Source organism: Saccopteryx leptura, chromosome 8, assembly GCF_036850995.1.
Source record: "Saccopteryx leptura isolate mSacLep1 chromosome 8, mSacLep1_pri_phased_curated, whole genome shotgun sequence".
Taxonomy (NCBI): Eukaryota; Metazoa; Chordata; class Mammalia; order Chiroptera; family Emballonuridae; genus Saccopteryx; species Saccopteryx leptura.
This window is the reverse complement of record NC_089510.1, coordinates 34261327-34549684: the sequence shown is the minus strand read 5'-3', so window position 1 is coordinate 34549684 and position 288358 is coordinate 34261327. Positions and strand designations below refer to the sequence as shown.

The 288358-nt window shown below is 37.0% G+C and overlaps 1 protein-coding gene and 1 non-coding gene across 3 annotated transcripts; both read right to left on the bottom strand.

Moving 5' to 3' along the window:
- Positions 1-47611: 47611 nt before the first annotated feature.
- LOC136380263 (small nucleolar RNA SNORA26) lies at positions 47612-47735 on the bottom strand. The gene has a single exon (XR_010746931.1). It is a non-coding gene; the product is annotated as a small nucleolar RNA SNORA26 (small nucleolar RNA).
- Positions 47736-64401: 16666 nt separating this feature from the next.
- ALCAM (activated leukocyte cell adhesion molecule) lies at positions 64402-285003 on the bottom strand. Of its 2 annotated transcripts, XM_066346951.1 has the most exons (15): positions 284325-285001; positions 118198-118298; positions 113219-113438; positions 106042-106106; positions 104770-104857; positions 104130-104312; positions 98821-98948; positions 97212-97344; positions 93731-93843; positions 91594-91729; positions 90975-91108; positions 88360-88492; positions 86012-86050; positions 85600-85717; positions 64402-64514 (listed from the first exon to the last, which is right to left on the bottom strand). In XM_066346951.1, the coding sequence occupies exons 1-15, from the start codon at positions 284395-284397 to the stop codon at positions 64427-64429; spliced, it is 1752 nt and encodes a 583-aa protein (XP_066203048.1). In that variant the 5' UTR covers positions 284398-285001; the 3' UTR covers positions 64402-64426. The 2 variants fall into 2 exon arrangements, with proteins under 2 accessions (XP_066203048.1, XP_066203049.1); XM_066346952.1 differs by lacking the exon at positions 86012-86050 and having other exon boundaries at positions 284325-285003.
- Positions 285004-288358: the final 3355 nt, after the last annotated feature.

The following is a 288358-nucleotide window of genomic DNA, read 5'->3' as shown; positions in this document are numbered from 1 at the left end:
AAATATGGCAATAAGCAAATGCATATAGGGTTCAAACTTTCCTGGCTCTTTCCTGGAAAGACACTACAAATAGTCATGCTGATGAATATCTAAAAAAACAAACAAACAAAAACCGATGCATATAGTGATAGGAAAAGAAACATAGTTATAGATTTAAGCTCTGTGTACTCAGCAGCTTTCCAAAAGTGGCTCAATTAGCCAGCTTGAGAATCTCAGACTGATACCTCCTTTATCCATCCTCACACAGAGTCACAGGGATTGGATCAAGGACTACTGGTTGGCCTTCTAACCTTCTCTCTTCATTGCAGAAATACACTGGACTTCAGAACTACACAGCAGCAGGAACGGCTTCAGAACTACACTGAGCAGGTAGCTAACATGCCTCAGCAGGCCTCCAGGGTGAGTCAAAGCTACATCTGTGTGAATACTTCCTCCATTCTCTTAGAAAGTCAGAGGCCCAGTGAAGTGCTGGAACCCACCCTTGAAGGTTTTCAAGAGTTTATTATAACATCCTTTACCATTTCAATGGCATCAGATCGGTAGCTTGACATCAGCCAGTATATCAGAGGAGAATTTACACTCTGAAAACAATAAACACTACAAATCAGGGCTTCTAGTCTATTCAGTCTACTGCCCTTGCACTTTCTGGGCATAGATAGAATTAGGATCACTAATAAAATAATGGCCAGACATCTTATAACCTATAATATGTAACAGAAAATGTAGCATTTTAATAACACAAGATTCCACATATGATCAAGGTGTTGGAATAAATCCTTAGCAAAACAACTTCATAAGGCAGGTCATCCACTCCATAAAATTCTGTTTTTGTTTGTTATTTTATGTGTTTGTGAGTTTTATTCTCCAAGCAAATTTAAATTGTTCAATTCAATATTATCAAATATGATAATTATTATTTATTTATTCTTCCTATTCATGTTATACATTGGATCTTCAGACTCTCATAACTGACAGTTTGTATTATTTTACCAACATCTCATTATTTTTTTTTCTTTTTTAAAAAATTTAATTTATTGGCCCTGGCCGGTTGGCTCAGTGGTAGAGCGTCGGCCTGGCATGCAGAAGTCCCGGGTTCGATTCCTGGCCAGGGCACACAGGAGAAGTACCCATCTGCTTCTCCACCCCTCCCCCTCTCCTTCCTCTCTGTCTCTCTCTTCCCCTCCCGCAGCGAGGCTCCATTGGAGCAAAGATGGCCCGGGCACTAGGGATGGCTCCTTGGCCTCTGCCCCAGGCGCTAGAGTGGCTCTGGTCGCAACAGAGCGACGCCCTGGAGGGGCAGAGCATCGCCCCCTGGTGGGCAGAGCGTCGCCCCCTGGTGGGTGTGCCGGGTGCATCCCGGTCGGGCGCATGCGGGAGTCTGTCTGTCTCTCCCCGTTTCCAGCTTCAGAAAAATACAAAAAAAAATTTAATTTATTGTGTTTACATAAATTCTAGTATACCCCCAAATGCATCCCCTTCTCCCCTGGGTTCCCACCAACATCCCCTTTGCCCCTCTGCCCGCAACACCCTCCCCCCTTCCCTCCAGGATTTTCTTTTCTGCTCTCTATAATGCTGTGTTATGTGTATATTATTCCACCAATCTCTTCCCCTCTCTGATCCATCCTATTATCCCCTTTCCCTCTGTCCACTTTCTCTCTGGTCCCTTTGATCCCGCTGCTGTCTCTATTCCATTCCTCAGTTCACATTGTTCCTAGGATTCCTCAAATGAGTGAGGTCATATGATATTTTTCTTTCTCTGCCTGGCTTATTTCACTTAACATAATAGTTTCCAGGTCCATCCATGTTCTCACAGAACATAAGATTTCCTTCTTATTCATGGTCCCATAGTATTCCATTCTGTATATGTACCACAGTTTTTTAATCCACTTGTCCACTGACGGACACTTGGGCTTTTTCCAGATCTTGGCTATTGTAAACAATGCTGCCATAAACTTGGAGGTGTATTTCTTCTTTTGAATTAATGATTTGGTGTTCTTAGGATATATCCTAAAAGTGGAATGGCTGGGTCAAAAGGCAGTTCAATTTTTAATTTTTTGAGGAATCTCTGTACTGTTTTCCACAGTGGATGCACCAGTCTGAATTCCCACCAGCAGTGCAGGAGGGTTCCCTTTTCTCCACATCCTCGCCAGCACTTATTCTGTGTTGTTTTGTTGATGAGCGCCATTCTGACTAGTGTGAGGTGATATCTCATTGTGGTTTTAATTTGCATTTTTCTAATAATTAGTGATGTTGAACTTTTTTTTATCTAACTATTGGCCATCTGTATGTCCTCTTTGGAGAAGTGTGTATTCATTTCTTTTGCCCTTTTTTTTTTTTTTTTTTGTATTTTTCTGAAGCCAGAAACAGGGAGGCAGTCAGACAGACTCCCGCATGCACCTTACCAGGATCCACCCAGCACGCCCACCAGGGGGCGATGCTCTGCCCATCTTGGGGCATCGCTCTGCTGCAATCAGAGCCATTCTAGCGCCTAAGGCAGAGGCCACAGAGCTATCCTCAGCGCCTGGGCAAACTTTGCTCCAATGGAGCCTTGGCTGCGGGAGGGGAAGAGAGAGACAGAGAGGAAGGGTGGAGAAGCAGATGGGCGCTTCTCCTGTGGCCCCTGGCTGGGAATTGAACCCGGGACTCCTGCACGCCAGGCCGATGCTCTACCACTGAGCCAACCAGCCAGGGCTACTTTTGCCTATTTTTTAATTGGATTGTTTTTCTTCCTGGTGTTGAGTTTTACAAGTTCTTTATAAATTTTGGTTATTAACCCCTTATCAGACGTATTGTCAAATATGTTCTACCAATGTGTAGTTTGTCTTTTTATTTTGTTCATATTGTCTTTAGCTGTGAAAAAGTTTTTTATTTTGATATAGTCCCATTTGTTTATCCTGTCCTTTATTTCTCTTGTCCGTGGAGACAAATCAGCAAATACATTTAAGGTTATTACTGATATGTAGTTGTTTATTGTCATTTTATTCTTTAAATCTACATTCCTCTTTTACTAGATTTTCCCCCCACTTTGTTCTGTTTAAACATGCCCCTTAACACTTCTTGCAGCACTGGTTTGGTTGTAATGAATTCCTTGAGTTTTTGTTGTGTTTTCTTTTTTGTCTGCTTTTTATTTCTCCTTCAATTTTAAATGATAGTCTTGCTGGATAAAGAAGTCTTGGTTGTAGGCTCTTGTTCTGCATTACTTTGAATATTTCTTGCCATTCCCTTCTGGCCTCAAGTGCTTCCATTGAAAAGTTGGATGTCATCCTTATAAGGGCTCCTTTGTAGGTGATCGACTGTTTTTCTCTTGCAGCTTTTAGTATTCTCTTAGCTTTGGTATTTTGATTATGATGTGTCTTGGTGTAGGTCTCTTTTTCTTCTTTTTAATAGGGTTCTCTGTGCTTCTTAAACCTGTGTAACTCTTTCCTGTATCAATTTAGGAAAATTTTCTTCAATCAGGTTTTCTATCCCTTCTTCTTTCTCTTCTCCTTCAGGAACCCCTATTATGAGAATATTGTTTCTCTTCATGTTTTCACAGAGCTCTCTTAGAATTTCCTCAGACTCTTTGATCCTCTTTTCTTCTTGCTGTTCTGCTTCTGTGCTTTTGCTTATCTTGTCCTCTAAATCACTGATTTGATCCTCTGCTTCATCCAGCCTGCTTTTATTTCCTTCTAATGTAGTCTTCATTTCTGATATTGTATTTGTCATTTCTGTTTGGTTCTTTTTTATGATTTCCATGTCCTTTTTGATGCTTACAATTTCTTTATTAGGTGCTTGTAAAGCCAGTAGCCATGGCCACCATCACAGCCACCAGACCCATGCAGGCTCGCATTTGATTCGAACAGATGGTAATGAAACAACGAAGCCAAGAACTGGTGGGCCATTACCTTTAATTCTAGCTTGCACCCGTTGGGCAAGTAAAAACATACAGTGGGCTCAAAAACCCACTCATTCAGTGCTCACAAAGCTACTGACTTATTCAAATTTTCTAGAATCAAAGATTCCTAGCTCACTAGCCTTATTCACCTCTGTTTCCCATCTCCTTCTTTCTGCACAAACTGGCTTCTTCTTCAGTACTCTGCCATCCTGGCTGCTTCTCCTGTCCACATGGCCTTTCATTGCTCTCTTACAGCATGGGCTCCTCCTAGAACATAATCAGTCTTCTAATGCTCATCTCAGGTACTGAGAAAGAGCAAGCTCCTGGTCTTCCCCATGTTATAGTGTAGAAATCAAAACCTTTAATCTAATATACAAACAAGGAAGTCTCTGATACAAAGTCACTTAGGGTGGGAAAGGCTTAGTCTTAAAAATAAGCCTTAGAGGAGGAGGGGGAGGGGTACAAAGAAAACTAGATAGAAGGTGACGGAGGACAATCTCTCTTTGGGTGATGGGTATGCAACAGAATTGAATGACAAGATAACCTGGACATGTTTTCTTTGAATATATATACCCTGATTTATTGATGTCACCCCATTAAAATAAAAATTTATTTATATATAAAAAACCCCAAAAACTAAGCCTTAGAGTATAACAACCCTGCCTGCTTACAGCCTGTCCTCCACACCCAATGCAAACTATAAGCGAGTGAACCTATATATATCATATTTACAAATTTATTTGGCCAACGTTCCATCCCTTTTGCTCGCTTCACAATCTAAAGCACAGGTATACCTGCACAAGGAAATTAGGCACATTACACAAATACAACAACATGACAAATCATACAATTTCAACAATTACAAAAATACACTTCACTATTCTCTGAGCACTTTGCCAAAAGCACAAAGTGTCCTCAGACTTCTTTCTAGCCATGGGAAAAGCTTCCTGGGGCAGGGAATAGCCTCCAGCTAAGCCGTCCCCCACCCCCATCAGGGTATTTCACATTGTCCAAAATCCGTAAATCCATCCAACAAAGGAACCCGTGCCCACTCCTGTCATAGTCCAGGAATCAGTTCAAGCACATGGGGCCTCAGCCACCCTTCTCATTCTTGCTGTCCTGGCAGGTCTTACACTGTCCCAAAGAGAAGCACGTGGCAATGGCAGTCAGCATTTTCATCTCTGCTCCAGAGACCACGATGGCATCCACCCTGTAAAGCCAGTAGCTGCGGCCACTACTACAGCAGCCTGACCCATGCAGGTTCACATTGGATTCGGGCAGACGGTTATGAAACAACGGAGCCAAAAGCTGATGGGCCATCATCTTTAATCCTAGCTTGCACCTGGTGGGCAAGTAAAATTACACACTGGGCTCTAAAACCCACTCATTCAGTGCTCACAAAGCTACTGACTTATCCAAGTTTCCTAGGATTAAAGATTTCTAGCTCACCAGACTTATTCACCTCTGTTCCCCAACTCCTTCCTTCTCCTTGCACAAAATCTGCACAAACTGGCTTTTCCTTCAGCACTCTGACATCTTGGTTGCTTCTCCTGGCCTGCTCCACATGGCCTTTCTCTGCTCTCCTCTCTGCTCTCCTCTCTAATGCTAATCTCAGGAACTGAGAGAGAGCAAGCTCTCGGTCTGCCCCACTTTATAGTGTAGAAATCCAAACCTTTAATCCAATATACAAAATAGGGAAGTCTCTAATACAAAGTCACTTATCTGAGGCATGATGGGATTGTACCACCCCACATCAAAAAGGGTAGTAAAGGCTTAGTCCTAAAACCAAGCCCCAGGCTACAAGGATCCTGCCTCCCCACAGCCTGCCCCCAACACACATTAATATCACCTGGGCAATGGGCTTCTACATGGGCAGCACATCTTTAACAAAATGAGCATAATATATTTTATATGCCCAACACACCCCTATGTCCAAAAATTGCAGACCTACCAGGGGCATAGTAAGTACTCCTTGCTGCTGGGCTCTCACCTTCTGGAGACTGTGGGTCGCAACTCCAGACTGATTTTCGTCATCCTCCAAAGAGGAACTGAAAACACCAGCTCCTGCTGCTGGGCTTAAGACCTGGGCTGCCACCGCCTTCTGCTCAGCAGGCCTCGTAGCCCAGCTCCTGCTTCAGCCCTGGCCTCCTACCGCTGCTGGCTCTCCACAACATGTAGGGCAATCTGCAACTCATGAACCTGTGGTTCCTCCTCCAGCAGTTGCTGTATTTTCAAGCGAATCTCATGAACCTGGTCTGCCTCCTTCTTTGGTGCTTACTTCAGCTCCAGGGTTGGCATCTCTTTCTCCCATGTTTGCTCCAGCTCCTTCCACTGCTCAGTTTGCAGGTCCCGGGAGGCTTCTTCCACAGAGCTCTTGGTTTCCTCATGCATGGCTGTAAAAGTCAGCCAGCCTGTGGTCCCTAAATGGACAGACATGGGGAACCATAACAGCAGCCAGTCCTCCTCTCCACCGCTCAAAGGTGGTGGTGGCTCCATACTCATCTGTATCAAATCCTGCCACAGACCACGCCAAATGTATGGCCAGTAGCCATGGCCACCATTACAGCTGCCTGGCCCATGCAAGTTTGCATTGGATTCGGACAGATGGTAATGAAACAACGAAGCCAAGAACTGGTGGGCCATTACCTTTAATCCTAGCTTGCACCCGGCGGACAAGAAAAACACACACTGGGCTTCAAAACCCACTTATTCAGTGTTCACAAAGCTACTGACTTATCTGAGTTTCCTAGAATCAAAGATTTCTAGCTCATTAGCCTTATTCACCTCTGTTTCCCATCTCATTCTCTGCATAAACTGGCTTCTACTTCAGCACTCTACCATCCTGGCTGCCTCTCCTCTCCTCTGTGTGGCCTTTCTCTGCTCTCTTACAGCATGGGATCCTCCTAGAATGTAATCACTCTTCTAGTGCTTATCTCAGGAACTGAGAGAGAGCAAGCTCTCGTTCTGCCCCATGTTATAGTGTAGAAATAAAAAACTTTAATCCAATATACAAACAAGGAAGTCTCTGATACAAAGTCATTTAGGGTGGGAAAGGCTTAGTCTTAAAACTAAGCCTTAGGGTGTACCAACCCTGCCTGCTTACAGCCTGTCCCCCACACCCAATGCAAACTATAAGCTAGCGAACCTATAATTATATTTACAAACGTATATGACCAACAGTGCTCATTAAATCAGTCCATTGTAGCTTTGAGATCCTTAAGCATCCTAACAATCATAATTTTAAACTCTGCATCTGGTAATTTGATTACTTCCCTTTCATCCAGTTTGTTTTCTGGAGATTTTTCTTGTTGATTCATATGCTTATGTTCCTCTGCCTTTTCGTTGTTTCTGTTTGTGGTTTCCAGGCTTGTTAGAGTTGTAGGTCTGAGGTTGGTTTATTTAATTCAGCTTCTCCTCCAGGCCTTTATTTCTCTAACTCTTCAGGTTGCTTGGATTTAATTCTCCTTAACTAGTAGAGCCACTTTAAACTTTTGATTTTCCTGTTGTCTGTTTGCTTAACACAGCAGGGAGCTTCTGTTTTCTGATCTCAGCAGGGAGCTTAGTTGAAACTGTATCCAGGAATGTGGTGGATGTGACCTCTGAGAATCTGAAGGTGTGTTTTGCCAGTTACTCTCCAGGGGCAGGACACGTTCTCAGTATGAAGGGGGAGGTGTAGCTCAGGTCTCCCTAAAAACCTGAGCTACACCTCCCTGCCCCTCCCCCTTACTTATTTCTTTATGAAGTGTCTTTTGCGCTGATTGGAGCTAGAGAGCTTTTTGGAGGTGGGACTCCTGATTCCACTTTAGGCTTGTGCTGAGCTGAGGTATCAATCTCTCCTCCAGCTATGGCCACCTCCGCACTAGAGAATGAGTCAGCTCAGCTTAGGTCAGCCCCGGCACTGTTATCTCCATCACCGTTTGCCTCGCTCTCCCCACTTTCTTCATGCAAGACCAGTCAGTCCTCTCAGCTCTCCTTGTCCCTGGAGCCCTAGGCAAGTGGCTATGAGCAATATTTTCTGCTCTGTCCTTTTAAGGCTCACCAGCCACTTCCCACAGACAGAACTTTCACTCTTCTCCCCACTCAATGCTGTCCGGCTGTCTCTTCCAGTCCCTGGGTTTCTAGGCTGGGTCTCCAGTTCTGAGGCTGAGGGCCCTTGCTTCTCAAGGTCTCTATCCTTGTAATGAGAGCCCTTCTGGACCCTCAGCCTCAGTTTCCCCTCACTCCTGAGAGCAGGGGAGCCCCCACCCCACCCCCACACTCCCTACCAGGATCAGTATGGATTCTTCTGTGCTCTTTGGTTTTTGAGTTCTGTTCTTTTAGTCCAAAGTTGGTTTTTCATGATAATTGTTCCTAAATTAATTTGTAATCCAGCTTGGTGGTGCAAGGTGGCAGTCTGTGTGTCTGCCTACTCTGCTGCCATCTTGGAATCTCCAACATCTCACTATTTCTTACATCACATCCACCCCCACACCCTGGCACCACCATTTTACTCTTGGTTTCTATAAGTGTGATTTTTTTTTCTTTGATTCTAATATGTAAATGTTACCATTCATTATTATTTGTCTTTCTCTGTCTGGCAAATAAGAATTACCTTAAATTGTTTTAAGAATGAATTTTCCATTATATATTATATATAAGGTACAATATTATATGTATAAACATTTTCTTTATTCATTTCTTTATCCATTCATCTGTCAACAAACACTTATGTTGTTTGTATATGTTGGCTATTGTGATTATGCTGCAATGAACATGGGAAAACAGATATCTCTTTGAGACAGTGATTTTGTTTCCTGTGGATAAACACCCAGAACCAGGATTGCTAGCAGATATGGTAGTTCTATTTTTAATTTCCTGAGGAATCTACATGCTGTTTTTCACTCTGGTTGTATCAGATTACATTCTCACCAACAGTGCACAAGTGTCCCTTTTCTTCACATCCTTGTAAACATTTATTTCTTGTCTTTTTTATAATAGCTATGCTAACAGATGTGAGATGATATCTCATTGTTGTTTTGATTTGTATTTCCTGACAATTTGTGATTTTGAGCCCTTTTTCATATTTCTATTAGCCATTTGTATGTCTTCTTTGAAAAAAATATCTAACCAGGCCCTTTGCCCATGTTAATTTTTTGTTGTTATTGAAGTATATGAGTTTCTGTATATTTTGTATATTAACCCTTATTGGATATGTGGTTTCCAAATATTTTCTCCCATTTGGTGGGTTACCCTTCCATTTTGTTGATGGTTTTCTTTACCGTGCAAAGCTTTTTTTAAAAATTGATTTTACTCTTGTTACCTTTGCTTTTTGTGTCAAGTCCAAAAGTCATTGCTATGATCAATGACAAGGATCTTACCACATGTTATGTTTTCTTTTAAAAGGTTTTCAGGTTCAGGTCTTTTAAGTCTTTAATCAATTTTGAGTTGACTTTTGCAAATGTTATAAAAATGGGGTCTTTTGCATTGGCTATCCAGTTTTGTCAACACCACTTATTGAAGAGTCTATTCTTTCCTCTTGTATTTTCTTGGTGCTTTTGTCAATAATTAATTGATATGTATTTATTACTGGGATCTCTGTTCTATTCCACTAATCTATGTCTGTTTTTATACCTATACCATACTATTTTCATTACTATAGTTTTGTAATATTATTGGGAATCAGAAAGAATAATGCCTCCAGCTGTAAAAACTTGATCTTTCTCAAGTTTTTTGTTGTTGTTTTTTTGCTATGTAGAAGACTCTTTGGGTTCCATTCAAATTTTAGAAATGTTTTTTCTACTTCTGTGAAAAATGCCTTTGGAATTTTTATAGACATTGCATTGAATCTATAGATCACTTAAGGTAACATGGATATTTAAATAATATTCTTTCAATTCACAAACAGAATATTTTAATACCTTCTTTTTACTTTCATCAATGTTTTATAGCTTTATGTGTGCAGATCTTTCACCTCCTTGGTTTAATTTATTTCTAGATATAATTTACTTTTATATGCTATTGTGAATGGGATTGTTTTTCTTAATTTTTCTGACAGTAATTATTGGTATACAATAACATAACTGATTTTTGTGTTGATTTTGTATCCTGTAATTTTACTGAATTTGTTTATTAGTTCTAAATGTATATTTTTGGGGGGTGGAGCCCTCAGTATTTCTACATATAATATCATGTCATCTACAAACAAATATTTTGCTTCTGATTTTCTAATTTGATTGCTTTTCTCCCTCCTTCTTTCCCTCCCTCCCTCCCTCACTGCTTCCCTCTCTCCTTTCCTCTTTCCCTCCCTCCCTTCTTCCCTCCCTCCCTTCTCCTCTTCTTCCCTTCTTTCATTTTTCCCTCCCTCCCTTCCTTCTTTTCTCTCTTTGCCAAAATGTTCTGGATGAAACTTCCAGTACTGTGTTAAATAAACATGGCAAGAATAGAAATTTTTGACTAGTTCCCGATTTTAGAGAAGAAGGTCTCAGCTTTTTTTCTGAAAGTTTTGAGTATAATATTAGTTGTGAGATTATCTTACATGGATTTTATTATGTTGAGATACATTCATCTATATCTAATTTGGTGGAAGTCATCATAACTGTATGCTAAATTTTGTCTAATGATATTTCTCCATCTATTGAGATGATCATATGATTTTTATCCTTCATTTTTTTGTGGTGTATCACATATATTAATTTGCATATATTGAACCATCACTGAATGTACTATTTAATTTTGTTATGTATTTTTTATTTATGTTCCTCAAGGATATTGGCCTGTAATTTTATTTCCCTGAAGTGTCCTTTTCTGGCTTGGTATCATGGTAATTCTGGCTTCATAAAATCAGTTAGGAAGTGTTCTCTTTTACATTTTGGAAGCATTGCAGAAAGACTGGTATTAATTCTTCTTGAAACATTTTGTAGAATTTGGCAGTGAAGCATTCTGGACCTGGACTTTTGTTTGTTGGGAAGTTTTTGATTAGTGAATCGGTCTCCTTAATAGTAATCAACCTGTTCAGATTTTCTAATTCTTCATGATTCAGTTTTAGTAGCTTGTATGTTTCTAGGAATTTATCATTTTCTTCTATGTCATCTAATTTTTTGGTATATGATTATTTTTTGTAGTTTCTTATGATTCCTAGTATTTATTGTTATCAGTTACAACTCTTTCATTTCTGACATTGTCTTCCCTTTCTTTTTCTTAGTCTAGCTAGACTTTTGTCAATTTTGTTTATCTTTTCAAAAATCAGCTTTTGTTTTCATTGATATCTTCTATTGTGTTTCTAGTCTCTACTTAATTTATTCTTACTCTGGTTTTGTTAATTCCTTCTATTAACTTCGGGCTTAATTTTTTTACAGTTTCTTGAGGTTTAAAGTTAGGTTGCTTACTTAAGAACTTTATTTTAATGTAGGCATTGAATACTATAATCTCTTCTCTTTGAACTGCTTTTGCTGAATACTATAAATTTGGTATGTTATGTTTTTATTTTAATTTATATCAAAATTGGTAATTCAGGAACATATTGTTTATCTCTATATATTTGTGAATTTTCTAGGGTTCCACTTGTAACTGATTTCTAGTTTTATGCTGTTGTGATAGGGGAAGATAATTTAAATAATTTTATTCTTTTTAAATTTTTAAGACTTCTTTTATAGCCTACCATATATCCTGAGTTCAATGATACTTTCTTTTGCTTGAACTAATCTGATGTTAAACACCTCTATTACATTTTTCCAATTCAGTTATTGTATTTTTCAGTTTTGTGATTTCTGTTAGGTACTTTTTAATATATTTTCCTCGCTGAAATTTTCACTTTGTTCAAGCATTGGTTTCCTTACCTCGGTGAGCATATTTGTGACTGTTATTCTGAACTCTTTATTGGGTAATTTATTTCTGTTTCATTAAGGTTGTTTTGTGAAAATTTATAGTATTATTTTGTTTAGAACATATTTTCCTTGTTTCTTTATTTTCCTTAAATCTCTGTGTAGGTTACTGCACATCTAACTTGAGAGACTAGCCACATGTAGATGAGCCCCATCAATCAGCTTAGCCTGAGGGTTCCTCTCAAACCTCTGTGATTGTTTAAGCAGCTGTCTTTGTTATTAGTGATTTTCAGAAGCTGAGAATGTGCCAAGACCTTTCAATTTTCCACAGGCATAGGGAATATCCATATGCCTGTTCAGGCCCCAGGATGACTACTAATTGCTGCCCTTTCAGCTCCCAAATGTAGGCTAATTGGAAGCTCAACTTTCACATAGCAGCTGAGAAAGTAGGATGTTAAATATGCAGTTTAGCTCTTATCAGTGAGTAGCTGGGTATTTTTGCCTATTCACTCTGTGTTTAGCCAGAGGGAATACTCTCTGAAATTGCTTGTACACCCAAATAAAACTGTCTTTTTCCTTTGTGTGGTCCCTGGGGACTCATAAATGTTACTCCCCTACCAGCTCCCAGCACTAGGTGATTTGAGAACTAATAACAGTTGGATGACAGCCATAAAAGTTAGGGTGCTACATATGTTAATAAGCTGCTTCCAGGGACAAATTAAACACTGGTATTATAGCTAGAGCAAGCTGGGGGGAAATAGCAATGGATGTGCCCACTAGCTCTACCAGGCTCTTGGGAGGATCACATTCAGCACGTCAAGTGCTTAGAAAAAGCCAGAACCTCAGACAGCAGCTGGGAAAGTATGCAGTCCAATGTTTTTCAAGGAGAAAGTGGGACACAGACATTTTTGCCTGCTCTTTCTGTGCATAGCCCTGGGAAAGGGGTAACTGCCAAAAATGTCTGTTGATCCATTTGAAAATTGCTTTTTAAAAATTTAATATGTGAAGGCCGAAGCTTGCTAGCTATCAGAGCTAGGTAATTTGAAGGCCTGTCCCTCAGGTGGCTGTGTCAAAAGTTGGAGCACGAGATGTGCAGACAAGCCTCTTCCGGGAAGAAGGTAGAATCCTGATTTTATTGCTGTAGTGATTCAGGGGGGAAGGCGGGGATGTGCAAACTGGCTCCTTCAGGCACCTGTGAGGATCACAGGCAGCATCCAGATGTACTCTAATTACACTCTGAGCTCTCATGTAACAGTTTCTAAAGTATGTAGTCAAATTCCTTCAAGGAAAAAAATGAGATGGATGTTTTTGTCCGTTCCTTCTGCACTGAGCCCTAGGGAGAGAGCCACAGCCACAGCTCACATGCCCATTAACCTCTGCTCCTTTTTTGCTATGATCCTGTTGGACTCATGAATGCAAGCCTCACTGGTTTTCAGAGCTAGGTGGTTTGGGGGGGGGTCCATCTCTTAAATGACAGTCTTAAAAGTTGGGGCTTCACATATATGGTCCAAATCCTTTGTACTTCAAGGAGAAGTTGGGAGGGAGGTAAGGGTTTCTTCTTGATTTTATGACACTGTGGTAGGGTTGGGTTATTTGGTGATAATAGGTCTCAGCCTTTCCTGCCTGTGGTTTTTCTCTGTTGCCTGATGTGTAGGAGTGACTTGGCTAGTTTCTGAGTTTCTCTGAGAGGAAATTGCTATGTATAGATGTATAGTTATTGTGTACATGAGAAGAGGGAAATTCTGGAGCCTCCTCTATCTCTATCTTGGCGATATCCAGATTTTTATTTCTGACAAAAATTGAGAAAGGACCGGTTCATCTTCTAATCCATCATCCTATTAGATTAGAAAGGTGGAAACTCTATTTTCCAGATTACCTTGCAACTTAGATCATTTTTTTTAATCTGAATTAGATTCTACTTGTTAGATGGATTGATTTAAGATTTGGAAGGCTTAAGAGAAGCAGTGTTTAAATGTTTATTCTCTTTTTCCTCTGGGTTAAGAGATAGTTTTTATGACAGCTTTTTCTTTCTCATTTTACAGAGCATGAATCAGGGACCCAGAGGTGCTCTTCAACTCCTGGCTTTAGTATTGGTGTAAGTAAAATAATGCTCCTGTGAACCAGTCCTGTATATATCTGAAAATCATTCCTGTAGAACAAATCTAAAAAAAAAAAAAAAGAAATTCCTGAAGCCCTTCAAATGATGTTCTAATCACCTAATATTCTGTATTAAATTTTATCTCCTGAATATAAGTGGTTTCATTTTCCAACAGTGATAAAATATTTGAAACAAGAAGCTTACACCTAAGGATGCACATCTGGGATTGTCTATCCTGATTTGGATTAAAGGAAGCAATCATGGTTAACACAATTGGAAAATGGAATACTCAAAAGAGGCTGCATGAAATGACAAAAATGGTTACTTAAATTATCATCCAATATCACCTGGAATAAAGGCTAACCTTGGTTAGAACAACTGGTTTCTAAAATGGGTCTTAAGAAAGACAAAGAGTAGTACAGAGACTGTAAATTGAAATAGAAGCTTATAATCACATAAAGCTATAAATGAAGAAGGGGGAAAACAGAGGATAAGGAGGAAGAGGAAGAAAATGTGCAGGAAGAAAATAGGGAGGAGAAGAGAGGGAAGAAGGAAAGTGGAAGAGGGAAAAGGATGGAGGAAGGGAGGAAGTAGGGGAAAGGAAAAATGAGAATGGGGAGAGATGGAACAAGGGATGGAGGGGAAAGAGTAAGGAAACTTCAACAAAAATGATGAACTTGTTAAATTTTTAACTTAAGGTATTTTGAAGACCAGGAGCCTTGTGACTGCCCTAAAGAGATCTTTTAACAGGATAATATAGCTAAAAATAAAATTCTCAGTCTCGTCATGTAGGCTACCAAATTAAAATATTGATAAAAGTATAGTGTTATCAAGTCTCCATAATTTAGGTCAATTTTTCAGAAAAAAATCAGATTCTCACAATTGGAATAAATATATTTAGGTTGATTCAAAAGAATCTGATTTCTCAGGCCCTCCAAACCTACTAATCCTCCCATATCAGAAGAAGTAGCTCCTCATCTCTGTCTTATATGACTAATTCTATGTTGTCTAGAGATCCTGCAGGTCCTCACACGAGGTAGTTACCTTTGAAGCATTAATCAACTCTCCTCATGACACTGCCCCAAACGAATTGCTTCTTGACCTAAAATAGAATCAGACCCCACATACCCAGGGGCCAAAAACAAAATCAACACAGAATGGTATAGCTTTATATCCACAATTTTGCAGATTTTTCTATTTTATTTGACATCATACTGAAGAATATGTGTGAGAATGAATTCTACTTTTTAAATAGAAGTTTAGGCAAGGTCAAATTTAACAATGTGTATATGTTTTCCAGAGATGTGTAATTGATTGAGAGCCAGCATAAGTATCTGTGAGTACTTCTGACTCAAAACTAACTTACATGCACTGATGGAAACGTTCCAGAAAATCCTTAATGTGTTACAGAAAGAGAAATGTCAAAGACTTAGGAAGATAGAGATGATGGAGTAGCTCCACTATATATAGCTTAGATATCCAAACTGTAATTATGTTTGTAGGAAGACTCAGAGAACACACTTTTCACCAAAGCACTGAGACATGCATAAGAGAGAGAATCACCAGATCATTAGAAAGCTCTGTAGAGGTTGTCTTTGTAGTCTGGCATTAAAGTAGGAAATCCTTCCAGTTAAACAGTCTGACTTATTTCACTGAGTGCTGGGTCCCAGAAAGAGAAATGTGATGGTTAATTTTATGTGTTAGGTTCACTAGGATATATTGCTTAGTTATTCAATTAGACATAAATCTTGATGTTGCTATGACAGTATTTTGTAAATGAACTTACATCTATAATTTGTTGAGTTTAAGTGAAGGACATTATGCTTTATAACCAGGAAGAACCTCACTTCCTCAGGGGAAAGCCTGAGGAGTAAAACTAGAGCAGAATGATGCCACCAAGAAGACGACAACACAGGTTGTTCCCAACTGTGCTCTCCTTCACAAAAAGAACATCTAACAAATATTCAAGAACAAGACATCATGGAAAGAATCTGTGACCATGGAAAGTGAGGCCAAATTAGCCTCCTGCACTGCAGACACCAAGACAGGCTGAATTAGACGGTAAGAGAAATGGCTACATGTTGACAACCCTGGCCCTCCACAAGGCCAGCACAGCACCACACGGAGAGGTGGCCCCTGAGCCTCCAGTTCCTCCAGTGGGAAACCCATAGGAGGGGGACAACCAGTCCCTGCAGAATTATGAGTCACTTTGTGGAAGCCTCTAATCTGATTCCATCACTGGGGATTGTAGGACAATCTGCTGGGCTCAACCACCGGGGATCCAACTGTGATGCAGAAGGGTGGAGGTCTTACCACTAGCAGCATATGGACCTTGGCAGATCAGGTTCATACACGCAGTGCCAAAGTAGTCATCCCAACCGACAACTTAGCTCATCGGCAGAACCAAGACAGGGTGCAATCTGATTAAGAAAATTAGTTGGGGTACAGATTTGCCTGACTTAGATCCTCAAAAGAAAAACTTTGCTGGCCCTTAAGCCTGGTTTGCTCATGAGCATGCAAAGGGTAGAAGTCATAGCCCCACCCACTGTGACGAGTGTCTCCCAGCCACATCTGACAAGTCTTAAAAGTGGCAGAGAACAGCAATGCTCATGCCAAAAGGCTGGTGGGCAGAGCTGATAGGCCCCAGAAGAAAAGCCAGTACCAGGTTTGGAGAGTTCCCCTGCCACACATACACAGGATGATTAAGTCATAGCCAAGGCTGAGAGTAAGGCTCAGCCTCTCCCACCAGAGCTCATTAGGGAAACTGAGAATAGCCTGGAGTTACCCCTCCCCTTCCTACCCAGGCAGAGAAGCTGGGACATCACCCCGTCTGCTGTGGCTCCTCTCTGCACCTGAGGAGAAGGACTGGCCAGAACACTAGAAGCCGTGTGACCCAGGGACAATGAGAGAAGGGAAGTTAGAGCCCACAGTTTGCAGGGCAAAGCCAGTAGAACTGTTTGTTTGGTCAGGAAACTTGGGGCACAGATCGGCCTGAGTTGAGACAACAAAGAGCTTTACCAACTTTCGTGCTGAGTCTCCCACCGTGCCCTGGCAGGAAATCTTATTTGCTCACTGCTGAATATGGCCTCCAGCCTGCTGATAAAGAACCTAACCAAGGCACAGGGGCACATGCCATCCAATAGCCCCACCTAGAGTGACACTTGAACAGAGAGCACAGACGGTGGCTTTCCGGGTCTGCAGAACAAAACCAGTGGCCTCACCAGACTAGGAAACTCCGTATACACTATGGATTCTGGTATCCAAAGAAGCTGTAGAGTCCCAGAGTCCCACCCTGCAGCCTTGCCAAAGCAAGGAAGCGAATTCACAGCTCCATCGACTACTGAATATAGTACACAGTCCTGACCCGCTAGTAAGCCTGCCAGAGAATCCAGGCAACTGTGCAGCCTCGCTTGAGAAGGTCACTAAGCCAGCAGTCCTGTCCAAACTTGGCCAGTGGCACTTTTCCCCTCGCTTGCAACCTCAAGGCTTGGACAATTGCTTCACCCCCAGTAAACACAAAATACCTGGCCCAGGGACACTACCAGCAGATATGCCCCAAAATCCAAACTGAGTGACTGGTGATATCAGTCTCTGCCAAAGCAAGTCTATAATCTCTGGAAAAGGGACCCAATCACTCAAGCGCACAGATAACAATGTAAGAAATCAAGTATCACCAAAACCAAATATACAAACAAACAAACAAAAACCCCAAAACCCCAAACTAGGTAAATATGACATCATCAGAGAAAACTAATAAAGCTCTAGTAACTGAACGTAAGAGAAATAGAGATCTATGAGCTATCAAGCTAAGAATTCAGAATAATCCTCAAAGAAATTTAGTGAACTCAAGGGCACACATACAAGTAAAAACATTTTAAAAAATGCATGAATAAAAATACTTTAATAAAAGAAAGAAAACCATGGAAGTGTTCAAGGGAATTTTTGTGTACTGTTGGTGTGATTATAAATTGGTAAAGCCTCTATGAAAAACAGTATGGAGGCCCTGGCTGGGTAGGTCAGTTGGTTAGAGCATCGTCCTCATATTCTAAGATTGTGGGTTTGATCCCCAGGCAGGGCACATACAAGAATCAACCAATGAATGCATAAATAAGTGTAACAACAAATCAGAGTTTTTTCTTGATCTTCGTTCCTCTTTCTCTAAAATCAATCAATCAATCAATACAATTTCTAAAAACAATGTGGAGGATCCTTAAAAAACTAAAAACAGAATTACCATACAATTCAGCAATTCCACTACTGTTGATATCCAAAGGAAATGAAAACACTAACTTTAGAAAATATTCATTCCTGACTGGGTGGTGGCACAGAGCATTGGACTGGGATGCAGAGGACCCAGGTGTGAGACCTTGAGGTCGTCAGCTTGAGCACGGGTTCATCTGGTTTGAGTAAAGCTCAACAACTTGAGCCCAAGGTCGCTCGCTTGAGCAAGGGGTTACTCAGTCTGCTGTAGCTACCTGGTCAAGGCACATAAGAGAAAGCAATCAATGAACAACTAAGGTGCTGCAACAAAAAATTGATGCTTCTCATCTCTCCTCCTGTCTGACTCACTCTCTCTGTCTTTGTCAAAAAAATAAATAAATGAATAAATAAAAGACATTCACACTGCCATATTTATATCAGCCTTATTTATAATAGCCAAGACATGGAAACAACCTAAGTGTCTATCAATAAATAAATAAAGAAGTTTTGGTACATATGTACAATAGAATATTATTCAGCCATAAAAAATGAGGGATTACTACCATTTGCAGCAATACGGATGGGCATTAAAAGCATTATGCTAAATGAAATAAGTCAGACAAAGAAAGACAAATGCTGTATGATCTCAGTTATATGTGGAAATTTGAAAAAAAAGAAAGAAAGCTCATAGAAAAAGAGATCAGGTTTGTGGTTGTTTACCAGAGATTGAAAGTGGAGGGAGGGAGAATTAAAGAAAGGTGATCAAAAGGTACAAACTTCTATTTATAATAAAAATAATTAATAAGGATGTAATTACTATATAATGACAATAGCTAACAGTGCTATATGTTATATAGGAAAATTAAGAGTTAATTCTAAGAATTCTTATCATAAGGCAAAATTGTTTTTGTTTTTTTCTTTATTTAATTTTTTTCTTTATATTGTATCTATATGAGTTGATGGATATTAGCTGAACCTATTGTGGTAACATTTCACAATATATATATAAATCAAACCACCCTGCTGTACACCTTAAACTTACACAGTGATATTTGTTAATTTTTAAAAAAAGCAAAACTGAAGTATCTCTGAGAAGAAATTTTGTGGATAGACTGCATTAGTTCCTGCTTGAGAGTTGCCAGTCTGCAGCCTGCCCTGTAGATTTCAGACTTCCCAGCCCCCAAAATCATGGAAGCCAATTTTTTGAAATCTCTCTCTCTCTCAATCTTGCCCTTACTGGTTCTGGTAGAAAGAAGTCAAATGACAGAACCAGAACCAATAAGCATGGCCACTGTAATTTGTTCATCAAAGGGCTCTGATAATTAGAAATCATTGGCAGTGGCTTAAAGTATCCCGGCAGAAGACTGTTGCCATTTAGGATTTTGTAAAAACAAACAAACTATCAGGCCCTGGCCGGTTGGCTCAGCGGTAGAGCGTCGGCCTGGCGTGCGGGGGACCCGGGTTCGATTCCCGGCCAGGGCACATAGGAAAAGCGCCCATTTGCTTCTCCACCCCCTACCCCCCCTCCTTCCTCTCTGTCTCTCTCTTCCCCTCCCACAGCCAAGGCTCCATTGGAGCAAAGATGGCCCGGGCGCTGGGGATGGCTCCTTGGCCTCTGCCCCAGGCGCTAGAGTGGCTCTGGTCGGGGCAGAGCGACGCCCCGGAGGGGCAGAGCATCGTCCCCTGGTGGGCAGAGCGTCGCCCCTGGTGGGCGTGCCGGGTGGATCCCGGTCGGGCACATGCGGGAGTCTGTCTGACTGTCTCTCCCCGTTTCCAGCTTCAGAAAAATACAAAAAAAAAACCACAAAAAAACAAAAAACTATCAAACTGAAGATCTGGCCTATGTTAGAAAAGGTCATTGAGAGGAGGTGGCCACCAGTTGACCTGTGCGCTGGGCCCAGACAACCTGGGGGCTTCACTCCCTCCTCTACCCCGGGAATGTGGATGGGCCAGGAAAGACTCAGGAAGCCCCCAAGGTGGCAAATGTCCAGTATACCTAATTTCAACCACCATCACTATTATGGACTGTGATTGCCTCTTCACCCAATTCCCAGACCTGTTTGTCCTAAACCAATTTAGCTAGAAAACTTTGAGTCAAGAGAGAATGTATTTCTTTGACATTGTCAAGTATGTAATATGAAGTTTCTTTATAGACCTCCCCCAGAGGTCCTGAATCTCCTTTCCAGAGTTACCATCAGTTAGGGAAGGGCAATCAGTACTCAGGACTGGTTTAGGATGCCGCTGTGAGACAAGTCAGACTGAGGGCTGAGGGCCAGGCACTAAAGGAAATTTTAGCCTGAGTCCATAGCAGAATAGGCTGAGTGGGTTGGCAGATACGCTCTGAGGTTATTTCCCCATGTTTCTGAGTTCTGATATATACATAAACTGTAACTCACAGCTCCCTGACCAACAGAATGAAGGCTGTTAAGTCAGAACATATTTGAAGCCTCTGAAGTAATCTTTAGTCACAAAACACAATACCAAATCCTTAGGAGATTTTCAGAAATGAATACCAATATCAAAGTTTTGAGAAGATATAAGGATGGTGTTAGGAGTTAAACACCCCCCCCCCTAAATAAAGATACATGATGTCCCAACACCTTGTACCTCAGAATGTGATGTTGTTTGGGCACAAGATTGTTGAAGATATATTTTAGTTAAATTAAGATGAGGTCATGTTTGTATAAGGTGGAAACATTCCAAAATGAACGATGTCCTTGTCATAAGAGAAGAGAGATAGACAAAAGAATCCAAGAGAATCCCATGTTAAGACAGACACTCAGAGAGGTAGAATGCCATGTGACAATGTAGGCAGAGACTGGAGTGACCCAGCTGCATGTTAAGGAACATCAAAAATTGATGGCGACCCACAAAAGGTCAGAAAGAGCAAAGAAAATTCCCCTCTAAGATTTCAGTGGATGCATGGCTGTACCAACATCTTGATTTTGGACTCCTAGCCTTTAAGACTGAGAGACAATAAAGTTGTGTTGTTTGTAGACACCCAGTTTATAGTACTTTGTTACATCAGCCCAAGGAAACAAATAGAGGTAGTATTCTTTTCTTTTTCATCACTGAAAAACTTAGATAGGTTTGGGAAAATGACACTGGAATATCTCAGTAGATGAGGTGGCAAGTTCAACTGGAGAAGACTTATCAAGTAGGGGTATTTGACTGGTATCTTAATAACAGATAGGAAGTTATTGAGATGGCTAATATTTATAATAATAATAAACGAAGACTATCACTCTCAACTTTCTTTCAACTAACAGAGCTAACATTAATTTTTATAATCTCAGTTCCCTTTATTATATTATTATATTAACTTTCAAGTTCTCTATCATAATTAACTCCATAGGAATATGGATCATCTCACATTTCCACAGAACATTACACTGTCCACTACATTAGAGACATCATGTATATTAGATGTGGTGAGCATCACGCACATACTCTCTTGGGAAGAAAAATGAATGCAAGATAATGGAATATAAACCCCAAGAAAGTTCAAGGACATGCCAGGTCAATGAAATTTCTGGATGTCCAATTTTCAGGCATGTTTTATCCTTCAAAGGATTGACAACTGCTACACTTTGTCGTACCAACCACAGAGAAAACATTAAACATTTAGTGGATGTTGCTGTGACCACTTACCAAGTAACTTGTACAACTTTAAATATGGCCTAAAGAAGGTTCCCCTGCTGTCCCAGGTTGCATTGCAAGTGCTCTGTCATTTAAGCCTTAACACCCAGCTGATCTAATGGTGCTTAATTTCCTTTAGGCTATTGGACCGCTAAATGGAGCCTGCCGCAAATGGCCATTTGAGTGTCAGAGTTTTGAGCAGTAGAATGCTCCCTTCAGCAACCACTCTCCATTTGACATATAGCTCTGCATCTTTGCTCATCTTGGTAGAGACTGAGGAAGTCAAGTCCCTATAGGATAAGTGACAAGGAACGTGGACTACCCATCTTACGTTGAATGTCACTTATTTCATTAAGTCCTAGGTTAGCCATGGGCAGCAGCCGTCCATTATTCAATGGAAGGAGTGTATATGAGACTGGGTGTGAGCAGCTCTTAATGGTACAAGATTAATACTTATAGTACACTTAAAACTGATGCATTGATTTCTCTCTCTCAGCCCACATTTTTGGGTACATGAGAAAGTTCCCTCTGACAGGCTGACTAAAGACTGAAAACTGACAGCTTGCTTTGTTGATGCTCTCTTAGAAGATTTGTCTTTTACTGCTATATCCTCTGAGTGATAGGACTGTCCTGGAATGGGAATTGTTTATAATATAATGCAGTAGAATCCCTTCACAGAGCTCTAATTTAAGCCACAAAGCACATATATAAACTGACTGGTAATTAATTTCTTTAAAGATCACATTTTGATTTTTTTTGTATTTTTCCAAAGTGAGAAGAGGGGGGAGGGGAGGCAGGCAGACAGACAGACTCCCACATGCACCCAACTGTGATCCATCTGGCATGCCCACCAGGGGGTGATGCTCTTCCCATCTGGGCCGTTACTCTGTTGCGGCCGGAGCCATTCTAGCTCCTGAGGCAGAGGCCATGGAGCCATCCTCAGTGCCCGGGGCCAACTTTGCTCCAGTGGAGCCTTGGCTGTGGGAGGAGAAGAGAGAGATAGAAAGGAGAGAGGGAAGGGTGGAGAAGAAGACGGGCACTTCTTCTGTGTGCCCTTGTTGGGAATCAAACCTGGAACTTCCACATGCCGGGCCAACGCTCTACTGCTGAGCCAAACGGCCAGGGCTGATTTTGTTTGTTTTTATAATTGAAGATGAGGTGTCTGAAATTATGGTATTTGATTTTGATAAATTCACAGACCACTCACAAGGCCAAAGGAGTCAGAGACACACAGGAGAATGTGAAGCTTGGAATAAAGGTCTAAAATCAGAATGTGAAATAGAAATTGTTAGAAAATAAAGAGGGATGCATAAGTCAGGATGATTGCCACAGATGTCTTTAGCACATAAGGTCATTGTGGCAGATTTGCAGGTATCTTGAGAGTAAAATGTGCAAGGGAGCATCGCGACAAGTAGAGTTGGTGGCAGAAAGATTCAGAAAGAACTTATAAGGTAGGTTTTTCAGAAGATACCAAACAGACAAGTATTTGAAACTGGGGGTTAGATTGTATTTTACTATGTTTTATCTAGTAAAGAGAATACACACAGTAGTATTCAAACTATCCCCAAATAACTGAACTTTAAACGGCTTCTTTAAACTGTAAATTTTTATCTGGAATTATACTATTTAAAAAATATAAAAACAGACTCTTTGATCAAATGGCACGGATGATGGAAGCTGAGCACGCACTTGTCTTGGCTCTTCCTGACTCTGAAGCTCTCACTGGTTTGTAAACTGGTTTGTCAGTTTATTCAAGTTTTTCCTGAAAACGAGATCACTGCTGCATTTTAAAAGTAACATTGACTTAAAAGGGAAGACAGCCTAAGTTTTAAAAAAAATGTATTTGAAAACTATAAAAATGGTAGTTATAAATTTTTCTATAGCTTTGACAACTATTATATTAGTTATAGGCCTTTGACTCGTCTTTTGCAGTTTCGAAAAGTCTTCAGTGTGATTTTAGAAGCAGAGGGTAATGTGAATGCTTGAAATTGGGATAAATGATTTACCAGTTATGTCTGGGCTCCACAGAAACTTTTTTTTTTTTTTTAATTTTTCTGAGGTTGGAAACGGAGAGACAGACAGACTCCCTCATGCGCCCGACCGGGATCCACCCGGCACGCCCACCAGGGCGCAATGCTCTTTCCATCTGGGCCGTCGCTCTGCCGCAACCAGAGCCATCCTAGCACCTGAGGCAGAGGCCACAGAGCCATCCTCAGCACCGGGGAAACTTTTGCTTCAATGGAGCCTTGGCTGCAGGAAGGGAAGAGAGAGACAGAGAGGAAGGAGAGGGGGAGGGGTAGAGAAGCAGATGGGCGCTTCTCCTGTGTGCCCTGGCCGGGAATCAAACCCGAAACTCCCACACGCCAGGCTGACGCTCTACCACTGAGTGAACTGGCCAGGGCCTTGGGCTCCATAGAAACTTAATCGTCTTAGCATACACCTAGCTTAGAGAAGAAATCAACATTTCAATAAAACCTATTGTAGTTTTAAGACTTAGTGAAATCAAATTTGCTTTGGTGAGGATCAATAAAAATCTTGTAGGAAAGAAGAGAAGAGGGTTTGACCAGGTGGTGGTGCAGTGGATAGAGTGTAGGACTGTGATGCAGAGGACCCAGGATCAAGGCCCTGAGGTCGCCAGCTTAAGTGCGGGCTCATCTGGTTTGAGTAAGGCTCACCAGCTTGAGCCCAAGGTCGCTGGCTTGAGCAAGGGGTCACTTGCACTGCTGTAGCCCCCCCCCCACCCCCGCCCCTGTCAAGGCACATATGAGAAAGCAATCAATGAACAACTAAGGTGCCGCAACAAAAAATTGATGCTTCTCATTCTCTCCTTTCCTGTCTGTCTGTCCCTATCTGTCCCTCTCTCTGTCTCTCTCTGTTCCTGTCACACACACACACACACACACACACACACACACACACAGAAAAAGAAAAAGAGGAGAAAGGGATGCATTTGCATGCCACACAAAAATACTTAATATAATTTATTATTAGATAACTCAGGTCTACCAAAGTTCTAATTCATCTAGTTACATCACCACTCCCCCCTACCAAAACTGTTTTTCTAGTTCTTGTGGCTTTAGATTTTCCCACCACTTCTACCCTTAGGTACAAAGCAATTTAACAGGCATTCCCAGCCTCACCATTTGCTTAAAGAATACAGCCTCCCTATAATCTATTCATCTGAGAAGTCAGTAAAGAGTTGATATATTTATCATAATTTTTCTATCATAGTTTAAACTTAGCTTCACATAACTAGTGCAGCAAATCTCCATTAACAACCAGTTATATATCATATATATTTATATTATATTTATTTATATAACCAGTTATATAAATAAATTACAGTTTAAAAGCTTTTCTGCATGAGAATTATTATAAAATAACCAGCAGTTCTCATTATGTTCTAGTCAGTTTTCCCAAGCTTTGATAAAATACAAATTTGTAGTAGATAAAAACCAAAATTAATTTGTGTCACTTACATCATTTACTCTGTGAGGACTAGGTTATGTAGCCTTTTGAAGTTTTTCTCTTTTCTATTTAGATTAAAGGTGATTGGTGTCTGGTATCTAATTTATATTATATATTTTTACCAGAGCATCTAATACTGATTTGCACATAGTAGGTGGTTTCTAATTGTAAGTTAAATTATGTGATGGGATTGATTACTTCTTAGGAATGTTTAAGGCCAGCAGAAGCAAGACTTCTTTTGTTTTCATAAACACCGCTTATTTATTTGTAATTAATATTAATATTCTAAATATCTAAAACCCCTCACTATACCCCTTTACACTCAATCCTCACAACTACTTTACAAGCATGCGTTGTTTTTCCTAATTTCAAAGTGAAGGAACAGATTTGCAGAAAGATTTCCCAGTTGTGACAACAGATGTCAGGGAAGCCTGCAACAGGAACTCTTGTTTTCTGAATATAAATTGATTATTTTTTCCATTAATCTCTTAGCTATATTTCTTGAAGCCAGGAGCAGGTTCAGCTGCATATACCAACGGCAACAAGACAGAAGTTGTCTTTTACTTATGGTTTTATCTGGAGGGGGGCATTCTAGAGCTGCTGTGATGACGCCACGACATCATTAGGGAGCAGGCTCCTGTCTCTCTTCCTCAGCATCCCAGCCTGTTGTTCCCACGCTCAACACCAGTTTGTGTCCCAAGGGGGGACTGCTGGATTTTCAGCATTTCCAACCATCACCTCCTAGTTGAAGGTTACGTGGAAAATTTCAGACTACTGTTAAAAATGAGTGCTTCCCAACTGAGTCAGCTCTTTTCAGGTTATATTCACTGAAGTTCCCATAACAAACAACTCCATCCGGGTTTCATTGGTCAGAAGTTAATATGACTGACTGCATCTCACTAGAAGGGTGGCTGGGGAATCTGGGGGAGGTAGACACTAATTCTGAGAGGCACTGAGCTCAAGGTGAAACTTAGGGATTAATTAATAAGGAGGACAGAAAAAATAGATATTGCATAGGACAACGACAGTCTCAACTGAGTACCTGATTTCAATCCAAATTCTCATTCTATTTTCAATCTTTCATGAATAATAATTAACTAAGAAAATTATTACAAAATTGATAATAGTGCATTTTATCAAATCTGAAGCATAAACCTCCATGCATACCTTTTCACATAATGTGCCTTATTTTCAACAGAATCAATAAAATTGGTGAGTAGAATTTTATTTATCATTGCCTGTCAACTGTCATAACAGCCCCCAGTTTGGTTTCCCTAGTTTATCATAGATGAAACATAGATGCTGCCTATATATATGCCTGCAAGAACCACAGGACTCAACTCATTTATTTATTCACTTATTATTCTTTCATTTGTTCTATATAAAATTCAAAAATGTCTCTTGCAAGCCTAAGACCAAGTGTTGTACTGGGCCCTGAGAATTCACCAGAGATCCATGCCTTTATTTTCATAGTCACTGCACTCTTTTGGGGACAATGTGACAGAGAAAATAAATTATTTTCTTAATGTACCAGAAGTGGTAAGTGTGAAGAGGAAGAGAGCAGGGTATGGGATAAGTGGTTTCTTTGTGGAGAGTGGGGAATATTTTAGAATCTGGAGTCACTTATCATAGAGAAAAGCTACTTTTTCAGACCCAACATCTGATCTAGTGACCCAGTGAGTGGGTTTTCATTAACTAGGTCAGTGGTAGTCAACTTGGTCCCTACCGCCCACTAGTGGGCGTTCCAGCTTTCATGATGGGCGGTAGTAGAGCAACCAAAGTATAAATAAAAAGATAGATTTAACTATAGTAAGTTGTTTTATAAAGATTTATTCTGCCAAACTTAGTGAAAATCCAACATAAAGTACTTGGTAAGTAATTATTAGTATATGCTTTAACTTGCTGTAACTCTGCTTTATAAATTTTATAAAGTAAAGTTACTTCCCTACTTTATAAATCACCATTACTGTGGAACTGGTGGGTGGTTAGAAAATTTTACTACTAACAGAGATATAAAAGTGGGCAGCAGGTATAAAAAGGTTGACTACCCCTGCACTAGGTCATGTGGCCATCAGCACAGAGCTATTTATCTGCCTGTTAAATGTCTACAAGTTTCCCTGTGACCAGGCTCAGGGCCTAGGACAGCATAACACATTTGTCATCTTTCTAGCACACCAACAGTCATTTGTCATCTTTCACTACGCTCTTGTACTGCCATGCTCGACTGCCTGACAGGTCTCCCTCACCCCGTGGCTGAGTCTGCCCCCACGAATAGGTCCCTGCACAAAGTATCTGTTAATTTCCGAATTAGAATTTTCTTTATACCACTTTGCAAACTTTGACGTTCTGATTTGGGCATAAGATTGGCCTGTGGAATAAAGCAGAGAGGACGTGTCAAGTTTTCTTGTGTTTGTACTTTCTTAGATAATACCTGTACTTGTCTTGAAATGTTTATTTCCAGAAAGGAAGAAATCATCTGATACAAAAAGCTATGTGTATGGAAAAAATTGGTCAGTATGACTAAATGAGTCCCGTGGATATGTTCTTATCATAGTTCTATGTTTCTTCTTGAATAAAATGAGACTGTTATTTATACAGTACATTGATCTCTGCACATTTTCCTATCTATGAATGATGCATTATTTTAAACACTGTGAAGAAAGGAATAAAAGTTTTTTCATAGTCTTCTCTGCTAGTCTTTTCAACACCAATTTTCTGATGTCATTCCAAAATTTTGATCCTTGTACTTTTTCCTGTTGATTAGTGACAATAGCTTTCTAAATAATCTTATTTCTGGTGTCTAACTTTTTTCTTTTCTTTTTTTTATTCTTTTCTCCCCCCCCCACTTCCTCTTCTCTTTCCCTTCCCTTCCCTTTCTTTCACAAGTGAGAGGAGGGGAGATAGTGAGACAGACTTGCATGCACCCTGACCGGGATCCACCTGGCAATCCCAGTCTGGGGCCATGCTTGAATCAACCGAACTATTTTTAGTTCCTGAGGCTGATGTGCTCAGACAAACTGAGCTATCCTCAGCACCTGGGGCTGATGCGCAAACCAGTGGAGCCACTGGCTGCAGACGGGGAAAGAGAGAGAAGGGGGAGAGGGAGCGAGAGAGAAGCAGATGGTTGCTTCTCTTGTGTGCCCTCACCTACTTTTCTTGTTTATCATAAAACACAGACTAGTTCATTTTTAGCATGGCATCAGTGCCCTAGCTTTCACTATATAACAACCGCCCCCCCCCCAAAAAAAAACATGCAGAGATTTAAAATACAACCTTTTATTTAATTAAAAAGTTATTGGGTCAGCTGTTTGGTTCCTCAGGGTTGAGTCAACTTTACTGATCTCTGCTGAACATTCATGTATCATATTTGCAATCAGCTGGCAGATCAGCTTGTGGATGAATGACTTAGGATGGCCTCATTAGCTGTTAGCCAGGACCACCAGGGACAATTGATCCTCATGTCTTACCATGCAGGAGATGGCAGGGTTCTAAGATCAGCAAGTAAGCAAGTCCCAGTATGCATTTGTCATGTTTCCTAATGTCCATAGGCCAAAACTAGTCAATGGTTCAGCCTGGATCCAAGAGATAAACAGACATCATGTCTTTCTGGGAGGAGCTACAAAGTCACATTAAAAAGGGGTATGCATGAATGGGTACAGCAACTTTATAATAATTGCTAAAACCTGGAAATAAACAAGGTATACTTCAAGAGGTGAATGGATAAACAAACGGTGGTACATCCATACAGCGGACTGCTTTTAGTGATAAAAATAAATGAACCATCAAACCATGAAAACACAGGGAGGAAACTTACACGCGTGTAGCTAAATGAAGGAAGCCCGTCTGCGAAGGCTATCTACTGTGTGATTTTAGTATATGACATTTTTAAAAAGGCAAAACTACAGAGGCACTAAATGATCAGTGGCTGTCAGGGATTTGTGAAAAAGGGGAAAAGAATGAGTGGCACATGGAATATTATGGCATTGAACCATTCTGTTTGATACTGAAAGGGTAGACATGTGACATTACGCATTTATCAAAACCCGCAGAATATACAACACATAGTGAACCCTAATGTGCACTATGGACTTCAGGTAATATGTAAACATTGGTTCATCAATTTTAACACATGTACTTGCACATAGTGCAAGTTGTTAGTAACAGGAGAGATCATGCATGCATGAGTGTGGGTGTATGAGTGAGTAAAGAAGAGGCGGAAAGGGAATATATGGAAAATCTGGGTTTCTTTGTGCAATTTTTCACTAAACCTAAAATATTCTAATGCAAAAAAGGAGGGAGAGCATATAAGAACGGGAGGGAAGAATTTGTGAATGCTTTTGTAATCTACTACAGCATCGAAGACCATGCAAAACCTGTCAGATTATACTCTCCAGATCCAACTCCTAATTTAGCTCCCCATGCGTGGAGCTAAATGAACTGTAACTAGGTCTAATGGCTTAGACACTCCCAACCTATTACGTAAATACAACTTTAATTCCACAACTTGGTGCATTTTCTGATGTATTAAAATTCCTTTTGGTTCTTAACCAGATTCTATTATTTTCTTCAGGAATCCTGAAGGCCAGTCCCTTATATTATTTATTTATTTATTTATTAAATACAGTACAAGGCACATAATTGAATATGAGTAGTTATTGATTGAGAATAGTAACAAAATACAAAAGAGGTGTGATAACGATCACAAAAGTTCTATTTTCTTGCCTTTTTTTCCCTAATTAGTTTGGATTTCCTGGCTTTCTTTCATTGCCAGTGATCCAAATGCAATTTCATTTGTAAAATATAAAGAATGAGATGGGGAAGAAGTTAATAAGGTACACAAATGATAACAATAGCAAAAGGTTTTATATAAAGTATGTAGTAGAAAGGGGAATCAATTCTATTGCATACAGATATAACACATTTAACTTATGGACTGTGGTGAAGGACAATACATATAAATTATTAGCTATTAGAGCCAGCAGATTTCAACTGTAATTGGCAATGCTAATATTTTAAACATTGCATTAGATGTAGTTTCATAAGAATTCAATTGGTAGTTAATACTGTACCATTTGAGGGTACCTTTATCTTTATTATGATGGTAATTGGAAATAGTGGGAATTTGAGTTTCTAATTTTAACTTATAAGCACATTGCTATCTGCCAAACAGTGAGCTCCAATGGCCTAAGATCTGCTTACTTTTTCATCATCATTTCCGTGCAATTGAAATAAAATGATCAATTAGTCCCTCAAGCACAGCATCTGTGTTTTGAGGGCAAGTTAAGAATGGATGTAAAAATCAATTTTGTGATGAATCTCAGAGGGGTATTAACTTTTTCTCTTCAGGAAAGTTCCCATTGCTGAGCGGAAGGCAGCTGTTAGATTTAGGGCAGAAGTAACAGATATGTGTAAGTGTAGTACACAACCTATAGTAGAGCTTTAAACTGGTGACAATTGACATAACTGAATGCAAATCTAATGCTACATTAACTGAGAAAAGTACAAGTGATCTAAAGAGAGTGATATTTGGAAGGAAAAGAAAGCCTGATCCCAACTGTACATGGCATTAATGCTACCACTCTGAGTGAGGAACTGGCTGTGACAGGAACTGAGAGGGAAGACTCTACACTGATGGGAATTTATCCTCTCCCAAACTAGAGAAAAGCTTCACAAAGTTGCTGGGTCTACTCATATATACTTGTCAAATGCTTGTAGGGATGGGCTTAATGAGTACTGTTTGCATAGAAAATGGACCTCAGAAATATATGTGTTTTGAAATGTACACATAGGAGTAAAATAACAACAGAAGAAATAATCTGTAGTAATCAGAAAGAATCTTAGGTTAATGAACATAGCCCAGAATGTAGGAAAAAATGAGCAAGACCATGATATATATGTACCCAACGGATTATCAATGTCCTACTTGAAAAGGAAGACATGCTGAGTTGAAAAAATTCCACAGATTCACTGATAGCCTAAATTTTGGTTAAAAAAGACACCTTCTTATTGTTTAATTTTCAATGATGGAGCCCGGAGCTCATAAGATCCATTCCATTGCTTTCTCTCTCTCTCTCTCTCTCTCTCTCTCTCTCTCTCTCACACACACACACACACACACACACACACACACACCAGCTCATAAGATCCATTCCATTGCTATCACACACACACACACACACACACACACACACACACACACACACACACCAGCCTTGAGGGGAAGAAAGACAAAGTTCTTCATATTTTGAAGCATAATAAAAAATATTTATCTCATTTGGTTGTTTTGATTATTAAATGAGCCAATTTTTAGAAAATGCCAAGCACATGGGAATGTCATAAAAATTGCTGCTGTTGCTGCTATTGTTTGGCTCCAAGGCATATATTGTTATATATAATCTATTTATTAAAAGTTAAGGGCATATGGCCCTGGCCACTTAGCTTAGTTGTGAAGAGTGACATCCCAAAACAAAGTTGTAGGTTTGCTCCCCAGTCAGGGCACACATAGGAAGCAACCAAAAAATGCACGACTGAGTGGAACAACAAATGCTTCCCTTCCCCCCTCCCCTCTCTCTCCTTTCCTCTCTCTGTCTCTGTAAAAAATCAATAAAAATTAAGCCCTGGCCAGATAGCTTGGTTGGGTGGAGTGTCATTCTGGAGCATGGAGTTTGTTGTGTTTGATTACCTGGTCAGGGCACATACAGGAGCAGCTTGATGTTTCTGTCTCTCTCAAATAATAAGTAAATAAATAAATAAAAATAAATAAATAAACGTTATGGGCATAATGAATCAATTGTGGCATATAATGCAAGAAGTTCATGGTGGAATCACATCAGCCTATGTTTGAAATATGTATGACTGAGAGAATTTGGCTAACTTAACCTCCTTGATCTCCAATTTGTCTTCTATAAAACGGGGCAGTAACATTTACCTGAGGATTGTTGTAAGGAATCAATGTAAAATAATTAGGAAGTAGAAGGAAACTGATAAATGTCAATGCACCTGCCATTTCCTCCTAAATCTCCCCTATGAGAGTCTCCACTCTGGACAGGAGGAAGCCAGATGTGAATAAGTGGATGGGAGCTGCAGACATTCCTTCCGATTCCAAGTGATTGCAGGAAAGCTGTTATCTCCTTCCGAGCAGCAGCTGCTCTCGACTGCCACACAAGTCTTCCCTGGAACATGCTGGTAGCAGATAGTGGCGCTTTATTGCCCGAGGGCAGCTGACCATTTCTCTGGAGGAGCGAGAAACCCAAATGAAGTGTGTGAACTAAAGCTGCCGACTAATTCAAAATATGGTCCTGGATGGATACAAAAGTGATGACATCTTTAATACTCCATTTCCAGCAATGTTGCCTGCTTACACAGCACTGAAATGCCCATTTATTATAACTGCACCCCTAAGAGGTCCCAGTTTTTATGTGAATCTATACAGCTAATAAAATTTCTAAATTTGTTTTGCAAATTTTCTTCCAAAATATGCCCAGCCACTCTCTGGATTTAAGCTATCATATAGCTTTTAAAGATTTGCACAATCCTTTCAGCTCCATTTCCCATCCTGACGTTGGCCATAAGATTTGAAATGGATGCTAATGTGAGTTCTGTATTAGTCCTTCAAAGAGACAGAACGATCTTGGAAGCAAGGGCATGGGTTTTACAGTTCTAAACAGCCCTTATTATCTCTCTGTACAGGGCCTACATCAGTTTTCAATTCTCTCCATTGTGAAGTGGAGATATTAATGCACTCTGGTAAGGCATTATTGAAGCTTAAGTGAATGCATGAATGGATAATGCCTAGCACCTACTTGATGCTCAACCTTATATGTCTTTATATTGACACAAAGACTTGCTTAGTGTATCTTCTTGATCCACCTTCTTTTAAAGGCTTTTACTCTGAACCTATTGCCCATTTCAACTGCCCCGTTACAGCTTGAGCAAGTGGCTATAAAAATGTCTCCAACTGTATAATTCCAAACCTTCAGTACTTGAGGTGGTGGGGAAGAGAAGAATGGAGACTCCAGGGAAGGAGAGATGACACTATGGTCCCATCTTCTATGACACCACAGTTGGCCTAACAGACAAGAACATTTCTGGGGCACCTGCTTAGGCTGAAAGCACCTGATTAGGCTCATTGAGGGATTTAAAAAGAAAAAGAAGATGGGCCCCCTGCCTGGTTGCTCAGCCCGCCAACTACTTAGAATCCTGAGAGAAGCAGGGGAATGAAGGTTAGTGGGAAGGATGTCTCATCACAATGCATTCTACTCAAGCGAAGCTAATTTTAAGCCGCCAAGTATTCTATCTGTGAGCACAGAAAATATTCATTCCTGTAGTAAGGGAATCAGGAATCAACCAGATCCAGGGCACCCAGGGACCCAGGAGGCCCTGTGACTCACACAGCTGCTGAACAACCTAAAAACTCTACTGAGAACAGTGAGAGTATGCATTCCAGTCACAAAGGTGCACAGAAGCCTTTTGTAAACCCAGCGCAGGGAGACGCTGTGCAGCCGCTTCACAGAGAAGACAGAATCTAGGGCAGCAGACACAAAGAGCCAGAGCTAGGCCAGAGCCCTCCTGTCGTCTTTATTTACTCAGTCCCTTTAAAATTTCTGATTTGTCATTTGTGGATATTGTCTGATCAAAAGGAAAATCCCGTTTCACCAGAGAGGGGCTGGGGTGGCAGGGGAGCCGTGCAGGAGCCGAGGGCGGGCTTATTTACCTTCGCTGTGGATTTTCCTCTGCCTGGCCAGAGCAGCACTCTGAAAAGCAGGTTGTTTCACTTCAGGTGGTGTGGAGCACGAGTTCCCCTGCAGTCTCAATTATTTCTGAAATGCAAACTCGCAAGGGCTGATTCGCATGGCTCGGTTTAGGAAAGAAACCTAAGCCCTCCCACACAGACATGAGCTTTGTTCTCGTGGTTTGCTTCTGTGAGTTTCACTGCCCTCGAGGTAACTAGCTTCTTGTAGAAACTTAGCAAAGATTAATCCAGGTGGCTTGCATGACAGTCATTTTATACAGCATTTGAAAGGTGAATGTGTGACAGGCATTTCTAATTACTTATGATGATGCTTTCATTACTATGGCTCTTTTCTCCTAAGGATTTTCTGATTTCAGCATGCTTTAGAAAGCTACTGCTATTCGTCACAGCTTGTATATTTAAAATTGGAGTGAGGTGATATGCTAATAAGTAATCTAAAACTTTCTTTTAAAATTACATTTATACATGTTTTCATTATTAACATTCTTAAGTTGCCAACAGTGCATACTTTCTGGTTTCACTTAAACTGTATTTGTTTTGAAAAGCAAAAATCTTAAAGTTGTCATTTAAAACAGTAATTAAAAACAACTGAGTCAATCATGCTTACAAACAAATTTAGTATAGGAGAAAGAACCACAGATTTGATACAAGAATAGGAGGTTTAGTTTTGCTGTACCACTTTAGAAATTGTTCTTTAACCTTCCCAGCCTCCTATCTTTGGGTATAAATCAAGGATAATGTCTACTTGACTGACTTGTGGTTATTAAAATTGAATGTGATCAAGCGCATGAAAGCTACCAGGTGGAAAAGTTTGATATTAGTGTTTTCCTGGAAAATAGCATATACAGTGGTCCCTTGTCTGTCGTGGGGGTTAGGCTCCAGAACACCCTCCCACCCGCAATAGGCGAAAATCCACAAAGTAGTGATCTTATATTCATTTATTATTTATATATATTTAAAGGCTTTATAAACCCTCCCTGCACTCTTATCAACCTTTCCTACACTGTTATTAACCTTTTCCACACTCTTATAAACACTTCCTATGCTCTGAAATACTTTCTACACTCTTAAACCTACGTAATTTTAACAATACATAAAATTCGATATGGATACTCACCAGTGAATACTAATATGTTTTAATTAATATATTTGATATTGTTTTCATTTTTAGGCTAGAAAATGCTTATTGTACTGCAAATTGATTAAAATAATAAATATATAAAAATACCTATGTACTACAAAATTCCACGATATAGCGAAAAAATTCGTGACACAAAGTTAAATATATACAATTTTAAAATCCACGATACAGTGAGACTGTGAAAAGTGAACTGTGGAATGGCGAGGAACGACCATAGAGATAAATCTTCAAAGAATTGAGGGATATCTTTGAATAGAGGTTTATATTTGAGGACTATGGATAAAATCCAAGGATGGGTTTCTTCTAGAAGCTCATGAATCTTCTGGAACAATGTGCTAAACTTCCAGACAGCCACACAAGTTAGGACTCTCTGGGTTGCAGGTGACAGAAATTGATCCCATACCAGCATATCCAAAAAGGAGCTTAAATAAATAAAGTACAGGTGGAAACCTGGGTACCTTGGGAACAGGTGGAGCTGGGTTTGGAGTAGAGTCAAGGGGCTGCCTCCACCTTGGTGGGCAGTTATCACTTTCAGACAGATGACCAGCTTCTTCAAAATACTTCGGGAGACATAGATTCAGACAAATATATCACTCATACTAGAGAGGAACTGAAACTGGTTTTTTTGTTTGTTTGATTTTCTGTTCCCAAATTAAGTATCAGGAAAGGACACTGACCATTCTATCTTGATTGGGACCAGTCACTGTGCCCAAAAGGCAGGGTTTTTAAAAATGTGAATAAGGATGGGTCACTTGCATAACACAGAGTAGGGGGAAGAAAAAGAAAAAGAAAATAAAAATACACTTCCCATGGGGAAAAAAAGAGGCTTCAGTGAGTGTTAGGAAAACAGCTGTGTTAGGCATGCTCGCTTGTGCCTAATTAGTGTCTGAGCACATGTCAGAGCCACATGTGTGTAGTGTATGTAAAGTTACAGGTGATTGCAGATTACTTGCCCGCCACTGTGAAGGGCTGTTTTGCTGTTTCTTTACCTGCTGCTGCGAGAAGAGGTTTTCCCTGCCTGTTTGCTCATTTGCTGTTGCAAGACTCTGTTAAATGGGAATGGCTCAACACTTTCTGGCTCCATAGTTTTTCTACTATTTGGCTGAATCCAATGGGCACCTACCTGGCCTAGGCCACCAGCATTACATCTGGTGAAGTGTGCAAGATTTGGATGAGATTGGTATGGAGCTGCTCACACCCTTGAGGGGTGGGATAGAGGGGTAGCTGTTCCTTCTGGCTCTCCTGTTGGAGGCTGTGAGCTGGGTGTGTTTTACAGCCCTGCAAGAAGAAACTGAAAGCTCTGTGAGAGAAGCTGCATGAAGTCAAAAGCTCCAAGATGAGCTGCAGACTGAGTGCCAACAGCAGCTTAAACTCCAACAGATGCTGGAACATGAGGCTGACTGCTTTTGAGAGCTCTAGAGTGAAATGCAGGCTAAGCACCGAAGGTGCCTGGAACTGGAACAGTCACTGGAGAAGGAACTGTGTGTTCAAAGCTTCAGTTTGCCCTAGAAGCAGAACACTGGCAATGGCAGTTGTTAGAGAAACAACTGAGAATTTGAGAGCTTGAGCTTCAGCTCAGGCCAAGGGCCTGCAGCCACAAGAACCAAAGCAGGTGCTGAGGGAGTTGCATTTGTGCCAGGGGAGTGGCTGTGAGTGGGTGGTTGTAGTTGATTTTGACTCTTCTGGGGAGGAGAAGGTTTGAAATGAAGCTTTCCTGGGCAGACTCAGAGCCTAGCTGGTGTTCGCCCAGAAGGTAAAAACCTAGAAGCTGAGAGTGCCTCAGGGGCAGGCACAACCCTCTCCACAAGTAGTTGAGCAGTCTGTGGTTCAGACCTACACCCAGGAAGAGTTGATGGAGTTGAGATGAAATTCAGGCAGAAAATCACTGAGCCTCTGGCAGCTGGGTTGCTGCAGTTGTGGGACATAGGGGTGGATGGCATCATGCTCTCCAGAGCAGAGATGGAGAAACTGGCTACCATTACCACGCACTCCTCCTTGAGGCAGCATCTTCAGAACTTCCATGACAACCCAGGAAACCATACCCTATTAGAATGGGTGATGGCTACCATTCATAGTCTGGCAGAATGCTGGGGACTTGCTGGGGGCAGTGTGTTGGTGGCAGTCATATACTGAGCTATAGCAAGTCCTTCAGGAACTAGGTATGAAAAATGCTGCTTTCAACTTGAGGTCTCATGGGCCAGATGAGGAAGTGTTTACAGCACAGAGAGGGACCTTATTCTCTGTAGCACCCCATCAGACTTTTTTGGATTACTAGTGGTTATCTTAAGCCCCTGGGGGGGGCAGCCCATCAATGCAGTTACACATATGGTGGCAGATTTAAGAGAGCTGGAGGCAGCTTGAAATCATAAGGCTGTGTGAACTGCTGCCCATGCTTCCCCCTCACCCTAACAAACAAGAGAAATAGACCTGTAGAGGTTACCCAAACACAGACGTGGGTAGAGTTGATTGTGGCTGGTGAGATAGAGAAAACTTAGATGGCAAATCTAATAAAGTTCTTCTGGAGCTTTGGTAGCAGCTTAAATCAGAACAGAGGTTCCAGCCACTGAAACAAATGGCCCCAGCAGCTACCAATAAAATGGTTGGTGCACAGATGGCACAGTTACAAGATTATATGTTCTAGACAACTGAAGAAGGGGAGGATCCCACCAAGGCCTATTGTCCTAGTTTGAATAGGGGAAAGCTGAGGGATCTGCCTAACAGGGATGGGCACCAGAGGCCCATGTGAAATTAGCAATCCACTGGTCCCTTTCTAATGTGTAGCAGCTATTGCTCTTAGGAGATAACAGGTGCTTTTTTTGCAGTAGTAGCGGCAGCAGCAGCTAAGAGAATAATGAAGGCAGCACAGGCCCTGAATGTGTTTGACTCTACCAGCCCTGTAAGCATGCTCAAGAGTTTGGATAGGGCTTATGGCAAAGGACAGAGTGCTATGGAAATGTGCTGAGATCTATTAATAAAGAGCTTTATGCCTAGTTTCCTGTAATGGACCTTTACCTTGGTGATTTTCACAGAGAGCTGGGCTTTCTCTTATGGACTGATCATTGAGCACTATAATGGACTTTTAGACTATGACCAGAAGGGGGCACCAGTTCCCTTGCTGGTTGGACACGCTGCATGTGGACAGTAGGAGAGATCCTGATGGGGGCTGCGGCACCTGGGGAAGCACTCCTGCACCAGGAAGCTGCTCTCACCCAGTTGCAGCTGTGCACCAAGGGCAGTTTATGGTTTCAATGGGCATAGCCCTGGACTATACAGGGCCTCCCGCCTACTGTGGGGTAGGGGGCTAGAGGTGGGCCTCCAGTGAACTCTCTGGGCAAAGTGCTCAGGGGGACATTTTGAAGGGCACCTTTATAATTATTTTCAGTTTTGGAATAGCTTGTGCTTTTGTAATTCTGTTGCTCTAAGTTGTACTGTTTTTGTGATGTACCTCACTCCTCACACAGGGACCAGAAGATACCTGTTGCATAGAATGTGAGGCAAGCAACCCTAAATGGGTGGATTGTTGGGAAAACAGCTGTGGTAGGCTTGCTCACTTGCACTTTGTCTGATTGGTACATGAGCACATGGCAGCACCATGTGTATATAGTCTATGTAATGCTATGGCTGCTTTTATCAGGGCAGATGGTGGATCACTTGCCCACCATTGTGAGGGGCCATTTTGCTATTTGTTTGCCTGCTGCTAGGAGAAGTGTTTTTCTCCTGCTGGTTTGCTTGTCTGCTGTTTTGTAGACTATCAAATGGGAATGGTTCAATGCTGTCTAGCTTCACAGTTGACCATCTGCCTGAAACCAATGTGGCCATGGTTGGCCTTAACTATCAGCATTACTTCATGGTTCTAAGGAGACAAGATCCACCTGTATAAACTATTTTATGAGAATATTTTCAAATATTTTCATTCACCATGGAACCATGTATCTGTAGATTCGAGAATTAAAAGAATGTCTTATCTTGTGAAAATATCTTGTGACAGTTTTTACAGCTGTGTTTCTTTGCTTAGTCCCCTCAACCTTTTTCATCCAGCCCTCCAACCACCATCTGCCAAAAAACTCATAGACACTGACAACAGTATGAGGAGTACAAGACAGAATGGAGGGTGGAGGGAAATAACAGAGGAAAAAGGGGGGAATAAATACCAAAAAGAAAGAAAATAAAGTTATAAAAAGACAGTGTTTCTAAAAATATGTAAAAATATTTATCGTTAACTTTAGTCCTATGATTAAAGAATTAATGCAAACTATTGTTTATTACATTCATGTAATGCCAGTGGCTGAGTTTAGGCAAGTTTACATTGGATTTTGGTGGATGGTAGAGAGACTATGGAGCCGGGAAATGTTGAGCCATTCCCCATTTATTACATTCTCCCAATGGCCGAAGAGCAAGCGGGCAGGGGGACATCGCTTCTCATCACAGCAGGCGAATGAACAGCAAAAGCGCTCCTCATAGTGGTGGGCAAGAGGACCGCCATCCCTTCTGAAGAAGGCACCCGGAGCCTTACATAGGCTGCACACACGTCTCTGTCACATGTGCACACCCTCATCATGCAAAGTGCAAGAGAGCAAGCCTAACACAGCTGTTTCCTCTACATGTCACATAAAGAAATCATTATTATAACCGAAGTCCACAGAAAACTAAGATTTAATAATTCACCATGGACATGTTAGGCTCTATAAAAATGGTTAATGTGTGTAAATAGATGTCAGTTTAACTCAACAAGTACTTTGAATACTTATATAAGATTTGAGCTCGACAATGTCAAAGGAGAGTTGACAACTTGGGTAAAGCATGCTCAGTATTCCTAACAGTTAATTTTATGTGTCACTATGGCTAGGCCATGGTGTCAGGCACCATCCCTGTTGCTTGAAGATACATAGTTTTTAGAGGTGACTAACATTTAAATGGGTAGACTGAGTAAAGCAGTTTACTCTCCCTTAGCATCATCCAATCAGGTGACACCTTTAAGAGCAAAAAACAGGTCTTTTAGAAAAACAATTCTGTCTCAAGACTGCTGCATAGAAACAGCTCCTGTTTCCAGCCTGCAGATTTTAGACTAAAGACCACAAACAACATCAACTCCTCCTGAGCTGCCATGCTGCTCTACAATTATAGACTTGCAAGCTTCCACATCACATATGCTTGAGCCAGTTCCTTTCTTTCTCTCCTTTTCTCCCTCTTTCTCTTGTGTCTCTGGAGAATTTATTATTATCATTATTATTATTATTAAATAAGAGGTGGAGAGGCAGAGAGACAGACTCCTGCATGCACTCCTATTGAGACCCACCCAGCAAGCCCCTTACTGGGAGATGCTTTGCCCATCTGGTGCTGCTGTTAACTGAGCTATTTTAGCTCCTGAGGTGAGACCATGGAGCCATCCTCAGTGTCCAAGGTCAACTTGCTTGAACCACTGAAGCCATGGCTGTGGGAGGGGAGGGGGAGAGAGAGAGAGAGAGAGAGAGAGAGAGAGAGAGAGAGAGAGAGAGAGAGAAAGAAAGAGAAAAAAGAGAAAGAGGAGGGAGAAGGATGAAGAAGCAGATGGTCGCTTCTCCTGTGTGCCCTTATGGGGTATCTAACCTGGGACTTCCGCACTCAGGTCCCACGCTCTACTGCTGAGTTAACCAGCCAGGGCCTGGAGAATCTTAACTAATACAATATATCTAAATTATAAAGTAGCCAAAATTGAGAAAAAGACAGCAACTCAAGAATAAAATAAATGGAAGCAAGAGCAGAAGATGCGGACGTTCTGCTAGTTCACCTACCATGTCGTTGACCCGGACCAGACGCTGGACCTGAAGGAGCTGCTGATAGAGCTGAATACCACTAGTACCTGCTGCTGACTCACCTGCGGAGGAAGCAGCCCTCCCTGGTGACCCACTGTGGAGGAAGCAGCCCTCCCTGCTGACCCACTGCGGAGGAAGCAGCCCTCCCTGCTGACCCACTGCGGAGGAAGCAGCCCTCCCTGCTGACCCACTGCGGAGAAAGCAGCCATCCCTGCTGACCCACTGCGGAGGAAGCAGCCCTCCCTGCTGACCCACTGCGGAGGAAGCAGCCCTCCCTGCTGACCCACTGGCGGGAGGCCAGAAAAGAGGAGTCGCAGGAGCAGAAGTCTAAGGTGGTCAAGAGGTACCTGTGGTCATGAGTATCCTGCACAGGATGGTGGGCAGTGTGGTGAATGTCTATAGTGGCAAGACCTGCAACCATATGGAAATCAAGACTGACATGATGGACCACCACCTGGGAGAGTTTCTTCATCCCCCACAAGCCCACGAGGCAGGTCTGTCTGGCGCTGGCATCAGCACCACCTACTTCTCTTGCTTCATCTCCTCAAGTAACCAGCTCAGCCAATAAAGGTACAGACTTCTCAAAAAACAAAAACAAAAACAAAAACAAAAACAAAACAAAACAAAAAAGTGAGGGTGGAGATTGTTCTGTAATTGATTGCATAAAAAGAAATACAAAGGATATTTAAAGTTACTCAAAATGAGAGAATTCATATTACAACTTAATTAAGATATACTTGTTACAAATCATAATGCATACTGACAAAATAATTAAATGGTTGGTCACACTGGTTTGTTGTGAAAACACAGAATTTTCTTATACTGTTGCTGGCAAAAAAAAAGCATGCAACTCTGTGATCAGGTACATGGTAATATTTAGGAAAACTGCATGCAAATTAAAATTTGATTCAGCAATCCCACTTCTAAAAATATATTCCAAATACACTGTTAAAAAATGTAAAGTGTACACAAAATTAGTCATTGAAGCTTCATTAGTAATATAAAAAAATTACAAATGCCTAAATATTCACCAAAAGGAAACTGATTGAATCAATCATGATGCAATCACAGAGATCTCTTCTTAAATATGTAGAGTGATTACCAGAGTATATTGTCAGGAGAAAAAAGACAAGGAGCAGAATAATATTTATAATATACAACCTTTTATGCAAAACCGTAGGAAATATATACATATATATGTATATATCTGTATACATAATATATACACACATATTTATTTTATAATATTTTAAAAATATACAATGGAAGGATAGCTTTTAAAAATTCAATAATAATGACTACCTGTCAGAAGGGAAGCCTGTAAGGTAGAAAAAGAGATAAGATTGCATTATGAACTTGTGTTACAATTATGACATGGGAACTATGTAAATATTTTATATTTAATTGAGAAAAAATATATTAAATAGGCATAAAATTTTAAAATTAAAATCAAATTGAAACAAATGAACTCAACTTTTGATTGTATAACAACAGACAAAAGTTATTTCAGGTTAAAAAACTTTTAGTGACTACTTTTAGTAGTAGATATTTTATTTTATTTATTTATTTATTTTCAGAGACAGAGAGAGAGTCAGAGAGAGGGATAGATAGGGACAGAGACAGGAACGGAGAGAGATGAGAAGCACCAATCATCAGTTTTTCATTGCAGCACCTTAGTTGTTCATTGATTGCTTTCTCATATGTGCCTTGACCACGGGCCTTCAGTTGACCGAGTACCTTCTTGCTCGAGCCAGCGACCTTGGGTTCAAGGTGAGCTTTTTGCTCAAGCCAGATAAGCCTGTGCTCAAGCTGGCGACCTTGGAGTCTTGAACCTGGGTCTTCCACTTCCCAGTCTGACACTCTATCCACTGCGCCACCACCTGGTCAGGCGGTAGTAGATATTTTAAAACAACAATAGTTATATTTAAGATAAAAATAGGTAGTTACATTAATGTACTTAAGGAAAAAAATATTCAGCATGAGAAAACAGAAGAAAGAGATACCTATTTACAGTAAAACAAAAATAAAACCCTGCAAACTTAAATTTGAATTGGAAATCTTTTTTCTATTAAGAAAACACATTTATTCCCTGAGTGGGCCCACAGAAAATGCCTAGTAGCAATGAGAATTTGTGTGGTTTGTAAGTACAAATTTCCACTAAAATGTTCTAGGTCTCATGGTGAAATAGCGGATTCCAGTCAGACCTGGGACAGAATATGGAGAGGTGAACCTGAAACATCTCATTGTAACTGGAAACAGGAATTTATCTAGATCAATGGCCGTATATGAAAAGAAAACAGAAACCAGATGGAAAGGGCTCCCTCTCATTGACCTATAAAAGACAATATAAGCACCAAAAAGAATAATGACTACCATGGACTGAATTACACAAAATATATAAAAATCCAATTTGTAATTTCACCCGATAAAAAAAGAAATAAAAATCCATTAGTTCCTTATGATTCTTAAAAAAAAAATCCTTTGATCATCATTTGAAGATCACTAATGTTTAGAGCAAATGTGATTTCTCTAAAATCTGTTTGAGGAAGAACCAGTTATCTACTCTCCCTACCCTGTGCAAACTTTATTTTAGGGTAACCAAGCAATTAATGTGTTATAGAATTATCTCTTCTAATACATACAGGTAGAATAATAAAATTAGAAAATAATCATTTTTCAACCCCTAAATTATCAGTGGAACTGGGAAAAGATCATCAGTGATGGTCAAACAGTTTTTTAAAAGATGAAGAGGGGCCCTAGTCAGTTGGTTCAGCAGTAGAGAGTCGGCTGGGCATGTGGAAATCTCGGGTTTGATTCCCAATCAGGGCAGTCAGGAGAAGCACCCTTTTGCTTCTCCACCCCTCCCCCTCTCCACCCTTCCGCCTCTCCTTTCTCTCTGTCTCTCTCTTCCCCTCCTGCAGCCAAGGCTTTATTGGAGCATAGTTGGCCCAGGTGCTGAGGGTGGCTCTGTCTCAGGTGCTAGAATGGCTCTGATTGCAGCAGAGCAACACCCTAGATGGGCAGAGCATCGCCCCCTGGTGGGCATGCTGGGTGGATCCCAGTGGGGGCGCATGCAGGAGTCTGTCTCTCTGCCTCCCTGCTTCTTACTTTGGAAAAAAATTAAAAAAAGACGATTGGGATCTTCAAGATAAATACCTTAAACCCCAAAGGTAATCATAACTAAAAGTGGGACTACCACTAAATAACTGTTGGCAAGGGTGTAAAAAAAATGCTACCTTTGTGCATTCTTGGTGGGCATGTAAAGTTGTGCAGTCACTGTAAAAAACAGTATGTCATTTCCTCAAAAAATTTCAAAATGGAATTACCATGTGACCCAGCAATTCTGCTCTTGCCTATGTACCAAAAAGAACTGAAATCAGGATTTTTAAGAGATATTTGTACATTCATTTTCATGGCAATTTATTCACAATAGCTAAAATGTGGAAGCAACTCAAAGTTCATTAAAAGATAAATGGATAAGCAAATGTGGCTTATATACATATACAGTGGAATATTATTAACCCTTAAAGAAGAAGGAATTTCTGCAAAATGCTACAACATGGATAAACCTTGAAGACATTATGCTAAGTGAAATATGCCAATCACAAAAGGGCAGATTGTGTATGATTCCTCTCATAATATGTACTTGCAATAGTCAAAATCACAGAGACAGAAAGTAGAGTAGTGGTTGCCAGAAGCTTGGAGGAGGGAAGAACGAGAATTTATTGTTTAGTATGTATGGGGTTTTAGTTTTACGAGATGGAAAGAGTTGTGGCGATGAAGAGTGGTGGTGGTTGCATAACAATGTAAATGTATTTAATACCACTAAATTGCACACTTAAAAATTTACCACAATTTAAAAAAATAAAATTACCACATACCTCTTGATGTGATGATACAAAAGGACCTACACATCATAGCCTGTAAGAGATATTTGCCCAAATAATTGGGTCTAAATCCAAATTTAACTCTCAGTTCACCAAGTGTACAGGGCAAGGAGTGAATGCTCTGAATTTCGGATGATTAGCAGCATGTTGACTGATGTTTGACAGGAGAAAGAACGGTTGAGAAGAAAGTGTTAGAAACAGAAACCCAACCACAGGAGCCAAAAAGGAGCAGGTAGTTTCTGTGGGAAGTAACAGGCCTTGTGCTGAATTCTGGAAGACCCTGAATTCTGGCTGAGAATCGTGTATACCAAAGGGTCCCCAAACTATGGCCCGTGGGCCACATGCGGCCCCTGAGGCCATTTATCCGGCCCCTGGCGCACTTCCGGAAGGGGCACCTCTTTCATTGGTGGTCAGTGAGAGGAGCATAGTTCCCATTGAAATACCGGTCAGTTTGTTGATTTAAATTTACTTGTTCTTTATTTTAAATATTGTATTTGTTCCCGTTTTGTTTTTTTACTTTAAAATAAGATATGTGCAGTGTGCATAGGGATTTGTTCATAGTTTTTTTTATAGTCCGGCCCTCCAACGGTCTGAGGGACAGTGAACTGGCCCCCTGTGTAAAAAGTTTGGGGACCCCTGGTGTATATACAAACAAATAAAAACAATGAAATCACTTATGAGTATTTACTAGGGACCATGCACTGTGTTTCTTCTTTTCATTTGCTTCTTTTAACAATCTTTGGTGGGAGACATTATTTTTATTGTTTTACAGATGAAGAACCTGTGTTAAGAAAGGTTAAATAACTTCTCAAGGACACGCATCACTTACACTTACACAAATAGAGAAGGTAGCCGAAGGGAAAGGAGGTTGGAAGATTGACAGAGGTGGGCAAAGGGGGAAATGGGAACTGAAAGAGGCTTTACTTGGGGTTTCGGGTGATGGGAGCACAATGCAGTGTGCTGCTGATGTTTTATTGAGTTGTACACCTGAAACCTGCATGGTATTGCGAACCAATGCCAAGCCAATAAATTCAATTAATAACAAAAAATGAAGGATCTTTTAAGGATTAAGTACAAGAAGTTTTATCTGAGCATATTAGCTTTCCCAGTATAGTTTATCTTTGTCTCCTCAGTTTGCTTTATTTTTTTTTAAGTGAAAGGAGGAGAGATAGAGTTCACTTCTGCATGTGAACTAACCGGGATCCACCCAGCAATATCTCCTCCACTGCTTCTGGGGCTGACATTTGGACCAAACGAGCTACCTCCAGCTCTGGGGCTGATGCTTTAACCAATTGAGCCACCTGCTGAGAGAGGGGAAGAAAGAGAGGTAGGGAGGTGGAGGGGAAGAGAAGTAGATGGTGGCTTCTAATGTGTGCCCTGACCAGGGATTAAACCTGGGATGTCCGCACATGAAGTCGACGCTCTATTCACCAAGCCAACCAACCAGAGCCTAATTTTTAATTTTTATTGGTGAATAAATAACTTACATAGAATACCAATATATAAATATTGCTTTTTATTTATCTAAAAATAAATGAAAAGAAACCCTATAAAATCCAAACTAATCTATAGCTAAATTACTAAAATTGATGAGTTTTACAAGGTTGGTGGATACAAAGCAATATTGATAAAAATTAATTATATTTCTAATATCAGCATCAAACAGTTAAGTTTGAAAAACAGTACATTCCCAGGAACATAAAACCATGACTATATAAGAATAAATCTTAGAAGTGATGTCTAAGAACTCGATCCAGAAAATTATGATCATCACTGAAATAAGTTAACAAAGGTCTAAATGAGGGAATATGTATCTGAAAGATATGAAATCAATATCTCAAAAAGATATCTGCACCCCCATGTTCAGTGTGGCACTGCTTACATAGCCAAGATACTGAAATACTGAAACAAGAGAAGAGTTTAAGATGAATGAATAAATTAAATAGTTGTGATTTTATATATATACAGTGTGTCCGTAAGTCATGGTGCACTTTTGACCGTTCACAGGAAAGCAACAAAAGATGATAGAAATGTGAAATCTGCACCAAATAAAAGGAAAACTCTCCCAGTTTCTATAGGATGATGTGGCAGCATGTGCACATGCGCAGATGATGACGTAACACCGTGTATACAGCGGAGCAGCCCACAGCCATGCCAGTTGAGATGTAGACGGTACAGAGGAAAGTTCAGTGTGTTCTGTGGCTCGCTAAATTCGAATCCGTGACCAAAGTGCAACGTGAATATCGGTGCGTTTATAACAAAGCGCCACCACATAGGAATAACATTACTCGGTGGGATAAGCAGTTGAAGGAAACCGGCAGTTTGGTGGAGAAACCCCGTTCTGGTAGGCCATCAGTCAGTGACGAGTCTGTAGAGGCTATACGGGATAGCTACCTAAGGAGCCCTAAAAAATCTGTGTGTGAGCCCATATCAAACTGCACTGAATAGGTATGAAACTGGGAGAGTTTTCCTTTTATTTGGTGCAGATTTCACACTTCTATCATCTTTTGTTGCTTTCCTGTGACTGGTCAAAAGTGCACCATGACTTTACGGACACACTGTAGTTATTAATTAATATGTAATTATTAGTTAAGTATTAAATATATATATATATATATAGAATTCAGCCATTTAAAAAGGAAATTCTTCTATTTGTGACAGCATGGAGAAACTGAAGGGCATTAGGCTAAGTGAAACAAGTGAGACAGAAATGGACAAATGCTATACAATTTCTTTTATATGTGGAATCTGAAGAAACAACTCAGAAACAGAATAGATTAGTGGTTGCCAGTGCAGAACTGGGGATGTGAGGGATGGTGATCAAAGGATTCAAATTTCAATTTATATGGTGAGTAAGTTCTGGGGTTCTAATAATACAGCATGATGATGGCTATAGTTGACAGTATTGTATTGTATGCTTGAAAGTCTCTAAGAGAGTAAATCTTTTTTTTTTTTTTTTTCAACTGTGACTCCAGACAGGATCCAAAGAGGAGTTCTACCCATCTCTTCTTAGGGTTTTATGGAGACTTACTTTTACCCTTCTGTGTTAGCCTCCATAGGCACTGCATCAGCCTTGAAAGGGCTTAGGAAAGGGCGTCTAAGAGAGTAGATCTTAAAAGTTCTCACCACACACACGCGCACACACACACGCACACACACATACACAAAGGTAACGGTGAGGATAGATGTGTTAACTAACCTTGTTTTGGTATTCATTTTGCAATAATATGTATATCAAAACATTGCCGCCTGACCAGGCAGTGGCGCAGTGGATAGAGCGTTGGACTGGGATACAGAGGACCCGGGTTCGTGACCCCGAGGTCACCTGCTTGAGTGCAGGCTCATCTGATTTGAGGAAAAGCTCACCAGCTTGAACCCAAGGTCGCTGGCTCCAGCAAGGGGTAACTTGGTCTGCTGAAGGCCCACGGTCAAGGCACATATGAGAAAGCAATCAATGAACAACTAAAGTGTTGCAACACGCAATGAAAAATTAATGATTGATGCTTCTCATCTCTCTCCGTTCCTGTCTGTCTGTCCCTGTCTATCCCTCTCTCTGACTCACTGTCTCTGTAAAAAATAATAAATAAACATTAAAACATTGCCTTGTATGCCTTAAACAATGTTAAATGTTAACTATAGCTCAATAATTCAGGAAAAACAAACAAAACAACAACAACAAAAAACCCCACAACAGTTCACGTCAATGCTTTCTTGACTATAAAACGGCAAATTCATTTGAGAGAGCATTGCTTACGTCTCTCTAATGCAAATGACGCTTAGTGATCTCTCCTTGGCCTTTTTATTTATCATATACTACATTTTATTGCTTCAACTTGCCAACAATAGCAAAACTCACAATTTTTTTTTTTTATGTACTAAGAAAGAAAAAAATGCCAGGTAAACTACTGCACAATGTTTTATCATTTAGAAATTTTATTTGCTGTCTATTGAAGAAATTTCTATAGCATTATTAAGACATTCATTTTGAATTATATATCACTATTATCACACAGAAAAAATCAACAATTAGCAAACTTTATTGGTTATGATTTCTTAAAATTTTTTTTACCATTCTGAGTCTGACTTTCCCACATTACTTTTCAATGCACCGGGGCCTACATTTTTCACACCTTTTCCTCTGTCTCCTTGAGAGGCGGAATAGAATTCAAGTCTATTGGTTCTGGTCTGTTAAGTCAGTTTGGAAAGATACAGAGTTAGTTTACCTTTGAGTTCCATTTAGAACTTACTTAGACCATTTGATTCAATCCTTTCTCACCTCTTTCGGCAACTGTTTCTATACAAGTTAAAAGAGTACTTCTGATTTTCTTTGAACCTGCCAAAATTTAATTTTGCAAATTTCAATCCTGAAGCTTTTTATATTTTCTTATAAAATGACACCTACGTCATGACTGGTGCCAAGCAAAGTTCAGGTGTCATTAACCATAAGTTATATCTTGATTACCGAGATGTTCAAATATGAGAAAGAAAATCGCAGGCCTTAGTATTGCTAAATAAGTTAGTTAAAAATAAAAGATTCACTTAAACAGCATGACCTTGTGGAGACAGAATCTAACTAGAGCAGCTGGCTGGTAGACTGCTGGGTTTAAATCCTCTCTTCAATTACTTCCTACGTGTCCAGGGGCAATCTCTCCCTCTCGTACTACCTTCTCCCCATCTTCCCTGCCTTCTTTCCTATACATGTTTGTTAAGTGTCTTTCATGAACTAGAATCAGCATAGGTGCTTGGAAGTCAATAGAAAATAAAATAAGGATCATAATTTTATGCAGATTGACTTTAGTCCAAAAGAAAGAAAATTTGACAACTGTAGAGAGAAAGAAAAACATTCTGGATAAGTGGAGTATCACAAGTAAATCAACAAAATAGAATAAAAATGTATTTCCCTTCTATTAATTAAGACCTGTCAGAAATTACTTTTCTGACCTTCAAATTCTTTATTTCTGTATTATACAAATAAATTGTGTGTGTTTGTGTGTATGTATTATATTTTAAATTCAAAATACTGATGGAGCTCTCTTCTACAGAATATCATGCATTCTTCAAGGTGAAGAAGAAGAACCTTTGCTTAAATTGATGGTCAGTGAAATTCAAAAAGAGCAACAGCATGGAAAATGAATCATAAATGATGTTTATAAAATTATCTTGGTTATATTTCTCTAAGACATTGTGTATAATCCAGATGACACTCTCACTAAGGACATGTATTCTTGGTTAACTAAGTTGTCTTTGGCATTAGTTTGCTGTCATTTATATGTCACAGATTTTGGGTTTCCTCCCTTAAATCCACAAAGATATATAACCTCTCAAAAGACACATTTTGAATTTGAAATATTTCCCTGGATTCTTTATATAGGAACAAATCTATTATTTTATACAGGGAATATTTTTTCTTTTGCTTCATATCACAAGCTAAAGAGCATACCATTTTCAAAAAGTTAAATTTAAATAAATTAACATGCTAACTTTGATTTGTCTTTGTTCTATTACAGCCACATATAGTAGTTTACATTAATCAAATTAATAATAAAGGGATTAAAATTGCTAGCTTCTAAGGGAGGAACACGTCAGTGGTATTAAATGTTGCATTTGAAATGATTGTCTTTGCATGTTAATTATTATATGTCTGAGATACAGAGAAGGTTCAAGAAAATGATACTCTAACCATGTTTTATTTTAATTTTGGAAGAGATCCTTTATAGTATAAATTGCATTGCAATGTGCTCTCAAATCAGACCATGCGTTAATTTAGATTGATGACCTCAAATCCTTTAAATTCACTATTTCTGGCAGTAATTGCAAGGATTCTATAAGACTGTTCACAGAGTTTTCCACCAGTACACAATGAAAGATGGATTTGTTAACAAAATTGAATTTGTAATAGTGTACAATAGAAAGCTCATCTCATAGTTGTAATGGTGATGAGATAATTTGTTGTATCCCGTATTTGATGCATGTGTTTAAGACTTGCAACAGAGAAGAAATGTGGAAGGAATGTTAACAAATTATCAGTAACATAGTTTTTATCTACAATCACCTTATTTCTTTCAGCAGCATAAGTGACTTATGAACTCCATAGCATAGATGATCATTTTTCCTTTGTTAAACCCCACTATTCAAGCAATAATGAAGCAAAATTAGTACTTGTGTTAGTTGCTGTATTGTTTAATTAATTATTTTAGTCTAAAAAACCAAACACTTGAATAAAGAGAATTTTATTTTTAAGTCCTCTGTCATTGGATGAGAATTTGAAAAGGACTCAGTAATTTTTATTTCATGAGAGATAATGGACAGTTCTACTGTCATCTGAAATCACAAACCTAGTCTCAATTCAATAAGTGTGTCCAGTCCAAGATTTTCAATCTTCATTGCAAAGCCAGTTTTTTCTTTTTCCATTTTGTTCTAAGACACAGGCACAGAAGTGAGGTTGACTGCTTTCTTTCATCATTCCTAACCTGCTCTTGCTGGGAATTGCAGCTTCGACACTCTGGACTTGGAACATGAGAAAGGAGGAAGGGAAAGACTAGAGAGGTAGAAAGTTTTGCTGTTGCTTATGGCTTCAAAGTAACTGACCTTGGAGGATATTTAAACTTGTTTCTTTTAATTATTTTATTATTATTTTTCTTCAACATAGCATACCAACTCACATAACTGAAATAGACTAAAATACAAAGGAAGCAAGTAACTAAACTAATTGAATTAGAAGAGGTGGTATCACACCAAACATCACTTCATCAGTTACAGTTAGTTATATGGGGTTACCTTCATCCGTATTGCTGCTAACTGTAGGAGACAAGGACAAAATAAGATAGACACATCTACATCTAGTGCCCAATTACCGTACAGCAGGCACTGTGATCCCTTTGATTATATCAGATTTTGATATTGCATCTGGCCTGCTGAGAGCACTATAGAGCTAACCAGTCAAAAGAAACTACTTCATATATGTGGATAAGACAGTTATCAAGAATAACCATGAACACCTAGGCCAGCATTTGCCTAAAGTACTGATCTATTAGACCAGATACTACCAGCAAGTCAGTAGTTCTCAGATACTTCACTTTCCTAGTGTGGGAAAAATATTGTTTATAATAAAGTTTTCATATTTAAAAAAACACCTATTTCTTTGCGTACAGCCTCCATGTTTGTAACCTACACACTATTGGATTGTGTTTCCCCATCCTGTAGAAATCTATAATTTGTACTCAATAGTGGAGGCCAGATTCATTTTCTCTTTAACTTGTACATATGATTTTGTTAAGGACGAGATCTAATGTAGTTAGTATAGCTGCCTTTTTACAGATGTGGTAACTGGGGCTCAGGTGTTTTACTGTTATGCTCAAGGCTTCACTGCTAAAGCACTACAGATCCCCATTCATTTAGAAGTTCACTTAAAGTCCGTTTGTTTCTAAAGATTATAATTTTCCCATTAAACCAGTACGTACATTCGTCCCTCAAGAATGGGCTGTGCCATTTGGGAGACACACAAAATGAAGTACCCACCTCTGCCCTCACACCATTGCCACCGTTACTTTTCCAGGATGTAGTAGTGGATAGTGAGAATCTGCATAGCTTCCAGGAAAATTTGTTGAGGATCTATATGTGTGTAGGTGTGTATATAACTTCTTCCCAGTTTTTCCTTATTTAAAAAGTCCTATCCATACTTCTCTCTTTTTTGCACTGAAGCTTACTGCTAATCAGTTTTATAGGTCTAGGGAATAAACCTGAAATGTTAAAACATTAAGAAAAGGTTAATAAATGCAGTTAGAAAAATGTTGGTTTCTTTTAGGGTATTCTTATTTAGTGCCTGGGCAGCTGAGTGCTTGTTGATTTACATGATTGTCCTAATGACCAGTGACATGAATAACTGAAAACCTAATTAGGCCATTTGAGCTGAGAATATTTTTAAGAGTCTCTGCCATTTGGTGAGGAATATGGTGTCAGCAAAATATCTATCCTGAATATAATTTTTAATGTGACGAAAAGTGTCAGCATGTAATTATGTGGACAGCAATATTATAGAGAGAGCAATTAATTATAAGAACCTGTCCTGAATGCTCTGCTTTCAGAACAATGAGAAGGGACAAATGAGACCAGCACCAGACAGAACTCATCATGGGCTCAATCTGTCAAGAGACTTGCATCTGATTTATATATTTAAGAAACATCTCTAAACAGCTACCTAGCATTATTACAAATAATTCTTATATGTTGATGCCAAAGTATTTATATATTTAATAGCATATAGAGGGGTTGGGGGCTTTAGATAGTGACTGTTGATCCTAGAAAGGTCAGGGAAAAGGGGAACATTTCAAAAGCACCAAAGTCCAGTCATTATAGCTTTAAAAACATGACTTTTTGTTCTTTTTTTTTTTTTTTTTGGTCAAAGGAATGTTTTTTTGATATTATCTTGACCTAAAAAGCTAACCAGGAACTCATTACCTACCCCTGAAGAGGTATACCAGTTAGTTATTGTTACATAACAACAATCTTAAGCTTAGTGGCTTAAGACACTCATTTGTTATTATAGTCCATGTATCTGTGGGCATCTGACAACTAATGTATATTGGGCTCGGGTAATATGGCTGGGCTCACCCTGCTCTAGCCTGGGCTTGTCTGAAGCACCTTACCTGGTGCAGATCTGCTCCTTGTCTTTAACCTCCTCTTGGCATGAACAGGTTTCCATGGCTTGTTCATTTGATGGCGATTAGAGAAGTTCAAAAGGTCAAGAAGAAACATGGTAGGCAACTTGAGGCCTATACTTGGAACTAAAAAACTTTGATTGTGACATGATTTTGTTAACTAGAGTGAATCATATGAATGAACCTAGTGTCAAGGAGTGGGAAAATATGCTCTGACCCTTTTGTGGAAAGAATTGCAAAGTTATATGCAAAGGGTATGGGTACAGGTAAAGAAGTAGAGCATCTAATGCAACAGCTGGACCATGAGAGAAACAGGAACAGGATGCTCTTCACAAAAGCATTTGACCTCAGGAAGCACCTTCTGAAATGTACACAGGAGGATGGAAAGAAAAGGGCCCACACGTGCTATAGCTGTAGTAGCTTTGTCTAAGAAGAAAATATGAGCCAAGGACAAAATCAAAGACTGTGAAGTATTGCTGTCATGCTTCATCCCATAAAGTTATCTTTTAGCAAAATCTCAGTTCACTGCAATTGTAAATATATGTGCTTTCAATCTGTAAACTTGAGTTGATGTGCAGAACAGATTATCCCTTAACAGCTTCCTGTGCTCACTCAATTTGCTAAATCTGCTGAGTCATTCTGGTTTTTCATTTTTTTTTAATTGGAATGTAAACAATTTTGGTAAAGTCCGTATGACTTTGTTCCCAACACATGATTTTCTCATTGGATCAAATGCTTTAAAAAAATAATTTTAAAAGAAAAATTGAGAAGTCGATTTTCCACTTCCCGATTTATAAACACACACACACCCTATTTCTAATACATAGTAAGAGGGGGGAATGAAGAAGATGAATGAACAAAATCTGCCTCAGAGATTTTGCTCAATGAGCTTCTCTTCAGTGCAATGCCAGGAGTCACTGGGCATTTATGCTAAGGATATTAATGTGAATTTGATTCCATCCTTGCTGCAGAAATCCCATAAAAACAACAGTGTAAATATTTATAAATCTGCACAATTTTTGAACTGAACACGGATGCTATACATTAACATTATCATCGGGACAACAAAAAAATGAGAGTCCTGTTATAACTATGAAGTATATGTTTGATATTTTAATAATTTTATCTTATTACATTTTATTACATTCAATAGGAAATAATTCAAATTGATAGTAGAACCCAAAAGTTAAAAATTTGGCTTCTGTAATAGTAGCTTTTAGTTATAATCAATAAGAGATTAAGTAATGGATTAAATTAAAATAATTTCTTGTAAGGGCTCAGCCACAGAATGTCTTGTAACAAGTTAAGGCACTGTAGATAACTAGAAGCTTTAGTTCACAAATTTTAATTTTTATTTTGTTGTCTAAAAAAATATAGGGACTTCTTTTGCCGAAAGGTTCCCGAGTCACAGATGACTACCAGAGACTCCAGACCACAGCCAACCCAGAGAAACATCAAGGATGAGTGATAGACCTGTGCCAGTGTCAGAAGGACATTTCAGGGAGCCACTAAAGCAAGTTGGATGCCCAACTTCAGCACACTGCTATGTGACTAACTGCATGTGCTAGCCCACTATTAACAAACCCCATCTCCCTTTATTAAAACCACAGACAGACCTGAGACTAAAAGGCAGCATTGAGGATATGTCCACTGTCTTCTCAGGCTGCTGGCTTCTATAATTAAAGATACTCTTATACAACCCAGTCCCAGGTTCATGTTTGATTGGCTAAACATGACCAGCATCTTCATACCCAGCTTGTTCCAGTAGCAAAGATAATGCAAGAGTAACAATGTTACTATAGGCAACTTTTTAAAAGGTTATCAATTAGGAACGTGGGGGGGAAGGTCTACTTACTGTTTTTGTGGTATTGTCAATGTGATTAAAAATTCATCATTTAGCCCTGGCTGGTTGGCTCAGCGGTAGAGCGTCGGCCTGGCGTGAAGGAGTCCAGGGTTCGATTCCAGGCCAGGGCACATAGGAGAGGCGCCCATCTGCTTCTCCACCCCTCCCCCTCTCCTTCCTCTCTGTCTCTTTTCCCCTCCCGCAGCCAAGGCTCCATTGGAGCAAAGATGGCCCGGGCGCTGGGGATGGCTCTGTGGCCTCTGCCTCAGGCGCTAGAGTGGCTCTGGTCATGACAGAGTGACGCCCCAATGGGCAGAGCATCGCCCCCTGGTGGGCGTGCCAGTAGATCCCGGTCGGGCACATGAGGGAGTCTGTCTGACTGCCTCCCTGTTTCCAGCTTCAGAAAAATTCAAAAAAAAAAAAAATTTCATCATTTAAAAATTTTATTTATTTTAAAATTATTTTTAATTTTATTTATTTATTTTTTGACTGAGAAAAAGAGGAACAGACAGGGACAGAGAAACAGGAAGGGAGAGAGATGAGAAGCATCAACTCATAGTTGTGGCACCTTAGTTGTTCCTTGATTGCTTTCACATGTGTGCCTTCAATGATGGGCTCCAGCCAAGCCAGTGACCCCTTGCTCCAGAAAGCAACCTTGGGCTCAAGCCAGTGACCTTTGAGCTCAATCCAACGACCATGGGGTCATGTCTATGATCCCATGCTTAAGCCAGTGACCCCGCATTCAAGCTGATGAGCCTTAGCTCAAGCCGGTGACTTCAGGGTTCTTAGCATCCCAGAACAATGCTCTATCTACTGCACCACCACCGGGACAGGCTTCATCATCTTTTAAACAGCTGTGTGCAATTATTATATATGAAAAACAAAGCTCTCTAAATTAAGAAAATTTACAGAAGATGACTCCTTCTAATGAACCTGAAAAAGTTTAATACAATAAACTTTTCTCTTGGAATCAGATTCAACAATATGCAATGCCTCTTTGTCTTACAGTACATAGACTATTTTATAGCTTTGGTGGACAATTGTAATCAAGCTAAGAACAAGGAACTTAATCATTATTGCCAACAATGTCAAAGCTCATAATTTCTGGGTAAGTTGGGTTTTTAGTAACAATTTAGCTTCCAAGAATGACTAATACTTAGATATAATCCATTTCTTAACAGAAATATTTCATTTTCTTATTAGGATATCCAGGGACAGGACTAAGGATCAACTTTCAAGCTATAATTACATCTTTGTCAGAAGTAGTGGGTAGTGAAATATTAGTGAAATAATTATTTCACTAATATATATTTCATAATAAATATTCCACTACTTCTGACTTATGAGAATTAAAAAAATAATGTATAGGGATGCCCAAAGTTCAACTGTTATTTCTGTGGAGGTGAACATCTCAGATGGTAGGTGAATCAAAACATCAATTTAAACTGTTCATTGAAAATTTAACCTGGCCTACCTGGGAAAATACAATTAGAAAAAAATTATTTTTGGGAAAAGAGGATATTCAATTTTTTTGCCCTTACAAATAGGAAGTTGCTGTCAGCTTCCAAAGGCACATTTTATTAAATGCTGTACCTTATGGAGACCACAGCCTATGCTCTCTGAATATATAAGTTTTCTCAAAAATCTAATAATTTATTTTTAGCCTTTATATATAATATTAAAGCCCTCATTTAATTCCTGGTAGTATAGAATTTATACAATTAGCTTTGCAATTGTATAAATTAGCAATTAAATCATACAAATTTAATTGCAATTATTGCATGAATGCCTCACATCAAAGTACTATGAATATTTTCACCCTATAGCTACTTCTTATTTGACCAATATTTTGTATTCACTCAAGTAATTCCTTTCTTATAGGAAAATGGGATAAAACAATCCACACACATACACACAATTTAGTACCAATTTAATATCTTTTATCTCATCAGTTTAAGTTGCCTGGCCATCAGAAGGTAAAACCTTTTCCAGCTCTAATAAAAAGGGGCAAAACAGATAACTTGTTAATGGAAACAGTTTTTGGAGTTGTATGTCCATGTGTTTACTTTCCAATAAAAACTTGTACATTTGAGAAGTGCTTACAATAATAAGGATAAATGAAAGAAGGGCAGATTTGGGAAAGAAAAAACATTGAATTAGAAGAGCATAATGAGTAGGTGAAGAAAGCATTCTGGGAAAAAGTGAACTCCAGTTTATTGACTATGTTTCCCAAATATAGTGCATTTAAAATATTTTTACTAAGAATATTATATGAGGAATACACATTTGTCATTTAACTAAATATTTTTATTGTTAATGTATGACAATTTTAAATTCAACTATACTGAATAGATTTTATTTATTTATTTATTTATTTATTTATTTATTTATTTTTGGGACAGAGACAGAGAGAGTCAGAGAGAGGGACAGATAGGGACAGACAGACAGGAAGGAGAGAGATGAGAAGCATCAACTTTTCGTTGCCGCACTTTGGTTGTTAATTGACTGCTTTCTTATATGTACCTTGAACGTGGGGCTACAGCAGACCGAGTAACCCCTTGCTCAAACCAGATGAATGTGTGCTGAAGCTGGTGACCTCGGGGTCTCAAACCTGGGTCCTCTGCAACCCAGTCTAACGCTCTATCCACTGCGCCACCACCTGGTCAGGCACCTGAACTGATATTTTATTTTATTTTTTTCATTTTTCTGAAGCTGGAAACAGGGAGAGACAGTCAGACAGACTCCCGCATGCGCCCGACCGGGATCCACCCGGCACGCCCACCAGGGGCGACGCTCTGCCCACCAGGGGGCGATGCTCTGCCCATCCTGGGCGTTGCCATATTGCGACCAGAGCCACTCTAGCACCTGAGGCAGAGGCCACAGAGCCATCCCCAGCGCCCAGGCCATCTTTGCTCCAATGGAGCCTCGGCTGCGGGAGGGGAAGAGAGAGACAGAGAGGAAAGCGCGGCGGAGGGGTGGAGAAGCAAATGGGCGCTTCTCCTGTGTGCCCTGGCTGGGAATCGAACCCGGGTCCTCCGCACGCTAGGCCGACGCTCTACCGCTGAGCCAACCGGCCAGGGCCCTGAACTGATATTTTAATAGTAGCATTTCTCCATTTTATTCTTCAGACTATAATAAAAAAAAAATCTAATACTTATATAGTAATTTGTTTTAAAGCAGTTTCCACATACTTCTTTGAATATAAATGAGTTACTTGAGGGATCAAGTCAGTGATTCAATGCATATCTATCTTTGTGGTAGCCTTCTCAAGCATAGTTAGATGTAACACTGCTCCCAAACATCAGGGGATTAAGGAAAGTGCAGATACTTCAGTACTTTCAGCCTTTTGTATAGTGAATTTTCATCAATGCAATAAAAGTTGGTTTTTTTATCTCATTTGCATAATTGAATAACTTTCTTTGACTTGTCGTTTGCTTTTCTGATGTTTTTGTTTAATAAAAAAAATCAAATGCTTTTATCACTTCATATTCATTTTGAAATATCCCCTAATTTTTGTGAGCAGTATATAGTCTTATAACAGGAAGGTATATCATATAGTGAATAGAACTTGAACTTTGGCATCTTGAGCACAAATCCAGACTTAACTACCTCCCATGTCTGTGATTGTAGACAAAGTTATTTACATTACCTTGATCTGTAAAATAGAGGTAACACCTTCTATAGCAAGATATTGAATGAATTCAAGTGGGAGTATACATAACACATTAATATAGTGCCTGTCTCATAGTAGGTACTTAGTGTATGACAGCAATATATGTGTTTAAAATGTACTACAAATATGTGCATGTCACATTTTTAAACATGTGTTTTCAAAAAACACATATGTAATGTTACATATAACGTGTAATAAAATATCTAATCATTCAAATACAGCTGAAAAATTATATAATTGCATACTCTATGATTTGAATGTCTTAGAATAATACATTATGGATGGTATTACCAGTTCATGTGCCAGTTAATGTTTCTCAATTTAGATGCTATTAAAAGGAGGATTTCTTGATTAAAGAAGTTTGGAAACTATAGTAGATGGGGACAAGCATGACGTTTAGAATTGGATTGGTTTGATGTGCAACTTACCTACTTGAAAGCTAAATGTACTTGAGTTACGGAAACTCTCTGAGCCTTAGTTTTCAGCTATTAAATGGGGAGATATTTAATACTATTAACAACTATTAAGCATTAAATAAAAAAATGTATGATTGGGCCCTGGCCGGTTGGCTCAGCGGTAGAGCGTCGGCCTGGCGTGCGGGGGACCCGGGTTCGATTCCCGGCCAGGGCACATAGGAGAGGCGCCCATTTGCTTCTCCACCCCCACCCCCTCCTTCCTCTCTGTCTCTCTCTTCCCCTCCCGCAGCCAAGGCTCCATTGGAGCAAAGATGGCCCAGGCGCTGGGGATGGCTCCTTGGCCTCTGCCACAGGCGCTAGAGTGGCTCTGGTCGCGCAGAGCGACGCCCTGGAGGGGCAGAGCATCGCCCCCTGGTGGGCAGAGCGTTGCCCCTGGTGGGCGTGCCAGGTGGATCCCGGTTGGGCGCATGCGGGAGTCTGTCTGCCTCTCCTCGTTTCCAGTTTCAGAAAAAAAAAAAAAAGTATGATTGGCCATAGCACATAGGATGGGCTCAATAAATATTAATTTTTTTCTCTGATGTACACTGCTGACTTTGCCTTATTTTAAAGGTAGAGCATTTCCATGAAAGTACATGTCTAGGTAATGCCAGATGGTAAACTGAATGGTGTGTTAATGGTGGAAGTAAAAAAAATAAGATTGTGTGTGTCTTCTTAATTAAGTTTCTAGGAAAGCCACATGGGACACGCACAACAAGTATAATCCTGTATCTCAGTGATCCCAACCTTTTTTGGGCCATGGACCAGTTTAATGTCAGAAAATATTTTCATGGACCAGCCTTTAGGGTGGGACGGATAAATGTATCACGTGACCGAGACAAGCGTCAAGAGTGAGTCTTAGATGGATGTAACAGAGGGAATCTGGTCATTTTTAAAAAATAAAACATCGTTCAGACTTAAATATAAATAAAATGGAAATAATGTGAGTTATTTATTCTTTCTCTGCAGACCAGTACCAAATGGCCCACGGACCGGTGTATCTGAAGATAGAAAGACACCCACATTATAGAACCAACTACAGATAAAATCTAGGACTAGTTAGGTGGCATAATAGTAAGGTGCGGACAATTTTATTTTGCTGCATTCCATCTCTAGAGAGATGAAGAGTCACAGTGAGTTTTCTACTCTTTAATTAAGACAACTACTTTCTACACATAAAGATCCTAGTTTAGACAAGAGGCAGACAGCTGTGAGAGATATGTGAAGACATATTTCAATTTTATTATCTTTTAGGCATAGACGGGTATGTTAATCCATTTCCATATACAGTTCCTGTAATCAAAGATCGGAAGTGAAACTCGAACTGGCAAAACTTGTCTCCTGTTGCCAAAGAGTTAAATCGAAAGGACGCCAACCACAGAAGCTGAGGATTGTGCACGATTTTCCTTCCAGCCTTGCTGTGCTTGTCTTTGCCATTACACAAATAAGCTATCCTTTTCATCCAGACATTGATTCCATAGTTATAATGCGTCTCCCCTTTCCCAGCAAACTTTCTGCTTTGTGTCCAGAGCACTGCGTTTTGAATGGTCAGCTCCCTAGGTTCTGACAGCTGTTTTTGGACTTAGTTAATCATAGCAAGTGAAAGCCAAGAATTAACTGCAGCATAACCCTCTCTTTCTATTGTCACATTGCTTCTTTCTGCATATATATCCTAGGAGTTAGACTTCTTTTGATCTCCCACACCAAAAGCAAAAGTATTTATATGGAAGTGATTTCATTTTAGTGTTCACGGTTTATTGTGGAAAGCAGGTGTTTAAGATTTTTAGAATTCCTGTAACAAAATTCTAAAGAGAAAAGAAAAAAAAAAAGGAAAAATCACAGTATTTACAGAGATAACAGAATGGCTTAGCCATGCAAAACAAATAACTTTGGTTTTTTTTTACCCTTTAACTTTGGTTTAAATATTGACCAAGATTCAATTTTTCCTGCCAAATAAAACTTCAATAAATCAAAGTTTAGAGGCAAAATAACGTATTTTCTTTTCCCCCATAATATTTTACACAGCTTTGAGTCTAATAGGATATTTTATGTATTTAATCCATTTCAATGTACTACAGGAAGCTTTTTATTAAACTGAGTCACTATTGCCCAGACAGTAAATGGTTTACAAATGTACAATAACATGTGTTTCTAAATAATGCAGAAGTGGCAAAATATTATTCCTAATCTCCATATGACTTTATTCTTCAATTTATTTTTCATTACCTTCATAATTTTATTCCATAAGTCTGAAAAACAACACCAAGTTTTCCTCTTTCTTCCAAAGAACATAGTTCTATACCTGGAAACCTGATGTTCATTTCCGTTTTCTATAAAGTTATGTAAATCCTGGGTCAAAAATGGCTGAGCAGTATTCTCCCAGAATCCAAGTGTCTGCTTGAAAGAGCAAAGTTTAAAAGGCTAGTCACAAGTAACGATTGGCCCATATCCAGTCTACTTCAAAAAGTTTCCATTGATACTATCACCCTAAAAAGTTCCTCAAGCATAAAACACATTTATAAAGTTACAAATTTGAATGTAACTAAAGATACATAGACATTTTATTATTACACTTTCATGTACTGCTTGATAAATTATGTACCAGTTAAAAACACTAAATTATCTCAAGGTGCATTCAATATCTGTAGCGTAGTTAACAAAAACACACACGAAAAAAATATATATATTCTATATTCTGTGGAAAATAACACAGCTTTGATAATGACCACTGTTAAAAATCTCCAATTCTGACTGATATCTTTTTTTAAAAAAGAAATAGGTATAATTTTAAGGCAGTGGATAACCCAAAGGATTTAACACCAATTTTAAAATACAGTGATTTACATTGTGATCTATGAAGATGGAAATGTTATCCATGATTTTTCCAAACTGTCTTTCACACATTGGTGTTGTTCTTTCTTTTGATAGAAAATAATTTACTAACAGGTGTCTCTAAAGGTAAGTGCTACCCAAATTCTGTTATGATTTTTCAGTATTATAGACAAAATTGTCAGTTTGGGAGTACCATTATTATGTATGTGTGTCCATATGCATGTGTGATTTACTTCTGAGGGTCAGCTGGTGGTGCCTACACAGCATCACTCATCTGGTGTTTATCAGTTGGATTCTCTGCCTCCCCCTCATGATAAAAATCACAGTTTTGGAATAGGGCAATGTGTGTGTCCCCAATATTCACAAGCTGCCACCTTTGGGTTTTCGGTGCTTGTGAAAAAGTTTGAGGGCACTACTGATAACAATCAGAATCAGATATGTACCTGCTCAGATTATCCATATAAACAATTGAAATAAAAACATTACATTATACATCAGATTAACAGTAACTCCCAGAACAAAGCTTACAGTGTATAAAAATAGCTACGTAAAAAATTTACATAAAAGGCAAACCAAAAGGAAATCTTCAGTGCAGACATTTACAGAAAAAAAAAAAAAAATCAAACCAAACACAACGGATGACCTATCATCATGGCTGCCAAAACATATTGTTATTGTTTGCAATTTTATTTCATTGTTTGACTTGAGATAATTCTCTACAATCTGTGACAGCTTGGTAGAATGAACTGCTTAATATTTGAACCATGAATTGCTGTCAATGTCTCTGTATATGTCTTAAATACAATCCACGTTCATGCTTCAATTGGCCTATATAGATTTTTTTTCTCTGCAATAATGAGAAAAAAAACATAATTTAGTAAGTTACCATAGCAATCATTTTTCATGATCAACAGATGCTTCGTACTAAAAGAGACAGAAATTACTTTATAGGAGACTAATAAAACTCCATTGTCCCTTAACCTATCTGTAATCTTAGGCATTGCTATGGTCCTTCTGCAAATAAGTTTTTGGGATTGTTGAGATTTTTTATTTTTATGATAATTGCTCAATTCATATGACTGTTACAGAGTTTTTCAGGAAAATATTTTATTCTGCTCTCTTCAGGTTAAAAAATTCACTTGTCCTTTTAAATCACACTCTTTTGTGGGCTTTGCCTTCAACCTTAATTTTCCTTTGAGGATTTACTCCACTTTTGAAGAGAACAGAAGGTAAAAATCTATGTTTATGAAAAATTGAGGAATTAACCTTATAGAGGCAGGGGATAAAAAAGAAGAGGCGGTAATACTGCTTACTGGCCTTCCAATGAAAAGCAAAAAGGGGAGATAATCCAGTTTTTATTTCTCCCAATTAATTTGAGATCCTGATTTTTAGATTAAAAAAAAATGTCTTATCTAAACTATTCTATTTTTTTTCCTGTGTCCATCCTTCCAGTTACAATTCTTTCCTATGCCTCATATTTTTGTGTGGGATTAATTTTGGTAACATACTCAAAATGTGACTATGGCTTATTTATAATGAACCAAGGTTTAAATGGGATATTTTGGGGATTTTAACTTCAGATGAGTAAGCTAGAGTAACAGTTATTCTAACTCAAGGACATATAGCATAATTTGTACAAATGGCTTTTCTTAAAAAACTATACTTATATAGTTATTACATCTAAATATATGTCATATAGGTAACATTTATATATACATTATGCACATACATGTATATGGGCATACACAAACATATCTATACATACACATGTATGTATGTAATTAATATACATACTATCTGCAAAAGTGTGTGTATTTTTTAGCCCTTCATTAAAATGATTTGGGAGATAGCTGTATAAACACTTTGACACTTAAGTATCTTAAATCCTTGAATAAAACATTTTATGTTTTAAAATTATTCTCCTAATTTCTTTTAAAAATAAATTTAAAGTATTGGAATTAGTTCTCATCCAACCAAAATATCAATTTATAAAACTAAGTTTCTTTGCAAAAATATTGGCATTAGAATACAAAAATGCTAATTAAATGTTAAAATCTCAAAACTGACTTTAATTATTCAGAGGTGATGATTATTTGTTTGGAGGACTCAGAAATCATTGAGATTCCATTCTTTTGAGAAGACCTGAGTTACCAAAGTTTGCTTTTGAAAAACTCTTCTTATTTTAAAAGCCTCAATTATGAAGCATTTTAATGTCAAGGTTTTCCCTTTCATCTCACAGGACGTTTCATTCTTTCTGGGGAATTATTTCTATAACCCTCACACAACCTGCTCACCTGGACAACTGGAACAGTTTCTCTCTTAGGCTTCTGTTTTGTGGTTGTTTTCTTCTAACTTTTTGTTTTCCTCCAGATTACCAAGGTCCTTGTTTACATGTTTTGATGCGGTCCTATAAAGAAATGTAATAAACATTCTTACATTGATACACACGAATCGGACTTTTTTTATTTTAGGATTCACACTGACGTATATTTGAAAAGCAGAAGTTTTACATCTAATACAGGCAAACCATTAGGATGAACAATTCCACATTTGTGATCATTGATTGGTAACAGAACCCATTCCATTGTAATTACTTTGATAGTGGCACTGCATTAAATATACACTCAGAAAAAAAAAAGAAATCCATTATTTTGAACACAGACTGTACATATTTAGTAGCATCATGTTTTAAGCTGTATTGTTTTTCTCTCTGCATTCTGAAAAGGAATTATTATCACTTAATAGTCAAAATTTGCATTCTCAGCAAATAGTTTTGGGCAAAAATTTTCTAAGGGAGTGTCTTTAGGGCCTTTTCCTTTTTGGCATTGCCTGTTATACTCCAAGTGGAGCTAATCTCCTGTATCTTTGTTTATGGATCTGCTTTAGTAAAAGCAAGATTAGAAAGAGACCCAAGTTTATGACAGAAGACTGGCAGCAGAAGAAGCTAAAGCAGCCCTAATGTGGTGGTTCTCAAATAGTGGTTCCAGATCAACAAAATCAGCACCCCTTAAGCCTGACCAGGCGGTGGCACAATGGATAGAGCATTGGACTGGGATGCCGAGGACCCAGGTTTGAGACCCCGGGGTTGCCAGCTTGAGCGCGGGCTCATCTGGTTTGAGCAAAAGCTTACCAGCTTGAACCCAAGGTCGCTGGCTCAAGCAAGGGGTTACTCATTCTGCTGAAGGCCCGTGGTCAAGGCACATATGAGAAAGCAATCAATGAACAACTAAGGTGTCGCAATGCGCAACGAAAAACTGATGATTGATGCTTCTCATCTCTCCATTCCTGTCTGTCTGTCCCTGTCTATCCCTCTGTCTGACTCTCTCTTTGTCTCTGGAAAAAAAAAATAGCACCCCTTGGGAACTTGATAAAAGTGGGAATTCTGAGGCTCAGCAACAGAACTAAGAAAGAAATTCTGTGGATGGGCGCACAGTCTACGATCAACAAGATCTAGTGGTTCTGCTGCATGCTGAGGTTTGAGAACTGTTGCACTATAATTAAGAGCTGAAACCAGGTTTTCTTAAAGACACAGCTAAATTTCTTGGTTTTGTGACACTCAGGATTAATTGTATCATTTTTTCCAAGAGTGTATCATTTCCCTTTCCTGTTTCCTTCCCTCCCTTCATTTATATCTCCCTTTCTCCCTCCCTTCCTCCCTTACTTCTTTCCTTAACTCACCCACAATTTATTTATATATTTTACTGTTGATGGGCATTCTCGCTCTTTTGTCTTTCTGAGATTTCACTTTTACATAAGTTAGATCTTTTGTGTGTAGACCATGTCTCTTATGCTCTTATATGTTTTATCCTTTTGCCTTACTGTGCTTCATCTTGGTGTTTTCTATTGATCTGTATTTCAGCTTCTTTCTCTTATGTTCTGCTGTGGCAAATCTGTTTTTTAAATTCATCTGCCAAAGACTTATTTTTTCAATATAATATTTTTTTTTTCAGGTCTAAGAAGTCAATTTGATTTTAAAATATTTAAAAATACGTTTCAGTTCTTTAGTTCATTCATCTCCAATGATCATCTTCTCTTCCACTTTCAACATATTATTTATATTTATTTTAATATCCTTGTTTGTTAACTATAGTATCCAAATCATGCATGAATCTACTTATCTAGTTTTTCTCTTGATTACTGATTGTATTTTCTAGAGTCTTTGCATATTTAGTCCTGTTTATTTTGCATGACACCTTGTATAAACAAACTGTACAGAGTTCATACAACATTATTTTTCTTTTCTTTTCTGTTAAGTACATAGGGTGAAGGGTTGATGACTCCAATCCAATCAGGGCTTAAACTAGGTTGAGGCTCAGTTGCATTTTAAGTGCGACTCAGCCTTCCTCTGGTTTGCCCTTATTCCTAAGGCATGCCCCTCTAAGGCTTCTGATTAAGATATTAGCATGTCTCACTTTCTCCAACCCCTAAATACAGAGATCCATCTCTTTTCTTTGGAGAATCTCTACCAAAATCTCCAGCTACCTGTATCATGGCACTTCAAGATATAGGAACATTCTTTAGTATTTTGTATAAGTTTAAGCTCCTTATAAATAAGAACCATGTTTTATTTCTGTTTTACCCATAGCACATAATATACTGACTGAATATGGAGGCAGCCAAAAGACATTTCTTCTGATAAACTGAACTAACTGAACTTACTATAAATGTATTTTCTCTTTACTATGATATTCTTAACAAAATTTTCTTTTCTCTAACTTACTTTATTGTAAGAATATAGCAATAATACATATAACATACAAAATATGTTACTTGGTTGTTTATGTTCATATCTATTTCCTTCTACTGTTCCTAGTGATATTAGCGTTCACCAATGAAGTTCATATACACCCAAGACAAGTGAGATAGAATACTACATTAAATGACAAAACTTGAGTAATATCTTACTCTAATCATTTCAGACAAAACTGCACATAATTATATGCTTAAGTATGTACCTTGATCATGCTAATAGCTCCTAATTATATATTCAAATATATACTAACAGGGTGATGGGTATGTAACATAATCAAATGTCAAAATAACCTGGAGATGTTTTCTCCGAACATATGTACCCTGATTTATCGATGTCACCCTATTAAAATTAATAATAATAATAAAAAAACAAAAACCCAAATATATACTAATAACTGAAATTTCTGTAAATAAGTAAACTATTGTGGCAATCAAGGAAAGCAACATGATTCTAAAATCTTCTTCTTTCCTCTCCTGTTTTGTATTCTGGTTCCCTCTCTCATTCTGATTTTTCCTCCATTCCTTTTCTCTTACTTCTCCTTTCATTATGTCTTTCTCCTTTTTATTTTCTTTCAAACCACTTCATTAATTACTATTCTTTGACACAAAAGTGAAAATTTCAACTTATTTGGAGCCACTACAGAGAAAGAATGGCAGATAAAATAGTCAATGTTGTCACTCTGTTAAAGTTACTTTCTAAATAAAATTTAAGAATTAAAAAAAGTCTATGTTCTGTAAGCATATTCTAAAAACATAAAAACTTACTAAATGTAATAAATTAATATTAAATTTTATTTTTTTCAACTGTGTTGGCCTGTGTAGGAAGGAGGAGGATATATTAAGGTTGAGGGCTAAATGATTTCACAACTTTGATATAAAGCATGGTTCTATTAATGAGTTTTTTAGCAACCTTATATTTTGTTAATCATTACATTTATAACAATGATAAACTCTCAGAAAAAAATAGAAAATAAACTATTTGACTGTATCTGAAAGTGACAAAAGATAGTATAACCTAAAGAGAATTTGACCCTTATACTGGGTAAGCTCTATCTTCACATAGCCTTTCCTCTGAGGGTACTTCCCATTTGGAGAGACATAGGCTAACTAGAACAAAAGCTGGAAATTAAGGGGAAAAACTGAGAGAGAGCTACAAAGTGAAGAGAGCCCCAAGTTTTTGTGCAAAATACAGTATTCCTTGGATGATCCCTAACCCTGCATATATGAGAGAAATTTCACATAGCCTAATAGAAAGCCTAAAACCTTGACATAGATTTTAGCTACTATCCACAAAAGGACAACAGTTTGGAGTTGAAAATCACCAAGCAAGAAGTCTTTGACTAACAAATCAATCTTTCTATTCAAATCCCAGAAAAGCCAAGTAAGACTGTATCAATATTCAGCATTTATCCTAAGACATGTGCCATATAAAAATATAAAAGTAACCTTTAGAGATCAAGAAAATTAGCCAGTAAAATAGTAGTCTGTTAAGGAAAACAATCCATATCCGTTAGGAGAATATGACAGAAACTATAATCTTTATAACATATCACACCAAAAGGACATATATATATACACACACACTAGTTACCATGCATATAAAAAATAAAAAAAGTTACACAAATTTCAGAGAATGTCCTTGGATGACACAGACTTTAGAATTAACAGGCAAGAACTTCAATTGTTATTATATTACTTGTCTAAAGACTTAGAGAAAAATATGGTAACAATGAGAGAACAGATAGAAATTGCAACACCAAAAAAATGTAAAAGGAAATAATTTTCCAAATTAAAACTACAATATTGGAAATAAACAATTCACTAAGTTGACTTATCATCAGATTGGAGGTGGCAAAAAGAAAACCTCAGTGAACTTAAAGACAAAAAAGTATAAATTATAAATTAAAAAAAAAAAAAAGACCACAGAAAAAGAAAAGCAGATCCCCAGTGACCTGTGGGACAATACTGTATGTATAAATATATGTACATTAGATTCTCAATAGGAGAAGTGAAAAGAATGCACAGAAAAGATATTTGAAAAAACAATAAAAATATTCCCAGATTTGTTGATCTTCATTAATTTGCATATCCAAAATGCTCAGCAAACCTCAAGTTGGAATGACCAAAAAAAAAAAAAAAAAATCTAAATACATCATAATCAAACAAATCAAAAGCAAATATAAAAAGGACACAAAACTAGCCAAAGAAAAATTGTTCAGAGAAACTGATATCTCACCAGGAAAAAATATTTTTCCTGGTGAGATTATCAAACATATTTAAAATGTTGAAAAAATAGCTGTCTAACAAGAAATTTACATCTAATAAAAGTACTTTTTATTTTAAGCAAAATAAAAACATAAATTAAATGAAAAACTGGTTGAATCATTAGTAACAGAACAATCTAAAAAAAGCATTAAAGGAAGTTCTATGGTTGAAGACAAATGACCACTAGATGGATGGAAACTCAAATGTACAAGAAAGAAAAAATACAGATTATACATATGTAGTAGCAAAATATAAATATTATTCCAAAAAACTTTACAACCGTTTAATGTTATATAGATAACATTATATATAAGACCCTTGAAAAATTGTTTCATTTGCCCTATTTCTTTCTTTGTTATTGTTGTCACATTTACTACAACAGCATATACTATACACCTCACATTACAATGATGTGGAAAAGGTTAAATAAAATTATAATAGTAAAATAATTTTACATTGTTACATTTTACATGTTATAAACTAAAGGTCCTTACTGTAATACCAAGAATAACCACAATAAAAGAGGTATAGTTAAAAGACCAGAAGAATGAAATTGTGAAAAGGTAATGCTAAAATTTATTTCAATAACTTTAAGTAAAAACAGAGGAACAGAGAACTAAGAAAACTAAGAGATGGTGGTCTTAGCTATATCAATAACGAAGTCCAGTGTAACTTGCCTAATCTCTCCAATTAAAAGTTAGAGATTGGCCCTGGCCAGTTGGCTCAGTGGTAGAGCGTCGGCCTGGCGTGCAAGGGGTCCCGGGTTCGATTCCCGGCCAGGGCACACAGGAGAAGCGCCCATCTGCTTCTCCACCCCTCCCCCTCTCCTTCCTCTCTGTCTCTCTCTTCCCCTCCCGCAGCGAGGCTCCATTGGAGCAAAGATGGCCCGGGTGCTGGGGACGGCTCCTTGGCCACTGCCCCAGGTGCTAGAGTGGCTTTGGTCGCAACAGAGCGATGCCCCGGAGGGGCAGAGCATCACCCCCTGGTGGGCAGAGCATCGCCCCCTGGTGGGCGTACCGGGTGGATCCCGGTCGGGCGCATGCGGGAGTCTGTCTGACTGTCTCTCCCCGTTTCCAGCTTCGGAAAAATACAAAAAAAAAAGTTAGAGATTGTCAGACTATATTATGCAAGACATGTTAATCAATACTTTTCTTCTCTAAGGTCCAGTAAGCAAATCCTTTTGGCTTGCAGTCCGTATGGCTTCTGCTTCAGCTCTTCAACTCTGTCAGTGTAGTGTGAAACAACAGACAATAATGCAAAGAAATAGGCATGGCTGTGCTCTCATAGAACTTTATTTACAAAATGAAGCAGCAGCCTGAAGTCATAGTTTGATCAGCCTTACTGCATATGCACTTTAAATATAAAGTAATATATGTAAATAGTGATCTGATGGAAGCCATGTGGCTATATTAATATCAGGCAATGCAAAATTCAACATAAGCAACACTACAGTGATAATGAGAGACATTTTATCATTATGACAGTTTTAACATCTAAAAGTCATAACAACCATAAGCATACTCATCTAATGAAAGAATAAAGCAAGAAGGCACAGAACTTAAGTTAGATGTAGAAAAATACATAATCCTATTTAGAGAATTTAATGACCTCTTCCCAGTAGGTGATAGGATTAATGCTTTAGGATTCATTGTGCATGATCATGATAGAGTAGCTAGTACTGGATAGCTCTAGGACTGAAAATGTATGTTTATAACTTTATAGTGAAATGATTTAATATAATTTGAAAAAAGTTTGTAAAGATAATATTTAAACAAATTATACAATTTAATCTAACATACAGCTATAGAACACTATACCCATTAACCACCAAATATATTTTTTTCGAGTACCCACGTAGCATCTATCAGCAAATACTGTATGACTGCCTGACAAGCAAAAAACAAACAAACAAAAAACAAAACAATAAAAAACACCTCAATGCATTTTAAAAACTAAATGCATACAAAACAGATTGTTTTAACAAAACAGAATTAAATGAGAAAATGTTTGAAATTTATTACAGTTCTAGTTACATGACTTCCAATAAGGAACTATAAAAGAAATTTAAAAATATTTTGAATTGAATGAATATGAAAATACAACATACTGAAACCGTGGAATGTTGTTAGCAGAATGCTGAGATTGAAATTAACAGTTTAAGTGCTTGTGTTACAAAGAAGAAAAGCCAACATCAGTGATATAAAATTTTAATTTACTTTTTGAAATAAGAAATATAGCAAGTTAAACATTAAATAACTAGAAGAAAACAGCAATAAGAGCAAACGTAATTCAAATTGAAAATAAGCAATAGAAATTAAAACAAATCTGAGTTTTTAAAATATTTGGAAAATATATAACTCTCTAAAAAAGACTAAGCAACATAAAAGGACAAAATACAAAATAACAATATTAGAAAACAGAGAGTGTTATCACTACAGAACCCAGAGGCAAAAAAGGATAATGAAATTCTATAGATAGATTCTGTCTTTTTGCAAAAATGTCAGTAACTTAAAATGAAATGGAAAGGTTTTTGAAAAGCTTACTAAAATTTATTCAAGAAGAAGCAACCTTATATCTATTAAAGGAATTAAAATAATAATTTTTGTTTTAAAAGTAAGTTCTCATAAAGAGAGCTCTGAGCCCACATGGTGTCATCATTAACTTATATCAAACATTTAAGGAAGTAACAGACTCTTTCATTAAAAATGAGAATGGGACACTTTCCAACCCATTTTATTAAGCCCACCTTACCCTAACACTCAAACTTGACAGAGATATTACCAAAAAAAAAATTACAGACCAATATTTCTCATGAATTCAGGCAAAAAAAATTTTTAATAAAATGTTGGCAAATTGTATCCATCAATATATAAAAATTATGGTACATCATAATAGACTTGGATTTGTTCCAGAAATGGAAGACCAACTTAATTTTAAATAGTCAATCATGCAATTTATTTTTCAGAATAAAGAGTATGAGAAATATATGAGTATTTTTAGAAATAATGTAGACATAGATATAATGTAGAAAATGCATTTGAGAAAATTCAACAGTGACCTATGATAAAAACTCATAGTAATCTATGACTATTAGAAATGTCTTCAACCTGTTAGAGGACATCGTGTAGTAAAGAATTTGGCCCTGCCCAAACACAAGTCTCGCCATCATCCTTAGTTCCTGGGAGATTACCGCTAAATAGTTAGAATTTTTCGAGTGATAGGTGTAGCTTTCTTGTTCATAGTAGGCCTCTCAGCCATCACCTGGTAATTATGATAGGAGATGTCTCAGGTTAGGGCCAATGGGTCTGGGGTGGCTTCAGCTGAAAGAACAACTGTATGGTTTTGACCATGTATTGTAATATGAGTCGGACTTCTGAGAAAGTGAAAGGCTAGAGACCAAGTTCAACCACATGAGCAGTTCATCATACTGATATAATAAGGCCCTAATAAAACCTCTGGACACAAAAGCTTGGGTAAACTCAGATTGGCAAAATTCCATACTTTTGTTGTACGTCCTATTCAGGAAAGTAACACATCCCTGAGGATAAAGAAAATATCACATTTGCAACCTTCTCAGACCTCAGTAAGGTCTTATAGTCGGTCAATTTTACTTATAATGAATATAACCATGAGTATAATACATTTCATTGATTTCTATATTTCTAGAAAATTACCAAGCCTGGGGGTGGTTTTGGGAAACTCCCCAACTTGAGTTGATACCAGAAGTAAAGGTGATCTTATGTGGATTTTTTCTTCTAACTCTGTATTTGGACCCTAACTCCTTGCAGTTGAAGTTAGAAATCTTGGGCAGATTGGCAGTCTGGAGGACGACACCTTCAACCTTGCAGTTAGGCAAACTCTGGGTAGGCACATATGAAAACCATACAGCTAACATCATCCTTATGGGGAAATACTGAATAGTTCCATCTCTAAGATTAGGAACATGTAGAGATGTCTGCTGTCAACCTTCTATGCAACATAGTATTGGAGCTTTCTATGAGTGCAATAAAGCAAGAAATAGAAATAAAAGGCATATAGATGGAAAAGAAAAAGTAAAGTTATATCTATTTGCAGATGATTTTTTTATATAAATCATAAGGAATCTATAAAACAACTAATAGAACTTACAAATAAAATTAGAAAGATGGTTGTATACATTTCAATACAAATATTAATCATAATTTCATATACTACTATGAACAACTGGAAAAGAAAAAAATTACAAAACAATTGTATTTACAATAGCTGCAAAACATATAAAACATATGAGTAAATTTTATAAGCCATGTCAAATGTCTGTATTAAAGTCATGAAATATTGCTAAGAAAAAATGGAAATAATTTAAGCAAATAGATAAATGTATGATGTTCATGAATTGGAAGACTAAATATTTTTAAGATGTCAAATCTATCCAAATTAAATATAAATTCAAAGCAATCATATCTGTAAAGATTTTTTTAAATTTTGGTAGAAATTAAGAAATTGCTCAAATTTATGTGGAAATGCAAAGAAATAAGATTGTTAATATGAGCAGAATATTCAAGTTGAAGGACTCACGAACAAACTAATAAACTAACTTTATCTTTCACAATATACAAAATCTTTTATGTAGCCTACCCTTAAATGTAAGATTTAAAACCATAAAGTTTCTTTAAAAAGACAGAAAATATATTTACCACTTTGGAATAAGCAAGTATTTTGTAGAGTGGACACAAAAAGCACTAAACATTATATAAAATAATCGATAAGTTGTTTAAAATTAAAAACTTCTGTTCATTAGAAGATGGCATTAAGGAAAAATCTAGCCACAGACTAAGAAAAATATTCACAATCTATTTATGATAAAGGGCTTTCATAGAATATGCAAAAAATTCTTAAAAATCCATCACAAAACGTCAAATACCAATACTAATAAAATCTTGGTAAAAAAGTTAAATAGTCACTGCACAAAAGAAGATGACTAATAAAGTAGATGGACCTTAAAATCCTTAGGTCTCAGAGAAATGTAAGTTAAAACCACAATTAGATATCATTTCACTTGTCCTAAAATGACTAAAGTTAAGCAGAATGACAACACCAAATTTAAGTGAGGATGTAGAGCTGAGACTCCCATATACTGCTAGTGGGAATTACATAAAGGACAAATACTTTGAAAAACTGTTTGGCAATTACTAATGAACAAATATCTATAACATGACCTAGTAATTCCATTTCTAGGTATTTACTCAAGAGAGGAAAGACATATGCCTACCAAAACATTTGCTTAAGAATGTTGATTTTAGCCATATTATTTATAATACCCCAAATGGAAACTATTGCCAATATCCATAAATAAGAGAATGAATTAAAATAATGTGATATATTCTAACAATGCAACACTACTCAATAATTAAAAAATAAAAGCGTTCATACATACATCTCAGAAACATTATGTTAAATGAAAGAAAGACACAAAGGAGTACATTTTCTATAATTCTATTTATATGATGTTCAAGTTTAGGCAAATCTTGATGATAACAATGAGCACAGTGGTTGCCTTTGAGAACCGGTTTAGTGAAGTTAGTTAGGAAGGGAGTCTAAGGAAACTATCTAGGATGATGGGATGCTCTATTTTGAAGTAATGGTTACATACCTATCAAAACAGTTGTAATTGTATATTTAATATTATTGTATATTTAATATAAGCAAATTTTACCTTCATACTATAACAACATTATATAGGGTGGGGTAAAAGTACCTTCACAGTTGTTCAAATGGAAAATGATAGAATAATTAATAAATAATAATATAAAAATGAACTCTGTTTTATGTACTCACAACTGTAAACTTCCTTATGCCCAACCCTATCCAGACAAAAACTAAAGCATGATCCTCATGGCCAGAGGTTGAAAACCAGGTCAAAGGAGTAATCAGAAACAAATATCATTTCAATTTGCCATTTTATTTACCTTCTAGGTGGATCTATTTGTGTAGGGATGCAGGGTATTGTTAGTGCTTTCAACAAGTAACATCTAATAGAAGAAAGGTAGCCAAAGAAAGGGAATGACCAGAATTCTAAGGAAGTTGTGGTCCTCAGGGCAAATCCCGAATCTTCAGGGTATCTGTTTTGGTGCACACTATCACTACTCACAATTTGAAATCATAAAACAGGAATTGTTAAGAGCAACATCAAACATATTTCTAAAATACATTTGTAGAGAAAGAGTTGGGTAACTTTAAACTAATCATATTTGACTTTACCGTTTACAAAACAAAACAATAGAAAATATTAAATGCAAAGCAAAACTCTTCCTTCTTTTCTTAATCTGTTTGTTCAAAAAGAATAACTGCTAACACTCTGATAATCTCTTCAGGCATCAGGCACTAAGTGCTGCATAGATATTAAAGTATTGTAGCCTTAGAATATCTCTATTTTACAGTGAGGCTAATAAACTTGTTTGTGGTCACACAGCTAGTAAGTAGCAAAGGCAAGATTCAACTGCAGCAATCTGGGTCCAGTATGCATGCACCAAGTTACACAGTTATACAAATATGCTAAGCTTTAACCACTGTAAACTATACTAAGTAGAAATGAAACTAGTGTTGATGGCGAGGAAGGGGGTATTTATTGAGTATATGTATATACTATAAATATTTATACACATTTTATTATGAATTTCTTCATTTTTGTTGCTGAGAGTCCACTTTCCCTAGCAGAGAAAAACTTTTAAATACTATTCTGATTACTTTTGGTTTGGCTTTGAGACTAATATGGTAAAAATAAATATGTTTATAAATGTGTCCTTTTGTAAAAATTCAGGGAATTGAAAGCATTACAGATGTTAGAAATCCATTTATGACTAGAAGGGAACAATAATTTATTTAAATCATTCCCTTTAGCAAAATATTTTCAGACAATTGATTTGAGGGAAAAAGTTAGGTATTTGTAAAGAATGAGTGCTTGGGTAAAAAATACAAATTATTATGGTTATTTTTTTCCCTTCTTTTCCAAGTGAGAAGAGGGGAGAGAGAGCGACAGACTCATATACACCACGATCAGGATCCCTCTGGCAACGCCCATCTGGACCCGATGCTCTGTCCACTTGGGGCCATGCTTACAACCAAACTATTTTTAGCACCTGAGGCAGAGACTCCATGGAGCCATCCTCAGTGCCTGGGGCCAATGCCCTCAAACTAATCAAGCCATGGAAGGGAAGAGAGAGAAAGAGAGAGAGAGAGAGAGAGAGAGAGAGAGAGAGAAGGGGGAGTGGAGAAGTGGAGAAACAGATGATCACTTCTCCTGTCTGCCCTGACTGGCAATTGAACCCAGGACATCCAAATGCCAGTTCAATGTTCTACCACTGAGCCAACTAGCCAGGGCCTTATTATGGTTATTTGTCTTAAACTTTATCAGTTGACTTTTTTGTAACTTTAAATACTGCAGAAAATTTAAATCATAGAATCACAATAAATTAATGTTAAGAGTAGCCCTACAGGTAGGTGACTAGTCTAATCCGTGAGGCAGTGAGAAGAGGTCAGTGGGCTGGGGTCTCATCCTCATTAGTTCCTCCTCTTAAGCATGCTTGCTCATCTATAAACAGGGGGAACAACAGGAATTACTCACGGGGCTGCTGTGAAGATAAATGTGACATATAAGTGAAAGCTCCAGCATGTGACAGGGCCTCACCAAAGTGAAAGTGAGTCACAGAGCTGTTCCTCAAGGCCAAATAGCTATGACATAGCAGAAGGGAGTTAAACCTGCCTCAACTCCTCTTCTGCGTAATTTCCATGAATGATGTGACTAGTAAAAGTTCAAGTCATTTTTGTATAACTTATTAGAAGATTCTTTAACTTTTTTTGTGAGATTTCCCCCAATACTATAAAGTTTTTTCGAGATCTACCTCAAAGGAGGTAGGGGACTAATCTGGTGGTTTTTCTTAAGTGTGCCTTTATTTTACCCATGAATAAGAGATCTTGTATAAGAGATCTTAAATATTTTTACCACAATATAACATAATTATCTGACTCATTGGAGGCACTAGCTAATGCTACATATTTCAATATATAAGTGTATCAAATCAATATAGTGTACACCTTAAACTTACTCAATATTATACAGTATATCAATTACATACTACATAAAACTGTATTTAGTGGGGAATGGAGGAGGTAGCAAAAGCAAAGGGAACAGGAGTGGCAGGTATAACCAATATGTCACAACCTTGGGATGTGGTATCATTTGAATTATATATATATAGAATTATATATTTGAAAAGAACAATACCATTTAAAAAGATTCACACATAAAAGAGTTTATAAGTTTTTATGTTTTCCAAATGCAGGCATATGTATAACAAATTCAAAACTGTAGAGGCAGCTTGAGAAATCAATAATATTTTCTTGTTTGAGAAGCATATTTTGTGATTTTTAATTTATAGCATTCCTGAGACACATCTCAGAAGGGCACCAGGACTGTAGGTACTTAACACTCGGGACCCTGGCATTGTGAAATTGACACAGCACACTGGCTACTGACACCTGTACAAGTAATTAGGGTCACATTCAAGGGAATAGTTATTTTCCTCTCTTCCCTGGTCACAGTTGTCAGCAGAGTGAGTTTCCTCTTGGGCCAAGATTAATTCGTTAGAGGAGGAGAGGAGGGCTCTAATCTCTGCATTTCAGGAGGACAACTTCTGTCAGCCATTTTTGAGTTTAAAGAAGGAGATGAAAAAGAATAAGTAGTTGGTCTGGTGACAACTTTCAAGTTTATGCCCTTGGACTTTCTAAGACTCTCCAAAGAGACGCTCCACTTTAAATAAGGAATCCTTCTCTCTTCACTAAGGTTGATGTAGGCCAATAGTAAATAGGGGGACCATCCATTTAAAAGAAGGGGAGGTAAAAATAAACATAAAAATAGCAAATATGCATTAAAACAGGATGTCACCTGCATGAATTCAGCTTCATGAATCGAAGTGTATTCTTAAGATGGCAAATGTTTTGGGATAGCACACAGCCTGGCCCATGGCAGGTGCTCAGGGAACTGGACTTACCTTTACCTTTGAAAAAATAACTTAAAACACTTGAAATAAAATACAGGTATACAGCCAGTTAAGAGAAATGTAAAGAATTAAGCCCTTTCCCCTGGAAATATTTCGGGTCACGTGCAGCAGAGGAGTCATGGATGGTCCTGCCCTTTAAAGGGCCAGTGAACCTGTGACTGAATGGATGGAAACTCTAACATTTCCACATTCTCTTACTTCCCCTCTGATTTACTCTATTACTTATCATTTGATAGAATAAGGAGGAATTTAATTTTCTTCCTTCTGGCTGCTCACCAGACTATGGATAGGGAAAGAGAACGAAGCCAAAGTTTGGATTCATTCAACTTCTAATAGAAAGGGGGAAACCACATCAACCCTGAACTTCAGAGCACACCCTTCTATTCTGTGCTCTGTATTACATTCAAGAAGGACATGAAAGTCTGAGATAAAATTTTAATTCCAAAGAAGTCCTGGGGAGGCACCAAAATATATTTGAAAATATATGGGATATGAAATATTCTTATTCAGGTTAATCTCACTGAGACTTTGATACAATGAAACAAAATGAATTGTATCCCCGTCAATAAATTGTTGAGGATATAGGTCAAAGAACAAAAATAAGAAAAAAGAAAAAAAAATAGTATGTGGGTATGTAGCAATAAATGAGGAAAGATTGAAATGTGCTATAAATGGTCACCCAACATTATCTTTTCATTTTATTCTATTCAATGGAGAGGCGATCTTGCCTCATCAGAGTGAGTATTGATTGGAAATAGAATTCAGTTAAAATCAACTTTCTTGGGAGATGCTATTCCGCATATCAAGAGATAATAATGAAAAGGGTTTTAGAAAGGCTTAAAATAACATTGCTTCTTGATGTTTCAATGTTATAGGCAAGTCCCCTTTAGTCATGCACCAATTTAGAACTTTTTTTTCCCCGAGACAGTAGTGGAATAATATAGCATTATATAAAGGCAAAATTAAGAGGATATTTGTAATTTTTAGATTTCCAGATTGTCTATATATATTACACATTAATATTCATGAAAATAGTCATGAATTCCACAGTTGCAAAAGATGCATCTCTCGGTAAGTTTCCAATATTCGGACAATGTTGTATTTTGAGATTACAAATGCCTGGCAAATGCTTACTCCTACTTTTGTGATAAGAAGTATGGTGGTCAGGGGTCTCTTAAATGCAACAAACCTGGAAATTATGGTTTTAGTGAACCTCTGAATGTGTTTGGGACTACATCATGCTGCCTCTTTCCTTTATCTTTGACTCATTTAATTTTTCATTAGGTCTGGTACTATAAAATATACAGGAGAGGATTTGGAACTCAAAGAGTCATATTCAACTTCCTATAGAACTAAAAACAATGCTTGGAAGGTAGGATGAGGAGAAAAGGAGTAAATAATTAAAATTATTAAATTATATGTAGTTTTTTTAATGTTCTCCTACCTGTTAAACAACTAGACATTGCGTGGGCTCAGTCAACAAATGCATTTTGCCTGGAACTATTTGTTAAGACCCTTCATATATGGAAAATATCAGAGTCATCCATTCACATTATCAAAAAATCTCCCATTTAAAAAAACTTCTAAATGTGGCAGGTATAACCAATATGTCACAACCTTGGGATGTGGTATCATTTGAATTATATATATAGAATTATATATTTGAAAAGAACAATACCATTTAAAAAGATTCACATATAAAAGAGTTTATAAGTTTTTACATTTTCCAAATGCAGGCATATGTATAACAAATTCAAAACTGTAGAGGCAGCTTGAGAAATCAATAATATTTTCTTGTTTGAGGAGCATATTTTGTGATTTTTAATTTATAGTATTCCTGGGACACATCTCAGAAGGGCACCAGGACTGTAGGTACTTAACACTCGGGACCCTGGCATTGTGGAATTGACACAGCACACTGGCTACTGACACCTGTACAAGTAATTAGGGTCACATCCAAGGGAATAGTTATTTTCCTCTCTTCCCTGGTCACAGTTGTGGGCAGAGTAAGTTTCCTCTTGGGCCAAGATTAATTCGTTAGAGGAAGAGAGGAGGGCTCTAATCTCTGCATTTCAGGAGGACAATTTCTGTCAGGCATTTTTGAGTTTAAAGAAGGAGATGAAAAAGAATAAGTAGTTGGTCTGGTGACAACTTTCAAGTTGTCTTTTATGTGTGAATCTTTTTAAATGGTATTGCTCTTTTCAAATATATAATTCTATATATATAATTCAAATGATACCACATCCCAAGGTTGTGACATATTGGTTATACCTGCCACATTTAGGTAAGAAATTATACAAATCAAAGCAGCAGAGTAATCATAAGTCTTTACTCTGCTATAGATATATCATTTCAAAATGTTAAGCACCATTGCTAGGTACTTCCTGCTGTAGGTCTCTATATTTAAAATAGATATAAATATAAAAAGCTGATAATAATAGAATGGGGAGTACATGTTGGCTGGGTAGCCACTCACTAGGTAAGTTAACAAATATACTCTTCAATTCTACTTGGGCATAAAATATTTGTTACCCTCATCTCTGTCAAATGAGGTTTTAAATTGCCAATACAAAAAATTCCCTTAAATGTTTCTTGAACTTCACCACTTGGCTAGCTGTATCACTGAGGCTTTTAAAGCAAATGTTTGACCCAATTACTATTATTATTATTATTATTTATTCATTTTAGAGAGGAGAGGGAGAGAGAGAGAGAGAGAGAGAGAGAGAGAGAGGAGAGAGACAGAGAGAGAGAAGGGGGGGAGGAGCTGGAAGCATCAATTCCCATATGTGCCTTGACCAGGCAAGCCCAGGGTTTCGAACCGGCGACCTCAGCATTTCCAGGTCGACACTTTATCCACTGTGCCACCACAGGTCAGGCAATTATTATTATTATTTTTGTGACAGAGACAGAGAGAGACAGAAAGAAGACAGACAGGGACAGCCAGACAGGAAGAGAGAGAGAGATTAGAAGCATCAATTCTTTGTTGTGGCTCCTTAGTTGTTCATTGATTGCTTTCTCATATGTGCTTTGACCGGAGGGCTACAGCAGACCGAGTGACTCCTTGCTCAACCCAGTGACCTTGGGCACAAGCCAGTGAGCCTTGCTCAAACCCGATGAGCTTGCACTCAAGCCAGCAACCTCGGGATTTAGAACCTAAGTCCTCTGCATCCCAGTCTGACGTTCTATCCACTGTGCCACCGCCTGGTAAGGCTGTTTGACTCAATTTCATTGTTGTTCAGAGTTGTTTGCAACAATAGGTGACTCACTAAGATTATTAATGATATTATTTTGTAGGATGGTAAAAACAAGGCTATATTTCTTTAGGTATCTGGGGGAAAGTCTGGACCATATCTTTATTAAAAATCTTTCACATGCATATAAAATGGTGATGAATTAGCTACAGGTAGAAATGAAAGCCTTACATTAATTTGTAATGTTGAAAAAATAATCTAGAAGAGAAAAAGAAAGAGAATATAATAAAGCCAAAAATGACCTTAGCAATTCTGAACTTGAAGGTTCTTATTATAAATATGAACACCAGACAAATATATTAATAATAACTCATATTCACAAAATACTGGCTTATCTCAGAGGCCAGTTACAAGGAACAACATGCTAAGAATAATCAGGAATGCAATGCCCTTAGCAAATCTAAAGAGTGTCACAAATTTGTAATAAAAATACTTGCATGTTTGGGATGAGAATTGCAACTTATTACTCTGATTACCAATAACAGTAACTCTAGAGAACTTGATGCACTTTTCAATTAAGTAACAGTTATTTGAATGAATATTCAAGTTGAATGGTAAAAATTACTCTTTATTTATGAAATACTTTAAAGAAAATTCAGGAAATTTTAACAATTAACCTATAGACAGTAGAAAGCCAGGTGTCCAGCATTTATTTATCCATGATTTCAATTTTGGGTAACCATATGGTAGTAACCAATGAAGTAATAACCCCCGCTCATCCACACACACATATAAATTTTTTATATTCATAGAAGGACAAATGGTTTCTGCTGAGATACCAGCAGCTAGAATAGGGTGATTAAGAATATTCAGGATACTCCAAGAATTTTACAATAATTTGATTATAATGTTTATTTTTCAGCTCAATTTCAGAATACAAGGACATTTCGTTTTCATTCTTTGTAGAAATGAAATTTAGAGTGCATCAGAAATCCTTAGTAAATACAATGCAAAATACCCTAGAGCCCAAATTTACTTGTAATTTATTATGGATTAAAATGGGAAGATGATATGGCCCTGGCCGGTTGGCTCAGCAGTAGAGCATCGGCCTGGCGTGTGGGGGACCCGGGTTCGATTCCCGGCCAGGGCACATAGGAGAAGCGCCCATTTGCTTCTCCACCCCCCCCTTCCTCTCTGTCTCTCTCTTTCTTCCCCTCCCGCAGCCAAGGCTCCAGTGGAGCAAAGATGGCCCGGGCACTGGGGATGGCTCCTTGGCCTCTCCCCAGGCACTAGAGTGGCTCTGGTCGCGGCAGAGCGACGCCCCGGAGGGGCAGAGCATCGCCCCCTGGTGGGCAGAGCATCGCCCCTGGTGGGCGTGCCGGGTGGATCCCGGTCAGGCGCAGGCGGGAGTCTGTCTGGCTATCTCTACCCGTCTCCAGCTACAGAAAAGTACAAAAAAAAAAAAAAAAAAAAAAAGGGAAGATGATAATATGTTGATCATTAGGAAACATATAGATAGAAACAATACATTTCTATAAGATAGATATTTTCTCTGGGCAACTGTTTACATTTCCTCTCCCTTTCATGAGAAAAGCAGTTTTCTAAGTTTTCCACAGAAACCATAGACACAGACCCACATAAAGTTGTAGACAAAAATGTTCACTGAAAAGAAAAAAAAAACACATTTGTTACCCTGTGATGGTGGAGACTGCTCAGTATTGAGGAGTTAAGGGCTAGGATCAGAAGTGACTATACCCCGATGTGAGGGTGAACATGTACATGTACATCACCCTCAACACACAACCAGAAAATGTTCAAAAAAGAGAAAAAGTAAGACATAGTGAGAGAAAGTAAGGTCTAGTGATTAAACACAAAGATTCTAAAACATCACTGCCTTAAATCAAACACTATTCTGTCTCTTACCAACTGTGCAAGTCAGTTAACCATTCTCTGCCTTAGTTTTTTAAGTGTATGAATAATAATAGTATCTACTTTAAAGATAGATCATGAGAACAAAACAGAGCTCAACACATGCTCATGTTATGTGACTTTAACATCGCTGAGCTACTGCTTTCCTTTGATGGCAGCTCCATTTAAATACTGCTTCACTGAAATTAATGTCTTTATAGGGTAAGATCATAAACTCTGAGTCTGTTTTTTCTTTTGATTTTCTCTCTCTTTTTTTGTGTGTGTCTGTGTGAGAAAGAGAGAAAGAGAGAGGAACAGACAGGAAGGGAGAGAGATGAGAAACATCAATGCTTCATTGTGGCACCTATAGTTGTTCATTGATTGCTTTCTCATACATGCCTTTACTGGGGGCTCCAGCCAAGCCAGTGACTTCTTGCTCAAGTCATTGACCTTGAGCTTCAAGCCAGTGACCTTTGGGCTCAAGCCAGCGACCATGGGGTCATGTCTATGATTCCACAATCAAGCCGATGACCCCACACTCAAGCTGGTGAGCTTGTGCTCAAGCCGGATGAGCCCGCACTCAAGCCGGTGACCTCAGGGTTTTGAACCTGGGTCCTCAGTGTCTCAGGCCAATGCTCCCTCCACTGCACCACAGCTGGGTCAGGCTTTTTTTACTTTCTTTTAAGAGAACTTATGTGAATTGTAAAAAGAAGTAATATTAAACAACAAGAAAATATAAAACTAAGTCCAAAGTTGCCATTAGCTATATGCATCCTTTTGCAAAAGTCAATATATTCATTTATAAGATAAGAGAATTCACAACTCATATTTGAAATGAGTGGTATACCACAGAACAATCAATAAAAGTTATTTATTTATTTATTTATTTATTTATTTATTTATTTATTTATTTATTACAGAGACAGAGAGAGAGAGAGTCAGGGAGAGGGATAGATAGGGACAGACAGACAGAAACGGAGAGAGATGAGAAGAATCAATCATCAGTTTTTCATTGCGAACTTTTGTTGTTCATTGATTGCTTTCTCATATGTGCCTTGACTGTGGGCCTTCAGCAGACCGAGTAACCCCTTGCTCGAGCCAGCAACCTTGGGTCCAAGCTGGTGAGCTTTGCTCAAACCAGATGAGCCTGCGCTCAAGCTGATGACCTCGAGGTCTCAAACCGGGGTCCTCCGCATTCTAGTTCAACGCTCTATCCACTGCACCATCACCTAGTCAGGCTCAATAAAAATTTTTTTAAATGCTAAATCTAGAAACCTTGTTGCTGCCAAATCATATCTGAAGATAGTGTCAGGGCTGCATGACAAGGAGTAAGTATAATACTAGGCATGTATACATATAAAGAAGCTTCATTAATTAATTGGATTTTCATTATAAACCATGTAAGGTTGATATTGTCTGTGTTATTTTATGGGCCTGATAACTTTAAATCTAAACACCATCTAAATCATTTAAAAATAGTCTTAGTACTTTAATCAATTTTTTAAAACTTCAATACAACTAATAATGAATTTTTCTCTGAATTAGATTCTTCTTGGAGCAAAGTGACCTAAACAGAATGGAGAACTAGTGAAAACAAGATAATTCTAGCTCACCAGCAGTTTACCTGCTGGTTAGACCTGTCACTACAAAGACACCTGGCCATCTATAGCAGTGTTCCCAACCTTTTTTGGGCCACAGACCTGTTTAATGTCAGAAAATATTTTCATGAACCGGCCTTTAGGGTTGGACAGATAAATGTACCATGTGACTGAGACAAGCATCAAGAGTGAGTCTTAGACAGATGTAACAGAGGGAATCTGGTCATTTTTAAAAAATAAAACAGCATTCAGACTTAAATATAAATAAAACGGAAATAATGTAAGTTATTTATTCTTTCTCTGCAGACCAGCCCCAAATGGCCCACAGACCGATACCAGTCCATGGCCCAGGGGTTGTGGACCAATGATCTGTAGGATACACTAGTCACTTTAATTAATCTCTACCAACTTCCACCAAATGATTTAGAATGGTTGACTTTTAGGCAATATATACTTTAAAAAAATCTACCTAGACTTGAAAAAATCAAATACTTGAATTCAGATTATTGACGGAGAGAAATAACTAACTGAGACACATATGAAATCATACTCCAAACTATGTCCCTGATGTTGGTAATGTCATCACCATGAGCTGAAAGCAAAACAGACTCAGCCTGATGTGGGCAATATGCCTTTCCTATTACAGAAATTACATGCCCAGCTGAGTTGGCACAGTTAATACGCTGCATTTTCTCCCAGTGGAAGTCAATGAACACTGAAGACTTTTTTGCACAACTTACTTTGATTTCTTCATGTACAGCCAGTAGACGACACCAGCAACGAGGGCAGCAAGCAGGAGACCAACGACGATTCCCACAATTAGCTTTGCCTGATCATTCACCTTTTCTCTGTTTTCATCTAAAACAAAGAAGAAAAGTCCATGCAATTACAGACCATGCCAAGGATTTTTGAAAAGAAGATAATCTAGTTATTATTTCTTATTAAAAAGTGATTAAGGCTCACTATATTATTAGTAACATGCAAACTTGTGAATTTAAAAGGATAATATTTTAGCATTCTTACTATCTTGTCTCATTTGCTATTTTAATTCAAGTCAGATTTGTGGAGGCTAAAAAAAATTACTTAAACAATGGCACTTCATAAATCTTCAGCTGATAGTTAAGGAAGAAGAGTCGGCAGCATAGTACCTACCACTTATCTCTTCTGCCTCATCGTTTTCTGGAATACTTACTGAAATAAAAAATGTTAATATGAAATTAAAAACAAAATCTGTTGATAAATGAAAGTTACCTTTACTCTTTTAGTAAGATGTAATAATGCTCAAAGATCAAATATCTATTCTACAGCTAAGGGTAGAAAAATACATTTACATTTATTTTTTACATTTATTATTAGAAGAGTGTGAACATCCCTATAAAGAAATTAATCTTCTTTCAAGGAAAGGAGAGTAGTCAAAACTGCAAAGGTACTAATCTAACATAGAAAATTTCACAACTGACAAAATATAGTATTAATCTAAAATCCATAGTAATTTCCCCACAACCTGCCACCATTTAACAGGACTTTTTTTTTCTTTAAAGAGAAACAAACAAGTCACCACATATGGAATCTACAATGTAGTGTTTCTCAAATTTTCTCAATCTTTCCTGCCTCAGTCGAGGAGAATTAATTTTCCTCTTCAGTATCAGGGACTTACCACTACAGACCTCCTCAAAGAGGTAGGACTAGAGGTTAAAACACGGCATGTGGTGGAGGATAAGAGGCAACATATGTGATATTTATAAAAGCCTCCAAATAACTCTGATGGGCATGCTCTTGGCTCCCTTCAACAATCCCCACTGATGAGAATTACATCTAATATTCCACTACATAAATATTCTTCTATGCACGGGCCGGAATCAGGATTTTCAGTGATATTTATTAAAATGCAGATTCCCAGAACCCTCCTCATAAAAATTGGAATCTCAGAGGTTGCTCACTGAATTGGTAAATGACTGTATTAAATATTGATCAAGAAAAGTCTAGGAAGCCACTGTTCAGTGGGTCAAAATAAAAAGAGCAACTTGGGTTCAGGAGGAAAGGATGAGTTCTCTTTCTAGTGGGATAAATCAATACTCGCTGAATTAAATTCTGAGAAGCCAATGTTTCTATCTCAGAGTTAAATTTGTTTAGTTCTTTTCTTGTTAGTTCAGCAGACTTTTATATTCCAGTCATAATCTGTTAAGAACCATTATTTTTAGACAATTATTTTCTCTTACCTCCAGCTAATTCCTAGCCAGTATATTTTTACCCTGCAAATGTCACATACAGGATTCCAACTGACTGAAGGATAATAGTCTAGGGGTAGTTAGCCTCCTGAGCCTCATTCTAGGCCAGTTCTGATTTAAGGTTGACACAGTAATAGGAACAATGACAGAACAGAAGACGAGGGAGAATTTCAAACAAGTGACAGTTATTTCCAGAAGAAGCTGCTTTTGGTATGTATGTATTACTCAATTTCACCATTGACAGATTTTTTTCCCACTTTTTCTGAGACAATCTCATTTATCTGACTTTTAGCTATGATCCAAATTTCATATACAAAAGCATAAATATTTAAACTGAATTTCATAAATTCTAACATCAGTTTTACTACCAATTTGCTGAATGACTTCCAGCATATGGCATCCTGTACAAAATAATGGTAAGGCCCTGGCCGGTTGGCTCAGCGGTAGAGCGTCGGCCTAGCGTGCGGAGGACCCGGGTTCGATTTCCGGCCAGGGCACATAGGAGAAGCGCCCATTTGCTTCTCCACCCCTCCGCCGCGCTTTCCTCTCTGTCTCTCTCTTCCCCTCCCGCAGCCAAGGCTCCATTGGAGCAAAGATGGCCCGGGCGCTGGGCATGGCTCTGTGGCCTCTGCCTCAGGCGCTAGAGTGGCTCTGGTCGCAATATGGCGACGCCCAGGATGGGCAGAGCATCGCCCTCTGGGGGGGCAGAGCACCGCCCCTGGTGGGCGTGCCGGGTGGATCCCGGTCGGGCGCATGAGGAAGTCTGTCTGACTGTCTCTCCCTGTTTCCAGCTTCAGAAAAATGAAAAAAAAAAAAAAAAAAATAATGGTAAGATAAATACCACAAAAAATTAGAATGCAAAATAATAGATTAAAGATAATTAATATTTTAATACAATTAAAACTGTTGCAGATATATTTTAGAAAAATCTTTTCATTATCTCTACTGTGAGCACAAAACATAGATTAAGTAATATCAACTAATTCATATTGTCTGTTGCTCTTAAGAAATATTCCTGTATAAATTAAAGCCTTTGACTCATAGGACATGAAATGATTTAGCTGTCAAGACAAGAATTGTATAAGAATGGACACCAAAAAAAAAAAAAAAAAACAAACCCAACAAAAGCTTATGATGATGACACCAAATGTAAAATAAATAAATAAAACTTACCATAATGCAGTATAGGAAGATGGAATTGAAGATTTTAAACTAATGAAGAATAACTTCAAATGTTCTTACTTTTTTTAATGCCAGAAATGAAATACTCACTAGCAGAGACATTCAAGGAGTTTACTGTTCTCTCCAGTTGGTTTTCTGCTGTGCAAGTTAATGTAACATTCTCTTCAGGGGAAATGATAATTTTACTATAATACCTGCCATTGATATAAGGAGATTCCTCTGTCTGGAAGAGAAAAAAATGGAATATGGGTTAAGAAATGGAAATAGATTAAACATACAGGACAGGGTAATACTGAGTAAAATAGAATGTGCTATCTGGTGTTCAAGGGTATATGTAAGGTCATAACATAGGCCACTTCAAGTTTACATCGACAGTGAAGAGGGGAAAAAAATGTAGTAAATGTATAATTGGATTCCTGTTTGCGCTTCTCTTGAAAAATTCCAATAAGTATATTAATTAAATTAATAATTTTCAATAGATGCTCAGGTTAGTGAATATGTTGTCATGATACTACTTGTCTCACAGTAACTAATTAATGACTAATCACCAATTTCCCCTTAATAAACTAATGAATTTGTACTTATTTGTAAATTATGACATTGTTCCTCACTACAGGTTTTTTTTTTTCTTTTGTCTTATATCCAAGTACATGTCATTATATCAAAGTGTATATCCATATAGAACTTACTCATGGGAAATCCATCTTTTCCTCAAATTTTCTGAGCTAAATAAAGAAGATGGGTTATTTTTTGGTTATGGGTGAACTTACTTGGTTGTGGTAAAGTGTTAATGAAGATAATCACTGCATTTAATTCCTCTGAATGTGAGACAATTCACTTTAATCTCTTCCCCAGGACTTGACTCCTACGTCCAACACGACTAAAGCACATGTAGACTTGCAATCTCTTCCTGATCACCTCATTTATATGCATTATGTATTGGTCCCTATTTACTTTCTCTTTGACGACAATACAAAAACCTTGAGAACAAGAGCTAGTTTCATGCTTAAGGAGATTGTCCAGTCCGTGGGGCAGGGCTTTCAGAAGTTGTAAAATAATAGATTCACCATATGATTGTGGAGGGAGCAAATAAACGATTATGTGTATCAGCACAAACCCAGAACAAGAAAAATAACATATCACCGAGTGGGCCAGAATCAATTCTTCTCCTTGACAATGAAGAATGGCATTATTATTTTTATCCTCAGAGTAAGTTCACCTGTTATTTCACCACTTCCCACTGGTATTTTTCATGTGACTTTCTCACTGAGTCTCCTTGTTATTTTTATCTCTACAAAACATATTTACTAACTTCTAGGAATGCCTTTTAAATCTTATATCTTTTCATTCATCAGATATTTATTGTGTGCTTTTTTTTCTTATTTTCTATGCTTACATTACCAGTACCTATAGGTTCTTTTTGGCCTTAATTATATCTTAATTGAACAAGAAAGAAAAGAAAGCAGAGAAGAAACAGTCACTTTTGATGCTAAAAGATTAACCTGTGCACTGTCAGCAATTCAGGTGGTTCAGGTCTTTTTTCTGAATCAAGACAACTGCATTCCCTTCCAAAGGCTCTTTGTCCTGCTTGTGAATGTTCGCTGTGTGTCCCCACTACACCTAACCAAATCAGTAAGTATTTCCTTTGGGGACCTCCCATGCTTGGACTTATGCAAATAAGTAAGCATCACCCATAGGTAAAAGAGCCAAAATTGATCTTGCTCTGTAAAACCACATTACCGAAGCTAGACCAGTGGCCTAACTTCCCTGAATAGAGAAATTAGAAATTTTAACTTAAAGTAAATGGCAACTCTGCTTTGTGCATGCCTTCTCAGATTTTCAACTGGGAAAAAGGCAACACAGTGGACTCAGATAATCAAATGGCACCTCTGGGTATTGCTGAAGAGTCTTTAACTGGCTTCACTGAGAAGAGGGACACAAAGACTGGTGTAAAGAAAACAGAATTAATCAGCATCTCAGTAACCCTAGCAGACCAGCAATTTAATGGGATTATCGCTATGAACCCCCTAGTGATGGGCCAGATTCTACTTTTATTTTCTTTTTTGTCAAAGTAGAGTGAAAATTACTGGTAGTGTTTTATAAGTTTTTATCTCTTTACCATTATTAAAATGCCCTAACAAAGGTACAAATATTAAAGTTTGGTTTCTGTTTACTTTTGTTCAGGACAAAACACCCTAGACACCTTATATTTAACTGGCCTTATTATGGCCACAGCCCTGGCGTACACAAACCAGACCATACGTTAAGAAGTAGTGAGTGCATTCTTCACCATCCTCCAGGGCCCAATTAAAGAAAAAATCCCTTAATGTACATAAATAAGCAAAGTAATGGTGGCCACTATCCTCAGAGGTGTTAAGTTTATGATGCAGAAAAGTGTATAACTTAATGTTTTAATCACCTAAATTTCAGGAATTAATGACTGTGGACCAAGTCCCAATTTGTATTCTTTTAAAAACAGATATTGACCACAACATCATGATACTTTTATTCTCCATAGCCCCCGGATTTAAATTTTCTCTTTGAGCCATGTTCTGCCTTTGGGGAAATTAAGAATTTATCAAAAGCTTTCTCTGAGAACATCCTGCAAATTTCACATTAGTTACAAGCTGGCCCAAAGTTTAGGTATCTAAATAAAACCTCACATTGGACCAAGTGCAGCATATAACAAGAAGATAAACACTTACTTGGTTTATGACACTTCCGCTACCAGTAATTGTCCACTGGATAGCTGGCTTTGGAAATCCTTCCACGTGGCAGATTATTGTTTTAGACAGTCCACTGGGATCAGTTTTCTTTGTCATTTTGATTTGAGGTTTTCCTAAAGTATTATTAAAATTAAAATGAGATGTTGAAGTAAAGTTATAAAACGAACCAGATAGCAAATTATCAAAGAAAATTTTGAATGGCTGTTCAACACTTTTTTTTTAATTTCACAGGATGCTGTAAGGCAGAGAAATGAATGCCCGCTAATGCCCCGACTGGGATCCACCCCGGGCAAGCCCTCTATGGGGCCATGCTCTGCCCATTTGGGGCTTGATCCCAACTGAACTATTTTAGTTCCTGAAGCAAGACCATGGAGCCATCCTCAGTGCCCAGGGCCAAATTGCTCAAGCCATTCGAGCCATGGCTGCAGGAGAGGAAGAGAGAGAGATAGAGAGAGAGATAGAGGAAGAGAGGAGGAGGTAGAGAAGCAGATGGTTGCTCCTCCTGTGTGCCCTGACCGGGAATCAAACCCGGGACTTCCATATGCCAGCCGATGTTCTACCACTGAGAAAACTGGCGAGGTCCCAACTATTTTCTTACCTTCTACAATGAGAGTCAATGACTCTCTTTTCTTTAGTCCTTCTACCTCTTGCAGAGCAGTTTCGCAGACATAGTTTCCAGCATCCTGATAGTGGAGACTGGAAAATGATGGGCTAGATTTAAGCCTGATGTTATCCTGATTAAATAAAAAGTTAATTACTTCATGCCACACAATAATATCTCTCAATGTATTTATTGAATAAAAATTAAGCCTAAAATTGTTTTTCTGTGTCTAATAAAAATATAACCTTCTTTTTCTTAACTTCAGATGCCTTCTAAAATAGATTTTCTTTTTCCTGGGTAGTTCTAAAATTGGACATTATTTCAAACTCTTCTGTTTGCTGAATTTTTAATTTGGAACAAATTTATAAACTTTTGAGACTCAGTTTCCTTATTTGTAAAATGGGGTAATAACCATATTGAATTGTTATGAAGATGTTATATAAACAGTATGTGTTTACACTAAGTAAAGTTCTCAATTCATAGCAACTACTCTTTGTAGTAAATGTAGATGAATGGCAGACATTGAAGACTTATACTATGTAGTCAATCATCGGTACAGATGCCTAAAGGTCATTTTTTAGGACACAGTTATCAAAACAGAGGATTCATTACAGGGCCATGGCAATTATGACAATATTTTTTTAAGAAACCCTTAACAACAGCTTTCTATCCTAATTTCAATGAACAAAAGAAATACAACATTTAACTTAAAAAAATTACTTGATAAAAGCAAGTGATGTTATTTTACCAGGAACTAAAATGTTCACAAGCAGACAGCTAAACACAGTTTTAAGATTATGTAATCTTTGTCCAGTCTGTTTTTTTCCCCCTTTCCTATCAACTAATCAAGAGATAGACAATATTGATCAGCACCACTAATACTAGGAATTCTACTAAGAACAGTGACTACAGTTGAGATAGAAACTGGTTTAGCCAAGTAAACTAATTTCTCTAGCCCTGTAGTAAAACACACTATAAGTGTTCAAAATATTACTGAGTAGTCCAGTTGCATAGAACTTATCTCTCCCTTTGACCATCAACTATTATAAATACTTTATGTAGTCTATGGAGTAACACCTTAACTATCTGAGTGGACAAGAAATTGTGATAAGGTTGTGGTTAAAACAATCTGCAATAAGAAAGTGAGAGTCAAGAGAACAAGTAACAACAGGATTAGCATTAAAAGAGATCAAAGAACAATATAAAATAACATTTTTATCAAGAAGAAACTCAAGAAATACATTTCTCCGCAATTGTTTACAAAGATAATACTTCTCAACCCACGTTTCCAATGGTTTGTCAACGCATTGCTGGTTAAATACTCCCGTTATATCCCCTGCACTGAGTATTTAGATAGACTTGGGAAGGACATGAGTTGCAGGATCACAGTCACAACCATTGTCTTTGGTGATAACCGTGTTTCAAATCACAAATTACCAATCCTATATTTTCATTTTAGAAATATAGCAATAATTTGATCCAGGTAATGGCCTACATTTCAGACAATTGCAAGAAAATACAGGCACTCTCTCAAGAAGTACTGACTAAGCTTCTAGTATTTTCCAGGTGTTTCAGTATGGATCAAAGGTAAAAAGAGATATAGGTACCACCAAAGAGGGACTAATTCAGTAGAACACTTACTCAGACACTTCAGATTAATTTCAGCTCAGTGTTTACACTCAGGACGGCCTGAGGTCGAGTCTCTACTTTGTCACTTATGAGCTTTCTGATTTCTGACACCTCAACCTCCTTCTGAATCATGTAAGAGAATAATAAGTGTCCTGCATATTTCACAGGGTTGTTGTAACTGTCATGTGAGAATAATATGGGTTAAAACACATCATAAATTGTTTAGCCCTAGTATATGTGTGTGTGTCTGAGCATGTGTATATGCGTAGAATTACTTAGTATATACTCATAATTAAATTAATGCCCCAAATTAAGTTTCAGAGCATCAGTTATGGAAGCCATACTATTGTTGAGTACCTTTAAAATTACGTTACTTTGATGTAATTGAGCATGGGTTTACCAAAAATACATTACCCATAAATATACATATTTGGATATCACATAAAATAAAAAATAAGTCAAGAATGAATCAAACAGCAGAATATCACCAAGGAGTATTACTTACCTTCATCCATACCACAGTTGCATTCCTACTTGCAGATATTGTGCATGACACAGGCAGGGCATCACCAATCTGTTTGGTTACTTCCCCACTTGGATTTAAGGACAAATCCAAATCTGTGAATCAGAAAAATCTGCTTAAAATGCAAAGTCCATGAGAGTAAGACAGCCAAAATATTTTGAAGAAGAAACAATGAAAAAAAACCCTTCTAACTGCACTTGAAAATTCAGAACTGATTTATGTGACTGAAATAACTGAACTGTAGCATAATAGGCCATTTTTCAAGTGAGTTTTGAGACCAGTTTAGACAACTGAATGGTCAATCTAATTGATTACACATTTATTTGCAGTTAACATGATTGATGTTTACGCTGCATGTAAGCATTTCCTTAGGGTTTATCGCCTTATAAAAAATTCTAAAATCACTTCTGAAAAAAAAGATGAAAACTAGGTAAATATAAAAAGAATGGATAAAATATACCACAGGAAAATATACTTGAATAGGAAAATCAAGTATATTTAGTCAGAAGTTGATAAATTGAAAAGTCATGAGGTAGTCTGCATAGTTTCTTCAAAGAAAATTGATTGTGGTAGTCAAATATTTTTTTAAAATTCTATTCCATTTCTCATGTAGTTGAAATTTTAAATGATATCTTTTGGAAGGCACACACTGTTAGGAGATATCATCTTTTAAAAATAGAGTATATACCCATCTAAGGCGGTATAATCTTATTTATTTATTTTGATTGAGAGGAACAGAGACAGTAAGACAGACTCTTGCATGTGCCCCGACCAGGATCCACCTGGCAACTTCCATCTGGGACAGATGATTAAATCAACTGAGCTATCCTCAGCACCTGGGGCTGACTGCTTGAATCTATCAAGCCACTAGCCACGGAAGAGGAAGAAGAATAGAAGGGGGAGAGGGAGAGAGAGAAAGGTCACTTCTCTTGTGTGTCCTGACCCGGGATCAAACCCAAGATGTCTATAAGCTGGGCTGATGCTCTGTTTACTGAGCCAACAAACCAAAGCAGGTATAATCTTTTAGATGGAAAATAATTTCTATAAAAATCTTACTGTCAAGAGTATAATCTGTATGAATAAAATCCAATTCAATATTACAAACATTCATCATACAGTTACTATGTTTCAATCACTGATGGAAAATACAGAGGTCAATAATGAGCTTACAATTTACAATTTTTGAGATAGAGGTAATATTCTTTCAATGATGCAACTATAATACACAGCAGCATCAAATAAGCACCTGGTAGCAAATGTGGTATAAATTAGGAACTCAGTAATTATTTGTTGAAAACTAAAAGAAGTCTGACCAGTGGTGGCTCATTGGATACAATGTTGACTTGGGACCCTGAGGTCCCAGTTCAAAACCCCAAGGTCACAGGCTTCAGTGTGGGCTCATCCAACGTGAGCGCAGACTCGTCAACTTGAGTATGGCATCACCAGCTTGAGTGTGGGATCATTGACATGATCCCATGTTTGCTGGCTTGAGCTGAAGGTGGCTGGGTTGAGCAAGGAGTCACTGGCTTGGCTGGAGCCCCCCATTAAGGCACATATGAAAAGCAATCAATAAATATCTAAAATGCCACAACTACGAATTGGTGCTTCTCATCTATCTCCTTTTCTCTCTCTATTCTCTCTCTCTCACAAATAAAAAAGAAAGAAATATAAAGCACTAAAGGAAGAGCTTCAAACAGAGGTACAAGCAAAGACTTCAGGAATTACAGAGATCAGAGCCAAACCGGGTTTCAAAGCAATAATAAAGGTTTTGTACAGGAGGCCCTATGTTTGTGGCCCCGGTGGTTGAAGAGGGCTTTAATAAGCGGAGATAAAGGAAAAGCTTCTGCCACATAGCAAATGCAAAGATGTGAGAGAGCTTGGCAGATTTTACAGTGGTAAGTAATTTAGTATGCATGGTTAGAACACATGGAAAATAAAGTGACTGAGGGCAGGATATAAAGGATTGTGTTGCCATTCTCAGAGTTGGGACTTTATTCTACAGCAGTGGGAATTTGTTGTTGCATCCTGTGTTTCTTTTCACAGCTGATCACAGAGAAATTACACAGTCTTTTGCTTTATCAGTCTGTTATCCATTCTTCCCTGCTTGATCTACAGGTGATACAAATAAAATCTCTCTGATAAATGGTCCCATGACTGGCGAGTCCTAAGAGAAAAGTAGCACTGTTGTTATCCTAAGAGGTAGGTCACTGCTTTTTGTTTAAATAGTCCCTGATGGCAGCCATACTCAGACCTCTTAATATAAAGTGGAGCAAACAGAGAAATGGACTGGCTGTGAATATTTCTTAAGTCCACTATTCTTATAGGTCTCCCCAGAGTGTCCTTCTAACATCAGATACTAAAAAGCAACCATATGGTTACTCTATTCTCTAGTACCTCCTTGTATCTCCCTCAAGGTTTTAGCCCCTATCCTACATGTTTCCCAAGCATTATGGAGTAGAGTGAAAGATTTAGAAATCATTATCCTCAGAACAATTTTTAAAGTCTCTTTCAATTTTAAAACAAAGAAACCCCTCAAACTCAATGGGAAGGCAACAGATCATGTCTACAGGAAACGTTATTTATATGATGATGCTGTTGGGTGCAAAGGTGTATTAGAAAGTTTGGCCTATACTTCCAAGAAAGACTGACATTTGCCCAAAGCATCTGTGAAGTCTAGTTTTAAACAGACAGCAGTTCAAGTTACTTCCCAATTGTCATGCTTCATCAAGTATATCAATAATATAGACTGTCAGGAATTACAAAATAAAGAACGCAAGTATAATGCCTCTTTTCTATGTATATCTTTTATTTTTTACCACACTGGAGTAAAGATAACTTTTGAAGTACCTGCAGATAAAAAAGCAAGCAAAAGGTTAACAACAAAATATTTTTAAAAAGGTATCTCAGGGAATTTTGATGAGGTTCTGTTTCAAAAAAAAAAAAAAAAAAGCCTAGCTTTCTTTAAAAAACAATAAATAACTTTTAGTAGTCTGTACCTCGTCTGCCAAAAGTTGAGTCTACATTAACTTTGGATTGCTTGGGTTTGGGAGTTAATATTATTTTTGAATTTTTAAAAAAGATACTTTAATCTATACGTTTATGTGCCAAATTGCCAAATGCAAACCTGGAAACTTCAAGGATATCTAAATATTTTTAAAAGATAAAATGTGTTATTTATTTACTATCCATGTACAAATTTTGTTGATATCTCAAATTAAAGGCATTAAAAAAAAAGACAAAGGTTTACCACTGTCAAAAGATGAAATAATTAGATCCATACAAGATTTCAATATGGCATTGCAAATCTGGATTACAGGTGAGCTTGTTTTTATGCATTTCAGTAAGTCAAATGAAACCACATTGTTTTAAATAAAACACAGATGAAATTTATTGGAAAAGATATTCAACTTAGACTATTCGAAGTCTTTGAAGTGAAGTTGGTACAGAGAATGAGGTTACTTACAGTGAACTGTGATGGCTGTGGAAGCCATCAAGCTTTCCTTGTCTAGCAGGGAGCATCTGTATACTCCTGTCGCATTGCGCCTCATGTCTGTCAGTGTGTAAGGATTTGAGCTTCTTATTCCTTCGGGCTGTCCCTTTGGATAGAGGCAAAATGTCAAATTATTAAAATGACATTTCTTCAAATGAGAAAAAAGGGAATATATTTTTCTTTGATTGGACAAATGAGAGTACAGTTTATATTATTTGATTCCTGGAAAAATAATTGATATTTAGGAGCTAATTGACATTATGTTGATAACATTTGTTTTATAGATAGTATGGATTATGTTTTATTGTTCCTATATTTTATTTTTATATTTAGACTCGCCCAATTTGACTGAAAGATTCAAGGCAACTTAAAAGAAAACATACCTTGTATCTAAGTAAAAAGGAGGAATAAAGATAGGAATGAAAAAGGAAGGAAAGAAGGAAGGAAGGAAGGAAGGAAGGAAGGAAGGAAGGAAGGAAGGAAGGAAGGAAGGAAAAGGGAGCAAGTAAAAGAGGAGATAAAAAAATACTCAATAAACTAAAATATAAAATATAGATGAACCAGGGATATATTTTAACAAAAAAATATAAGTACCAGATATTGTAGCTAAAACTAAGACAAATATTTGGCTCTCTGATCCCTGATAGACGAAACCCTGGAGATAAAACTAGTTTCTAAATTTTGTTTGCACATGAGATAAAAATAGCATCTCAATTTTTTAGAAGAAACAAAGTTGTCTGTCAGCCTTGAAGTCTGAAAGAAATTATAATAGTCTTCTGAGTCATGTAATGGATGATCTCCTTAAACACTACTTAGTGATGTAGTAGATGACATTTGTAAACATATCCCTGCAGTAAATGTGTATAGAATTGTACATGTTCTCTCAATGGAAGGTTATGTCAGAGAGAAACTTGGGAAGAGCTTGAGAGTAAACACGTACCCTCAAACGAGCTGTCTCTTAGTCTGGCTCCATATTACTATGAAGTCTAAAACACACTCTAGAAGAGTTTTCCAAAGTATTCTCTATCCATATCACTTCTTTCAGCTATGATGCTGATAAAAGTTGAGGAACTGATGCTTCAACACTGTACAATGGCAAAAGACAGCCTCCAGGTTTAGTCTGATAAACTGAGTATTGATATAATCTGCAAGAGAACTATTCCTGCTTCAGAGGTTCACTAGGGTGGTGTTCAGGAAGGTGCTGTGTGGAGGTTTAGAATCCGTATCAGAGCATTTGCTGACCGCCACTCTTCATTTTACAGTTACCTGCTTCTAAAGAGCAGATTCTTATAGTTTATTTGGATTATAAAATGTTGAGGTTTTGTAATTATGGTTTCTTATAATCAGCTTTTAGCCTCTTTTTCCTTGAAATCTCTTAACATTGAAAAAAAAGAAAGGAAAGATCATTGGTAGATGCTGAAAAAGCTTTCAAAAGACATTCTACAGGTGACCCTGTTCCCAAGAAAACATCCTTTCTTACTTAAGGTGCCCAAGTAAATTCAATCCTTAATGTCAGCCAGTGGCAAAACAGCAGGACAAAATGATAGCAGTCTAGCTTAAGTAATAATCCTTAAGCACTTACTGGCAGGTAAAACAAAAACTCCTCAGGAGGAGGGTTACCATTTCCCGAGCACTTCAGAGAGATGTTGTCCCCTTCTTTGATGGCGTTTTTTGGTGGCAGCACCTGTATTGTCACCTCCTCTGTAGGATCTGCAACAGTCACAGATACAAGTTAACTATTGCCATCAAGTACCAAATTACTCTGTACATACACTGTCAATAACTAAATTATACACAATTTTCTCAAAAATCTAGTAATGGTAATTACTTAAATGTATCTTTTTATACAAGGATTGAAGTTAATAACTTCTTGCTACACCAAGTACTAATCTTGGAAGAGCAAACTACAAAGAGACCCTGTAACATAAAATTCAATTTCTCCCTAGCAAAATGTCTTTAACTGAGGTAGGAATGACCATAATTATTTTATGGGTAAAAAACCAGTAGGAGCAATCTCACTATATGATTTCATTATAGGGACATTTAACTGTATTACAGGAATCTTACAGTTTGGAAAGACTGGATCAGCTAGCAAAGTAACTTAAATTATTAGTCAACCTTGTGCCCATATTATAGAATAATACCTTACATTAAATAAAAATATACATGAGCTAATAACACCACAAGATTTTGGGCATGCAGGAGAAGAGTAGGTCTGCTTTCAAACAGCTGAATCCTGTGAACTGAGGGAGACACTTAACATAATCAACAGGATTGTAAGTATATTATAATTCTGTTCTGTTCAGTGGAGCCAAGATGCAACTTTCGTTTCGTTTTGGTTATATTTATGGAGAAAATAGGGCAAAGGGTATTCTTTAGCGAAGTGACTGCTTAACAGTGGAATGCTAAAAAAATTAAAGGCTGAATGAATACAGTGGACCATATCTAGCAAATATGAAATAAAAGGAGGTGGTGTTGGTGGCTTTAAGTCACCTACTTTCTAACTTATCCACTTATTTATAGCTTGATAATACAATAAAGCATGAATTTTAAAACCATATAATGCAAAGGTTTATTTTAGAGAGCCTTTCCATAAGGTTTAATATCATTGAGGTATGTGTCTATATTTCCAAACTGGTAGCACTAAATATTACCTCTGAAGACTTATTTTGGTATTAACTAATAATGAGACAAATAAGTGGTACATTTGGAGGTTTTTTTCTATCCCTTGCAGTCATTTTATTTATATTTTTAAGAGTAAAATGCAGGAAAAATTTTAGAAGGGTTGTTATAGATTACTCATTTGCCTTTTCTTCAAGTTTGGGCATCTCTGAATATTTGTCCAGAATGTTCTGAGGCTGAGCAATAATTGGTTTAATATATTTTTGTTAGTGTCTTTGAATTGACCTGAACTAGATCCTGACCAGCAGTTCCCAGTGAAGTTGGAAAGTGTATTAAGTTTGGTTTAGGTCTTCGACTGACCTTCCATTTCTTGACCTTTTCTTGCTCCTTCAAGTGGCCCTTCTCTGACTAGTCGTGGCCTGTTGCTTGTCACTTTGGCACATCCCCCCATCAAGGCTGACACGGTGACAGTGGATCTCAATCCATCTGACTTCCTGTTTCATTTCAAAATTCCCCTTCACTGTGTCCCCTTTTCCATAGCCTCTGTTCTGTACTAGGGGGTTGGAGAACTAAACTGAGATCAAAATGTTAATGTCACACATTTTATTTTTACAGTAACTTTCTTGATGTCCACTTACCTTCCTCAAACAAAACTAATGGTCTCTTGCACTTCCTTGGCCTTTAACTTTGAGTTTTACTCTGTCATTCTTCTGCTTACTCTGGCTTTCTCCTTTGCTTTCTCTTATCTACTCAATCACCTAGTCTTAATGATTAATACTTAATATATTCCACAGGTGATTCACCCCTTCTGTTCTCACTAACACTTCCTGAATCCAGGCTCTAATTAACCCACACAGGAAGCAGTTCCATCAAACTTCATTCAGTCCCTCACTTTGAACCTTTCTTTTTTCTACTCCTTCCTATACAGGAGTGGGCAAAAGTAGGTTTATAGTTGTGAGTACATGAAACAGAGTTTATTCTTGTATTATTTTTTATTGTATTTTTCGTAAGAACAAAACCTACTCTTCATAACACCTGTATATTTCCTCTAAACCAGTTTTTAAGTAGTGCTTTGACTATTACAGTGACATTCAAAACTCTTGAGAATTTCTAATATAGAAATACTGAAATAAATATTTCTTAACCTAGTATCTATTGTTCATCTCACTACTCTCTGTATACCCCTACATTATAAACAAAAGAGTCTACTCAATTTTCTTTCTCCCATGTTTCCATTTACTCTTCTGTCCGGTCATTTATTAATTTGTTCACTAATATATATTTTCTTCAGGTACTAAGTGCTAGAGTTATAAAGTTGAGAGCAGTATAATCTCTTCAGTGAACTTTCAAAATATGATCTCACCATACTTAATATTTAAGACTATAATAATATAAAAGCACATATGATGTAAGCATAGTGACTGCTGGTAGCTTATAGATGCCTGAGCCTGGGAAGCTTCTAGTAGGAATTGACTCTGGATCTGGGTTTTGAAGACTGAATAGGTGCTTGCTAGACAATAAAGGGGAGGGAGTAACAGCATATGGCTAGGCATGTAAGTGATATTTTATAGGAAGATCTAGAGAACAGAATAGGCTATGGTAGGTACTGTGAAGTAATGAAAGTTGAGAAATAGTGTAGGACCATGTCTACGGGAGACTCAAGGCATACTGAAATCAGTTGGGAATGTGAAGATCAATCTCAGTGATCCAAGATGTCATTGAAGAACTTTTATCACAGTAGTGACATGGTCACATTTGTGTTTTAGAAAGATATTTCTGACAGCAGCTTGGAAGGCAGTTTGGAATGAATAAACGATTTAGAAAATTGTCACAAAAATACAGGTGATAAAGAATGGTGGCATAATCTTAGGTGGTGTCAGAAGGCAAAAATCAGATAAAGCCCAAAATTAAAGGACTAGATTCTATAAGAATTCTTTACTGACTAAATAGGTTAGGGAAAGAGTAGACTAGTGCATCTTTGTCAAGATAAATTAATCAAATTTCTTTATCATGAGTGTACTCTGCAATCTTTCCATTCAGTTATCCTAGAGCAGTGGTTCTGCAAGTGTGGTCTTCAGATCAGCAGCAATAGCATCACCAGGGAAACTGTTATAATGCGAAGTTTGGGCTCCTCTCAGTAACTAGTGGATGAGAAGCTAGAGCTGGGTCCAGCAATTTGTGTCTGACAAGTTCTTCAAGTGATGTTGATGCACACTGAAGTTTGACAGTCACTGTCCTTGATTATCTGAGCTCTTAGAACTGTTTACCAAGTTCCTGTGGCTTAGACCACTTATAATCTTGCACTGACAATTTCCTTCTGATGCAGCTGTCTTATTTCTCTACTAGAGTAGCAAATTCCTTAAATGTCAGGACTATATTTCAAATGTTTCACCATGAGGCCCAGCAATAAACACATTGTGCCTTCTCAAAAGCTGTGCCAAATGCACCTTACCAAGCCAATCACAGTAAAGTCATTTTCTTCAGTAAGACCAAAGGCAGTTCTGCCTTCCCAACACCAAGCTTTATACTCACATACATTTCTGTTCTTTCTTAAGCCAATTTCCCATTCTTTAATACATATCTTGATAATCTTTTCTATCTTGTACTTCTGCACATATACCAAGATAGTTTATTTCCAATTGTATAGTTTTGAACAGACAGAATTCTTCCTCACTTATAGAAATGATAGTTTGATTTTTGATAAGCTGTATATGAGGAAATCTTCTCAGTCCTTGCCTTTAAATGAAGTTGAAACATATTTGCAAATTTAAAGGCAAAAAGACCCTCTATCATTAAGGGAAGTGGTGTTTTAGTTTTGTTCTCATACCAGGTTCTACACTTCGTGGCACCAAAATAGAAATGTAGGTAGGTAAGAACTCTCTGAAGGCTCAGATGGAATTTATGCCCTTTCTCCAGAATAGATGTGGAAATCCTTGGTTATATGACACATGGTAGTATTATAAGAATTTTTAAAATTTATAAATAAATAAATTTATTTATAAATTTTAAAATAATAAATTTTAAATAATGCATTTAAAAATAATAAAATTGTTCTTGCCTTTACCTAAGAAGATATATTACCTATAACCTTATGTAGTAATAATGATCATTTTGTAATAATGAGAATAGTACTTAATAATGAGCATTAATGTGTGAGATAGTATGCTATTTTAGATTTATGATTTCACTTCATTACCATAACGACTCTATGAGTTAAGTATTATATTTTTTCCCATTTCAAAGTAAGAAAAGTGAGATCTAGAGCAGTGAGACCTTTTTACACTTAGGGAATGGTGAAATAAGAGAATTATTTTGGAGATGGCTAAGGCAAAAATCACCCTGAGCATAAGCGAATTTGACTAAGATCCTTGGCTGTGTAATCTTCATACAGCATCAGGGTAGTTAACTCTTTCACAGATGGGCAAGAAATTTTTGGCAGACTGGTCCACGAACCAACGATTGAAAAACACTGACCTAGAGTATTTAAGCTACTCTCTCAGAAACACACAGTAACTGACACTGGCATTGGACTGCTCTTAATATTTGCTTTTAATTATTAGATTCTCTCGGCACCTGTCTTACAGGAAAGAGCACAGCATTGGAGAAAAGATTCTAATCTAGTTCGTAAGCCAATTTAGGACAAGTTTCAGAGCCTTATTTTACTGCAAAGTGAAATTATTGAGTTAGATCAGATGATTATGAAGTTTCCTTTGTATCCTTCTATTCTATGTTTCAAATCTTTATAAAATAAAATTAACCAAAACATCTTAGAATACAACATTCTTATTTATTTTATGTTACTGATTTCATTAATAAAAAATGAATTTCTTTATTGAAATGGAAATGCTTTATCTAGAAAATTAGTCATATGCTTCTTTTTTTCTGTCATTCATTTAAAACCAGCAGATGGCATTTTGAACTCCTGTAAAGTCTATGGCTATGGGACAGGGCTGAGGACTAGGAGAAGGGATAAGACTAAGTTAGAGATATTGTCTTTAAGGAGCTTAGCATTTAGCAGAATACAGAAAAAGATGCTCATAAATAACAAACAAGAGAGTGAAAAATATCACAAGACATGTAAGCCTATATTCTACAGGTCTTTCAATGAGGAACAGATTATTAGGGTACTTATTAGGGTTCTATGGAGTAGGGGTGGGGTTGGAAGTAGAATCCAAAGATCATTAGGATTGGGACTTGAAAGACTGATATGCATTTGAATGTTTTTTTCTAATGTATTAAAATTGCATAATTATATGTTGAGTTACTTACAGTAAATATCAAAGACTGCTTGTTCAGAATAAAGTGTTTTCTGGCCTGATGGTCCATAATATGTCACAGAACAGGTGAACGGCATTTGTATGTCGGCCTTGGTCGTCTTGTATTCCAGGGATGAAGTCATGGTATAGAGTTGAGTTACAGGGTCTGTTTCCTTTTTGAGAATTATGACCACCTCTGAAGAAAATAGAGAACACTAATGATAGGATCTTTCATCAGAATCCCAATTCTTAATTAAACGTCACAACACCATTTAGAAGTGGCTTTGTCCTTTTCAATGTATATTTAACAGGAGGGGAAAGTGACATACAGTGAGGTAAGATGTTTTTTCAAAACCATGAGTCAGAGACAAAGACAGAAATAGAATCCTGGAATCTGATTTTCCACTCACTTTAATTAACTTCTAAAACATGTACACACAGAAATAATTCTCTCTGCTCCTAATTCTTCTATACAAGGGCTACAATGGTGTTTAAGAAATCAATGATTTAATGGACACTTAAAGTAACAAAACATGAGTCCTAGATCAAAAGACGGCTATACATTTAGATGCAGAATAGTTTAAGGAATCCCTAGATAAGAGAAAGTCAAGTCAAAACAGATCATCTGAATTTATTGCCCACTTCATACCCACCTCCTTCAAGGGGCTGCAGCACTTTCCCACTCCTGTACCATGTGATGTTGCCATCTGGGTAACTGTCTTTTGAAACACAGTCACCCAACTGCAAGATGAAGAGGGAATTTTACTACCTTGATTTCATTAGTGGTTGTCAAGCTGGAAGCTCAGAATCCTCAGGGGATTTCAAGTTATCCCAAAGGTTTCCTGAGCCATTCATTTTTCCAAGCACTGACTAAGGAGCGAATAAAACGTTCTCTTGTGTAAAAACAATATCTCATACTTAAAATTATGGTTTTGTCCATTTAAAAATATGCCACACATGCTACAACTATTAATAAAACCACATTCATGTAAAAAGTATTACCAAATTTATTTCAGAATTATTCATTTTTTAACATTGACTAAATAACCTAAGTATATTAACATTGGCTATTACCATGGTTCATAGATCTGCAAGAATCATTAACCGTATGGACTCTCTAGTTTCATATTACATACACTCCAGACTACAGTACATCTACTCACCATGATCTATAATACCCACCACTTTTCCGCAAATGTGTGTAAACTTTAATATTTAATGTCTATAAAATAATACTACGCAGAAAAATCTAATCTGATTCAAAAAATTCCAGACTTGGTTTTTCCCCTACACAAAGGAAAATTGAGGTAGTTTTGCTAGTAAAAAGAAGATTATTAGTCAACTGAGGTGCCAAGATTTGTCTCTTCATTTCAGCCTCCCTTCAAACCTCTGCTAATGTGATCTTTCAAATCTGATCTTCTCATACCTTTACTTCCACTTTTCAGTAGTTTCACTTTCAATAGAACAAAGTCCAAACTCCTTACATAACATATAAGGCTTATCATAATCCAGCCTCTCCTTCCCTCTCCAGACTTCTTTCTTATTTCACTCTCTTGCCCACTGTCTTAGCACCCAAGTTTCCGCAATTCAAATAACTTGGTATTTCCCCCCAAATATCATTCTCTTTTACATCATATTACTTTAAATTGCTGGTCTGGGAAAAATTTATTCATCTTTCTTGACTCTATTAAATCGTTAAGTTCATCCAAACAGGAAAGACATGCCCATTTTTACGCTTATTTTTCTCTTCTCCCTTGAGAAATAGAATCACCTTCCTCTGTGTCCCCATTCTACCTTATGCAGACTTCCTGACAGTCACCTGCACAAGAAAACGATTTATCTTATTTGTCCTGGCATCTGAGGCCAGGAGAAGGCATTTAAAAGTAGGCTAAGTGAAGGCGATTAATCAAAAAACAAGTTCTTACCTTTTTTAGCTTCTCTGTTTCAAGAAATGGTGCTTTGCTAACAATTTCAGGTTTAGATGGTTGCTCTAAAGTTAAGTAGAGAAAGGTTTTGAGTACATGTGGAAGTATAAAAGAATGTTCTGAGTTGGCTTATAAAAAAAAAAAGAATTCAGCCTTGGCTGGTTGGCTCAGTGGTACAGCATTGGCCTAGCATGTGGAGGTCCTGGGTTTGGGTTCAATTCTCAGTCAGAGCACACAAAAGAAGGATCCATTTGCTTCTCTACCCTTCTCCCCTCCCCTTCTCTCTCTCTCTCTCTCTCTCTCTCTCTTTCCTCTTGCAGCCATTAGTTCCAGCTTATCGACCTCAGGCACTGAGAATGACCCCGTGGAGCCTCTACTTCAGGCACTAAAATTAGCTAAGTTGTGGCATGGCTCCAGATGGGCAGAGCATCGGCCCCAGATGGGCTTGCCAGGTGAATCCTAGTCAGGGTGCATGTGGAAGTCTGTCTCTCTATCTTCCCTCCTTTCACTTGAAAGAGAAGGAAAAAAAAATCATTTACTCAGTTAGAAAATCAAGCAACAACACATAGAACAGATTTCCTATAGAATACGTATTTAAGAAATCTAGTTAGTCCATCACTTTGAATATTTGCTTTATTATGTCAAATATCACATTAAATGCTTATAACTCCTTTGAAAAAAAATGTCAGTGATATTTTCTGGACACTTTATAAACAATCCATATGGATTTGATTATGAAACAGTAGTTAATGTACTAAATATATTATCTCCAATTAATTACCATATCCCCTTATCAATAGTTTCTGACTCCTCAGGTGGAGAGCTGAATCCACATGAATCAGAGTTGCAGGGGTACTTGATTAAAATGCAGATTTCTGAGCCCTAACTGGCCAACTGAATCAGACTTTCTGGGCAGAATCCTATAAATCTACATTTTTCACAAGTTCCATATGGAATTCTTGGGCACAAGAAAGTTAAAGATTTATTGCTCTAAAATCATGAAAAATACCAAGTTAAGGGATACAGATGCCCAAGTTTCCAGTGTATCTTAAACCTTATTTTTAAAGTGAAAACCCATGTACCAAACAATAAAGGTGGCAAAATCTTTCAAATATGGAAACTGAGATAATGAATGGAAGTATTTTAAATATAAGAAATTATGTAAGCATAAATTCTAACAAAGACTTCAATAAAAATTGATTTAAAGTTTTAGCAACAAGGTAGTACTTAAGCTAATTTTAACTTATTTTATTATATGCTGCTAGTTTTTTAACATTGATAGAATTTTTAACTTTTCAATTAGCTTTAACAATTCGCCTACAAAAAATTAATATCACCTCACTTGTATTAACTTTTGTGAGTTGTATGGAGCAGAATTATTCTATTCTCATATAAACAGATAAATAAAAACAACCAGCTATTCTTTCTTTTATGATCTTATTGTTTATGATCTCCAAATACTTATACTTTTGATTAACAGACTAAACTAAATTGGCTTTTGTATAATTATACTTAATTCAGAATCACTTATCAGACATGCTACCTACTCAGACCATTACAGAAAACTAAAATAAAGACCAAAGATAGCAAAGTGAATATTGCCAAGACTATATGCAAATAAAAAACAACAACAAAAAAAACAAATTTCTTCAGGTTAATATTGAGCATTAATTTCCCTTTTGCAATTATGTTCTATATTACAAATTAGAATAATGAATAATAGTAAATCTGCTTATGGGTGGAACTCACACACTTTAATTATAGGAGGATCTATTTAATATTAATTCTAGAAACATAATTTTCCTAATACAATTTTCACTAGAGTGATTATCTGTTTTCTAAATATATAGATTAGAAACAAAATATTAAAAATATAAAAAAATATAAAAAAATTATAGAAGACTAGACATGCATGACAGACAACTACATTAACACAAAATAGAAATGGTATCTGACCCACTGACTGTTAAAAATATGACCAAAAATATGACAAAAAACAGACAAAAATTCAATATAAACAGCAACTCCTGGGACACATATGGTGGCAGATTAAAGTTGTCCATATATCAGTAAGCCTTGATATTATGACTATTTTAATGTAATGTCAATAATGTTCATAATTAGAACACTGAGTTATTGCTAAAACATTAAATTCTGTTCAGGTTTTATATTTTAATGCAAATGTAATACACTTGAAAAAGGTCTGCAACCAAAATATTCAAACATAATAAAAATTTGGGGGGCTTCAGCAGGTAAATCCAAATCCTTTGGGAACTAAAATCAGTAATTTAGTAATACTTCTCTGAGAGCTGAAGAGAGGTAAGCTATTAAAGTTATTTATGAGGTCAGTCAATAGTTAAAATTAACAAGAAAAAAATTCTTTGGCCCTGGCCGTTTGGCTCAGCGGTAGAGCGTCAGCCTGGCGTGCGGGGGACCGGGGTTCGATTCCCGGCCAGGGCACATAGGAGAAGCGCCCATTTGCTTCTCCACCGCCCTCCTCCTTCCTCTCTGTCTCTCTCTTCCCCTCCCACAGCCAAGGCTCCATTGGAGCAAAGATGGCCCGGGCGCTGGGGATGGCTCCTTGGCCTCTGCCCCAGGCTCTAGAGTGGCTCTGGTTGTGACAGAGCAATGCCCCGGAGGGGCAGAGCATCGCCCCTGGTGGGCGTGCCGGGTGGATCCCGGTCCGGCGCATGCGGGAGTCTGTCTGACTATCTCTCCCCTTTTCCAGCTTCAGAAAAATACAAAAAAAAAAAAAATTCTTTGTTTCTTCTTCAGTAGTAGCTATGCTTGGAATACATGGAGGGATTTGAGAAATCCACTGAAAATAATTTAGGCTGTTAATACAAAAGGTAGGTAGGCAATCTAAGTCGCAGTACTTTTTAGTTCACCCAAATAATATACCTAAGTAGTTAGGCATATACTTCCTCTAATGTAGAATATATTTCTCTCCTTTGCCTTGTGAACCCTGTGATGTTTTATCAGTGCATATAAGATCATAAACACTTGACCGTGTGTGAAGGACTAACTTCCATTAATATTATCTAAAATTTATTCTTATTTTAATAAAATGAAACTGTAGCAAAATCAGAGAAACTTGATGAAAGAATGCTTAGAGTTTAGTCCTCTTTACACTGTTAGTTATCTTTCTGTTGGAAAGAGAGAGTTACAGTGTATTGTGGAAGTAATTGTAATACCTATTGCATTTATTTGAGTTATTCTGTCTTTAACCTTTTGTGTCAAACCCTCTATATTAACTATATATTCTGTGTATAATTTTCTCTTACACTAGCTTGTAACAATCAATGAGTATTAGTTGGAGGACCATAAAAGAGGACAAGTACTATTTTAACCAAATTGCATATTGATTCCCAAGTGTTTTGTTTTTTTTTAAAAAACTTTACATGAATTATGTCTTAATATGATTTAAGGATTCATAAGCAAGTATAGAATTGAAAGAAAAAGTCATGCCCCAAATTTATTTGCATTACTGAAATAATTTTGTCAAGGGTCTCATAGCCAAGTGAGGATGGAGTGGTGAATGCAAAACTGCTCCACGTCACCCACAAGGTACCATGCTATTGTCAAAAACCATGTACAGAACAGCTCAGTGTGCTGTGGAGGGAGGGCAGGAAAAGGCAGGTGCACTGTTACATGGGCTCAAGAGTGCCTCTCTCAGAACGTTGTTGGCAATCACCCCTCAGAAATCGTCATGTACTTTATGGAAACTATTGTGAGCGAGAAATGATCGATTTTCCTCATGAGATGGGAAAGGTCTTTTTTTATGTTTAAAGAATCAAAATGAAATATATAATCTAGGTCTCATTTGTTAAACAGCTAATTTTCTGCTTCCTTCAATAAAAAAAAAACGTTATTTAGTGATTTGTAGGTTGACTTTCACAGGGAGGTAGGAAGAAGGAAGTTCAATTCTGATAAAATGAGGTCAGTCAATAGTTAAAATTAACAAGAAAATTTTTTTTGTTTCTTTCTTCTTCAGTAGTGTTTATACAGTATTGAAAGCAAGCTCTCAAATAACTGTGTAAAGCAAACCAGCTCTGCCCATCACTGAATAAAAAGCTGACCCAGGTGCACACCAGACTTTATGTCATGGAACAGTCTTTATTTAACACTACAGACACCAGAGTATAAGAGGCTAGACTGGTTAGCCTAGACTGGTGGATTTTAAATGATTTTTTTTAGAGGTGAAGCTCTTCTGACTTCTTCTTTTAATCCCCTGAACAAGTTATCATGAAAGAACTTTGAAATATTCAGTAGGTGAAATTCTGGCTAATCTAACAGAAGCAGTTTCTCACCTTCTCAGTTCTCTTCATTACTTCCTCAAGGAGATCCTAGGAACACAATGGGGATATTGCCATCTAATTCAAAGTATGTATTTTACTGATGAGGAAGAACTCATAGCCCAAGACTGGGGCAGTGACTTGACCAAGGTTGAAGATTAGCAGCTGATCTAAGAAAATTAGGTCTCCTGATGACCAGTTCAGTGATTTTCCCACTACACCATTGGCAGCCATCTGTTAACCTAGGTACCCATTTGATCTCTAAAATCTTTGCACAATAGCCAGAATGAATCTCTGGGAACTTTTAAAAGTCTATTCTTCCTTTTGAATGGTATTATTAACTTCAAATGTGCATTAAATGCAAACACAGTTTGATTTTGATGCCATTCAATCACACACACACACACACACACACACACACAGAGCTGTATTAGTGGTGACAAAACACATGATTTATTTTGATCTGGGCTGCTTTATTGAAATGATTTCTTGCATCTGAGGTATAAGTTTAAACTAAACAAACAAGTCTACATTAGAGGTAACAAGGTCATCAGTCATGGTTTCTAGTTTGAATAAATACAATTTGGCTTTGCCCATGAGGACGGCACTGTGCAGCAAGCTGATCTGGGACTAGCTCACATTAACCATACTCAGTTCTGTGATCCACAGTGCACGTTGCTAGGTGATTTGACAGAAGGAAACAGAGGGCAGATTGATGAGCCTAGTAACTCTTCAGTAACTGTAATATATACACGCACAGAATGAGAGCCTCCCTGTCACAGCTGCCGTTTGCTTCATGAAAAGTGACCCAAAGTAAATTCATTATTTTTAAGAAAGCAAAAGCCCTGTATGCCCTTGCAAACATTTTCTTTATCAAGAGCTGGCTGTTCATTTTATTAGACTTGGAGTGTCCCATAGTTTCTAGTACAAAACTCCATTTTCAAGGACATGTAGCTTGTCTATTTAAATTTTCCTTGGCCCAGAGCCTGTGATGCAGATTCTATTTCTAAGAATCACTTTGTTCTCAACAAAATTCAAAAGAGAAGGGGGCAGCGGTGCTGATAGTATGTGGGTCTGAGTTTGTTGTCATTATCATAGAAATCCTCTGTATTCCAAAATGGCTTAAGATTTTTATCTAATTAGACCAACTGCATTTTTTTTCAAGCTTCTGTGTGGTATTTTCATTAAAAAGAGCATAGTCCGAAAATTTTCACAAATAGAACAACCGAGATTTTCTCAGCGTTTTTGTATAGAATCTTGAGATTTGGTCATTTCAACCCCGTATAAAAGAAACCTGACAATGACGAATAATACACATAACCCTTTAGAATACTGTGACTTACCGTAATCTCTGTACCTATAGTGGTACATTCTTGATATGTGCTTATATTTATGAAATCATGCCCTAATTAAAATTTTGGGTTGTGCTCTTGAAAGTATCCCAAGAAGTGCACCAGCCATCTTCCTAATAACATCAAAGTGAAATAAATAAAAAAAATAGTACATGGGATATTGCCAAATACATGATCAGATTATGTGAGTAATTTAAAAGAAGGGGGTATGACAGACAAACCCTTGGTATTAGGTTTTATTCTTAACATAACTGAGAAGAGAGGATGGTTTCTAGAAGGTGCCAGCTAAGCTGAAAAGTAATCAACTACAACATGAAATAAAGGTTTTATAAGTTTCTTCTGGAGAACAAAGGTTTCCTTTGAAAGTATAAGCACTCTTGGAATCTGTGTCATGACACCATAGGAGCGCTGAAGTCAGTATAAATACTTAAAGGACAGTCCTACTTAGTGGCATAGGCTATCACAAGAGAAACAGCAAGAATCCATGCGTACTTGCTGTATTTGCAAGGTCCTCTGGGTTTCTTTCTTCCCTGTTTATTTTAATAATTTCTAGTTACTGTCAAGTCATCAGAAAACAGGAGGGAAAAAAATTAAAGTGAGGCTTTCTTCCCTAATTAAAAGACTGGCATTCTGAAACTTCTGAGATGTTTTTTCTCCCTGTACTTTCTAAAATATTATGCTATAACAGAGGTGGAACTTTTTATTTCAATATTAAGAGATAAAATGATTTAATTAAAATTTCTCAAGCCACTCATTTGCATAGCAATTTGCACAGTAAGATTAACTAGACATTATCATTAGGCAAAGTAACCTTGCCATAGTGACAGCAGTAGTTGCTCCAAGCTTCTTCCACACTCTTCTCTTCTTTTAACTCTATTCTTCTCCTCTTCTTGTTTCCCACAGATATACTTAGGATATGGTAAACTTTGTGATGTTAGGGTAATTTTATAAACCAACTGAACACTTTGAAGCGAGAAATGAGCAAGCATTAAAGGTTAGCATATGTGTGACGGGCAGCAGGGTTTATATAGACAAACACACACATTTATAGAGAGAGCTTAGATCTCTAAATGACAAGATAGTTTGGATTTGCCTGTTTTTTTGTTGCTGTTGTTTTTATATATCAAAATTCAATTTTATATGGTTCCACCTGGCATGTATATATGCATTCATGACATGCATAATTATGTGTACATATCATGTACCTATGTACATATCACAGAACATTTATTTGTATAAGTCAGTGAAAGTTAACGATCATGTGTCAATTTTAACTTAGTAGTACTTCATAGCATTCCAAAACAACAGAGAACAGCCTTTTAGTCTCACACTGCAAAAGTCCTGTTTGAACTTTGGGTTTTGCTGTTTTCCTCACTGACAGCATGCACGAGAATGAAGATCGCTAGAAACCCTCTTACATACATGCCCGCTGCAGACACTACAGACTGTGCTGTCTTCTTTCTCAAGACAAGAGCATTGTCTAGTACCAGCCATCCATCCCACTTAGCAGTTACACTGCAGACTACTTACTGAACACCTTGACTATTGTCGGTGCCTCAAACACGTTGTCCTCAGTGACTAGCATGCACACAAATCTCTTCTCGTCACCGATCTTCGCATTACTGATAGACAAAGTGTAGTTTTCTGAGAGGCTCAGTCTGTCCTTGTACTCTGAAACATCGTCGTACTGAACGCTTCTCTTGGTAGAGGACCTGAAGGCAATAAATACTGGGGAGCCGTCGGGCTTTTCCTAAAAATTGAAATAATAATACATTTAAAAAACATGCATATTCGGGTGTTTCAGGATCACATCCAGAATCATAAAATTTCCTTGGCCATATTCTTCCACCAATATTTATAGTTGTGTCCAAGAAGGTAGTTTTGGATACAAGCCTCACATAAATCTTTGGGTACAGAAAAATCACTCTCGGTAAGTGAAGCTGTAAGTTCCTTTACAGGGATCACCTTAAATGTCTGTAAAGGAAAGGGCAATGCTCTAGGAATCTGAGCTTTCCTGCATCTCCAGGACAGAATAGTGACTGTTTTAAAGCTGACAAGAGCTGTCTTTGTGTCTAATATTAAGGAAAAAAAAAGATGTAAACAAATATACAAAGGTACAAAATGATATTCAGCTAACCATCACAGCAAGCGTACACTTGAGCTGCAAACATGCCTTTAGCAATCATGTAAAGTTAATTCTCTTTAGTATATTCATTACTTTAATTCTCATACTTTAAATGTCCATACCTTTCAGTTTCAGCCAAAACTGATACAGCTGACCTTTACATATAAGATAGTTTAATGACTCTTCATTAAGGAACTGTATTTGTTGTCCTTGTGAAACAATCATGTCCATTTAGCAATAGAATCAGTTTAATCACTAAAATCCATAGTTTTGCTACCTTAGTCATAAGCCTTAGCTCAAAGGGCTTTCATATCAAAGCTTATTATCAAAATAAAATAGAATCTGGGCATACACAGCTATGCCAAAAGCGCTGAGACATATATTCATTTCTTTTTCTGCTCTGACAAGAATGTTCTTAGCTATTAAGGAATTTAATCTAAAACAGAGGGAATGTTTCTTCTACGTACCACCTAAGACCTTTGAGAAATAAAATATGATAGAAACATATTTAACTGCATGGCAAATTTCAAGGTGCTACACTTCAAAATTATTAATATTTATTATTGTCTTGTACTAATGCTTATGTCCTCACTGCAGGAGGGAAAGGGGTAAGGTAGGTGGAGGAGGTTAGAGGGGGGTAGATGATGACGGAGGGAGCCCTGGCTTGGGGTGGTGAACACACAATGCGATATACCGATGTGTATTCTAGAATTGCACAACTGGAAGCTGTACAATTTTATTAACTATTGAGACCCCAATAATTCCAATGAAAAATCTAGAAGCTCAAAAATATATATAAAAGAAACACACACACACACACACACACACACACGCACACACACACACATACACACAAAGAGCCCTGAGGCTCTTCAGATTCTTATGGCCCCCAGAGGGGCTTTGAGTGTCCAAGGCATGAGATAGAAAAAAAATATGTGAACAAGGCCAAAGGCAAGAAGTTCCTCCAGTACAACCGGCTGCAGCTCTCCCGCATCTACCCCAAGGGCCAGCGGCTGGACTCCTCCAATTATGATCCCTTGCCCATGTGGATCTGTGGCAGTCAACTGGTGGCCCTCAACTTCCAGACCCCAGACAAGCCTATGCAGATGAACCAGACCCTCTTCATGAGCGGCGGACGCTGTGGCTACGTGCTGCAGCCCAGCGCCAAGTGGGACGAGGCCTTCGACCCCTTCGACAAGAGCAGTCTCCATGGGCTGGAGCCATGTGCCATCTGCATCGAGGGGCTGGGCGCCCGGCATCTGCCCAAGAATGGCCGAGGCATTGTGTGTCCCTATTTATTTTTCAAATTAAAAAAAAAAAGGCAAAGGAAAATAGAATGAACGACTTCATGATTTGGGGCATATTTTTCTTTGAAAATTAGTCAAACACCTCCATGCTTCAGAAGACATTCCCAGGGTGTTGACACTTCTCTAACACCCTGCAAATTTTGATTCTTATTTATTAAATGGATATGACCTTGCTGTAAAATTATTAATATTTCTTACTGTTCTGGATTAAATGCTAATGTCCTCACCACACCCATGTACAAGGGCCACACCCTGGCCCCCAGTATGTTAGTATTTGGAGGTGGAGTCCCTGAGAGGTTATTAGGTTGAGATGAGGTCATTGGCAGTGGTGCCCTCACTGGTGGGATTAGTATCCTTATAAGAAGGGTAAGAGACATGGGTGGTGTCTCTCTCTCCATTAGAGCAGAGAAGAGATTACATGAGCACACAGGAGAGAAATGTCAGCTCTCTACAAGTCAGTGGACTTGTCAGCTAGCACCGTGACCTTGGATTTAGTCTCCTGAACTGTGAGACATAAGTATCTTTTGTTTAAGTCCATGTCTATGATATTTTGTTATAGGGGCCCACGCTAATGCAATTACTAAATTAGTCTTGGAGTTCAAAAGTTTTAGCTGGTTGAATATATAAATATATCAATAATATTCTCCTTAAATCTTTTAACTTTGTCATAGGTGTACAATGCTAATCCTTGCCTTCAATCATTACTCATTAAGAGAAATATGCTATACCAGCAACTTAAATTTGTTTGTTCATTCACTTACACAGTAAATAATAGTTATTCCATTTTGATTACTTAACTTTATACCAGGTACTTTCTTTGGGTTTTCCAAGTACTTATTGATTTAATAATCATAACAACCTTGAGAATTAGTGTTATGATAATAATACCATTTACAGAGTAGATAATGGAGACAGAGATTAGTTAAATAACTTATCCAAAGGCCCAGTTAGTGTGTCTCAGCAAGGCAAGACTGGAGCTCAGCAGTCCAGCTCCATTATGGTACCTTGTACCATAGCCATTTGATACTGCTTCCCTACCAGGCACTGGGGCAGATTCTGGTGAAGAAATGGTGGGAGTGGGATGCAGAGGTATGCAGAGCGAGCAAGGATCTCCATCCACTGAGAGCTTACTGTGTAGTAGAGGAAAAGATGATCTATTCTTCCCCAGTGTTAGCTCCCTTTTACTCTTTCCAGACCTGCTATTTGTCTTTCTGGTTACATTAAACTCGAGCTTGGATAGTATGCCTGCAAATCAATAGTTTTTAAAGCACATGGTACATCAAATGTACCTCATCTGTTCATTTCTAAAAGTTTATACTTAACAATTTAAAAACTGCCATTATTGTTTGTTTCCACTACCATTGTACCAGTTCAGGTTAGGTGGAAATTATGCCCTGGGTGATTTTCAGAAAAGTCTGAGATCACAGAAGCTTTTGCCATCTGTGTTCTATTTATTTTGGCAGTAAGTGTGATTCAACAGGTGAACTATGTGGTACTCTCCAGACCATAGGAATTTTAGAGGTGTGAACAGACTTTGTCCTCATAGGCTTTCACTTCATATGTCCATTTTTACAGGGAGCCAGAAATAGTTCAGTGTGAGCTGGATGACAGGAGGCGAGCAGAGAGAAGCGCTGTGTCACCTCATGTCCTTGTCTCCTTCTCCGTGTCCCTCACACCAGCGTGCTTTGAGCTTTACAGCCCTGCAGTCAAAACCGCTTACATTTTTCATGCCACTCTCAGGTGCCAAGAATTATGTGAGTATTCTGACATACGTAACTTGATGCAACCCTCACAACCTTATAGAAAATAAGGGTTCATTTACTGTCCAGAATGAGTGGGTGGTAGAGCATGTTGGTCTGACTTCAGAACCAAAAGAAGTCTTTTAAAAGAATGTGTTCTACCACCTTTTGGGTGCAGCTGTAAGCACATTTTCTGAAGTGTATTCTGTAGAATGTTTGTTTTTGCAGATATTTGATGGGGGAAAGTTGTATGGCTAAATAAACCTAGGAAAAGAAATCAAACTCAGACAATTCATAATGCATCTTAATATACATATATGAAAGGCTTGGAGAAGTGATGCGATAAAGGGACTTCAAAAATTATGTGACTGTTAAATCCTTTTCCTATTCAACTATCTTCTAATATTTCAAGGCTCCGGGGAAAATCTGTCATTATGTTCAAGCAAAAATATGTCTACGTTAACCTTGCAAATGACCATGGGTCTCACGTGACCCAGCATTGGAAAATCAGGCCTCCTAGGATCCCTTTTGCTGGTTTTGGTCATTAAATTGACACATTTTGTCAGTTGTTGTTTCCTAGTCACTACACATCCACCTAGCAGGGATCCGCCCTCCATTTCCAAAACTGTTTGTACCTTGATCCTTCAGAAAATGTAATTTTGTTATCTGCAAGAAATGCATAAAATCAACAATGTTAAATGTAAAAAGGACCTAGCACATCGACACAGCTGTAAGACTAAATCACCAGCAACCAGTTTCTGATACTGATAGTTGATTTTCAATATAGATTTGGATACACTGTGTACGGCTGCCGGCTGGTGCAATAGCCACACTAAGCAGACGGCGAGCATGTAGCCATCTTTGTCATTATGTTCAAGCAAAAATATGTCTACGTTAACCTTGCGAATGACTATGGGTCTCACGTGACCCAGCATTGGGAAATCAGGCCTCCTACAATCGCTTTTGTTGGTTTTGGTGATTAAATTGACACATATTGTTGTCTTACACTAGCTCTGTCCCATCCTCCACTCATTTTACTCGGGAACTCTATCTTTTCTTCTGCCTCTAGCTGTTCAGGTTGAATTTTTCAGACTTATATGACGTAGGAATTAGGTGTTTATTGGCGTAGTTTTAAAATAGAATTTGTTCTGTAAGACTTAGGAATTACTCTTCTGACATATTCAACACATGAATTCTACCTTCCTATATTTGTACCAGAGTTGAATATTGCCATTACATTAATTTGAAATTCACATTCACTTACAGAAGAAATTTTATTTTAAAAAAAACACAAAAAACTAGAGGCAATTAACCAAATCCAAAGTCGGTCACACTTACATATTTCCATTTGCCAAACATGAGATTCTGAGGTACATCGAGCCGACAAGGCATGATAATGGTATCTCCATATGCTGAATTTACAGTATACAATCCAAGGCCTTAGAAAAAAAGGGGGGAAAAGACAGAAATTTTTAAGTGTTTTCTCGAAGTAACAAAGTACAGTAGTCCCTCTTACCCGTAGACGATACATTTCAAGACTGCCAGTCGGTGCCTGAAACCACAGACAGTACCAACCCCTAAATATACCACGTTTAAAACCTACACATATGACACACCCATAATAACGTTTAATTTATAAATGAGGCACAATAAGGGATTAATGACAATAATGAGCAGTAAAATAGAACAGGGCAGGACTGCACAAGATGTAATCACACTTCTCGGAACGGTGCTCATTTTGACCTTAGTTGACTGTGAGGAACAAACGTCAGAAAGCAAAGCCTTGTGTGGGTGCGAGGGGACCAACTACTACAAATCTCTTCCATTTAAGATACGTATCTTAATGAAGGTTATTTATTATATCTTCAGTGACATACTAAGTGTGTGAAGCTATGGCATTTACTATCTAAATATCATCAGCACTTAGTTACCAAGTCTTTGAATGTCACACAATTCAATCTGCAGACCACCCCAGTTTTATCAGGGAATATGTAAAAGTGAATTCCAAAGTACCACAGTGAAATCTGGACGTGAATTTTTCTCTGGATTTTATAGGAAAGTCATTCACTGTATTTCATAGATGTGTGGAACTAGGCTAAGATTACCATGTGTTAAACTGAGTATCAAAATTGGGCCTGACCTGTGGTGGCGCAGTGGATAAAGCATTGACCTGGAATGCTGAGGTCACAGGTTCGAAACCCCGGGCTTGCCTGGTCAAGGCACGTATGGGAGTTGATGCTTTCTGCTCCTCCCCTGTTCTATCTCTTTCCTCTCTATCTCTCTGTCCTCTCTCTTTCTAATAAAAATGAATAAATTAAAAATTAAAAAAAATAAGTATCAAAATTAACTTTAAATATAATTGTATTTTTCATGTGATAATATTGTTGTAATTCTCTTCTGATAAAAAAAAGTTTAAAGTATTAAACACTAAGAACCAATACATGTCAGGCCACATTAAATTTTAAAAATAGTTGGAAAATAAGAATAAAAATGGCTTATTTTATAGTAGTAATGGTTAAAATACTAGTTTTCACTTTTTTCTAGTTTTAATTTTAATTGTATAAAAATTATTATCACAAGAATTTGTTGTATGAAAATTCTTCATAAAGTATTTACAAAGTGATTTATCCTACATTTTTGACAATCTAATTAACTATAATTTGCTACTAAGGCACTGAAAACTTTCTAGTATTGTTTAATTCTTTATTGAGAAAAATATTTAAATGATAAAAAATGAAACTGTAAAAAAACCCCACCGTTTTTGCATATGTATGTAACGGACTAATCAAATCCATATATATTTATGAAGTTTTAAAAAACTTACACGTTTCACCTGTCGATTTTACTTAGGAAACACCTCAGATTTTTTTTCTTCGTATGGTTTACAATAACTTTTAAGATTAAATACTTTCATAATTCAGATATGTCATTTTCGGATGTAAGAGTGAAGGGGCTAATTTTAACTGTAGAGAAAAAATAATATTTCGTCCACCAGGTGGTGCCAAAGTGCAAAGCTAAGGCAATTTACAACATAATAAATAAGACCATCTTAGGACTTTATGAAGAAACAGGCAGGGTGAATAGGTATTTTCACCATTACCTATCGATCACATCTGACATACAAAATTTCATACTAGGATTATAATTATTAATCTGTGTTTTAAAAAAAAGGTAATAAAATTTCTATTTTAAAATTCTGTCAGTTAAGGAAGCTCTTTACCTTTAAAGCAATTTTGATCCAGCAAATAAAAACATTACAAAACCCACAAATTTTATGTTATTTATGCTAACAACTAATTTCAATAATTTTTAACATTGTTAAAATAGAGAATGCAAAATGTAACCCATGAGAATGTGGTTTTCACTTGCTATTTGAGACAAGAGGTTTACTAAAATTGTTTATTGTATATTCAGTGTTATAATAAAAATTATTTCAGTAATTTTTAAATTGCTTATAGTCTTCTTTATGTTGTAACTTTAATCCCCTTAACTTTAAACCATCAGAAAACATAAGCCTGTAAATGAAGTGCTGACTCTTCAGCCTTATTAAAATAGAAATTGTGAGGGTTTAGGTTTATGGTTGCAGACATGCAAACTAAGTGGAGTTAAGAAATTGCTTTATTTCACCATACAGTACTCTTTATCTACAATGCTTTGGCTCTTAAGTGTGGAACGTCTATCATGTACTTCAAGCTCTGCTCATGCACTACACAGTGCTAGGTATGCCTAGCCAAGAAAACCATTTTGGGATTTAATGCTTTTGTTTTTATTTTCATCAGCATAAAGCAAAGTGCTTGACTATGTAATCACTCTAAGATACTCTGGATCGATTCCCTAGATTACGGCAGGACACCCTCTTTCGACAAATGATGATACTCCCATGGTTGGTCAAGAGGTGAAAACAACCTACAGAGTTTAGGTACCAATGAGGTTAATCCTTTGCCACGTATACAGAGAAGTAAGAAAATTCCTTTTCCAAAAATTTAATGCTTTACTCTTTCTTATAGATCATTTTCTTTTACCTTCTCTAGAAAACTTTAATGTGATTATATATATATATATATATATATATATATATATATATAATTTTATAATACATTTTAAAGCTCTGTGAATTTCAAGTCTATAGTAGTGACAATACAATGGGGACAGGAACATATATGTTTAGTCTTTGCATTCCTAGGAGCATCTCCTGGCATCAAACGGGTCTCTAATAAGATGATTTCTGACTGGAACGATGTGGAGTCCTTTCTATTTTGGTCATCAAATTAACTTCTGAAAATCAGAAAGGTGTTGGTAACACTGGGATTTTGAGAATTCCTACCGTATATCCTCAAGGCTGTCATATACTGTCTGATTTAAATTTAGTTTAATAGAATTCCTCAGCAATTTTCTCCCTATAATACTAGTTGGTTAAATTATTCATGGGTTTTTAGCCTAGAGATTATTGGATACTACTGGAAATGTATAATACTTATGATGTCCTTCCTTAAAGAGGTTAAACATAAAAGTGACAAGAAATGTGTGTGTGCATTTCTATGTGGTGCATGTTATATTTACACGTACATGCATATGTCATAAAGTACTTTAAAATGGGCTAGAAATGTTCTGTAATGTTAAATGTGTTCTATACATTTAAGCTATTGCTATAAATTATTAATACTACTGTTCCTATCAAAATGTCCTGACATAAAATAAAAGATAAAACATGTTATATTTGAGAAGCTGTGTATAATTATTTAAGTATTTTTTTTTAAATATTTTCTTTATTGATTTTTAGAGAGAGAGGAGAGAGAGAGAGAGAGAGAGGGAGAGAGAAGGGGGAGAAGCAGGAAGCATCAACTCCCATATGTGCCTTGACCAGGCAAGCCCAAGGTTTCGAACCGGTGACCTCAGTGTTCCAGGTCAACGCTTTATCCCACTGCGCCACCACAGGTCAGGCTATTTAAGTATTTTTTATGAAGAGTTATTAACTAAAGAATAATAGAACTAGAAAGGCTACATAGGAGAATTCAGTAAAAATACATAAGAAATCACAGCATTAGAAAAATATTTTGACTAAATATGATAATTCTGACATATAGAATCTCAGAAAGTGGTTATAAAATACAAGGTAGTTGTAGTTATGAATTTTGTATAGCAAATAATTTAAAGGAGGACTAATTGGTAAAGATTTGAAGTTAGTGAGCCCTGGCCAGTTGGCTTAGCTGTAGAGCCACTGCCCAACATGTGTATGTCCTGGGTTTGATTCCCAGTCAGGGCACACAGAAGAAGCGACCATTTGCTTCTCCACCACTCCCTGCCCCCCATCTCAGCCATGGTTAATTGGTTCAAGTGCATTGGCTCCAGATGCTGAGGATAAATTCCTGGAGCCTTCGCCTCAGGTGCTGAAAATAGCTTGGTTGCAAGCAATGCACCAAATGGGCAGAGCACCAGCCCAGACAGGGGTTGCCGGATGGATCCCGGTCTCTTTATCTCTCCTCTTATCACTTGAAAAAGAAGAAAAATATTAAGATTCGAAGTTAGGTGATTACTTTTTATTTCTTATTGAAATAATAAAAATTGTATTAACTTTGGCCATATTGGTGAAAAATACTTTTTCTGAATAAATTAATTATTAAGGACTATCAAATTCCCAGTAATCATTCTCTTTGCATTGCTAACATAAATATTTGAGTTGAGGTAACTTAAAATTGAGAATATGCTACCACATTTCAAATAGAAGAACAGTAAATAATATAGGAAATAGAATGAGAATTAAACAGAGTCTAGTTTTACATGTTGTAATTGAGTATGGTAAATAATTTTTTGTTGTATTCATTTTTTTATTTATAATTTTAATTTGAGTTTACATAGATTCAAGTGTCCCATCGAATATATCTCTCCCACCCTTTATTCCCCTCGGCCCCCCATACCCCCTCCTCCCAATGCCTTCCCCCCTTCCCTCCAGGATTTGCTGTCCTGTTCTCTATAATGCTGTGTTATGTATATATAATTTCCTTAATCTCTTTCCCTTCTCTGATCCCATCTTCTCTTCTACTTTCCCTCTCTCTAACCACTTTCCCTTGGTCCCTTTGTTCCCGCCTCTGCCTCTGTTCCGTTGCTCAGTTCACATTGTTCATTGTATTCCTCAAATGAGTGAGGTCATATGATATTTCTCTTTCTCTGCCTGGCTTATTTCACTTAGCATAATAGTTTCCAGGTCCATCGATGTTGTCGTGAAAGGTAAGATTTCCTTCTTCTTCACAGCCCCGTAGTATTGCATAGTGTATATGTACCACTGCTTTTAATCTACTCATCCTCTGACAGACACTTGGGCTGATATTGGCTATAGTAAACAATGCTGCAATAAACATGGGGGTGCATATCTTCTTTTGAATCAGTGATTTGGTATTTATAGGATATATTCCTAATATTGGGATAGCTGGGTCAAAGCTCAGGCCATTTTTAATATTTTGAGGAATCTCCACACTGTTTTCCACAGTGGCTGCACCAGTCTGCATTCCCACCAGCAGTGCATATTCATTTTTAATAACATCATCATTCTTTAAAGCATTTTTTTAAACTTTGCAGTCCTGTTAGGTGTCACAGAAGGGTTATTAAACTGGCTCAGTGCTTATCAGCAATAACTCCCAGCTGGCTGGGTAGCTCAGTTGATAGAGCATTGTCTCTACACTCCAAAATTGCAGGTTCTATCCCCACTCAGGGCACATATAAGAATCAACTGATGAAAGCAGAAATAAGTGGAACAACAAATTGATGTTTCTCTCTCCTTTTTTTTCTCTCTCTCAAAAAAAATCAATAAATAAAAATGAATAACTCCCAGTTCCACAGAAATTTTAGAGAGATTTTTTTTGTGCAAATAAATTGTTGGGGGAAAAAAGATAGAAATAAAAAGGTTATTCTTAGAAGTTACTTTCATATTTATTTGACTAAATTTGACAGTCAATTCTCTACACCTCTGTCCCCCAAAAATCTAGACTCAAAAAACCCTGTTGGTTTTTTGGTCCCCAGCAGGCACATATTTCTCTGGAATACCATAGGGCGCACCTGGAAATCTTCTAGGGCTCACCAGTGGGCCCTGTCACACACTTTGAGAACCACTGCCTTAGGATTTTGTTGATAACTCTCCTCAGATCCTTTGTTCTGATGATGAGACTGGGATTCTCACACATTTGTCCCACAGTTGACCTTTGTGTTTACCATGTCAACATTCCTCAGTGATGAATTTTTAGCTAGGCTATGGGTCTATGCCAATATGCCAAAAACAATGGTTTCTTTTCAAGCACAAACTTAAATTAAAACACATAAAATTACTTAATGCTGTGTGTTTGTGCATGTATGTGTATGTTTGTTCATGGGAAGTAAGGGTAAGACAGAGCAAATACAATGAAGCAAAATTTTTTAATTTTGTACATGGAAAAAAGAATATTCTTTATTTTATATTAAAGTAGCTAGTCTCAGTAAAGAGGACTAGACAGGAGACTATTTAAGCATATTTTCCTTTTATACTATATAGTTTATTCATTATAAACACTTAAAACATTTATGTAATTAATAATATATGTTAGTTGAAATTCATAAAGTTGACTACTGTCTACTACCATATTTCTAATTATCTATGACTTGATGTTGTGTTTTTAAGATGCTCATACACAGAGCATCTTAGACAATTATTCCACTCAGACAATTATTCGATATAATGCAATACAACTAAAATATTAGGAGGACTCTGTTGTCTTTGGGAAAGTGTCTAGCTAATAATATTTTGGTGAAAATAAGTAAAATATTATTTTCTTTCTGCTCCCCTTACTGCACTAGTTCTTACATTGCCCGTATCCAGATTCTGAGGACTGGAATTGGGAGCTAGCTTAGCAAAAGGGGTAGGCAGAAGAAACCAATATTTGAACTCTCCCCAGGTTAAAATAAAACAAAGGAAAGACAAATATATGTATGCTCCATTGTTGTGAATACTTTCTGAGCATGAAAGTACAGGTTTTCCTACTTAAGAGCATCAGTTTTATTTAAATGGTGAGACTTATATTCTCTTGTGCACTTTGACATAAATTGTATTGAAATTGTGAATACAGTTCAATTACTTTTAGCAAGAACAATAACTGTACTGTGTTCTTGAAACCACTATCAACAAGAAAGCAGGCACAATGCCTCACAAAGACATTAATTGCATCATGTGAAGTAATGGAAACTTTTGCAATTGAGACTAGAGTCTGCTTCAGAAAGAGTTTATAGTTTTTACATTATTAATTTTTTTGAAAATAATTTAATGCCATAACAACTAAAAGGCCTCTTGATTTGAGAAAATCAAAGCTGTCTTTGATGATACTCCCAAATTCCCAAACAACAAATTCCTAATAGCTTTATTATCCCTCAAAATGTCTTAGAAGATATATTAGAAAGACTTTTGGCTAATAAGATCATCATTGTTTTCACAGAAAATTTCAGTTAATTATGATTGTGCTTATTGTTTTACTTTAGCATGTAAAGTAATATGCAACAGCATTAGAGAATTTTAATTTATAATTGAGTAGTAAATTACCAGTGATAGTAAATAAATTGTTAAGGCTACTGAATGAGTGGAGTGGCAAACTGCTGCTTCTGGATTGGTTGAATGGTCTTGTCCAGTAAGCTTACTTCTGGTTTTTTCCATGTTAAGTATTAACTAGGCACCAAAAAATGTTTCCATAGGCTGAACTAGGATTTTGTTCTTTTTTCCACATGCATCCCAATTAACATTGCCAATGTCTCCTGAGGATATAGATTTAAATCAAGCATGGTAAGAGATAAAGGTTAAAGGTATTTAATAGGTTTTCTGACATATATGGTACAGATTGCTGGTTGGTTTCTGAGACCGAGATTTGTGTAAATTCCATGCTTTTAATTGACAATCCCCCAGAAGTGATGTAATATAATTTAAGGTCATAGGAAGAGAATAATGGCTCTCTGTGGCATATTTTTTCTTTCTTTAAGAACTAAACTAAGCTTACTATAAAATCTAGTTTTCCAATTTTGAAGAGAAAGGAAAAATAGAAACATCTGTTTAAGATAATATTTTTGAAAAAGATAAAAACCACAGGAAAGATGAAGTTTAAAAATAAAAGAAATTGTTTTAGACACTTATTAAATTACCATAATCTGTTATATAAAGTTGAAACCATCTTCCTGACTTTAGAGATCTGTCACCTGAATGACCAAGTAAGCACAGACCCAGTACCCATTGTAGCTTGTCCACAGTGAGTGCTTAGTGAAGTAACTATAGAATGCATAACTTGTAGAAACAACTGTGTCATCTATTAATATTAACAATGACTTTTTATATATTCCATCTCCTTGATGATCATTCTGAATTGATGAGTGGGCGGAAAAGTTGGAAAGAGAATAAAATAATTTAGATAGGTGATGAGTAGAGATGAGAAATATAGAAAGCAGTATTTAAAGGTAGTTTTATCATTTCTAAGGGTGTCAGAGTGAAGAAATGTTTTAAAGATCTTCTGTCTATGCCTGACTAGGTGGTGGCGCAGTGGATAGAGCATTGAACTAGGATGCGGGAGGACGCAGGTTCGAGACCCCGAGGTCGCCAGCTTGAGCACAGGCTCATCTGGTTCGAGCAAAAGCTCACCAGCTTGGACCCAAGGTTGCTGGTTCGAGCAAGGGATTACTCGGTCTGCTGAAGGCCCACGGTCAAGGCACATATGAGAAAGCAATCAATGAACAACTAAGGTGTCGCAATGAAAAACTGATGATTGATGCTTCTCATCTCTCTCTGTTCCTGTCTGTCCCTATCTATCCCTCTCTCTGTAAAAAAAAAAAAAAAAAAAAAAAAAAAAAAAAAAAAAAAATCTTGTATTTAACCTGAAGTTGCCTCCAGCTTTGACACTTTCCCTAACTGCCAAAGACATTATCTCTGAAAGCTCCATTTTATAGCCCCAGAGGCCAATTATAACTTTAAAATATGCCATATTTATGCTTTAATTTAGAAAATGGCTTAATGAATCACCAAAGAAATACTGGAAATCTAGCAACCATGGACAAGATGGGGAAGATACTAGCTAAAACAAACAAACAAATTCTTACAACAAGAAAATGATCTTCTGTAGACTGAGCATATGAATTGGTTATTAACCTCTCCTGAGAAAAATGCCTGTAGTTGGTTTTCTATCCTTGGTAAAGTTTGCGTCATATCTTACCACTTCTGTTTCTGCTTCACATCTTCACATCCTTATCTAAGCATCAAGTAAACCAATGCTTCCTTTTCTTTATTATTCAAAAGAAAAAAATATTTGTGAGGTTTGGTGGACATGAAAATGTACTTCATATTCCCCAACTGTAGAGAATGTAACTTTCCAAAAACTCTAACCGTGACATTCTAACATCTACCACCAAGTTTGTGCTAAAGCTACATTTTCTAGTTGTTCCCAGCTCATGACCGAGGCAGCAGGGATACAAAGGCATGCAAGGTTCAAGGAGACAAGGGAATCCTCTGAGGTCTGGCTATGGTCAAGGACTCCCCAACTTACTGACCAATATTCCTTAGATCGCATGATGATTTAGGATATGTCCACTGAAGCTTCTATCCTTCAGGGTCAGATTTATATTGCAGTCTGAATATTCCCCAGCTCATCAACTCCTTCCTTATGTTTTTTAACATTGGTGTTTCCTATAATACAATCCTTACATGCTTAATCCACTTTGACATCTGCTTCTCAGAGGCTCCTGAATAGCGCAAGGGAAATTAGGCACAACATCAACTATATTGACCCACATGTGACATTAGTGAACTAGGATTCAATATAAACATAATGGAAAAAAACAACAACTATACTTTAATTTAGTAAAGATTAGCTAAATTAAAAATAATACAGTAAAACAATAATAGTAATAATAATGGATTTTTTATGGTACTTTATAGTTCACAATATTCTTTTGTATACATTGTATGTTTCTGCATTTGAGCCTCACAAAAGTCCTCTATGTTGAGCAAATAAACCTGTATGGTGAACAAATATTACAATATTTCATTTTAATTTTAATAACACTGTTTGCCCCAAACTGAGAGACAATTCCAACATCACTAAGCCAGTATGTCCGTAGAGCCAAGGCTCAAAATTAATTCTCAACTCAAGACCAATTCTCATCATTGTTATATATATGGAAAATGATTACATACTCATATTTCATTATATAATGGCTAATTTAGGAATGTTACTTGGAATGTGTTATAATGCTTTTCAAATTTAGACTTAGATATTAAAAAAAGTGAGATTGGAGGGACTAAAAAAAATGTAAACCAACATATTTGATCCCCTATCTCTCAATGGGCTGCGTGGGCTGCTTTGTGGTAACTGAGCACTTATTCCCACAGTCACTAACTCCTGTCCATGATAGCTCGTTTAATTTAAAAGATAAAAAAAGTAGAGAACTGTAAATAACTGAGGAGATAGGCATCTTTCACATAAGGAACCAGAGGTCTAATAAGGCTCTTTAAGGTAGACAAAGCACTCAGTTAACACAGATAGTAGTAGTTTATCTATGTATTTCAAAAACCCAGCAGAGTAGAGATACAGACTACCAAGAATATTTTATTGAATGAACAAAGTGAAAAGGTTGGCATTCAAGTCAAATCTTTCTAATTTTAAAACCTATGTCTTTCTTCTCTAACAAAAATACTTTTCACAATTACAACTTTTAAGTGAAAAGAAACTTGAAGTTTACAAAAACCCCTGCACATGATTGTTATAGCAGTTTTATTCATACTTGTCAAATTTTGGAAGCAACCAAGCTATCTTTTAGTAGGTTAACAGATAAACCAACTGTGGTATAGCCATACCATGAAATATCATTCAACACTAAAAAAATAAAAGAGTTATCAAGCCATCAAAAAGACACAAGGGAACCTTAAATTCATATTGCTAAGTGAAAGAAGTCAATCTCAAAAGACTACATACTGCATTGTTCTAACCATATATCCTTATAGGAAAAGCAAAACTATGGAGATAGTACATAGATCAGTTGCCAGGGGTTCAAGTGGGGAGAGGAAGGGATAAAGAAATACATGAAATACAGCTCATTTTTAGGGTGGTGAAATTATTCTGATACTACTAAGTGAATACAAGTCATTACACGTTTGTCAAAACCCATAATGTACAACACAAAGAGGAGAACCTAATATAAATTATAGGTTTTTGTTAATAATAATAATAATAATGTATCAATATTGACTCAACAATTCTAATAATTATATCATGCTAATGCAAGGTATTAACCAAAGGGAAATTGGGGGTGACTGTTGAAGGAGTATACGGGAATTCTACTTTCTTTTCAATTTTTCTGTAAACCTGAAACACATTAAAATACTCTGTTAATTTAAAAAAAAATAATGTCACAAGTTTATTTAGTCTTTGAAACATATGCATTTATATAATGCCATTGAAATTCCCTGGATTAGGGGGGAGAGGAGGACATAAAAATCTTCAAGGGCAAAGTTTGGCATCCACCAGCAAATGTGCTCTCAGTCTAGGCAGCTGTATCTCCACACAAGGTGTCAGAAGGTGCTAACAACACCAAGACCTCTACTGAACAGAGTGTCCTGGGGGCTGAGCTGAAGCCCAGCAATTGCTGTTTCTGACTATGTTTTCTCCATATTCCCAGTTCTATTGAGGTGCTAATACATTTAGTTCATATTCCCATTTAAAAGAGACAGTGCCTTTGACAATGTGTGCATGGTTAGTGTTTAGGGAGATGATGACACTCACAATTCCCCTCAATTGAATATTGTAATATTACCTTTTTGGCTCTGTTATTTTTAACATCTTTTAAAGACAATAGTGTTATTAAGGTTAAAAAAAGTTCACTGTTCCTACACATTAAAAGAATTCCAGGTTATAGAGATGAGCTCTAAGAGTTTCAGCAAGGTTTCAGATTGTATCATGGCTTTTGTTTATGAATCGCATTTTAGTTCTATAAATGAAAGCACTCCAAAAGCTTTGCCCCCAGGAAATAATAAATTAAAAAACAAACAAACCAAGTAGAAAAGACTTAAATGTTTAGACTGTCACTGTCTGGAAATTTAATGGTGATTTTTAAGCCAGTCCCTCTTAAGAGTCCTGTGAAAATTTGCAATAAATGCGTTTTTCAACAACAATTAAACCCCTCTGTGTATATAGTACAGTTGACAAAGAATATCTTTGGTATTAACTCAAAAATATTTTCTTCTTTATCTTTCTTAAATTGTAGGCAGTTTAAACAAACAAATATGATTATTGGCACATGTTCATTATATATATATTACTTTCTAGGTGATCAGTATGAGTGTAGAGCTTGAGCTTGTAATTCAGAAATCCATTGATTTTTACCTTTAATTTTTAAAACTGGAATCTATTCCACAAAGGAAGCTTCCAACACAACACCTTACCTAACATTCACTAGAGGTAAACATATGGTCAATGAAAACAACTAATATAACCTGAATGGGCGGTGGCGCAGTGGATAGAGCGTCGGACTGGGATGCGGAAGACCCAGGTTCGAGACCCTGAGGTCGCCAGCTTGAGCGCAGGCTCATCTGGTTTGAGCAAGGCTCACCAGCTTGGACCCAAGGTCGCTGGCTCGAGCAGGGGGTTACTTGGTCTGCTGAAGGCCCACGGTCAAGGCACATATGAGAAAGCAATCAGTGAACAATTAAAGTGTTGCAACGCGCAATGAAAAACTAATGATTGATGCTTCTCATCTCTCCATTCCTGTCTGTCTATCCCTCTCTTTGACTCTGTTAAAAAAACAAAAACAAACAAACAAAAAAAACCTAGTACAGATGCATTTCAGAAAGATATCATTATGGAAGTGTGCTAGTAATTATCAAACCTTGGCAGCTATAAAACAACTTATGACGATGTATATGGGAAAGCCAGTGCAATGTATTGAAAAAGGAAAATTCCATGTGCCTGAAGAATAGACTATATATAAATATGGATTAAAAATTCATCTACTATTGTTGATGTAATTGAGAACTGTAAAAGATATCTGTTAACTATCAAAAGCCACAGGGTACATCTTAGCATCAAACAACAACAACAAAATTATTATTGACCAGTGCTAAGCTTTCCTTAATTTTTATTAAAAATATTTTTTACAAATTTCTAAAAATCAAATTTTCCTTAATTCAGGGATTTTATTTCTTATTAACTTAAATATATTGGACATAAATCTATTGCTTGGTTATATGTCAAATACTATATTTCTGCTAGATACACAAACATGAAGAAGTTATCTATTCTAAGGAGATTAAAATCTTCAAGAAGAGGCAAATGAAGCACAACTAGCAGTACAGAATAGCAATTAAGGCACAGTCTCTGGGCTCAGACTGCACAAGTATAACTCACACCCTGCTACTAATAAAGTAGGCAAGAGCTACTTAACTTATATGTGCCAATGTTCCCTCACAATTATATGAAAGACAATAATAGTATAAAGCCTATAGGGTTATTGAGGATATTAAGTAAATTAATATATGTAAGTTGCATAAGAGTGCTTAATAAATAGTAACTATTATGAAAATATGCTCAATATCACTGATCATCAGGGAAATAAAAATCCAAATGATAATGAAATATCACCTCATACCTGTGAAAATGGCTATTACCAAAAAGCCAAAAGATACGTATTGGTAAAGATATAGAGAAAAGAGACCCTTGTGTCCTGTTTGTGGGAATGTAAATGGGTTCAGCCATAATGAAAACAGTATAGAGGTTCTTAAAAAATAGAACTACCATATGATCAAATAATCCTACTTCTATGACTTCTAGGTATGGATTAAAGGGAAAATAGGAGTATATCAAAGGGATATTTGCATTCTTATGGTTACTGTAGCATTATGCACAATAAAGAAGCTATGCAAACAACTGAAGTGTCTGTTAATGTTAATTAACAGGTGTTAATTAACACCTGTTAATGTTAAATAATCTTCTGTTAATTTATCCATCTGTTAATGGATAAATGGATAAAGAAAATTATACAGAAGATGATGCCAGAGTAATATTAGCATGAGAGACATCCTTGACATCTCCCCTTGAAATTTTTTTTTTGTATTTTTCCAAAGTGAGAAGTGAGGTGGGGGAGGTATACAGACTCCGCATGCGCCCGACCAGGATCCACCTGGCATGCACACCAGGGGGCGATGCTCAGCCCCTTTGGAGCTTTGCTCCATTGCAACTAGAGCCATTCTAGGGCTGTGGTGGAAGCCATCTCAGTGCCCAGGCCAACTTTGCTCCAACGGAGCCTTGGCTGCAGGAGAGGAAGAGAGAGATAGAGCAAAAGGAGAGGAGAAAGGTGGAGAAGCAGATGGGCGCTTCTCCTGTTTGCCCTGGTCAGGAATCAAACCCGAGACTTCTACACATCAGGCTGATGCTCAACCGCTGACCCAACCAGCCAGGGCCTTGAAATTTTATGAAATTGAACACTTACAATGCAGCAAAAGAACCCCAGCTGGGCTCGCAGGCTTGACTAAAAAGACCCATGCATAGAATCTTTAGTCAAAGAAAACGGTTGAAAGATAAGATGCAATCGCACTCGCTGTTGGGCACTGAAGAGGAGGAAAGACCAGACTGTCTGGTTTTTTGACCACCAGGACTCTGGAAAGGGAAGAAACCTGGAGTAACTGAGTCTTCTTCTGCCATGAGGGGTAGTGAAGGTGATACTAAACCAAATCAGCAGCAGACTGAGGTGTCCTAGACAGTGTTCCAGGGGTCTGCTGACAGTCCATAATAAGCTCAGAGTCAAAGAAAACTAAAGTGCTGTTTCCTAGCCTCCCAGATACTGACACCTTCACCTTGTTGGTATGGATACCCCACAGCTGAGAAACAGAGGTACTCTGGTCTGGTCCCCTGATATGTTGAGATGTGGGAAAGAATGCCTGAGATCGCCATTACTAAAGCCATGAGGCCCTCACAACAAGCCCTACCCATCATTGCTATTCCAACCCTGTTTCCATCATTGTGACAGCATCTCAGCAAAGGTCTACCCAGGAATCTTAAAGAGCTAAAACTTGTAATACAGCACCAACTACTGGACAAAAGCAGGAAAACATCTCAAAACTGAAAATTCATCTCATTTTCTTTTGAATTTCATTATCTCTAATTTTTTATATTTTTTATTTTACAATTTTGTGAGTGTTTTAAATTTTTTCTGTTTTTTTCTTTTTGATTCTTTCTTTTATTTTTATTATTTTAAAGTTTTACTTATTTTTACTGTACTTTTAATTTTTTAGTTGTATTTTGTTAGATTTCTTAACAATATCATACTTTATTATTATTATTTTTTTACAGAGAGAGGGATAGACAGGAACAGAGACAGATGAGAAGCACCAATCATCAGTTTTTTGTTGTGACACCTTAGTTGTTTATTGATTGTTTTCTCATATGTGCCTTGACTGTGAGCCTTCAGCAGACTGAGTAACCCCTTGCTCGATCCAGTGACTTTGGGTCCAAGCTGGTGAGCTTTTGCTCAAACCAGATGAGCCCACACTCAAGCTGGTGACCTTGGGGTCTCAAACCTAGGTCCTCCGCACCGAGTCTGGTGCTTTATCTACGCGCCACAGCCTGGTCATGCTTAACAATATTGTTTTTGAGTGCAATCAAGGAAGAAGAAAATGAATACCATGGCTACAAAAAAGAGAGACGTAGTGGAGAATGAAAATGAAAAGATTTCAGAAAGCAATTTTAATCACATGAAAACATGTAGTTAAACAGTTGAGAATTCAAAATTGAAATCTTATAAACACTCAATGAGAAGCAAAAAAATAATTTCTGATGAGAAATTTAATGAGCTCAGAAAACAAATTAATGAACAGAATGAGTACTTCACCAAGGAGACTGAAACTTTAAAAATAAAAAAATGAAGAACTCAATATATGAACTGAAAACTGAGGTAGTAAATTTAGCTAATAGAATAAGACAAATAGAATTAGTGAAATTAAAGACCAGCAACTAGAGATTCTACAGAGAGAAGAAAAGAGATACTCACACATTAAAAGGAAATAATAGAGCTCTATAAGTATTGTCTGACTCCATCAGAAAGAGTAATATGAGAATAATGGATATGTCAGAAGAAGTGAGAAAGAAGGAAATGGAGAGCCTATTCAGACAAATAATTGATAAGAATTTCCCAAGCCTATGGAAAGAGTTAGATCTTAAAATCCAAGAAGTACCTCAATCCAGACAGACCTTCTCCAAGGCATCTCATAATAAAATTGTCAAAAAGTGACAAAGAAAGAATCCTCGCCCTGGCCGGTTGGCTCAGTGGTAGAGCGTCAGCCTAGCGTGCGGAGGACCCAGGTTCGATTCCCGGCCAGGGCACATAGGAGAAGCGCCCATTTGCTTCTCCACCCCTCCACCGCGCCTTCCTCTCTGTCTCTCTCTTCCCCTCCCGCAGCCAAGGCTCCATTGGAGCAAAGATGGCCCGGGCGCTGGGGATGGCTCTGTGGCCTCTGACTCAGGCGCTAGAGTGGCTCTGGTCGCAACATGGCGACGCCCAGGATGGGCAGAGCATCGCCCCCTGGTGGGCAGAGCGTCGCCCCATGGTGGGCGTGCTGGGTGGATCCTGGTCGGGCGCATGCGGGAGTCTGTCTGACTGTCTCTCTCTGTTTCCAGCTTCAGAAAAATGCAAAAAAAAAAAAAAAAGAAAAAAGAAAGAATCCTCAAGGCAGTTAGGGAAGAGAAGAACGTAACATATAAAGGAAGACGTATCAGGTTTTCATCATACTTCTCAGCAGAAACTTTACAAGACAAAAGAGAGTGGACCCAAATATTCAAAGTCCTGAAAGGGAGGCATTACCAGCCAAGAATACTATATCCATCGAAGTTATCCTTCAGTTATGAGGAGAAATAAAAACTTTTGCAGATGTACAGAATCTGAGAGAATTTTTCACCAGAAACCTCCCCTGCAGGAAATACTCAAGAGGATTATTCAACTGGATACAAAAAATAAAACAAAACAAAATTACAAGTAAAAGTTCCAATAAGGTTACAATAAAAACAAGAATAATCTGTGACAAAAATAACATAAAAGGGGAGAAATTAAGATCTGCAGTAGCAAAGAGGATGGAATACAGAAGCACTCATAAGACAAAGGACTCTGGTATATATGAAAATTTTTCTTTTAATAATCTAATGGTGAACACACCCCTCACACACAAAACAAAACCAATACTGAAACACATAGCTTAAAAAAAGAAGAAACAGAGGAAATGGAATTCCACCAAAAAAAAAAAAAAAAAAAAAAAAAAAGAAAGAAAAACCAAAGGAGACACGGAGCTAGCAGAAATCAAAACATAAAGTGGCTATATGCAATCATCAAGCATGAATAATTACTCTAAATGTCAATGAACTGAGTTCAACAATAAAGAAGCACAGAGTAGCACATTGGATCAAAAAGCAAAACCCAACCATATGCTGCCTTCAAGAGACACACCTAACCTGCAAGGAAAAAAAGTAGACTCAAAATGAAAGATTGGAAAATAATTCTCCAAGCAAATAAAACCCAAAGAGAAGCAGGTGTAGCCATACTAAAATCTGATAATGCTGATTAAGACAACAAAAGTAACAGGAGACAAAGATGGACATTTCATAAAAATAAAGGGGACACTATATCAAGAAGATATAACACTTCTTAATATATCATCTATGCGCCAAATCAAGGTGTACCAAAATATATTGGATACCTAATAAGTGATCTAAAAATAGAAACAGACAAAAACACAATCATACTTGGGGATCTCAACACAACATTGATAAATTTAAATTGATCATCAAACAGAACATCAATAAGGAAAAATCAGCCTTACATGACACAGTAGAACAAGTAGATGTAATAGACTTCTTTTTAATTTTATTTTTTAAGACTTTACTTATTAATTTTAAAGGAAAGAGAGAAATAGAAAGGGGGAAAAGCAGAAAGCATCAACTCCCATATGTGCCTTGACCAGGCAAGCCCAGGGTTTAGAACTGGTGACTTCAGTATTCCAGGTCAATGCTCTATCCACTGTGCCACCACAGGTCAGATATAACAGACATTTAAAGAATATTTTATCACAGAAAATTAGATTTACACATTTTTTTCTCCAGTGTACATGGAACATTCTCAAGGATAGATCATATTTTGGGCCACAAAACTAATCTCAAAATATTAAAAAAGTTTATTATTATACCAAACGTATTCTCTAACCATAAGGCTTTAAAATTAGAAATCAACTAGAAAAGAGAAGCAAAGGAACTCAGAAAAATGTGGAATTTGAACAACATACTTCTTTTTTAAAAATAATTTTTTATTAATATTAATGGGGTAACATCAATAAATCAGGGTACATATATTCAAAGAAAATATGTCCAGGTTATCTTGTCATTCAATTATGTTGCATACCCATCACCCAAAGTTAGATTGTCCTCCGTCACCCTCTATCTAGTTTTCTGAACAACATACTTCTAAAAAATGATGGGGTCAAAAAAGAAATAAAGCAGAAATCAAAATTTATATAAAGATAAGCAAAAATTACAGCATGATATATGAAAATTTCTGAGACACAGAAAAAGCAGTAATAAGAAGAAAATTTATAACATTATAGGCTTATATCAAGAAACTAGAGAGATCTCAAGTAAACAACTTAACATCACATCCAAAACAACAAGAAAAAAAATAACAAAGGCAACCCAAAGTCAGTAGAAGAAAGAAAATAGCAAAAGTTAGAGCAGAATTAAATTAAATAGAGAACCAAAAAACTATAGAAAAAAATGCATTAAAGAGCAGGTTCTTGAAAAAGATCAATAAAATTGTCAAATCCCTTGCTAGACTCACTAAGAAATAAAAAAGACAAATAATTAATATAAATAAAATTCAAAATGAAAGAGGAGAAATTACTACAGACAACACAGATATACAAAGGATCATACAAGAGTACTATGAAAGATTATATACCACCTAATTCCGTGGTGAACCTTTTTATAAGAAACGCCCACTTTTGCAGTGCTGGTCAACCTGGTCCAGCCCGCCCACTAGGAGGCATTCCAGCTTTCATGGTAAGCAGTATTGGAACAACCAAGTGGCGCCGTGATTGGCCCACCATGAAAGCTGGAGAATCATATTCCCTGACACATTTTATAAGGCCTACCTAATCCTGATACCAAAACCTAGCAAAGACAAACAATAAAAGAAAACTACAGACTGCTATCTCTAATGAATGCAGATGCAAATATACTGAACAAAATTTTAGCTCATCAAATGCAACAATACATTAAAAAAATAGTACATCATGATAAAGTGAGATGTATTCCAGCACATATGCAAACCGAACAACATAATATAAGACATCAATGAAACAAAGAAAAGAAACATGTGGTTCTCTCAATAGATGAAGAAAAGGTTGTTGATAAAATACAACATCCACTTATGTTTAAAACACTCAGAAAATGGGTATAGAAGGAAAATACTACAACATAATAAAGACCATATATGACAAACCATCAGCCAATATCATAATAAATGGTGAAAAACTGAAAGCTTTTCCTATAAGTCAAGAATAAGACAAGGTACTCTTTCTCTACTCTGACACAGTACAGTACTGGAAGTTTTAGCCAGAACAATCAGGCAAGAGAAAGAAATAAAAGGCATCCAAATCTGGAAATAATAAGTAATGGTATCATCACATTTTGCCAATGATATAATCTTGAATATAGAAAACCCCAAAGACTCCAATAAAAAACAATTAAAATAATACACCAATATAGTCAAGTCACAGGATACAAAATCAATATAAAAAGGTCTATAGCTTTCCTTTTTTAATTTTTTTAAAAATTTTAGTTCATTGTGTTTACATAGATTCTAGCGTCCCCCCTGAATGCATTCCCTCTCCTCTGTGTTCTCCTCAACATCTTCCTTTCCCCCCTCCCACAACACCCTCCCACTTTTCCTCCAGGATTAACTTTTCTGCTCTCTATAATGTTGTTACGTGTGTAGAATTTCACCAATCTCTTTCCCTTTTCTGATCCCTTCCTGTCATCCCCTTTCCCTCTGTCTGTTTCCGACTGGACCAGGGGTCCTCAAACTACAGGCTGTGGGTCGCATGCGGCCCCCTGAGGCCATTTATGCAACCCCCGCTGCACTTCTGGAAAGGGCACCTCTTTCACTGGTGGTCAGTGAGATGCATCTTGTGCTCCTGGAGTACTGTATGTGGCGGCACCGCAAAGCGTGGCGTCGCTCACATACAGTACTACTTGCAGTGACGTGGAATGCATGCATCACGGCTCAGGAAGTGCGTCATATCACTTGGTATGGCTAGCAGTGACAAATATGGAACCGGACATTGACCATCTCATTAGCCAAAAGCAGGCCTATAGTTCCCATTGAAATACTGGTCAGTTTGTTGATTTAAATTTACTTGTTCTTTATTTTAAATATTGTATTTGTTTCCGTTTTGGTTTTTTTACTTAAAAATAAGATATGTGCAGTGTGCATAGGGATTTGTTCATAGTTTTTTTTATAGTCTCGCCCTCCAAGGGTCTGAGGGACAGTGAATTGGACCCCTGTGTAAAAAGTTTAAGGACCCCTGCTCTGAACCCTTTGATCCTACCTCTGTCTCTATTCTGTTCCTCAGTCCATATTGTTCATTGGATTCCTCAAATGAGTGAGGTCATATAATATTTTTCTTTCCCTGCCTGGCTTATTTCACTTAACATAATAGTTTCTAGGTCCATCCATGTTGTTGCAAAAGGTAAGATTTCCTTTTTCTTCATGGCCCCATAGTATTCCATTGTGTATATATATCATTGCTTTTTTTTTTTTTTTTTTTTTTTTCTTTTCTTTTTTTTTTCTTTTCTTTCATTTTTCTGAAGCTGGAAACAGGGAGAGACAGTCAGACAGACTCCCGCATGCACCCAACCGAGATCCACCCGGCACGCCCACCAGGGGCGACGCTCTGCCCACCAGGGGGCGATGCTCTGCCCATCCTGGGCGTCGCCATATTGCGACCAGAGCCACTCTAGCGCCTGAGGCAGAGGCCACAGAGCCATCCCCAGCGCCTGGGCCATCTTTGCTCCAATGGAGCCTTGGCTGCGGAAGGGGAAGAGAGAGACAGAGAGGAAAGCGCGGCAGAGGGGTGGAGAAGCAAATGGGCGCTTCTCCTGTGTGCCCTGGCCGGGAATCGAACCCGGGTCCTCCGCACGCTAGGCCGACGCTCTACCGCTGAGCCAACCGGCCAGGGCCTATCATTGCTTTTTAATCCACTCGTCCACTGAGAGACACTTGGGCTGTTTCCAGATTTTGGCTATTGTAAACAACGCTGCCATAAACATGGGGGTGCATTTCTTCTTTTGAATCATTGATATGGTGTTCTTGGGATATATTCCTAAAAGTGGGATGGCTAGGTCAAAAGGCAGTTCCAGTTCCATTTTTAATTTCTTGAGGAATCTCCATACTGTTTTCCACAGTGGCTGCACCAGTCTGCATTCCCACCAGAAGTGTAGAAGAGGTCCCTTTTCTCCACATCCTTGCCAGCACTTATTGTGTGTTGTTTTGATAATGAGCATCATTCTGACTGGTGAGAGGTGATATCTCACTGTGGTTTTAATTTGCACTTCTCCAATGATTAATGATGTTGAGCATTTATTCATATGCCTATTGGCCATCTGTATGTCCTCTTTGGAGAAGTGTCTATTCATTTCTTTAGCCCATTTTTTGATTAAATTTTTTTATCTTTTTGGTGTTGAGTTTTACAAGTTCTTTATAAAGTTGGGTCATTAACCCCTTCAGATGTATGTCCTCCCATTGTGTGGTTTGTCTTTTAATTTTGTTCATATTGTCTTTAGTTTTGCAAAAGCTTTTTAGTTGGATATAGTCCCATTTGTTTATCCTGTTTGTTATTTCCCTTGCCCGTGGAGATAAATCAGCAAATATATTGCTTGTGAGTGATGTTGGAGAGCTTATTGCCTATATACCAAAAATGAAACTTCAGAAAGTGAACTAAATTTTTTTTTTAATTTTTAATGTTTATTTTATTAATTTTAGAGAAAGAGAGAGAAAGATAGGAACATAAATCTGTCCTGTATGTGCCCTGAACAGGGATCAATCTGGCAACCTCTGCACTTCAGTGATCCTCTAACCAACCGAACTGTCCAGCCAGGGCAACAATTCCTTCCAGAGTTGTAACAGAAATGAAAATAAAATACCTAGAAACAAACTTAACAAAGGATATGAAGGACTTATATACTGAAAGCTACATAGCATTATTGTAAGAAATTGAAGAAGACACAATGAAATGGAAAAATATTCCATGTTTATGGGTTGGAAGAATCAACATAGTTACAATGGCATGGCCATACTACCCAAAGCAGTATACAGATTTAATGCAATCCTCATCAAAATCCCAGGGTTATTAAAAAAAAATAGAACAAACAATCACCAGGTTTATATTGAACCATAAAAAACCTCAAATAGCCAAAGAAATCCTAAAAAAAAAGAATGAAACCAGGGATATCAGGTTACCTGAGCAAATTATACTTCAGAGCCATGATAATCAAAACAACATGGTCCTGGCAGAAAAACAGACATATAGACCAATGGAATAGAATCCAGAGCCCAGAAATAAAACCACATTATATGGAGAAATAATCTTCAACAAATGAGCCAGAAACACACAATGGAGAAAAGAAAACCTCTTTCATAAAGATCTTAGGTACTGGGAAAATCGGAAAGCCACATACAATAGAATAAAACTTGACTACAGCTTGTCCCTTTGCACAAAAATTATTTCAAAAGGGATCAAAGACTTAAATATAACATCTGAAACAATAAGTCATGTAGAAGAAAACATAGGTACTAAATCTATGGACCTTGGCCACAGAGAACATTTTATGAATCTGACCCCAAAGGCAAGAGAACTAAAGACAAATATTAATGAATGAGACATATGAAAATAAAAAGCTTCTGCACAGCAAAAGAAGCCAACAACAAATCAAAACGTTGGCCAACCAAATGGGAAATGATATTTACAAACAGCTAAGATAAGTGGTTAATATTCAAAATATATAAAGGAGTCACAAAGATCAGCAACAAACAAGTAAACAATTCAATTAAGAAATGGGGAGAGGACTTGTAGAGACACTTGTTCCAAGAGGACATACAAATAGCCAACAGATATATGAAAAGATGCTCATTTTCACTAGCTATTAGAGAAATGCCAATCAAAACTACAATGAGATACCCCCTCACATCTGTTAGATAGGCTATTATCAACAAGAAAGGTAATAACAAGTGTTGGAAAGGCTGTGGAGAAATAGGAACTGTCATTCACTGCTGATGAGAATGTAAGCTGGTGCAGCCATTATGGAATAAAGTATCATGGTTCCTCAAAAAATTAAAAATAGAACTACCATCTGACCCAGCAATCCTTCTACTAGATATCTACCCAAAAAAACTTAAAAACACTGGTGCACAAAGACACAGACACCCCCATGTACATAGCAGCATTACTAACTGTGGTCAATACATAGAAACAACCCAAGTGTCCTTTGATAGAGGATTGGACAAAGAAAGATATGGTACATATATACAATGGAATACTACTCAGCCATAGGAAATGATGGCATATTACCATTTGCAACAACAATGGATGGACCTTGAGAACATTATACTAAATGAAATAAGTAAATCAGAAAGAGCTAAGAACTATATAATTTCACACGTAGGTGGGATACAAAATTGAGACTCATGGGCATAGATAAAAATGAAGTGGTTTCCGAGGGTGGGGAGTAAAGAGGGACAAATATATGGTGATGGAAGATTATTTGATTTGGGTGAGGGACACACAATGCAATCAACTATTCAAATGCTATAGAGATATTTACCTGGAACCTATGTACTCTTGTTGATCAATGTCACATTGTTAAATTTAATTTTCTAAATAAAATTTAAAAAGAGAAAATGGTACAACACACACATGAACATTATAAACCTTTAAAAACAAAAGGACATCCTATTTATGACAACATGGATGAACCTAGACTGAGGTCATTTATGCTGAGTAAAATAAGTAATACGAAGAAAGACAAATGCCTACTTACAGATATGTACAAATCTCACTTATCTGTGGAATCTGAAAAATGCAAACTGACAGAAACAGTAGAATGTATTTGGGGGGTAGTTGACAAACTAGAAAGACATTGGTCAAATGGTACCTACTCTACTTTATAACATGAATAAATTCTGAAGACCTAAAGTATAGTATGAGACTATAATTAGTAATAAATCAGTATATACTTGAAATTTGTTAAGAGAGTAGATCTCAAGGTTCTTATTATCCCTTGCCCCCCCCCACAAAAGGTAAGTAACTATGAGAGGTAATGGATATGTATATTATCTTGAATGTGGTAATCATTTCACAATGCATACATATATTGAAACATCATTTTGTACACCTTAAATATATTATATGTAAATAATTTAAATATATATATATACACAATTTTCATCTGTCAAAAATATCTCAATAAAGCTCAAAAAGTGTTAGCTATTATGTTTCCCTGGCTGTTATTAAGTGTAATAAAAGAGATTATATGCCAAATGTTATAGGAGCAGAGAAGAGATTGATGAATAGATTGAAGAAGGCTTTCTTAAAAAATATTCATATTAATCTTCACAGATGAAAACTTATTTAAGTGAAAAAAAAAGAAAGAAACTCCATGCATAAGAAAGGCTAGGCACAAAAGGGACGATCATTCTCGGTCAGTGTGGCTTGACATTTAAGGTATGTGGGAGGCAATGGGAGGAAATACAGCTGAGAAGTAAATTTTGTGGGTGATACTTTGAAAACCCTTACTTAATAGCTGAAAGATTTTGGTCTTTATTTTATAAGGAGTGTGGAGGCAATAAAAAGGTTTTTGGTGTATTTTAAGGATGGCAGCAGAGTGGTCAGATTTCTGCTGCTCAAAGTTCTCTAGCAGTAATGTGCAGGGTAACTAGTTAGGAGACTAACGGAAGGTAAATCTGGTAGAGAGTAATTACATGTAATTACAGTGAAATAGGACTGCGGAATGAAGAAGAGGAAACATGGTGAAAAGGCGACATTTCCAGAGTGGAACTGACATGAGCTTCAGTAAGTGTGCAGCATCTGGCAACTACAAAGTGCAGATTTCCCAACATAGCTAAGTACACTGCTCACATGAAGAACAGCTAATACTTGGTTTCTGTAGAAGCACATGATGCACTCACTGTGTGAAATCACACACTTGCTAGGCAAATAAGAAAGCTGCCTTTTTGTGTTAGCTCTTTGGAAAAGCTTGAGACTAAATAAGCAGAAGAGTCCAAAGCAAATATTAACTTTGGTGGTGTTAGGTGCCTGAATTTCCAAATGCAGATTGTAAATGTAACATGCATTCGGGTTTTAAACACATGCAAGCCCTTTTTTGGTAAACACTGCACAGAAGAGCCTAAAGCTGGAACTTAAATAGTGCTAAAAATATAGCTTTTTCGAAAAGGCTCTATGTTTGCCAATTAGAGCTTAGATAAAGAATTCAGAAATAAAATGTAAAAGAAAAAAGACCTATAAAATTGTACTTTTTCAGCCACCACTATTTTTTTTTCCTTTTTAGAGCAGTTTCTGAATCCTCTTGAGATTCCAGAAGTGTTTCAGAAAACACTGATGAGTGGATGAAGGGCCTCATATAAAGGTATGATATAAAGTACAAAGCTGTTGTGCTATTACTGTTTAAACATTCCGATTCCTAAGTGATAGCGTGACCAAAGATAGTTGCCAAGCACTGGTGCTGCTAACTTTGGTCACTAGTGAATTTGAGTTTTCACTTGACGCACAATGCCTCTCCTATACAGAGACAGAGTGGAAATATTACTTATATATCTTTCAAATATCTTTCGAAAGTTGCTGGTAGCCGGGAGTTAGTAGCCTCGGGTGTTCTTTTTCTTTCCCTGCTGTACAAAAGAGTAATTGAGAAATCTGTGCTCAACTGATCCGATCCCACTAACCTGCATCTGCCGGGCTAGTGGCCTTTACTATTCACCATTCATTTGCTTTTGTGTGCTCTCCTTAAATGCCCCGACTCTGGGAAAAGGTTTCCAAAATGGTGGTCTCAAACCCCTAGGATCATGGACTGTCATATTCCCTGGCTTTTTTATAATTAAAATGTCTGCCATTAGTGTTACACAACAGATGACACCTTGATAAAATAGTCCTATAACTTAGAGTTGAAAGAACACTGGCATAGGAGTCTAGAGACCTGAGGTCTTATCTAATCTTTACTTTTAAACCATTGTAACCTTGCTTTCCTGGACCTCAGTTTATTCATGGTATAGGATATAAAACAAAGCTTAAATATTCCAGGATTAATATTATCCAATACGAGAAAAGCATACAGTTAATGAATGCTTGGCTGGGATTTGAAGCCATATTACATTTGTATCTGTACTAGAAAAAGCTGAAAAAAAGAGAATGGTATATTTCTTATTTTCATCTTATAACCTAATTTACTGTTGGAGGTTCCAATGAATATTTTAATAACTTGACATTGAACAAACTTTGGTTTGGGTTTCAAACTCTATATCAATTAATGAATGGTTTTAGATGTAACAAGATTCTTTTAGATTAGCTATCACTATCACTTAAGAATTACTAAGACTTTTTATTACATTGTCACAGCAATTTAGTGTACATGTGTATTGGCAGATACCATGACTTTTATCTCTGCAATAGTGCTATCATAATAATCTCATGATTTTAGAGACAATGTTGCAAAAATTTCTGAAACAAGATAGAATCATTTTGTTTAAGTATGGAATATAATTAATATTAATTAATATTATTTTATCTTAATTATTTCATTATGGATACAAAATTAACTGCATTTCAAAATTAGAGTAATATCTTATATATTCAATTTTCTAGATAATTCAAATATAACCTCAATGTATTATAAACTTCTAATTTTTAATTCTTTAAAATGGAAAACATTTGTATCACATTGCACACTCTTCTGACTTCTAATCAAATTATTGTATATGACAATAGTTAACATTTTATATTTATAGTGTTTGATAATACACCTTCCATATATGTCATCTGTTAAACCAAATACTGTTTAGGCTAGAAATAAACATTTCTGTGATAACTCAATTATTTCTTTAAGTACACACTATGCTGAAACTCAGTGAGGATCTTGAGAACTACTAACATGATTAAGCCTGTTTGACAGTATACTAAATGGCCCCACCACAACAGGGTTTTGAAATTGCTGTGTTCTGTTTTAAATTACTTCTCTCGCCTCTCAGTCTTCTTTTCAGGGGTCACCGTGCTAAGGCTAACAGTGCATATCTGCACAGTCCTGCCAGCCTACAAAGCCCTTTCTCAGGCATCTCTCCATTCTGTGATTGCCTCACAGTCCTTCTGCCATTTGCCACCGAAGTGCCAGGCCTTTAAAAACAAGATAAACAAACTTAAAAAAGATTCTATTTAAAGAGTAAACATTCTCTGAGAGAGGGCCCCAAGAAGTTTCCTAAAGAATAAGGTATAGTTCATGGACATTGGCATTTATTTTGGCTGCACAGAACCTTCCTACTTTCCATGGGTTCTTGGCTGGGCTTTAAATGGTTGAGGTTGGCAGAAGCCTCCAGCTCCATGAAATATTTCTGCCACTGCACTTTTATAAGAAAATGCCTAGTGATTTAGAGACATTGTACATTAGAATCTGAAATAACCTTAGAGATTATTTACTGCAGGGCACTCATCATGGAACTAGGGAGGCGGAGGAGCAGAGTTTTAAATATGAAAGTCAGAGCTGACTTAAGGAGACAACCTCTCTGATTCTCAATCCAATATTTTCTTTATTAACACCACACCATGCACTTGTTCTAAATCACCTTGGTATTTTTAAATACCGAGTTTTTGGGAGTTTGGCACAAATGATATGAAGAAGATCATGTATTTTCAAGTGTAGGTACTATGACATGCAGTGAAGCATGTAATAGAACAACTACCTTTCCTACTATTAAATTGTATACATTCGTTCAGTCTTTTTTCTGGAGTTTCTAAAATTAGCGACATATTTCAAAAGAGATTTTATCAGAGGAAACACTTTGTAAAGTATATATATTATTGTTTAACCACTAAGTTGTACACCTGAAATTAACACAAAATAATATTGAATGCAAACTGTAATTGAAAAATATTAAAAAATAAAAAAATACTTATTCTTTTTGTCCAAAAAAAAAGATATTGGTTTTTTAAAAATGTAATATGACTAGCTACCACATACAAATTCTATATTTTAAAAATACAGACTCCTAAAAGAAAAAGAAAGAAGGAAAGGAAAGAAAAGGGGAGGGAAGAAAAGAGGAAATAAAGGGAAGGATGGAAGGAAGGAAGGAAGGAAGGAAGGAAGGAAGGAAGGAAGGAAGGAAGGAAGGAAGGAAGGAAAAAAGGGGGGAGAGGCAAGCAGGAAAGAAAGGGAAGAAGAAACAAAGGAAGAAGAGCTAGCATAAACGTTAGTCATTTTTTGCATTTTAACATTAAGAAAGTATGGCAATGTATGTGTTTCAGTAATTTTCTCTCATCTTAATATAAATTATTAGTTTGTTATTTCAACTGAAGCTTTATGACACAGGCAAAGATGGCTAAATTGGTCACTTGTAAGTAATGATCTAGCTGTAAAATTTATTACTATTCCTTCTAAATACTTCACTGTCAACTAAATGCAATTAACACCAACCATTTTGGTATTCTGGTGACAGCTATGCCTTCTATTTAATACTTTGTAGCTGTTGAAAGTAGGAAGAAAATGGTTGCCTATTACAACTTTTAGTTTTTGATCTTGTTGGTCAGATAACCACATTGGAATAGAAGGAAAATGAAACAAGGATCTTGAGATTATAATACTTCATTTTAATAAACATATATAATGAAATAAAATTGTCTATGAACTTAATTTTAGAAAAGCCAGATTGTACATTCTTTATTAGCAACAACTTTGCACCATGTTTATAATTAACAATACAACCACAACAACAAAAATGAACTAGACTTTTCCCCCTGGTTACGAGATACTGGCATGAATAATTGCAGATTTGTCCTCATGGCATATTTATGATGATTCATATATTTGGCATTAGGAGTAGAATTCTGGAGAAGAAATTTTACTGTCAATTAATATGAAAACTGTGCTGGTGAATCAAGTATACCATTGAAGAAATAAACTGGGAGGATTTTATTGATATGAGCACTAAACAAAACCTATAATGAGGATCCTGAATGGACTATATGAGAAAAGTCAACTCATACCTCACTGACCTTGTACACATCGGCTCTGAAAATAAAGAGGTTGTTTGGTAATATGAAATAAGAAAGAATAGCAACTATTATATTAATTTAAGGACCAGTATTCATCAGTATAGCAATTTTAAAAACCCAATTTAAAACAGTAGTTCTCTTTGGGGATTGCTAGAACTAAATGGAGGTGGGGTAGTGAAGAATGTAGAAGAGAGGGGTCGCCATATTTGAACTGAGATCATTTGAGTGAGCTGTTCTCTTCAGAAAGCACCTTGGCTTTCCACCAGAGGATCATGAGGAAACGTGGTTCTGCTTGCCATCCCTGCTAATGTTTACCCTACTTAATCCTTTGCATTTAAATTTGATTAGCCAATTACATCACACAGCCATCTCTTCAGTCCCAGGAGATTTTAATCCATGAACAAAAAATTAATTGGTATATAGAAGGACAGACATGAATTATTTAATAGAACATTTTTTAAGGTAAAAAAATATATATTTTCTCTAGCAAGATAAGATAAAATGATTTTTCTATGCATTGTTGGAAATTAAACCACATTATAGTACAGTAAGATTTCTGGCTGGGAGTTTGGGAAAGAATTAATAAAATATACCTTATCACTAGGCCCATTTATTAAACTGACAATATTATTCCATGAAGAAATTTGACAAAATTTCTATATTCTTTTTTTTTAGCTATAAATAACATTCTAATCTGATCTTTTGTGTTAACTGGTAGGTCATTCACTTATCAATGTTTGGTCTCCTCTCACCTAAAGTCATTGAGTATGAAACACACGCACATTATGAATGATTTTCCAGCCCTTTGATATTAAAGATATAATATTGCCACTTGACATAGCTCTGAAAATTCTACTTTGCTTGGAGTTTTGCAGTGATTTAAACATCATGGCTATTCAGTTGGTATATTTTAAGCACTTTCATAAACTCAACTCTACTTTTGTGACATGCTACTGCATTGCCATTCATTTACCTAAAGAAAGGCGAGGCCCTGGCCGGTTGGCTCAGTGGCAGAGCCTCAGCCTGGCGTGCGGGGGACCCGGGTTCTATTCCCGGCCAGGGCACATAGGAGAAGCGCCCATTTGCTACCCCCCCACCCCCCCCCACCCCGGCCTTCCTCTCTGTCTCTCTCTTCCCCTCCCGCAGCCAAGGCTCCATTGGAGCAAAGATGGCCCGGGCGCTGGGGATGGCTCCTTGGCCTCTGCCCCAGGCGCTTGGGTGGCTCTGGTCGTGACAGAGCGACGCCCCGGGGGGCGGAGAATCGCCCCCTGGTGGGCGTGCCGGGTGGATCCCCGTGGGGCACATGCGGGAGTCTGTCTGACTGTCTCTCCCCGTTTCCAGCTTCAGGAAAAAAAATAAAATAAAAAAATAAAGGTGAAATAAGCTATGTCCTTCCTATTGCTGAACATATTTATCATTTGACCATAGTTTAATACAATTCAGAAAATTCTGAAAAACATCAATATTTATACAACATATGGGAGAAACTTTCCTTTTTCTTTTTCCTTTATTTTATAGTATTTTATGATGGAACCCAATCTAGAGGGAAAAATACTAAACTGTAGCATAACTCATATTGTATTCTTTTTATACAAGAATAAAACCATAGAGATTTAGCAAGGTACTATCTTCATTCTTAAACATGAAATGTTTATATTTGACCTTTTATTTTACTACTGGGTCATTCTGTGCCTCTGAAAGTTTTTACATTGGAGAGCTTAACTATTGTTAGATTCCTTCAAAGTTAGGAGCCTCTCTTAGGGAGAGAAGAGATCCTAGCACAAAATTTTGAAGCATGGAATTATAGAAAGTGGAATACTAGAATCTACACTAATGGAGCAAAACTCATATGTTAGGTCACACTGAGCAGACGACACCAAGAAAGATAGATATGTGTTATACTAATAAACAGATAGATAATTAAAACCCCACAGAATCACACACAACCACAGTGTGAGATACATAACAGGCTGGTAACAAGGTTATCAAATGAAAGCAATTTGTATTGTGATTCTTTTCTATTTAGTATGTAGGCCTAAATCTGAAATTTCTTAACAAAAAATTCACACACTTAAGTTTTAGAAAACATCTCACTTATGCTAAAGTTTGCTATTTAATTTGTCTGAGCAGAAGGTACAGAAGAGTGAGGAAGAAAATTATGGAAAGGGAAAGCAAACCCTTATATTTGGCATTCAAATGTTCTAGTCTGAACCCTCGTGCCATGATTTCCTAGCGGTATAATCATCAATGCCTTTTTTTTAAAACCTCTATGCCTCTCTACTTCATAACCTGTATAATGGGAATAATTGTACCTGTCTTCAATATTAAGTAGATAATAAATGTAGGACACCATTCATTCTGGCACATGGCAGGTATTTCACAAAGAATAGTCCAATATTCCTTTCTAATAGTAAGAGCCAAGGAAATTTGTTTGGAAACAAATAAGTTCAGTGGCCATATCTCCCAAATGAAAAATTGGGGACATAGTCTGCCAAGTATGAATGCATTTATGGTGACAGCAAAGACAAAGTATTTGAAAGTAGAAATGTCATTGTAAAACCCTGATAGTTGTTCATCATGCTAGGAGGAAATGGAGACATCAGGAGAGCATCTGAGCACAATCATTTTTAAAGGAGTTTTTTTTTTTAAACAACCTTTGATGTCTTCACAAAAAAATAGAGGAGGCTAACTTAACTAGAGCACAACACATGTTCAGAAAGTCATTTTTCCCCCAAAGAAGGATACCTACATACCTGCATTATACTTTGCCTGTTATTGTAAATTGTAGGGTGACCAATTCTGATATATTATATTCATATACAAATATAAAAACAGAGAAATTTAAAGATAATTCCTTATCAGTCAGAATGGCTGGACAATGTTTTTCTTCTTTCTCTAGTTCCTCATTTTATTTCAGATCTACGGGGAAATAATTTCTTATCTTCCATATATTCAATGACTTTTTAAAAGTTCCCCTTTTTTACTGAGAATGAGTCACTGTTGTTTGAAAAAAAATAAAAAATATAATGGATTTTGGGGTTTAGGTGGAAAAGTATACTTTATTTAAATTATTTTTCTTAAGGGACACTATAAAACTTTCTTCCCTTCATTGATTCAGTTAAAAAATAGAATAGGCTGGCCAGGTGGTGGTGCAGTGGATAGTGTGTTGAACTGGGATATGGAGAGCCCAGGTTCGAAACCAGGAGGTCACCGGCTTGAGTGCAGGTTCATCCAGCTTGAGCTCCAGGTTGCTGACTTGAGCGTGGGATCATAGACATGACCTGATGATAGCTGGTTTGAGCCCAAGCTTGCTGGCTTGAAGCCCAAGGTCGCTGGCTTGAGCAAGGGGGTCACTTGCTCTGGTGTAGCCCTCCCCCCTGAAAGACACATGTAAGAAAGCAATCAATGAACAACTAAGGAGCTGCAACTAAGAATTGATGCTTCTATTTCTCTCTTCCTGCCTGTCTGTCCCCATCTCTCCCTCTCTCTGTCTCTCTCTCTGTCTCTCTCTCCGTCTCTCTCTCTCTCTCTCTCTCTCTCTCTCACACACACACACACACACACACACACACACAAACACACAAAATAGTAGATCTTTTTCTTTAGCTCCTAAGAAGAGTTAGAAAGAGGAGATGGAACAAACCTATTCAACTTGTTTCATATTTGAAAGTTAATCTTTTTTTTTTTTTTTTTTTTGTATTTTTCTGAAGCTGGAAATGGGGAGAGACAGTCAGACAGACTCCCGCATGTGCCCGACCGGGATCCACCCAGCACGCCCGGGGGGGGGGGGTCGCTCTGCCGCGACCAGAGCCACTCTAACGCCTGGGACAGAGGCCAAGGAGCCATCCCCAGCGCCCGGGCCATCTTTGCTTCAATGGAGCCTTGGCTGCGGGAGGGGAAGAGAGAGACAGAGAGGAAGGAGGGGGTGGGGGTGGAGAAGCAAATGGGCGCTTCTCCTATGTGCCCTGGCCGGGAATTGAACCCGGGTCCCCTGCATGCCAGGCCGACGCTCTACCGCTGAGCCAACCGGCCAGGGCTGAAAGTTAATCTTGACTGCACTTCCTCATTGTTGCTTCTTGTCTCCTCCTCATTCTTCTGCCACACACACAGGCACATATTTTTATTTAATTGGATTGGATACCCAGAATATGTAATCTCACTGAGCAGGGTGAGAAGTAATCTCTTCAGAAAGGACCTTTTCTACTGATAATAAGCTATCTCACAACTGTACCTAGAGGCAGTCTCATCTACCTTAGTCACTCTGCTCTGTTAATGTACTTAATACTAAGAATGTCAGGTCTTAGTAGAGAACGGTGAATGAAAGAGTGTGCAGCGAGATGTCTGTGATGACCATTGCCAAGTCTAACAAAACTGAAGACAGTGAGGAGATATAAAGTATATATTTCCTTTTTAGTGGCTGAGGAGGACAGAAACCTTTTTTAAAAGCCCACTTAGATGATGTGTTTAAAGTATTAACTTTCTTTACTTCTTCTGTCCTTATCCCATCTTTCTTCCTTTCTTAAAAGGCACAAAATAAGCAAACTCTAAATTCACCTTGTTCAACTTCCTCTTCTTCAAGCCAAAATGTCCTTTTTGACCTACAATTCATACCAAAGGGGGTCTTGCCTACCACATTCTGAGATACCAACAACCCCTAATTGTCAAGTGCTTACAGCAGCAAAGAAAAAGAAAGCAAAGAGCTAAATTACATTCCTGTTGCTCCAGCTTTCTGATGTGAAATGGCTCCGTGTCAGATGCTTTGCAAAGAGACCTCACAGCTCTCAGGAGCTCATCACCTCAGATGCCACTCAGAGGTAGAAGTGGTGTTATTTTGCTGAAGAGGTTACAAAATATTCAAAGCTCCCAGGCAAAAGAAAAAGAAGGGAAACTCCCTTAACCCGAATAAGTAAAGAAGGAAGTAAGAAAGAAAGCTTTGAAAGCAGGAGAACAGAAGCAAAGAGAATGGAGGCATCTGGGAATAACAATTACAGAGAAGATACAGGAGCATTATAAGGATAAAAAGAAAGCATATTTTGTGTAGCGAATCAGTACTGAACATATTTTTTAAAAAGAATCAAACTTTTATTTCTTAGGTAAGTGAGATGTTGCTTAGGCTAGAAAAAAGACAAGGGGAAGGAAGGAAGAAAGAAGGAAGAAAAGAAGGATGGAAGAAAAAGAGGGAGGGAAGGAGGAAAGGAGGGAGAGATGGAGGCTCATCATCAAGCAAAAGACCCTTTGCTACACATTCTAGAATATGTCAGACTAGTGATATCATGCATTATTGTCTCCTTATAAAATACTATCAAATCATTTTTTATAAGAAAAGTGAAAGCAAATGATTTTTAGAAAGAGACAAAAAATGAATTTTACACAAATTATACAGTAACTTTTTTCTAAAGGGCCCCAAGCCTTCACAGAGATATCTCCATTGGCTCTTCTTTCCAGGATGCAATTGGCGAAGAAAAACTAGTTTCATTCCATGATACGGAAAATAAAACAGAAAATTCTTAAACAGATTCAACATGTAGGGGTATTTTATACATATCGTCTTTAGTAGACACAATAGTCTTGGGATCAAAATGCTGGTTTCATCATTTATAAGCTGTGAGTTTGAAAAGTTATTAAATATCATAACCTAAATTTCCTTTTGTATAAACTAGGGATAATCATAGTCTTTGTCTCTTTGAGTTGTTTTGAGGCCAAAACGAGTTAATTTAAATTACCACCATGGAATCTGATACATCAGAATATTTATGCTGCTGTAACAAATTACCACAAGCATAGTGGCTAAAAATGAGAATTGATTATTTTACTGCTCCCAGAGGTTAAGTTTGACACTGGTTTCAGTGAACGAAAATCAAGGTGTCAGAGGGTCATGTTCTCTTTACTATGTACAGTGTCATATTCATGGAATCTGCAGAATTGATTGGGGACATCTGGGATTGGGGGGTGTCACTCTGCTTACCGCAGCCTGGTACATCAGAATGTGCTCCATAAATGTTATTACTCATTATTATCGTCATTACTATTTTATTGGCATAAGTATGGGCATGTACTTACAGACACTTATAACTTAGGTGTTATTGAGGGACCCCAATCTTTAAAACAAGTTTACAAAGCTATTTTCTCAGATGAGGAATTAGAGACCAAGAAATTTAAAATGATTTGTACAAAGCCATTTAGCAGGTTGATGCTGATATTGTATAGTTCGTAATTCCTAAATTGACAGTGTTTCTCCCATATCACAGAGGAGAGTAATATAAAATGTATACTTAACATTTATACCTAATTTATGTTTAATTTGCATAGAACCTCAAAAATATCAAGCTAAATTACTTAATTAGCATGAGAAAAAACACAAAAACATTGAAACAATTTTGTTTTACATAGAAATGCTATTTAAAATGAATTAGAGAGAATATTAATAATTGCTAAATTTCATTGAAGTCGGTTTAGAATTTGCATTTAGAAAAAGTGAGTTTTAAAGCACAAATGTTATATCTGTATGCCTATATTTTCCCTTGCCTTTTCTTGCATTTTTTTTCCTTTCCTTTTCTGGTTCCCATAGTTCTGAATGAATACCCTTGTTCAGTAGAAGAAATTAATAATTTAAGAAAAGAACAACTTATTTCATTTTAAATTTATGATAGAATTACAACACTAACTCATGATTCCAATTTTCTTCTACAACTTGCCATGTTAATTCAAATAGGCTACACACCAAAACTGGGATATAAATTGGGATACAATTTGATAATATCACCAATAAATCTTGCTAAAGGGAAATGAGCACAGGTTAATGGCATCTTACAAGTCGAACATAAGACAGTAGTTCTATTTAGGTTATATAAATACTTTATATAGGCCCTGGCCAGTTGGCTCAGTGGTAGAGCGTTGGCCTGGCAAGCAGGAGTCCGGGGTTCAATACCCGGCCAGGGCACACAGGAGAGGCGCCCATCTGCTTCTCCACCCCTCCCCCTCTCCTTCCTCTCTGTCTCTCTCTTACCCTCCCACAGCTGAGGCTCCATTGGAGCAAAGTTGGTTCGGGCGCTGAGGATGGCTCTGTGGCCTCTGCCTCAAGCACTAGAATGGCCTTGGTTGCAACAGAGCAATGCCCCAGATGGGCAGAGCATCGCTCCCTGGTGGGCATGCCGGTGGATTCTGGTCAGGCGCATGTGGGAATCTGTCTGACTGCCTCCCCGTTTCCAACTTCAGGAAAAAATAAATAAATAAATACTTTATATAGAAAAATCCAGGCAAAACAATGTTTCTATTTTTAACACATTTAAAGCAAATTATAATAAGGCATTTGACGGTAATACCTCTTAATATTGTGATAAACTTATGTAAATCATCGCTTTTTATTTGTTTCCCTGGGCAAACTTCTTAAATTTCTAGAAATCTGATGCATAGCATTATTAAGCTTATGTGAATAAGAAACATTAGAAAAACATTTCTATTAATATGGACAAAAATCATAACCAATTATCTCTCCTCTTTGTTGCTTTTGCTGTTTGTTGTTTAGGACCTCATGGAAAAAAATTACCTCATAAGCAGAATAACTGGGATTATGTAAATAAAAGTTAATTTAGCAATGAATTTAGCTATTTGAAATATGCATAGATGATATAGAATTTCTAGATTACATGTAACTAATGAAAGCAAGTATATTTTCCACAATTTTCCAGCCATGTTTGATATATCTTCTCATGGCAGTTTTATATCCCCTAAAATGCAAGTCCTGCTTGACCAGGTGATGGCACAATGGATAGAGCATCAGACTGGGATGCAGAGGAACCAGGTTCGAAACCCAAGCCTGGTTTCATCAGCTTGAGCACAGGCTCATCTGGATTGAGCAAAGCTCATCACCAGCTTGAGCCCAAGGTCACTGGCATGAGCAAGGGGTCACTCGGTCTGCTGGAGCCATCCAGTCAAGACACATATGAGAAAGCAATCAATGAACATCTAAGGTGCTGCAACAAAGAACTGATGCTTCTCATCTCTCTTCCTTCCTGTCTGTCTGTCCCTCTCTCTGTCATACACAAAAAAAGATACAAGTGTCCTGAGCATAAACAGAAGTGTACATATTGCTCAAAGCATGCATCATTCTGTTACAAGTTGGTTCTTATTTGGAGAATTTGTTACTACTAATTTGTATTCAAATTACAGGTTAATATTAGATAAAAAGTACAGATGTTGAAATTTCGTTTTAATTTATAGGAGCCCTCAAAAGGTCAAAGATATTGGCTATTCAAAAAGGTTAGTGTTGACTGACCAGGCAGTGGCGCAGTGGATAGAGCATCAGACTGGGACGCAGAGGACCAGGTTCAAGGTCCCAAGGTCGCTAGCTTGAGCGTGGGCTCATCTGGTGAGCTCATGGCTCACCAGCTTGGCTTAAGGTTGCTGGCTTGAGCAAGGGATCACTCGTTATGCTGTAGCCCCCTGTCAAGGCACATATGAGAAAGCAATCAATGAACAACTAAGGTGCCACAACAAAGAACTGATGCTTCTCATCTCTCTCTCTTCCTGTCTGTCTGTCTGTCTCTGTGTTTCTCTCTGTCTCTGACACACACACAGAAAAAAGGTTAGTGTCAAGAACATCAAAGATTTGAGTGTAATAAATAAATAATGAAGAACGACATAGTTTTATAGAAGTATATTTTTAATTTTACATGGAGAGAACATTTAGAAACTATAATACTAACTGATATCGTATGTTTTTCTCAACATTCCTTTCAAAGAACAGAGAGAGATTTTAAATAACAAAATATAAAATACATGAAGAAAATAGGACAGAAATGTGCACTTAAGAAAAATAATACGCCTGACTGAGCAGTGGGGTAGTGGATAGATGTCAGACTGTGATGAACAGGACCCAGGTTCGAGACCCCGAGGTCGCCAGCTTGAGCATGGGCTCATCTGGTTTGAGCAAAGCTCACCAGCTTGGACCCAGGGTTGCTGGCTCAAGCAAGGGGTTACTCGGTTTGCTGAAGGCCCATGGTCAAGGCACATATGGAAGAAAGCAATCACTGAACAACTAAGGTTGATGCTTCTCATCTCTCTCTGTTCCTGTCTGTCTGTCCCTCTCTCTGACTCTGTCACTGAAAAAAAAAAAGAAAAATAATACTTCTATTCCTTTTTCAAAGGTACTACAGACTAAGAAGACTCAGCATCACAAAGTTAACCTGAACAGTTAGCTTTATTTACCAAATTCTTTCATTAAGTGTTAAAATAATTTTATTCATTGTGGTCCCTTGACATCACCCTTCTGGTACAAAGCATCAACTGAATGTTTCTGAAAGGGTAGGGACAGAAGAGGCTCAATCATTTGGTATTTAGAAAATGTGAGATAATAAATCTTGACTAGAATCCCTAAATATTGAAAACACTTGCAACCTAGAAGTCCTCAATGAAGAAAAATTTTAGAAGAGAGGCCACTTGCAGCCAAAGGTGTAATATATTTTTAAGCCTCACTTCTCCAAACTCCTTAGTTACTTTGCTAGGGAAACACAGTATCTTAAAATGTACATTGGAATCGGACCTGAGTGTAAGGACCAATAACAGCAGCCCTAATTCCACTTCTAAAGTGTTATTGGCACAATGACTGGAATGTGAATTTTCACACAGGTGAAAATCATTAAATGGTGACCTGGCTGAGTGACTTCAAGTGATATATGGGAAAAAAAATACCCAGATAATTTTTTTTTAAAGTAATAAGTCTTTTCTTTATGCCAACACAGTCTTCAGAAAATGCAGTTTATACTCAGTCCAATAAAAGAGATTGAATTATGCCTAAAGGCAGCATAAATGTGTATATTTACAGTGATACCACTTCTATGTATTTTTCCCTGGAAATAAAACGTTCTGGAAGAGAAAATTTTCAAACAATTAAAATATACTGAATTATAAAGTTATATTAACAAAACCTGCTTAACATTTTATTTTGGTTGTCAATTTTTCTTAAGTGCATTAAACACTGATTTACCCATAAAACTAGGTAATATGTTGGGCATAATCTATTCTATTTTTGATGATATAAGGGTTATAATTATTGTCCTGTATTAAAGAGAATGAACCCCCTAGCAAGTAGTACATTGTTTGAATGTGTTGGGCCATCCACTAAATAAATGGCTTCTGGCTTGCTGTGTTTTTTTTAGATTCTGATTCTTCAATCTTTTTTATCACTGTTGACCATCATTTCCTTACTGTGTCTGCTTTAATGATTTTTCCTTTCTCCTCTTGCTAATTCTAAATTGCCTACCACTAAAACGAACTACATCAGACAACTGAGATTTAAAATCCAGCAGTCTTAATTTTTCACATAAGAAACTAAATCAGTATATTCTTAATTATCCCCCAATTACATGAGTTCTGGCAGTATTTCTTTCTCTTTGCTAAAGGATTGATATAGAACGATATAGAACTAGTTCTGGATAAAAAGCCTTCTAAAAATTGTCAAACGTCTGACTTATGAACAAATATGGTATACATGTATTGTTTTTTTTTTTTTTTTTGTATTTTTCTGAAACTGGAAACGGGGAGAGACAGTCAGACAGACTCCCGCATGCACCCGACCGGGATCCACCCAGCACGCCCACCAGGGGCAATGCTCTGTCCACCAGGGGGGGATGCTCTGCCCATCCCGGGCATCGCTCTGCCGCGACCAGAGCCACTCTAGCGCCTGGGGCAGAGGCCAAGGAGCCAACCCCAGCGCCTGGGCCATCTTCGCTCCAATGGAGCCTTGGCTGCAGGAGGGAAAGAGAGAGACAGAGAGGAAGGGGGCGGTGGAGAAGCAAATGGGCGCTTCTCCTATGTGCCCTGGCCGGGAATCGAACCCGGGTCCCCCGCACGCCAGGCTGATGCTCTACCGCTGAGCCAACCGGCCAGGGCCCATGTATTGTTTTTTTTCACCTTAAATCATCAGAACATAATAGGTACCTGGCTATGAAAACAAGGAATATTTATGGATATCACATGGGAGCTTGTTAGAAATAAAAAGCTCAGTACCATCCCCACCCCAAGATGTACTGAATCAGAGTTTTGACAATATCCCCACATGGTCTTTCTGCACATTACTTTTGAGATGCACCTACTTAGAACATAGTACTCTTCAACCAAAGTACCTCCAATGATGGATTTCTGTTACCACTACCTGAAAAATCAGGATTTTCTTTTTGGGACCTCAACTTCCCCTTGAACACTTTTTAGTCCACCTTCATAAATTATCTTTAATATATGACATACTCTTAGCAAAAATTTTATCTTTGAAAAAAAAGCTGAGTTTACATAAATTTGTTGCTAATAAGTAGATATATTCTTCAACTCAATTTACAGCCATAATTCATAGGTTTTTAAATCTTTAACGAACATCAGAAATCATCAGGTTCAATCTAATCCTCTTATTTTTCAGAAGAGGAAACTAAATCCAGAGAGGTAACTTGGTGTATCACATTAATTAAGTGTTGACATGCCTTATGTTCTCTTAATAACTGATCTTCATTCATATTCACTTACAGGTATCCTTTTTTTAACTTCATATTTTTGTTGTTGTTGTTGTTGAAAATCACACACTCTTTTTCCACATGTTGTGACAAAGCCATTTAACAGGTTTCTACATGTCTTTATTAAGCTTTTAGTTGGGTTTCCATTTTCTGATGCCTCACAATTAGTTTGTTCCAGTTTTGCTCTCAGACTGGTGCTAAATTAAAGCTCTATCCATTTTCCATTGTTGTTCTCCAGGTCTCCATTTTTGCCTAGACTGACCCTTACCCTCAGGTTGGTGGCATTCTACAAAAGGTTCTTGAATTTTACTGGCTCAATTTACAAACTCTTCAACTAGCAATTTTATCTTTCCCCATTATACCATTAGCTATCCTCAACCGTTCTTGCTTTCTACCCTCTAAGTCTTTCAACTCATCTCTGGGCTTAGGAAAAATAAAAAAATCTCAACTTCACCTCGCTTTCTAATTTCACACTGAACTTGTAAGACTAAGTGCCAACATTAGTCATGGCAAAGGCATTGATGGTAGGAGATTATGTTTTCTGCTGAAAGGAACAGAAAAATGAAGAGCTCTTCTGTTTCCCATTTCCCTTTTTTGGCATCTGTTACAGTCCTTGGATTGATTGTCTTCTTTGCATTATTTTCCTCTTATGTAGCTAATAGGGGAACATGGGACAGAAACACTTCATTTCCTTCTCACAGCCTATGACATCAACCAGGGAAAAAGGAACAGGAGTCGACCCCACATATTAGATTTTACTGTAGGTCTTATGTGAGACATGCACTGTTTTTTTTGTTTGTTTTTTTTTTTTTTGTTTTTTTTTTTGTATTTTTCTGAAGTTGGAAATGGGGAAGCAGTCAGACAGACTCCCGCATGTGCCCGACCAGGATCCACCTGGCATGCCCACCAGGGGGCGATGCTCTACCCATCTGGGGCGTTGCTCTGTTGCAACCAGGGCCATTCTAGTGCCTGAGGCAGAGGCCATGGAGCCATCCTCAGTGCCCGGGCCTACTTTGCTCCAATGGAGCCTTGGCTGTGGGAGGGGAAGAGAGAGACAGAGAGGAAGGAGAGGGGGAGGGGTGAAGAAGCAGATGGGTACTTCTCCTGTGTGCCCTGGCTGGGAATTGAACCCGGGACTCCTGCACTGCACGCCAGGCCAACGCCCTACCACTGAGCCAACCGGCCAGGGCTCATACACTGCTTTTGATGAATTAAGTTCAGCTCAGCCATCCAAGAGTGTAGGGATTTGAGTTTAAAGCCCAGTTCGTAATAAAAGTATTAATTTACCCAGAGACTGTCCCTTAGGCATAGCTCTCTATGAGAATCTGGGATATGGACACACTAGAAAAATAGAGTAAGAAAAGTCCTTCTTATTGAAAATGTCAACAGGACCTAAACAATTCTATATGGTTAGGCTTTCAAAAATAGTTATTCTATCTTTAAAATTTATGACATTTGAATCTTAGCTGGTTTCCCCAAATAAAAGCTTTCCTTTTTATAAGTCTTAAAGATAAAACTCGTGCAAAACTAGGCAAAAATTCTCTTCCTTCACTGGAAACCTATTTCGAATCTTAGCCGAGCACAGCAACTAAATAAATATGTTTTGAACTCTGCTCAGAGAGATAGCACAAGAGTAATTCACTGTTAAAAATAACCTAATTTTTAGTGCAAGTGTTTATTTTTAAAAAATAATTCATCCATTTTAAAGTTAGACTTCATGCTAACTAATTTAAAAATTAATGTTGCAAGATAAATGAAAGCTATTTCCTGAAGCAAGTTTTCCGTCTATATTTTTAGGAATGCCTTTGGATTGGTTAGCCATCGGAAGCTGACCTTCCTTACTGCCCCAGATCTAGTGAATTAATGTAACTGTATGTCTATGCATCCTGCCAGTGCAATTATAACAAATGCTTGATCTCTAAAATGCATAAAATAAGAATTCAAAATTATTCAGAACACATTCTCCCCTTATTATAAACAAATGCTAATTCCCCCATAAGTGGACTTTGTCTTCCAATTTGAGCTCTTTCTCCTCCCCTTTCCCTTGAAGAAAAATTACTTAGTTATAGTTAAGTATAACATAAAGATACAATAAAGAAGTTTGTTGAAAACCCACTTGGAAGGTAGAAAATATATCAGCTTTATAGAGAGATATAATAGTCTTATTCAGAGAATACCAATTTATGTGAAAATTCAGTAAGTGTCACATCTCAAATAGCTGAGTATTACTAGCATCCACTATGCATGAAAGATTTTTTTTAAAAAAATCTAATTTAGAAGTATCTATCACAATATTAAAATCTGCATTCAATAAATTAGGATGGTGTCTTTCTCAATAGGTCCATCATTGTAATGACAGGATACTGTTAGATGAAGCATGGGAGGATCAATGACTTCATCTGAAAACATTAAATTTAGAAATGTTCAAAGTTGCTACAAATAGATTAACTCAGTAATGTTTTAATTAAAAGTTATTGAAACAACTGTCAATCCAAAAAGTTTTGTAGACAATAACTTTCTAGGAAGAAATCTGATCTTAATGTTAGCAACTGATAATCCATAAAGAAGAGGAAGTCTTTGCTTGACTAAGATTTTAAGAACTATCTTTTTTGGTAATTTGATATAACTTCTGCTAACCTTGTCTTTACAAGCTATTAACTAACATTTATCATTAGAATACTCTGTGATAAATATTAGGTTCAAAATATAAAATAGCTTTTGTGAGGTAAAAATGAAATGTTAGCAATTTCATATTGTTTGACCTAAAACTATAATTAGCAGATATATAATTTCATCAATACCATGATTATCATTCTATAACACAAGTGGTTAATCTGTACTATATATTTATTGAAGGAATGAATAAATAATAGATATTTGACTTTTTCATCTATCAATCTGCTTATAGGCCTAATGCTGAAATCCAAGTATATGGATTAAACCATATTGATTTCGTGTGTCTTCTGCATTCTAGGAAGCATAGAAGCAGACAGGTTTCTTCCGTATTTTTTAAGTAGGTGCAATGGTCTACCTCTCTTCATTTTCCTCTGCCTCTTTCTGTGTCTTTTTATCTCTCTTTCTTAATGTAGTACTGTCTGATGTCTCAAAAATAAACTAGATTATCTACTAGGGTTCCTTTCAGGACTGTAATTGCTTGATTTCTTTCAAACACATATCAATAGTGTACTTAAGGCAAAACACAAGGGTGTTTTTTGACCAGGAGCAGTCTGTGTGTGAACAGCACTCATGCCAGCGATTTGGACACACTATCCATGGGCTTCTTTTCACACTTCATTAGAGATGCAAAATTTAGTTTTGCCAAAATATCTACTTTGATTTTATCTCCATACGTAAATCAGAGTTTATATTCATAACTCAAGATTTGATAGTTAAAAAATGGGCAATGAATTAAAAAAGGGTATTATAGTTTAATTTTTGAGCCAATATCTACGGGGCATTCAGTAAATATTGAGGATGTTTCCAGATTTCTACTATTTTTCAAAGGGACACTTCCAGATTGAAAGTTTGTTTATAGGCTTAGTGAAAAGTATTTGCTTTCCTAAGGCACGAGCATGTATCAGTTCACTGATTTCCAGCTGTCTCTCTGGCTGAGCAAAGTTTTCGTTTTGGTAGCATATATCCATGACAGCTGTTTATTCCACACGTTTTAAGATTTACTTTTTTTATAGAGACAGAGAGAGTCAGAGAGAGGGATAGATAGGGACAGACAGACAGGAATGGAGAGAGAAGAGAAGCATCAATCAATCATTAGTTTTTTGTTGCGACACCTTAGTTGTTCATTGATTGCTTTCTCATATGTGCCTTGACCATGGGCCTTCAACAGACCAAGTAACCCCTTGCTCAAGCCAGCGACCTTGGGTCCAAGGTGGTGAGCTTTGCTCAAACCAGATGAGCCTGCTCTCAAACTGGCAACCTCGGGGAATCGAACCTGGGTCTTCTGCATCCCAGTTCAATGCTCTATCCACTGTGCCACCACCTGGTCAGGTGTATTCCACACATTTTAATTGAAAGCATATTAACCTGAGCACCTGGTAATAATTATGATCACATACAAATGCCTTTGGATATTAATAATTCCTCTTCTCTCCTCTCTCTTGCTTGTCTTGACCCTGATATTACTATGTGCTAATATCTCTGGGTCTTCATAATATTGAGATAAAAAGTCATCCACATAATTTTGGTTTAAAAAGCTTAAGTTTTGGTAAATGTTTTTCATTTAATTGTATATAATTTAACAAATAGATTTTTTTTTCCTCCATGGGGTGTGTATTAATATTGACTAGCAATAATGATGTGAATCACTGACCTTTGTTCATCGAGTATCATTCAAATTTAACAATTTTTTCCCCTTGAAATCTGGGACTGGTAATTATATAAGATGTTATTTGGATAAAGCTTGCGAAAAAACAAAACACCAATATCCTGATTACACATATTCTGATTTGATGTCCCAGTTCATATATAATGAAATTACTTCATCCATCAGAGCAAAAGCTAGCAATAGCTGCTACCTCTTCTATCCGTACATTTTAACATTTTCTTACACTATTGATTTTCTGACATATAATATGAACTTGACATATGATGACTATGTTTGTCTATGTTTTCTTCCCTAGGAAATTGTTTCTGATCAAGAGGGCTTCCAGCTTATTTCCAATACTGTATGTAAAATATCAGAGCTAGAAGAATTATTTTATTGAATCTCTAATTTGAGAAATAAAAAAAGATACAGAGACACTGAAACTTGTTTAATTACACTTAGCTTATTACAAAGTACTTGTAACTTAATTGAGTTTTGTAAAACCTCAGGCGAAATTCTCACATTCAGAATACTATACAGCAAACTATCAGGCTAATTTTAAAAATGTGCATTTTTGCATGTGGTTAATTTCACCTCAATGTAACTTGGGGTCACATGTGTTCTATAAGACACATTTTGACTTTCATGGTATTTTGCTATCCTGTTTTATTTTTCTTCTCTCTTTTCTGAGTGCTCCTTCTCTTTCTCAGTCAGCCTGGATGTTCAGGTTATATGAACTGCATTCAGTTGTGGGCACCTTTCCGTCTGGATACCTCGCCTAATCATGCTTCTGTGGTTCAGAGCCACATTTTCAACTGCTTACAAGTCCTCTTCATCTGAATGTTTCACAGATATCTTAAACTCAAGATAGCCTGAAACTTGAATTAATTATTTTCCTATTCTTCTCACCCTGTCATCCATAGGCTTCTTTTCTTCTTTATTTTCTGTGGTTACTAATTCAACAATCTATACAAGTAACCAAATTGGGCCCTTGGATGTCACTCTAGATTTCTCTTCTACCCTCAATTCCCCACACATGATTAATCACAAATTCCGCCTAGCATTTTATGTTATCTGTTATCTGTTCCCTCACCTTCCCCATTCTACCAAAGCTCACTGTAAAGCTTAACACATTGTAGACGCTTCATAAATATTTACTGATGAATGAATAGAACAAGAATGAGCAAGTGAATGATGACTAAAACAGTTTCTAGCCTCATTTAGCTCATTCTAATAAATGAAGGAGGGACAAATAAAGAAATATTTATGTGATGTTCCCAGGGAGGTCACATATGAGAGGTACTTTACCTGAGCTGGGCTCAGTGAAGTCTTTCTGAAGAATGAAAACCTAGGTAATGAAGAAATTTATTTACTCATTTATAATCTACTTTGTTTTCTACTAATATCTTTAGATTGAGTAGCAGAGGGAAATCGGATGAGGACAAAGGGAAATTCAGTGGTTTGCACAAAGACCCTTTTGGCTTTTCTACTCCCCAGGTAGCCATGACTGCTAAGATGCTCTTGAGTACAACTTTTCCTAAAGGACCTCTGATCTCTGTCTTGCATAATTAACAGAAACAGACTTGGCCCCAAATCTTAAACGCAAACCATTGAAACGCAAGGCTTCAATTAACTAGCAGATTACATTGTTCTATAAACTTTCATATGAATTCAAAAGAATCTTATGTTTTAATAAAAAGTGTAGGCTGTGTAAACATACTCATAGAGCTGTCAGATCAGACTCAATCACAGCCTTCTTGAAAGATATGCTCCAATTCTGAGCTGGTCTCAGCTATGTGGTGACACTCAATATGAACAGGCTTTTTTAGTGGTCTTTACTGGGTTTATTTGTTCTGAACTGGACAAGCCATGCACTAATAATTATAGTAATAATAATATGATTCAACTTTTCATAATACATTCTCAAAAAATTTAGAAATTGTCTTCCTTTATAATATAAATTAATATTAGTAGGCAATGATCAAGGTTCTTGCTGTATTTTTTGGCCCCTTTTTTAAAATTTGCTTTCCATTAAACTTTCTTTTCAGGGCTAATTAGTCGATAGTTATAAAATCTATAAAATAATAGCCTTGTTTATTCTCTAATTACCAAATATGATTCAGTAAATAGTAAAAAAGAGCCAATATTTAATTATCATTTTGAAGTTAAATATACAAACTACCTTAAATGAATTGGTCACACAGTTGAAATAATATTATCATTTTATAAAGAAAAGACTAAGAAATACCTAAATAACTGACAAAGAAAAAATATAGCTTTATTTTTTTTCCATCAAGAGAAACTCTCATCCCTATATTTGTGCCACTCTTTGTCTTAATTCACTTTAACAAGTACGTGGGGAGATTAAATAAACAAAAATACTGCCTTATTGGTTCTATTTTGGTAAAGGTGCCATTTCAAAATCGGTATTTAGTCTGGACTACTTGTAGATTTAGTCTTCTTAACAATAGATAAGAAAAACGTGCTAATTCAGAATTACACACAACCTTTCATTATCATTTCAATTATTTTTAAGTCCTCTAAGGACTAACATTACATTTTTAACTCAGTGACCTATAAGCTATGCTACAAATTTTCTATTCTTCAGAAATAAAGGTAAAGCCAGCATTTTCACTGGTGAAAAATGAAATTCCAGTGGTTCCCCTATTTAGAAATATGAACAGCATGAGTGGTACATTACCTAAATCCATCTTGGTCCCTTATGCAATCAGTGAGCAACATTACAAAGTGAGTATGGGCTTTAGTTATGGGTTTAGTTTGAGTTAGGAAAAACAAAATATTTTTATATCACTTATGTAACTACCAGGTCTGATGGCATTGGCCTTATTCGCCCATTAAGCAACCTCAGCTCACAATTTGCTCTTAGCTTTCTGGATAAAAAATACATTCTACTTTCCACTATCATGGCTACGGATGGTTCCAATACTTGTAAACAATGTTAGAAAAAACAAACATTCTAAACTTCTTATGTCCCAAGGCTGTGTTACTCTCAGACTCTCTGGGAGTCAACAGAACGGGCAATGAGAGGAGTTATGCACTGTCACAGCCTGGAGAAAATCTCATCAATCAGACAACAGGACTTCCCTCTCGGGTGCTTTCTTTACACTAGAGTGGAAACAAAGGAAAGAATTCTCAAATAGGCAAGTTTGTTGAATTACTGTGTAAGGTCAAGGGAACAAATGACAGTCCTATATCTCTAGGAAGCACTTCCCAACGTGAATACATCGTTCCCACAAAATACATTTTATGAGAAATTTTATTTTATAAACAGAAAAAGTTCAAAGTAACACTACACAAAGTTTAAAAAATCTAAAGTCAAGATTTATTCTGTATGATCTTTTTGTTTCTGCACACTAGCTTGGTATTCTCTTTCAACAACCCCAGATGACTATATGCTGAAGCCGTATTTGGGGGAGATTTGTATTTGAGCTCTGTGATTTGCTGTTAAATCAAAGGCTCAGAATTCTGCTCCCCTCTCAAACAATCCCTTGGAAACTATTTCAAATTGCCCTGACCTGGTGACTTGGTGGATAGAACGTTGTCTCGGCGCTTGGAGATCATGTGTTTGATCCTGGTCAAGGCACATATGAGAAGCAACAGATAGATGAGTGCACAACTAAATGGAATGAGTCAATGCTTCTTCCTCTTTCTCTTTTTCTCTCTCCCTGTCCCCCACTCTCCCTTTCTCTCTCTGAAATCATTGAAAAAAATTTTTAATTAATGAAATACTTCAAATTACACACATGCACAATCACACATATACTCTAGCAACAGAATGTTAAAAAAAAACTTAATTAGCCCAGAAATTTGAGGCCAATAAGTGAACTTTTAATTGTTCTCCCTTCCATTGTTTTTTTTTTTAAAGATATAACTACTTATTAACAGATTATACCAAAATGTGTGTATTCATATTTTTAGAATGGGCAGTAAGGAATTTGGAGATGCTATGAACAAAAGCTGATGATATTCTGTTTCAGATTGTGTCTGGCATAAGGTAAGAGTAGGCAGAACTGGGCACACTCCCGATAGTACACAATATGGTGGAAAGTTTTACAGAAATAGGTATTAGGTGGATCGGATTTGGGGGACTGATACACACCATCTAAGTTCATAAGGAATGACTATTTAATTCAAACACATAGAAAATACATAGTTGTAAAATAGATGTATATAAAAAAGATTATCCATGCTAATAGTAAGCATAAGGAACCTGTAGTGACTATTTTATACCAGATATGGTATTTCATAATGATAAATGAATTAGGTAATAGGATATAGTAATCATAATATATGTGAATATAATAACAGAGCTTCAAAGTACATGAAGAAAAGAAATGCATAGAATTAAAGGAAAAAAAATAATTCTACAAACATAGTTGGAGATTTTAAACATCCTCTCAGAAACTGATAGAACAGCTAGACACAAAAAACATGCAGGTGGCCCTGGCAGGTTAACTCAGCGGTAGAGTGTCAGCCCAGCATATGGAGTCCTGGGTTCAATTCCCTGTCAAGGCACAAAGAAGAAGTGCCCATATGCTTCTCCACCCTTCTCCTTATTCTTTCTCTCTGTCTCTCTTTTTCCCTCCTGCAGCCAAAGCTCCATTGGAGCAAAGTTGGCCCAGGAGCTGAGGATGGTTCCATGGCCTCTGCCTCAGGCACTAGAATGGCTCTGGTTGTAACAGAGCAACGCCCCAGATGAGCAGAGCATAACCCCCTAGTGGGCATGCCAGATGAATCAAGGCCGGGCGCATGCAGGAGTCTGTCTGTCTGCCTCCCTGCTTCTCACTTCAGAAAAATACAAAAAAACAAAACACAGTGAAGATGTAGATAATTTTAACAACACTATCAACAACCTTGATCTGATTGATGTTTATATACTATGACTTTCAGCAAATGCAAAATACACAACTTTTTCAAGCACACATAGTACATTTTCCATAAAAGACATATATTGGGCCATAAAACAAGTCATAAATATAACATTAAAATCATAAAAAAGTGTCCTTTAATTATTATGGAATTAAATTTGAATCAATAACAAAATATCTAGAAAACTTATATGTTAAAGTACTAAGCTCTAGTTACTTAAGAAATATATTTATGAAGGGAATAACCATCCCAAACAATATATATGATGTATTCTTTAGTATACTCAAATGTTCATAGAACTTAAAAATAGAAAGAGCTTAGAGGTAAGCAAAGGATTGTGGTCTTACTTTTAAGTAATAAAATATTTAAATATATGTGGTCAGTGAAGTAGTGATATTTCAGAATTTGCATGTTTTGAGTTTAGGATCTTAAAAGAAAGAGATACAAATAAAAACATAATTATAAAATTAGGTATTTATTTTCACCATATTTCCAAAAACACTTTAAGTTTGCAGTCTTTAGTGGTCAGTATTTTTCTTTGTCCTTATTTGTAAATCTACTTGTTAATATTCAGTCAACCTTGAAAAGAAAACTCTGTTAAATATGTATAATATTGATTTTGTTTCCTGCGACGTTACTGTAATGGTTGTTTCTAATAGTGTTTTGGTAGAATTTGGGGGTTTTCTATACAGAAGATTTTGCAGAGGATCATGTCATCTGCAAAAAGTAATACCTTTACTTCATTTTATTATTATTATTATTATTATTTTTCTTAAGTGAGAAGCGGGGAGGCAGAAAGACAGACTCTCACATGCGCATCGACCAGGACCCACCCGTAGGCTCTCTATGGGGCCATGTTCTGCCCATCTGGGGCTGGCTCCGTTGCTAGAAAACCGAGCTGTTTTAGTGCCTGAGGTGAGACTATGGAGCCATCGTCAGGGCCTGGGACCAACTTGCTCCAGTGGCTGTGAGAGGAGAAGAAAGAGATAGATAGATAGATAGATAGATAGATAGATAGATAGATAGATAGATAGATAGATAGAAGAAAGAAGGGGAGGGGTGAAGAAGCAGATGGTCACTTCTCCTGTATGCTTTCACTGGGAATAGAACCCAGGACATCCACATTCTGGGCTGATGCTCTACCACTGAGCCAACCGGCCAGGGCTTCTTCTTTCCCATATGAATGCCTTTTATTTCTTTCTCTTGCCTGATCTCTGGTTAAAACTTTCATAACCATGTTGAATAAGAATGGAGAGAGTGGCAGCCTTGTCTTGTTCCTTATTGTAGAGGAAAAGCCTTCATTTTTCACCATTTAGTATGATATTAGCTGATGGTTTGTTTTATATGGCCTTTATCATGTTAAGGTACTTTCCTTCTATTCCAATTTTATTGAGTGTTTTAAATATAAAGGGATGTTGTATCTTATCTAATGCCTTTTTTACATATATTGATATAATCATAAGATTTTTGTTTTTTGTTTTGTTGAGGTAGTGTATTAAGTTGATCAGTTTGACTTTGGGTGATGAGTATATAACATAATCAACAGTTCAAATACTATAGAAATGTTTACCTGAAACCTATGTACTCTTATTGATCAATGTCACCATGTTAAAGTAAATTTTCTAAATAAAATTAAAAAATGTATAATATTATATTGTACAGTTAAAGGGGAAAGTTTATGTTAAATATTGATTTCACAATTTAAAATACAGTAACAGCAATTTGCAACCTGATCAACAATAAAATTTTAATTCAATTTTTAAAGTGTGAATGACAGAAAACATTAAGAAAAATTTTAATAGTTGAAGCAATCAACTATAAACATTTATTTTTACTAGACTTATATAATTAAACACTAATTTTGTGCTCTCTTTTAATTTTTGAAACATTTATCTTTTTTTTATTTTTATTTATTTATTTATTTTTTTCATTTTTCTGAAGCTGGAAACAGGGAGAGACAGTCAGACAGACTCCCGCATGCGCCCGACCGGGATCCACCCGGCACGCCCACCAGGGGCTACGCTCTGCTCTGCCCATCCTGGGCGTCGCCATGTTGCGACCAGAGCCACTCTAGCACCTAAGGCAGAGGCCACAGAGCCATCCCCAGCGCCCGGCCTATCTTTGCTCCAATGGAGCCTTGGCTGTGGGAGGGGAAGAGAGAGACAGAGAGGAAAGCGGGCGGAGGGGTGGAGAAGCAAATGGGCGCTTCTCCTGTGTGCCCTGGCCGGTAATCGAACCCGGGTCCTCCGCACGCTAGGCCGACGCTCTACCGCTGAGCCAACCGGCCAGGGCCGAAACATTTATCTTTTAAAATCTAAGTGGAGAAGAAAAATTTTACTCATTATATATTTATTAATTTGTGAAGTTATTGTGAGACATTATGCCAAATGTTAAGGATATAATCATATTCTTTGCTCTATTACAGTTATATTCCAGTGGGAAAGTAAGAAAGTAAATTAGAATACAAAAATAGCTAACGCTTTAATTATAACAGTGTTACAAAAGTGAAGTAAATGGTAATAGCAAAGCAAGTAGTAGATACTCTCAAGTGACAGAAAATGAAACTAAGCTTTGAAGAATGAATCACAGTTAACTAATCAATGGAAAGAGTTTTGGACAGAAGGCAGAATAAGTGAGCCTGTAAATCAGAAAAGGGAAAATGTATCTGAATGGCTCAAGAAGAAGCTTGTTAATGAACTACATACAGAAAGAAAGGAAGTGTAGTCTCCAGGTTGGGTAGCTAAGGTTACCTGAACCTGATAGACCACATAAAAGATTTTTTTTCTAGATGCTGATGCAGCCCCTTGAAGCAATTTAACCAGGGAATTTAAAATGTAAAGGAAAGTAGATATTCTGACTTTGGGAGTAAAAGAAATGACTGAGGAAATGATGGTTTCCAGGCTTCTAGCTTAAGCAACTAAATGGATGGTGATGTTACTCACTGAGATGGGAAACTTGGAAAAAGTAGAGCTTGTGGAAGAATACAGAGTTCTTGTTGGGACACATATTAAATTCTAGTGGAGGTATGGTAAGACGTTCAGAGGAGGAATTTCTGTGTACAGCTCAATGTAGAAATGGAAATCAGGGAAAGGTTTTGATTTAGAGGTATACACTTGAGGATCATTCGCACACAGATGACAATGAGAGCTATGATTGTGAATGAAACATTTAGAAAAAGAAGAGAACTGGGATAGAAACATGAAGCTCAAGGAACTCCAACAGTTGCAGTTTAGGTAAATGAAAGTGAACAAGCAAAGAAAATTCGGGGCAGACGGGAATGAGTGTTGTGCAGTATGGGGGCAGCAAAAAACAAACAAACAAACAAAAAAAAAAACAGTGTCTGGAGGAAGAAATCATCAACAGCTTGTAAAACACATACTCCAGAAGTCATATTCAATAAAGACCTGAAAATCCTATTGCATTAGTAATATATGCCGCTGTTGATCTTAGGAGGAATCTTTTATTGTGGTGGCTTGAAGCTTGAAGGAAAATTAAACCTGGAGGAGAACTGATGGTTAGAAAATGAGGAAATGGAAACAGTAATTGTAGGTAGCTATTTTCAAGGAGTTTGATGATAAAAGAGAAGGAAGGAGAAAGTAGGGTAATGACAAAGCATTTTTCAAGATGAGAGAATTCTGAGCGTAGTGATTGATGATGGCAAGGATCCAGTTCAGAGGGAGAGATTATAGACACAGGCAAGTAAAGGTCCTGAGTAATTGAGAGAAGCTATGACAGATATGAGTTAAGTTTTAAGAGTTAGTCTAATCATCAGAGGCAACATTTTAGAAGAAGCTTTCTCTTAGACTTACTCAGATAATCTTGTATTTTGCTGAGCATGAAATTTATACGGTAGCTATATTCAATGCTAAAAAACTTTACTGCCAAATTATGTGTTTGTGTGTATTAAGTCTTCAGTGTTTAAAACTTATGCCCCGGTTAGGTTAACTAAAAGCTATAGATGTGTTGTATCTACTCAGCAAACACCATTTTAAAGGGAAATGTTAACTTAACCTGCAAATTAGTTTCAAGCAAGTACACAACTGAAAAAGATAAATAGAACACATATTGCAATGTGGTGTTTCATTTCTGTAGATTTACCTGAGCGATTTCATCTCAAGGCAACCAGAGTTTTTTAAATCTTATTTTAAATTATGCTAGCAAATAAGCCTACCTCACATGAAGGATATTATATAGTGTTATCTGTATAATTTTAAAATGTATTCATTGAGGAAACTATAAACTTACAACCTTTTGCACTAATAGACTTTGCTTGATGGTTTACATTAAAAATCCAGGCTTCAAAATAGACTCCCTTTGATATATTGACAATGTAAGCAGACACCATTCATAAAATAAACCAGAAAGTGACTTGTCATGTTTTAGCCATAGCAGGGGCTTGGTAGGTGACTCTGGCTTATAACTACATGGCAGAGCTGTTCTAACTAATGACTAGATGAACCATCAAACATAGTTCATCCATTGTTCAATAATCAGATATCATTTGCTCTAAATGAGCTGCTATGTGGATGATCTTTAACTGGCTACTTATACTAATTGGCTGGCTAAAACCTGTAAAGCATTTTATATTTGACAAAAACTAAAAGAACTGGAAAGCCAAAGGAAACTTAAAAACAATAATTCTTATAAATAGATTATAATAATATTAAAATACTATAATTTAAAATTATAGTATGTCTATCATCAATATAGCAAATAGATATTGCCTATACCCAATTATGAAAAGAGAAAGTGACTAATTTTTGACGGAAAATAACAACTAAATTTTGTTTCTTCCTTTTTTAAAATAAGAAAAGTCTTATGTCTGAATATTGTCACTTTTTATTGAAAGCAGAGCTACCGAGCAATTTATACCAATTATGACTTAAGTTGCATATCATTGCTCTTAGGTATTAACCTCCTGTTCTGGGGGCAATTTAACAGACTAAACATCCTCTCACAGAGCAACAAATAAATACATGCTCATAAAATTTTCCATATAATACTTCGATCTAACAGTTGCAATAGGAAACAAGTTGGAGTACATACATAAACTCATGAAGCCCTGGCTGGTTGGCCCAGTGGTAGAGAGTCGGCCTGGCGTGCAGAAGTCCCGGGTTCGATTCCCGGCCAGGGCACACAGGAAAAGCGCCCATCTGCTTCTCCACCCCTCCCCCTCTCCTTCCTCTCTGTCTCTCTCTTCCCCTCCTGCAGCCGAGGCTCCATTGGAGCAAAGATGGCCCGGGTGCTGGGGATGGCTCCTTGGCCTCTGCCCCAGGCGCTAGGGTGGCTCTGGTCGCGACAGAGTGATGCCCCGGAGGGGCAGAGCATCGCCCCCTGGTGGGCAGAGCATCGACCCCTGGTGGGCGTGCCGGGTGGATCCCGGTCGGGAGCATGCGGAGTCTGTCTGACTGTCTCTCCCCATTTCCAGCTTCAGAAAAATACAAAAAAAAAAAAAAAAAACAACAACAAACCCACCCCCCCAAAAAAAAACTCATGAAGCTGCTTAGTGAACACTGCATAGAGGTGTTAACATGCAGAATGCACAGCAACAGATTTATTCAGTGCCTAATTGCATCTTTAATTCAAAATTGTGGGAAGGCTAGTAACAGAACAGCATAAAAATACTTATAACAAAGTTTACATAATCTATTTGATATTGTTGGAAAACAGCATATGTTTTGGGTAATTGCTAAAACCTCAAAGGACACTTTTCCAATTACTGTCAGTGAAACCAAATGCTACAGACCTGACCACTCACCTCTTGGGGTGCTCACTGAACCACACGTACGTATCCACAGCAATGGAGTTGGGAATGAATTAGTCATTGACCCTCATAGCATTGTTTTAACCTTGAGTATAACCTTTTGACAGACAACTGAAGCAAGCCCACATAACTTTTGGAAGAAAAACTCATTCTCCACATCACCTAGTGGCTTCATTGACCTAAATACATTTCCCAAGACTTCATCAGGGGAGGATGGTGTAGGAAAGCAATTTTCAACATTTTTTTTCTTATGGCACACATGAACTAATTACTAAAATTTGGTGGCACACCAAAAATATATATATTTTGCCAATCTGAAAAAAATAGGTATAATTTTGATTCATTCACACCAGATTGCTATTGTCATGTTAATTAACTGTTGTCATTTTTTTTTTTAATTTGACAATCTAAGAGAAAAGAAGTCAGTGCTCCTGACTAAATAGGCAGATATGACATGTTTTAAAAATTCTTGGCCCTGGTTAGTTGGTTCAATGGATAGAGCACTGGCCCAGCATATGGATACCCTGGTTCAATTCCTGGTCAGGGCACACAAGAGAAGCGACCATCTGCTTTTTTACCCCTCCTTCTCTCCCTTCTCTCTCTCTTCCTCTCCCACAGTCAGTGGGTCGATTGGTTTGAGCATTAGCCCCTGGCAGTAAAAATAACTTAATTGATTTGAGCATTGGCCCCAGACAGGGGTTACTGAGTGGATCCTGGTGGGGTGCATGAGAAGTCTATCTCTTTACCTTCTACCTTTCACTAAAAAAAATTTCCTGTAGCATACTGGTTGAAAATCACTATTATCTATTATAAGAAATGGATGTGGCATACAACTCTGTGGATTGAAGTCATACACACATTCCTTAGACATAATGTGCTTTAGTGCAAAAATGTAAGCATATGAGAAAGAAACTTACTGTACCATATCATAGGGTACCTGAGAAGTGAAGAGATTTGTGGTCATGCACGTAATATGAGACTAATCATAATAGTTGTGCAACTTTTCTCCAGCTATGCTCACCATTTTATATGTAATCATAGAGTAGGAAGATAACTAAATTTATATCAGGTTGGGATTTGTTAGGTAACAAGAATAGAATATGAAAGGGTCAAGAGACTTATAGCTAGCAAGGATGTAATTATAAAGAAAGACCATGGGATTTAGGTTGGGAAAGGAGGAAGTATGAACAAGATGTGAAAGGCTGATGTATCTTGAAAAAAAAGTATTTTGTTATTATCAAGACTTTTTATTTTGTATTTTTCCAAAGTGAGAAGCAGGGGGTAGCAGGGTGGGGGCGTCAGACATATAGACTCTCACATGTGCCTGACTGGGATCCACCCAGAATGCCCACCAGGGGGCGATGCTCAGCCCCTCTAGGGCATTGCTCCACAGTGATCAGAGCCATTCTAGTGCCTGAGGTGGAGGCCATGGAGCCATCCTCAGCACCTGGGACAACTTTTCTCCAATGGAGCCTTGGTTGTGGGAGGAGAAGAGAGAGATAGAGAAGAAGGAGAGGGGGAAGGGTGGAGAAGCAGATGGGTGCTTCTCCTGTGTGCCCGGGCCAGGAATCAAACCCAGGACATCCACACGCCCAGCCTATGTTCTACCGCTGAGCCAACTGGCCAGGGTTTATCAAGATGTTTTGGATGAAAGTAGAGAAAGTAAGTTAGAAAAGTATGTCACTGTGGTCAGAAAATGGGATGTATGTACCCAAGATTTTGAATGTGCAGTAATTAATCATAATAACGCAGTACAAGAGCCTACCAGGGTCTATGCCAATTGCTGGAGAGTCAAGGATAAGGAAGACAAATATATCTGCCCATATGAATTTTACATTCTTTGCTTACTTGGACCTTAGTTTCAGATATTCAAACATATGTACGTTATAACAATATAACAATTGTTTATTTTTAAAATGTTGATTAATATAAATATTTAGACTACCAGAAAGCCCAATATTAAACCTGAAGGTGTCAAGATAAAAGTCTCCAAAAGCATGGATGTGCCACTTTTGCTCTGTTACTTAGAGAAGAAAACAGACATGGAATCTATCAATCAAATGATATCTTATAGTCTTTTCTTACATTCCTAAATATTTTTGCTTTATTTTTATTTATTTATATAATTTTTAATTATTTATTTTACCAAGAGAGAAGAAGGGGAAAAAAGAGAGAGAGGAACTTCGAGTTGTTCTTGTATGTGCCCTGACCAGGGATCGAACCTGCAACCTCTGCTGTTTTGGGATGATGCTCTGGCCCGGGCTTTATATTATTTTTAATTTCAGTTTACATTCAATTTTATTTTGTATTAGTTTCAGATATATAGCATAGTGGTTTGACAATCATATACTTTATAATGGGTTTCCCCTGATATTTCTAGTATCTACTCAGCATCAGACATAGTTATTACAATATTGGCTATTTTCCCCATGCTGTAGTTAACATCCCTGTGACTATTTTGTAACTACCAATATGTATTTCTCAAGACCTTCACCTTTTTCACTCAGTCCCCCACCTCCTCAACTCTGGAAACCATCAGTCTTTTCTCTGTATCTATGAGTTTATTTCTGCTCCATTTGTTCACGTATATTATTCTTTAGATTCCACAGAAGTGAAATCACATGGCATTTGTCTTTCTCAGACTGATTTATTTCACTTAGCATAATACTCATTAGATTGCGCCCATATTGTTGCAAACAGTAAGATTTCATTCTTTTGTTATGGTTGAGTGATATTCCTTTTTATATATGTACTACATCTTCTTCAGCTACTTGTCTATTGGTGGGCACTTGAGTTGCTTCCATATCTTTGCTACTGTAAAGAATTCTGCAATGAACATAGGGGTACATATATTCTTTCGAATTAGTGTTTTGGGTTTCTTTGAATTTATACCCAGAAATGAAATCTCTGGGTCATAGAGCTGTTCCATTTTTTAATTCTTTTGGGGGAACTAACATTCCCAAATATTAATCAAAACTATTTTAACAACAATTTTTTAAATAAATGCTTTTATAACTTTAGCTTATGGTGACAACAGATTCTGGAAACTCAGAGAACACTAATCTGAATAAATGTTCCAAAAGCTACACTTAGACATAATATAGTTAAATGTCCGGAAATTAATTTTAAAAATCTTGGATGGAACCAGAGGGGAAAAAACACCTAACATACATAGGATCAATGGTAAAATAAATTGTCTTCAAAGAAATTGTTTATTTTTTATTATTATAGAAATACAGTGCTTTAAGTTCAGCTGACAAAATCCAGTGCCAATTTTAAAAGCTAACACCTTCACCCCATAAATTAAGTAAATTTAAAAAAATTAAGTAACATTTATATGAAAGTTCTCTACATAATGAAATTTGTCTTGCTAATATTGACTCCTTTTATTTAGACTTGTTTCCCATTTGCTGACCATTTTATAGTATAATAAGCTATTTACAATCAAGATGTCCTTAAGGAAATAATATTTCTCTTTAGAAAGTTTTTTCCTATGATTGTTTTCTCATCAACGATTGGACACATAAAATTTAATTTTGATTTCCAAAAGCACATAATTAATTACTGTACAATAAAGAATCTTATTCTGTAAGCTATCAAATGTGATCAGTTTCACACTAAAACAATCTTTTGAGTAATATTCAAATTAAGTGAAAATAAATGAATTAATTGATTTACATGTATAAGAATAAACAGTTCAGTTATTGTCTTCTCCTTTCCCCACTCTCATTTGTTTGGGAGAGCTGAAGTTGAGAAGAAGGGTAGGATATTATAAAAGTAAATATAACATTTCACAGAGCAGCTTGGAGACTTAAAAAACTCTTTACAGACTTAGACTACAATGCTCAGAAAATGGGATCTTCTGACAAATTAAAGCTTTTCATGAACTTAAATTCAGGAGGAAAACATTTTTTAGAATTTCAGTCCTTCTAAAAACCTTTTGAAAATGGTTTAATCTCCTTCTTGGCTTATTAAGTATAATCTCTGGAGGAAAATAAACATATTTGGTGAGTTAGATTGGGTGACTCAGAATCATCTTGAGTAACAATTCTCATTGTACATTCCTGGGATAGTGTAGGAGTTTGGACTGATTATAAATATATATAATCTTCAAGCAATGCCATAGAAAATTCTCTTCTGAATAAATCCTGTTTATCACTTGTTTTTTCTCACTTTTCTCTTTCTTTCAAATCTGAGTGTTAAAAAAAATTCTCTGATAAATTGAGAACTAGAGTTAATACTATTTATAACTTTAAACTAACTTTATACATATAATTCCTAATTATAAATACATGAACTATAAATACAACAACTATTAGGAAGTTGGTGAACTTTCTAACTTCAACCAACCTGGTTGCTTATCTTATTAATTAACTCATTTATTGATACAAATACATACATTATTTGCTGTTGCCTAGTAGAATCTGGAATAAGAGTTCTTTTGAGTTATGTTAAGTTTTTTCTCATCTTGGTGAAAGTATAAAGTATTTTTAGAATGAGAGAAGTTATATACCTTATTTTTTTTTCTTTTTAGTTTTAGATGAGAGGAGGGGAGATAGTGAAGCAGACTGCTGCATGTCTTCCAACTGGGATCCACCATGCAACCCTTGTCTAGGGCCAATGCTCAAATATGGACCTATTTTTAGCACCTGAGGCTGACATGCTTAGACCAACTGAGCTATCCTCAGTGCCCACAGCTATGTTCAAACCAATCGAGCTACTGGCTGCAAGAGGGGAAGAGGAAGAGAAGGATGTGAGGAGAAGCAGATGGTCACTTCTCCTATGTGCCCTGACTGGGAATCAAACCCAGAATGTCCATACACTGGGCCATGCTCTATCCACTAAGCCACTGGCCAGGGCCTATACTTTCTTAATCTGGAATTAACAAAAGATAAAATGTTTATAGTAATTCAGCTTTGTCTTTGAATGATTTTTAGTTTATCTATTTATTAAACAATATAATGAAACAAAAGCAACCTTGAATCTTGGTACCTGGTTCCAGCCTCCTAATATTTTAGAAAACAGTTGAAAACACATGACTTTTGCCCTGGCTGCACAGCTCAGTTGGCTAGAGCAGTCCCTACCTGCCAAAGTTGTAGGTTCAATCCCCGGTCAGGGCACATGTAAGAATTAACTGACAAATACATAAATAAGTGGAACAACAAGTTGATGTTTCTATTCTCTCTCCCCCTTTCTCCCTCTAAAAACTAACTAACTAACTAACTAACTAACTAACTAATAAACTAACTAATGACAAAAAAAGAAAATACATGAGTTTCAATGCAGGTAAAAATGGTAGGCAGAATTAAACCCATTATTTGCTGAGTACTTATCAAGTGTTAGCCATGTAGATACACATACACTTAAATATACACAAATACATACATATATATGGATTATTAATATCCATAGTGTCCCCTGGAGGTAAGAATTATTATTTCTGTATTTATAGATATGAAAGCATAGGCTCAATGAGGTTAAGTTGGAGAGTTTATGTTCCAATATGAGATGGAAATCACACTGCCAGTAGTAGAGTAAGAAAAGGATTCCTGCAGGACTAGAATTGGGTCTTAAATGATTGTTATACTGGGAGAATGTAAAATAAATTTGAAGGATATTGGAAGTCGGCATCAAAAAAATATAACACCGGCTAAAAGCTTGGAGAGAATTCTGTTTTTAGAGTTGAACAGAGCAACTTTCCTACATGTAAAAACTATAATCTACAAATTGTGGAATGAACTGTATAGTACATATTTAGTTCTCACACTTCATTTATTTGGCCTTCAGGCAAAACCCTGTATAAGCAGGAAATTTACCCAAATTCAACCAGTGCCATTCATTTTGTTAAGTTAGACTGTCAACTCTTTTGTTTTCTGCTTGCTGATCTCTCTCCAGTAATTTCAAGTTACATAACTAAAACCCACAGTCTTACTGGCTTTATGACTAGAGGTTGAAGCTACTGTAGCATCTGGAGAATGAATGGGAAAATTTTGAAAAGGAAAGAGATGGGGAAAGGTAGGGGACAAATGCTGTGTATAAACTCTGTCACTAGCAGAACCCCAAACTACACATGAGTAGTGAGGGCTCTAAGGATCTTAATTAAGGCAAAAAAAATCTGAACAAAAATTTCAGCTGCTGCCCACAGCAGTAGAAATTAAGTTTGGAATTAATTGCCTCATAAAATAAAATAGAACAAAACAAAAATCATTTTTTAGGAAAATATAAACAATCCAGAGTCTCTAATGATGTAATAGTCACATGTTCTATATACAATCCAGAATTCCTACACATATGAAGAAACAGGATAATGTGACTCATTTAATGAAAAGACAATCAAAAGAAATTGGCCCAAATGCTCAAATTAGCAAGCAAAAATTTTAAAGCAAGTATTACAACTCTATGCAAAGACATAAACATTTTTATTAAAAATTAATAAACTAATAAGAAATTAAATCAAGAAATAAAAATAATAAAAAAATTGTAATACTAAAAATAAAATATCTTTAAAAAGAGGTTGTAGTGAACATAGAGCATTTATTTAGGTAAACACCAATGGTTATAGACATGCCACCTTCATTTTTAAGTATGAAAATAATATAAATCTGAACCGAATATTAATTTTTATATACTTTTGTTAATTGTTTATGTCTTCATTCAAATTTGTTAGTTCGAAACCCTTTTTCGAAAAGGAATAGAGATGGTAAAGCAAATCATATTGGTGACCTTTCTCATGCACTGCTCACCACAAATATGGAGCCACAGCCTTCTTCTAATGTGTAGGCCTCTAGCGGGTTGATTTCCTTGCATTGCTGACAGGATGCAAAAATTATTCATATTTTTTCTTTATTTATAAAAAATTAATATAAATGAATGGATATAGATACAGTCCAACCCTTTAAACAAAAATTCACTCTATGATGTCACTTGAGAAGAAAAGGTTATGGAGTACTCAATGCGATGACAATGGACATCTTAGAATTACTATCTAATCAGCCAGCATTGACCAAACAAACTTCTTACTAACTTCTCTTTATTAAGTAACGACTAATAAGAAATTTTATTTCGTATTTTGTAGTTATCCTGGTCAGTAGCAGTGCCAAGAAAGAGAGTGGTAAACCCAAATGTTTGGTTAAACGTTTTCTCGTTAGTTTATGGCTTAAACATTCGGTACATATTTGGTCTGAATCAGACACTCTCCCTTTCTTTTTACCATACTCATAGCTCAGTGACAAAATTAGCACATTCCATTGTAATTGTCTTTTTATTGCCTGAATCTCACATCATATGCTAACTTCTTGAAGTAGAGTAAAAATTTCTACTACTTTTTCATGGGCCAACAGGAAATGATGTGGAAATGATCCCCAAAATTTGAGTCCTCCATCAAGAGCTCAACAAAACTGAAAAATTGAAAGTAGAGATGAAAACTGAGGAGAGAAGTTTTACAAAGTATCCGAGGCGGTGATGGTCAGATATACAAAACCACATGGTGCCACAGAATTATTCTGCAGAATGAGATCATTCATTTGCGTGATTCATGTAAGTGTAATTTTTTACTGGGTTCATGACAGGCACCAAGTGAATATTCTCACTTTAAAATTATCTGAAATTGAATCAACAATAAACAAGAACCAATATAAATCTTTAGAAACCACACATTAATCCCTCCTGATATATTAAAGGTATCTGCAAACCTCACTGAAAATCTTGAAATATTTTCCTATTGAAAAGATGTATCCAAAAGATTGGGAGTCAAATTAGCTAAGAATGTCATCTTCTAGAGAAAAAAATTTATAATATGAGAAGTATCAAAGTAATAAGGAATACTGAAGAGCTATATATTAAAGATTTTCCTCTGTGTCTCTCACAATCCCCATGTGAGAGGCTTTTTAAAGGCTAATGTAGAGCATTAGTTATCTACTCAAATATTTCTAGGTTGTGAAAGATCAGTTAAACTAGTACTAGATGAAAATATCACCCTTTATTTAATTCTATGTTCATGAAATAACTATTTAATCTGTAAACTGACTTTCTGAAGAATTCTACCCAGCAGTGTACGAAACATTTCTTAGATAAATATTTCTGTTCTCAACAGGAGTGAAGAAAAAGAAAGCAATATTTGTTTAGCATGTAATACATTCCAGGGAGGTTCTTAGGACTTTTTCTGTCTCTGTAACGCTCAGCAGAGTTCTGAATAGTATTATACTCACTTAACAAGTAGAAAAATTAAGTTCAGAAGGACTAAATTATATTTCCAAAATTACACAGTTGTTAAATACTGATGTTGAGAAGTAAACCTTATTCTATATAGGTCCACAGTCCATGTTCTTTCTGTTTCACTGTAAATTGATAAAATGTTATTTTGCTCTACACATCAGTTTCTGATGAGCTTGCTTAGTGTAAAGAAGTGCTCCTACAGGGCCTAGTCACTCTACCTGGGACTGAAAAAATCAAAAGTCAAATTCCAAGTTGTTGAGATCAGACCTTGGATCTGCTGGTGGAAAAACCCAATAGCCAGGCCTCTAGCATCTGAGGCTAGAAGTCAAATATCTGATTACTCATTTGACCTGGATCTAGACAAAAATCAATTCAGGTCATTTGTCACTAATTAATATGTGCTGAAACAATGTTCTAAACATTCAGGGTCCATAACCCTAACCATAAACATTCAGAGTCATCCTGCATGTCTCAGGGATACCAGAGTACAGTCACTTCTTGATTAAACTGGTTGGACAATTCATTTAACCTTTGAGCTACATCCTGACACATGAAAAAGAATGACTTTGATAACAAATGGAGCTGGGAAGAGGACTTTTTTAAAAAAAAGATAAAAAGAACAAATGGATATAAGAAAAGCACTTAAAAGCTTCTTATGCAAGAAGCAGAATCTTTAGAACACATGCACCCTTAATAAATGAGTACTGTGAAGATGACACAATGTTAAAGGACTTTCACTTGATCTCTGGTCCCCTGATTGCTGAAATGATTATGATTTGCACATAGGAGCATAGTCACCCTGGCCTATTCACCCATACTTTCTTGGAGAACATTCAAGATGACTAGAAAGGCACATAATGCGGGAAAGAACACTGGAAATTAGGGGAATCTGGAAATACAAGGGCAGGAGCTCCCCCCCAAATGATGAAGAATAAAGAAAGTATAATCATAATGAGGGAATAAAAAGGCAGCTATTGTCACATGTTTTGAGTTAGATATTAAGCACCAAGAAATAAATGGTGAAATATATTTTTAAAATTAGATATCAGAGTCTATGTGTAAGGGCTGCTTTCAATAAAAGTGGAATACAAAATTAATATTGTATGGAATAGATGGCAATTTAAAAATTTGCATTTCTTTGTGATTGTTTGTGAAACCATCAGAGAGCTGGGTTTTGAAAGATAAAACACTCTTTCTTCTTGTATACGTCCTGGTGTTTAAAGTCAGTATCTATTTATCTCTGTGGAAATACGCAGTGGTCTAGCTCTTAAGTCAGGTTTAATCTGAGATACAGGCATTTTTATAAAGGATTTAAAGCTGAAAAAATCTACACATTTTTGAAGAATTTTGTTAACCAATGCATTTTAATGCTTATCTACAATAATAGTAGAAGTAGAGAGCAAAAATTTCTTAAATTTGCTAAAGGATTATCAACAGTGTTGTGTTCAGATAAACAAGTTGCTTCATAAAAGTTGGAATAAGATATTAGTATAAATTGGAGAGAGCTACCTTTACAAATCATGTTAAAAGCGGTGACAAACTCTTTAAAGAACATATAACCAACCAGTGGGTATAAATGTCTAATTCATAGTAGCTGCCTTTCCCTTGATCATTACCAATTCTTTTTTTTTTTTTTTGTATAGTGTATATATTTTACCATGCTCTAGTTACTATCACATTTTTGATTATCTGTTAAATTCATTTTGCCCATCACCAATCTTGACTAAATCATGTCTTCTTTTTCCCCTGAATCTGCTCCTCAGCAGTTCAAAATTTTTTGGATGGAGTCATGTAACAGTGTTTACTAACAACATGGTGAATGTATGTTCACACATCTTGTTATCTTCAGCTCTGAAGAGATAATGTTTCTACTCTTTGAAAATCACATCATTATTTATGCCCCCTCTGTTAAATCTTCAAGCTCCTTCTCTACACAGGTTCTGTTCCTTAGCTTAGGAACAATATAAACAAGACTCTTCTATCCTGTCAAATCTTGCTTCCCTGCTTGCCTCTTCTAACTTTTAGGAATTACTATTGTTTTCAATAACAAAATCTCTAAGTTTTTACCATATCATTATATTTCTAAGAAATACGAGAACAGACAACATCAATCTGTGATGACAGGAGTTTAACACTGATTATGTCTGGGCAGGGGATGGATATCGACTGAAATAGGACATGAGGGAGCTGGCCAGGTGATGGAGATGTTGTATATATTGATTAGGTTGGTGACACCACTGAATGCATCTGTCAAAACTTATCAAACTGTACAATTAAAATCTAAATGCAAATTATCTCAAAACTATTCAGGAAGTGTAGCATGTATTCTTATATTTCCTCTACCAAGCTACTCTCGCTACTCTCTTATGCTTTCATCTTGTGAATTATTTCCACCACAATATTTTTAGTTAGCCACTTTTCCAAAGACAACAGAGTCCTTATTTCATTTTTTTTTTCAGAGTCCTTATTTCAAAACCTTACAAGTCAGCAGATGTAATCACCACTTTTGGAAAATACGAGTCCTTGATTAGATTTTTTTCTTTCTTTTGATGATAACACACAGTTTCCTACTAAATAGATACTACATTATTCCAAGGGCATCCAATGCAATAAAATTTATTATTTTTCCTCGTGTGCTTATAGTTATGAAAAAAAATATAGAGAAAAATCTAGGCCTTTTACTCTTGTAATTGCTGTTTGTCTCTCTTGAGTAACCAAAAGTCACCAATATATGTTTGCTAAGGAAAAAGTTCCTTTCTAAAATTCTATTTCTTTTACTAACTATAAAGCTCTGTGCACAGAAATTCTGTTTGGGAACCAGGATTATGCCCCTTATGAACAATGGTAACTTAAACCAAAGGTTTTCAGTTGTTGTTCCATTACATTGCATTTCTTAGAGTCAAATATTCCTCTCAGAAGATTTTTGTAAAAATTTTGGTAAAAAAATCTGAACTTATAATTACACTATGATAAAATACTTTGATATGGAAAAAATGTATCGAAGACATAACTGTCCCTGTTCATGTATCTCTTTGCGCTTGTTCGAGGTTGACAGATTGGCTCTTTGAGAGCAGCAGATATTTCACAGGCACTAAATGTGACAGTACAAGCTGCACGTTTTGTTAACTTATTTTAATCTTGCTTGTGGTGAACAAAATATCTGTGCATTATAAAAACCTTCCTTATGAAGAATGAAAATTTTATGAATTGTCAATCATGCAGATAAAGTACTTTGCAGTTTCTGGGAAATTGCTATTCTTTCTATTGACTAAGTGACTTCAGGGAAAATACGTTAGTAACAAAACAAAATCTCCCAAATTTCTAAATAGCTTCATTATCTCTGAATCCACGGTCTCAATATTCCACAGTTACATATTTTAACGCATTTACTCTGAAGATGTAGTAGACATCTGTGTTACTGCTAAAAGTCAACAAAGGATTTTTTTAGGCTAATTACAAATTTTTAAACTTTTCGAGAGAATTAGTATAGCCGTGTGATGCAGGTGGTACCCACCAAATGCTCTTTTTCTCAAAACCTTTGAAACTTCAAATCCTTATAAACTGCAAATAAAAAAATTTAATAAAAATGTTTTAGTTTTATATCAAAATGCCTTGATAATTTGTGTCAAGTTGTTCACCATTGGAAAATTTTGTTTATAAAGTTATATAACTGAAAAATTGCTGCACCTTTACCTTCTTAACATGTAGACTTACTGGACACAGAAATAGACAAACTATTAAATATATGTGTGAAGATAAAAATTCCATCAGAGCAGGCAGCAGAATGTATGCAAGAGAGTCAACAGAAGAGAGACAACTACTCGGGTCTGCTCCCCCAGATAATGTTGTGCTGACATAGTAGAAACAGGACTGAGGGGAGGTGAAATATTACTGAAATTCAAATGCTGGGATGTCCCCTTTTAGGAATATAACATTTAATCAAAATTATGATGATATTGATTCATATCCCTTTTCATGATTAAACTATGGTTTTGTGACATGTATTCAACAAAATAAGGTTTAACTGCATTTTACTTGTTAGTAGTATGTCAACTCTGAAGGAGTAACTTTTTAAAATAGGATACAATACACAGATTTAAGATGGTCCTGCTGCCACTTTATTTTCCTTGTACATATATAGACCTGATCTCTCTCAATTTTCAAGTTTAATTTAGAGAGTGCACAGCTAATATTCTGTGTATCTTTGAAAAGTGCCTGGGTAAAATGGTAAGAAATAGCTGAAAGGGTTAGATCAACAATATTGCATATTTAAACTGTATGTTATTATGCAATACAAGCTTTATAAGTACATATTTAATACCAAATGATTCAGACTAATGCTTTTGGAATGACTTTTAACTATTTGACCATGTTTTAAGAATAATACTGAGTTTGAAACATCAACATAGACATTTGCTAGCTATCTGTTCTGCAATGTTTTTTTCTATGGGCAATGAATGCTTGAATAAGGTTATTTTTTTCCAGAACTTACTCATATTTATTGACAAATGTGTAATTACTTTAAAAACAATGATAATTTACACTGTTAAATATGAATCTTTGATATATACTTCATATATAATCTATAAAAACATATTGTTATATTTTAGAAATCATAAATACATTTGCTAAAGCTAAAGAAACAAATATTTTTTATATTTATACACAGATATTATTTTTTCATAAAACGAATATATATAAAATCAAAAATCATTTGAAGGACATCTCAGTGTTGCTTTCCCCAAAAGTAGTTATTTCTTTTATTCTCTCTACCCATTTCCCTGCAACAATCCATCTCTTTATTCTCAAGAAGCATGAGAGGCAAGAAAGCAAAGTATAGAAAATGTTACTCATACTGATTTTAATATTGTTCCCGATGATAACTATTCCTTCAGTGGCTGTTGAATGGAAGGTATTCACTACCTGATCAAAAGATTATTTTAGTTTGGCTACCCACTACAAATTTTTAATAAACTTTTGATGAACATCAGTTTGTTTTATACTTATTTTCTTCTAGAAATATTTAACATAAGTATATGACACTTGGTGTAAAATGTCATATTCAAATGTTATATTTTGACTGTAGTTTCCCAAGATTATATAAATTATCAACTCCACTTCCTTCTAAAATAATTAAAATGTATTTAGTTTGATTTTTCATGTAATCAATTTGTCATAAGGTTGGGTTTGACTGGTGTTCATATGCACAGGGAAGCATGCATAGAACATCAGCAAGCACTGTGCTCCAGAGCCTGGAGTAGGGCATGGCATATAGTTGGTACTCAATAAATATTCTAAGTGAGAGTATGAGGTGATCAAGCATGAAAGAGAAATCAATGAACCAGGAATTAGAAGTTCCCACTTAGTATAAACTATTCACTGTCTTCCCAAATGACCGTTTTTAGGCTCCAAACTACTTTTCTCACTTGTACTGTTTTCTCCCTAGTTTTCCACTACCGGTAGCCATCCATTCTCCAAGTGTCATAAAACATTCCACTTGTTCACACAATTCTAGTTTAACCTCAGCCAACATTAATCTCTCCCCTTCTACACTGAGAAGCTTGTCAATTGATGCCTTATTTGACTTAATTTAACATCTAATTATGTAAGGACTTACAGTGCTTTTAAGTTGCTTAACATGTTATAAGTCTTTTTTTTCCAAAATTAGATTCTAATCCAAAGGTCTCAAACTTTTAGTTGAATTTGTCTTATATATATGTTTCATTTGATCATCACAAAATTTCAGTGTTTAACTAGTTGCAGATATTCCCGTGAGTCTGCATAACAACAGCAACAGAAATACAGTTTGCTAGTTTCTCTTGGAAAAATACAAGGCCTGGTCACACTGAATTCTGTTTGGCAGTCATCAACCAGAGCTCAATGGCTACTGCTCCTTTAGTCCAGCCACATATTTCTCTCAATCCTATCTAGCCTGCTTTATTTATGTTCTCTGCCCAGAAATTGTGGGAGATTTTCACCCGAGTGATACTCCATACTATTAGTCCCGTGCCAATGCGCAAGGGCGTGTGCACACGCGCGTGCGCACCCCCCCCCCCCCCAAACTCACTTGAAGTCTCTAAAAAGATCAGAAGCCTCAATCTATTTATCTTAGGTATTTTATATTCAAGATACTTAAAATTTTTTAAATTATCTAAATCATGAACTTATCTTCCTGTTATCTATATATTTGTAAATTGGGATTCAGTGAAAAGTGATGTTAAAACTACTTTTTTAATTCCTAGATTGACTAAGGGCGTTTTGTGCAATTAGAAATTAAAAAGCCATTGTGACTTCTCCTTCTGTATCTCTGTAGCCAATGACTTCCCACATTCTGTTAAACTTCCTGGCAGAGAGAACAGTTAGGATGGTGGAGGTGATTTATTTTCTATTCTCCATTCCTACTACCTCTGCCCTCAGAGTATTTACATTTGGTGAAATGATGCCCTTTTGTATGTGAGGGTACCTGCCCTTAAAATGAACAGATCCCCACTAACAGACTTCATTTAGTTTTGACTTTCAGATTCCAGAAACCAGAGTAAATTTATAGCCAACAGTAAAAGAGTTGTTTTAGAGCCTAAATTCACTTTCATGGAGCTTGCAAAACGGCACTTCGAAACATTTACAGTGATCTTAGAGACAGATGCTGAAATGTTTTGGCACCAGCAAGTCTGGCACGCAATCCTCAGGGCAAGCAACATTTCAACCTACACCCCACCTGACTTTATCTGTTAGAAGCACTATGTTGGAGAGAAACAGGAAGTCTGTGCAGCACTATGAAAGCATTGCGGTGAATTATAAATTAATGAGGGCTCTGTATGGGTAAGGAATAATGTGCAGAAGAGTGGGTTTCATAAAGACAAAAGAGAAAAAGGCTTCCCTTAATAAAGCATAACCTTTCTGCATGCACAATCGATTCTCAATTAGTCGTACCAAAGAGTCTATACCACATACTGTCAAAACTGATTCACTTTAACAGCTTCCTCCCTCCCTACACTCTTCTCTGATTCTACCTCCTCTCACCCCAAATGCTCCTTGAATTAATTAACATTCCCAACAATTTTCTTCGCTCTCTTTCTGCTATCAAATTGACTTTTTTTCTGCTATCCAGTTGACTTTTTTATTTCCATGGAGCCTCTACTGCATTGGAACGCTTTTACTCCCACAGTTTCCTGCCCCTTCTCTGCTCAAGCTTAATGCTTAGTCAACCAGGTTGAGTAAGAAGCCAGAGGAAAGCAGGAACTAAGCAAATAAGTTGTTTCCCTAGAAAGTTTTCTGATTCCTTCTTCATATCTCTTTAATGAGCATATAATGGATAAAGCTTTGACCTGGAATGCTGAGGTTGCCGGTTCGGAACCCTGGGCTTGCCCAGTCAAGGCACATGTGGGAGTTGAGTCTTCCTGCTCCTCCCCACTTCTCTCTCTCTCCTCTAAAATGAATAAATAAATAAAAATAATTTAATGAGCATACAATAAGGAAGTCGTTATTTTGGAAGTTCCAACAGACTACAGAAAAATTTGTTGGAATAATTTTAAAAATTTAATTCCACAACTATAGATTAGTATTTACAATGTACAAAGTTTTGCTAGGTACTACAGGAGTGCTAGGTACCAGGGAGTTTAGATAATAAACTCATTGCCCTATAGGGATTTAGTAGGGAAAGTAGAAGGCAATCTTACAAATAATCATGACATATAACAGGACTTTGGTTCATGGTAGTACCAACAATTTATTGCCCATCTAAAGTAGGCAGAAAGCCATTCAGTAATTTCTTTCAAAGATGCTAACTAAACATTCACAATTTGTCAGATGCTGGGTAAAGCCCTGGGGAATATCAGTATGAATGAGATTATACCCATCTTCACAGTCTATTTAGAGAAGTTATTTGAGGGAGCCGTTATAGACATCCTGATTAAAATGATTAAGTATATAGTAAGATTACCAAAGAGAAAATTTCAACCTCTGCCCCAGAATGGGCAGCAGTCTCAAAAGTCCTCATTTGCCAGTAGTTTATTAACTATTACTCACCACTAAATGGGACGTGGCCAACAGATACTCTCTTGGATAATTTTTTGGGGCAGTTATGAGAAGGTATAAGCTACAGAGGTATTATTTTATTAAGGTATTAGTTAATGAAAACAAACTACTTTTCATAAGCTTGCTAGAATTTTTAGAGTTACATTTTAAAATTATGAATATGTAATCTCCCTTTTAAATAATAGGGTGGGTATATGCTGTTGAGCAAATCATTTCATCCCCAATGCCTCAGTTTCCTCATGTATATAATGGGTAAAATAATAGAAAATACTTAGGGATGACTTGAAGATAAGATGAAATAAAATAATAAACATATATATATTTATGTAAAAATTAAAATTGTACAAGGCAAATTAATAGTGTTGAATTATAACACAAATATTACTATTGGTTTTCTCAAATGATCTTATGGCATTCACACAACTACAAAAAACACTACCCTATGCTTTCATAAGTATTTTATTTTAGAAGGAACAATAGCAACGATTGATTCACAGTTTTTAAAATTCTTCCTGGGATGCTAAGAGGGTCCAGGTAAGGTGATAGTGGAAGATGAAAGTTGGCCTAAGTCATTGGGCAGATAAAGAAGATGGTTCCACACACCTGCATACCAATTTTAGAAATGCTTCTAAAATTCCTCTGCTTTTGCAGAGCAAAGGGAAGTGACATTGAGGGACAATGCAGAATTTCAGTTAATATCAAGAAAGAAGAAAAGGAAAAAGAAGAGATTCCAACTGGGGGAAACAGATAAAGAGAGCAAAATCACATGACCCGGTGTTTTTAATTGTTGGAGTATTTCAGTTATTACTTGGAGTGGCTACTTTAGGTTACATAAGGGGCACCCAGTAAGTTTTTGGTAAATAATGATGCAACTATTACTGGAACTGTTACTAGAACCATTTAGGATAAGTAGTGCGATAAGTAGTGTCCAGAATACAGAAAACATGTAGAATGCTTTTTTCTTCAGACACAAGGACCTAGGATGCCTTATTTGTTAGTGAGAGATGTGGCAGTGTAGCATAATAAACTAGTCTAGCTTTAATTAGCAGTATTATATAAATCAAGCATTTGGAAAAAGATGAAAAACTATCTACTCGATGAAAACAGTATACAGCCATTGAAATGTACAGATAATGCCACAATTCTCTGGGTAAATTTCTTCTTCTTTTTCTCATTAGTTTCAACTCATTAAAAATTTTAACAACTGTAAATTCTATAAGGCTGATTGGTTTGATTAACCTAATAAAGAAAAAAAAAAGTCAGCCACTTATCAACCTTTACCTAACATTGGCATAAAGTCTTTTTGTGGCACAGTTACTGGGTTTTGTCATTTGAAATGGGACGACGGATTGCTAGGAGAATGAATGGGGCTGCATGCAATAGATTAATTAAGCAGCTCTTTGGAATGATATTGAAAGGTAACTGATTAATTGAGCATTGAGCTCATGTAATCAAATAGCAGATACAATAAATGTTTCTTCAGAGATAAGTCATATCCTTATTAGCCTATTCATTTATATGAATAAGAGTTGGATTAACTCTTTATGTGCTTTCTAAGCGTTGTTTAGCTGGAAATAGAACCCTGCTATAGATTCTTTTTCATGTCATTATAAAAATGCCTGGAGAACTTGTTAGCATTCCTTCATGATTTGAGCAGTTTATTCATGAAATATGCAAACCTGCTGTTCACAAAAAATGATAAAAAAATCAATTGAATTATTATTATTTTACACAGCCTGCAGTGAGGCAAAGCATACAATAATATTAAAGATGAATCAACAAGAATGTTTTATGCTGAACCCAGGGTTTAATAAGAGAATATACCATTGTGAAAATATTAATGCCAAAAATCCACTATGCTATTCATATATAAAAATTTGTCTTTTGAGGTGTGAAAACATGGTTATTCTTATTTTTCTCATATGAGCTTATAAAAAGGATGGTCACTTTACAGTGATAAAGTTTCAGGAAAATAATCAGTGGAAGATAAATTCAAAGAGCCTAAAGCAGCTCGTTTGTACTTGGACTGTTTTTCCTTTTGCTGAAACTGAATCCCTGCCCCCCATTTTGGACACCCGGGCAGGATCCAGTTGCCACAGCTGTGCAGCTGGATGAATAGCAAGAGTCTGCACCCTGTCTCTTCGGATACTGATCATCAAAGGGAGTCTGTCACCCTCTAGTCCAGAGGCGAGTTCCCTGCCAGCCTGAAGGAACAGAGCTTCATGGAGGAAGGGCAGGAAATCACAAAGATAAGAAACATGGCCTTGTCAGCATCTGAGCCCAGGAAGCTTCTAGTCTTATTGCAGAATCCTGACTGATTTCTGTGTCAATGACTTTCTTACAGAAATTCAAGCTCCACCTAAGGGAGAACTCTCCAGGAAAGAGGTCCTGTGAATACCTCTGTTGCCACAGATGTCATGTGGAAAATTGGATGGAGCCATGGTTACTCATCTTTCTGAATTGGAATTGGCTAAAAAGGCAGTATCGTGTGCAGAAGCAAGATGTTACAGAGCTGCTGGCTGAAAAAGGATTCAGAAGATTATTGAAATTGTTCTTTTTTTTTTTTTCCTTAATGGAAACTTCAGAATGCAAGTGACATTTTTCTTTTACCTTAATGACATTTAATCAGTTCAGTCACTAACTGACCGATAATGTTTTATAATTTATAATATTCTATATATCATTTTTTATGTTTATAAGACCTTCAACTTTAAGATTTTATAATAGTTAAAATATGGTAAATATATGTGCCTATATGTAAATTGAATATTGTGTGGTAAATATGTGTATATACTGCTCACAAAAATTAGGGGATATTTCAAAATGAATATGAAGTGATAAAATTTCCTTTCATTTTTGTGAGCAATGTATATGAAAATAAGTTTAAATTGATCAGAAAAGCAGGTTTCTTAATTGGAACTAAAATGCTTTCATTACTTTACTGAAACACTTATAGTTCAGCTTCAGATGACATTTAAATAACTAACATCACTTCTGAAAAAGAAATCTCCAGTACCATACGGACTTCACAATCCCAAACACTTTTTTGTTACTGGCAGATTCTATATATAAAAGGATTTATATTAAACACATAAAACTGAATAAATCTAGAGATCTATGTAAAAAATACAGTCAGAATTATCAAATATTTTCCTCCTTGTATATTTATCTAATTCTTAAAATATTATACAGAGAAAAATAAATATATCCTTTCATTCTACTCATGTGTTTGGTAACAATGTTATGAAAGAAGATTTAATTTCATCCCATGGCCAAACACCAGCATTATTTGATTAAAAAAAAAAAAAACCTGACAAAGACATGCTGGAGTTTTCAGAATTATATTTAAAAATTATAAACACAAATGTGTCTCCCTTATAATAAGACAGGTAGTTCTGTACCTTTAAAAAGATACTTGGTCTCTCATAGATACAGAGAACAGATTGATGGTAGTCAGAGGGGAGGGGAGTTGGAGGAGCTGTGAGAAAAAGGTGAAAGGATTAAGGGGTATAAATTGGTAGTTACAAAATAGTCACAGGGATGGGCCCTGGCCAGTTGGCTCAGTGGTAGAGTGTCGGCCTGGCGTGCGGAAGTCCCAGGTTTGATTCCCGGCCAGGGCACACAGGAGAAGCGCCCATCTGCTTCTCCACGCCTCCCCCTCTCCTTCCTCTCTGTCTCTCTCTTCCCCTCCCGCAACCAAGGCTCCATTGGAGCAAAGATGGCCTAGGCGCTGAGGATGGCTCCATGGCCCCTGCCTCAGGCGCTAGAGTGGCTCTGGTCACAACAGAGCGATGCCCCAGATGGGTAGAGCATTGCCCCCTGGTGGGCGTGCTGGGTGGATCCCGGTCCGGCGGGAGTCTGTCTAACTGCCTCCCCGTTCGTTTCCAGTTTCAGAAAAATACAAAAAAAAAAAAAAAAAAAAAAGAGAGAGAGAAAAAATAGTCACAGGGATGTAAACTACAGCATAGGGAATATAGTCAATAATACTGTAATAACAATATGTGGTGTTGGCGGGGACTTGAAATACTGGGAGAGGGGTCGCTTTGCAAAGTCTATGATTGTCTAACCAGTATGCTTTATACCTGAAACTAAAATAAAATAATATTGAATGTCAATAAAATAAAAATAAAACAATACGAATTTATTATCTTTATAAAAAAATGAAAATGAACCAAATTATATATATAGTCTCTCTATGTGTATATATACGTATATGTGTATATGTGTGTATATATATATATCTACTCTTTAAAATTCTTAAATCCACTCCTGCACTAAAATTACAACTCTTACCTTTTTCTCTTAGCTTTTTTCCAAATTTCAAACATTAAAATTACTTGTATACGTATTTATTAATCAACATATACTATATCTGAATATATAGAAATTGTATGATAGACTTGATTTACTCAATGTCTTCAATGTTAATTTCCCCAAATATTTTTGCCATTGTTGCTCTTTGAGCTCACTGTCTCATAGACTAAGATAAATGAAGGTCACATAAACAATTTATTTCATATATCATATATCAAATAAACTGTTGGTTGTCTCCTGGATATACTTGGAATGATTTAAAAAACAGAAAAAAAAATATATTTAAAATATATCTCTAGGTAAACCTTGAACCATTTCAAGGAAAAGGTCATTGTTCATATTTATTAAGACAAAACAGGTTGGTATTATGATTTATTATGATATAAAATTGCATCAGTAATCCTTAGCTGACTGCTTATCTTTTTAAAAAAGAGAAAGACCAAAAAAAAAAAAAAGCAGGAAGATAAGGAGAATAAATACTTTTCAATGGTATATATAAACTAAAACAATATTACTCAACACTTTAGTTCTAGCTGAGAAGATGAAAGCCTTGTACACTGGAGGGTGCTGATTTAGATAGTTATGGCAATTTATCACTTTTTCATGTTCAGTACAAATTTTAAGATGCACTTTGGGGACATTTAAAAAAATTTTTTTTTCTTTTTCTTTTTAGATAAAAGAGAGAGAGAGAAAGCGGAGGGGAGGGCAGGAAGCATCAACTAGAAGCGTAGTTGCTTCTCATATGTGTCTTGACTGGGAAAGCCCAGGGTTTCAAACCAGCAACCTCAGCATTCCAGGGTGATGCTTTATCCACTGTGCCACCACAGGTCAGGCTTAAAAACTAATTTTACATTATGTTTGGTCTATATTTTTTGTTTACTTACAGAAAACAAATTGCAATGCTATTGTAAAAGTAAGCATAATTACTTTATTTTGAATTCATTGTAAAGAGTAGCAAGCATATCTTCCTGTATGATAGAGAAATCATGGTGTTCTTATGGTGAATTTTTAAAAGGTCCTTTAAGAAATTAGTGGTGGTTTAGTTTTATTTGAATAGTATAAGATGAATCCAGCACTTACACTACTATACAATTACCTTAGATTCTTTTTATCATATCAGCAACATTATAAAACATTCAGTCTATATTTTTGGCATTGACAGCAGTCCTTCAAAATTGGATGTGGACTGAATAAAAGTAGGCATTAAAGAAACATTTGACTTATCTCCTTAATACAGTTAAAGTTAGAATTTTGAATTTTCTTCAAAAACTGAAAGCTATAACTGATTTGAAATTATGCATGCAGCGAATTTATATGCAGTCATTGGAAACTTGTCTACACCTATTTTAAATAGCAGACATTTCATTCTACATTTGTCCAGAGTTTAAGATCCAAGGCTACATATATATGTTTTATTATTAATTAAAGATAAATCATTTTAAATTACAGATATTTTATATATATTTTCTGGTTTTAAAAGTCTATTATTATAGAAAAACTCTAGGTATGCTTTAATTAATGAATTATTAATTTCTACTATATACCTCTTATTATTCAATGTTTTTTATATAACCATGGTTTAATTCAGTGGTCCTCAATATGTTTTCAGTTTTTAGTATGCTCATTTGCACACTATACTCCACTCAGAAACATTGCACATGAATACTATGATTTTCAGCACAGTAGAAGTGGAGGGAACCAGGAAGAGTATATTAGATTTGAAGGAAATTGGAAGGTAGGGACATAGTTTGAAACATTATCTCTAAGGATCATGATTCAACCCTCAAGAGCTTGTACCTATTCTTGTGTGAAAATCAGTGGTTAAATGAATGTTTCAATTTTGTTCTTCAAAGAATACATATAGCATTTTAATAGTATACTTGATATCTTAGAAAGGGTGCACTCAAAATAGGCATAAGAAAAAAACAACTTTAAGTTGAAAAAACCATTTTAATGGATATAATTTCTACATCTTTGAATAATTTTTGGTATATTAAAAGCTTCAACCTGAGAACTTGAAATTTGTTCATTTTCACAAGTAACTCTTTAAAAAATATTTTTTTTTCCTTTTAAATATTTAATATTTTTCTCACTTGTCCTAAGGGACAAAGTAAAAAGCTGTTTTTATTATTCCCTTACAATAAAAAAAAAATTAGTTTTACAAGTTACTTGACTAATATCCTGCAATGCTTTAATACACTTGGAAAAATAATAAAGTTCATCTTATTTAAGTCCTTGAGGTCTCTAAGAGGTAGGACAGCTCAAAGCGTGTCTTAATATCTCAAACCCAAGAGACAAAAAAGTGTATAAAAGTCCCAGATAGGTTTGATCTGGTTGTATTTCAGCATTGACCCATCTCCAATCTTTAACTTTTCTCAATATATTCACAAATGTATATAAAGAAAAGGAAAATATGCTAGTATATGTTAAGTACTCTTGGGAACTTTTTATTTTTATTTATTTATTTTTATTTTTATTTTTTACAGAGACAGAGAGAGAGTGAGAGAGAGGGACAGACAGACAGGAATGGAGAGAGATGAGAAGCATCAATCATTAGTTTTTTGTTGCGACACCTTAGTTGTTCATTGATTGCTTTCTCATAGGTGCCTTGACCGTGGGGCTACAGCAGACCAAGTAACCCCTTGCTTGAGCTAGCAACCTTGGGTCCAAATTAGTGAGTTTTTGCTCAAACCAGATAGCCGGCGCTCAAGCTGATGACCTTGGGGTTTCAAACCTGGGTCCTCCACATCCCAGTCCGACACTCTATCCACTGCATCACCACCTGATCAGGCTCTCTTGGTTACTCATCTATATCTATATCTATATCTATATCTATATCTATATCTATATCTATCTATATCATCTATATCTATATCTATCTATATCTATATCTATATCATCTATATCTATATCTATTTATTATTAATTTTAATGGGGTGACATTGATAAATCAGGGTACATATGTTCAGAGAGAACATCTCCAGGTTATTTTGACATTTGATTATGTTGCATTCCCATCACCCAAAGTCAAATGGTCTTCCGTCACCTTCTATCTGGTTTTCTTTGTGCCCCTCCCCTCCCCCCATCTCCACCCCATAACCACAACACTCTTGTCCATGTCTCTGAGTCTCATTTTTATTATATTTCTTAGTTTTTTTATGATTTACTTATTTCATTCAGTATAATGTTATCAAGGTCCATCCATGTTGTTCTAAATGATCCGATGTCATCATTTCTATGGCTGAGTAGTATTCAATATTATATATAAAGGGTCAGTAACCTATGGCTCGCAGGTCACATGTGCCTCTTTTGATGGCTGCATATGGTTCACAGACAAATCTTTAATAAAAATAATAACATTAAAAATATAAAATATTCTCATATATTATAATCCATTCATTTCCTACCACTCATGTTCATGGTTGCAAGTGGCTGGAGCCAATCACAACTGTGCTCTGGGACAACACCAAATTTTTATTGGATGATGCGTAACATACAGGGGTCGTTGTGAGGTCAGAAAGTAAACTTCCCTCCTTTTAATCAAGTAGTCAGCTAGCTAATTGCAGAAACCCTTTTAACGAAGAAGATGGCTAAAAGAAAAAAGATGAGGAGTATCGTACTTTTCAGCAGGAATGGACAGAGGAATTCACCTTTGTTGAGAGAGCAAGTTCTGCAGTGTGTCTAGTATGCAATGATAAAATTGCACCGATGAAACAGTCAAATATAAAGTGGCACTTCGACACACGTCACACTACATTTGCATTGAAATATCCAGCGAGGGACAGCAGGAAGAAAGCCTGTCAAGAGCTACTGTGCCAAGTGCAAGCTAGTCAGCAGCAACTCTGTGCTTGGACCCAGTAAGATGACTGGAATTCGGCTAGCTTTGCTGGTGCTTTAGCAATTGTGAGAAACTGAAATCCATTCACAGATGGGGGGTAAGTGAAAAGATTTATGCTTGATGTTGTCAATGAAATTTTTGACGACTTTTCGAATAAAGAAAAGATAATTGAACAAATAAAAGATACGCCTCTGTTGGCAAGAACTGTTCACGATCGTACCATCATGATGGCAAATCAAATTGAGGCAACACAAGTGAAGGACATAAATGCAGCACCATTCTTTTCTCTCACTTTGGATGAGTCAACAGATATAAGTCATTTATCTCAGTTCAGCATGATTGCAAGGTATGCTGTCGGTGACACACTACGTGAGGAAATTCTTGCTGTTTTGCCTATGAAAGAGACAACAAGAGGGGAGGATTTATTCAAGTCTTTCATTGAGTTTGCTAAAGAAAAAAATCTACCGATGGATAAACTTATTCCAGTGTGTACTGATGGTGCTCCGTGCATGGTAGGGAAAAACAGGATTCGTAGCGCTTCTTCGTGAACATGAAAAGAGACTCATTCTAAGTTTTCACTGCATTGTACATCAGGAGGCACTTTGTGCTCAGATGTGTGGTGAGCAGCTTGATGAGGTGATGCTGCTGGTCATTCAGGGCGTCAACTTTATTGTTTCCCGAGCTTTAAATGATCGCCAGTTTAAAACACTGCTGGATGAAGTTGGGAATAATTATCCTGGTCTGCTTCTGCACAGCAATGTGTGTTGGTTGTCAAGATGGAAGGTGCTCAGCCATTTCGTGGCTTGTCTGAGCGAAATTTGGACTTTTCTTGAAATGAAAAATGTCAAGCATCCTGAGTTAGCTAACACTGAGTGGCTCCTGAAGTAACTGAAGTAACTCTCTTGTGGACATGACTGAACATCTGAACCAGCTCAATGTGAAAATGCAAGGCCTTGGAAATACAGTCTTATCCCTTCAACAAGCAGTGTTTCCATTTGAAAACAAGCTAGAACTCTTCATCACTGACATTGAAACATGTCGTTTACTACACTTTGAAAAACTGGAAGAGTTGAAAGAAGCATGCACAGCAAGTGACCCTGCTCAACATCTTAATCCCCAGCAGCTAGCGGGCTTCACATCTAATCTCCTGCAGTCATTCAAAGCGCACTATGGAGAATTTCATGAGCACACTCGTCTTTTTAAGTTCATTACCCATCTGCACGAGTGTGCAGTGGACAGCGCCGACCTGAGTTACATCCCCGGTGTCTCCATTAGAGATTTTGAGCTACTAACTGCTGACCTGAAGGCCTCAGACATGAGGGTGAATAAGTTCAAGTCACTGAATGAAGATTTGGAAAGACTTGCATGACAGCAAGCAGAGTTGGCGAGCAAACACAAGTGGGGAGAAATGAAAAAACTTCAACCTGCAGACCAGCTGATTGTCAAAACTTGGAACGCACTTCCAGTCACATACCACACACTGCAGCATGTGAGTATTGCTGTACTGACAATGTTTGGCTCTACGTATGCATGTGAGCAGTCTTTCTCACCATCTAAAGAACGTTAAGACCAACCTACAATCATGTTTAATGGATGGAAGTCTCAATGCCTGCATGAAGCTTAACCTCACCACGTATCAACCAGACTACAAAGCCATTATCAAAACTATGCAGCACCAAAAGACACATTAATGGTAAGTACTTTATTCATCATTGGTTAGCAACAGCATAACAATGTTATTAAAAATAATTCAGAGACTTATTGTACTTTAAAAGTGTTGGTCTTACATAAAATGCACACATTTACTTGTATTTAGTGTTAAACATATTGTATGGCTCTCATGAAATTACATTTAAAAATATGCGGCATTCATGGCTCTCTCATTCAAAAAGGTTCCCGAACCCTGGTATATATGTACCAAAGCTTTTTAGTCCACTCGTCCACTGACGGACACTTGGGCTGCTTCCAGATCTTCGCTATTGTGAACAATGCTGCCATAAACATGGAGGTGAATTTCTCCTTTTAAAACAGTGTTATGGTGTTCTTGGTGTATATTTCTAAAAGTGGGATAGCTTGGTCAAAAGGCAGTTTGATTTTTAATTTTTTGAGGAATCTCCATTCTGTTTTCCACAGTGGCTGCTTTTTAAAAGCTGATGATAAGAAGCTCTCCTGTAGTAAATAATAAATATTAAGGCTTAACTATAAAGTATTGAAGCTTGAATATAGGTTCTAAATGCTATTCTAAAGGCAACAGCGAGGCCCTGGCTGGTTGGCTCAGCGGTAGAGCGTCGGCCTGGCATGTGGGGGACCCGGGTTCTATTCCCGGCCAGGGCACATAGGAGAAGCGCCCATTTGCTTCTCCGCCCCCCCTTCTTCCTCTCTGTCTCTCTCTTCCCCTCCCGCAGCCAAGGCTCCACTGGAGCGAGGATGGCCCGGGTGCTGGGGATGGCTCCTTGGCCTCTGCCACAGGCGCTAGAGTGGCTCTGGTCATGGCAGAGCGACGCCCCGGAGGGGCAGAGCATCGCCCCTGGTGGGCATGCGGGGTGGATCCCGGTTGGGCGCATGCGGGAGTCTGTCTGTCTCTCCCCGTTTCCAGCTTCAGAAAAATTAAAAAAAAAATAAAGGCAACAGTGATAACCTCTATGAAATGGCAACACCCTTGAAATAAATATATTGACATTCGGGGTGACTCTTTAGAAGGATGCATCCATTTAGACATTTAAGTAAAGTTGGATTTCTTAAAATACCAATCTTGTTAACTTATTATTTTATAGCCATATCTTAATATTAAAGAGAAATGCTAAGCCCTTCTTTTGTGAAACTTCCCATATAAGAGGGATTAGAGCCTGTTACAAAAAAAAATAACAGAAGTTTTACAGAAGTTTAGATGATGTGTGAGAAAAGCAGGCATTCAAAGATGAGTGTGAAGGGGTTAGAATACTATTTAATTTATTGATCACAGGATTTCTGAGTGCACCTTGGGAAGAATGCAAGGTCAAGATCTGCAGCACCTTTAAATAGAAGTTCGCGCATTACTGATGAGCTACAGCTCTCTATACTTCCTACTAAAAATCTGTGAAACTTTTTCCCCCAATTGATTTAAAGCAAAGAAATTTGTCAAGGGAAATAATGAACTCTATATAATAAGTTTTTTTGTTTGTTTGTTTTTGTATTTTTCTGAAGCTGGAAACGGGGAGAGACAGTCAGACTCCCGCATGCACCCAACCGGGTTCCACCCGGTACGCCCACCAGGAGCGATGCTCTGCCCACCAGGGGGCGATGCTCTGCCCCTAAGGGGCGTCGCTCTGCCGTGACCAGAGCCACTCTAGCACCTGGGGCAGAGGCCAAGGAGCCATCCCCAGCTCCCGGGCCATCTTTGCTCCAATGGAGCCTTGGCTGCGGGAGGGGAAGAGAGAGACAGAGAGGAAGGAGGGGGGGGGTGGAGAAGCAAATGGGCGCTTCTCCTATGTGCCCTGGCCGGGAATCGAACCCGGGTCCCCTGCACGCCAGGCCGACGGTCTACCTCTGAGCCAACCGGCCAGGGCCTGAACTCTATATAATAAATAAGGTGGGAATGTTCTCTTCCTGTCAATCTTCCTTTTTATACAAAAAAAAAAAAAAGGGGGGGGGAGCAGAACGCTGATTCAGTGCATTGCCATGGATACTGATCCCTGAGCTTCAGCCACAGTAGTAGCAACCACACTGTTGAGGACATTTAGTCACCTTAATTAAATATGTGCAAACATGAAAAACAGAACCAAGGATCTGGTTCTGGGCAAAAAAGAAAAAAGTAAGTTCACAAGAAAAATTAGATATTTAAAATTTATGTATTTTTTTTTTATTTTTGTTTGGTAACAAAGTGTCATGAACTTTTGGCAAATGTTCAAATAATATCTGGGCTTCTGTCCATAACCCAGTGGTTATACTTGCTGCACAGAGCCAAGCCAGAAATTCAGGTCTTATTATTTTACATTAGCTCAGGCATTAGGAACCTACTACAAATGTTCTTGAAAGGATTTTCTATCTCAGGAAGGCCTTAGGAAAAAAAAATAAAAAAATAGAGAAAGTTTTCTTTCACTGCTTTATGTTTTACTTTTACCTTTCTCTCTTGTTTCTATGCCCTCGTTCAGTTTCCCCGAGCAGATTCAGTAAGACCCAAATGGCCAGGACTTCCAAAGAAACTCACACCTCTCCTCCACTGCTTGAAAATAATACCATAGGGCAGGAGATTTGAGATAGCATAAAAAGAAAAGCAATTTGTTTGGTTATCTGATGGAGGTAGTTTATGTAGAAGTGTGAATCCGCTTAAATTTCCTGCCTGACTTGCTTTTAAAGAAGGGATTATTAACATAAATAGTTCTTGATAAGTGATGGGAGGTGGTAGGCCTAGTGCTCTGTGCTAACTTCTTCCCTGGGGCATGTTGGAGATAAGAGGTCAGTAACTTGGCCACCTTTTAAAGACTGCACCAACTTTTTTCTGTTTAATTGAAAATTTCTGATTTGCTGGAAACTTGAGCTTCCTACTGAAGTCAGGGACTTAAAGGGCCACTTTCCAGTTCTTGCTCTTCAGAAGTTATCACTGGAGGATGTTTTCTCCTAATCCATTCCCCCTTCCCCCATGCCATCACAAACACAAATAATTAAGCCAAACAAACCAAAATTAAACATCTGAAAAGACCCTTTGCTACCCTAGAGTGAGCTGTTATCAATAAATATTTGCTTTTTAGCTGTAGAATTGTTCAATAAATGGTTTATTTTCTTTTTCTATCATAAGTGTTATCTCCTAGAAGAAGCTTCTCTTTCTCATTTTATGTGTTTTTTTTTGACTCGTCTTCCTTGAAATTGATTTAGATGTTATTTATTCCTGTGTATCTATAGCTAAAGGACTCCAAGATGCTGTCTCCAGTTCTGACTTTGTTTTCTTCTTATTCTCTCCAGGGTTTTATCTTGATCACTTTAATCTTCATTCATAAGTAGAGTTCCTTGCAAATACTGAGTGGCCTTTACATACTGTTGAATGATATAAAACTGATATTTTTTTTCATAGGAAATAGATAATATTTAAATAATCTGTAGACAAAAATAATGTTTAACCAATATACCTAACTTCATATTTTTTTGAATGCAAGACAGTAAGTCAAATGCTACAGTTTAAAAAATTGTGTGTTAATTTTCATTAAGGTGGGAGTAAGAAGAAAAGACTTTAAAAATTTGGTAGAAAAAAAATTATTCAAGTTTTACTGAATTTTTGATTCATTAAATTGATGTAAATTGGCTCTGAGACAAAAAGCTGTGGCACATTTACACAATGGAATAGTACACAACCATAAAAACAGACATCTTACCTTTTGTGACAACAAGGATAGACCTGGAGATCATTATGCTAAGTAAAATATGCCAGTCAGAAAAAGACAAGTACCATATGATTTCATTCATATGTGAATATAATGAACAAAATGAACTAACAAGAAAAACAGAGACAGACTCAATCATAGAGAGCAGGCTGACAGCCATTGAAGTGTGGGTGGCAGGGTGTTGGGTGAGGGAGGTAGAAAGATAGAACAAAAAAGAGCAATAACAGCAACAAAAAACTCACAGGCAACAGTGTAATGATTACTGGGAGGGGGAAGGTGGAGAAGGGTATGGGAGCATTAGTGATAAACAAAGACTTTACTTGGGGAGGTGAACACACAGTATGGTGTACATAGATGTGTTGTAGAATTGGGCACCTGAAATCTATATAATTATGTTAATTAGTGTCACCCTAATAAATTCAATTAAAAAAACTATTTAGAGAATAATTTTTAAAAAATTATATGGATTAACTTTACAAAGGCACAAATGGAAAAGTGTATCTTCTAAATATCATTTTAATTATTTTTTAAAGATTTACAAATAAGGCTAAAAGAAAGGATTTTAATTAGTAGTGTTTTCTGACAAAATTCTCCAAAAATTTCATCCATTAAGTCTAAATACTGTTAAGCTCCAGTTGGGTAGCTCAGTTGGTTAGAACATTGTCTCAATATGTCAACGTTGTGGGTTCAATCTCCTGTTGCACATACAGAAATCAACCAATGGATGGGTAGAGCAGCAAATTGATGACTCTTTCTCTCTCCCCTTTCCTCTCTCTCTGAAATCAACAAATAAAAAATTTAAAAGGACTAAATTTGGTTAAAACATATTTTAAATTGTTTACAATATCAATGACAAATATTTTAGAAATTATTTCTAAATATTTTATTTTTTTTATTTTATAATCATAAACCATAAGGGAAAAGAACACAATAGTTTGCCTCACTTGGTACTTTGAATTTCTAAAGCTAAATAGGGGATGTAACCAACAACTTTATGATTATCATTGTGTAGGTTGAGAAGTTTTACTCAAAATACTGATTTATGTACCGAATTAAATAAGTAATAAAGTGGAGAAGAGAAATAGCATGCACTGTAGAAAATTGCTGAATATAATGTATAAGGATTTGAAAACAAAACTGTAAGGGTGCTGAAATGAAAGAATTTCCTTTTTTGAAATATAGAATAGTGTCATACTAAACTCTATTTTTAGAAATTTTCAAGAAAATACTTGAGTGTATGTTAAAAAATTTAATGTTATAGAGTACAATGTACATTATTTTTATTTATTTCTATTTTTTAAAGTTAGAATAACTGATATTATCTATGTAAATTAATTTAGTTTTTCTTTTATTTAGAGTATTTTCATTAACATCTAATCATGGAAAACTTAACTTACATTTCCTATTTTACTTTTTAAATAAAATTTATGGATATGTATTTTTCTTACAATGATGTAACAAGGCAAGAAAAAGTAAAGAAGAAAATTAACAAAAAGAGAGTGGACTATGTTCTACTAATTCTGCTAAAAAATTTCACATAACTCATTTAATTTAAAGAAAAACTCATAATGAAGAACAGCTGTCATGCACAAAACTAGTGTATGGTTTAAAAGAAAATATATCTTAATATTAGAACAATAATTTATTAACACTTATTAACTTTATTTTTGTATATCTGCAGACTAAAAACAAGCTATAAAATATACCTACAACCACATTTTTCCTCTATGTTATGGCCAAATAGCAACAATAACAACAACAAGCAAGTTCAACAGCCACTGAAATTCCACTCTCTGTGAGACAACTACACTTTTTGTCCTGACCTTCAGGCTTGAACACTCACTCAGGAAATACAAAATAGGCCACAGAAGTTACTCATTCTGTCTGAGGATCAGATTCATTTAGTGCTCTGAATACTTGTATTCTGATCTTAGTTCACTTGACCTTCTAGATTTTAGATCAACACTTGCTCCGACTTCCCGTTTCAGAACACAAGAAGCTAAAAATTCCATATTGAGCCCAAATTCTTCACATCCCCAATTTCAAATCATCTGTACTACTGATATCATGACTTTTTTCCCAATACAATCCTAAGTTCCCTTTAAAAAGAGTCTATGTCTTTATCCAGATCACAGTAAGTATAGTTTCTCGAGTATTTACATGGGGAAGATGAATTCTATAATTTTCTCTATATGAAAAAGCAAAACAAAAAACCCCAAAACATATAAGGTATTTTTGTTTTGCTTTTTTTTTTTTTTTTTTTTTTTACGGAGACAGAGAGAGAGAGTCAGAGTGAGGGATAGACAGGGACAGACAGACAGGAATGGAGAGATGAGAAGCATCAATCATTAGTTTTTCTTTGCGCATTGCGACACCTTAGTTGTTCATTGATTGCTTTCTCACATGTGCCTTGACCGTGGGCCTTCAGCAGACCGAGTAACACCTTGCTCGAGCCAGCGACCTTGGGTCCAAGCTGGTGAGCTTTTGCTCAAACCAGATGAGCCCACGCTCAAGCTGGCGACCTCGGGGTCTCGAACCTGGGTCTAGTCCAATGCTCTATCCACTGCACCACCACCTGGTCAGGCTGTTTTGCTTTGTTTTATCCTCTATTTTTATTGATCATGAAATGGAGGCACATGTCATGTGCATAAACTACTCAAATGATCTAAGTGTCACCTGGGATTCCATTCCAGTTGCCATCGTTACCAATACAGAACTTTGAATGCAATATATGCTTATAGTCTCAATAATTAAAACCCCCTGAGACCTATAATTTTGAGTCAATGACTCTAAATTCTTTGCCTCCTGGTTACTAAAAGTACAAATCTTCTGCCGTTTATTCTGATTTCCTCACTTGTTATTAGTCTAGTACTAATAATCACAAAGCCATAGTCTCCACTTTTAAATTTTGGTTCTTCACTGTTGAAGACTTTCCAACCATCTCACACTGGAATCAAAACACATTGCCTAATTGGCAAAAGTATTATATCTTTCCAAATGCATATGCCTTGACTGGTAGCATAACATTATTTCTATGTATGTTTTCTTTACAGTATCTTTAGCAATATGAATAGTTTAACATAGGGATAGCAGTGTGATATTTTTTAATTAATCTGCGTTTGCCAGATAATTAAGAATTGATGCAATATTCAAACACTGAGACGTTCAAGAAAATAATCAAGTCTATTATATTTAATGAAATAATTATGTAATAATTAAACAGGGGCTTCTGGATAAGATGGCAGCATAGGTAAATGTGGTACTCGCATCATCCCAGGACCACATCAAAATTACAACTAAACTTCAGAACAACCATCATTCAGAACTGCCTGAACTCTAGATGAAGGAATGCCATAGACCTAACAATATTATGAAGAAGCCACTTAAAGATTGGTAGGATGGATGAAGTTGTGGAAAGGGCTGGTCCAACACCCACATGTGGAGGATAAAAATTGGGAGGGATATTTCAGTTGTGGAGGTTCTCTCTGACGAGCAAGGGATCACAGCCTCCTTACACCAGGCCCCCAAGCCCAGGATTTCAGTACCAGAAAAAAACGTCCCCATAACTTGCAGCTATAAAACAAGCAAGGATTATGGCTGAATGAGACAGAAGGCTGCAGCAGTCCCAGGCAGTTTATTTTTAAAGGGCTCAGAAACAGAATTAGTTGGACTAACTCTCTCTAACCTCCAGTGCTGGGGCAGCAGCTCAAAAAGCATGGACATAGAGGGTGAATCTGAATTATCTGGCATCAAGGTAAAAGCTAGGTGACAGTTTTCTTCTAAGTAGAAGTACTGACAGAGGTCATTCTAATTGTTCTAAGTCCTTCCCCTATAGAGCCTTTAGGTGGGTATCATATCTGATTCGCCAACAACTGGGTAAAGACTGTTCATCCAACCATGAGACGCCACCACACCCAACCTGTAGGCCCACAAAACTGTTTCCAATGGCTTTTCCATACAAGTGGCCTGACTTGGTTCATGCTTCAGACTTAAATAAACTGTCAAACAGGTAGCAACTGGCCTTGATGTGCCTTGCACCTCTTGTTATGTGGCCCCATGCATGGCATTAGCAGTAGCCAGCCTTGGTTAGCAGCTTGGCCTTTTCTGGAAACCTCTAAAACCAGCACCAATAGCAGCCATCTGTAGATCACTTGGTAACTCATATTGGGTAGCCCCTGGACAAAACCCAAGCAGTGGTTGACCTTGGCCTTCACCTGCCAGGAGGCCTCCAAGCCAGCATGCCAGGTGAGGAGCTTCAGACCACACTGAAGCACCACACGACCATCAAAGGTGACACATGCAAGAGACAGATTCAGTGAGCAGCAGAGCCTTGCTGAAATAAGGCCTGCTCCATGGGGAATGCCCCTGCTTCACTGATTCTCCTTGGTGGTCACAACCAGTTTTTTCATTGATTGGCCCGGGGGTAAAGCCGTACCATTGGTATGCCAAAAGCAATCGAAGGTCAACAACAATAAAAAGCTGTACACAGCGCACATGGGGGTGTGGGGCATACTTGGAGTGCTTAGCTCATGTAGATGGAGGAAGTTATGGACCCTACAGAACACCTACTATATAAAGTCACTCTATCAAGACCAGGAGCTATAGCAGAGCTCTACCTAATACATAGAAACAAACACAGAGAGGCTGCCAAAATGAGGAGACAAAGAAACATGTCTTACATGAAAGAACAGAATAACACTCCTGAAAAAGAAGTAAACAAAATGGAAATAAGCAATACACTAGGTGCACAGTCAAAACATTAGTGATAAGATTACTCAATGGACTTTGTACCAACTTCAACAGCTTAAAAAAAGGACATGAAAACCATAAAAACAGAACTGTCAAAAATGAAGAATATACTAACTTAAATGAAAAAAAAAATTTACAGGGAACAAACAGTGGAGTAGATGAAGCTGAGAATCAAAACAGCAATTTGGAATATAAAGAACCAAAAAACAGCCAATCAGAACAGTAAAAACAGAAAATAATTTAAAAAATAAGGATAGTGTAACGAACCTCTGGACAACTTCAAGCATACCAACATTTGCATCATGGGGGGTGCCAGAAGTAGAAAAGAGAGAACAAGGAATTGAAAACCTATTTGAAAAAAAATAATAAGAGAAAATTTCCCTAACCCAGTGAAGGAAATAGGCACACAAGTCCGGGAAATGCAGAAAGTCCCAAAGAGATGAATCCAAAGAGGCCCACACCAAGACACATCATAATTAAACTGCAGAAGTTTAAAGACTAAGAAAGAATCTAAAAAGCAGCAAAAGAAAAGGAGTTAGTCAGCTACTAAGGAGCTCTCATAAGATTTTCAGTTGATTTTTCAACAAAACCTTTGCATTCTAGAAGGGACTGGCAAGATACCATATTTTCCCATGTATAAGATGTACCCTTTTTCAAAAATTTTGGGGTCTAAAAACTGGGTGCATCTTATACAGTGGTTGTAGGGTTTTTTTGTTTTTGTTTTTGGGTTTTTTTTACTTGAATTTCCTGTTTTGCTTGTGTTTGCTTTCATTGTTGAAGACAGTGAGTCATCATCAGACACAGATGAGCAGAAGCTAATGGATGGGAGTTTTGACAGTAATGAGGAGTTGTATAAATTTTATGCTGAATAAAACCTGAGTTCAATAACTTTATGTAATATACTTTTTTAAAAATTTGGGCCCCAAAATTAAGGTGCATTTTATACATGGGAGTGTCTTATACATGGGGAAATATGGTTATTGAAAGTGATAAAAAGCAAGGACCTTAAAAATGAGGATACTTTTGACCCATAATATTCTCATTTTTACATTTTTTTGAAAATTTTAGCTGTTTACATTAATAATAATCTTTTTTATTATTATTTTTGAGTGAGAGGAGAGGAGGCAGAGAGACAGACTCCTATGTATGCTCTGACTTGGATTCACCTGGCAAGTCCACTAGGGGGTGATGCTGTGCTCATCTGGGGCCACGCTCTCAACCAAGCTCTTCTCAGTGCCTGAGGCAAAGGCCATGAAGCCATCCTCGGCACCCAGGCCAATTCACTCTAATTGAGCCATGGCTGTAGGAGGGGAATAAAGAGAAGTGAGAGGTGGAGGGGTGGAGAAGAAGATGGGCACTTCTCCTGTGTGCCTCAACCTGAAATCAAACTCAAAACATCCACACACCCAGCAAACACTCTGCCACTGAGCCAACCCGGCCAGGGCCATATTAATAATAATGTTATCAAAGATTTTTCTTTTATGTTTAAAAACTTTGTTAAATAAGTATATAATTGTTTTACATTGCACTTTTCTGATTAATAGGAGTTAATTTTTCATGTTTAATGAAGATTTATAATTTTTTGGTAGATGTTGTTTGGAAATTACAAGTTGTTTACTAATTTTTTTGTTTGAGTTTGTTGGGGTGACATTGATTCATAGGACATTGCAGATTTTAAGTACACATTTCAACTAAACATCATCTGTGCTCTGCATCATGTAGCCATTGCCCCAAGCAGTCTCATTTTACCCCATTTTTTCCAAAACAGCAACAACAAAAAAGCAAGGACCTACAACCAGGATTATCCAGAAAAACTATCATTGAAGAGCAAAGGACATATAAAGAGCTTCCCAAACAAGAAAAAGCGAAAGGAGTTCATCGCCACCAAACTACTATTATATGAAATGTTAATGGATCTTCTTCAAGAAGAAGAAATAGGAGATAAAAATATTAATGATAAAATGGCAATAAATACATATCTATCAACAATTGAATCTAAAAAAACAAAACAACTGAACAGGCAGAACTGAAAGACTTATAAATATGCTTGGCAGATGGGAGGGAGTCTGGAGGGCTGGGTTGAAAAGGTGAAGGGATTAAGAAGTACAGATTGGTCATTACAGACTAAAATGGGAATGTGAAGTGTAGCATAGGGAATATAGTCAACAATATTCTAAGAACTATGTATGGTGTCAAGAGTACACGAGATTTATCAGGATGATCCTTAGAAAGTTATATAATGTTGAATCACTGTGGTGTATAGCTGAAACAAATATAATATTGTATGTCAACTGTAATTGAAAAATATTTTTAAATGATTAAAAATAAATAAATTTATTGCTATATAATTTTAGTATCTGTTCCATAATGAAATATTTATTAAATATATATAGCTATAATACTCCCTAATAGATATTAAAAAATGTTATTGGATTATAGTTCATGTTTTTCTAAGAAATTTAAAATTTTTGATTGATGTCTAAAATTATTTGTGTCTATCAAATATAAAAATAAGTAAATAAGATGTTAAGGATTATAACACTGAACAAAAAATATGTCAACACCATGGGACAAACATATTATGTTATGTAGAAAACAAACATGTTAAATTAATCTTAAACCAGTATATAGTCCATGGAAAATTAAAGATCCTCCATCAGGTCCCCCAGCAGATCACTCATTGAAATATCATGCTTCATATTGTAAGAGGATCACATTCTTTACGAAGACTCTGACAAATAGGAGTAAATATCTAGAAAATGAATGTTAAAAATGGACACCAGAGGGTAAATTCATGCCATATAAGAGTTACATTGCGAATTTATTTACTTACAAATAGGTTTTAAATATAGGCTACCTCTTTTCTTTTAAAGTTTAAATATGGCCTAAATTTAAGATTGATTAAAAGATACATATTTTCTGCTATAAAATATGAGAGTTTAGGAATTTCCACATACCTATAGATGTAAAACTATGTTGTTCTAATTTGTACACAATGGTCTCTGTATGGTATTTTGTACTCACTTATAATTTGAAAAACCATTATAAATAAAAAAAGAAAAACTTTCCATGTTAACTTACATCTTTTTACCTCTTTTGGAGGGAAAAAAAGTGTTAAATCAGATTCAGGAAAAACCTATTATCTCTGAAAGATGACATATACTAGGACAGTAAGTAGTCTCTTCAATATAGCTAACTAGAGTTCCCTACAAGCTCCATATGGTTCCATACCAAATGTTCATGGAATATAGTTAAATTAATTAGAGAGTTCTTATGCATTACACTTTTCTACCTTGTTAACTGTTATGAATGAAGTGTTTTAATGATTTAACCTGTAAGAATTAGCTAGCACTTCTTTTCAAAAAGTACCTAAGATTTTTAAACTTTCATTTTGTTTTTATTTCTTTGGAAAAGGTGAAAAATAATTCTTCCAAGAAATATCTAGAATACAAGAAATAATAGTTTTGAAATGTCCTTTTCTTTGGAGGAGGTTAATAGATAGAAATGATAGAAAAATAAAACCTAATTTTACCTTTTCCATGAATGAGTATTATTATCATGGAAATAGTAGTCCATAAATGAGAAAAAGCTTTCTTAAAAAACAGCAAATGAGCTTGCCAAAAAGTTATCAAAATAATTAATATTTTTTACTAATACAAAAACATACTATAGGCCCTGGCCGGTTGGCTCAGTGGTAGAGCGTCGGCCTGGTGTGCAGAAGTCCCGGGTTCGATTCCTGGCCAGGGCACACAGGAGAGGCGCCCATCTGCTTCTCCACCCCTCCCCTCTCCTTCCTCTCTGTCTCTCTCTTCCCCTCCCGCAGCGAGGCTCCATTGAAGCAAAGATGGCCCGGGCGCTGGGGATGGCTCCTTGGCCTCTGCCCCAGGCACTAGAGTGGCTCTGGTCTCGACAGAGAGAAGCCCCTAGTGGGCAGAGCGTCGCCCCTGGTGGGCGTGCTGGGTGGATCCCGGTCGGGTGCATGCAGGAGTCTGTCTGACCGTCTCTCCCCGTTTCCATCTTTTCAAAAAACAACAACAACAACATACTATAATGTATAATATACTATAGGTTTAAAAATTCTGTTGTATATTAAGTCCTTATCTGAGCTTTTGTTTGAAAATATCATTTCCTATTTAGTTGGCAGTCTGTTTATTTTGTTGTCAGTTTCTCTTGCTGAGCAAAAACTTCTTAGTCTGATGTGGTCCCATTCATTTATCTTTGCCTTCACTTCTCTTGCCTTTGGAGTCAAATTCATAAAATGCTCTTTAAAACAGAACAATCTGACTTTGGGTGATGGGTATGCAACATAATTGAATGACAAGATAACCGGACATGTTTTCTTTGAACATACATACCCTAATTTATTGATATCACCCCATTAAAATTAATAAAAATTTATAAAATTAAATAAATATTTGTTAAATGAAAAAAATTGTTATGTTTTTGTTTTTAGAAGTTTGTAACTATCATTAAAGGCGATAATGAACTGCAAAGAGAATAAAAACAAAATAGTCTGTTCTCAAAATTATAGTGGGTAGAGAAATGAAGTAATCAAGGAAATCAGTCTTGAACCAAACTTCCATTCAAATACTTCCTATATCATAAAATATATTATAGCAATTATAACAGACTGAATGTTTCCTCCTAAAATTCATATGCTGAACTCCTAAACCCAATGTAATGATATTAGGAGGTGGGGCCATTTGTGAGGTGATTGGGCCTGGAAGGTGGAGCCCTCATGCATGAAATTAGTGTCCTTATAAAAGAGATTCCAAAATGCTACTTTGTCACTTCCATCATGTGAAGACCCAATGAGAAGATGACTATAAACCAGGAAGTGGGTTCTAATCTGAACTGATCCTGTTGACACCTTGATTTTGGACTTTCCAGCCTCCAGAATTACAAACTTAGTTGTGTAAGCCACCCAGTCTATGGTATTCTGTTATAGCATCCTGAACAGATCAAAACATCAATATTTCGCCGGAGGTCAACACATAATTCTTTCTCTCCAACCAGAACAAACACAACAAGGATAAAGTTTTTGCCTGTTTTGTTTACTTCGGTGTCATCAGTGTGCTGGATACAGTCTATTGCACATACCCCAAGTGTTGAAAGAACAGTACCTTCCTTTTTCACTTTTTTCTTTTTTTTCTCTCTTTGGTTCTTTATTTTATTTTTTTGTCTTTGCCTATGAAGTTTTTTTTCTTTGATTAATCACCTTTTTTCACCCAGCTCTCTCATCCCCCATCCTCTCTGACAACTGTCAATCTGTTCTCTACTCTGAGTCTGTTTCTGTTTTGTTTGTTAGTTTATTTTCTTCATTAGATTCCACATACGAGTGAAATCATATGGTACCTGTATTTTTCTGTCTAGTTTATTCCACTTAGCATTACAATCTCCAGGTCCATCCATGCTGTTGCAAATGGTAGGATTTCCCTCTTCTTATGCCTCAGTAGTATTCCACTGTGTAAATGTACCATTCATCTATGTAAATGTGCCAGCTTTTGGTTCACTCATCTACCGATGGGCACTTGTCCTACTTCCATACATTGGCTATTGTTAATAACACTGCAATAAACACAGGGATGCATACAGTCTTCTGAATGAGTGTCTCAGGTTTCTTTGGATATGTTCCCAGTAGTGGAATTGCTGGGTCATGAAGCAGTTCCATTTTTAATTTTTTGAGGTAAATCCATACTGTTTTCCACAGTGGCTGCAATTTCTTTGATTATTTTTATTTATTATTATTTGGGAGGTTTTAATTTCTTGTGTTTACTTAGTTACATTTGTACCCCCAAAATATATCTCCCTCCTCTGTCCTTATTCTCCTTGATACCCCCTTTGATTCTTTATTGAAATGTATATTTATTGTTTGCCAGCCCAGCAGTCATTTACTCTTCTGGAAACAGTACCTTAAATTTTTCATTGCATCATCACTTTTTCTATCCTCAACATGTACAGTTCGGACAGATTGACAGTGTTCTCACCTCCCCCCTACCCTGACAGGCTCTAGAGAGGTGTATATGCTTAATTTGTCCAATAAGAAGAGTGCATTCAACTGAGCCATATGATTGGTTCAGATGAACATGTGACCCGCACCAGGCTAAGGAGATTTAGCTAAAGGATTTTTACTGGAATTGTTAAGAAAAAGAAGCTTTTACACTGAAGCTGTCAAATGAATAGACTGTATTTCTGGCTGTACTAATGTAACCTGGCAAGAAGTTGTCTAAAGAAAGTCACCACAAAAGAAAATGAAGCTAAGTGATAGGAAGCTGTATATTTTGGCATTATTTGCTACTGAAAGAGTAATAACAAATACAACCTCCAATACCAGTGTATTATTACTTAAGACCCTAAATACAGAAGAAATAAACAGCATCATGTTGATGTTGAGTCATATAATAACCATGGGGGGAAATAGTGATAGATATGGGGTATACTCAGAAATGTCCAGCATTGTTTATGTTCTCCTGTTTATTCACTCAGACTAGAATTCAGAAAGAGACAGTAGTGTTTATTTCTCTGTTAACAATTCTAGATGGTGTGGTTTTCCTTGTGTGACTTGCCGCTTGTTTCAGCACTGCTGACTAGAGAAATGAAGTAAATTATTAGTTAGGTTTTTTTTTTTTTTTTTACAATAACAAACAACTGTAGACATAGGTTAGATACAGAGAAAGAACAATCCATATTTTAGAAAAAGTTACAATGTATTAAACCATATAAAAGCCAAAAATGGCTTTAGAAATCATCAACATATATTCCCTTGTTTTACAGAAGAAGAAAGTTAAGGGATTTGTTCAATGTTATATCAACAACTAGTAACAGAGTCAAAGACGATAATATAGCAAACCATACTATAATTTTACTTATTTTTTTAAAATTTATTCATTATAGAGAGGGAAGAGAGAGAGAGAGAGAGAGAGAGAGAGAGAGAGAGAGAAGGAGGGAGGAGCAGGAAGCATCAACTCCCATATGTGCCTTGACCAGGCAAGCCCAGGGTTTTGAACTGGCAACCTCAGCATTTCCAGGTTGACGCTTTATCCACTGTGCCACCACAGGTCAGGCTATTTTACTTATTTTTAAATAATATACATAAGAACTTAAAATATTTATTCTATTCACATGCAGAAAACTGGTCCACAGTTGCTGCATACCTAAATTATCACTGGGAAGAATGACGAGGAATTTTATAGTGTGTTCTATACTCAATAAGAGTTCATTAAACACTAATTTTATTAAAACTCTCAAAATTCCAATATAAACTTATACAACAGTTAAAAAATAAACTGCTTTATTTCTAGAGAATTAGCTATTTTTTAGGTCAATGAAACATAATTTATCTAATGCTACTTTAGTGTCCTGACAAATTTAATTTATTATTACTTACACTAAGAACAGGTCTATGAATTACTTTAGTAATTGCCCTAGAGGATAAAAAAGGCCAATGTAGAATACATTTACATATATTAATATATGAGAATTTTAGTAAAGGAAACTCAAAATCTGAGATAAAATATTTGTCACATTTTTTAAGTAAGTACAAACCACCTAAAATTTAAAAACTAATTTCAGTTTTCAGTGTGTTAGCTTGTCTGAGAGTGTGTATGTCTACATATATGAGTGTGTATGAATATTCTTATGTGATGGAAGTAATGTCAAGCTCTGCTTAGAAACCTATGTCTTCTCAGTATCATTCAAAGGAGGTAAAGAAAGAATTTGGTGGCCAAGCCACAATTCTTATTCATGGATTCTATGCAATGTGATATTCAGGATCTTGTAGTGAAAATTCTCTGGCTGGTATACCAGAATGTTTGGTTGAACCAGTGGAAGCTCCAATTTAAAAACAGCACTTTAAACATCTATTTATTGATTTTGTTGGTCCTTGACTGACTTTGACATTAAAGACCTGGCGTCATCTAGGATATCCTGTGACAAGCATCTGGCAATAGCAGAAGAATGAACCTAAGAAAGTTCATAGAAATGTATCTTACACTGTAGCCTGAATATTTAGTTAACAGCAAGAGCTTTTATAGCTCTGGAAGGAGGAAAATATGGTATTAAACTTGTTAGATATTTCTAATTCTGTTTTGCTTTCCTATGTGGTCATTTATCAAAGCTCTCAGTGTTCTTAAGAAAGTTCTCCAACTCAATTTATAAATATGTATGTGTACACACACACACACAAAGTGATAATGCTGATATCAGTGGGGTACATTAATTACAAAACTATTTAATGTAGCTCCTGTTAAGTTTCAGAGAATGTGAATAATACAAGATTGTATAGATACCTTTGTGATAATGTACTGGTTTTGCTCTGCTCAGACTCTGCAGGATAATTTTCTTTTTTTTTTCTTTTGTGTGACAGAAACAGAGAGAGAGTCAGAGAGAGGGGCTGATAAGGACAGACAGATAAGAAGAAAGAGAGATGAGAAGCAGCAACCTTTCATTGCAGCTCCTTAGTTGTTCATTGATCGCTTTCTCATACATGCTTTCACTGGGGCAGGGGGAGCTACAGCAGAGCAAGTAACCCCTTGCTCAAGCCAGCGATCTTGGGCTCAAGCCAGCAACCTTGGGCTTCAATCTAGTGACCATAGGCTATGATCTAACATTCAAACCACTGACCCTGCGCTCAAGCTGGTGAGCCCATGCTCAAACTGGATAAGCCCATGCTCAAGCCAGCAACCTCAGAGTTTCGAACCTGGGTCCTCTCTGTCCCAGTCTGATGCTCTATCCACTGCACTACTGCCTGGCCAGGCTGATTTTTTTCTGGTATGAATTTTTTTCATGCCCACATTTGCGTCAAAGTATTGGCAAATGATAAATCATCTAAAAGTGAGGCTAGTAGATATATATACCCCAGCAAGTGACAGAAAGATTTTTAAAAAATAGCCATTGAGAAGTAAGTCATTAAGCAACTATAAAACTTTTCATGGAAGTTAGTGATATCAAAATATTAGTAAGGAGCTTGTTGTATGTGAAGCATTGTGCTAAGTTCCACATTCTATATATCATGAAATTCTAATTAAAAACATATGATATAGACACTGTAATTCCTTTTTACCAATAAGGAAGCAGGCTCACAGAACTTAAAACTCTTGCTAAACTAATTTTACAAAAGAGAGAATCAGGATTTTAACCCAGATCTCCTTGGATTTAAATGGAACTGCTTCTTGAAGGATTGTATGTAGCCCACAAAATGTAAACATAAACGTTTATGTTTAATTACATCTCATAAATTATTTTCAAATATTTTGAGAAAAAATATTTATTTCATTTTATTTCAATTTTCTACAGAAAAAAGGATTTGATATGCATAAATTCTTAAAGGCTTATTTTAGTTTAAACAAACTTTAAAACAATAAATTTGCAAGTTGTATATTTTGCAATTGTCAATAAGTGTTTCTAAGAGACTTTCCAATGAGACCTCTTTATAAGTTGGAGTTTATCTTTTCCTGAATATTTGCCAAGAATAGATTACTCACATACTTAATTCTGGCATAAATGTATATTGAAGGAGATTTCCAGGCTTAGCTGATTCTTTCAAGTTTATAGAGCAGTTCATTATTACATTTCAAGGTTTCCTACATTAAATTTTCATTTATATTGGAATTACACTGTATTAAAATGCATTTGATCAATAAGACTGCATTATAATGAGAGATGTGTGTAGGTCTGAAAAATAAATTACTATCATACATTTAAGTGATTGGATCATCAGCTTAGAAAGAACAGTTTTTGAAATATGACAGTTAATGATAATGCCGCTCTTCCACTTTCAGTTATACGTCACAACAAAAACAGGGTGCAAACTTATTTCACAAACAATAAACAAAAACCCCAGGGCTTAGACACATTCCCTTGCATCGTCAGGCATGGTCGATTGATTGTGTTAATGGCCCTATTTTTTACCCCTTTCTGTGTAAACTATATTTGCCATAGGACTTTGTAGTTCCTCTACACTACAAAGAGGCACAATTCCTTTCCCCAATTCTTACATCTGGGCTCACCTTGCGCCTTGCTTTGACCAATGAAATGATAGCAGATGTGATGCAAGCACAGGCTTGAGAAAGGCACTTACATTTCTGTTCACTCTTGTCCTTGGCCATTGCCATGAGAACATGCCTAGCTGCCCCTTTTTCATGATAAGAAGCAATCATGGGCGAAAGCGGTGTTCCCTCAGCTACGATAGCCCCTGAGGCATAAGCAGTGTCTGCTGATTCCCCCTCACCACTCTCCAACCCCTCAAACCCCGGCCACATAACACTGTGAGCTAATCCAGCCAATCGGCCAAACTTAGTCCAGATCAGCTGAACCCCCAATGACTCATGAGCTAAGTAAATGTATATTGTTGCTTGCTACTAAGTTTTGATGGTTGTTTATAATGTCACATTTTTGTGGCAACACTTAAATTATATACTGTCTTTTCTCCTTAGTTTTTATTTATAAGGGCATAAACAGGGATCTGCCGTTATGCAGAATAACTGGCATAATCCTGAATCTGAATTATAATCTGCATAATTAAGAATTATGTTCAAAATAACAAAAGTACTATTTCCCAATAAAAAAAGTTCTATTGGCCTGACCTGTGGTGACGCAGTGGATAAAGCGTCGACCTGGAAATGCTGAGGTCGCCGGTTCGAAAACCTGGGCTTGCCTGGTCAAGGCACATTTGGGAGTTGATGCTTCCAGCTCCTCCCCCCTGTCTCTCTCCTCTCTCTCTCTCTGTCTCTCTCTCTCTCTCTGTCTCTCTCTCTCTCCCTCTCTCTCTCCTCTCTAAAATAAATAAATAAAATTAAAAAATAAAATAAAAAAATATCTTAAAAAAAAAAAAAGTTCTATTTCTTAATAAGAAAATAGCCCATAAGCATATTCCTACATTTAGGTTTATAGTAAAGTACCATTTGTTTAGCATCTACTATGTTTCTGGTGCTGTGCTGGGAACTTCTAAATATAAATAAAGTTCAAAAGATAATGTCTGGAACTATCTGAGCAACAAAATAAAGTAGTAATGGACTATAATTCAAAGCATAAAATAAATATAAATGAGTTCACAGTGTTATAAAAAAAGAATAAACAAACAAACAAATAAGTAAGAACAGATAACTATCCCTAGAAGAATAATTTCAAATAATTTAGGAGGATATTTCAGCTTCAAGGAGACAGAGCATATATACTTGCATAGTGACTTTCTTTGAAAGAGTGCTGTATGGAAAGAGGCCAAAAGAGTAGCTTTATAGTGGAGAAACCTGACAAACACCAACTCAGCCAGGTGGTAAAGGTTAACATCAACAGTGGTAAGTCATGTTGATACTATGTACGTTTGATATGATATGATGAGAATAGCATTTTCCCACTGTGGTTTTCTATTTCCAAAATCTATAACTTCAATCCAAATATTATCATAAGGAAAACATCACACAAACCCCAAGGAGTATGTTACTAAATACATGGCCAGTTCTCATCTAAACTGTCAAGATCACTAAAAAAAGAAAAAAAAAAAAAGAGGCAAGGAGAAACTGAATAGCTGTTATAGCAAATAGAGTTTATAGACATGACTGAAGGTAATGCGGTATCCTAAAGTTCTAGAAAAATGACATTAGGTAAAATTTAAGAGAGTATGAATAAAGTATGAATACTAAAAATAATTATGTAATTATCATTGGTTCTTAATCAGCTTATTATCAGGCATCCTTCCTCCCTCCCTCCCTCTCTCCCTTCCTTCCTTCTTTCCTTCCTTCCTTGTGTGACAGAGAGAGAAGCAGAGAGAGGGACAGGTAGGGACAGACAGAAAGGGAGAGAAATGAGAAGCATCAATTTTTCGTTGAGGCACCTTAGTTGTTCATTGATTGCTTTCTCATATGTGCCTTGACCAGGGGCTACAGTAGACTGAGTGACCCTTTGCTCAAATTAGCGACCTTGGGTTTAAGCGGGTGAGCTGTGCTCAAACCAGATGACCCTGTGCTCAAGCAGCGACCTCAGGGTTTTGAACCTGAGTCCTCTGCGTCCCAGTCTGATGCTATCCACTGCACCACTACCTGGCCAGACCAGCCATAGTTTCTTTAAATCTGAAAATTTGTAATTTTCCAAATACTGCTATAAAGAAATTAATTTTAAGAGATTGCTAATTTAATATAGAAATTAATAAAAACTAGTGTGTAATTCTGAAATTTAAAATAAATTATGTAGGTTAAGATAATTAATTTAAATTCCATTTTAGGATTTAAAAGAATAGATTGTATACTATATATTTTAATATAACTTGGAAAATAAAATGAAAATTGCATAATCAATTGTTTTTACTATCATTTTCTAAAATTGTCAAATATCACTTCTTGTCACTCTCTGGAGAGGATTAATGGTAGGATCACAGAGAAACCAGCTGTTTAAATACTCTTTTTATTTAACCATGCTAGCTTAAGAAATAACCAGTCTGCTTAGCAACTACTAGAAACTTTTTGAGCTGAAAAACTTTCATGGATATCCCCTACATGTGGAACATTACTATCTTTCAATACTAGGTTATTATCATTAATAATGTAATATTAGGAGACAAATATTCAGTGCGATGACAAAAATAACCACTAGCTCATATGCTCTGTGGCTTTAAAAAAATTAATGATATCCAATATGCTTCAGTAAACAGGTTTCAAAGATAAAGGCAGCAGGTGTAGAAGACATTTAATAAAACATGTTTCTTATTTTTTATTCTTTTTCTGTTTGGTTTCTTGGGAATGTGTTTAACTGTGAACTGTAGTATTTGCTTCAGGCAGAAGTTATTATTCTCTTTGTCTACTGATGCGGACACCAAAAGAAGAAGGGTGGAAAGTGTGGTTGAAATTTCATATTAAGTTTTAAAAAGCAAAATAGACATTTGCAGATGGAATTATAGAGTTAAGTAATTTAAAATGTCGGTTTAATATTTACTATCCGAAGTTGATCATGATCTGAAAGCACAGATTACAGAGTTTAACCATATTTTATAATGTAAACACATTACTTTTGTAATGTATGTAGTATTTTAAATATATGTAGAGTCAACTAATCTCTTCCAATGTCAGAAAACATGAACACTTGCTTAACATAATATTTCCTAAAGAAGAGCTTTTAGAATAATCTTTTCATTTCAAATAAGAAAAGAAAGTGGCTTAAGAATTTAAGAATAAAAATTTAAGTTACAAGATAAAAGAAAACTCTTGATGTGTATGTTTTTTATTTTAGACTTTATTGTTGCCAGGTTTGTTAAACCTTAAGAGAAACATGTTGTCAAAGGTGGCCTTTAAACCCTGGAAAATCTTTTGGTCAAAGAACCTAAGCTTCTAATTCTAAGGTTGTCTGATAATATTTACTCAGTCATGAAGAGCTTATAAAGGATATGAGCAGTGTGACCAAAGAGGACAGAGCAATTCCAGGCCTTTCTAAGCATTCAAATATTTAGTTCAAATGCTTCAATATTACAAAGAAAGACTTAAAAGTATATTTCTTTGTCAAAATTTTAATGTGTGAGCAGGGAGGGGGACAGATATTAACTCAGCCTTGGATATCCCAATCATTTTATTTTCTTGAATATTATAGGTTGTCTCTAATGTTGAAATGCTTTGTCTGAAAACTTCTTTTGTATATCATTTGTAGGTATTTTCCAATGAAAACGACTTGTGCATATGGTGGTTAGGTTTTCAGGATGGGCCATAGAAGCAAGGTAAGGGCTGATAAAGAATTGGAGAGAAGCTAAAAAAAAAAAAAAAAGAAAAGTTAAAAAGCAAAGGTGGGTTGGCTCAGTGGTAGAGCGTCAGCCTGGCATGCAGGAGTCCTGGGTTTGATTCCCGGCCAGGGCACACAGGAGAAGCACCCATCTGCTTCTCCACCCCTCCCCCTCTCCTTCCTCTCTGTCTCTCTCTTCCCCTCCCACAGCCAAGGCGCCACTGGAACAAAGTTTGCCCGGGCACTGAGGATGGCCCTGTGGCCTCTGCCTCAGGCGCTAGAATGGCTCTGATTGCGGCAGAGCAATGCCAGAAGATGGGCAGAGCATCGCCCCCTGGTGGGCAGGCTGGGTGGATCCCAGTCGGGTGCATGCGGGAGTCTGTTTGACTGCCTCCCAGTTTCCAGCTTAGGAAAAATACAAAAAAAAAAAAAAAAAAAAAAAAAGGCAAAGGTGGGTTAGATTATGTTGAGCCAAAATTAAGTCTAATGTATATATAAGAATCTTATCATGATTACAATAAGAAAATGACTCTTTTTCTCCCCTTCCTTCTCTACTACTTAAGGATCTTGGCACTGAGGAAGGTAGCTACATCTCCATGTCTCTTCAGAAGAAATGAGTGGTCAAATATATGAGAAATATCATCATCATTGTAAAGTACAAGACTGTCCCATTTTTGTTAAATTATGCTTTCATTTAATCAATAACAGAAACATTTAAAAATAATTTTAAAAATATTTTACTGATTGTTGATGTTAATCTCAGTCATATATATAATGTCTAGAAAAAATGAACATTTATGTGCTAATTTACATTTTGCATTTGAAGTGAGCAAAAATTCTAAAGTGGCCAGCCATCCTTTAACATATACTAGATCAGTTATGTTCCTGAGAAAAGCCCTTTTCAAAAATAAACAATGACATGCACTCTTGAACTTAGTTTGTCAGCTATTATATTCTTTCATCCATTTTTTGTTAGTCCTAAAAGTAACCAAAAATATGTTAATAATGATCAGTGTCCCAGTAGAGATGTCTAGGTATTGGGTCTAAAGCCTACTGAATTCTGAACAGGCTTATTAATGTTATGGTATTTTGCCCAATGATATCAGAAGTCTAATTCAGAAGATTCCAAGTTACTTACGTAAGTTAATAATCCAATTTACAATTGAATATTTTTTATCACAAAATATTGAGGTGTTTCTGTTGTAATAACACTCCTAAGTATCTTTTAATTTTAATTTGTTGATATTTAGAGAGAAAATAAGGGAAAGAGACAGAGACAGAGGGAGACATTCATTTCTTGTTCTACTTATTCATGCCATCATTGGTTGATTCTTGTATGTGCTTTGGCCAGGGATCGAACCAGCAACCTGAGCATGTTGGGACCATGCTGCAACAAACAGACTACCCAGCCAGAGCCAACATTTGTAAGTAGTTTTTATTTCTAAAATAATATTGAAAAACCATTGATGTCAAGACCTTCAAAAACAGAATGCATCTAAAAAATGACTCTTACCTTAAATTTCTAATTTAACAATTAGAAGAGTAAGGCCCCAAGAGCTTAAGAGACTGCCCCCTTTTCTAAAAGGTCATTCAGCAGCTTAAGTCATAAATATAGATTGAAAAATACCCCGACTCTCACTCAAATTAAATTTCCAGTTTCTACCCTAAAATGAGGAACATAGACAAGATAGCACTTACATAAATAGAGTTTAGTTTTGCTATGATCTTAAAACCAGCATGCCCATTGACTGAAAGCATAGGTCTCCTATTAAAAGAAAGAAAACACATGAAATCTCATTTTCGAAAGAAAGACTCCTTATTTTTAAAGAGATGAACAAATCACTAACCACACAGCACAGCTACTAAATAAATAAAGACTATTGTTCATATTCTAAAACAATATTTTCCCATTCTAATAATCATGTGATGGATACTCCTGTAACTATAGACTTTACCCCGATTTATATTGCAAAGTATTAAAACTGTGCCAGAAAAAATGCTTACCTAGTAACTGTAGAATTAATCTTTTTACTACTTACATATTAGTGGCTATTTAATTTATGCCTACTTATTATAAGGTATTGCATGGTACATTTAAAACATAAGGTTACAGCTAATCAGAAGCTAATTAAAAACTTTACACTATAATTTTCTGTGCTTGCTTTCATCTGTAGTTTTACAGTAGTAATTATATGATTTTTACAGTATAATCTATTTAATTTTTATGAGAAATTATTTTTGAAATCATTACTGGAGAACAAAAATCAGCTCTCTAAAATCAAGTGTTCAGCTAAGGCATTAAAAGCAGAAAATCAGTCTAATGAAGACAGGGTCCACTCTGGAAGAGGAAATTCTGGCTTCCTTTCCTTGCTCAAGCCTAGTTAGATACTACACACACACACACACACACACACACACACACACACACACACACCAAGAAAAGAAAATCAGTAGACAGATCTCATGTGCCTCTAAACATATAACACAGCCTGAGCTCAAGTAAAGAAGTAATTTTTTTCAGAGAAATAAGCACTTAACCTAAAAGAACTGCTTAAGTATTTAACAGTCATGAAGCATAGAACAAGACTGTAAAGGCTCTGAATTTTAGCACTGTGCCTCTATTTATTATTAAAAGGACCTGATGCATCTTTCAGCCCATTCCTTCTAGCTCTATGACTTCAAATAGCTGAACATGCTGCCACCCAGAGGTGGGAGGCAGTATAGTGAAATTAAGGATGAAGACGATATAAAAGACTCAAGTTTCAAGTTCTGGTTCCACCACTTCGTGGTACTTAACACAATGGCAAATACACAGGAAATGCTCAGTTTTGATTTGTTCATCCTGAGTGTGAAGCCAGTCTTCCGGGTTAGAAAGTAAGTTATTCTTTCCTGTTCATCTGTCCTAGTCTATCAGCAAAGCATTTGTTTCCTTGAAATGCCTATTGTGTTCTGAACATGGTTTCATAGTCTCTATGGATGCCATTTTTGTCTGGTTGCAACTCAACATCAAGATTCTTGTCAAGTCAGCACTTCTCTCACTAATTTTGTCTTTTCTTCCTAAAATTTGCCTTTTAGTCTGTCACTTTTGGACATCTTCAAATGTTACCAATGCCTTCAAATACTAATCTTAACAAATCCCAGATTATAAACCTGTTTTTTAAGATATTCTCTAAACTGGCCCAACAACTATTCAACATTATTCCCACAACTCTAAAATCACACGAAGTCGATTCTTCACGATAGTACTGTACACATTCTCACTCCCATAGCAATGTGTGTCTGTTCTGAAATGCACTCTCCTTTTCAGTGCAGTAAGAAGAACATGGTTTCTGGATTCAAGAATTTCTAAGTGCAATCTCAATTCTGATACTTGACCAAATGTATAATTTAGGATATTTTAGGTCACAGTAAAATGAGAATACCCAACATGCTTTTTGTAATATTTAAATGAGATAATAGCTATAAAACATATATATATATATATATATATATATATATATATATATATATATATATATATAAAATTTATTCAGAGCATACTATGGCTCAGGCTCCATTCTATACATTTACATATACTTATGAATTTCATACTGACAGTGATTCCATAAAGTAGCTAAGACAGTGGTCCCCAACCTTTTTTGGGCCACAGACCGGTTTAATGTCAGAAAATATTTTCACGGATCGGCCTTTAGGGTGGGACGGATAACTGTATCACGTGACCGAGACAAGCATCAAGAGTGATTCTTAGATGGATGTTACAGAGGGAATCTCGTCATTTTTTAAAAATAAAACATCTTTCAGATTTAAATATAAGTAAAATGGAAATAATGTAAGTTATTTATTCTTTCTCTGCAGACTGGTACCAAATGGCCCACGGACTGGTACTGGTCTGCAGCCTGGGGGTTGGGGACCACTGAGCTAAGATACTATTTCTCATTCATGAGAGAATTGTGGCATAAAAGCTAAAGCAACTTTTTAGTATGTGGCTTCTAAGCTGGTACTCTGAACTACTAAAATAAAATGTATCTAGAGTAGTGTAACCTGGCACATACACCAAAATGTTAATGAATAAATGAGTAATCTGAAATTTAAATAAAAGTAAAACTCTAAAAAATACTAGTATTTTCTCCCATACTATTCAGTTTAAGGGTAACTTACTTGACTCAAGCTAACGTGGTCACTAGGAATCAAAGCTACTGACTATATAGACTATATATCATTAGACCCTTACAAACTAGTTTTAATCTATGAAAAGTGCATGAACTCTCAAATATAATCCAGGTTTATTAAAGTGGTGATTGCTTTGGACTTTAAATACTAAGGAATTTTTTCTCTTTATGTTATAGATTAAAACAGTATTAATTTATAGATTAAAATGATATGTGTTATATAATTTTCTAGTTGAATGTGTGAAAATACTGTTACCAAAAAAAAGTATTTTATCTAATACTGAACTAGACAGATCTTAGCCATTAGAGAAGCAAATATAGTTCTGACATTGTATTTATTATATGTTTTTTTCTGAAAGAACAGATATAAAAACATACCCATTAAAATTTGATTAAATATTATCTGCAGTTAAAAAATATTTAATACTAGACCCTGGCCAGTGGCTCCGTGTATAAAGTGTCATCCTTGTGTGCTGAAGCCATGGGTTTAATCCTCAGTTAGGGTACCTATGAGAAGCAATCAATGAGTGTACAACTAAATGGAACAATGAGTAGGTGTTTTTCTCTCTCTCTCTCCCTTCTTCTTTTCTTTTTTTCCTTCCTTCCTCTCTCCCTCCCTCTCTTTTTCATCAGTGAAAAAATAATAAAAAAAACTAATTACACCTGTATTTAATATTAAAATCCTAGGATAACTGCCTTAGCCTAATGTCCTTACTAACCCATTGCCCCTGTTCATCCTCCACTGAACAATTGGTACATATAGGAGACTCCATTGACAATGCTCATTGTCTTGGACAATATTTATTTTCATAGGCACTGAAAAATTATATTTCATATCTTTATTGAATAGTGTATGTGTGTGGGAGAGGGGTTAGCAAAGAACTAAGGATGTAATAGTAAAGAACTCATGATATTATCATTATAATGTAATTTCTGTAATCAACTATTGCAATCAAGTTTTTACTCTAAAAACTTTTTGATTCACTATCTACAATACAGGAATAAAGAGCTTGTACAACATTTCTATTTCATCTAGCTTTTCCAAAAACACACTAGTGGCCAGTTGTTACTTTCATTGCTAACAGTAGGTAGTTACATTAGAAGTTTACAATAAAACTATATGACTTACCTATATACTATGTTGTAAAATGGGATGGCTACTATATTTTCAAACAGAACTATTACAACTGTTAGTTACGAGTCTAATAATTTCTGAAAAGTGTGTTCAGATGTTAACTGTTCATACCATAAAGTAATGATGACACTTGCTCTTTCTTTCCATTGGTACTTTCCCCACCTGAGTACTTCATATCCCACTGGCTGTTTGAAGAGTAACTATAGGGAAAAAAATAAGTTCATCTGGCATAATTTTATAATTATCAGTGACTAAAACACTGCATGCTTTAAAAAGCTGTTTTATCTTATTATTGTTCAATATTTTGCTCCATGATACATCAAAGAAACCTAATACTATGCTATAATGATAATATCCAGCATGTTGTACACATTAAATGATTTCTATAGTCCCCATAAAGAAAGAAAAACACTATTTTCTCCATTTGTCACTTGTGGTCTTGAAAAGCATATTTTCCCAAGGCTATAAATGTCTCAGACACAAAGCAAAAATTCAGAAGCATTAATTCATTAATCTATCTCCACAAGGCACACTGGTTCAAGTAAAAAGAGGAAAGCCAACAAATTATCTACCTCGGTGCATTAACAGTAGTACCACTGGAAATAATGTTGGTATTACCACTTGTTTTAAAGTATTGTTACCCTGAAAAGGTCAAATTTGTTCAAAACTGATATCCTAGAAGTGGAGTTAAATGTTTTTAACCTCATCAAAATTTTGACTCAAGAACGAACAAAAATTTTGCAGAAAAACTTTTACCAGAGCACTTCTTTGTGCTCCACTTTAAACGCCATGGAGTAGGCAAGGTTGCGGAATGTAGGATTTCCCTGGTTGACAAGTTTAATCAACTTTTCAGGGTGGCACCTTTCTATTAAAAACCATCTCCTTCTTGGCCCTGGCTGGTTGGCTCAGTGGTAGAGCATCGGATTGGTGTGCAGGAGTCCTGGGTTCGATTCCCGGCCAGGGCACACAGAAAGCACCCATCTGCTTCTCCACCCCTCCCCCTCTCCTTCCTCTCTGTCTCTCTCTTCTCCTCCTGCAGCCAAGGCTCCATTGGAGCAAAGTTTGCCCCGGCACTGAGGATGGCTCTGTGGCCTCTGCCTCAGGTGCTAGAATGGCTCTGATTGTGGCAGAGCGACGTCCCAGATGGGCACAGCATCGGCCCCTGGTGGGCGTGCCGGGTGGATCCCGGTGGGGTGCATACCGAGAGTCTGACTGCCTCCCGGTTTCCAACTTCAGAGAAATACACACACACACACACACACACACACACACACAAAATAAAAACCTTCTCCTTCCTGATCTTTCATTAAAACAGGAGGTTGAAGGAAAGATGAGATACTATTAGAAGTGATCAATTTTGTTTTTCTATTCTAAAAATAGTGAGAGAAGCAATTCTTCATGTTATCAATTTTACTGACATTTTATGATAAAAGTTCATAATAAGTAGAATGTGTAGTCATTGAGATTTGGTATTTTCTCAAATATTATTTTAACACAGACTTACTTTTTTTTTTTTTTGGTGGGGTGGAACTCAAATGACACAGCACAGATACTTTTTTCTTATTAATTTCATAACCTGTCTCATTTTTACAGGTTCCCCTCTTATATTTAATTTTAATTAGCTAGAATGTTGTTGGTGATTAGAAACTGTGTAATCAGAACATTCGCTCATTCTCTTTTAAACTATTTCTTTCTCTGTAAAATAAAGCCAACAACTCTTACCTCAAATGGTTATAGATATTATTAAGGGCGATAAAGTAAAACACCTACCCTCTGAAAATATGTAAATAGAGTGAGTGGAATATGAACAAATGTTTACTAAATTACTACAAATCCACCACTAATTTCCTAGCTTAAAAATACAACCGGCCCTGGCCGGTTGGCTCAGTGGTAGAGCGTCGGCCTGGCGTGCAGGAGTCCCGGTTCACTTCCCGGCCAGGGCACACAGGAGAAGGGCCCATCTGCTTCTCCACCCCTCCCCCTCTCCTTCCTCTCTGTCTCTCTCTTCCCCTCCCGCAGCCAAGGCTCTATTGGAGCAAAGATGGCCTGGGCGCTGGGGATGGCTCCTTGGCCTCTGCCCCAGGTGCTAGAGTGGCTCTGGTCGCGGCATAGCGACGCCCCGGAGGGGCAGAGCATCGCCCCCTGTTGGGCAGAGCGTCGCCCCCTGGTGGGCGTGCCGGGTGGATCCCGGTCGGGTGCATGCGGGAGTCTGTCTGACTGTCTCTCCCCATTTCTAGCTTCAGAAAAATACACACACACACAAAAAATACAACCAAGTTATGTTTAAAATCCATGAATCTTTTACTCCGTAACCCCATAATGATAATAAACCTTCTTCCTTTAACCTTTCTCTCTTTAACACACACATTATTAACACATCATCAAAATATATCACTGCCTCATCTATGTTCCCAGTGCAATATTTCCGTTATAGTTCTCACCTCCAGTGCATTACCGTTGGTTGTGAATGTGTGTCAGGCTGCACTGTGAGCATATCCAGAGAAGGAACCTGCTACCTGCTGGAACAAGCTAGGCTCTCTCTAAATAACTGATGGACTGAATGGCCCAGGAGTGGTAAGAAATAGATGCTTTCTGAGCTAAGAAAGATAGTACTAAAACAGAAATAGCACACAAAATTTCCAAAATTTAAAAATGTAATTCCAAATACTTTTATTCAGCAAATCAATTCATTCAACTTCAGGAGTGTTCAGTTTGCAGTTAGTTCATTTTGGCTGATGTTCAGTTTAGATACAATATATCTTCAAAGCGCACACTTTTAGAGACAAATTTGAATATTTCTATAGTGGATCCAAGTGTGTAGATTCTGTCCTTGAATTTCTCTAAGTTAAAATGATCTTTTCAATATTGTGCAATAGGGACCTCTGAGAATATAATAAAGGACATAACATATCTAGGCATTGGACAATTTTAGGACACTTTTTAAAAAAATAGAAGCATGTAAGTTTTGTCTGAGATGTTGCCAAGTGTTCTATACATGATAAAATGGAGAGGAGAAAGATGCCCCTTCTGGAGCAAAAGCAAAAGGCAGGCCTCGTTTTCTTTTTTTTTTTTTTTTTTTTCCTGAAGCTGGAAACGGGGAGAGACAGTCAGACTCCCGCATGCGCCCAACCGGGATCCACCCGGCACGCCCACCAGGGGGCGACGCTCTGCCCCTCCGGGGCGTCGCTCTGCTGCAACCAGAGCCACTCTAGCGCCTGGGGCAGAGGCCAAGGAGCCATTCCCAGTGCCCGGGCCATCTTTGCTCCAATGGAGCCTTGGCTGCGGGAGGGGAAGAGAGAGACAGAGAAGAAGGAGCGGGGGTGGGGGGGGTGGAGAAGCAAATGGGCGCTTCTCCAAAGTGCCCTGGCTGGGAATCGAACCCGGGTGCGCCGCACGCCAGGCCGACGCTCTACCGCTGAGCCAATTGGCCAGGGCGACCTCGTTTTCCACATTTGGGTTCTGAGTATGTTCACTACTTGTAAGTATTTTCTAGGCTATATGCTATTTGTGGAATGAAAAGAGTTCAGGGACTCTGTGAGCACTACCATGAATTGATTCCTATCCAGTTCTTCCCAAAGAAAAATTCAGATGTCTGGTATTTGAGGGAGACAGCTACAGAAATGTGTGAACTGTTCATTCTTCTTGGATTGTTAACTCTTTCTCTCTAGTATACTGGCTCTTTCTCTCTAATATAAGGCTGTTTTTAATTAAAGTATAGTTGACATACAATATTACATTAATTTCAGGTGTGCAACATAATACGATTCCACATTTATGCACCTTACAAAATGATTACCACAAAAAGTCCACTATCCATCTGTCACCATACAAAGTTATTGTGATACTGACTGTATTCCCTATTCTGTGCTTTACATTGCTGTGACTTATTTATGTTACAACTATAAATTTATACCTCTCAATCCCTTTCACCTTTTTGCCCATACCTCCACCACCCACTCTGGCAACTCTCAGTGTTCCTGGGTCTATGAGTCTGTTTGTTTTGTTTGTTCATTTGTTTAGTTTCTTAGATTCCACACATAAGTGAAATAATACAGCATTTGTCTTTCTTTGACTTATCTCACTTAGCATAACATCCTCTAGGTCTATCCACATTCTTTCAGAGGTAAAAGCATCTTTAAGAAACCAAGAAAAGCCATGAGAATTCTCCTCAAAAAAATGTAGGTGAGCAGAAAATACCACAAAAATTTTCAAAGAATTAACAGACAATACAGCCTGCTATAGAATCCACATCAAGAAACTCTGTACTTATATTAAGTCAGATCACTAAAACAACATGTATGCCTCACATGTATTTAAGTGTCATAAGTGTGACTTAAACTGAGTTATATGTCATGACTGGCCCTACATTTTTATTGAGAACCAATATAAAAACACTGAAAGAAAAAACAGTCATAGATATAGATATAGATATAAACTAGAGCTAAAATTCTTTCTTCATTATATTCCTCAATGTCTTCTAAGTAAGAATAGAAACTAGATTGAATTTTTCCTTAAAATTGGAACTAAATGTACTTTCTTTACACAATTCTCTTTTCATTTATTTAAAAATGGAATATATAAATCATTTTATTTCCCCTTTTCCAGTGGATTCAAGAAATTTGAAGAGAAATTAGTGTGACTTTTATGAATGCCTTCTATATATGTGGAGGGCACTACATAAGGTGCAACATATACCTAATTTTATTTGAATATGACATTTAAAAAGGTTTTTTCGACACCACTTTAGCAGTGAGTAAACTGAGGTGCAGGGAGGTTAAGCGGTTTGCCCAACATTACTTGTTTGGCATCTGGCAGAGCATCAACACTCTGTTACATCAACTTCAAGGCTCTTTCAAGTACATCATGTTGCCCAATGACACACCTAGTAAACAAACAATTGCTACATCATGTGTATCCATGGAGCTACAGACTGAATTCTACCCCTGACTCCAAAACTCATATATATATTTAAAGCCTAACCCCCAATATTGCTGCATTTGGAGATAGGGCTTATAAGAAAGTAATTATGGTTAAATGAATTTGCAAAGGTGAAGTTCTGATCTGATAAAATCAGTGTACTTATAAGAAATAATATCATAGCCACAGTGTTCTCTCTACTGGCCTCTCTCCCTCTGCCCCTGAAATGTGAGGACACAATGAAGAGATAGCCATCTGCAAACCAGGAAGAGAGCTCTCACCAGCAACTGGAACGGCTGTCACCTTGATCATAAACTTCCTAGCCTCCAGAACTCTGAGAAAATAAACTTCTGTTGCTTATGCTACCAGTCTATTTGGTTATGGCTGACTGAGTTCATTAATACAATGAAATAATACCTACATTCTTTTCAAATTCTTTTTAATCACTTTTTTTTACTTTAAATTAAAAACGTTGTGCCTGACCAGGCAGTAGTGCAGTGGATAGAGCATCGGACTGGGATGCCGAGGACCCAGGTTTGAGACTCCAAGATCACCAGCTTGAGCGTGGGCTCATCTGGTTTGAGCAAAAGCTCTCCAGCTTGGACCCAGGGTCGCTGGCTCGAGCAAGGGGTTACTTGGTCTGCTGGGGGCCCGTGGTGAGGGCACATATGAGAAATCAATCAATGAACAACTAGGGTGTCGCAATGCGCAACAAAAAAAACTAATGATTGATGCTTGTCATCTCTCTCCATTCCTGTCTGTCTGTCCCTATCTGTCCCTTTCTCTGACTTTCTCTCTGTCTCTGTAAAAAAAAAAAAAAAAAATGTCATCAGTGTATGTTTAATTTTGTTAGTAACTGAAATTCATTTTTACAGGAGATAAAAAATAATTAGAAAAAAAGGGGGAAGAAATAAAGTTAGGAAAAAAGGCAGGAGGACTAAAGCAAGAAAGGAAGAAGAACACCCATTGTGGCTCTTTCCAAGATGTTAGATAAGTGAACCATTGATAATAAAATTAGAACCCTTACATGTGGCAATTATTTAAAGTATTTAATATTTATTAATATTCAATTCCACTTCTGGGTATCTGAAGAATCCAAAATACTGACTCAAAATTATATATGCACCCCCCTGTGTTCATTTTAAGAGTAATTATAGTAGTCAAGATATGGAATCAAACTAAGTGTCCATTAACGGAAGAATGGATAAAAAAGCTTCAGAGCATTTACCCAATGGAATATTACTCAGCCATAAAAGAGAATGAAAGCTTACCATTTGCAACAACATGAATGAATTTAGAAGGTATTATATTAAGTAAAGTAAGTCAGACAGAGAAAGACAAATACCATATGATTTATGTATATGTGGAATCAAGAACAAAATAATGAACAAACAAAATAGAAACAGATTCATAGATACAGAGAACAAACTGAAGGGTGTCAGAGGAGCGAGTTTTGGGGGACTGGGTATAAAAACTGAAGGGATTAAGAAGTACAAATTAATATTTACAAAACAGTCATTGGAATGTAAAATACAGCACAGGGGGTATAGTCAATAATATTGTAATAACCACGTATGGTGCCAGGTGGGGACTAGACGTATCAGGAGGATCACCTCATAAATTATATAATAGTCTAACCACTATGCTGTACATCTGAAACTAATATAATATTTAATGTCAACCTTAATTGAGAATTAAAAAAAAACAAAAAATAAAACAATATTTGCTAACACTTCTGACTTTAAAATATAAAATAATATTTGTGATTCTTCAAAAATTACCAAAAAGTTTTTGTATTTGTGCTTATACAAATAAAAAGACTTTATTTCTTTCTCTGCTCCATCCATGTTCTTTATACAAATCCAGAGGGTTAGAACTGTGGATGAACAGCTGTGCCATGCAAAGGATGCTCGTGGCAAATGTTCCTTTTGAGAGAAGAAATTGAATGCTGTCTTCCTATGTGGCCTTCTTCACAATGTGAACTTATGTAAAATTATATCTACTTGCATGTTGTTATTTACTCATTCTCCAGGGACATTTAATTTTTCATAATCACCTGTTTATTATAACAACATACTATTAAGCTTCAGATTAATAGCAGCTATTTCAATTAGAAAAATAAGACTCCTCTGGGACCACTTAAAATTTCTAGTATGCTACATTTAAACAAAATCCTTATAGGAAGTTTTATTAACATCTTCTTTAAGGCCTAACAACCTTTAGTACTTCATATTAATTTTCCTTCTTTATCTCTGGACTCTCCTTGTCACAAGGACCCTTGAAACATCGCAAAGTTATTGAGTTCTCTGTGATGTAACTGGAACATCTCTTTTGCCAGTTCTCAAAGTGAATGTAAGGTAGCTCTTTCTTGACTTTTACCTCATTTTTCTATTAGTTCTTTAGAAACATTAATGTTTCCCTGCTCTCTGTGTTTTTCCCTTTTTGTTAGGTATGTCTTACATCAGGGGTCCCCAAACTACAGCCCGCGGGCCACATGCAGCCCCCGAGGCCATTTATCCGGCCCCCGCCACACTTCTGGAAAGGGCACCTCTTTCATTGGTGGTCAGTGAGAGGAGCATAGTTCCCATTGAAATACTGGTCAGTTTGTTGATTTAAATTTACTTGTTCTTTATTTTAAATATTGTATTTGTACCCATTTTGTTTTTTTACTTTAAAATAAGATATGTGCAATGTGCATAGTGATTTGTTCATAGTTTTTTTTTTTAGTCCGGCCCTCCAATGGTCTGAGGGACAGTGAACTGGCCCCCTGTGTAAAAAGTTTGGGGACCCCTGTCTTACATGGTCCAAATTTAATAATTTCACATTATTTTTTTAAATGTTTCAATGGAAAGAAGGGGCACTATTCTGAATGTGATTCGGAAATTAAATTGTCTATTGAACTTAAACACTTTCCAGAATTCTTCCATAAAATTAATTTCCATGGTCTCTGTGTAGCCATTAAGGAAGTGTATGTCAATAATACCTATTTTTGAGAAAAGCCTGGGTGCATTTATTGTTTATATATATATATAGGTATAATTTGATAATTTTTTATCTTATAGTATCCTCTTTTTTTTTTTTTTTTTGTATTTTTCCGAAGCTGGAAACGGGGAGGCAGTCAGACAGACTGCCGCATGAGCCCGACCGGGATCCACCCGGCATGCCCACCAGGGGGTGATGCTCTGCCTATCTTGGGGTGTTGCTCTGCAGCAATCAGAGCCATTCTAGCGCCTGAGGCAGAAGCCACAGAGCCATCCTCAGCGCCTGGGTAAACTTTGCTCCAGTGGAACCTTGGCTGGGGGAGGGGAAGAGAGAGACAGAGAGGAAAGAGAGGGGGAGGGGTGGAGAAGCAGATGGGCACTTCTTTTGTGTGCCCTGGCCAGGAATCAAACCTGGGACTCCTGCACTCCAGGCCGATGCTCTACCATTGAGCCAACCGGCCAGAGCTCTAGTATCCTCTTTTAGAGGGCTATAAAATTGAAAGTTCAGGAATTGGGAGGAAGGAAAGAATCTCAAAGAAAGTAGAATGTATCAACTGTTCAAAAAAAAGAAACCACAGAAATGGAAATTGATAAAGAGGCAAAAAATAGGTAGAAATGAAAGAGTAGGTGAATGATAATGTATAAGAAATTCAAGAAGACATTTTAGGATTTGGTATTAAAAATAATAAAACTTAGGAAAAAAATCCATTTGTGATAAATAGCATTTTTTTCCTACAGTAACTACTTAAGAAAGACAGAAAAATAAAGACATAATCGAATAAGATATCAAACACTAGCTTTTGTTCTAAATATACTCTTTATAACATTAAATCCCTCCTTGCTATTTTAGTCATATTTTCTAATGTAAACTCTGAGGCAGATGAGCCTTAATGCATCAAATAAGTTGGTTGCAAAACTGAAACCAACCAAACAAACAAAGAAACAAAACAACAGTTGAAAAAAATTCAATTCTTCAATCGTCATAATGCATAGATTTAGAAAAGTTTGTCATGTGGCGTGAATCTGAACTGTCATTATTATTTTTTTAATCTAGTGGTAGTACAGACTAATTGAAGGAAGCACATCAGCTTGACTGCAGATTCAAGGGAAAACGGTGTCACACTCAACCCCTCAGCTGTTTCTTAATGAAGAATTAATTTCAAGGCTTTTGTAACTTCTTTCTTTAATGTTGGTCAGTGCACAGTGTTCCATGTGAAAAACAGGAATCTAATTTTAAAATGGACAGCCGGTGAAAATTGCATTTTAACACTCTTAAAACCCCAAAAATAAGCTCTGCAGCCCTTTCAGTCTGGTTTTACCTTTTTAAAAAATCAACTGAGAAATTTTCAAAACACACAGATCTGCATTAAGGCAGAATTTAAAGACTTCGGTTAGAAAGAATGAGCATAGTCATACATGAAAGGAGGATATGAGAACGAAACACATTTCTTCAGCAGGGTGATTCAGCATCAATTGTCCACATAATCAAACCCTCAAGTGAATCAACAAAAGTGCAATTTTCATTTCTGGTACTTTTAACCATTAGGTCACTCATTTCTCCTCAAGTTACAACAAAGAATATAATACTCACTCCTGGAAAGGAAATGAGAGGTGGCGATAATTTTTTATCCCCAGAGACACTAAAATGGCTTACCAATCATTCAAAAAATATTTACAAAAAGAGGAGGAAATTTTTGTTCCGTATTTCCTAGGAGAATATACAATTAAAATGGCATAAAAGTTCACATTAATCAAAGTCACTACTACTACTTCAAAAGAACTCTAAATATAAAAGGGAAAAAGAAGAAGTAACATTTATAGAAATGCTTTGTGTTTAGTGCTTTACATATGTTACCTTATTTAACCAAAATAACCATCAGGAGGAGAGTATAATTATCTCCCAATTTCCTGATTTAAAAAAAAACAAAAACAAAACAAAACCTAAAACTAAATGATTTGTTCAAGGTACCAGTGTCAGCAAGTGCTCAAGAGAGGATTTGAGCTCAGGTTTGAATGGTTAACAAAAGTCTATTATTTTCTCACTAAATAGTTCATTCATCTATTAAAGTCTTCCACATTACGTTTTGGAGGGAAATCGGTAAGAAATAAAACCGTCACTGTCTTCAAGCCAACTTAAGAATCAGTTGGAAAATATAATATTGTTAGTCTTGGAATTAGTAAATACACAGTGAATATATTGTAAAAATGCTGGAGAATTTACTAATAATGGGTTGGCAGGGGATGGAGTAAGGAGGGAAGAAATCAGCAAAGCTTCCTGGAAAAGTCACTAGAATAAGAGAAAGAGTTAGCAAAGTGAAACAGGAGTTTTTGAGGCACAGAAAATTGCAGGGCTAAAGGCATTGGGAGGAAGCGGGGCAGAGAACTTCTGGAGAAATAAAGGAGAGCTGAAGCTGGGTACAGAGGAGATAATTCAGGCAAAGTGCATGTGCATGTGGTTATGCTTTTGTTATAGCTCAGAACAGGATTTTTGATCTTTGTTCAGGGGTAGTGAGATGCTATTAAAATATTTAAAGTAAGGAATAACATGATCAGATTTGAATTTCCTAAAAATGTGAGAATTATAGAGTCAACAAGAGAAATGCTAGAAAATGAGTAGGAAGCTATTGCAGTAGCTCAAGGAAGAAATGATGGTGGCTTCAACTCAGAGAATGGCTGTGTAGAGAAACGGAGAAAATGTGCTGAGATGCAGCAGATATCTGGGAAATGGCATCAACTGAATTTGCTGAGTGATTGTGGGATATGACAGATGGAGATGTGTCAAGGATAATTAAGGACACTGGTTTAAAAACTAGCTAGATGGTGGTGGCACTTATCAAGATTGGGTACACAGAAGGAGAAGCAATATGGGCCAACTTTATAATAATATTACCATAATGAACAGTAATAATGATGAAAACCAATTGTTTAACTTTTAACTATGCTGAAGAAACTGTTTAGTGCTTTATACATATTATTTAATTTTTCACAACCCCCCTCTGAGGTAATTATTCTATCAATTTTATAATTGGAAAAATTAAGAACTAAATTGAAAAGTTTAGTAACTTTCACAGCTGGTATATGCCAGAGCCAACTAAATAAGGAGTAGACAAAAAGCATTAATGTGAGATTACATACTATATTTAGAGAAAAGATAACTCAAGGCATTGACGAAGTACCTACTTAGTGACCTATGGTGACATCCTAATGAATTTATTCTCCAATGGAAATCATTGGTAAGAGCAGTCTACACTATATCTTGGGGGGGGGGGGGAAGCAAGGTCAAGCCAGGAATGACAAATGAAGTAAGAATTAGGAGTCAGGTATAAAAATAATGGAATGTGCCAACTATGGAAACAAGCAGGAGAAATGAATGACTAGCTCCAGAAGCATTACCCAGCACAATGATCTTGTCCGCCGTCACGGAGATAGTGCATGAGAGTGTATGCTTGTCTTACAGACATGCAATGAGAACATCAATAGGAGAATATACTCAAAATAAAAATCAAATGTATACTCACTTCAGGCCCAAAAATATCTGAGTTACTCTCACTATACTTTAACTCTACAACCTACAAAGAAAAACCATTGTTAGAATATAATAAAGATATATGGATTGACATAAATGGGTAGGGTAGATTTAAAAAGAAATGAGCACAAAGACAAAAATTGTGGAACAAAAATATAACATTTAATACTATCAGTAATAACTAAAAGAGTATACATACAAATTAAAATAACTTACATATGGTCACTTTGAGTCTACATACTCATTCATATGACTTCCAAAAAAAGAACCAATAAATGTTTCCATGGCTGGCAAAATAATGTGGATGTGGGGCTAATCAGCAGGTTGTTTTCTTGAAGGTATATCTGTAAATTGTTGTTAGTAGACATAGACATAAATTTTCACTTCCTAAGCAATAGCTTGCTCTGGGAGGTTTATTACTTGGTGATCTTTGCTGTTCTTCCATTTTACACAATTTCTGCCTTTTTAACATTTACCTTCAAGGCATAGACCTAGATGCCTATAAGATTTATTTATTTCAGGAAAACTATATGTTCCATAATTCTTCTTGCTAAAGAACTTTATCTCAACTAATTAATACTTAAAACCACTCTGAGACCAAAGTGATAAAGACAAGTAATTCGTGTTTACTGAGAAAGAGCAAATTCAGGCACCTTGCCCAGACTCTTTCAGTAAATAAGCATGAGAAAATGGGCATCCATAAACCATCCTGACATGCTCTCTAAAGGGACTGTACAACACTTCCAGGCTACTGGCCTGCCAATGCATGCAAAACAGCACTTTTACAGAGTAGCCAAAACTATAAGCTGGCATGGATCTTGTTGGTGCTCTCTCTACTGTATCTCTTCAGACAGCTCTCTCACACTGCTATAGATCAGATCAAGTTCGCCTCTTGCTCTCCCTTCTTCCAAACTCTCTCTCTGCAAAAATACCTTAAATATTAGCATCCAACTTATCTTTTTCAAGAAGAAATTGGGTCTTTTTATTCCACTAGTTAAAATAGCATTTGATGTGTTCTCACAATAAGCTCTGAACCTTTTGACCTAGATTTCAAATCTTTCTTCAATTTATTGCATCTTAGATTTTTGAACTTTATCTTTCATGACACTCTAAAGATTAGCCCAATTATCTCTCTCTCTCTCTCTTTCTCTCAAACACACACACACACACACATATACACACATGCAGCCTTGAACATGCTCTCTAACCTTATTTATATTTATTTCCCCCATCAGCACTGGGCATAATTTTTTTTGTATACAGCAGGTATCACATTTGCTAAATTGAACTGAATAATATTTGATAAATAACATCATAGCATATGAACATTCTAGGCCTGAGTAATTATGTTCTACTGCAAAGTTTCAGTCAAAAATATTGAGAATTCTATTTTCTAATTATTTTCTTTTGTGCTTCTTCGATATATAACGATTGCAATGAAAAAGAGCCTACAATGATCAAATACATGGTATAATAAGGAGGAGCTGTGGACAGACTGCCTACTTAGTATTAAGCTTGTTCTATTTCAATTATAGAGATTCTTGACATTGTTGTATCTATAATTCCAAACAATGTATTAGTTAAATGTCAATCCTTTCATTTTACAGGTGACAACTTAAGGACAGAAATGGGACAGGTGATTTATCCTGAGCCCAGTTATTAAGAACCTGGGCAGGAACTAGAAGTCAGTTATGTTCCACTGTCAAGTCTAGATATGTTCTAGGCTACAACACAATTCTCCAGGTTTGTAAGATTGAAATATGTAGATGTATATGGAGAAGATAAAAGACTACTTTGTAACCTGATTTATACCAGTTTATACAGAAATTTAATAACAGAAAGGACTACTACAAAAAATATATCTTTTCTATAACTTTCCAAACTGTGATACTTAATCAAAAGTATATGATGCTCTTATAGATAGGTTTTAAATGATATGATAACCATAAAATATAATCTTCATTTGCATATTAAATATCAATCACTGTGCCAAGCATATACTTCACTAATTAATTTAATCTTCACAGGAGCACTAGGGGATTTCAATACCCCACTAACATCACTAGATAGATCCTCAAGAAAGAAAATTAACAAAGAAACAGCAGACTTAAAAGACACACTCAACTAGATTTAATAGATATCTTCAGAACCTTTCACCCTAAAGCAGCAGAATATACATTCTTCTCAAGTGTTCATGGTACATTCTCTTGGATAGACCACATGTTAGGGCACAAAAGTGGTCTCAAGATATTTAAAAAGATTGAAATTATATCAACATTTTCTCTAATCAAAATGGTTGGAAACTAGAAATCAACCACAACAGAAAAACTGAAAAACACTTGGAAACTAAATAGCATGTTATTAAATAACAAATGGGTTAACAATGAGGTCAAAGAAGAAATAAAAAAATTCCTAGAAATGAATGATAATGAACATACAACTCAAAATTTATGGGACAAAGCAAAAGCAGTCCTGAGAGGGAAGTTCATAAAATGAGAGGCATACTTTAAAAAGCTAGAAAAAACTCAAATAAACAATCTACCCCTGCATCTAAAAGAACTAAAAAAAGAACAGCAAATAAAGCCCAGAGGTAGTAGAAGGAAGGAAATAATAAAGATCAGAGCAGAAATAAATGGCACAGAGGCTAAAGAAACAATACAGAGGATCAAGGAAACCAGGAGCTGATTCTTTGAAAAGGTAAACAAGATTGATGAACCTTTAACCAGACTCGTCAAGAGAAAAAAAGAGAGGACTCAAATAAATAAAATTAGAAATGAGAGTGGAGAAATAACAACTGACACAACAGAAATACAAAAGATTGTAAGAAAATACTATGAAGAATTGAATGCCAAAAAATTAGACAACCTAGATGAAATGGACAAATTCCTTGAAACATATAATCTTTTAAATATCAATCAGGAAGAATCAGAAAACATAAACAGACCAATTACAACAAATGAGATCGAAACAGTTATCAAAAAACTATCAACAAACAAAAGCCCTGGGCCAGATGGCTTCACAAGTGAATTCTACCAAATATTCAAAGAACTAATTCCTATCCTTCTCAAGCTACTTCAAAAAATTCAAGAGGAAGGAAGACTTCCAAGCTCCTTTTATAAGGTAAGCATAATTCTGATTCCAAACCAAGGCAAAGACAACACAAAGATAGAAAATTATAGGCCAATATACCTGATGAATTTAGATGCTAAAATCCCCAACAAAATGTTAGCAAACTGGATCCAGCAATATATGGGAAAAAATTGTACATCATGATCAAATGGGACTTATTCTGGGGAGGCAAGGCTGGTACAATATTTGCAAATTAATCAATGTGATTCATCACATAAACAAAAAGAAGGAGAAAAACCACATGATAATTTCAATAGATGCAGAAAAAGCATTTGATAAAATCCAGCACCCATTCTTGATCAAAACTCTCAGCAAAGTGAGAATACAGGGAACATATCTCAACATGATAAAGGCCACCCATGACAAACCCACAGTCAACATCATACTCAATGGGCAAAAATGAAAAGCAATCCCCTTAAGATCAGGAACAAAGGAGGGGTGCCCCTTTCACCACTCTTATTCAACATAGTTCTGGAAGTCCTGGCGACAGCAATCAGACAAGAAGAAGAAATAAAAGGCATCCAAATTAGAAAAGAAGAAATAAAACTATCATTATTTGCAGATGATATGATATTGTGTATAGAAAACCCTAAAGTCTCAGTCAAAAAACTATTGGACCTGATAAATGAATTCAGCAAGGTGTCAGGATATAAAATTAATACTCAGAAATTAGAGGGATTTTTATACACCAATAATGAACTGTCAGAAAGAGAAATTAAGGAAACAATTCCCTTCACTATTGCAACAAAAAAAAGAAAGTACCTAGGTGTAAATTTAACCAAGGAGATTAAAGACTCGTACTCGAAAAATTATAAAACATTGATAAAAGAAATCAAGGAAGATACAAACAAGAGGAAGCATATACAGTGTTCATGGATAGAAAGAATAAACATTATTAAAATGTTCATATTACCCAAAGCAATTTATAAATTCAATGCAATACCAATTAAAATACCAATGACATACTTTAAAGATATAGAACACATATTCCAAAAATTTATATGGAACCAAATAAGAACACAAATAGCTTAAGCATCTTGAAAAGGAAGAATGAAGTGGGAGGTATCACACTTCCTGATATATCAAGTTATATACTACAAGGCCATTGTACTCAAAACAGCTTGGTGCTGGCATAAGAACAGGTATATAGACCTGTTCTTGGCATAGAACAGAGAACCCAGAAATAAACCCACACCTTTATGGACAACTGATATTTGACAAAGGAGGTAAGAGCATACAATGGAGTTAAGACAGCCACTTCAACAAATGGTGTTGGGAAAATTGGAGAGCTACCTGCAAAAAAATGAAACTGGACCACCAACTTACACCATTCACAAAAATAAACTCACAATGGATAAAAGAATTAAATGTAAGCCATGAAACCATAAGCATTTTAGAAGAGAACATAGCCAGTAAGCTCTCCGACATCCTCGCAGCAATATATTTACTGATTTATCTTGACTGGCAAGGGAAATAAAACACAGGAAAACAAATGGGACTATATTAAACTAAAAAGCTTTTGCACAGCTAAATACAATAAGAACAGAATAAAAAGACAAACTACACAAGGGGAGAACATATTCAACAATATGTCTGATAAGGAATTAATAACCAAAATTTATAAAGAACTTGTAAAACTTAATACCAAGAAGACAAACAATCCAATCCAAAAATGGGCAAAAGAAATGAATAGACACTTCTCCAAAGAGGACATACAGATGGCCAATAGGCATATGATAAAATGGTCAACGTCACTAATCATTAGAGAAATGCAAATTAAAACCACAATGAGATATCACCTCACACCAGTCAGAATGGCGCTCATCAACAAAACAACACAGAATAAGTGCTGGCGAGAATATGGAGAAAAGGGAACCCTCCTACTGTTGGTGGGAATGCAGACTGGGGCAGCCACTGTGTAAAACAGTATGGAGATTCCTCAAAAAATTAGAAATTAAACTGCCTTTTGACCCAGACATACTATTTTTAGGAATATATCCCAAGAACACTATAGCACTGTTTCAAAAGGAGAAATACACCTCCATGTTTATGGCAGTGTTATTCACAATAGCAAAAATCTGGAAACAGCCCAAGTGTCCGTCAGTAGACAAGTAGATTAAAAAGCAGTGGTACATATATACAAATGGAATATTATGGGGCCATGAAAAAGAAGGAAATCTTACCTTTAGCAAAAACATGGATGGACCTGAAAACTATTACGGTAAGTGAAATAAGCCAAGCAGAAAAAGAAAAATATCACTCATTTGAGGAATTCAATGAACAATGTTAACTGAAGAACAGAATTGATACAGAGGAGGGAAAAAGAGGACAGAGGGAAAGGGGATGATAGGATGAGATAAACCTGAAGGGATGGGGGGAGGGTGCTTTGGGTGGGGGTCAAGGGAGATGTTGAGGGGAATACAAGGAAGGGGGTGATGCATTCGGGGTAATACTAGAATCTATGTAAACACAATAAATTAAAATCAATAAAAAAATTTTAAAAAGAGCACTGAGGTAAATACTATCATTATACATATTATACTGATGAAGAAATGGGAATTTAGGCATGTTACTAAACTATCCACAGTCACAATACTAATAACTGATAAAACTTTGATTGAGAACCAGGTGTTTTGGATTGGCAACATTATATATTTCCTAACTGCATTCATAAATTCATATAATTCTGACAAAGCATGTAAAAAGCATGTGAAAATGTTTAATTTAGATAAACCTTTTATTGTTGTTTATCATATGATATGGAGCATATATACATTAGATTTATGATACTTTAAAATGTTTCCTTGGAGAAATTCTAGTTAATATCCACATTAACATAACCATTGGTTCTTACTGAATATTTAACATAAAATATTACACATACTGGATAAACAGTAATATATGCTTTACTTTTTTTTCCCGAAGTTAGAAATGGGGAGGCAGTCAGACAGACTCCTTCATGTACCCAACTGGAATCCACCTAGAATGCCCATCAGGGGGCGATGCTCTGCCTATCTGGGGCATTGCTCCATTGCGGCTGGAGCCATTCTAGCACCTGAGGCTGAGGTCATGGAGCCCGAGCCAACTTTGCTCCAATGGAGCCTAGGCTGTGGGAGGGGAAAAGAGAGACAGAGGCAAAGGAGAGGGGGAAGTGTGGAGAAGCATATGGGTGCTTCTCCTGTGTGCCTTGACCGGGAATCGAACCTCAAACTTCCACACATCAGGCTGACGCTCTACCACTGAGTCAACCAGCCAGGGCCTTTCACATTTTCTTCTAATGTTTCCCAAAATTATGGAGCTAGAAATTTTTTAAGTGAGAGGAGGGGAGATAGAGAGACAGACTTCCCATATGTACCCCAACCTGGATCCACCTGGCAACTGACATCTGGGGTAGACACTGGGACCAATGACCTATCCTCAGCACCCGGGCAGATGCTCAAACCCATCAAGCCATTGGCTGTGAGAGGGGAAGAGAGAGAGAAGGGGGAAAGGGAGGAGAAGAGAAGGTCACTTCTCATGTGTGCCTTAACTGGTGATTGAAACCAGGACGTCTGCAGGCTGGATGACACTCTATCCACAACCAACTGGCCAGGGCCAATTTTATTTCCATTAAACCAGAGGTAGTCAACCTTTTTATACCTACCACCCACTTTTGTATCTCTGTTAGTAGTAGAATTTTCTAACCATCCACAGGTTCCACAGTAATGGTGAGTTATAAAGTAGAGAAGTAACTTTACTTTATAAAATTTATAAAGCAGAGTTATAGCAAGTTAAAGCATATAATAATAATTACTTACCAAGTACTCTATGTCGGATTGTCACTAAGTTTGGCAGAATAAATCTTTATAAAACAACTTACTATAGTTAAATCTATCTTTTTATTTATACTTTGGTTGCTCCACTACTGCCCACCATGAAAGTTGGAATGCCTACTAGTGGGCGGTAGGGACCAGGTTGACTACCACTGAGTTAAACAAAACCATCATTTATTTCTGTTCATACTGACTTCTGGTGCTATGTCTAAGCCATGTTTTTTCTTGAAAAAACATAGCACTTCAGATTATAAATCATCTGATACATAAAAGAAACAATGTGGCACTTAAAAATACACGTGTGAATTAAAATTTGAGTACTGTCTAAATAAATGTATGCTACAGGATTAATAATTTGCATGTAAACGATAATACCATATGGATCATTATTTTGCTAGTTTTAAGTACAAAATCTCTCTCTATTTTGTTTTAAGTCTAACAGTGTTGCTGAAATAGGGATATATTTGTTTAAATTTCTGAGTTCCACATTTCAAATTAATTAGAATTATACAATTTGAACATTATATACCATATAAGTTCACAATGAGAATAAGCATTTACTTTCAATGCTTTTTGACCATCATGTTCTTTTCTTTTACCTTAGTCTTGAAGGCTGTTAAGGAGGAATGCTGAAGAAAACTGATGTAATTATTTCGACATGAGGGTCTCTTTCTCTTCTTACGCATACGTCTTGAGATATTAAAATTCTAAGTATTACTTTATAAACGCGTAGGTCTGAAAAGGACTCTAGAGGTTCACCCATTCTTTCTCCAGGTTTTATTCATATTATTCTATACTGACGTTATTGGTCCTGACATTAAATGTCTCCAGGGGAAAGGATTCTATTTCTCTCTTTAAGCAACCTACTTCTGTTCATAAAATGCTCTTACCACCATGAGATTTTACTTTTTTTTTTCCTTTTTACAGTACAAAATTTTGTGTATTATGATTTTTTATGTTTTTCATCTTTGTAGTAAGAAATACTCTATGCTTTCATTTCTCTCCTAGGTTATAAGACCTCAAACACAGAAGGACTGTAGAGCTTTCCATATGTTCTGCTTCTCTGCATCAGAAGCTGTCTGTGCCTGAAAGGCAGCATTGCTCAGACATCCCTGCTCATCTCTGTTCACACAAACAGTATGGTAAACTTTGGGCAATGCATACCAATTTGTCCTTTGGCCCTTTGCTGATTTTGATGAATAATGTTCTCATAGACAGTATCCCAGATAATGGGAATAACAAGTTGTAAAACTATTAGGAAAATTAAATGAGTTAAAACATATGAATTGCATAGGAGAGTGCCTGGAAAATAGTAGTATACGTAACGTTAGCTATTGCTCATGCACCACTGATGACTATTTATTCTATTCCTATTACTGCTGTTGCTACTGCTACTACTTTATTCCTATTACTGCTGCTGCTACCACTACTACTTTTACTTCTACTGTTACTACTACGACTATTCATGCCACTATTATTATTTCTACTGCCGCTTCTTTTACTGCCATTATACCCTGACTGATGCACTTTTTCTCTACCCAGTGAACTGAATGCTTTGGGTGGTTGAGGGTCACCCCCACCCAAATCCCCACTCCTCTAAATTGTACAACTGAACTTCATTCTCCCTGATCACATGGTGTTTAACACAATCATTATCCAAGTTGACAAAGGCAGTAATACAGGACAGGGCCTCTTAAGTTTTGTGGTCCTTAATCCTTCCTGAGATCTTTTGGAGAGTCTGTCACTTTGTAAGATCTGCATTAATGTTCTCCCATTAACGTGCATTGACAGTTCACCTAAAAGAAATATATTTCAATATTATCTAATGTTTACAAACCATGTTAGTGGATTAGTATAAGCATTGTACATAAGAGTATAGAAAATTGCAAGGATAAATCAAATACAAAATATCTTTTAAAAGGTCTATAAATGGGAAATCTTACATTTTTTTCTCTGTAGGTTGATGTCAAAAGACTTCTTTTTGTGTGACAAAGACAGAGAGAGACACAGAAAGAGGGACAGATAGACAGGAAAGGAGAGCAATGAGAAGCATCAATTCTACGTTGCAGCATCTTAGTAGTTCATTGATTGCTTTCTCATATGTGCCTTGACCAGGAGCTCAAGCAGAGCAACTAACCCCTTACTCAAGCCAGGAAACTTAGACTCAAGCCAGCGACCTTGAGCTTTAAGCCAGCAACCTCTGGGATCAAGCCAGTGACCATGGGGTCATATCTATAATTGTACACGTGAGCCAGTGACCCCACACTCAAGCAGGTGAGCCTGTGCTCAAGCCAGATGAGCCGCACTCAAGCTGGTTACTTCGTGATTTTGAACCTGGGTTCTCTGCATCCCAGTCCAACATTCTATCCACTAGGCCACTGCCTGGTCAAGCATGTCAAAAGAAATTTTGAAAGTACTATAATTACTTTTTCATAGCAATTTATATTTTCAAAGTGTCCCACAATAATTTTTAATATTTATTTCTCAAACAAAGTCCCATAAAGATTCTAAAGTGAAGATATAAAGTAGTTTAAGGATGGGTTAAAATATGATTAGATCTCATAATATCTGAGTTGTTAGCACACTGTTAAGTCAGTTAAAGCCTGCCTACTACAGAAACAGAGATAAACAGAATAAGTAAGGCAGCATTTAGATTTACAATAAACCAACTGTGGATCACAAACCAAGTTAACAATGCCTATTTCCATGGAGGTGCAAAAATACTGGGTTACACAAACACATACAAAGCACATACACACACACACATACATATATGCAGGAAAATGGAATGGATGTTAACTTTTCTTCCCTGATTTGCTTTGAACCAACTCTAATTATCTGATGGATTTTATGGTAGACACCACAGCAGACACTACCTTCTTTCTTACAACTTAAGACATCTTGCCTTTGTGATTTCTAATGCAGCCTATCCAACCTGGCTTTTCCATTGTGCTAATAACGGGTGACCCAGATTGGCAACCTTGGAAACTGAAACTGCCAGTGGTATGGTTGGTTGGATAGCCCCATTATAACATTACAGGTAATGGTGAGGATAAAATAAAGCCATAGTTTAAAACTACAGGCACCAAATTCAGACTCGTGTAGCTGTTATTTTAAGTATATAGATCAATCCGGCCAAAATTCATTGTAATCATATAGTTTCTAATGGCAAGGTACAGCACAATAATCCATTTATTGTTAGGACAGGAAATTCCTAACAATATGACAAAGTATCTAGAATTAGCACATTTCTTGACAGAAATTTCTCTTGAGTATGAAGGAAATCACTATGCTATCTAAGAGCAAGTCCTTAGCTTGCTTTCTATGTAAGTCATGTACGCTACTTTGAAACATATGAGGAGGAGGTGCACAAGTTTCAGAAGTATTATTTTTATTATTCTCTTTGCTTAGTGTTTGCCACTATCCACTATCCCAGAATTATATTGTTGCTGTTTCCCTTCTGTTTTCCTAAACTATAGATTAGTTTCTATTCTCTTATCCTAACTCACCAGTAAATCCCACCACCACTTCCACTGTCGCCACCAACCCATCTTCAGAAAACCTTTCACTTGAGTGTTTCATGAATTCTATGTAGGAGGAGTTCTCTCTCTGTATCAAATTCCAGAAGGCCTTTTATTTATCTCTGAAAGTGAGCCTGAAAATTGTTAACACTCTTATTATCATTGCATTACTGTTCCAAATCTATAAAACAATGGAAGAGCATTAGTGAAATCATTATATAAATGCAAATGATACATTATGTTTGGTGCAGTAGCTATAGGAACAGTATGGGGTTTCTCAAAAATTGAAAATAAACTGCCATTTGATCCAATAATCTCACTCCAGTTCTAGGTATGTATCTAAAGGAAAGGAAAATGGGGTATCAAAAAGATATTGGCACTCCCATTTTTAATGTAATACTATTTACTAGAACCAAGATAGGGAAACAACATACATGTCCACCAATGGATGAATGGATAAAGAAGATGTGGTGTGTGTGTGTGTGTGTTTTATATAATAAAAATGTAAAATTCAGCCATAAGAAAGAAGGAAAACCTGTTACCTCTGACAACATGGATTAACCTTGAGGGTGCTATGCTAAGTCAAATAAGTCAGACTGAGAAAGACAAATACTGTACAATCTCACTTATATGTGGAATCTAGAGATACAAACTCAGAGAAACAAGAAGTCAAGTGGATCCCATGAGTTGGGGTGTGAAGCAAATTAGGAGATGTTGCTTAAGGGGTACACAGTTCCAATCATAAGATTAACAAGTTTAGGGATCTAATAATACACAACATGTTGATTATAGCTAGTAATACCATATCATACACTTGAATATTACTAACAGAATAGATATAAAATGTTATTACCATAAAAACAAAGTGGTAACTATGTGATGGAATGAAGATGGTCACTAATACTTTGGTGGTGATTTTTTGCAATATATAAATGTATCAAATCAATGTTATGTGTCAATTATCTCTCAATCAGTGGGGGGACAGATTAAAAAAAGGAAACTTTTTGTTTTAACAGTCTATTGCTCAAAAGTTCTCCTTCAACAATATTAATAAACAACATGAAAATTTTTATTTAACATTTTTAAAAATATTCTGTATATGTGGAAATGGTTACGTTTTGTTTCTGATTTTTATTTATAAATTAAATGATATTTACAGAAGATGTCAAATAGTTTTCAAAACCTAATAATAAAATGTTTCACCAATGGCAAATTAAAAGCTTTAAATATCTACAAACTTCCTATAAAGAAATACTAATCATCTCATTGACCTAAGAGAGAGATATTGACTATTCTCATTCTTCATTTAAAGTCAGCTAAATTAATTTTATGAGCCCCCAAAGGACAATGTGGTTACTTTTTCCAGCTACTATGGTTATAACTTCAATTACTTGAAAACAAGAATAATGACAGCAATTAAAATCTGTATGTTAGAATAAAAGTTCTAATAAGTCAGATAGCAAGTATGAAATAGTATTCGGGGATGGGGTTAGGGGAGTTAGGACGATGTTTGCTACCTTTTAAAAACAGTTCTTATACTAAGGGATGCAGCCTGTCTGCTAAAACAAGTTAATTTTAGCCAGTGGGTGTGAATAATCTGTATTCTCAGGCCAGTCGGGACTCTGTTGAAAAAGAGCCAGAGTTCTCCAAACAGAGTTACTCTTGTTGTCTTTGTGTGAACTAACCAGCTCTTTTAGATTTTCCAAGGAGGGCAGGTTTTCACAGTTTGGATGTTAAGAAAAGTCTAACCTGAAAGATTGGCTAGAAGCCATAAAACTATCAAGATATAACATTAAACCATTACAAGATAGAGAAATTAACATGGTGACAATGTCTTTTATTTATTTCATTCACCATTTTTCTTTATGTTGAAATCTAATAAAATTTAAAGAGTTGCAGGCAATAAATCTACCTAGTGCTAATATACAGGGTAGGGCAAAAGTAAGTTTACAGTTGTGAGTATGCAAAACACAATTTGTTTTTGTATTATTATGTATTAATTATTATATTATTTCTATACAAACAACTGTTAACCTGTTGCCCCACCCAGTGTGTATATATTTGCAGTAATATATATTCATTATGACTAGATATTCCTTGTTAGCTACTCTGAATTGTTTTAACTAGTTATATGGCATATGGATAATAACTAAATATTCTGGCATTGTGTTACACTTTTATATTTCTTTTCAGATTTATAAAGATTAAAACAAAAAATAAACATCATAAATATATATATAACAATGATATGCAATTTCTTTTAAAGCCAAATGTATAGAACAAAATAGGTCAGCAAATTTTACTGATATAGATTAGATTCTATATGATGGATACAAAAATAAGATGACCAGTGTCAAACTTTATCTAAATAATTACTATTGAATTTGAGGTGCATTCATTCTTGAAATAAAAAAAAACCATTAAACTCAAGTAATATTTTTTAAATCTATGTTTTAATGGGAATTTCAAATATGCCTTATAAGAAATTTACATTTGGGACTGTTCTTCTATGCACTTTGGGTGAACTGTCCAGAGCCACTTAAGATTCACAAGGAAAAGGGTTTAGAATTAGAACAAAATAAAGGAAGTGTAAAGGTAGTGAAAAAAAAAGAACAAAACAGGCTTATGAGGACTAGAAGGCCTTTTTGCTACTCTTGGCAGAAGGAACAAAGTGAAAAGTAATCTTTAGTGCTAAGAAAAATACAGAAATGAATTAATGGTGATTAAAAATTGGTAAATATTACCAGACTTTTTATAAATATCTCTCCTAACTATGCTATAGTTAATGGTTTGGGGTACAAAAGAAAATGACCAAAGCAGAAGCCATAAAAGAAGCTTTCATACTAGGAAAATAATTTATACAAAAACACAAGTGTAGTCATTCCAGCTGGCATGCTGCTATCCATCTTAATTATTGCAATAAATGAACCACTGGTCATCACTTTTAAAAGACTATGGCAAACTGGAGGGTTGCCAATAGATCAGAAAGAAAAGCTTTATGTTAAAATAAAGTGATGATTAAATTGAAAATCAGGCCATAATGCTGATGGTACATTTTTACTGGGATAAACAAGGCAGCTTTGTCTTTGAAAATTATATCTTATCTGATCTCATAAATTTCTTGATAACTTGATAAGCATCTATACAATTTGAGTGCTAGCCACACACCAGACTGCATTTATAGACAGTATTTTTCTACTGGTCATAACTATAAAGGGGGTTTCTGCAGTGAGCATGGGTCAGCAGAGAGCAGGCTAGTTGGAGAACTGAGGAACAGACAGCATTGCCTTCCTCTAGCACAGCGGTTCTCAGAGTGTGGTCCCAGGACCAGCAGCATCAACAACATATGGAACCTTATTAGAAATATAAATTCTACAGCCCACATCAGCAGTCCTGAACCAGTCTGAATGCCTAGGGGTTAGGCTCAACTCTGTTTCAGCAGGCGATTCTGCTTCTCTCCAGGTGATTCTGATGTGTGTCCAAGATTGAGAACCACCGCTCCACTAAAATGAAAGCTCCGTGGGACCGCATTTGTTGAATAAATTAATATTTTAAGAGCTCTTTCTTTAAAAAATAGATTGAAGAGATATCCCAACTATCATTTTTAGGTGTTTTTAGCACTGGTATATAGTTGTATTTATAGAACAGAAAAAACTTTCTTAAAAGCTTCATTAAAATGAATAAATTCTTATTTGAATTAGAGTCAGCTGTATTTGAAAAACAAAATGTTCTTTAAAATACATTGTGACAATCATCGTGTAACTAGTTTTGTGTTTGTGGATAGGTAGCTTGTTGTTTCGTTGTTGTTGTTGTGAAGGGGACCATATGAGAAGATGATCTTAACAATGGACTCTATTACCAATCATTATCTATAACTGGCATAAATAATTTTTAAATTTAATTATTTGTTTAAACTTTTAGCTATTATCTTATGTTACTCAGCATAACATAATATATTTATAAAATTTTGTATGGCAAGACAACTCAAGCACTTTACATAAGTATAATTCATATATACAGGGCAAAAGCAGGTTTACAGTTGTGAGTACACAAAACAGAGCTTAATCTTGTGTTGCTATTTATTAATTATTGGGCTATATTCGATAAAAACGGTATTCCTACTTTTCTCCCACCATGTATATGTGTACAGTCTTTAAAAGATATGCTTTATGTTTTTAAAATCATTATTGACAGAGAATGATCAAAACTAAAACTATGAGAAAACAGTAGGATCTGTACCTGTAAACTCAAAATGTATATTGCCAGTTAACTAAGGGAACAAATGCCAAGAAGAAAACTTATGAATCTCAAGGGGTAAAGTAATGACCATCATCATTTTACAAAGTATACTTTTAGGAGACAAACTGTTAGTGTACTTTTGCTTGAATTTTAAACTTTCATAAAAAATAGGAAATTGGGCAAAGTAATATATTTGAACTCTAGGACACTATTAAATATAGCCTCACACACACACAAAAAATGTTACTTTAACCTGACCAGGCGGTGGTGCCAGTGGATAGAGCATCGGACTGGGATGCTGAGGACCCAGGTTCGAGACCTCGAGGTCGCCAGCTTGAGTGTGGGCTCATCTGGTTTGAGCAAAAGCTCACCAGCTTGGACCCAGGTTGCAGGCTCGAGCAAGGGGTTACTCGGTCTGCTGAAGGCCTGCGGTCAAGGCACATATGAGAAAAGCAATCAATGAACAACTAAGGTGTTGTAATGAGCAACGAAAAACTAATGACTGATGCTTCTCATCTCTCCATTCCTGTCTGTCTATCCCTGTCTAGCCCTCTCTCTGACTCTCTCTCTGTCTCTGTTAAAAAATAAATAAATAAAGTTAAGCAACTATGAGTTGATACTTCACATTCCCCCTCCCCCACTCCTTTCTGTAAAATCAATAAACAAAATCCTTTAAAAAAAAATGTTACTTTAAAAAATTAATTCAATTTATCTGCAAGAAGAAACTTGTCAGCTTGAGCTGAAAATTGCCTAAAAGTCAACAGAAAGAAAAGTTGAACACTAATGCCACCTAATGATATACATATCCTTAATACAGTAGAAAAATTATCATTTCACATGCTAACATTAACAAAAGAACTATAAAAATGCTAAATAATGAATCCAGAGACTATCTTTGGAAAGAAATGCTAACTCATAACAGGACAGTCTCTTTCCTGAATGCCATCCGTGGGGTTAACCATCAATAATGCTAATGCCATGAGCATCAATAATAGGGAAAAAGAACCAAAGAAATGCAGTGTGTCCATGAAGTCATGGTGCACATTTGACTGGTCACAGGAGAACAACAAAAGATGATAGAAATGTGAAATCTGCACCAAATTAAAGGAAAACCCTCCCAGTTTCTGTAGGATTGATGTGGCAGCATGTGTGCATGTGCAGATGATGAAGTAACACCGTGTATACAGCGGAACAGCCCACGGCTATGCCAGTTGAGATGTGGATGGTACAGAGGAAAGTTCAGTGTGTTCTGTGGCTCGCTAAATTCAAATCCGTGACCAAAGTGCAACGTGAATATTGGCGCGTTTATAACAATGCGTCACCACAGAGGAATAACATTACTCGGTGGGATAAGCAGTTGAAGGAAACCAGCAGTTTGGTGGAGAAACCCCGTTCTGGTAGGCCATCAGTCAGTGATGAGTCTGTAGAGGCTATACGGGATAGCTACGTAAGGAGCCCTAAAAAAATCTGTGTGTGAGCCCACATTGAACTGCACTGAATAGATATGAAACTGGGAGAGTTTTCCTTTTATTTGGTGCATATTTCACATTTCTATCGTCTTTTGTTGCTTTCCTGTGACTGGTCAAAAGTGCACTATGACTTTATGGACACACTGTATAGGACCAGGCAGTGGGGAAGCTATGGTTTTATGGTATTTTAACTCTTACATAGCAGATATTTCTGAAGAGTACCCTAAACTATTGACCAAAGTCCACTACAATTCTACTTAAAAAACTCAACTGTTATTAAGGCCTTTGTCCGTCTTTTGGTTTCAGATTTGAGGAAGAAACCCAACAAGTTCCTAAATGTTCTTCTCCCATTTCTTGGTTTCTCTTCTTCCTCGAACTTTAATGCTTTGCTCAGTCAGTACACATTTGCTTCCAAGTTCGGCTGTCTCTTCGGCTTACTTCTTTTCTGTTGGCCCACACATGTATTTAGATCTCCTCAATTTTAAAAAATTCTCCAGAGCATCAAACTTCGTGTCTTCTTAACCTCCTATTTCTCTCCCTAGGCTCATCGCCAGACTCCGTTCCTGTCTGAACTGTACACCACTGATTCGTGCTGTGGCTGTGGCCTCTTACAGCTTTGGATACAGATGCTGCATCTTACTCATCTTTATCCAGGACAAAAGTTATTTTCAGTTTCCTGCTTATACCGGATATCTAATAAATATTAATTAAGTTTAAAAGTGCTATTGTATTATTTGCTTGCCCAGTCTTTTCTGTTATCACATCCCCAGTTTTTGTGTTAGCGAACAGAAATCTGCCAACTTCCCTTCCTCTGTTTATTTATTTTTATTTTATTTTTTTACAGGGACAGAGAGAGAGAGTCAGAGAGAGGGATAGACAGGGACAGACAGACAGGAATGGAGAGAGATGAAAAGCATCAATCATCAGTTTTTCCTTGCAACACCTTAGTTGCTCATTGATTGCTTTCTCATATGTGCCTTGACTGTGGGCCTTCAGTAGACCGAGTAATCCCTTGCTCGAGCCAGCGATCTTGGGTCCGAACTGGTGAGCGTTTTTTTGTTTTGTTTTGTTTTGTTTTTTGCTCAAGCCAGATGAACCCGCACTCAAGCTGGCGACCTCGGGGTCTCGAACCTGGGTCCTCCTCATCCCAGTCCAATGCTCTATCCACTGTGGCACCGCCTGGTCAGGCCCTTCCTCCATTTATTGTTGATTGGTCTTCGATTAGTGACTCAAACTAAGCCAGTCTGAATCGTTTTTGTGTATATTTGGAATCCAAACTAGACAAACTGTGCTGGGTAGTTTATTAAATGGAAAAGAACCAAATCCAGAAGCTATAGCCTGCCATATGGCATTAGAGTCAAAATATGATAGTTTGCAGAAACAGAGAAGGCACGAAAAAGATCTGAGAAATATAGACAGACAGAAGTGACAGCATTCACGCCCTTCTTTCTAAATAGTTTCTAAGTCCTAAGTCTTAGCTGTATCATCTCCCTTGGTTATGGAGATTTCTTTTTTGCTTAAGCTAGATCCCGTAGGCTCCTATTACTGCAATAAAATATTCTGTATAATACAGGTGACAGAATAATGGGTGATATATTATTAATTATTTTTAAATTAATGAGAAAAAACATATTTGGGGAGATCTAAAATAGAAAGGTAACATAGAAATGTCACTTAAATTCAGATCAAATATATCACATGAGTACACATAGAGAACAATCGAAAAAGAAAAACATCTGCATATGGAAGTGGGAGCCTAATTGTTGCTTTGAATCTCTATATTTCTGTATATTTCCCAAGGATTAAAAGTTCTATGTATCCATTATACTATATATGAAGAAGGTAACAATGTATGAAGTATCATCCTGGAAGTGTTCCCTTGAATACTGCCCTACGTAAAATGTAAAAGCATACTCCACTGTGGTCACTAAATATGTATATTTCCAATGAAGAAATATAAAAGGGTCCAAAGCAAGCATTAAAAAATTTTAATAGCACACATCCTTTGTCAAGAACTTGGCAGTAAGTTCATTTGATATAAATTATACATACTGATTGTTAATTTGTGATAAGCTTTGGGTATAATACTTGTGGCACAAGATAACATGCTTTATCTGCTATGGTTCCAATTATGTTATGAAAAACTCTATATGAACCATGGTTGTTAGTATCTACTTTGTGTTTGTTTCACCAAGAATAAGACTTTTACTTTCCACATTAATGAAAAGAATAACTACAGAGAGCAAAACCTTACACAGGCCACTTATAATAGATTCAGAAAAAGCAAAGACAATCTCTGTAAGCTACTGAATTAATAAATAATTTTCCAAAATGTAGCCATTGGCTTGCCACACTTGCTATATGGCTTCAGTAAATTTTAAAATTAAAATAAAATCACTTCCCCAACTGAGTAAAAATGCTCATGACAATAAATGTCTGAGCTCCAGGAGAAGGACATAGAGCTGTGTAGTTCTAAGTATACACAATGGATCTCTGAAATACGGAAGATTGTTTTCATGAGTACTTTGCGGAACATTTTGTGTCTCACATTTTCTTAAAAATAGTGATATCTTACTAAAAATCCCCTGAGACAAATTTTTGCTTTGCAAAGTCAGCTGAGATTGAAGGAGTCAAAGGAAATTCCTGAGGCCATAGTGAATGAAAATGTCAGGTAAGAAATAAAAAAATTTCTAGGGTCCTCTCAAGGATGAAACAGGAATTTAGAAAAGCCTGTGAATGAGGGTGCTGGCTTCCTGTTCATGGCTAGCTGTGTCTGCAACAAGAAACGGGAGATTTGACTCAAGGCGGTGAACACACAATATACAGATGATGTATTAGAGAACTGTACGCCTAAAACCCCAATAATTTTATTAACCTTTGTCACCCCTATAAATTCAATAAAAATTAATAAAATAAAATAAATTTGTCATGGTTATTTTGTCCCCCAACCCCCTCTCCAAAAGAAAAGAGAAGAGAAGAGAAAGAAAGAAAGAAAGAAAGAAAGAAAGAAAGAAAGAAAGAAAGAAAGAAAGAAAGAAAGAAAGAAAGAAAGAAAGAAAGAAAGAAAGAAAAGAAACTAGAAGCGTCACAAGATAACTATGCTCGCCTCTTCCTCCCACGTCCAGAAATACGCAGGTGGTGAGTCATGTGCTGTGAGCACACAGAGAGAAGTAAAAAGGAAACTACATACAATCAGCTGACTGCTCCAAAGCGTTCTATACTTCCTCGGTAGGTTCAGTTATCTCAAAATTACTTTTAATTCTTTCAATTTTAGGTATTTTACATGCTGTTACCATACTTATTGAAAGTGACATAGTATTTTGGCCACTGATGTGGCACTCTTGAGGAAATGGACTAAAACAATATTGTGAAAATGGGCTGAGCTTTCTTGTTTCCTCCCGTGGCTGTTGGATTACTACTGCAATTTGAAGAGATTCATGATGCTTTCCATATACAATTCAACCCAGCTCCTACCATGCAAGCACTTTAACGTATATCAGCTTGGCTTTAAAATTTGACGGTAAGGTCAGTGAAAATACTCTGGAATTACCGATTACCTAAAAACAGGTGTTCATTATATTCTTAAATTAAAAAAAAAATCTTTAAATCCCTGTGTTAATTTTTGTCTGCCTTATTTTTTCAGTTTTACCTTTCAAAATTTTTAGTTATTGTTTGATTTTAGAGAGAGACGAAGGGAGAGAGACACATCAATTTGCTGTTTCATTTATTTACACATTCATTGTTTGATTCTTATTTATTTTATTCTATTTTTTTAAGTGAGTGGACAGGAGATAGAGAGACAAACTCTCCCATGTGCCCCAACCAACATTCACCTAGCAACTCCCATCTGGGGCTGATGCTTGAATCAACCAAGTTATCCTTGGTGCCTGAGACTAATGCTCAGACTTACCAACCTATCCTCAGGGGTCAAACCTGGGACTTTCGCTGGTTGAGCTGAAGCTCTATCCACTGATCCCTGACTGGGGATTGAACCCACAACCTTGTCATATGAAGACAGCACTCTCACCAACTGAGCTATTCAGTACGCTCAGTTGTTTCTTTTAAAACACATTTACATATGTTTTAAAGTCTAATCTCTTTTGAATTGGCTCTGGACTAGCTCTGATCTAAATGCCATTTACAATGAGGGCTTAGAAATCAGAACAAATTAGATTTCTAAAATGCCAGAGTACAATCTAAAAGTAAGATACCATTACTTGGGCTGTTGGTATTTAAAAGAATTATTCTATGAGTGATCTTTCAGAAAAAATGCCAGAGAGAATAACTATAAGGAGAATGTAACCAAGTGGTGTCTCTTGGAATCAGGCAAATTATTAATATGTTTTGTATAAATCTGTATTCTAATAAAGTCAAACTTGAAGGTGCAAAGATTTCTAGGAGGGTTAACACTATCTCACAGAAATTAGCCTTGCTAAATTCCTCCAGTAAAGACATAAGATTTAATATTTTTCATTTTTTCATCAGTACTTAAATCAGAATAAGAAAAATGTTTTAATTATAGATATCTATGCTTCCAAATTTTCTATGATTTCGAAAATAGTTTGGAAATGCAATTTTTCTATATTCTGTGTAGTAAGGTTACAACCTTGAAAATCCCTGAGGTCTCCAGGTTCCACTTATGAGATGCTAACTATTCAACAATTCAAGCAAAAAGGAAACATAATACAATTATTATAGACTACTTCTACAAAATTTAAAATTGTCCATATTTAAGTAAGCTTAAAATTGTAAATTGGATATAAATTATAAATAATAAGAAATCTTATATGCAGCTAGTAAGAAATAAACAGGTTTCTTTTGTCCTTCAGCTATCATGCCTTTTATGTATAATGCAGAAATATAGTTCTAGATTAAAAATCTGGCCTGACCAGGCGGTGGCGCAGTGGATGGAGCGTCGGACTGGGATGCGGAGGGCCCAGGTTCGAGACCCTGAGGTCACCAGCTTGGACCCAGGGTTGCTGGCTTCAGCAAGGGGTTGCTCGGTCTGCTGAGGGCCTGCGATCAGGGAACATGTGAGAGAGCAGTCAATGAGCAACTAGGGTGTTGCAACGAAAGACTGATGATTGATGCTTCTCATCTCTCTCCGTCCCTGTCTATCCCTCTCTGACTCTCTGTCTCTGTAAAAAAAAAAAAAAAAAAAAAAAATCTGCCTGCGGAAAACGGAGGAACTAAACACGAGGAGAGCCCAGCCTCAGAGGAAGCAGGAGAGAAAGAAGCCAAGTCTGATTAATGTCACACACCATTTCGTATCAGCGGTCCCTGTCTCTCTTCTGGTACAATCCAGAGGAATATTTTAATCAACTACTTTGTAAATGCAAGTTTAAAAAAAAAATCTGGATGCTATGTTTCATTTGTTTAATATATTTATGTAATCCATTTTATTTCTAAGCATGACTAGAGTAGTGCTCATATTATATATACAGTGATATTGATCAATAAGAATAAATAGGTTTCAGGTAAACATTTGTTTTTCATTAAGACTTTACCTTAGGACATACCTAAACTGTGTCATCACCCCCCCACCCAACTTGAAGCATGGTTAATACAGTGAATGTCATAAAGCAGATATGAACAGATTTTAAAGGGTTGGAACCGCCTGACCAGGTGGTGGCGCAGTGGATAGAGCATCGGATTGAGATGCGGAGGACCCAGGTTCGAGACCCCAAGGTCACCAGCTTGAGTGCGGCTCATCTGGTTTGAGCACAAGCTCACCAGCTTGGACCCAATGTCGCTGGTTCGAGCAAGGAATTACTCTGTCTGCTGAAGTACTGTGGTCAAGGCACATATGAGAAAGCAATTAATGAACAACTAAGGTGTCACAATACGCAACGAAAAACTGATGATTGATGCTTCTCATCTCTCTCTGTTCCTGTCTGTCTGTCCCTGTCTATCCCTCTCTCTGACTCTCTCTCTCTCTGTCTCTGGGAAAAAAAAAAAGGATTGGAACCAACATTAACTGACAAAGAAAAACTTCCCTCTAAGTCAGCATAAAAGTGTTTAAGTAGCCCTGGCCAGTTGGCTCAGTGAATAGATAGAGCACTGGCCTAATGAATGGACATCCAGGTTCAGTTCCCCATCAGGGCACACAGAGAAGCAACCATTTGCTTCTCTTCTACTCCCTTCACCCTTCTCTCCCTCTTCCTCTCCTGCAGCCAGTGGCTCATTTGGTTCAAGCATCTGCCCTGGTGCTAAGATAGCATGATTGGTCCCAGCCAGGCAGCCTCAGGCACTAAAAATAGCTCAGTTGATTCCAGCATCCATCCCATACAGGGTTGCTGGGTGGATCCCAGTTGGGCACATGCAGGAGTCTGTCTCACTATTTCCTCTCCTCTCACTTAAAAAAAAAAAAAAAAGTGGTTAAGTAAAAAAAAAAAAAAAGAAGAAGAAAAGAAAAGAAAAGAAAGAAAAAGAGGTGATGGAATTTTCCGATTGAACAAGATCCCCACATTTCATCTAATATACATTCATCCAATTCTGGCTAGAGTGTACCACAGTGGGAACAGGATTACTATAATGCAAACTTTCACAACAGAACTGCTAGACACACAGTGTTCTAAACCCATCCCATCCTGCTAATTCTTCCAACACAAATATTTTTGGGACTATTGGGCCTGCCAATGATGGAGCACATAGATCTTCTCTTTAATTCAGTTTTTATTATAAGGCTGGTATGCCTCTTTATCAACTCGGTAAGCAATGCAGTTGAGGTCTGCCAGATCATCAATAAAATCAAACAACTGACTGATTTAAAATATGATAGGACTGTTGGGATTCAGTCTTTCTAGATGTTTTCCATATGTTTTACAAATGCCTTCTATGCATTCAGTCACAGATTCTAGTCAAAGTCTTTTGCTGCAGCTGCTGCCTACCAGTTTAACCAGGAGTGGAGTAATGCTTTTGAAATACTGGTTCTGTAAGTGTCTCAAGTCAGACACCAGATTAAACAATGGTGATGAAATTTCTTTACACTAGGAATTAGCAAAGTTTATTTGTATTGTGAATGTTAAGAATGAGCATAAAGATATCACATGATTTCACAACTGAATTTGATCATGGCCTAAGTAATCAGATCACAAAAATTTGGGAAACATTTCTCCAAGATTGGTATGCCAGTATCTTTAAAATAACCCATTTCATTAAAAGTGGTTCAACAACCTTTGGTATCAGAAAATGATTGCTGATACAAAATTTAAGTTTCTTTGACTGTATGTATTTTTTTTTCTCATATGTACTTGTCAACACAGGTGTGAATTTATTAACCAGATATTTGAACAATCTTTTAGCAGTCATCATTTGGGTTACAGTTTTACATTTGCAAATCACTTCAGAATACCAGGCAATAAGCAAACTCTGCAATCTCATCTTGAATGTATTTTAAATTTAAATGTGGACTAGTGTTATAAAAAACCACAACAATAAAAATGAAGGATCATTTTAATTTCAGTATGTTTGTAGGTTTACTGAAATATACTAGAAAACCAAAAAAGAGAAACAAGAAACACAAAACTGAATATAACTGTTAATCTAAAATTTCATAATTATGGATAGCACTACATTTAATAAAATGTCCTGATTTCTCAATTCAAAATGAGTAAATTAAGTACTTGAGAAGTATACCCTCTCTACAGTTTTGATAATGGCACCAATATTACAATAATCTTTGCACTAGTAGTTTTTTTTAAATAATATATAAATATACAAATTGCATGACAGAATATGTAGTTAGTAAAAAGCCTTTCCTTTTATCTTATATCTCCATTTTCTTCTTTTAACAATAGCCATTATTAAAAGTTTGTTTGTTTTTCAGGAAAAAATATTTATGTATATACAATCCTGATAAATGATTTTGTCTGTTTAAATATATATTCCATTTTCATAGAAATAAGCATGCCATATAAATTGGTCTGTCACCTTTTTTTATTGCTATTCATTTTTATGTTTTTAATAAATACAATTAAAGAAAACTATTATGGGATTATTTTCCACTTTACATAGAAAAGTTTCCCTCCTTTCTGTTATATTTAAATATGTGTCAGATTTGAACTTCTTTTTGAGAAGATACAATATATTAAAATGTTGAGCTTAAGATGTTGACAATAATGGCAGTATTAATAATAACAGCTGCATTTCTGAAGTCTGTGCTACTCAACATTGACTTTGATAATTCCTTTACAAAGATTTTTTCACTTCTTTCAACAAACCTCTGGTATAATTACTATTATTTCTTTCATTTCACAGAGAAGAAAATTGACCTAGAGACATAACACAAAACTTCCCCACTTTATGTAACTTGTTTGCTATTCTATTTTCCTCTTTTATTTCAAAAAATTCTTAATATAAGCATTCAATGGATAGTTTCTAAATCTTAAGTGAAAAGTCTCAGGGCTTTGAGGCTTCAAAAGGTAAAAATCCACAGAGAGTGGTTTGAACCATTTGGAATCTAATTATTCAAGTTCAAAAGATGTCCATTTTATATTTATAAGAAAAAGAAACGTTTGATTTCCTAACCTAAGAAAAATTTACCTAGAAGGATATGTCTATAATCAAATATTAAGCTAAGATTCAGGTCCAACATTCCAACACTCAAAAATCATATACAGGCCCTGGCCGGTTGGCTCAGTGGTAGAGAGTCAGCCTGGCATGCAGGAGTCCCAGGTTTGATTCCTGGCCAACACAGGAGAAGCGCTCATCTGCTTCTCCATCCCTCTCCCTCTCCTTCCTCTCTGTCTCTCTCTTCCCCTCCCTCAGCTGAGGCTCCATTGGAGCAAAGGTGGCCCGGGCACTGGGGATGGCTCTATGGCAGCGGTTCTCAACCTGTGGGTTGTGACCCCAGCAGGGGTCGAACGACCAAACCACAGGGGTCGCCTAAAGCAATGAGAATACATAATGCATATCAGGTATTTACATTTTGAATCATAGAAATAGCCACCAAAATTATTTTTTGGTTTGGGATCACCGCAACATGAGGAACTGTATTGTGGGGTCACGGCATTAGAAAGGTTGAGAACCACTGTTCTATGGTTCTATGTATACGTATAAAGTATCCCAGACAGACAAGGGGCTGTAATATTTTGTAATACTATCAGAGATAATAATCTCTGAGTTTTCCCCAAAAGTAGCAAAATCAAAGTCAAGGAACTTGCTTTTTCTTCCAGCAATTGAGTCTTGTTTTGTCATTATCATTGTGGACTATCTGTGAACACAGGGAATCTTGAATGAGCATTCTCATCACAGGTATTCATTTATCCTTTACTCTTTCCTTCTATAGACCTTAACCTCTCCCCAGAGTATCTGTATTATATACGGTTTAATCAATTTATTGTTTTTCTCTGAACCAAATTAAACTTCTTTTATTTAAAATATGAAGGCTGAAATGAAATGTAATTCTGTACGCTTGAAGTTTGTTCAGTATTGAATAAGAAGGAAAGTTTATTGCTCCTTGTCTATCATAATTTCATATTCTGTTAATGCTTGCCTATATTGTATTTCTTTATTTCTGTTGCTCAATTATTTTATTTATGGTCCACTGTGAGTGGGAATCTCATTTTGCATAATGTTACATGGCTAACTCTTAACCATGCATACTGATAAAAAAAGAACAAATAACACAAAGGAGACAATGTAAAGATCATTTTTATTTGACAGTGAAATTAAATTAATCACACAATGTTCATAATCACATGTAAGGAAGCCCACTACCCTAATAATTGTCATTGCACAAGCAAAGAAACAGAGAGCAGAAACATGCAGTGACTAACCAAAATCCCAGAGCTGCTGACAAAGGTGGACCTAAAACCTGGGGTTGATCTTCCATCTTGCCCTCCATGCCACTCTGCCATTCATCATTGGCATTCATGCCACATGAAGAAGAAAAGTTCCTGGTCACTGTTATTAACTCCACAATGATACAGGTTACTGTCACTGATTCAACAATGATAAACCAACATTAATGCTTTCTGTTTAATCACTAAATAATAAAGTTTGCAAAATGTATTGATAGTTTGTGGGTGGAACGCAGAGCGCATTCCTAGCAGCTGCGACTGATGCAATGCTGTGAGAATACTCCAGCTCCCAGAACCCTCCTGGGCATACCCAGGAAGGAAGCTCGCACGCTATAAGGAAGTGACTTAGTGCCAACCACGTAGCTCCCTGATCTTTTCAGCCATTGGCTGTGAAGGACACGCTGTAACATCCTATTGGCTGAACCCATGTATATAAACTAGTTTACTTCCTGAATAAAATGGATCTGAATCACTGAAACCTGGTCCCCGGAGTTGGGTCTTTATCATCCTCACCTCCGGCAGGACTTGTCCACAATAGTTTACATAGGGCCTGTTTTTGTAACTGCTTTTTCATTTTATTTTCTAATTTGTGAAGGAACTGTATTTAACAATGCAGTTATGTGGTTAACAAGTAAGTACACAATAGTTCTGTTGTGAGAACCAATGTTACTTTTTTTTATGTTAGCGGTACATTCTGTATCCTGCAAACATTTAAAGAGAAAAAGCTAATAGATTGTGCAATATTCCCAGAAGGCAAATAAATAGCCAAGAAAAGAGTAAAGTAAAAGATGAACTTATGTTTAAAGTGTTTCTGGGCTTCGTTGGATGGTTTCTGGGTTTTTTGTGTGTGTGAGTAGGGAGGATTGTTTTATTTTAATTGTCATTTCTGCCTGCCCTTCTTATAACAGACTAATTTGGAACCTCGGCCTTTTGATTACTACATACTGCTGTGGAAAATGTAATTACTGCTCAGTTATCCTTCCCAGTTATCCAAAAATTAGGGGATATTTCAAAGTGAATATGAAGCAATAAAATAATCCCTAATTATTGTGAGCAGTATATTTCTCTTATGGAAAAATCTCTAAATTTCTATTTGGAAAATGACCTGGGTTAAAAGAGAGGACAAAATTCAAAAGTTGTCAATTTGAAATATCCACACTTCATCTGATATTAACCAGAATGAGACTGAAACTATTGAAGAAAAATCATGTATATTGGGTAATCTACTCATACTACCCTCAGATGTTTGTTTTCACACTAAAGGAATAAGTTCAGAAGGATGGCATTCCAAACACTGGAAACTGTACTCCATAGAAACACAATCATACTGGTTATTTGGTATCCTGAATTGAGGCTTTGTGTCCAAAAACAGGCATGCTTCTCAAAAATGTGCCTAATTTGATAGGAAAGAGTATAACATACATTTCCATGTAATTTTAATTTTTTTAAATCCACAACTCACTAAGAAAGCAACTAAATATGTATATTTACTTTAATAAAATGATAGGCCAACTGTGGGATGTCAGGAATTGGGGTCTTGTGTTTAGAGGCAGGGACCATGAAAGAAAAGGGTTAGGAAGGTAGGATGTGGGGAAAAGTCTTACAAAAGTAAGCATGAGGAACGATGTTCCTAACCAATGAGAATGGATTTAATTGGGTTTTATTTGTGAATAAACCAAGAGAGGACACCTGTAACTAAGATCAAATCTGAAGTTTATGCTGGCCTTCTATTCATGAATTATTGTGCAGTTGATTCCAAACAAATGTAAACAGCTCTTTGATATGGGCAGTTTTGTGCTATAAATTAAAAGAATAAAAAAGTCCCACTTACTTGGCTTTATTTGATAATAAGTTTGCTCTACTTCTAGATACATTTGCTATAGTACATTCAAAAGTTCTATACTGAAAAGTTTGAAAGTGAGATCGATTTTGTAATTCAAAAACTAAAAGAGTACAGTTTTTAAACTTAAAATCAGTTATAAAAATATATTGACCATTATTTTATAAAGTGCTACCGTACATAGAACATAGAAGATATTCAATAAGTGGGAGCTAATAGTGACAATGTGTTGTACTTATACTGGTTTATCTGAACAGGTATTTTTATAACATGTTAGAAAAATACTAGAATTCCTCTGCAGGAATTCAGGACAGAACTTGACTCACAGACGAGGTTGTCTATGGAAAATGATGGCATAAAACCATAATACAAAAATTAAAATTCAGAACTAGAAGGACCCAAAATAAAGAAAAGAAAATCAAAGCTTATGAAAAGGCTTCAAGAAAGGTTATAAGAATTAAAATTATTTTACCCAGAAAAGAGACATCAGAAAGACTTAAAGTTCATTAAGATTTTAACTATCAAATACCATCAAATAACAAGGTACTGTGATAAATCCAATTCTGCACAGCTGTTTTCAATACTGGCCTGTTAAAATGATAAGTCAGTTTCATGAACACAAGTTTTATTCTTTAGTAAAAATAAAATCATTTCATTTTTTTCATAATTTTTGTTTTGTGTCTAATTTTTAAAATGTTTTGGTAAAAAATAAATTTGAAAGACTAACACCAACTTTTCTCCAAATTATCTCTAAATTTTATTGTTAACCACATTCAAGGTATGGCCTACAAATACATTAAATATTGTCTACATAACTGATCAACTTGTTCATATAATTGTTTCTATACTATTTTTTCATATTTAGAAAAATGCCCTGATTCACAGTTTTAATCTAAGAAATAAAATTAAGAGAAATCAAATATTACCATTCACTTACTGCCTTTTGAGAATGTGTTCCTATAATTATCCTATAAAAAACTATAGTTCTAAAAATAAACTAGTTTAAATAAATTTTTATATTTTTCTAGACTATCTTACACTTAATATTCAATGTTTATTGAAGCTCTAGAAGAATGCAGTTAGTCAAGGTTTTATTTTATATTAACCTGGATTGGAATCTGGAGGAAAAACTATGCTAAACTTTATTTCATTTCTTCTTATATTGCATTGGACAGCTTGGGTAGAAAATGGCAAATGCTTTTTTGTTTTTATGCTCACAACCATAATTAAGGAGATTTATTATCCTCTAACTGAAATTCTCAAAGCAATTGAAAATTTGTCCCAATATAGGTATTTCTTATTCACGTGTGAATAAATTTTGCATTTTTAGATAAGCTTCATTAATAATCAGCATTTATAATTTTGATTAATGCATTTATTCAACCATCCTATGTGTACTGGGGATATACCAAATAGACATTGAGTAGAGAAAACGATTAAGAAAACACAGCTCATGCCTTCAGAAACTCAAGAATTCTTTAAGAGAGAGCTACGAGAATACACAGCCAACAGGCAGGAAATGAAATTAGCTCTGGAACTCCAGAGGATGGACACTCTAGAGAGCTTAGAGAAGTGTTTCTGGAAGACATGGCATCTAAATTGTGTACTGGAGATGGGGATGCTGGTTATTGTTCAGGCAAAGGAAGAGTGATGGCAGCAGGTGTAAAGGAGAGAGTTCTAGAATAACTAAATGACTTGAAAAAGTACATGGGGAACTAACTGCAAGGCCGCAGCTGACTTGGACGTATGGCTGGAGCATGGAATTTCAAGAAAGATTTTGTTAAACAAATTTATGAAGAACTTTAAATGCTATGTTAGGAAATTTGTATTTTATCTTTACTCTAACAGGGAGCCACTGAAGTGTTTTAAGCAGGTCAGTTACAAAATTCTACTCCATAGCTTATATCAATTTGATGGCAAAGGGGAGACGAGATTAGAGGGTGGTAAAAGTTTGAGAATCTGTTAGATTATGTTTGTTTATTTTTCTCACTTTCTTAAATTATTATGATCTACTTTAGTCTGAACCTAGAATCCACATAAATCTTAAGCACACTTTCCTACTCCTAAATTACCTCTGGCCAACTTACACTAATGATCTAATTCAACAGTATGCATTCAGACACTGCAAACTATAGCTCACAAGATGTTTTTTTTTTCAACTTTAAAATTACTTTTAAATTTAGATTTAAAATTCAAGATTGCAATGCAATGATGTTTCATTATGAGAATGGCGTCATATTGAATATAATTCTAATTATTCAAAAGTCTAGGTGTTTGTGAATGCCTTATAGGTTTTTTCAAGTGAGTTGATTCAAGGTTATACCCAATAAATATTATGACATCACACTTATCCCATTTCTTTAATGGAAGAAAAAGGTGTGGCATGGGAAAAATCTTAGCTGGCATTTTTATAACTTTGATACAACTTGAGGCCTCTCTTCTATAGATACTCGTGGAACTAAAATTGGTTTATAGTAATAGTTCTAACAATTTATGGAGAGTTTATTATTTGACAACCATACCGCTTTATGTGTATTAATTTATTTAACCTTCCCAACAACCCTAAGAGATAGGTACTATTACCATAGAAGGGTTAAGGATGGTGCCCAATGCCACCTGGCTGAAAGGCTGGAAAGTGAAAACACTGGTTTACAAACCACACAATTTGCCCCCAGAAGCCACATTCTCAAGCTCTAATCTGTTATGAAAAGTAAACACAATAAAATGAACATTTAATTTAAAAGTTGCTGAAAACTGTCATTAACAAGCTATTGGGCTCAATCTTCAGACTGCTGCCCACGCACTGACATAAGAGCAGATTTTTAATCTCAATAGCAAATGTTTAAAAGTTGTCTTAAGCCCTGGCCAGTTGGCTCAGTGGTAGAGCATCGGCCTGGTGTGCAGGAGTCCCGGGTTCGATTCCCAGCCAGGGCACACAGAGAAGTGCCCATCTGCTTCTCCACCCCTCTCCCTCTCCTTCCTCTCTGTCTCTCTCTTCCCCTCCTGCAGACAAGGCTCCATTGGAGCAAAGTTGGCCCGGGCGCTGAGGATGGCTCTGTGGCCTCTGCCTCAGGCGTTAGAATGGCTCTGGTTGCAGCAGAGCGATGCCCCGGATGGGTAGGCATCGCCCCCTGGTGGGCATGGCAGGTGGGTCCTGGTCGGGCACATGCGGGAGTCTGTCTGACTGCCTCACCATTTCCAGCTTCAGAAAAATACAAAAAGGAAAAAAAAAGTTGTCTTAAGTTGGCAATCTTGAAATATACCAGAGAACTAGGACATTTATTCAACTGAGAGCATTTTAGAAATTATGAGGTCTAATGTGTGGGGTTATGTAATTTCTTATAGAACTCAATTAAATCATTTTAATTTTGAATAAAAAAATAAATGGGGCTCATCATTAAAATTATTTTTTTCTTAATTGGAAGTTAAGTGAAAGTTGTTGATTCCCATCCACTCAAACTGATAAAAAAAATTTCTTAATTGATGTATAATTTTATACTAGAATTTTTAAGCTGTAAAGATATTAAAAATCATACGGTACAATACTTCCATTTAAATGAACTGTCAGTCACAAAGGTGATGTATATCAACTTAGATTGAAAACAATTGGAATTACCTAAATCAAGGGGATATTTGGGGCAGGGAAAGATGTGAGTAGAGACTATTTCCACATAGAAATCTATACTCATTTGGTTAAAAATACCAGCAGAGTAAATGAGAAAAATACCAGCTATTTTTTCTCCTATTCAAATATATAGCTGTTTTTATTTAATAGTACCACAAAACTAATACCAAAAACAGTCATTATTTAACATTAAAAATATGCCCTGGCCGGTTGGCTCAGTGGTAGAGTGTCGGCCTGGCGTGCAGGAGTCCCGGGTTCGATTCCCAGCCAGGGCACATAGGAGGAGTGCCTATCTGCTTCTCCACCCTTCCCCTCTTTTTCCTCTCTGTCTCTCTCTTCCCTTCCAGCAGCCAAGGCTCCACTGGAGCAATGTTGGCTCCTACGCTGAGGATGGCTCCGTGGTCTCCGCCTCAGGCACTAGAATGGCTCTGGTTGCGACAGAGCAACGCCCCAAGATGGGCAGAACATCGCCCCTGGTGGGCATGCTGGGTGGATCCCGGTTGGGCACATGCAGGAGTCTGTCTGACTGCCTCCCTGTTTCCAACTTCAGAAACAAACAAACAAACAAACAACAACAAAAAAGCTTTACTCTCCTTTGTTGCCTTCCTATGTTAGAATGAAGCATGCTTCTCAAGTATGCATACTTTAATTTTGTCTAGCAATTTATTATCCAAGAGTACAAATACTAAAAACAAGTGTTTTAAAACATGTATAGTGTTTGTAGAAGCATTTTTTAAATCCGACTAATAAGAAAAGAATATTGTTGAATTTCCAAAATACCATGAATGTTACAAATATATTTTTAATAATTTCACCATTAAAATAGACGAAAATCATAATCATCAGAAGCATCCTGCAGTGCTCACAGAGAAAGCAGTTGAGCTCCCTCTATTGAGTTATAATTGAGAAAGTGTACATTGTATTTAAAACCATAATTTTATCAAAATGACTCTATTTTAATAATTGCAAAATTTTTCTCTGCTATCTAATGTCTTTCAAATGACAAAAACTCATTCATATACAATTTCTAAGAGTATTTTTCTAAATCACACATGTTCTTATGTTTTGTTTTGTTTTGTTTTTTAAGATTTTATTTATTGATCTTACAGAGAGAGTGGTTGGGAGAGAGAGGTATTTTAACCCTACTCTAACAGGGAGCCACTGAAGTGTTTTAAGCAGGCCAGTTACAAAATTCTACTCAAAGCTTGATATATCGATTTGATGGCAACGGAGAGGGGAGATTGGAGGAGTGAAAGGCGGAAATTTAAGAATCTGTTAGATTATTTGTTTATTTTGCTCACTTTCTTAGATTATGATCTACTTATTTGGAATCTAGAGTCCACAAAAGTCTTAAACACATGCACTTTCCTACTCCTAAATTACCTCTGACCAACTTACACTAATGATCTAAATCAACAGTATGCTTCGCTTTAGCCTTTGAATGCCTGCTTGTTCTTTGTGGATTGACCAGGCAAGCCCAAGGTTTCAGACTGAAGACCTCAGCAACCTCCACAATGCAGGCTGACACTAGATCCACGGCACCACCACAAGTCAGACTGTTCTTAATGGTTTTTGTTTGAGGAATTACATTTTTAGGCTGTAATTCTAAATGTGTTTTTCTCTGTTGTTTTCCTTGAATTGATAAAACTGAAGAGTTATTCAACAGATGTTAGGTCTCCGAAATATCCTAATAATATGAATTCCAGTTTTGTTTTTGGAAGCAAAAAATGTACTTAGATGGGAACTTAAATATATCTTTCAGGCAGTAAAATAAGGTAGTTCACTTACTTTCTGATATAAATAACATAACTCAAAATTGTGATTCATAATAATTATTATTTGAGAGTCCATTATGTGCTAGATACTGAAAGATGCACTACACACTTATAACTTTTTTGAATATTCATAGCTAATGAACTTGGTAGTATTGCTATGCTCATTTCTCAAGTAAGAAAAGAGAGACAAGAGCTAGAAATCAAACTAATGGTCTGCTCCATTATCCAAGATTTTGAGCTCCTGTGTAATGAAATCTGTGGTCTATATTGATAGTCTCTGAAATCTGTGAACATTGACAGTCTATAAAAGCAGAGAATTACTTTTTAAAGAATCATTGAACTATAGCCATACTATCTACAAAATATCATTATTCAGCCAGTTCAAATTTCATCTAGCCAAATATTTTAGATCACTTCTACAAAATAATAATCTAGAAGCCAGCCATACCCTTAAAATCTACTCTTTTTTAATTGTTTTGTCATTTCTTTTAGTAAGAAGACATATTTCTTATCAGCAAAGGAAAAAAACAGCTAAGCAGATGCAGGGTTTATTTTAATTAACAGATATTAATTTGCCACCTAGTATGATAAGAAAAGCAATTTTACCTTATACTAAACAATTATTTCTAAAAGAAAATTTTTATTTGAAAACTAGATTACCATGCACTTGGGTTCAGTAGGGGATTAATCCAACAGAGAAAATCCAATTATGTATTGCATTTTACTCCTGGATCTGACAAAATCTCTATTAATATTTAGGCCAGGCACATCTCCACAAAAATAAAAACCTATGTCTTATAACCAACATAAATGTTTTTCTGAAAAGTGTCATACTTATCATCCAGGTGGAGAAAATACTTGCAGAATAAAATACAAATGCCACCAGTTTGAATATTTAAAATGAAATGCTAGGCAAAAGCTAACTTATTCATGAAATTGCAGTATGTGCAAACTAATATTAACTCTTTTATGAATATTTGTTGCTTTGTTTAAAAATTGTATCTTCAGCATATAATTATTGAATACTTTTCACATATATTGTTATGGTTTTTCTACATAAAAGTGAGTATAAAATAAATATTTTATGTCTTTCCACAATAGATCCAAAAACTACAGGGGAAACTTTTTTTTTACAGATTCAGAGAGAGGGATAGACAGGGACAGACAAACAGGAACGAAGAGAGATGAGAAGCATCAATCATTAGTTTTTCATTGCAACACCTTAGTTGTTCATTGATTGCTTTCTCATATGTGCCGTGGGGCTACAGTAGACCGAGTAACCCCTTGCTCAAGCCAGCGACCTTGGGTCCAAGCTGATGAGCTTTGCTCAAACCAGATGAGCCCGTGCTCAAGCTGGGGACCTCGGGGTCTCAAACTTGGGTCCTCCACATCCTAGTCCGATGCTCCATCCACTGCGCCACCGCCTGGTCAGGCCAGGGGAAACATATTTAATGACACTGATTTTTTATAAATTTATAGAAAATGGTACTTTTTATCAGCTTATAAATAATTTTGATAAGTCTGTTAAAACAAACTAGTTCAATTTAGAAGAATTGTTCAAAATTTAATATAAACTGAAATATATTTAGTAAGAATTATTATGCAGGGTTTTATAAAATGGCATTAGACCACCCATATAATGAATATTGTACATAAACTAACACAAATATTTAGAAAACATTTATGACATGAAAAACAATATCAACGACTCTCAAGGCTTCCACAGGGTGTAAATCTTCTAAAATGGAAGAAAATATAGTTTGTAATTACATAGTTTATGTTCTAAAAGTTAGCTATCTTATATGGAAAACTCAATAATAATAATTCATAAGAAATGCACTTTCTCCCATTAGTGGCCCTATCTCACGTGTAATAAAATTAGGCATCAATATATCCACTGCTCTTGCTTTACATGTGAGTGTGTGTGCCTATTACTCCTATCATTCTCATATTTCCCATGAGCTTTAAATAAATAAGAACCAACCTATTATCCTGGGTTTTGTTAAAATTGATACTAATAGTACAGAGTTATAGAAGAAATACAAGGAACGGGCATCCCGAAATACCTTTGTTGGAACTTTTAAAAGATATACACTCTGGTGTTTTTTTTCTATTTTTTCCTTTCTTTCCTTTTGTTTTCATAAATGCTCTTTTTTTATTGAAGCATAACTGACATGTAACATTGTATTCATTTTAGATATACAGCATAATGATTTGAAATATGCACACAATACAAAGTAATCACCACAGTAAGCTTAGTTAACATGCATCACTGCACATAGTTACAACATATTTTCTTACAATGAGAACTTTTAAGATATACTCTCTAAGCAACTTTCAAATATACAATAAGGTATATACTCTTTGAACTGTAATTTTAGAAGTTCTTTCCAAATAAAAAATACAATTATTCTTTAGGCAATTTCACTTTCAGGACATATTCCTACCAACATAATTGCACATATGGCCAAGAATTTCTATTGTTTGTAATGAAAAAAATTTGAAAACTACATTTAAAAGAACAGAAAAGGGCCCTGGCTGGTTGGCTCAGTGGTAGAGCGTTGGTCTGGCGTGCAGGAGTCCTGGGTTCAATTCCTGGCCAGGGCACACAGGAGAAGTGCCCATCTGCTTCTCCACCCCTCCCCCTCTCTTTCCTCTGTCTCTCTTTTCCCCTCCCGCAGCCAAGGCTCCACTGGAGCAAAGTTGGCCTGGGCGTTGAGGATGGCTCTGTGGCCTCTGCCTCAGGCGCTAGAGTGGCTCTGGTTGCAACAGAGTGATGCCTCAGATGGGCAGAGCATTGCCCCCTGGTGGGCGTGCCAGATGGATCCCGGTCGGGCACATGTGGGAGACTCTCTGACTGCCTCCCCATTTCCAACTTCAGAAAAATACAAAAAACAAAACAAAACAAAAAAAAAACAAAAACCCAAAACAGAAAAAATGGTTAAATTAATTATGGTACATACAATAAAATACAATATAGTTTTTTTTTTAAAAAAAAGTATTGATATGGGATAATCTCTTAATCACCAAAATGTGCACTAGGTAAAAGGGAAAGATACAAAATGGTATGTATATGTTCATTTTTTAAAGAAGGGGAAGCATATATGCAAATGTTTACTGGTATATAAGTATTTGAATAAGATAAAAAAGATCCTATTCTGACCCGCACAGCTGGTAAGTAAATTAGAAAAATTACAGGAAAGTATTTGAACAACAAGGAATTCCTAGTCACCTACAGAAGTTTGAAGTTTTGTTCCTTCATACCTACCGTCTTCACTCATACTATTCTCTCAGCTCATATCTCTTGCTTACTTATTCCTCAGTACATACCTTGAATCTGAGTTTAGACCTAAATAAAACTAAGAACACTGTTGTCTCTAAAAAGAGGATAATTTGCTATTAATTGTAGGTAATCTTTAAATTGAGGCTTCATCTATCTCAATTGTCAAATTAGAGAACTGAACAAGATGAATGTTTAAGACACCTTTCATTTATCCAACAACCCCTCTTTTATCCCATTTTAGTGTCTGATCATGAACTGCATATTGCAACTTGCACATCTTTAACGTTAAATCTCTCTCTCTCTCTCTCTCACACACACACACACACACACACACACACACACACACACACACACACTTCGAACTTTCCATAATTACATTCCAGAAGAAGATGAAGTTTGAGCAATAGAAAACAGTGTACTTATTGGATACTGCTCGAGCCTCTATAATCTGTCCTATTTGTTGCCTAAGGATCTAGAAGAGAAGTGTGTAAATTGTAATATGGGGCTAAGGTTCTACTGTAAGGGTCTTTGTTGCTGCCATATTCTCCACTATTATGAGAGGTAGAATGATTTTAAAAATGGCCCTAATTCTCTCTCCTGGTCTTTATCCACACCTTTTGTCAAGTATTTTTGGCTCCTTTCATTTAATAAGTAGAGATTATTTTTCCACCCTAGAATTTGAGCTGGGCTTCAAACTTTTCGTCATCAGAATGTGGCTTCCACCAAGAAAATAAAGTCTAGGGAAGCAAATTAGAGATGAAAGACCATGAAGAATCATTTTTTCCTGAACAGCAACCAGCTAACTCCCAGGAGGCCCCTAGGCTGATACACATCAGACTAGTAAAATGAAGACATCTGGCTAAAATCAGAAAATCACCCACTGTATAGACTGAACCACCAACCAGCACAATAATGTACTACATAAGATGGTTGCTGATTTAAACTACTATGTATTTATTATGCAGCACCATTAACTATTAAACTGTAGTACAAATTTTTTTAAATTTTTTTTATTTTATTTATTCATTTTAGAGAGGAGAGAGAGAGAGGAGAGAGAGACAGAGAGAGAGAGAAGGGGGGAGGAGCTGGAGGCATCAACTCCCATATGTGCCTTGACCAGGCAAGCCCAGGGTTTCGAACCGGCGACCTCAGCATTTCCAGGTCGACGCTTTATCCACTGCGCCACCACAGGTCAGGCTGTAGTACAAATTTTTAATAGTCATAATGAGACCTCTTTTTATGTTTTTTGCTTGATTTGAAGCTCAGTAAATTCCATACCCAGAAAATTCCCAACTATCAGGGAAAATGTTTGGGAATACATTGATAAGAATTTCAACTACAATGGCCAATGACTTCTCTCTTCATCTTCCCTATTAACTATGACAACAGGACAATTCTATGGTGTCCTTTATCTTCTGCACATAGGTAATACCCTCTCACTGTTAGTGATCTCCATCCACTGTTGGGGTTATCTGAGTAAGTGAGACACTCAGAGATAACTGAGCCAAATAACACCTAGGTACCTAATTAGGAATAGTCAGACTTGGCACCAACTCTCCAAGCCATATTTTTGGCTACCACAGACACTATTGCTAACTGCTACAACTATAGTTTACATGTACAAAAAGACTTAGGGTTTCTTTCAATTTTATAGACATGCTTTTTTTGTTTTGTTTTGTTTTTAGATCCAAATTGAGCCCTGGCCGGTTGGCTCAGTGGTAGAGTGTCGGCCTGGCGTGTAGAAGTCCCGGGTTCGATTCCCAGCCAGGGCACACAGGAGAAGCGCCCATCTGCTTCTCCACCCCTCCCCCTCTCCTTCCTCTCTGTCTCTCTCTTCCCCTCCCGCAGCCAAGGCTCCATTGGAGCAAAGATGGCCCGGGCGCTGGGGATGGCTCCTTGGCCTCTGCCCCCGGCGCTAGAGTGGCTCTGGTCGCAACAGAGTGATGCCCTGGAGGGGCAGAGCATCGCCCCCTGGTGGGCAGAGCGTCGCCCCCTGGTGGGCGTGCCAGGTGGATCCCGGTTGAGCGCATGCGGGAGTCTGTCTGACCGTCTCTCCCAGTTTCCAGCTTCAGAAAAAAAAAATTGATAGGAAACTACTGAGAAAACTTATAGAAGAACAGAATAACAGAATGGGAATTGTGCAATTGGTTAAGAAAGGATTTTAGGACAAAATTGAAAAAGACCTTCTCTAGATACTCCATAGCTAACTATAGCTTCCAGGTGAGTTTCAACCACCATTATTCTGCTGGCATCTCAGGTGAATTCAGTTTCCATTTCAAACCATGAGATTCTTAATGTTTCACACTCACTACACTGTTCTGTGGTTCAAAGTTATAACCTTGTCTCTCTCTTATACTTCACATTAAAGGAGCATATAATTCCTATTGTTAGTTCACTGTAACTGAAACTTAAATTAAAAAGGTTAGAAACATGTAATGGTCACAATGAAGAATGTATGTCTTATTGTTAAATACTCTTAAGGCAGACATATAGACAGAAAAGTCATTAATAATTATGGTAACTATATAATTTGCCATGCAAACTGCACTTTTGAGAGTGAAATAGAGTACTATTAATATATAATTAAATGAAGACATCAGGCATAAGCCAGTACTGTAGTAGATATACCAGCACATTAGTTCTAGCTAAAATATAGATGGTATTCCATTTAATAATAAGGTAGAAGGGAGAGAATATAAATTTTGTTATTTAAACAGAAATTAGCTGGATAAAAATATCAGTAATTCCAAATATATGATAATACTTTTTACACTAGGAATACTTATAATAACCATAAGATTTAACTTTATCAAATAGCCTGTAATCCTCTTCTTAAATATAGATAACATATTTGAGTCTTGACTTTGATCTCCACAAGGAAGAAAATAATAATACAAATACATAATAAAAAATAATAATGAGAAATACAGATGGGAATTTTTTGTTCTTTTCCATTTCTTATTAAAAATAAAAAACTGATATCCAAAAGTAATAAATAAATATTAATTCATTACCCACCACTTTAAAGAAAACTTTATTATTCCAGTGAGTTAGCTAGTTTCTTAAAATGCCACATATATTATTAATATGTAAGAAATGAAATTAAGGGGTCATGCATATGGTGACAAAAGGAGACTTGACTTTGAATGGTAAACACACAATGCAATACACAAATGATGTAGAGCTGTACATTTGAGACATATATAATTTTATTAACCAATGTCATCCCAATAAATTTGATTTTAAAATTTCAAAAAATAGGCCCTGGCCGGTTGGCTCAGCAGTAGAGTCTCGGCCTGGCGTGCAGGAGTCCCGGGATCGATTCCCGGCCAGGGCACACAGGAGAGGTGCCCATTTGCTTCTCCACCCCTCCCCCTCACCTTCCTCTCTGTCTCTCTCTTCCCCTCCTGCAGCCAAGGCTCCATTGGAGCAAAGTTGGCCGGGGCGCTGGGGATGGCTCTGTGGCCTCTGCCTCAGGTGCTAGAATGGCTCTGGATGCAACAGAGCGATGCCCCAGAGGGGAAAAGCATCGCCCCCTGGTGGGCATGCCGGGTGGATCCCGGCCGGCCGCATGCGGGAGTCTGTCTGACTGCCTCCCCGTTTCCAGCTTTGGAAAAATGAAAAAAAAATTTTTCAAAAAATGAAACGATCTTTTGTGAAAATCTGACAATAAAAAAATCATACACCCTGACCAGGCAGTGGTGCAGTGGACAGAGCATCAAACTGGGATGCGGAGGACCCAGGTTCGAGACCCCAAGGTCGCCAGCTTTGAGTGCAGACTCATCTAGTTTGAGCAAAGCTTGCCAGCTTAGACCCAAAGTTGCTGGCTTGAGCAAGGGGTTACTCAGTTTGCTGAAGACCCACGGTCAAGGCACATATGAGAAAGCAATCAATGAACAACTAAGGTGTTGCAACGAAAAACTGATTATTGATGCTTCTCATCTCTCTCCATTCCTGTCTGTCTGTTCCTATCTATTCCTCTCTCTGACTCTCTCTCTGTCCCTGTTAAAAAAAAAAAAAATCATACAATGCAATATACAGATGATGTATTATCAAATTATATACCTGAAACCTATATAATTGTATTAAACAATATCATCTCTCAAAAAATTTTAAAAGACTAAAATAACACTTCTGGAAGAATTAAATTTAAGTTGATAAATGATATATATTCACAGAGACACAGAGATATTCTTTTTATCCTAGTTGCATCTATGTTGCTCTCCTGCATATTTGGCACCTATGTTGCATGTGTCTACTTGAGTTAGTGTCTTATGGAGCTAGAACTCATTTATGATGTTTTATACAAAATAAATGGACAAAACAAAAAGAGGTGTGTGTTTGAGACTATTAGACAAGGTGATTGTAAAGCATTTAAAATACTGTATGACAGGCCCTGGCCAGTTGGCTCAGTGGTAGAGCATCGGCCTGGTGTGCAGGAGTCCCGGGTTCAATTCCCGGCCAGGGCACACAGGGGAAGCGCCCATCTGCTTCTCCACCCTTTCCCCTCTCCTTCCTCTGTCTCTCTCTTCCCCTCCTGCAGCGGAGGCTCCATTGGAGCAAAGTTTGCCCTGGCGCTGAGGATGGCTCTGTGGCCTCTGCCTCAGGCGCTAGAATGGCTCTGGTTGCAACAGAGCGACACCCCGAATGGGCAGAGCATCGCCCCCTGGTGGGTGTGCCAGGTGGATCCCGGTCGGGCACATGCAGGAGTCTGTCTGACTGCCTCCCTGTTGCTGGCTTCGGAAAAATACAAAAAAAAAAAATACTGTATGACAAAATGCTGCCATCTTACATCATGTAATGCTGATTGGTATCTAGTGCTCAGTTTTACAAAGGCCTATGTTTAATGGCATGAACTTGAGGAGCAGAAGAAAAAAGTTGAAGAAAAAATATGACAAGAAATATTTTGTCTGCTTTAATAAAATGGTCAAGTGATAAGTGAAATAGTGTTATTCTATTAAGAGTATAATGAAAGTTCTAATACAGCAAGTTTTACTTGAAAAGTTCAAAATGCTGAGCCAAGGAATTACTAGTCAGAAACATGCATAACAGAAGGAGAAAATTTTTTCAGATTAGAAATAAAAAGCAACAGAAAAATAACTTTCTCAAAGTCACAACATTTACATACATCATAGCTAAAGACAGCACACATGAGTACTCATCCAAGAGATAGAATTTTCTGGTAATATATGTGACTATTAAAATAAGTTTTTATTGATTTTTTTTAAATAAGTCAATGGTAAGCAAGCATTCTCTTCCAAATTTCTGTATTAAAATGATAGTTTGAACCTGACCAGGCAGTGGCACAGTGGATAGAGCATCAACTTGAGATGCTGAGAACCCAGATTCGAAACCCTGAGGTTGTTGGCTTGATTGCAGCTCATCTGGCTTGAGCACAGGCTCGCCAGGTCACCTGTTTGAGCATGGGATCATAGATATAACCCCATCGTTGCTGGTTTGAGCCCATAGGTCTCTGGCTTGAAAGCCAAAGGTTGCTGGCTTGAAGCTCAAGATTGCTGGCTTGAACAAGGGGTCACTGGCTCAACAGGAGCCCCCCCCCCCATCAAGTCACATATGAGAAAGCAATTAATAAACAACTAAAGTGCTGCAACTCCTAATTGATGCTTCTCATCTCTCTTCCTTTCTGTCTATCCCTGTCTGTCCCACTCTCTATTTCCCTCTCTCTCACTCAAAATAATAGTTTGAATTTTCTAAAAAGTCAGAAAAAGTTTAGAATACAACTTTTGTTAAATTAACCAGAAAACATTTTGCAATTGTATAAAATCGTAAAAAAAAAAAAAAGAAACATTGGTATTTTCTACTTTGTTTTATATTGCACTCACAACCATAGTGCAAATCAATTTGGTTTAGGAGCATTTTACAGTGTTCGTATTAGACATTGTTTCATGAACATATCAGCATCACCTATCACTTATGTTTTGTCCTTGGAACTATATATGGAGTTTAAATAGAGGCAGACTTCTAGGAGGAACAGGGCACATTTATGTTTTTTTGTTTCTTTAAAATCTAGAAACCCTTTTCTTGGTCTTCTTATCCAGGAAAGTGGGAGACTAATTCCTCTCCATGACATTTTTATTATTATTTTTTAATAGCTCTATTCTGGCCTGGAGAATAAGTACAGGATATTAAGATGAGTTTTAAAAAGTAGAGGAGAGTAAAAGGAATATTAGCCATTGGAGGACACTGACATTTTCTAGAAACAAAATTTATATAAACTGTGTCCAGCCAGGCTGTCTGGAAGAATTAGAAAAATACAAGAAAATGACTCTGTCTTGCCATAATTGGCTTTTCCCCTTAAGTAGTCAGAAACAGTCTTGAGCTGAAAACATCTCAGAGAGTAGATTTTCAGCCCAATCCTTCTCCTTGCACATGAGAAAGCTGAGGCCCAAAAAGGTCAAATGACCTGCTCAGCCTGCCTGAGGACAGGACATGAGAAAAGCAGTTTACCGAAGAGTCCTCTATTAAATTGTGATTCATACTGGATTAAATAAATCAAGGAAAAAGTAATATTTACTGGCTACTAAACAGTTTGCTGTTTTTTTCATTAATAAATATTAATAATCCCACACCATGTAGTCGGAAAGGACATTATCTAATTTGAGTTGATGTTTTTCCCAAGGCCAAATTCAGATAAACCGATACTTTCCATACAACAACAAATACCTTTAAGTGTGCTTATGTCTTGGAATTAATCTTATATCTGTGAGCAATTAAGAAAAATTCCAGACAGGAGTTCATATAGATGACCCAAGTGAAGAAACAGTTAACTGCAGGGCCCCACCTCCTTGTTGTAAATAATCAAGGAACGCCTTTTTAAAAGCAATACAAAATGTCACCACAGGCTGACGCTCTTTCTATAAGAATAATGAGATTCTTTGCTCTCTGGGATGATGAACACACACTTCATTGCCTTTATAACTCCGAATTCAGTTCTGGTGGTTCATGTCTAGTTTCCCTTCCCTTCAAACCAAGTAACATGCCATGCCTAGAATATATCAATGACTACGTAATGACTACAGACCAAAAGACCTGCAGGGGCAGGTTCATGAACTCTAATTTTTGTGTTCTAAGCCTGGACACACACTATTAAAAACTGTTCCGGAAATGAGGACGGCCGGCTGGGAGTCACTTGGCTCCCTTGACTAAGCCAGCCATTGGCTTTGCATCCCCACTGGGCTCAGCTATGCAGAGAGCTCATAAGAAGGCGTATTTGCAACCCAGGACTTGCGTCCTGAGTTCGGACTTGGTGCTTTTAGTGCCATAACCCTTTGTTAAAATACATTGGCTGAAGATTTCGCGCATTTGCCAGCGGGGTAAATTCAAAGAAATAGCTGATCCGAGGGCTGAGGCTTCTGAGCCCTAGGGCAGCCCCGCCTGACGCTCGCGGAAAGCGAGAAGACACCGGTGCGAAGCCCAAGCGCCAAAAGAATTGCCACGATGAAGATCTGAAAGCCGAACCTCTCCCCTTTTACCAGTTAAATATGTGGGGAAACCTGTCCTCTAAGGTGACCCCACTGGAAATAAATACCTGAGCTATGGCACGGAAAAGGAAACTGGGCGTGTGCGCGTGCCCCCGGGGTGGGGTTGGAGGTGAGATGACACTCTCCAAGTGGCGAGGGGGTTAAACTGACAATCATCTGTGGGCGTGTGGATCTTTGCATTTTACAAACTACATCACCATCATCCTCCCTTCTCTCCTCTTGGTTCTAGTGTGAGTGCCCTTCCTTCCCACATCGACGCTGGGATCAGAAAAAAGAAAAAGAAAAAAAAAAAAGAAATCCACACAGTGCCAAACCAAGGGGGTCTCTCTTCCCCCACTTTCCTGGTGCTCCTACCCAACCCCACCTGCTTTAAATAAGGTTCAACTAGCGTTCCACAGTCCTTGCCCCAGACCTGGAGATTTGTCACAGATGCCTCCTTCTCCAGCCTCAGAACAGCAGGTGAGCTCATTACCTCACCCAGAAATGCAACTTAAGGAGATCGCGAGAGAGAACAGCCCCCGCCCCACTACCAACCACAAACACACAGCTGCAGTTCACAAACATTTATGCTCAGGCTCTAGCCCCCAGCCTCACGTTCCCCCTGTTCCTGGAAGAGATCCAGCGGCTTTCAAACCTCTTCAGCCTCAACTTGCCGACAACTGAAGGGATGTGCAGAAATTAAAGATGCAACAAGGAACTGATACAAACTAAAGAAAGGAGTAGAACAAACAGAACCCGAAATAACAGGAAGTAGGAGTTGTACATGCAACTGTCAACAAAGGGCTAGCAATCAAAACTTCAAATGGGTGGGAAAAAATTTCCAAAAATCTTTCTATTTAACGAGGAAATAAACCTGCTGCTCTGTCAAGTAACGGTGAGCAGGAAGAATGCGCTGTGAGCACCAACTCGAGTCAGCCGCCCGCGGGTCTGGGGATGAGAGAGCCCGGGGCAGCCCTGGGGTGAAGCGAGGGATTCCCGGCCAGATATTTTAGTTGTTGGGGGTTTTGCCTTATTTTTTTTTTCTGAGGCTGAGAACAGAACTGAAATCTGAGATTGAATCACAGGTCCTGAAAAATTCACAAACCCCACAGTGAGGTCCCACCAGTCGGGCTGGGTCTGTTGCCCACCCTCAGTCCAGAACTCAGACCATGGGGGAGGGGGCGTCCGAAACAAGGTTTAAGATGGAGAAAGACTTTAAGGGAGCGATTTTGTCCTCTTCTATCTCTCCCATCGCCTCTTCGCCTCATACCATGCGGAAGTTACTAGGGGATTTATCACAGAAAAACTGCAGGTAGTCACGGTCTCCGAGAGCGAACCAAAAGGAAAAGTGCCCGGAGCGAAGTGACGTGAACTTTGAGATCCAGGGACCGGATTGTCAGTGAGCCAGAGCTCGCCGCCGAGGCAGGAGCCACCGGGGCAGGGGAGAGAGCTATGAAAGTCCTGCCCGGGGACCCCCGGGGTCCCGACACCGGCCGCACCCCAAGTTCCTGGAGATTTCCCCAGTGCTTCCGTCGCTGGGCAAACTTGAGCCGACCCGCCGAGCCCAAACGTGTGTCACAGGTGACTGAACCCAGGGCCAACTCTCCGCCCGCACCGCCGTCCCTTTACCTCCCCACGCGCCAGGGCGCACGGCCCCGCGGGGCCAGGCCGGGGAGGGGGACCCCAGGAAACTGACCCCGGCCCTCGTCGGCTGGAGGCTGATCCCAGGCCCCTGCTCACCTGGCCTGAGGATAGCAGCAGAGATCAAGAGGCAGAAGACCAGACGACAGGAAGGTGCCACTTTCGATGCCATATTCTTCCTCCTCGGGAGCCACCGACGGAGTCCGCGCCGCAGGAGGGGGCGTCGTTCCCAACCCCACGCGGCCCGCGCGCTCACGGGTCGGGGCGCAGGGGGCAGCGGCTTCTCCCAGACACACGGTCCCCCGGACTGTGTCGCTGCACCGTCAGGTCTTCGCCGCACGGAACTTTCCACCACGGAGCGCCCCCAACTACTGCTCCCTCCCTTTCCGCACTTGCCCTAGGGTCCCCCAGCTGCTTCTGCGGAGACCGGCGACCCTCTCTTCCCGGGAGACACTTGAGCAACTCAGCAAGGTAGACGTGGTGCTTTTTGACTGGTCTGTTATTTCCCGTCTCTTGGAATAATAATGATGATAATAGTGGCAGAGTGCATAAAAAGCCGGCTCTGGGAAGGAATAGCCGCGGATGACAATAGGGGCCGGCTGGTCCAGCGGGTCACCTCAGGTGGCAGCAGCTGTGGCAGCAACAGTAGCAGCGGCAGGGATGGCAGCGGCAGCGGCAGCGGCAGCAGCACTCCCGGCGGCTCCGAGTGGAGACTAGAAGGCGTGTGTAAGCTGCCTCTTTCCTCCTTTCTCCGCCTCCTCCCCTCCCTCTTCTCTCCTCCCGGCTTCCCGGGACGCGGCGCCGAGCAGGTGGTTGGAGCGCAGCTCCGCAGCCTAGAGGCGCTGCAGGACCGAGGCGGAGACTCAGCCCCGCTCCGGAACTTCGCCCGGAGGAGGGCGCTGAGTGGGCGGGGCTTCTCGCGGCTCCGCCCCGGCAGCGCGCGAGCCAATAGGCAGGAGACACAGAAGCCACGCGCTCCGGGTGGTCCCCCGGGACTGCCACTTCCCTGTGGCCTCTCAGTTCACCCCGCTTACCCAGCCTCGTCGCGGTTCAGAAAGCCAAATTACCCTTTTCTTTCCCAAGGACTGCCATCGGATTGACTTACTCCTCGGGGACTTTTCGGCTGTGGTGTTGCAGCCTCCTCCTACCTAGAGCGTAGTGGGGCAGGGGAGTCGGGGTGGGGAACTCACAGACTTGGGGCGCAAGGGCGGAGCGGAGGAGGAAGGAAGGGGCTGCTGCTGCTGGTGATGGTGGTGGTGGTGCTGGTGGTGCTGGTGGTGCTGGTGGTGGTGCTGGTGGTGGTGCTGGTGGTGGTGTGTGGGGGGGAGGAGGCAAAGGTGGAAACTCACCTCCCGGGAGTTAACAGACGGTTGTGGTTGGCCGGGGGCAACCCACGTACTGAGCCGATTCCTCCTACTGCCTCCCCCATCCCACCCGCCTCTCACACACCTTTTTAAAAAGGCAGATGACTTGAATGGACTGCCCAGGACCAAAAAGAAAAATATTTACTCTTTCTCGGGGGAAATTAAGCCAGGAATTTCTAGACCATACTCTGTCACACGGATTTTCCCAATGTCTACAAAGCCAGAGCGTGTGTCTCTTTTATTTTGAATTAAGCGGCGATTTTTAAATTACAAACAAATCCCTCAAATTGCTCAGATTAAAAAGCAAACTACTCCTTGTCCGTTCCAGAAAGCTAGGAACCTCAGCGGATGGACAGGCTTCTCGGGCATTTTCTGAGGATTCAACCACCTCCCAGGCGGAACAGTGGAAGCTGCGTCCTTTTCAGATCAGCCAGAGATCATGAAGGAAAAAATTTTCTCTAGAATACCGGGGTGGAGTTTATCGGAGCCCTGAGTGGCTGTAAATCAGGGATGCGGAATCACAGCTCTCATACCCAAAGCTTAATAAAATATTGGTCCCTGAACCACTTCGCCGGGGCATTAAATAGCCTTCCGTGCATCACAGAGTCACCCCCTGTGTGAGGCTATTCTCCAGCAGAGAGAATGCCAACTAGTGATCGTCTCATACTGTGCTTTCATCCAAGGGCTTAGAGGCACCAGCCAGATGGGGGAAAGGGGAGTTTGCGGCAGGAGAAGCTTAATAAAACAAGCACACACGTGCGCGCGCACACACACAATGTTGAATTTTTAAAATCTTTTCATGCTTGAAACTATTAAGGTCCATTTACAGCTGCATTTTTTTGTCAAAAGTCTGCCTGTCTTGTCCTCCAGGGTCTCCTTACATTACAATAACAATATTCTAGAGAAGAGCTCTTATATTTTTCCTCTCAAAATAAGTAGTTTCTCCCGCTTGGTTTTAACATTAATAGTTCTTTTGCATCTTACGAACCATCAGGAAGGCTAATGGTATAAGGCAAATGCTTTTTAGTTCAGGATTCTATAAAATAACTTTTACTAATTGCTAGCATTCTGATGGGTTCTGTAGAATTCCTATGGGGAATTGTTTTTGTTTCTTTTGTGTTGTTTTTCTTTTAGCAGCAGCTCCATGTAGTTTGTATTATAACAAATCATCCTAATTATATATTTAACCTTGTACCAGACTTTGTCTATCTGACCTCCTTTATTTTGGGATGAGAGTTAATATAATTGTTGAAAAGTACATCTGCAAAAGGCAGACTGTCTGATTTGAGCTCTGACATTTATAACTCCTTGATCTTGGTCAACTTAATCTTTATAAACCTCACTTTCCTTAAATGTAAAATGTAATAACAATAATGTCAGTCTCTTGAGATTGTTGTGAGAATTGAGATCACACAAATAACTGGCTAGGTATAATAAAAGGAGCCTGGGCTTTGGGGAGTAGTCAGAATCTAGTTAAAATCTTTATTTAGCAAGTGACCTTGAGCAAAAGTAAGTCTCTCTTAATCAAAGTGTGATAATACATTAGAGTACCACCTTTAAAATTGCTAACTAAATTGTATCAAAATACATTGTATAAATTAAGGCTATCATACACACACACTATGTATGGGATTCTGGAAAGTGACTTAACAGGTATACTGACACATGCTTGTTTATAAAGTCAGTAGCTTTCATAATTCCTTTTTGAGAGGAATTTGTTCTAGTTTAGGAAAATGCCTTGATAAACCACTTGGAGCAGTAACTCCCAAGGTTATCAGTCATATATAGCTAAGGCCACAAAAGTGATGGTGAAACTACTCTGTATTAAAAAAAACCCATAAAAATAAAAATAAGAATAACAAAATAACAAAAGCAGGAATTTGGTGGAAGAGTGAAGAGGGAGATGCTGAGAAGAGAAGAAGGCACAACAACCAAGTCATATAATTATGAATTTGGAAATGATCAAATGCCTTTGAATATCTTTAGTTAAGTAATTAGCAGAAGTTCTTAGAAACTTGCTGTATGTTAATTACTTTAAGCAATTTATGTAAATTAATGAAAAAGATCACCCTAAAAAAAAATCTTATGAGGTAAGCGCTATTATCACTTTCTTTTACTCATGAAGAAACTAAAGCCCAGAGACATGAAGTAACTTTCCCAAGGTCACACAATGACCAAATTCTACCCCAGGCACTTTGACACTAGGCCTCATTCTTATCCACTTTGCTCACCAGAAATGTCTGACAATAAACTATTCACTTTCTTTTTGGTCAGAGGGAAAGGTAGGCCTGATTTGAACATAAATTCCTTTATCTTCCTGAAATTTGAATAAAGTCTCCTACTCTCAGATACATTTTCCTTAAGAAAATTAATACAGCAGTGTACACAGATCTTCTCAAGCCAAATACAGTGCATATAAAATGACAAGACCATTTTTAGAGTGAAATAATCTAGCATAGGCAAAAGCTTTCAATCAGAAACTTAAGAATGTAAGCTCCTGAAAATAATGGGATGGAGACAGCATTTGTTCTTAAAAATCTAGGGAAGGGGAGTTCAATCCAGCTTACCTAGTTCTTTTTATTTATTTATTTATTTATTTATTCATTTTTAGAGAGGAGAGAGAGAGGGAGAGATAGAGACAGAGAGGGAGAGAGAGGAGAGAGAGACAGAGAGAGAGAGAGAAGGGGGGAGGAGCTGGAAGCATCAACTCCCATATGTGCCTTGACCAGGCATGCCAGGGTTTCGAACCGGTGACCTCAGCATTTCCAG

Excerpts from the sequence above, each read along its gene's own strand:
- ALCAM (XM_066346951.1), bottom strand. The coding sequence starts at position 284,397 with ATGGCATCGAAAGTGGCACCTTCCTGTCGTCTGGTCTTCTGCCTCTTG. Across the intron at positions 98,949-104,129 it reads AGCAGTCTTTGATATTTACT|ATCCTACAGAGGAGGTGACA; the intron begins GTAAGTAACTCA and ends TGACTGTTGCAG. Across the intron at positions 91,730-93,730 it reads CAACTGTGGTATGGATGAAG|GATAACATCAGGCTTAAATC; the intron begins GTAAGTAATACT and ends TTATTTAATCAG.